Source organism: Mustela lutreola, chromosome 9 (assembly GCF_030435805.1).
Source record: "Mustela lutreola isolate mMusLut2 chromosome 9, mMusLut2.pri, whole genome shotgun sequence".
Classification (NCBI taxonomy): domain Eukaryota; kingdom Metazoa; phylum Chordata; class Mammalia; order Carnivora; family Mustelidae; genus Mustela; species Mustela lutreola.
This window is the reverse complement of record NC_081298.1, coordinates 25,591,186-25,844,811: the sequence shown is the minus strand read 5'-3', so window position 1 is coordinate 25,844,811 and position 253,626 is coordinate 25,591,186. Positions and strand designations below refer to the sequence as shown.

The 253,626-nt window shown below is 50.5% G+C and overlaps 2 protein-coding genes, 1 long non-coding RNA gene and 1 pseudogene across 8 annotated transcripts; 1 reads left to right on the top strand and 3 right to left on the bottom strand.

Moving 5' to 3' along the window:
* The first annotated feature begins 11,178 nt into the window (after window positions 1-11,178).
* ASXL1 (ASXL transcriptional regulator 1) lies at window positions 11,179-88,625 on the top strand. 3 transcript variants are annotated; one of them, XM_059133567.1, is made up of 12 exons: window positions 11,179-11,746; window positions 17,419-17,501; window positions 20,023-20,131; window positions 79,608-79,728; window positions 79,807-79,904; window positions 80,429-80,522; window positions 80,976-81,128; window positions 82,418-82,581; window positions 82,677-82,773; window positions 84,123-84,228; window positions 84,515-85,148; window positions 85,686-88,625. In XM_059133567.1, the coding sequence occupies exons 1-12, from the start codon at window positions 11,690-11,692 to the stop codon at window positions 88,602-88,604; spliced, it is 4,635 nt and encodes a 1,544-aa protein (XP_058989550.1). In that variant the 5' UTR covers window positions 11,179-11,689; the 3' UTR covers window positions 88,605-88,625. The 3 variants fall into 3 exon arrangements, with proteins under 3 accessions (XP_058989550.1, XP_058989552.1, XP_058989551.1); XM_059133568.1 differs by lacking the exon at window positions 11,179-11,746 and adding an exon at window positions 12,122-12,244; XM_059133569.1 differs by lacking the exon at window positions 80,976-81,128.
* Window positions 64,801-67,893, bottom strand: LOC131807688 (small ubiquitin-related modifier 2-like; annotated as a pseudogene).
* A 5,394-nt stretch (window positions 88,626-94,019) lies between the features above and the next one.
* Window positions 94,020-225,214, bottom strand: NOL4L (nucleolar protein 4 like). 4 transcript variants are annotated; one of them, XM_059133570.1, is made up of 11 exons: window positions 224,857-225,214; window positions 175,339-175,494; window positions 169,063-169,174; window positions 159,686-159,795; window positions 121,837-121,978; window positions 106,088-106,365; window positions 103,984-104,169; window positions 103,715-103,906; window positions 103,348-103,470; window positions 102,812-103,013; window positions 94,020-98,658 (listed from the first exon to the last, which is right to left on the bottom strand). In XM_059133570.1, exons 1-11 carry the CDS (start codon window positions 225,175-225,177, stop codon window positions 98,438-98,440), a joined length of 2,043 nt encoding a protein of 680 aa, XP_058989553.1. In that variant the 5' UTR covers window positions 225,178-225,214; the 3' UTR covers window positions 94,020-98,437. The 4 variants fall into 4 exon arrangements, with proteins under 4 accessions (XP_058989553.1, XP_058989555.1, XP_058989556.1 ...); XM_059133572.1 differs by lacking the exons at window positions 159,686-159,795; window positions 169,063-169,174; window positions 175,339-175,494; window positions 224,857-225,214 and adding an exon at window positions 130,398-130,574; XM_059133573.1 differs by lacking the exons at window positions 159,686-159,795; window positions 169,063-169,174; window positions 175,339-175,494; window positions 224,857-225,214 and adding an exon at window positions 126,694-126,834.
* A 5,062-nt stretch (window positions 225,215-230,276) lies between these two features.
* Window positions 230,277-241,196, bottom strand: LOC131807647 (uncharacterized). The gene is made up of 5 exons (XR_009344571.1): window positions 241,077-241,196; window positions 235,436-235,533; window positions 234,124-234,215; window positions 233,423-233,710; window positions 230,277-230,402 (listed from the first exon to the last, which is right to left on the bottom strand). It is a non-coding gene; the product is annotated as an uncharacterized LOC131807647 (long non-coding RNA).
* Between the last annotated feature and the right edge of the window lie 12,430 nt (window positions 241,197-253,626).

Here is a 253,626-nt window from a genome sequence, read left to right as displayed (position 1 = left end):
GATTTTTTTTTTAACCTCCCTAAGGGCCTCAGATTCCTCCACTGTCAGAAAGGGGTCATAGCAACTAGTTTCCAAATGGAGAGAGAGGCCGTGAATCTATTTTTAGTGTAGTCCTGTAGTTGGATCTGTACCTTTGCAAAAGTCACTTGTATCTAAGCTTCATGTTGCTCATCTGAAAAGTGAAGGTAAAAGGCATTTTTAAAAAAAGATTTATTTGAAAGAGAGAGAGAGGGACGCCTGGGTGGCTCAGTTGGTTAAGCAGCTGCCTTCGGCTCAGGTCATGATCCCAGCGTCCTGGGATCGAGTCCCACATCGGGCTCCTTGCTCGGCGGGGAGCCTGCTTCTCCCTCTGCCTCTAGCCTGCCACTCTGTCTGCCTGTGCTTGCACTCTGTATCTCTCTCTCTCTCTAACAAATAAATAAAAAATCTTTAAAAAAAAAAAAAAAAGAAAGAGAGAGAGAGCACACATGTGCACAAGCAGGGAGAGGGGCAGAGGGAGAAGGAGAAGCAGACTTCCTGCTGCACATGGGCTCAATCCCAGGACCCTGAGATTGTGACCTGAGCTGAACACCAAGAAACCAAGAGTTGGGCCCCCCAGCCGACCGAGCTGCCTGGGCTCCCTACTTCACAGGGCTCTGGGGAGGACTCCGTGACCTCCTGAGCCACCAGTATGCCAGGCACTGCTGTGAACACAACAGAGAGAAAACCTTGCCCTCCTAGAGCTTTATGGAACTAGTTGGAGAGAGACCGAAGGCAAAGAATAATCATAAGGATAATAATCAACAAAATAAATGAAATCTACACAGAAAAGTTAGAGTCTCCGTAAACCGCCTGGTGCCCGGCCCCTAGCAAGTACTCCGTAAATGGTGGCAATGACAGTCACGATGTGACAGCACTTTGTAAAGCTGGGCAGCGCAGCACAGAGATACAGGTACAGGTGGCAGACTGTGAACACGTTACCTTCATTGAAGCTTTACCCCCTCTCTGCTCAGTCACATTTCATTCAGCCCCCAAGGCCCCCCTCCAACTGCCTGCTTGAAATCCTTGTCTCTTACAGTATGGAGCTTTCTCCTTTCTTCTTTTCAGCCAGCATTTAGAGACTGCCACTTTGGGCGGTCAGGTAGTCGGGGAGTGGTCAGGAGGGCAGATAGAGGGAGCCCAGAGGTCAAGCAGAAGAGAGCCAGACTGGGGAGGAGTGAGGCAGCTTTGGTTTTACTCTGCCAGTGGAAAAGTCACAGCATTCTTGCTTAAATACTACGTGACAAAAGTAAACATTTGCGTTATGGCCAAAGGAGTAATAATCTGTATTTAAGGACAATCAAATCGAAGGTCTACAAGAGGAGAGGGAAAGACATATGGAAGAGCAGAGACCTCAGCGCAAATAATGTCTCAAGGTGAAAACCACATGCTACTTCATCAGCGAGAAATGTGGCAAAACGGAGCAGGGAGGTTTGGGAGCTGGATAACCCTGGGTTAGCGCTTACTACCCGTGGCAAGCTACTGTGCCTTGGTGAGAGGGTTACTACCAGTCCTGTTGCCATCGAATGCCTGGCACTCTCTAGGCATATAATAAGAGGCCCATACTATTCAATAACAATATTAGTTGTCAGTAACCGGGCAGGCATTCCTGAGAGAGCTCTGTCTGTCAACCAGAACTGAATTCACAACCTGATAATGTCCGGCACAGTTTGCTTAACCTTTCTGAGCCCTGAGTTTTCTTCTTTCCTGTAAAATTATTGAAGAATACCTTCCTTGTGGGGTTGAGGTAAGGAATGAACGCGACAATGAAACATTTCTAGGCTCTATGCTCATTGTTCACTTAAGTGCTATTTTTAAGTCAAAATGCAGTGAGTTTTATTGAATAGTCTAGTCTGATGATAAGAATCACATATTCTTTTTTTTTTTTTAAAGATTTTATTTATTTATTTGACAGGTAGAGATCACAAGTAGGCAGAGAGTCAAAGCGGGGAGTGTAGGCTAGTGGGGAAGCAGGCTCCCTACCGAGCAGAGAGTCTGATGCAGGGCTCGATCCCAGGACCCTGAGATCATGATCTGAGCCAAAGACAGAGGCTTAACCCACTGAGCCACCCAGGCACTGCAAGAATCATATATTTTGATGACAACAAATTTAAATAATGCAGAAACATTTAAAGGAGTAATGACAAATCACTGGAAATTCCATTAACTGTAGCTAACTGATGGCCAATCTTTTAGAAAACACCTTATACAAACTTCTAGTTTGATTTTCATAATATACATGGGTTCATAGTTCACACCTGTCTGGTTTTTACTCTGTAACATGTTCTGGACATATGTCCAGTTCATAAATATAGACATACCATTTTTAATGGCTGCCTGGTAATCTATTTTACGGAATACCAGAATTTACTTAACATCATTGATAGTCACTGAAGGCACTTCCAGATTTTTCCTATTTTATACAATATTGTATTAAGCAAACTTGTACGTAGATCATTGTGCTTATGGATAGATTCACCTGTTGAATTTCCTCTCTGAGATAAAGCTCCATAAGTGAGATTACTAGATCAAAGGCTTTTCCCATTATCATCTGTTCACACACTGCTAAACTGCCTTGTAAAATGTGTGAATTTGCACTCCCACCAACAGTGCAGAAATCATTCTTTGTTTTCCCATACCCTTCCTTGCTAACACTAGATTCTGCCAGGCTTTTTAACTTTGTCATTCTGGTCTATTGAAAAATGGTATCCAGGGGCCCCTGGGTGGCTCAGTCCATTGAGCGTCTGACTCTTGGTTTCCGCTCCAGTCATGACCTTGGGGTCATGGGATTGAGCCCCAAGGCAGGATCCATGCTCAGCGGGGTGTCTGCTTGAGATTCTCTCTCTCCCTTGCCCTCTGCCCCTCCCCCTACTCTCCTTCTTTCTCTAAGGTAAATAAATATATCTTTAAAAAAAAAAAATGGTTTCAGAGTCCTGTAGTTCCAAGATTACGAATGAGATTGACAATCTTTTCAAGTATTTACTTCATTCGTCTTTCTTCTTTTGTTAATTGCCTACTTAGGCCATTGTTATTTGACTATTTTCCTATTGAGGTGCTTCTATTGACTTTTAAGAACTCTGCTTATTAGGGATCTTAACTCTTTGCTGTATATGTGAAAAATATTTCTCCTACTTCTTTGTTTCCCTTTAACCTTTAACCTTGTGTGTTTGCCTTTATCCTTGTTACAGATGCACTTTTAAGTGTATGTAGTCAAATCTATCGATTTCACTTGATGGATCTTCTTTTAATTTGTATAGCATGTTTAGAAATACCTCTAGTTCCAGGATTATAAAAATATTCACTTTTTTTCCCCTTTCAATGCTTTGTTTCTTTCACGACATATAAATCTTTGATGGAGGTGGATTTTTTTCTCCAAATGGCTACCCAGTGGTCCTATGCTGCTTATTGCCATCCAGCTTCTCTCCATCAATTTGAAATGTTACTTTTATCATACGCTACAGTTCCTTATACACTTGGTTCTATTTCCATACCCTGTTCCGTTTAATTGGTTTGCTTTTTTTCATTTGTCAAAATTGCACTGTTCAGTTGGCATAGCTACCCAACACATTTTAACATCTGGTAGAACAAGTGCCAACTCACTAATCTTCAAACTTTTTGGGGTCAGTAGGGCAGAGTGGTTCAATTCATGGAGCTTGGGTTCATTCAGCCAGCCCTGAGCTTTAATTCCAGGTCAGCTGCTCACTAGCTGTGTGATCTTGGGCAAGTTATTTCCTTCCCTTTGAACCTCTCCTTCCTCATCTGTATAATGTTGATAGTAATGGTACCTACCTTATGGTATTTTTGTGAAGATGAGCTGAAATGAGGCATAGCAAGTTCATGGGATAGGGTCTGGGACGTGATAAATGGTCAGTAAATGTTAGTTCCTTTTGTTATGAAAATAATGCACCCGTCTTTCCCATTGAATTTTAGGACCACTAGGATCTTGACTGGGGTGACATTTACTTGATAGGCTAATTTGGGGATAATTGATATCCACATGTTACAGGGTCTTCCAGTCTAAGGCCAGCTGTGATCTTTCCCAGTCCAGACTTCATGCGCCTTTGTAAGGTTTGTAGCTTTCTCCATATGAGATGTGCACAATTTCTGTTAACTTTATTTCCAAATGGTTGAAGTTTTTTGGTTATTGTTACTGTTCTTGTGAATGGGATCTTTTATCCACCGTTCTGTTCAAATGGAATTATTGCTGGTCCATAAGGAAGTTATTCATTTTTCAAAATTGAGATACAACTGACACATAACATTGTATTCATTTCACGAATGCAACACAAGGACTTGGTATTTGTACACATTGAGAGACAATGACAATGAGTCTAGTCGGCCTCCATTACCACACAGGTACAGATCTGTTTTGTTCTTAGGATGAGAATTTTTAAACTTTTTAACTTAGCAACTTTCAAATATACAGCAGAGTATTGTTAACTGTAGTCACCATGCTGTACACTGCGTCCCCATGTCTCTGTAACTGGAAGTTTGTCACCTTTACCCATTATGCCTACCTCTCAACCCCCGCCTCTGGCAGCCACCAATTGTTCTCTGTATTTGGTTATTCATTTCTCAATGTTTATTTTGCACCCTAAGTAACTGTAAATGTTGAGTTAGGAAACAATTTCTCCCCTACACAGTGTCGGCTTTGGGGGCATCCTCTTCCTTCAGCTCCAAGAAGCCTCCCTCTTCTGCCCCACCCCCGGCTCCTATCGCCTGGGTTCCTACCGCATTGTTTTGCCATTGCTTGTAATCCAAGCTATGTAATGCAGAACGGTGCCCCACTGAGCTGTTAGTCCCCAGGGCTCAGCACAGAGTTCGCATCCCTGTAAAGAAGGTGCTCCATAACGTATTTACTGTTTTCTGGGTTAGAGGAGCCTCTCTTCTGGGGCACAGCACAGGGCAATAAACAGGCCTACGGTACCTGACCTCGTCTGGCTGGCAGTCTAATTCAGAAGCAGGCACTGAAGATTTCATCATCAACGTCAAGAGCAAATTCTATTTTCCCTCATGATAGTTTGAAGGCAGCATTGGGTACTGTGGGACCATGAAAGACTCAAGGAGCATGGAAAGCCTTGCTGAAGAAATAGTCAGGGAGGCATCCAGGATGACTCTGCACAGCTCTCTTGCTCCTCTTCCACTGTGGACCGGCCTTAGCACCCAGTCCCACTTGACTACATCCATTTGGCAATCTAAGAGCCCCCTACTCGGTATCAGGCCCTGTGTTGTTGGGTCTGGGTAAAATTTATCTGGAAAGGGGGTCCTTTGCTTTTTAGTAGACTTCACAAAATGTAAGGGCCACTCAGAAGGAAGGTACTATGTCTGTGGTAGTTACCTACTGTTGTGTAACAGATTACCTCAAAATGTCATGCCTTAAGATAGTAAATATTTATTACTTCATATAGTTTCTGTGGGTCAGGAATCCAGAAGTACTGTATTTGGGTGATTTGGGCTCTGGATCTCTCATGAGGTTGCTGTAAGGATGTTGGCTAGGGCTGAAGTCATTTGAAAGCTTGTCTGGGGTTACTGCCTTGTGTCTGGGACCGCTTATGTGTCCTCATGACACGGTGGCTGGCTTCCTCCAGAGAACAAAGTCATGTCTTTCATGACCTAGCACCAGAAGCCCCCCACAGTTATTTCCAAAATATTCTTTTGGGTCCACAGTTCAGCCCTCTTCCAAGGGGAACTAAAAAGAATGTGAATAATCAGGATTGGGAATCACCAGGGGCCATTTTGGAGACTGGCTACCAGTGCCTTAAGAGGTTGGAATGAGGAATTTGAGTCTAAGTCTTGACGGCCGCACAACTAACTGTGGGATCTTGGGAAAGCTCCTTTGTTCTACTGGCCCTGCCATTTTACTTATTCTTCCTCACATGGCAGTTGTGATACAGCTAAGTCTGTGAAAGCCATTTATCTGAGCCTTTAACTTCACACACAGACACTGGTGATCCTTAAAGAAGGGGAGAAAGAAAAGCCAATTGGTGGCAGGGTATAAGCTGTTTTCATTATAAAACACTGAAAAGGAAGAAGTAATATCAATCTATCAGTCATCACATTAGCACTACCACTTTTAGAATTTTGATGTTAAAATGCCCTTTAAGGTTTCTTTTCCTTCTTTGCAGAGCAAGGTGAAATGGCTTAAATTGAGACCAGAAAGATTTATGGTAGGAAGGAGTACATCTCTCTGGCATTAAGAGAGATTAAAAATGGGGATGGGCTCCTCAGTGAGGTCTTGAAATCTCCATCTGCAGGGGGATGATATTTTCCACAGTTTTGGTAAAAACTAGGTCAGATCATCCTTTGAGGCCATTTTTAGGGGGTCCCACAAATCTTCTTAAGTAAAATGAAAGGAAGAATTATTATTAAAGATGGTCTCACACTGTTGAGCATTAAAATTTTAATTTTTCAACGTACTCATATGAGTGGCACATACTCATTCTAGAAGATCTGTAAAATACAGACAGGCATAAAGAAGTGAAAAACATTACATCTGCCACCATAACCTAAATGCTCTGTTTTGTGGTTAAATAAAAAATATTTTTTTTTCAAAAAAAATATTTTTTCAATTAAAAAATATGTAATACTTTGTAGGAAAAAAAGAAAAAACAAAAACTGACCTCAGTCTTACAACCCAGATGTAATCCTTATTAACATTTTGGTGGGCTAAATGAAATTTAAAGACCTTTTTTAGTCTCATGGGAGATTGAAAAAAAGGAGTGGACTTAAATGATGGAGAATGGCAGGTAAGCTGAGTTAGGGCTCCCCATCATGGGGGCCAATTCTGTGTCCAAAGACAACAGGGAGGTCAGGAAGTCTTTATTCCTGAGCATCTTTACAATTTGCATAGATATGTTTGGGTGAAAACTTGCCTCAGTCTTTCCCAGTTCTGCTTGGGCATGTTCCAAATAACTATTTCAGGCTCTTCAGTGGGAAATAAATCCTCAGGGATTTTGTCCAATAAAGTAATTATTGAGTAAGTTCATTCATTCAACAGAGTGAGTGCCTGCCGTGTGCGAAGACTGTGCCAGATGTTGGGAGTGTGTGTGATGATGAACCCAAGATGCTAGCTAACATGAGCACAGACATTACACCAAAAATCATACAAGGAAATGAAATGTGGGAGGGACAGGAAAGATACACATCTTTCGATCATCTGCTGTTCTGGAAGTTTAGTAAATGTGATCTCATGTAATCATCTGGGACCCGGAGGAGGGAATTTGCCTCTGAACCTCAACTTCACTTGAAAATGGAGACAGAATTATTGGAAGAGAACCTTCATTAGAGTGGCAAACTCTATTCCGGAGTTTAGTTCGCTGAAGTATAAAAATGAGGCATTTTTTCTGCTTCAGACTGAACCTTCTCGGAGGCAAAGAGAGCTGGCATTTAGTGAGTCTACTGTATGCTAGGCACTTTACAAAGATCCTACTTAATCCCAGTTCTACCTTTGAGTTTATGTGTCATGTTGTTCAAATGATGGCATTGAGTCAGAGAGGTTTCAGAACTTGACCAAGGCCAGTTAGCTGGAGAATGAACAGCAAGAAGATTCAGACTCAGGACTGCTGAGGTCAAAAGCCCCTGGCAGTCCATTAGCTCACAGTGAGGTTCAAGAGGTGTTTTTGCCCTTTTGGGAATTCCTGGGTCTGCTAGCGGTGTGTTATTCAAATTCCTGAATGTGTGCGCTGCTCATAACTGTTCAGTTTGAAAACAGTGACTCATCCCCAAACAGAGCAGGGTTGAATACAGACCTGTTTATCTTAGACGGTCCTGCGGCACCTGTGTTGATTTCAAAGATAATTTGTAATCAAAGCACTGTGATTAAAAACAACACACACCAAAAAAAAAAAAAAAAGAAAAAGAAAAAAAAAAAAAGAAAAAAAAAAGTATAGGTTTATGTTTTGGTGCTTCTGACAACAGAATAAATTTGAGTCTCATTCATTTAAAAAAAAAATCACATAATAAAAATAGTTCATTTTGGGGCTTCCCGTGATCTTTGTTCTCTCAGGAACATTCCGATGTAATAAAATGTTATTTTGTATAAAAAAATAAAATCACAGCTCTTTAAGGTTTAATGACTAAAATCAATTTTTCAACGTATTTTGTACAGTCCTCCGAACATACTCTTTTTTACACTTTACCTATGATGTCAGTAGTTTCTGTTTGATTGTGTAAGGGCAGGGACCTTGAAATAGTCACATCTGGATTCCCCCATGGTTTGACCCAACTGTGAGAAAGCCAATCCTATTGTCTGAAAGAATTAAAGACATTTCCAGTGTATTAGCTTTTTAAAATTTTATTTTATCTTTTTTGCCACTGTAAGAAGTTACCACAGATTTAGTGGCTTAAAACAAAATCCATTTATATCTTACACTTTCTGTGGGCCAGAAGTCCATATATAGTATGGTTCAGTTGGTTTTCTGATAAGACTAAAATCAAGGTGTTGGCAGGATTGCATTCTTCTGCAGACTTGGCAGGAGTGGGCTGGTGACTACCCTGCTTGCAAGCTCATTCAGGTTGAGAGAGTCCTGTTTCATGAAGTTCTAGAACTGAGATCATGTTACTGGCTGGCAGGGCTTTGAGTTACTGGCTTCCAAAGGCTGCCTACATTGCCTGGCTACTGGCCCCCTGCAAAGCCAGCAACACTGGGTTGAGGTTCTCTCAAGCTTCAAATCTAATTCTTCTGCTCTGTCCAAAGCATCTTGTCTTGTGTTCTTCTCCTGCTTTTAAGGGCCCACGTGATTATACAGGGCTCACCTACATCATACAGGATAATCATGCTGTTTTATAGCCTTTGATTTTAGCTTCAAAGTCAATTTCCCAATGGAATGTAACATAGTGACAGGTTTCAGGGACCAGGGCATAGATGGTTTGGGTGGTGTGTGTTGGAGAGGACATTATTCTGCCCTCAGGGTCTGTACTAAACATGTAACTTAAAAAAAATATTTTATTTATTTGACAGAGATCACAAATAGAGAGAGGCAGGAAGAGAGAGGGGGAAGCAGGTTCCCCACCAAGCAGAGAGCCCAATGCGGGACTCGATCCCAGGACCCTGAGATCATGACCTGAGCCAAAAGCAGAGGCTCAATCCACTGAGCCACCCAGGCACCCTTAAACATATAAAGAGTGAATCTTTTCTAGTTACTCCTTGGAGGTCAGAGAAGGGTGAAACTACTCAAGAAGAAAACAGTTGAAACAAGTCAAATGACTTGTCAAAGGTAACTGTGTCAGCTGCAGACTAAAAAAACAACTTTTGCAAAACAAAAAGAATCAGGTGAAACAATTTTGTGGTGGTGATGGTAGGGGATTATTATTCCTTTCCTCCTTCTTGGGGTGAAGAAAGGGAGAAAGATTTTATTTTTTTAACTTTCTACAGTCTATTTACTTTGCAATATTTTATTTACTGGGCATGGACATCTGTGTGATGAGCATCAAAGCAGGAGCACTAGCTTCCATGGTGTTAGGACTAGACAGCACAGTAGGGGTCTTCTCTAACTCTGGCTCTTCCATGTGCTAACATCAGGGAGAAGGTTCTTTCCTCACCCAGGGAAACCTTTCAAACGTGGCCTTTGATTCTGTCTTTCTAATTTCGAAGAGCTGCTTATTAATCCAGCTTAAAACTGGGTGCCTGGGTGGCTCAGTGGGTTAAAGCCTCTGCCTTCGGCTTAGGTCATGATCCCAGGGTCCTGAGATTGAGCCCCCAAATCAGGCTCTCTGCTCAGCAGGGAGCCTGCTTCCTCCTCTCTTTCTGTCTACCTCTCTGCCTACTTGTGATCTCTGTCTGGCAAATAAATAAATAAAATCTTTAAAAAAAAAGAATTTCTGGACAAATAAGTACAGAAAACCTATGTGTTCAGTACTCTGAACCTCATTTCATTTCATACTCTGCAACCAAGGCTCAGAGGGGCTCAAGGTTTCATACTCTGCAACCACTGGCTCTCAGCTTATACTAATTATTAAACACTTGTTCTATACCAGGAGCCACATTATATGGACCTAATGTCAAGGTCCCGCTTCACACCCTCTTCAAGTCTACCAAGTGTTTTATGTTAATTTTAATCCTAATAGTGCTGTGAAGTATTAGACTAATGTAGATTTTAAAAATTGAGGCTCAGGGCACCTGGGTGGCTCAGTGAGTTAAGGCCCCTGCCTTCTGCTCAGGTCATGATCCCAGGGTCCTGGGATTGAGCCCCACATGGGGAATCTCTGCTTGGCAGGGATCCTTCCTCTCTCTCTGCCTACTTGTGATCTCTGTCAAATAAATAAATAAAATCTTAAAAAAAAAATTGAGGCTCAGAGTAGTTGAACCCTTAGTTTTAGGTACCCAGGGGGTGACTTAGCCAGGATTCCAGCATAGGTCTACTTGACTCCAGGGCCTGTGTTTTCCTCAGGGTACCACCTCTAAAAAGGCCTCAATTGCATTCTGGTCAGTATGGTCCGAAAGTCCAAGTTCTTTACGCCTCATTATCACGAAGTTTGCCAAATGGTTAAGAATGCTCTAGGCTGCGGAAGCAACTTCTGCAAACATATAGTGGTATTAGCAGCATGAAAACACAGGAGGAAATGGGGAACTGTTTAGGTCCATCAAACGTGGAATAACCGTTTTACTGGTATGAGTGTCTCATTGTCTCATTATTATTCAGCGGTGAGTCATTTAGGGCAGGACCAAAAGGGAAAGTCCTGTCCCTTGTCATCTCTATGAAGTGTCGGTGAAAACCGTTTAGGCGGGGAAAGGCACAAAGAGCGCACTGGGAGTCGAACTACCACCAGTTCTCTATCTCCACCCTTAACCGCCCAGGGGCCGGGATGCGAGAAGCTCCGAAAGGGTTAAGCATAGCTGGGGAGTCCAGCCACCGCCCCTTCCCAGCATCGCCTCCCAGAATGCCTCAGGCTCCCAGCCAGTTCCCGCACATCGCGAGACTCCGCCCAGTCTCTTCCCCGAACTACTGCCCGTCGGTCTTCTTTACCGAGCTCTGTATGAGGGGGAGGAAAGTAGGGGAGGGCGGAAAAGAGCCGCGAGGCACGCCGGGAAGTGTGGTCCAAGCGTTTCATGCAGCCATATTCTTCCGGAGCGGGGGAGGCCAGAGAAGCAGCCGGGACTACGATTCCCAGCCGCCCTTTCGGTTTGTTTTTGTTCAAAAAAAAAAAAAAAAACCCCACACTCCCCCTCCTCACTCTTCACACACACTCACACACACACACACCCACGGCGGACACGCACACACCCGGGCGCCGAAGGGAAAGCCGCGTCTCGCCTTCCTGCCCCACCGCCAGTCCTGTCTTGGCCCCTCAGCAAAGCGGGAAAGCGGAGGCTGGAGCCGTGACCTCTGACCCCGTGGTTATGCGGAGCCGCCGCATTCCTTAGCGATCGCGGGGCTGCCGCCGCTGCCGCCGCCGCCGCCGCCGTGGGCGACTGACGCAGCGCGGGTGCGTGGAGCCGCCGCCACCCCTCCCCCACCGCCGCCCTCGCGCCGGGTCTCGCGCCAGCCGGTCCCCGGGCGCCCGCCCCCTCTCCCCGGCCGCACCCGAGTCCTCGCGCGTCGCCGCTGCCGCCGCCACGCGCCCCCCGCCGCCGCCGCCGCCACCGCTGCCCCAGCCCCAGCCCCGCGCCGCCGCCACCCGCCCCGCCCGGAGGTCCCGCGTGGAGCCGCCGCCGCCGCCGGGGAGGAGGAGGATGAAGGACAAACAGAAGAGGAAGAAGGAGCGCACGTGGGCCGAGGCCGCGCGCCTGGTGAGGCGGGCCGCCGAGGGGGCTCAGTGGGGGACGCGGGGGGGGGTGGGCTAGCAGAGCCCCCTCCGCGGGTAGGGGGAGGGGCGAGGCCCTGCCCACTGCAGGAGGGGGCGGGGCCACCATTTCTCTAGGAAAGGGGCAGCTTCCCCCACCCCCCAGGCGTTGGGTGGGGGAGAGGTCCCCCGCCGGTCGGTAGTGGCGCCTTTTTCTGCAGCTCCCCCACCCCCTAAATTCCTGCGGAGGGGCGAGCTGGCAGGCCGGCTCCTCCCCCTCTGGGCGGCGGGGCCCCAGCCTCCCCTCCCCCACTATTTGGCAGCGTCTGGGGGTCTGGGGAAGCTTCGTTTATGCACTCGGGGGAGTTAGGTTTCCGGGAAGGGTCGGAAGCTCCTCCCTCGCTTCCTGGTGGGCCATGGGGTGTGTGTTTGACTCCAGGGGTCGGAAAACACCCCCGATTTTAAGGACGCGAATGACATTTTGAGCTTTGCCAATCTAAACCAGGTGTGTGGAGGGAAGCAAGTGCTTACTCCCAGGTGGAACTTGGGAACTTTAGTGTATTGTTGGGGACACCTGGGAGGTTTTCAAGAATGTTAGTCCTGAAGTCGTAGTTAAGATCTGAGTCTGAAATTCAGACTTGAGTAGGGACCCTCAGTGTCTTCATTTTAACCAGCTTGCCATGTTGAGTGTAATGCAGGTGGCCCGGGACCACACTTTGAGAAACGCTGACTAGAGCGTTTTACTTCATAAGCTATACTGGAGATAGGCACTCTGCAGAGAACTGACTCTACTTTGCAAAGGATGTATGTGTGTGTCCTCCTCTCCTTAGTGTCCTGGTGCGTGTTTTACATGAAGTGTTGGACAAAGACCAAGTATCTGTGAAGATTCTGCTGAGGACTTAGCAAAGGAGGGAGTAATTTGAGTGTTGAAGCTGCGGTATGAGGAGGGTTGTGTGTTTTGCTTTCATAGCGTCAGAGGACTTGTAAGCGAAATACCTTCCTTTTGGATTTGCACCCACAAAGCTAAGACACTGGGAGACATGTTCTTATAAAATATTGGCAGGTGCCAATAGTAACTTCTCCCAAAGATGTCACTTCCTCAAGAGCTATGTACAGAGTAGGGTTATAGTGTGGATAGCGTACTTGTCTCTTCACACCTTGTAGTTTATATATAATTGCTATAATTCACTTTTAATGATGAATGAAGCTTTACTTTACTTTCTGATCTTTTACTTTATTGGGAAGTGAGGTTCCTTCCTCACAAGTGTTGCGCAAAGAGATGACTGTTGTGTTGGGGGTCGTTATAGCTCCATGGTACACCTTTTCTTTCTTGGAGCATGTAGAATTCAGTTATTCACTTAAAAGAACTGTTTGGTTTACAAGAGAGTGTTCACTGGTATTCCTGATTGTCTTCCCCAGGCACTTGTTGCCCAATGAACAGAAATAGCAAGTGTCTGCTCAAGTTTCATGCTTCAGTTCACTTGTTTTAGTTCGGCATATGAAATTTGAAGATTTTGAAATTCTAAATATTTTTTGACTCAGTCAAAATTGGAAGCTTTGGCTAACTTTGAGATCTCTTGGAAATTTTAGGATTTCTCCAGTGTTGTCACACCTGGAAACAAATTTAGGCCTGAAGGAGAGGAGGGGAGAGCCAAAGAATGTGCTTGCTTTCCTTTTCCTCAAGCTGAGTCTTGGGTGTTCATTGAAATTTTCTAAACTCCTGGTATGCAGGTGTTTATGACTCTGGACACCAAAAGGAAATTTGCCTGCTAGAGTTTTACTTGTTAGAGGTAGGTGAAAGTGCCTTTAAATCCCGTGTTATGTTCTAACAGAATTCTAAAGTTTATTTGTCTCAAAGCTCTTTTGGCTCTTACAAGTTGAAAGACTAGGAATTCAGTGTCCACTGTTCTGTTCAGCCGCTTTAGGTTCTTGAACTTACTGTGATCTGAACTCCAGTATCCAGGTTGTTAGTTTTGTTTTGTCACTGGGTGAACTTCATGTCAGTTTATCTGAGTAAGTTATTTCTCTCTTTGTTTTATGGCTCTTCTTTAAAAAATAATAGGAACAGGAATGACTTTGTAGTCCCCTTAAACATGTGAAAGACAACTTGTGGAAATGTGGCATGTAATTGTGCATATCTTTTATTGTTTTTTATAAGAATTTTCTGTCCCTTTAGACAAGACCATTTGATGGGTGAGAGGCAACTTTTTAGAGTCATCTCCCCATTTAAAGAAAACTGCTGCAACACCCAAGTGCTGGGGAGTTTGAGAGAGCTTATGCTGGACAGAGCAGCTTGACTAAAGAAAGCCTTAAGGGGAGGGCAGGCGATTAAATCTACTCTTCAGACAGGTGAATTTGGAGTGCTTGCCCTGGCAATTAGATGCACTTGCTTTGGGGTGGTTTCATATTGCTCCTGACCTTGCTTAGATTGGTGGCTAGAGTGATACTGGGAATTCTAAAAAAACTATTTTGGTAGGAAAGAGACTTCTGGAGAATTTTAGTCATGTAGTATATCCCAGGAGGTTGGCTTTTGCAGATGTTAATTATGTTGTTGAGGAGTAGATACTCTTCTTTCAAACATTTTGTAGTATTGTCTTTCCTAGATATAAGAGGTAGACTTTAGAGGGTTGGATGGTATAAATCCTACTCCTTGTTAGGAACGATTTGTTTGGGAGAAATAGCCAAGGGGATTTCCCTTTAAATTGAATGTCCCTAAATGGATTCTCCCTCGCTTTGAGAAATTCTTCATTGTCCTTTTTATCTTTCACTTTGATTGAGGACTGACCATTCTTACATCAAACATTTTTTTTTCTCTTTGAAGTAGGAGAAGAGATACTTTTTTTTTTTGTAAAGTGTGCTAGAAAGACAAGGACTAGAAATAGAACACTGCTGAATTGTTCTTACACTAAAAGCTGGAGGCATATACAATTATAATAAAAGTGAATACTTTGTATCTTTTGATGTAACTTCCTTTTAGAGAAGTTAGATTCTCAGGCTGTAGATTCTCTTAGATTCTCAGGCTCTTCCCTACTGCTGTTTAAATAATTGGTAACTAATTTTTCAGAGTCATACTGCTGCTTAAAAAAAATTACGGCACAAAAATTCGCTAGCTCAGCTCTCATTTAGAGAGAAGTGCTGTCTGTGGCAGTGAATATTAGTAGCTTCTAACGGTTTGTTGTGGGTTTGTTCAAGTCAACACTGTTTAACTTGGCACTCAGGTTCTTAGAATACAAAGATGGATAAGATTTGCTCTTGAGATGGGGCGCCTGGGTGGCTCAGTGGGTTAAGCCGCTGCCTTCGGCTCAGGTCATGATCTCAAGGTCCTGGGATCGAGTCCCGCATCAGGCTCTCTGCTCAGCAGGGAGCCTGCTTCCTCCTCTCTCTCTCTGCCTGCCTCTCTGCCTACTTGTGATCTCTGTCTGTCAAATAAATAAATTAAAAAAATCTTTAAAAAAAAAAAAAAAAGATTTGCTCTTGAGGAACTTATGGTCTTCTGGGAATGGAAGGTCTAGACCCATGAATAGAATTTTACTACATTCATGATAAGTGCCATCATAGATGTATGTATAATAAACAGACATCCTGGTTCAGGCTTATTGTCCAGGCTTCATTATGACTGGTTCCTCCTTGCACTCAAAAGTGTCCTACTTTGGAAGGCAAATTAACATGTGTTGTGGACTACAAGAACACTGAAAAGAGACATTTAACTCTGCCTGGCAGAGGACAGAGAAGGCTTCCTGGAGGAAGTTGCTTTTCAAACTGAATCTTGAAGGGTGAGTAGAAATTAGGCGCCTCACGGAGGATGTTAGGAGCTGGTGAGAAGGAGCTGGTGGTGTGTGTGTGTGTTTGTGTGTGCACGCTTGTGCACAGGCAGGGTGGAGAGTGTGGGAATTGGGTAGAAGAACTACCCATAGTTATTGGAATGTGAAGTTGTGGAGTATCAGTTTGGTATTCAGGTAGAGAGGCAGAGACCAGATTCCAAGGGCCTTGTGTGCCAGGCCCGTGAGCACATATTTATGCTGGGCACCAGAGGCACACACTTCCACGGTCGGTTATTTGTAAAACAGCTCTTACAAGAAGACAGCAATATTCTTCCATCATAAGTCAGGCCACTGAGGCTCAGGTTGGGTAGGTAACTTGGCCAAGTTTGGAGGGCTAGCATTTAAATCCAGGTCCGTCTGGTTCTAAAGCCTGTGCTTTTCCAGTGAGCTGGTGAGTTCTTCTTAGAAAGCTTTGGCCTTTGCTGTATGTGATTAGATTGCTGTTGAAGAATTTTAAAACGGGGAAAGTGACGAGGGCAGATTTATTTTGTTGGGTTGACCTCAGGCTATAGCAGGTAAGTTCTGCAAGAGCAGGGATTTGGTCTTTTTTACTGTTGAATTCTAGAATTGTTCCTGGCACGGGGAAGTATTTCATGTATTTGTGGAGTGAAGGATGGTGGTGGAGAAAGGATCGATTTGAAGAAAGCAGGGCTGGTTGCAGGGATATTAGCCAAGGGGCTGTGTGTTGGGTGAGGGAAGGAACTGGGGGACAGGTGAGAGAGTGAAGGGTGCTGCCTAGGTTTCTGCATTAGGTGCTGGAGGAAGAAGGGCAAAGAATTGGAGTTGCAGGTTAGATGAATTACAGCAGATGATGGGGGGGATATGGGTCCAGAAGTGAATATTTGAGTCAGAAGCTGGGTAGGCTAGAGGTGGATATTTGGGAGTTAGCAGACTATAGGTAGTTGTTGAAGCTATAGTTGAAGTTGAGAGGTGATAATACTACTTGAAGAGAATGTAGAATTGAGAGAGGCTAACAATGGGACCATGGTAAATAGGGGCTTGATTTCAGCATCTGCTTCTCCAAAGCTTGACTTCCTTTAGTGCTGGGGGCTCGTGTTCTTCTGCCAGGAGACCCTTTAGCAGCAGTCCTTGTCAGACTTGCTTCACATTTTCTTTGTGACAAAGCGGCGCTTCACTTAGTTGTTACAGTTGTAAAGGGACTGCAAGATGTTGTGTGGAGTAGCCTCAGCAGCTGATGGTAGAGACAGTGCAGAGATACTGACAGCTTTCCTCCTCCCTTAGAAGGATAGCATTTCTAAAACATCTCCGCTCCATCCCGTGAGAGAGCTGCAGTTGCTCGCTGGAAAACTGCTGCCATGACTTTGTTGGAGACGATGCTAACACAAATGGGACGTTCTGTTTCTTGTTGCTTTGCCTGCACCAGTCATACAGAATCAGAGCCTCATGTTGCCAAATGGAAATATGTACTGTGGCAGTTAACACCAAAATTTCACAACACAGTGGCGAAACCATCACTTAAAAATATGGGCACTAATGAGACTTCTATGTCGGAGTGCATTTCTGTCTTGTCATTATTTTGTAGCTTGTGTATTCTGTGCTTTAGTCATGTGAACAATATGAAGTTAAGCAGTAACCAATGTTGCTAAGGCCCAGCCCCCATATCATAGCACGTGTGCTAAGAGGATGGGTGTTTTTAGAATTAAGAGTTAGAATATTTATGCTAATTTTGGTCACTTTTAGCAGCATCTTAGATAGATATGTAATTTGGTTTTTGAAGCAGGATTAACTCTGGAAAAACGAAATTGATAGCCGTGGTGCCTCACAGCAGAACAGGATATGGACTGATGGATATAAATGGAAATTGTGCACTAAAATCGGAACATTTATATTTCTTCAGGTACTAGAAAACTACTCGGATGCCCCAATGACACCAAAACAGATTCTGCAGGTCATAGAGGCAGAAGGACTAAAGGAAATGAGGTTTGTATTGTTCTTATTGTTCAAAAGCGTTTCATAGGGCAGAGGCCTATCTGTAGATAGTGACATGATTAAGTGTGTAATATGCCTTCTCTCTCTATGTGTCTCTTCATCTCTCCACCCCCCCTCACTCCCCCACCCGTCCCCGGTTTGGTGTAAAGAACTCTTCTCCCAGGTGTGTGTCCTCTGAGTGGCAGGTGGGAGTGGGTGAACATCCATTTGTTTTCTTTAGAGATGCAGCGGCTTTCCCTATTCTTGTTCTCCCTTAAATCTTGACATTGAGTTTGTTCTTTGTGTACAGAATCCACGTGTTTTCTTTTGTATTCTCTTGCACATTTTAGTAGAGAAGGGGCAGACTCTGATAGACTCTTTCTTGTTTAAAACTTCCCTTCTTTCTATATCCCTGAAGTTCTTTGTTTTAGGATCAAGAGAAGGGTGGTTTCATCACCGTAACACCACTGGCTTTTTTTCCTCCCTACTGATTCTAGCCATTCATCATAGGAATATACTAAAGTTTAGCGTGACCTGATTTTATTCTCCTATGATGTAGTTTTCCTAGAGAAGCAACAAGTTAGAGACAAAAAGAATTTCAGGCATGAAAATCAGTGGTTGGTTTGATTCTTCTCTCTTCACTCTCACCCCAGCTTCCCTCTTCTTCTTTTTTTTTTTTTTTTTTTTAAAGATTTTATTTATTTACTTGAGAGAGAGAGAGTGAGAGAGAGCATGAACGAGGAGAAGGTCAGAGAGAGAAGCAGACTCCCCATGGAGCTGGGAGTCCGATGCGGGACTCGATCCCGGGACTCCAGGATCATGACCTGAGCCGAAGGCAGTCGTCTAACCAACTGAGCCACCCAGGCGTCCCAGCTTCCCTCTTCTTTAATGTAAATGAAAGAGGAGAGCACAACGCGTTCTCCTTCTTGGGACTTAGAACAAATTGCACATGCTTTTGCTGGTTAAGCTTTAGCTGCTTGAAATTGACCTTTTAGGGTCAAAAGATCCTCACTTTCCAGTTATCAGTTCAAACAGTCTTAAGCTGACGGTTCGTGGGGAGGGAAGATCAGGATTGTGTAGATCACATTCATTTAAATAGTACCTATGCACTGTGTAGTGTTATAATTGTGCTTTATTTTTGTTTTTATGGGCTATTTCCCATCATGCTGCTGTCTGCACTGCTGTTGGACCACTATACCTATAGAAGGTAAATTAGTCCCTTTGGGACAGATAAAATTGAGAACTTCAACTTGTTTCTGATTCTTGCTCTTACAGGAATTAATGAAGCAGTCGTGATGGCTCATGATGAGTGAGCGAGCTGTTCTGTAATTTGTAGACAGAGGTATAGTGTGTAGGAGTCACACTGTTCTGCTGAAGGACTCTGCCAGCATGCTGTCCCCCCTTGTAGCAGAGATGTTAGCACACCCACTTGATACTCCAGATACTGCACAAAGATTCTTGTAGAGATTGGTTCTTGGTGAAAATTTTTTTTAGCATCAGTGTGTTCCAAAGCAGAATAAGTAATAGGGTTTTTTTTTTTAATGGCTTTTTTAGACTCAGAATTTATTTTTAACACTGCATAAATTAAGGCTTCTGGTTCTGAAAGATTTTAAGGGGCTTTACTTAAGATATTTATGTATTTTTAACATACTTGGGAGAGGGACGAGAAGGTGCACAGGTGAATCTTAGTACTAACATACTAGTGCCAAACTCAGTTAATATTAATAATGGACATTTGTCTGTGTTTTTGACAGCTGTTCTATTTTAAGTTTCAGTAGATGGCCTTTGATTCACTGAGTTACTGTTTTGCAACCAACTGCTGCAGCAGGGAGTGTGAACTATCTTAATGAGCCATCTTTTTTTCATTATTGGGTACCAGATCCATTTGGCTGAATTTTTTTTTTTTTTAAGTTGAAATTTAAGTGATTGCTCCTGACTAGATATAGAATAAACCCATTCTCTTCCTTTCCCAACAGAGAAAAAGCAAATGAAATATTCTTTTTGTGTGCTTATTAGCAAATATTTAACTGGGGATGAAAAGGTGTGCTTGTTTTCTTGGGACAGTACCATTGGTTCTGTGGTCTTTGTGTTCATAATGTTTTGTGGCAGTTTCTGAGCATTATATATATAAGTCAAAATACAGAGGCTAGGAAACAGTTTTGTTTTTAATTAATATTAAAATTTAATAAAAATATTGTGTAATATGTATTTTTAAAACTCCCTGAATTTGAATATTGTGTACTTTTTCTAAATCTCTTTAAGAACTTGGTTGATATTGTCACAAGGCACTAAGGAAGTGTCGGGTGTGGAACAGGGGAATCACATACCATGTCCTACCTGGGTGTGATTGATGGGGATTTCATTTGTTGCCCTGTATTACTTTCAGAGTGGACTTGTCATCATGGGCTCTTTTCTGCTGTATTTCTTGCTCTTCTGCTTCTTGATTTAAGAATGAGTTGGAGGGTATTGGATCTTTGAGTAAGCAGGCATATAGATTTCTGTAACACTCATCTATCCTTGTATGTTTTTACAGCGGGACATCCCCTCTTGCGTGTCTCAATGCCATGCTACATTCCAATTCAAGAGGAGGAGAGGGGCTGTTTTATAAACTGCCTGGCCGAATCAGCCTGTTCACACTCAAGGTAAGTAATATCAACTCTGTTCTTAAACTTTTAGTATGAGAGTTACCTGGTATAGGTCTGGGATGAGACCCCTGAATTTGCATTTCTAATAAGCAGGCCGGTGATGATGATGGTGTTGGTCCTAAACAGTACTTTGAGATATTCTAGGGTGAACAGGGTATTAGGAGTTCTTTAGTCATATCAGCTATTTTGTGTTTTCAGAAAGTCATATCAGCTATTCATCTTTTCTTTGTTTATATCTTTGCAGATGGTAGGCAGTAGTGGGATAAGGATGTGTGTGGGTAACTGCAAATGTATTGTAATTAGGATTTTGTTTGTAATAGTACCATGAAAGATAAATTACTGGGCAGCTAAAATAAGACCTACTCTGTGGAATATAACTGATATGTGAACATCCTTGTGGAAAGTCAAAAACTCTTTAGCTTTTTCTAAGTGGCACTAATTACAAAGGAAGAGAACTTAAATCAGAGGTCACAGTAAAGCTTAAAAAGAGCTGAAATGAATAGACTAATTATTTTTTTATTATTTGATATAAATGGTTATCATTTAAACCAGGGGTTGGCAAACTTTCTGTAAAGGGCCAGTAATAAATATTTTAGGTTTTGTGGACCCTTCTGTCTCTATTATAATTATTTATCTCTGCCACTGTAGCAGGAAGGCAGGCATAGACAAATCATAAATAAGTGGGCAAGGTTGTGTTCCAATAAAACTTTATATCCAAAGACGGTGAGAGGGCCAGATTTGGTTTGGGACTGTGGTTTGCTGACCTGATTTAGACAGGATGATGATGAGGAAGCAGAATTTGATGCTGACTCTTCTACTCATCCATAATGGGTTTATAAATTTTAGTAGTACACAACTTTTCCCTTTTATTTTCTTGATAGACTTACTTTCTTTAATTCACAATTAAGCACTTGAGCAAATACCACAGTGTCCATAACCTGTAGTCATAAAACTTGATGTTATGTATACTTCAAATGTATCTTATATTCAGATGTCTTTGCTGTTTTCTATATTGTATCTATTTCTAGTATTTTGGACTTCTTTTGTTAAGAGGCTGCATAATGTAATGTCAGGAACCAAACCTTGGGGAGAAATAGAGCCCTGAGTTCCAAACCTACCTTTATAACGTGGGACAGGTTTAAGCTTTCTTTGGGGTGGTATATACATTTCTAACACAGAGTCAGTCCTTAATAAATGGTAGCCTTTTTGGTATTCCTTTAGGTTCTTTATTGTCAATTGCTTGCTAATGACATTTTCCCATTGCATTTACACATTGTTGTATATAACATAGTGGTACATAGTTACATATGATTATAATTGTATTATGTATATTACAAATATGCATATTGACGACCTATTTCTATTTTAAGGGGGAGGAGAAATACGTTTTTCTGTGAACATATTGAGAGTAGGAATTGAGTTTCATTTGTCTTTATGACTTTGCCGCAGTTTGCTTTATACCTCTCTTCCATACTTTAGAATGAATGTTTTAAGAACAAGTACATTATTCTGCATAACCATAATCTTATTTTCATATTCAAGAAAATTAACATTGATACAGTAGTATATAATATAGTCCACAGTCAAATTGTCTCTGGTTCCACAAATATTCTTTATAGCTTATTTTATCAGTCCAGCATCCAATCAAGAATCATGTATTTCAAAAATAAGATAAAAACAGAGAAGGGGGCAAACCCTAAGAAAGTCTTAACTCTAGGAAACAAACGGAGGGTTCCTGGAGGGGAGGTAAGTTGGGGAATGGGGTAACTGGGTGATGGACAATAAGGAGGGCGCTTGATGTAATGAGCACTGGGTGTTCTATGCAACTGATGAATCACTAAACTCTACCTCTGAAACTAATACGCTATATGTTAATTAATTGAATTTAAATAAAAAAAATAAGAAGAATGCTGCATTTCATTTGGTTGTCATGTCTCTTTAATCTTTGTTAATGTACAATAGTTCCCATGCCTTGTTTTGTCTTTTATGGCATTGATATTTTTGAATAGTTCAGGGCAGTTGTTTTGTGGGATTAAATACATTTTTAAAGGACTAATAAAAGTGTAGAAATCTTAGTTATCTCCAGGCTTCTTTCTATTTGCACTGCTAGATCATGTCCACTCCCCAGGCTGTAGCACAGAGCCACTCAGCAGTGAAGGATGGAACTGATGCGATGTATGGTATTAGTGGTAGTTTGGTCTGGGTCTTGCCTGTAATAAGGGCCAGGAAGGCACAAGTCATTTAATTTAATTAATCTGGAAAATGCACCTCTGAAATCCTGTGGCATTTTCTTTGCCTACCTTATCTCTCATGTGTTAAGAAAAAGCATGTGCAGAATGCCTTGTAGTTTTTCTGCCCCCTGTTTGGAAATCTCTTCTAGTGGACAATCAAGGTCAGAATTCTGTTTATTCATGTGATTTTGCTACTTAGTTGACAACAGGATTTTTTTTCAGTTCTGGATACATTTATGTGGCTTTATCTATGATTACTAAAGGTTTACAGATAAGCTGGCGTCTTTTGGGGCATGCCACAGGGTTCCTTCTCTGATAAAAAGTTGTTTTGGGGAATGCGACGGTACATTTGACATTTTATATATAGATGCTTGCATCAGTCCCCAGAGCTAGTTCTCAAGGATGGACGGGATAGATGAAATCTAACCATGCTTTGAATTCTTGATTTGAATTGCTTTCCTTAGGCCTTTCTTGAAGTCATCTGTCAGTGTCCATCATTGTCTGGTTAGAGGTAGGATTCATATCGTTTTTTACACTTGGGATTTCCCATTCTTACAAAACCACTCTGAGTTTCTTTGTAGTGTTCTACATTTTTAGGACTTTGATGCTGAACTACTATGCTTTTTCGACTTAGTGGTTGTGTCACTGGTGAGTTTAGCCTGTATTGGTCTTTGCAGTGCTCACTGTCAGGCATAACTGCAGTCATGTGAATGTCGTGCATTATTATTGTGGAATGATTCTCACATGGGTATGTCACTTACATGACTTCTGGCTCTTTCCACTTTATTGCATCTCATCTATGATACAGGGCTCAGCCTTCAACGTCTTTTAGCTCAATTTAACTAGCCACATTGGATTTTTTAAAATATATAGAATATTTTTATAAAAGTGTGAAAAACCTCTTTTTGGTAAAAGAAATAGATGACTGTACTTGAAGTATCCGTACATTAAAATCCAGTCGGCAGATAAAAGAAAGGAAAAAGCAAATGGAGGAAGAGAGGGAGGTAATTATTGCAGTCCCACAATGTTATTTTTATAACTATAATTAAAATATTCACGTACAACTCCACACTTACAGCAATTTCAAAGCTATTTATGTTACTGTTAAATACTGAGAGGAACAAAGGAAATAAGCCTAGACTTAGAGACAATAAAATCATGGAGTCTATCATTTGAAAGGCAGTATCAGAGAAGATTCTGATTTTTTTTTTTTTAAGACTTCATTTATTTATTTGAGAGAGAGCACACAGGGAGAGGGGGAAGCCAACTCCCCCCAGAGCAGGAAGCCTGATGTGGGGCTGGATCCCAGGACCCCAGGATCACGACCTGAGCTGAAGGCAGATGCTTAACTGACTGAGCCACCTTGGTGCCCCAACATTTTGACTTTTGGTATGTGCACAGCAAGTAGGGTGGTCTTCCCCACCACCCATGATTTTATTTATTTTTAAAAATTTTATTTATTTATTTGACAGAGAGAGATCACAAGTAGGCAGAGGCAGGCAGAGAGAGAGAGTGGGAAGCAGGCTCTGCTGAGCAAAGAGCCAGATGCGGGGCTTGATCCCAGGACCCTGAGATCATGACCTGAGCCGAAGGCAGAGGCTTAACGACTGAGCCACCCAGGCGCCCCATGATTTTATTTATTTGTCAGAGCGAGTGCACACAGGCGTGGGGAGCAGCAGGTGGGGGAAAAGCAAGCTCCCTGGTGAGCAAGGAGCCCAACATGGTACTCGATCCCAGGGCCCTGGCATCATGACCTGAGCTGAAGGCAGATGCTCAACTGACTGAGCTACCCAGGTGTCCCAGGGTAGTCTTTTATTTATCTATTTTTTAAAAAAGATTTATTTATTTATTTGACAGAGAGAGAGAGAGATAACAGGTAGGCAGAGGCAGGCAGAGAGAGCAGGGGAAGCGGGCTCCCTCCTGAGCAGAAAGCCAGATGCGGGGCTCGATCCCAGGACCCTGAGATCATGACCTGAGCCGAAGGCAGAGGCTTTAACCCACTGAGCCACCCAGGCTCCCCCTAGAGTGGTCTTTTAAAAATGTAAATCACATCATGTCACTATCCTGTGTAGCCCTTGCCTACTTCTGTAATCTGTTCTAGCACTTTCCCCTTGGTCATTCTACTAAAGCCACTCTGGTCTTCACTTTGTTTTTCAGACACCTCCACTTTGTGTCCACTTGCTAGTCCCTCTGCCTAGAAAGCTCTGTGGTCACTTCTTGTCGTTTGGTTCTTAATCCAAAAGTATCTTTTCAGTGAACATTATTTCTACCCATCTAATTCTACAACATTAGGAGGGTTTTTGTTTGTTTCATAACCCTACCTGTATCAGAAACTACTTCGTAGTTAGCCTCTTTGCACTAGTGTAGGAGTGCAGGGACTTTGTTTTAACTGTATCCCCTGTGGCACACAGTAGGTACTTGGGTGTTGGCTGGATGAGAAGTAGTTGATTAGGTTTCATCAAAATCTTAGCTAGTCGATTCTCCTTGTAATTCGCGTTTCTTCTATATCAGTTTTATTATGGAATATGCATATTTTGATTTTTCCTTTTTTTTTTTCCTGCTCAGCAAGTTGACTTCTAAGAATCCTTTTTTTTCCCTTGCCCTCTTTAGAGCAGTTCTACATAAATCTGTGCAAGAATCTGCTGACACTAGAAGTAAATCTGTCTGTGACTGTGGCCATAATCTGGTTCCTCTTAATTGCTACAGGCAGAAACTGAGCCATTAGATACAGTTTAAACATTTTAGGTATGTTTCAGATAAAATGTTATTATTCCTTCTAGAGTTTTGAACTTTGATCATCTTGTTAGAAAATAGAATCTCTAAACGGTAGTGACATTTTAAGACAATGTCTTTGATAGTCTGTTAGCCTTAACAAATATATGATCTTTTAAAATGCTTAGAATCTTAAAATTTTAGTGTGGGAGGGGCTCTCAAATCATCCAGTTCATTTTCCTTTTGCAGTTAGATAACTGAGCTTCTAACAGGTTAAATGATGTATCTGTGATTATACATCTGTGAGACAGATGCATATAGCCAAGTTGGGACTAGAATCCAGGGCCCCCACCTTTGGATTTAATTTCTTTTCATTATGCTAATTTAGAATAAAGAGTTTTCCTGTAGGTTTTATGACCTTTGGTCATTTCATCTTTTTGAAGCATCTTGTGAGTTTTTTGATAATGTCTTGAAATGTCAGTTTTACTCTCTTTAGTGAAAAAATCCGAAATGTCAGTTTTACTCTCTTTAGTGAAAAAATCCTTATGATTGTTAAGCCAAGTAGGTTTTCATGTCCTTAGATATGACTCTTTAGTTATGACTGGTTGAATTTCTGCACTCTGCATTAATTATGTTGGCATTTTGGGTCGTAGGTGTTCTTTTCTGTATTAGAATAAGAGGTATGTTGTGGACTAGGTAGGAGTCAAGGTCTGGGTTCCAGTATAGGATCTCATGTCTTACTGATTATCTCCATTTATACTTCATTGTCCCTAACTCTCAGAAGTTGAAATAGATTGGTCATTTAAATACTTGAGGTGTAAAATCCTTTTATGTCATGAAATGGAGCTCCAAAATACGAATAGAGGCTGTGAAACTGCTCTGGTTGAAGCAAGTTGTGAGGGACCACCTGCTCCATCTTTTGTGAAATTTTGCTGTCCCCACCCCTGCCTCAAGCAGTGGAGGATCTTTCCTATACCCTGGAACTCTGTTGAAAACCTTCTAGGTAAAAATGCAGTAAAAATCCTTCCCATGCTCCTATTCTAGCATCTAGACTATGTTGTATGAAGAGTCAGCACGGGATATTTTTCTTTTTTGTTCTTTTGTGATGCATTTGGTATTTCCTGGAAGCAGACAGTTTTATTGTGAGCCCTGTTCCACTCTGAACTGTAGGAGGTCTGCACAGAAGGCCCAGTTAGTAGAGCAGTACCATTTGCTCTGGTTAATAGTAGCAGCAGTTTGGTTTTGATGGAGGCTTTTGACCTCTCTGTTGGTAAAAGCTTCCTTATTTGTTTGAATAATTCTTAAGGGATGTCTGGATCCGCCTGTGGAAAAAGGGGGGTATTCTGTTGTTTGACAGGATTTCCAGCCAGCTCAGGGAGAAGAGAGAACTTGATTGTTCTTAGAGCCCTAGTCAGACTCTGGTTTCATGACTAAGAGATGAGCTGCCTTTTGTCCTCTTCTACTTCCTGAAGTTCAAAGCCCTGTAATAATGAAGTATGGTAAAGGTCAGGTACCAGAGGTTTTGAAAGCACTGCCACTGGAATGATTTTTGTGGTTGTTCAGGGGGGTGGGCAGGATGATAATTTCAGGAGTGCTAAAGTGATGTGTATTTTTAAAACAAAAAGGTTATACTTTTAAAGTGTGATTTTTAAGGCACCAGGGTTCTAGGAAAATGAAATTGTTCCAGGCTTCCTTGGGATTGTGTTTGAAAAAACACTTTTCTTTGGATCACCCAGTCTGAAAACAGTATGATCTCTTCTCAGTCCTTCAGATCAGACTTTTTGGGAGAGTTATTTGAGGAGCTTGTTTAGTCTAAGAAAGTTTACTTCTTCTAGCTTAGCTAAATCTGGAAGGAAAGCTGGAAACTGATGTTTGAGTGCTAACTGTATCCAAGACAGTCATCATACTTGTCACATTGGTCTGAAACATAAATATGTCTCCTGCTCCTGTAATAATGGGGAAGCAACCCAAGAGAGTTTAAGTAAAAGGGACCAAGTCATATTTTTTTGATTGTTCGAGAGATTTGTATTCAACACATGGAAGATAGGTTTAGGAGATTTGAAGTTTTGACTATATGAGTTGGTTCTCAAATGTTTGGGAGCAATTTTTAAATTCTGTGTGTATCACAAGGTAGGAAAGGGATAAGGGATGGGGAGCAAAAAAGATGTCTGTCTTCTGTTCCGGGAAATGTTTTTGATTTACATGTACTAGATGGGCTTTTATATGTGTGCCTTTATGTGTCAGCTAATCCTTTCTGTTTTAGTCTCTTTGACTCTGCGTGCCAGTTTTTCTTGGGTCAGTTAACTCTGGACAATACTCCTTTGACTTCTGACTTCTTGTACTTTTTTTGGTCTCCATTCCCATTGCAACCACCTTACTCTTAAGTTACGCTCATAGGCTGGATACCAAAACAACTCTTGCCTGGGCCCCTTGCTTTCACGTTTGCCCCCTCAGCATCATGTTTGCCCACTTTGCTCCTTGGTAATTTACACAGTAGCCACTGGGATTTTTTTTTTTTTTTTTTAAAACATGATTTGACCATGACACATTTCTGTTTAGTGTCTCTTAATGGCTTCCTATGGCATTTACCAAAAAAATTCAAACCTTGCCCAGCCACACTGCGCATCTTTCTGTTCTTTGAATTTCTTAAGCTCTTTCAAGTTTTAGTGTCTCCCATTTGGAACTGTCTTCTCCTTTTTGCTGGTTACAGGTCTCAAGTTAAATGTCAGTACCTCGGAAACTTTATCTCTAAATTGGATTTTCGTGTTGTGCTCCAAACTTTACTTCTGGTCACTTCCGAGTTAATGATTACTTAATTATTTAGGTAATTGTTTGATAGATCTCTTCTGACTAGACCTTGGGGTAGAGAATAAGTATTATTTTGTCTTTGGCTGTGTCCTCAGCGTCTGTCGTAAGAGGTGCGCAATAACTGTTGGACAAATGCAGTGGAGGGGCACCTGGGTGGCTCAGTGGGTTAAAGCCTCTGCCTTTGGTTCGGATCATGATCCCAGGGTCCTGGGATCAAGCCCCGAATCAGACATCATCAGGCTCTCTGCTCAGTGGGGAGCCTGCTTCCTCGAACTCTCATTCTCTGCCTGCCTCTCTGCCTACTTGTGATCTCTGTCTGTCAAATAAATAAAATCTTCAAAAAAAAAAATGCGGTGGAAAAACTCGTAGGAGAACGTTACTCCTTGACTGGTAGCAGTTCTCTTTGACAAACAGTTGAATTGGTTTAGGACAGTAATTTTTAGTATCAAAGTTGAAATATATAGTAGTATGGAATGTTCATCAGCATCTCTTTTCTGTAAAATGAAATATTTGAAAATCTCCAAAATATAAGCTTTATTTTCTCAAAAAAAAAAAAAAAATTAAGGTCCAGTGTTGTTTTTGAAATTCATTGCCAATTTGATTAGTGCTCTCCCTGCCCTTGCCCCTCGCCCTATTTTCTACCTCCTGTCTCTCAGAGTTTTCAGAATCTTTTCCTGAGTATATCCACTATATTAGTGTAGGTCATTTTTCACCCTATGGGCCTTACCCAAATGTCTGATGATCTTGGTTGAGGGACTGTTCTTTACTTAAGAGTCAGGCTCTTAAACACTAGTGGGAAATTCCGCACATCGTGGTCTTTGTGGCTTCACTTGTCTCCTGCAGCAGTGAGAGTGGCTGTTGCTTAAATGCGTGGTGCTGGAGTAAGTATGGATGTCTCCTCCTGATGTACACTTCTAATAATCCCCATATTCTCAATCCCCTACCTCATCTTTGCCGTGTTTAAATTCTGAGCCTTTCTGGAATTTAGGGGATAAATCCACTTGGTTCTTTTCAGTACCTCTCTCTCTGTAATTCTTAGATTTCATCTTCCTTTGTTTTGGTAACTTGTTTCCTTTGCCTGTTTCTTTGTGACTGACAACTTCCAAAGTATATCTCCACCCTGAATATTTTTCCCTGGACATTAAACTTGTATCTCTCCAGGTGTCTGTTCAGTATTTCTGTTGGGATACTGATGGCATCTTAGAACTAACATACACAAAACCGATTTTGATTTTCCCACCCCAAACCTTTCACCCTTGTCTTGCCTATATCACCTAGGGGGAATTCCATGTTCTAAGTTGCTTAGTTAGAAATCTTTGAGTTGTCTTTGACTCCTTTCTTTTGTTCTCATGGCACATGTAATCATCAGTAAACCCTGTTTGCTTAACTTTCAGAATGTGTCCATTTTATCCGCTACCCCGGGCCACTTTCCTGGTTTAAACCACCAATCATCTTTCTCCTTTCTCCTAGATTTTTATAGTAACTTCTTCTTTTTTTTTTTTTTTTTTAAAGATTTCATTTATTTGTCAGAGAGAGAGAGGGAGAGAGCCAGCACAGGCAGACGGAATGGCAGCAGAGGCAGAGGGAGAAGCAGGCTCCCTGCCGAGCAAGGAGCCCGATGTGGGACTCGATCCCAGGACTGGGATCATGACCTGAGCCGAAGGCAGCGGCTTAACCAACTGAGCCACCCAGGCGTCCCTTTATAGTAACTTCTGAACTGGTCTCCTTGCTTTCCACTCCTGTCACTCTCCTCAGCCCTGGAGCCAGGAAGATCCCCCCCCCCCCCCCCACTAGGAGTAGAGCCCATTATGGGCTTGAACTCACAGCCTTAAGATCAAGATCTGGGCCAAGATCAGGATTTGGATGCTTAACCAACCAAGCCACTCAAGTTCCCCAGGAAGATTTTTTTTTTTAATGTCTGGTCATGTCATTCCTCTGCTCAAAACCATCTAGTGTTTACCCCTCACCCCCTTCGGTAGGCTGAAAACCTTAGAGTTGCTTGCAGGACTCTGATGAGATTTGCCTCCACCCTCTCTCCTCCTCCTATCTTCCCAGGTTCACTCTGCTGGATAAACACAGTGGCCTCCTTGGTGGTCCTTGAACAACACACTGCCACTGTACTCTCTCAGGGCTTATGTCCTTGCTATTTCAGCTGTCTGCCATGCTTTCTCCCCACAACATGCCTTGCTCTCCCACCACCTTCAGGTCTTGCTCAGATCGCACCCTAACCCCTCTGTACCCCTCAGCATTCCCCTCTTCCCTGCCCTATCTTTTTCTTCTTGGTATTTATAACTGTCTGATAATCTGTGTATCATTTGCTATATACTTATTGCTATTGTCTGTCTGTCTCCTTTGACTAGGACATAGACTCTCTTGGGGGGGGTTAATTTTAGTTACTGTTGTCTCTCAGTAAATAATTTGTGTGAACAAAGGTATCATTTGATTTGGTAAAACAGTGTATTATATTAATAGATTTTTTTTCCCAGTGCTCAAATATCCTTGTATTCCTAGGATAAATGTCACTTCGACATGGGTTTCTTTTTGAACATGCATTGGATTTAGTATGAATCATTATTTAGAATTTTTATATCTGTATTCGTAAGTGATCTGTGATACTTGGATTTCAAACCTTACTCTGTTTTGGTATCAAAACAAGCTGTGCTGGTTTCCTGCTCTTAATATGCTGTATTAGTTTAAGACAGAGATTTGTTCTGTTAGAACACACATACAGGACCTACTGGGCATGTTGAGAATATATTGCTTTTACTTTTTTTTTTTTTTTTTATCGTGAAGTATATAATTTACCCAAAAGAAAGTATGTAGTTTGTGGTAAAGAATAGCTGAAAAATAAACCGCATACTCCTATACTTACCAGCCAGCTCAGGAACAGAATACCTTTTACATTCTCTGAAGCCTCTGAGCATATCCTTTTCTGTCTCTGCTGAAGATAACCAATATTCTGATTTCATTGGTAATCATTTCCTTGCATTTGTTTCTGGGTTTGGCCATAGATCTGTATTGCTGTACTTGCCTTTTATTTTATTTTTTAAGATTTTTAAAAAGATTTTATTTATTTATTTGACAGAGATCACTAGTAGGCAGAGAGGTGGTGGTGGTGGTGGTGGTGGTGGTGGTGGTGGTGTGTGGGGGGGGGGGGCGGGGGCGGGGCAGAAGCAAGCTCCCTGCTGAGCAGGGAACCCGATGCAGGGCTCCATCCCAGGACCCTGGGATCATGACCCGAGCTGAAAGCAGAGGCTTTAACCCACTGAGCCACCCAGGCGCCCCTCATTTGATTTTTTTAGTTCATATTTGTTTTGAGATTTTATTGGGTTATTTAAAGGTATGCTGTAGTGGTTGAATGCAGTTGCTCCAGGAAATGTTGGGTATTAACATGCTTCTTTCTCCCGTAAAAATTCATCTTCACATTCACATACAGAAAAATTCACCCTTTTTAGGTTATAGTCCTTTGAGTTTTGACAAAATTGTATCATAATTGGCATTTAGAACAGTACCCCCCCCCCCCCCCCCCCCCGGAAACTGCCCCCCTGCCTCGTCCTTTTGTAGTCAGTTCCTCTCCACCCCAGCTCTTGGCAGCCATTGATTGGTTTTCTATCCTTGCAGTTTTGCCTTTTCCAGAATGTCATATAAATGGAAGCATACATTATGTAGCCTTTTGAGTCTGGCTTCCTTTGCTTTGTATGAGGTATTTGAGATTTAACCATCTTGTAAGATATATCAACAGGTGGTTCCTTTTTTATTGCTGCATGAAGTCCCACTGTGTGGACCTACCACATTTTGCTTAGCCATTTCTCAGTTGATGGACATTTGGATTGTTTCCTCCTTGTGGTTATTAAGAATAATGCTGGGGCACCTGGGTGCCTCAGTTGGTTAGGCGACTGCCTTTGGCTTGGGTCAAGATCCTGGAGTCCCCAGATTGAGTCCCACATAGGGCTCCCTGCTTGGCCAGGGGTCTGCTTCTCCCTCTGACCTCTCCCCTCTCATTCTTACTCTCTCTCAAATAAATAAAATCTTTGAGAAGAAGAAGAAAAAAAGAGTAATGCTATGAACATTTGTGTACAAGTCTTTCTGTGGACATTTTCATTTTTCTTCGGTAGATACCTTGGAGTAGAATTGCTGGGTTGTGTTGTATTATTATTATTATTTTTTAAAGATTTTATTTATTCATTTGACAGAGCTGACACAAGCAGAGGGGGAGCGGGAGAGGGAGAAGCAGGCTCCCTACTGAGCAGGGAACACAATGTGAGGACTCAATCCCAGGGCTCTATGATCATGACCTGAGCTGAAGGCAGATGTTAACTGACTGAGCCACCCAGGTGCTCTAATTTCTGCTCATTTAAGGTTTTTTTTTTTTTTTTTTTTAATTCTTTAGTAAAGTTTCTTCTTTTTTCCTTTAGCAGTTCTTTTTTCTTTCTTTCTGAAATTGATTTTGCTATTGACAAAGGTGATCCAGCTATTTCAAAATCAGTTTCTGCATGTTACATTTTTCCCCATCCTTTTGCTGTTAACTTGTGTCTTTGTGTTTAAGGTTTCTTTATATTTCTAGTTGGGTCGTGGTTATTTTTTTTTCCAGAATAATAATTTCTGCCATTTATTTATCAATCAATCAATCAGTTAGTCATTTGACAGACATAGTGAAGGAGGGAACACAAGCCAAGGGGAATGGGAGAGGGAGAGGGAGAAGCAGGCTCCCTGCTAAGCAGGGAGCCTGATTTGGGGCTCGATCCCAGGACCCTGGGATCATGACCTGAGCCAAAGGCAGATGCTTAACAAGTCTCCTAGGTGCCCCAATTTCTGCCTTCTAATTGGGATGTTTGGACTATGTATGTTTAATGTAATGACTGATATGGTTAGATTAAGTCTCCTGTCTAGCTAGCTGTTTGTTTCCTTTTTGTCCTGTGTGTTCTTTTCTTTTTCCTTCTTTTCCTATCTTCTTTTGGTTTATTTTTTAATATTCCCTTTTATTACCACTGTTCGCTTATTAGATATATTTCTTTGTTTTCAGAGTTTGCTTTATCTTTTACATAATGCATCTTTAGCTTAAATAGGATTAAATAGAATTACAGCCCCTGAAACAAATAATATGTTATATGTTAATAAAAAAAATAGGATTACAGCATTTCACATGGGATACAAGATTCTTAGGTTGCTGTTCTTCTGCTTGCCCCCTTCTTGCCTTTGTGCTATGCTTTTCATACATTTTACTTTCTATATTTTGAAAAAGATTATTAATACCTTTATTTTAAGCTGTTCTCTTAAATTTTTAAATGAGAGGAAAACCTTATTTTTACCCATGTTTACCATTTCTGGAGTTCTTTATTCTCTTCGTCTTCCAGGTTTCCATATGTTACTACTTTCCTTTCTTTGGAAGAACCTTCTTTAACACTTGAACGCTTGTGCAGATCTGCTGTGACGAGTTCTCTTAGTTTTGCTTCATTTGACAGAGTCTTTATATTTGCCTTGAAGGCTATTTTAGCTAAACACCGATTTCTAGGTATAAAAAGCAACCCCCTATAGATAGATATCTATTCTTTGTCTTCTGGTTTGCATAGTCCTGACAAGTTTGTGGCAATTTTTACGTTTTTTTCCTGTCGTTTCTGTTGAAGTCTTTAAGATTCTTCTCTGTATCCTAGGTTTTGACAATTTGATGGTTGTCATGTACCATGGTGAACTCAGATTTGAGTCGAATCTGAAAATTTGAAAAATTTTTAAAGATTTTATTTATTCATTTGAGAGAGAGAGAGAGAGAGAGAGAGAGAGCTCAAGTAGGGAGAGAGGCAGTAAGAGAGGTAAAAGCAGACTCCCCGCCAAGTTGGGAGCCTGACATGGGGCTTGATCTCAGGACCTGGAGATCATAACCTGAGCCAAAGGCAGAGGCTTAACCATCTGAGCCATGCAGGTGCCTCAAGTCTGAAAAAATTTTAACCATTATTTCTTCATTTTTTTTCCTGTTGTCCTGTTTCTTCTGGGATACATGTATGTTTGACCGTTTTTTATTGTCCCATAGATCTCTGAGGGTCTTTTAATTTTTTCCAGCCTTATTTTTCTCTGAGCTTCATTTTGGATACTTTCTGTTGCTACTGGCCTTTTCTTCTGCAGTATCTAAATTGCTGTTCATCTCAGCCAGTGAAATTTTCATTAGATACGGTATTTTTTATCTTTAGAAATTCCATTTGTTTCTTTTTCTGTATCTTTCATTCTCTCATGTTGTCTCCTTTAGTCCTAGATCATACTGCATGCGTTGTAGTAGCTGTTTTAAGTCTTTGTCTTTTAATTCCATTTCCTCTGTTATTTCTCAGTCTGTTGGTGTTGACTGACTGTTCTCCTCCTTATTAGTCACGTTTTCCTGCCTGTTTCCTGGCATATCTAAGTAGTTTTGTTTGGGTGTGAACAATGTGAAATTTACATTTGGGGGGCTATACTGTATCTTCCTTTTAAGAGTGTTGTGTTTTATTTTGGGGGGTGGTTAGGTTACAGTCTTGGAAGCTTGCTTTTAAGCTTTGTGCAGGTTTAACCTTTAAGGATAGTTTAACTCTACTACTAAGGGATTTCCCTTCTGGGGTCTATCCTATAAATGCCTCAGATGTTTAACAATGGCCCTCCCCTCTGGCTGGTTTTAACTTTGTCCCTGGGCTTTCTGCTCTTGGAATTATTCATTGGCCTCCCTGTTTCAACGTATACATATGCAGATTTATGGAGGTCTTTTCCTGCTTCTCTTCCTGCCGCCTGTAATTCTGCTGTGCAGCTTTCAGCCATCTCAGCCTTACCGAACTCTGGTCCCTGTCAGCTCTGGAAAACTGTTCTGCTTTGCATGGAATCCGCATTCTCTCTGTTGTCTGCATTGTACCTGCAGGCAGAAAGTCAGAGCAATGGTAGGACTCAGTTTGTTTTTCTTAAAAATCCGTCTTCAGTGCCTGTTTTCTAATGTTGAAAACGGTTATTTGATGTGCTCTGTCCACTTTTTTAGTTGTTTATGGTTAGCGTGTAAGTTTGGCAACTCTTAGTCTAGTGTGGCCCAGAGCAAACATTTGCTTCCTTACTTAAACATGTATAAATGTCTGTATGTGTGTGTATATGTATATATATATATATATTTTTTTTAAATGCAAAATATTTAATGAATTCTTACTGATAATCCCGATTGAAATTCAAGACTGTAGGTTTTTGCTTGAACTTTTTCAGTCTCACATACGTACCTCCTTTATCTCATGTGGAAGTTCTGGTTGGTGGTGAAACCACATACTCCCTCATTTGCTTCTTCCAGCAGTTTCAGAACAACAATACCAGCAGCACCGACATCAGCAATATGATTCTCTAAAGTGGTTTTGTTGTTGTTATTGGCCTTAGGGTATATATCTCATGAGACTACAGTTTAAAATCGAAATAATTCATTTGTGGTTATGCCATCAACTTGATACTCAGTTTGCTATATATATATATATATTTTAAAGATACTTATTTATTGGGACGCCTGGGTGGCTCAGTTGGTTAAGCAGCTGCCTTCGGCTCGGGTCATGATCCCAGCGTCCTGGGATCGAGTCCCACATCGGGCTCCTTGCTCGGCAGGGAGCCTGCTTCTCCCTCTGCCTCTGCCTGCCTCTTTGTCTGCCTGTGCTCGCTCTCTCTCCCTCTGTCTCTGGCAAATAAATAAATAAAATCTTAAAAAAAAAAAAAGATATTTATTTATTTGAGAGAGTGAGAGAGAGAGCATGAGAGGGGAGCCTGTTAGAAGGAGAAGCAGACTCCTCGCCGAGCAGGGAGCCTGATGCGGAACTCCGTCCTGGGACTCCAGGATCATGACCTGAGTGGAAGGCAGTTGCTTAACCAACTGAGCCACCAGGCGCCCTGGTATATTATTTCTATCTACTTTTTGTTTGTTTTTATAAATTTTATAAATTGCTTTTATAAATTTTAATTTTGGGGCATCTGTGTGGCTCTGTTGGTTAAGCACCTGAGTCTTGATTTTGGCTCAGATCATGATCTCAGGGCCGTGGCATAGAGCCCAGCATCATCAGGCTCTGCACTCAGCAAGGGGTCTTCTTGAGAGCCTCTCTGTCTACCCCACCCCCTTTTGTGTGTGTGCACTTTATTCCTCTAAAATAAATAAATCTTTAAAAAAATTTTAATTTTGCTTTATTATGATGTAAAATGTTTATGTGTGGTTAGATACATTCCACATTCCACAGTCTTTATCCAGTGAAGTCTAGCTCCTATCCTATCCCTTGCACATGTTCCTTCTTCTATGATTAAGCATTTTATTATTTTATTGTTTTTTATTTCTTTCCTTTTTAGAAATCTAAACAACACATTGTATTTGTATCTTTTTCTTTTCTTGGAATGGTACTGTGGGAGAAAAAATAAATTTCCCTCTCTCCTTCTACATTCTTAGCTGAGACACTCTGTAATAAAGGAGAGATTAATAGGAGGAAAGCTAATTTAATTTAGCTTTTGGTCAAAAGTGACCAAAGGATGGCAGCTTTTGATACTTTTAAGACAAAGAAGCAATGTATTTGTGAAGAATTGACAACACAAAGAAATTTGGACCTAGGGTAGCAAATTTATGAAGAAGTAACACAGTTTGTTTATATAGCCTCTGGGCCCTGAATTTCCTATCTCTGGTGATAAGGATGCCTCTGCCCTCCAGATGCCAGAAGGTTAACCTTCACTTGGGGAATTTATTTCCTGCTTTCAGGGGTACAGAGGTGAATGGTGGATTAGTGTGTCCTTTTTGCACCTTTGTCAAGTAACTTTAGTCAGAGTGGTCCACATGCCAGGCACATCCTGGTCACCTGCCCGTTGGCAACAACACATTTTTCCCCATTTTACTTTTTTCACTTAGTGGTATGTCCAGATTACCACTGGCGGTATAGAGTCTTCATTCCTCGGTGTAATGGTATTGTACTATATTTTGTGGGTTTACCATTGTCAGTGCTAATCAAAGTGTGATCCATAGACCAGTGTCCGTTTGTAAACTTTCATTCCTGTCTGTGTTAAGTACAGAAATTGGGAGTATTTAGAAACTTCTATTACAGTTTGGCATTGCTACAACATATGAGCATGATTAGTGGACTTAACTCTCCTCTAGAACAGGGTGTAGATCAGCTTGGGGAATTTTCAAGCTTGCACAGTGAGTCACGTGTACTGGTCAAGTGCCAGTACGACCACATGCTGATCTTTGATGGGTCGGGAGAAACCCCAGACTGATGATTTAACCCAGAGAGACTGAGGAGGAGTATATTTACTCTGTATACCCTGTTGGTGGACATGTCCCACCAGTTTTGACATGTATGCTTTTATATTTTTCCAGTTCTAAGTATTTTGGGATTTCTATTATGAAATCTCATTTAATTCCTGAATTGAAGTTTGTTTGTTTGCTTGTTTAAATTTTTATAGGTATATTGTGTCACTCTCCCATTTTACCCATTTTATGAAATCATTGTCAAAGAAATGATATGTGTGTGTGTGTGTGTGTGTGTGTGTGTGTTGGATTCTGTTGAAACGTCTTTTCTGGCTTAATACATGGTTGGGTTTTGGGGCACCTGGGTGGCTCAGTGGGTCTGCCTTCAGCTCAGGTCATGATCTCAGTCAGGATCCTGGAATGGAGCCCTTCATCTGGGCTCTCTGCTCAGCAGGGAGCCTGCTTATCCCCCTTCCCCTGCCTGCCTCTGCCTACTTGTGATCTCTGTCAAATAAATAAATAAAATCTCAAAAAAAAAATTATATATATATATATGGTTGGGTTTTTAAGTGTTTAAGATAAGCTTTAATGGTATTTGTAGTTTGCACTTCTTCATCACAGTATTTTATATATGTATTATCAGTCAGTTTTTAAGTTTTTAGATTTCTGTCTTTAATTTTTAATCTGCTTTATGTATCAGTTTGAGAGATCGCCCCCTTTAATTATGGATTTGCTAATTTCTCCTTGAGATCAGATAGTTCTTCCTTTATATATTTTGAGACCATGTGATTTGTTTTGGTTATGTATTATGGTATAGTAAACCGCACCAAAGCTCAGTGTCTTAGGACAATAACCATTTTGATCATGTCTCATGAGTCTGTGGATTTACTGGTCTCAGTAGAGTGGTTCTTTGGCTCTATGTGATGTCAGGCTGGTGTTACAGACATGTGGGACTTGTATTAGGCTGAAATGTCCAAAACAGCTATCATGTTTGGCAGCTTGGCAGTGTTTGATGGGAGACCGGGCTTAGCTTGGATGGCTAAACTTTCTTTCCATGTGGGTTAGGGCTTTTCCCTCTTCCCCAGTCCTTTCTATGCTGTTTCCCCAGCTGGGGTAGCCAGCTTTTTTCCATGGTAGCTCAGGGCTCTCAAAAGTACAAAAGTAGGAGTTGCTAGGCATTTGTAAGACTCGGGCCAGAACTGGCATAGGGCCACTTCCACTACCACATTCTGTTGTGCAAAGCATATCAAGGGATCAGGCTCAGATTCAATAGGAGGGGACTGTCCAAGGACAGAAATACCAGGTGACTTCATTCATTGGGGCCATTTTTGGAGACTAGCTACCAGAGTGTGCGTCCCGATGATTATCACACTTTTGGATTGCTTTGTGTGTTGCTAAAAAATTCACCTCTTTATCCACAATAATTTTTTTTTAAGATTTTATTTATTTATTTGACAGATCACAAGTAGGCAGAGAGACAGGCAGAGAGAGAGGAAGCAGGCTCCCCACTGAGCAGAGGGCCCGATACGGGGCTTCATCCCAGGACCCTGAGACCATGTATGACCTGAGCCAAAGGCAGAGGCTTAACCCACTGAGCCCCCCAGGTGCCCCCACAATAATGTTTTTTGCTTTAAATTCTTTTGTCTTTTGAATGGAATATGTTTGCCATATCCTCTTCTTTTACTTTGGACTTTTTTGTTACTGTTTTGCTGTCCTTTTTAAAAAAAAATTTACTGGGAGAGTGAGTGAGAACATGAGAGGGGAGGGGAGGAGGGAGAAGCAGACTCCCTACTGAGCAGGGCCCAATGTGGGGCTCAATTCCAGGACCCTGGCATCATGACCTCAGCCGAAGGTAGATGCTTAACCGACTGAGCCACTCAGATGCCCCTTCTGTTCCTTTTAAAAAGCTTATAGCTGAGGGGTGCCTGGGTGGCCTAGGGGTTAAGTGTCTGACTCTTGCTTTCTGTTCAGGTTGTGAGATCGAGCCCCCACATTGGGTTCTGTGCTGAGCGTGGTATCTGCTTAAGACTTTTTTTTTCTCTCCATCTGTGCCCCCCCTCCCCGGGATGTGTGCATGCATGCCCTCTCTTTCTCAAATCCTTAAAAAACTTACTGCGGAATTAAAATATTTAGTTTGGAATTTATGTATTTTAGTAAGTGAATTATTGTGAATGCTGTTATATTTTTATTTTCTGTCTTCTTTTAAAAGCTACTTAACGGTGCTCTTACATTGTTGCTCTTTCTTACTTAAAAAAAAGTTATTGTTGGGGTGCCTGGGTGGCTCAGTAGCTGAAGCATCTGCCTTTGTCTCAGGTCATGGTCCCAGGCTTCCTGCTCAGCGGGGAGTCTGCTTCTCCCTCTATCTCTTCCCCCAGCTTATGCTCATTGGGTCTTTTTCCCTCAAATAAACAAAATCTTTTTGAAAAAGTCATTTCTCTTTTATACATAACACAATATAAACAATTTTAACCGTTTTTTGGGTGGGGGTTACTTTTTTTTTTTTTTTTTAAATAAGTGTACTCTCTGGGAGTCTGGCTGGCTCATTTGGAAGAGCATGTGACTTGATTTCACAGTCATGGGTTCAAGCCCCACATTGAGTGTAAGAGATTATTTAAATAAATAAAAACTTATAAGGTATTTTTTTTAAGATTTTGTTTATTTATTTGAGAGAGAGCAAGTGAGCATGAGTGGGATGATGAGCAGAGGGAGAGGGCATGGGAGAGAATCTCAAGCAGACTCCACACTGAGCTTGATAATGGAGCTGGATCCAACCCTGAGATCATGACCTGAGCCGAAACCAAGAGTTGGTTGCTTAACTGACTGAGCCACCCAGACACCCCGATAAGTGTAGTCTTAATCTCCTTTAAATATTTCACCAGTCCTCCGACCCACCTCTCTTCTGGTAACCATCAGTTAGTTCTCTATAGTTAAGAATCTTTCTTTTGGTTTGTCTCTTTTTTTTTTCCCTTTGTTTTGTGCCTCAGATTCCACATATGAGTAAAATCATATGATATTTGTCTTTCTCTGACTCTTTTCACTTAGCAGTATACTCTTTAGTTCTCTTCATGTTGTAGCAAATGGCACGATTTCATTCTTTTTTATGGCTGAGTAATATTTCTGTGTGTGTGTGTGGGGGGGGCTCCATTCATAAATCAGACATTTGGGCTGCCTCCATAATTTGGCTAATACAAATAATGCTGCAGTGAACATAGCTGTGCATATATCCTTTCAAATTAGTGTTTTTGTATTCTTTGGATAAATAGAAGTGTGAGTGTAATTTTTTGAGGAACCTCCATACTGTTTTCCGGTGTGGTTGTACCAGTTTACATTCCCACCAACAGTGCGTGAGGGTTCCTTTTTCTCCACATCCTTGCCAACATAAGTTTCTTGGTGATTTTAATTTTAGCCAATCTCACAGGTGTGGGGTGATAATCTCATTGTGGTTTTGATTTGCATTTCCCTGATGAGTGAATTGAGCATCATTTAATGTCTCTATTGGCCATCTGCATGTTATCTCTGGAGAAATGTCCTTATCTTATGACCATTTTAATCGGATTATTTGGGTTTTGGTGTTGACGTCTATAAATTCTTTATATATTTTGAAATACTCATTCTTTATCATATATGTCATTTGCAGGTATCTTGTCCCATTCAGTAGCTTGTCCTTTAGTTTTGTTGATCGTTTCCTGTGCTGTGCAGAAGCATTTTATCTTGATGTAGTTCTAGTCGTTTTTTATTTTGTTTCTTATGCCTCAGGAGACATATCTAGAGAAGTGTTGGTACAGCTGATGTTAGAGAAATTACTGCCTCTGCTCTTTCTAGGATTTTTATGGTTTCAGGCTTCACATTTTTGTCCTTAATCCATTTAGAGTTTGTTTTTGTATGGTGTAAGAAAGTGGTCTAGTTTCATTCTTTTGCATGTAGCTGTCCAGTTTTCCCACCACCATTTCCCCCTTGTGTATTCTTGCCTCCTTTGTCAAAGATAAATGGACTATATGGTTGTGGGTCTATTTCTGGGCTTTTCTGTTCTATTCCATTGATCTGTGTGTCTGTTTTTGTGCCAGTACCATACTGTTTTGATTATTGCAGCTTTGTAGCATAACTTGAAGTCTGGAAATGTGATACCTCCAGCTTTGTTTTTTTTTCTTTTTCTAGATTGCTTTGGCTCTTCGGGGTCCTTGGTGGTTGCACAAAAATTTTAGGATTGTTTATCCTAGTTCTATGAAAAATGCTCTTGGTATTTTGCTAGGGATTACATTAAATCTGTAGATTGCTTTGGGTAGTAAGACCATTTTGACAATATTTGTTTTTCCAATCATGAGTATGGGTTATTTTTCCCTTTTTCTTTTCTTTTTTTTCCTTTTTTTAAAGTAGGTTCCATGCCCAGGTTGGAGCCCAGTGCAGGGATTGAATTCACGACTGTGAGATTGAGACCTGACCTGAGATCAAGAGTTGGTCACTTAACCAGCTGAGCCACCCAGGCACCCCTGTTATATCTTTCTTATTGTGTTGGGTCGAGTTTCTTTCCTCATTGTTTTATAGTTTTCAAAATGCAGGTCTTCACCCCCTTGGTTAAGTTTATTCCTAAATATCCTGTTTCTTTTCTTAATTTCTCTTTCTCCTGCTTAGTATATAGAAATGAAACAGATTTCCGTACATTGATTTTGTATCTTGCGACCTTACTGAATTCATTTATCAGTTCTAACAGTTTTTTGGTAGAATCTTTAGGGCTTTTTAAAAATTAATCTTCTAGAATATTTTTTGAGTTTATTTTTTTAGTAATCTCTACACCCAGTGTGGGGCTCAAACTTGCAACCCTGAGGATCAAATTGAGTGCTTCTCTGACTGAGCCAGCCAGGCTCTGCTAGGGCTTTCTGTATGTAGTGTCATGTCATCTGCAAATAGTGTAAGTTCGTTTTCCTCCTTACCAGCTTGGATCCTTTCATTCCTCCTCTTTGTCTGATTGCTGTGGCCAGGACTTCCAGTATCATGTTGAATACAAGTGATAAGAATAGATATCCCTGCCTTGTTCTTGACTTTAGGGGGGAAACCTCAGTTTTTTGTTTTTTGTTTTTTTAAACCATTGAGTATGGTGTTAGCTGTGGCTTTTCACATATGGTCTTTATTATGATGAGGATTGTTCCTCCTAAACCTGCTTTGTTATGTTTTTTTTTTAGATTCTATTTATTTATTTATTTGACAGGTAGAGATCACAAGAAAGCAGAGAGGCAGGCAGAGAGAGAGAGAGAGGGAAGCAGGCTCCCCACTGAGCAGAGAGCCCGATGTGGGGCTCGATCCCAGGACCCTGAGATCATGACCCGAGCTGAAGGCAGCAGCTTAACCCACTGAGCCACCCAGGCGCCCCGCTTTGTTATGGGTTTTAATCATGAATGGATGTTATACTTTGTTGAATGCTTTTACTGCATTTATTGAAATGGTTGTATGGTTTTTCTCCTTTCTCTTATTGATATGATATGCCATATTGACTGTTTGGTGAATATTGAACCACGCTTGCATCTCGGGAATAAATCCCACTTGATTGAAGTGAATGGTTTTTCTAATGGGTAGATTCAGTTCACTGATATTTTGTTGAGGATTTTTGTATCTATGTTCATTGGAGATAATGGGCTGGAGTTCTCTTTTCTTTGTAGTATTTTTAACTTGTTTTTGTATCAGGGTCCATTCTAACCATTTTTAAGTATTCATTTTTGTGGCATCAGTAAGTACACTCACATTGATGTGCCACAATCACCACCATCTATCTCCCGAACTGTTCCCAACTGAAACTCTACCCATTAAACACTAACTCCTCATTCCCTCCTCCCCCAAGTCCCAGGCAACCACCATTTTATTTTGTGTTCACAAATTTGGCCTCTCTAGTACTTCGTGGAAGTGGAATCGTACAGTATTTATTCTTTGTGACAGGCTTATTTCACTACCGTAATGCCATTAAGGTTCATCCATGTTGTAGCATGGAATCATTTTATAAATTTCCCTTTCTTAATAAAGACTCTGATGGCTTGGAAGTTATTTATTGTATTTCTGTCACACTGGTTACCTTTACATTTTTCAGTTGAATAATTACAATCTAAGCTGAATGTCTGTCTCTCCTCATGAACAATAGGTGCATTTTTAAAGTGTTTTAATTCTGAATATTTCACATCTTCCATACTCTTCTCTAGTTTTGAAGTTCTGCCTTTTAAATCTGTAAAAGTTGGGCATTAATAAAAGTGTTTAGAAGTTAATATTTATGATGATAGCCCGATGCGGGGCTCAATCCCAGGACCCTGGGATCATGACCTGAGCCAAAGGCAGAGGCTTTAACCCCCCAAGCCACCCAGGCGCCCCTGAGATCTAGCCCTGCATCAGGCTCTTGGCTCAGCAGGGAGCCTGCTTCCCTTCCTCTCTCTCTCTGCAGGTCTCTCTGTCTACTTGTGATCTCTCTCAAATAAATAAATAAAATCTTTAAAAATATAAATATATATATATATTTATGTTGATAAATTTCTTGGTTTACCATTCTTGCATCCCACTCCTTCATTCTGTTTTCTTTTGTACTGATACATATCATTTATCAAAATCTTTCTGTATGGATCTGTAAGTTATAAATTACTTCTGTATGTATATCTTCAGGCCTCTGTGTTACCCTTCCTCTTAAGTGGCATTTTAGCTTTGTAATGATGTGTAGTTGACTGTTCTTTTCCCTCCTAGGAAGAGGTTGCTCCCTTGTTTTCTGGCAACTGTTGTTCCATTTGACAAGTCTGAGGTCTAATTATTCGTACTTGGTAATGATTCTTTTTCTTTTCAGTTGCTCTTACTATTTTTTTGTATGTCTCTATTCTGCAGTTTTACTCTGGCAGTTTGAAGACTAATGTCTTTAATTTTGGTTAATATATCTTTTTTTTTTTTTCTAAGATTTTTTCTTTATTTATCTGACAGAGATCACAAGTAGGCAGGCAGAGAGAGAGGAGGAAGCAGGCTCCCTGCAGCGCAGAGAGCCCGATGTGGGGCTCAATCCCAGGACCCTGGGATCATGACCTGAGCCGAAGGCAGAGGCTTAACCCACTGAGCCACCCAGGTGCCCCTAATATGTCTTTTTAAAATTATTTTATTATTATTATTATTTTTTTTAAATTTTGAGTGGGGAGGGAGGGGCAGAGAGAGAATCTTAAGCTGGGTCCATGCTCGGTACAGAGCCTAACATGGGGCTCAGTCTCACAACCCTGAGATCATGACCTGAACCAAAATCGGGAGTCAGGTACTTAACTGCCTGAGCCACTCAAGCGGCCTCTGCCAATATGTCTTTGAATGTTACTTTTCCTGCTTCCTCTTCTGATACTAGTATTTCACCGTGTTAAAAGCTTCTCCTGGTGTGTTCCATACTTCTCTTTCATATTTTCTAGCTGTTTATTTTTTTGTGCTAAATTCTGTGAGATTATTTCAGAACAAGAATACAGTTTACTAATAATCTAGCTTTTACTAAATGCTCTGCTTTTTAAAAAATTTTTTAAAAAATATTTTATTTATTTGAGGCAGAGTGAGTAAGAGAGCAAGCCTGCGTACACATATGTGAGTGGGGTCGGGGGAGAGGGAGAAACAGACTCCCCGCTGAGCATGGAGCCTGTGACTTGGGACTCCACCTCAGGACTGAGGGACCTGAGCCAAAGACAGACACTTAACCGACTGAGCCACCCAGGCACCCCAATGTTCTGTTCTTTAATCACATAATTTTAATTCTAGATTTTCTACTTGATTGTTTTTAAAATTTGTCTATTCTTTTCTCTTTCTCTCTCTCTTCTTGCCTTTTCTTGTGCTGTGGGCTTTTTTTTTTTTAAGTTTTATTTCATTTTACTATTTATTATATATTATTTGTATCTTTTATTTATTTTACTTAAGTAAACTCTATTCCCTATGTGGGGGCTTGAACCCACAACCCTGAGATCAAGAGTTGCAGACTGAGCCAGCCTGTCTTGTGTTGCCTTTTTTTTTTTCTTCCAAGTTTTTATTTAAATTCACGTAAACATATAGTGTAGTATTGGTTTCAGGAGTAGAATTTACTGATTCATCACTTATATGTTAACATCCACTACTCATCACAGGTGCCTTCCTTAATGCCCATCACCCAGTTAGCCCATCCATCAACCCTCAGTTTGTTCTTCATAGTAAGAGTCTCTTATGGTTTGCGTCCCTGTTTTTATCTTGTTCTATTTTTCCTTTTCTTCCCCTGTGTTCATCTGGTTAGCTTCTTAAATTTCACATTTATATAAAATCATATGGTTTTTGCTTTTCTCTGCTTTATTTGGCTTAGCATGATACATTCTAATTCCATCCATGTTGTTGCAAATGGCATGATTTCATTGTTTTTGTTGGCTGAGTAATATTCCATTGTGTGTGTCACATCTTCATCCTTTCTTCAGTTGATGAACATTTTGGCTTTTCATAATATGGCTGTTGTTGATTGTGCTCCTGGAAACATTGGGGTGCATGGGCCCCTTTGAATCTGTGTTTTTTATCCTTTAGATAAATGCCTAGTCGTGCAATTGCTAGGTTGTAGGGTAGTTCTGTTTTTAACTGTTTGAGGAACTTCCGTAATGTTTTCCAGAGCAACTGTACCAGTTTGTATTCCCGCCAATAGTAGAAGAGTGTTCTCCTTTCTCAGCATCCTCGCCAACATCTGTAGTTTCCCAAGTTAATTTTAGCTATTCTGGCAAGTGTGAGGTGGTGTCTCATTGTGGTTTTGATTTTTATTTCCCTGATGATGAGTGATGTTGAGTATCTCTTCATGTGTCTGTTGGCCATTTGTATGTATTCTTTGGAGAAAAGTCTGTTCGTGTGTTCTGCCCATTTTTAAACTGGTTTATGTTTTGGGTCTTGAGTTTGTTAAGTTTTTTTTTAAGATTTTGGATATTAGCCCTTTATCCTGTATGTCATTTTCGGATGTCTTCTCCCATTCCACAGGTTGCCTTTTAGTTTTGTTGATTGTTTCCTTTGCTGTGCAGAAGCTCCTTTTTTTTTTTTTTTTTTTTAAAGATTTATTTCTTTTAGAGAGAGAGAACATGGGAGGGAGGGGCAGAGGGAGAGAGGGAGAGCAGATTCCACACGGAGTGTGGAGCCTGATGTGGGGCTTGATACCACAACCCCCAGGATCAGGACCTGAGCTGAAACCAAGAGTTGGACGCTCAACCGGCTGTGCCACTCTGGTGCCCCCAGAAGTTGTGTTTTTGGTGGAGTCTCAATAGTTCATTTTTGCTTGTGGTTTTTATTTCTAACTTCATTTCTGCATTTAAAAAGTTTATTTTATTTTATTTTTTTCAAGTCCAACTTGGGGATCAGATTCACAGCCGACTGAGCTCAAGAGTTCCATGCTGTGCTGACTGAACGAGCCCTGACTGAACTCAAGAGTTCCATGCTGTACATTTTAAATATGATTATTTTAAAGCCTCTTTATTATTCTGCTGTATCTGTGTTTTGAGGTCTGAGTTTGCCTAGTAGTTGTATCTGTTAAAAACCCCCTCCTCTTTCAGTAGTTCCATTCTTCATATACTTTTTAAAAATTAACATATAATGTATTATTTGCCCCAGGGGTACAGGTCTGTGAGTCATCAGGCTTATACACTTCACAGCACTCACCATAGCACATACCCTCCCCAATGTCCATAACCCAATCACCCTCTCCATACCCCCCAACCCCCCAGCAACCCTCAGTTTGTTTCCTGAGATTAAGAGTCTCTTATGGTTTTTCTCCCTCCCCAGTACCATCTTGTTTCATTTTTCTCCCTCCCTACCCCCCCTCAGAATTCCTCATATCAGAGAGATCATATGATAATCGTCTGTCTCTGATTATTTCGCTCAGCATTATACCCTCTAGTTCCATGCACATTGCTGCAAATGGCAAGATTTCATTTTTTTAATGGCTGCTTAATATTCCATTGTATACATGTATATACCACATCTTCTTTATCCATTCATCTGTTGTTGGACATCTAGGTTCTTTCCATAGTTTCACTATTGTGGACATTGCTCCTGTAAACATTCGGGTGCACGTGCCCCTTTGGATCCCTGCATTTGTATCTTTAGGGTAAATACCGGGTAGTGCAATTGCTGGGTTGTAGGGTAGCTCTATTTTCAACTTTTTGAGGAACCTCCATGCTGTTTTCCAGAGTGGCAGCACCAGCTTGCATTACCACCAACGGCGTAGGATGGTTCCCCTTTCTCTGTATCCTCGCCAACATCTGTCGTTTCTTTACTTTTTAATTTTAGCCATTCTGACTGGTTTGAGGTGGTATCTCACTGTGGTTTTGATTTGGATTTTCCTGATGCCAAGTGATGTGGAGCACTTTTTCCTGTGTCTTTTGGCCATTGGAATGTCATCTTTGCAGAAATGTCTGTTCTTGTCTTCTTCCCATTTCTTCTGTGGGTGTCGAGTTTGATAAGTTCTTTATAGATTTTGAATATTAGCCCTTTATCTGATAATGTTATTTGCAAGTATTTTCTCCCATTATGTCAGTTGTCTTTTGGTTTTGTTGACTGTTTCCTTTGCTCTGCAAAAGCTTTTTATCTTGATAAAGTCGCAGTAGTTCATTTTTGTCCTTGCTTCCCTTACCTTTGGTGATGTTTCTAGGAAGAAGTTGCTGCGGCTGAGGTAGAAGAGGTTGCTGCCTGTGTTCTCAAGGATTTTGAGTTTATTTTTGTGTGTGATGTAAGGAAACTGTCCAGTTCTGCATGTGGCTGTCCAGTTCTCCCAACACCGTTTGTTGAAGAGACTGTCTTTTTTCTATTGGACATTCTTTCCTGCTTTGTTGAAGATTATTTGATCATAGAGTTGAGGGTCTGTTTCTGGGCTCTCTGTTCTGTTCCACTGATCTGTGTGTCTGTTTCTGTGCCAGTACCGTACTGTCTTGATGGTTACAGCTTTGTAATAGAGCTTGAAGTCTGGAATTGTGATGCTGCCACCTTTGGTTTTCTTTTTCAACATTCCTCTGGCTATTTGGGGCCTTTTCTGGTTCCATATAAATTTTAGGATTATTTGTTCCATTTCTTTGAAGAAAATTGATGGTATTTTAATAAGGATCACATTAAATATGTGGATTGCTTTAGGTAGCATGGACATTTCCACAATATTTGTTCTTTCAATCCATGAGCATGAACGTTTTTCCATTTCTTTGTGTTCCTCAGTTTCTTTCATGAGTATTTTTTTTTTTTAAAGATTTTATTTATTGGGACGCCTGGGTGGCTCAGTTGGTTAAGCAGCTGCCTTCGGCTCAGGTCATGATCCCAGCGTCCTGGGATCGAGTCCCGCATCGGGCTCCTTGCTCGGCAGGGAGCCTGCTTCTCCCTCTGCCTCTGTCTGCCTGTGCTCACTCGCTCACTCTCCCTCTATGCCTGACAAATAAATAAATAAAAAAAAAAATCTTAAAAAAAAAAAAAGATTTTATTTATTTATTTGACAGAGAGAAATCACAAGTAGACTGAGAGGTAGGCAGAGAGAGAGAGAGGGAAGTAGACTCCCTGCTGAGCAGAAAGCCCGATGCGGGACTCGATCCCAGGACCCTGAGATCATGACCTGAGCCGAAGGCAGCGGCTTAACCCACTGAGCCACCCAGGCGCCCCTTTCATGAGTATTTTATAGTTTTCTGAGTACAGATTCTCTGCCTCTTTGGTTAGGTTTATTCCTAGGTATCTTACGGTTTTTGGTACAGTTGTAAATGGGATCAACTCCTTAATTTCTCTTTCTTCTGTCTTGCTGTTGGTGTATAGAAATGCAACTGATTTCTGTGCATTGATTTTACATCCTGATACTTTATCATAGCAGTAAGAGGCTCCATTTTTGATTGCACCTCATTAACAGCTTTTTTTAATTTCAAGTTCTTTCATTGCTCCAGAGAGGGATTTTCTAGTATCTTCTATGCTTTTTTTGAGCCCAGCTAGCACCTTGATAATCGTCATTCTGAACTCTAGTTCTGACATCTTACTAAAGTCCATATTCATTAGGTCCCACACACTTGATTTTTGGGTGTATTTTGGTTAGAAGAAACTACCTCCCAAAATTTTAAAGAAGAAAAACATATGTATACAAAAATAAGGGTAAACACAATGAAGGGATAGAATATGGCTATAAAGATGAAAATTTAAAAAGATTCTATAAAAGGAATTGATAAGATAGAGGAGTTGGTTGATACAAGAGAAAAAAAAGAGGAAAGAATATCAGGCTGGAGACTAGAACAAAGCCATGTGCTAGATTTAGAGTATATTTTGATTATTAGAAGAAACAGTATCCCAAAATTTTAAAGGAAGAAAAACTTATATGTATAGAAAAAATAAGGTTAAATACAATGAAGGGATAGAATATGACTATTACAATGAAAATTTTAAAAGATATTTAAAAAGGTATTGATAAGATAAAATAGTTAAAAACTGTTAAAATAAAAAAGAGGAAAAATTTATTTAAAAAAATAGAATAAGAAATAAAATTTTAAAAATTTAACTTTGGAAGACTAAAGAATCAAGAGGGGAAAGCTGTGAATTCTGTGTGTTGCTTTCCCCTCGCTCTGGAGTTCTGCAGTTCTCATTGATGGGTGAACTTGTTGGCTGGATATTCTTGCTCATCTTCTGGGGGTGGGGCCTGTTGCCATGATTCTCAAAAGTCTTTGCCCAATGCAGAATTGCACCACCCTTGCCAGGGGCCAGACTAAAAAATCTGCTTGGGTTCGCTCTTGGTAGTTTTTGTTGCGTGAACGCTTTCTGTATAGCTTTTGAGAATGGGAGTGAAGATGGTGGCCTCCTAATCTCCGGCCCCATAGAAGCCAAGAGCTCAGGGTCCCACTCTTCAGTGCACCCTCAGAGAAAAGCAGTCACTCCTGTCTCCCTGGTCTCCAGCTGCACTCGGAGCTCTCCCGGCTTATGACTGAGTGTTTCTGTTTCTGGCGCATGGCCCCGTTTGGAGTCTCCAAACCCAGCAGATTCCTGCAGCACACTCCCACGCCACTCCTTGTGGAGGAGGCAGGAGGGAGGGGTCTTCCCAGATCTGCCACTTGTGGGGTCCCTGCTTGAAGGGCAGTGTTCTGACTGTGCCTTGGATCACGGTTTAAGGTAACCCCTAACTGAGAGCCCCTTCTCGGCTCCATCTCTGCAGCCAGCTTCCCCGCTTCATACCTGGGAGCTCTGCCACACTCTGCCACCCCTGGTCTTTCTGTGTCTGTATGGGTCCTGAGACTACACTGTCCCCAGGAGGGCTCCACCCCCTGCCCAGCCTCTGGAATGATGTCCCTCAGTGGAGCAGACTTCTAAAAGTCCCAATTTTGTGCTCTGCTGCTTGCTGGGAGCTGGCCCCTACCCCTGCGGTCTATCTTCCCACACATCCTCCCTTCCAGAAAGTGGTTACTTTTCTGTTCCTAGCATTGCAGCTCTTCTTCAATCTCCTACTAAGTTTGTAGGTCTTCAGAATGGTTTGATAACTGTCTAGCTGATCTCCTGGGACCTGATGACATTTCGGTCTCCTACTCCTCCTCCATCTTGCTCCTCTCCTTTGTATACTTGTAAATTTAGGCTTACATTAAGTTTATCATCTGTAGGATTTATTTTTTATGTGATTCAGGTTGTGGAGGTATCCCTCTGGGGAGATTTTAAAGTTTGTGCTGAACCTGAGAGGTTTCCTTAGTGACATACCTACTTGTTCTTAGGCTAATTTCTTGGCTTGGAGTTTATGAACCACTTGGGTAGAGTGATTTTGGAAGCGATATCTGTGATAAAGGAGTTTCACTTTTTCAGAGGTAAAACTTTTTTTGTGGGCTGGAAATTGGAGTTCATGTTATTCCTGTGTAGTTCTTTATGGCTTTTTGATATTTTAATGCATCTAAGTAATTTTCAATTTTTGGTCTCTTAGTTTCTTGCAGGCATTAAGAAAAAACACCTGTCTCAAGCTCTAAGACCTGCATCTGGTTTAGGTAGCCCTGAGAGTTACCTGGACTTGAGTAGCTTAAGTGTTTCTAGCATCAGGAAATTTCCCTTTCTTGCTTTTGGGCTTGCCTATTTGCGTGGGTTACATTTGCCTACCTTTTCTATGCATTTGTACTGGGAGTTGAGTGCTTCTGTATCTGTCTGCCATATTCCCTGTGCGATCTATGATACATTTGCTTGCTTACTTGCAGGTACATCCTGGAAAACAGGTGTAACTCCCTAGAACCTTAAAATGCGTGAGTTTGGGGGCACCTGGGTGTCTGAGTTGGTTAAGCATCTGCCTTTAGCTCAGATCCTGATCCTGGAGTCCTGGGATTGAGCTCTGCATGGGGAGCCCTGCTCAGTGGAGAGCCTGCTTCTCCAGCTCCGCCTCTCACCCTGATTATGCTCTCTCTGTCTCTTTCTTTGTCTCTCTCAAATAAATAAAATCTTAAAAAAAAAAAAAAAGTGCCTGAGTTTTGTCATAACTCATCTGCTGCTGGTGGTGTAGCTGTGATGTCCCTAAGATTGTTATCTCTTGCCCATAAAGCATTGTGTGAGGCTGCAAGGATTTATCAGGTGACATCACAAATGGGTCCTTTGCAGCTTGATAGATCATAGTGCCTAAGGCACAACTCTTTTTCATCAGCAGTTCTTATGGGAAAGAGTTGCTGCAGTAGCCATCTTGTTTTCTTCTCTTTTCTTTTTTAAAAGATTTTATTTATTTATTTGACAGAGAGAGATTACAGGTAGGCAGAGAAGCAGGCAGAGGGGGAAGTAGGCTTCCTGCCAAGCAGAGAGCCCTATATGTGGGGCTTGATCCCAGGACTATGAGATCATGACCTGAGCTGAAGGCAGAGGCTTAACCCACTGAGCCACCCAGGTGCCCCACCATCTTGTTTTCTGAGGAGTTTAGGTATACCTGGGGATAGAGAAAAGATTCCTCATCTTTTCCTGTAATGTTCTAATCTTTAGGTATCCTTCCTGAGTAGGCAGATGCCTAAATCTCTGTCTCTAATTCCTGTACTCCAGATCTACATATCCAGTAGGACATTTCCCCTCAAAGATTCCACTGGTATCAAAAATTCACCTCTTCCTTCATTTATTGTCATCATCGTTGTCGTTGTCTTCTTTTTAAAGATTTTATTTATTTGAGAGAGCAAGTGCTGTACCAGCAGTGGTGAGGGACGGAGCTCGGAGAGGGAGAAGCAGATGTGCTGAACAGGGAGCCTGATGTGAGGCTCGATCCCAGGACCCTGAGATCACCACCCAAGGTGAAGGGAGATGCTTAACCACTGAGCCACCCAGGTGCCCCCATCTGCTGTCTTCTTATTGATATCACAAGTCAGCCCTTCCTCTTAGATTTCATGTTTCTGTCTGTTTTGTCCCTGTCTCCTCAGTAACTCAGATGCAAAACCTGACTTACTCCAGACTGCTTTTTCCCCCTTCTGTGTGCAGTCAGCTGCTAAATCATATTACTACTTTACATAGAAGTCCTAGCCTTTCTCTTTCCATGACAGCATCAGGGTGGCATATTCCAGATTAAAATCTCATTCTCTCTCCTAATGTCCCTCTCTGATGAGTCTGTCTGTCTACTATATATCTGCTTACTCAAACCAAGTCCTACCTTCTTATCCTCCTTTCTCATCCTAAACTTTTGGTGAAATTCCACAAAATGTCTTGTTTGTGTGGTCGGGATATTTTTTCTTTAGGAATATTAGGACATAACTAGAAAAAGAACCAGAAATTTATTACCTGTTTTGTCCTGTTTTAAACAAGTTAGTGAGCTGTTGTTACGAAGTTGTGTGTGTGCTGGTTGGGGTGGGGGAAAGGCTGATCCTAGAGACTTGAGTTTTAGTCATTAACTAACAGAGTAACTTGGGTAAATTAATGATATTCTCTGAGCCTCAGTTTCATCATCTATAATACGAGGGGTTGAATTAAGTGATTATTATAGTTAGCATTTATTGAGCTTTTAATTTGTTCCAGGAACTGGGCTAATAGCTTTTCATGTATTGTCAGTTTTTTTAAACTCTATTTGGAAATAATTCTCAATTCACAGAAAAGTTGCAAGGGTAAAACAAAGTAGTATAAAACATTCTTACTCCATTTACCCAGATTCAAAAATTGTTAATACTTAACATTGGTTATCATGGATTTTTTTTTTTTTTTTTTTTTTTGAAATGCATTGTCTGTATCTACTGAGGTGAATATTTTTTCACTTTTAGTCTGAATGTTAAAGTAACCTCTGGGATAAAATACATTTATTATGATACATTGTCCTTTTTATGAAATATTACTGGATTTGATTTGTTAAACTTATTAACAATTTTTATATCTATATTCATGACGTATTACAGTATAGTTCTCTTGTAATATATTCGTCTGATTTTCATGAACGTAAAAGTAATGCTGTCCTTGTTGAATGAATTGGTGTCTTAATCTGTTTGGGTTGCTGTAACAAAGTACCACAAACTGGGAGCTTACAACAATAGAAATTTTTTCCTCAATCTGGAAGCTGGAATTCCAGGGTTAAGGTGCAGCATGGTCAGTTGTAGACTTCTTTTGTTAACTCACCTTAGTTGTAACCTCTGTCGAATTTTTTTTGTAAGAGCACTAATCTACCCTCATGATCTAATCACCCCTAAAGGCCCCACTTTCTAACACCATTGCATCAAGCCTAAGGACCTGTGAATTTGGGGGGGATACGTTCAGACCATAGCAATTGGGAAATACTTCTTCCTTTCAGATTTTCTGAAAGAGTCTTTATTAAATTTAATTACTTCTTCCTTTAATGCTTAATTAAATTCACTAGTGAAGCCATCTCAGCCTGGAAATTTTTAATTTCAGATTCAGTTTATTCTACAGATATAGAGGTGTTTAGGTTATCTGTTTATTTTGGGGTGAGTTTCAGTTTCTGTCCACTTCATCTAAATTGTCACAAGTGTAAGGATATTCATGGAGTCTGTAATAATATCTGTGCTCTCTTCCTTTTATCAATGATTTGTGCCTTCTGTCTTTACCTGATTACTCTGGCTAGTGGTCCATTCATTTTAGTGATCACCTCAAAAATCAGCTGTGGATTTCAGTGATATCTCTTGTTGTCTGTTTTATTGATCTCTGTTTTTATTTTTGTTATTTTCTCTATTTATGCTTGAATTGGGTTTAATTTGCTCCTTTTCTCTTTTCCAGTTTCTCATTATAGAAGCCTTTCCATTTTTCCAAGATAAGCATTTAACATGTACAACAAAATTTGATATGTTGTATTTTTATTTTCATTCAATTCAAAATACCATTCTAGTTTTTCTTTTGATTCCTTCTTTTTTAAAAAAGATTTTATTTGAGAGGGAGAGAGAGAGAGTGTACACGCACATGCACACGAATTGGAGGAAGGTAAAAGGGAGGGGGACAAGCAGACTCTCTGGTGAGTGTGGAGCTTGACATGGGGCTCCATCCCAGGACCCTAGGATCATGACCTGAGCTGAAGTTAGGTGCTTAACTGAATGAGCCACCTAGGTGCCCTGATTTCTTCTTTATTGGCTATTTAAAAGTATGACATTTAGCTTCCCTATATTTGGGAAAGAGAACTTTTCTGCTGTTGATTTCTAATGTAAATCCATTGTGGTGAGATAATATACCTTGTATGATTTGATCCTTTAGAATTTTCTGAAGCTTGTTTTATGGCTCAGAATAAGGTCTGTCTTGAAAAATTTTCCATGTGTACTTGAAAAGAATTTGTATTCTGTTGTCACATGGTGTTGATTAGTTTGTTGGTTATAGCATTGTTCCAATCTTATGTGTGTTTTTTTTTTTTTTTAAGATTTTATTTAATTATTTCACAGAGAGATAGTACAAGTAGGCAGAGTGGCAGGCAGAGGGAGAGGGAGAAGCAGGCTCTCTGCTGAGCAGGGAGCCTGATATGAACCTTGGGATCGTGACCTGAACCAAAGGCAGCTGCTTAACCAACTGAGCCACCCAGGCGCTCCCAATCTTCTGTATTTTTATTGATTTTTTAATCTACTTTTTCAGTTATAGAGAAAATTGACTAATTGTGGATTTAATTCTTGTTTTAGTTTTACCCAATTTTACTTCATGTATTTATCTTGCAGTTAACTTAAAAGGTACATAGACATTTAAGATTGTCTTCCTCCTCATAAACTGACTCCTTTGGCATTTTGAAATGACTTTCTTTAACCCTGGTAATATTCTTTGATCTGAAATCTACTTTCTCTTATAATAACACAGCCCTTTCTGCTCTCATTCAGTTCATATTTGCGTGATACATAGTTCCGTCCTTTTATATTTCAAGTGGACTTTGTTTGCAGGCATCATATAGTTGGATCTTGCTTTTTTTTATTTAAAAAAAAATTTTTTTTTTAATTTGATAGAGTGAGATCACAAGTAGGCAGAGAGGCAGGCAGAGAGAGAGGTGGGGAAGCAGGCTTCCTGCTGAGCAGAGAGCCCAACGTGGGGCTCGATCCCAGGACCCTGAGATCATGATCTGAGCCGAAGGCAGAGGTTTAATCCACTGCACCACCCAGGCACCCCTGGATCTTGCTTTTAACCAATTTGATAATCTCTGCCTTTTTGTTGGGGTATATAGACCATTTACATTTAAAGTGATTACCATGGACACTGGGGATGGTATGTGTTGTGGTAAGTGCTCTGTGTTGTATAAGTCGGATGAATCACAGACCTGTACCCTGAAACAAATAATATATGTTAATAATAAAAAAAATTTTTAAGTGATTACTGATGTTGTAGAGTTTAAATCTACCATCATGTTACTTGTTTTCTTTTTGTCCCATCTGTTTTTTTGTTTTTTGTCTTATTTTTCTGCCTTCTTTTGGATTAAGGATTTTTAAAAAATATTTTCAGTTCCCTTTTTGTCTCTTGTTGTTCTAGTGCTTGCTTTAGTGTTTACTAAGGCAAGATATTTAATTTATCACAATCTGTCTTCAGATAATATCCTATCACTTTACCTGTAATAAGAACCTTACTATATAGTACACTTCTATATTCCATCCTCAGTCTTTGTGCTGTAGTCGTACACCTCACTTCCACGTTTTAAACCCTGCAATACATTATTATTTTTCATTTAAACAGTCCATTATCTTCTCAAGATATTTAAGAAATCAGAAAAAAGTTTTACTTGTACCTGTATATTTTCCATTTTTGGTGCTCTTCATTGCCTGTGGGTTATGTCCCGATTCCCATATGGTATCATTTTCATTCTGATAGAAGGACTTTTCTCTAATATTTCCTGTCATGCTGTGTACCTCTGATAGTATTTGATTGTTTGATTAGAGAACACATGAGCCAGAGGGGCAGAGGGAGAGAGTCTCAAGCAGACTCTGCACTGAGCTCAGAGCTCTACTTGGGATCTTAGAACCCTGAGATCACAACCTGAACTGAAACCAAGAGTTGGTCACCTGACTGTGCCACCCAGGTGCCCCCTACTGGTGATAGTATTTTAAAGTGTTTGTATATCTGAAAAATAATTTTCTCTTTTTAAAATAATTTTCTTTTTATATTCTCTTATTTTAAAAATTATTTTTCTCTTTTTAAAAATTATTTTCTCTTTGTAAAGTGTTTTATATCTGAAAGATTTTCTCTTTTTCCTCTCTTTAAAAAGATATTTCCTTGATACAGAAATCTGGGTTGACTGTTCTTTCTTCCTTTATTTAAGGAGTTGCTCTACTGTGTCTAGCTTGCATTATTTCTGATGAGATATCTGCTGTTATTTTATGTTCCTTAGTGAGTAACGGGGCTTTTTTCTTCTCCTTTCCGGCAACTTTTAAGATTTTCTTTTTGTCATTATGTTTCAGCAGTTTGATTATAATGTACTTTGATGTAGCTTGCTTTCATGCTGCTTGTGCCTAGTTTTGTTCAGCTTCTTGGATCAAATTTGGTAAATATTTAGCCATTACTTTTTCAAATATTTTTCTCCTACCCCTTCCCTCTCCCTTTGGGACTGTAATTACATGTATGTTTTGCCACTTAAAGTTGTAGCTTACTGATGTGCTGTTCCTATTTTTTCAATCTTTATACTCTATTTTGGGTGGTGTCTACTGGTATATCTAAATGCTCACTCATCTTTTCTTCTGCAGGGTTCAGTTTGTTGTTAATCCAGACATTGTATTTTTTTTTTTTTTTTTCATCTCTAGAAGCTCTGTTTGGGTATTGTTTAATATTTTACATGTCTCTGCTTAATGTGTTCAGTGTTCAGCACATGAAATACAGATACAAGACTTTTTTTTTTTGAAGACTTTATTTTTATTTATTCAACAGAGAGAGAGAGCGATCACAAGCAGGCAGAGAGAGGCAGGCAGAGAGAGAAGGGGAAGGGAAGCAGGCTCCCCACTGAGCAGAGAGCCCTATGTGGGGGTCAGTCCCAGGACCCTGGGATCATGACCTGAGCTGAAGACAGAGGCTTAACCCACTGAGCCATCTATGTACCCCCAGATACCAGAACTTTTTAAACCATCTTCTAGTTCTGTCATTTGTGTCAGTTTTCGATCTGTTTCTTTTTTCTTGTCAGTATGGGTTAAATTTTTTGGTTCTTTGCATTCCTAATTTTTGATTGAATGAGAGACATTTGTATTTTACTTTGGATTCTATATATTTTGGTACTTGCGTCACTATTTTTGAGCTTTGTTCTGGAATGCAGATAAAATTACTTGGAACTATATCCTTTTGAGTCTTGCGTTTTTTTTTTTTTTTTTTTTTTTTTTTTAAGATTTTATTTATTTATTTGTCAGAGAGAGAGTGAGAGCAAGCACAGGCAGACAGAGTGGAAGGCAGAGGCAGAGGGAGAAGCAGGCTCCCTGCGGAGCAAGGAGCCCGATGTGGGACTCGATCCCAGGACGCTGGGATCATGACCTGAGCCGAAGGCAGCTGCCCAACCAACTGAGCCACCCAGGCGTCCCGAGTCTTGCGTTTTAAAACTGTTAGATGGTGTTTATCCTTACTGTGTCTATAAAGCTATACAGATACATGTTTTTTAATTTCCTTTTCTTTCTTTTACAAAAATAGTTTTTATGTGTTCTTTTCATTCATTCTTTCTTAAATGCTCATCACAGTCTTTTTCCTTACAGTTCTGACTTTTTTTTTTTTTTTTTTTTTTCCAGTTTTGACATTCTTACTCAGGCAGTAATTACTTCTGGCCTGACTACAGCATTAGTCTCTTAATGTTTGTCTGGTTTTCACATTCTCTGCATCTCTGATGCAGTGTTCAGACTGCTGTTAGAATGATGCTAAAGCACAATTCTGATAACTAACAACTTTCAATGCCAGCGGCAGTGGGATTCACGGTTTACGAATTATTCCCCTGGGGCATCTGGGTATCTCAGTTGGTTGGGCATCTGACTCTTGGTTTTGGCTCTAGTGATGATCTTAGGGTTGTGGGATGGAGCCCATGCTTGGCTCCGCACTCAGTGCGGAATATGCTTGGGATTCTCTTCTCTTCTCTCTCTGTCCATCTCTTCACTCGTGCATGTGCCCGTGCACTCTTCTCTCAAATAAATAATCTTTAAAAAAATTATCCCCCTAATGGCAATAAAAGTATTTTGAGTTTTACACTTGTTTATACATCATAACTGGAAATAAGTCAGCATATAGTCTTCTATAATTTGTTCACTGAGAAATATACTCTAAAACAAATTTAAAAATATTTTAAAATTATAGTATATTTTAAAAATAATTTGTTAACAAAAGTGTATTCATGATAGAGGATATATTATGTTTCAGTTAGTCTTACCTACTTTTGAATAGTTTGATCTAATTTCTTTTCAGATCTTATATACTCATTGATTTTACCTTGTAACATACCTGATGAAGAGTTGATATATTCGGTGTAAAAATGGAAGCCCTGCTGTTTTTTTTGGTGTCCTTTGTATTCGTTTCATCATCATCACTCACATTTTTCATGTTCTCTCAGATCTGCCATTTTTTATGGTAATGTTTTTAAGCCTGATTAAAATTAGATAAGAAAGTTGTTTATCTAACAAGGCATATGAAACATGTTGAGAACAAATAAGTAAATTTCAGAATACTGAATGTGAAGTTGAAATGACCTACGAATTGAGAAAGGGCAGCAATGTCAATCCATATACCAAATAGATGAAGCTTAATTTAGTTTTAGATTAAAAGTACGTGTGTGAGGGTCTGTGGGTGGCTCAGATGATCGGGCGTCTGCCTTTGGCTTGGGTCATGGTCTCGGGGTCCTGGACTCAAGCCCCATGTTTGGCTCCCAGCTCAGCAGGGAGTTTGCTTCTCCCTCTGCTTGGTATTCCCCCTGCTTGTGCTCACTCTCTCCCTCTCAAGTGAATAAAATCTTTAAAAATAAAAAACAAAAAAATTTAAAAATGCACGTGTGTGTGTGTGTGTGTGTGGCATTACTGGCCCCATCAGTAGATTCATTCCTGCCTGAATAATCCCTCCTGATTATTCCGTATGGTTAAGTATTTCATCCGTGCTGTATCCGTTAGCTTTTACTGTATAACAGATCATCCCAAAACTTAGTGCCTTAAAATAATTGTATACTTAATTCACAGTTCCTTGTGAGAATTGGTTGGATGGGCTTTTTGTTTGGTCTGGCCTGGGTCAGATTATCTAAGATGATCTAGGCTGGGTTCTCCTGTATCTGGTCAGCTGGAGGGATGGCTGGTGGCTAGATATGTTAAGCAGAATTCTAAGATGATCCCTGATAACCTGTTCCTTTTATCTCTTTATCTGTCATGGGGGTGAGAACTTCCATTTGTTTCTCACAATAAATATGGCAAAGGTAAAGAGATTTTACAGGTGTAATTAAAGTCCCTGGTCAGATGACTTTAAGTTAACTCAGAAGGATTATCTTGAGTTGGCCTGACCCAGTTGGGCAAGCCCTTTAAAAGAGGACCTGGAGGTCTGAGATGGAATAATTGAGCAATTCTTGCTTACTCTGAAGAAGCAAAGTGCCATATTGTGAGAGGGCCATATCACAAGAACTATGGGGAGCCTTAGGAGGTGACTTCAGGCTCCAGCTGACAGCCAGTAAGAAATTGACCTTAGTCCTACAACCGTAAGAGATTGTTTCCTGCCAATAGCTCGGTGAGCTTGGAAAAGAACCCTGAGCTGTAGAAAAGGAAAGTAGCTTGGTTAACACTTTGATTTGAAACTTAATGAGCACCTGAGCAGATGACCCAGCTAAACCATGCTCAGATTCCTCACCTCTGGAAACTTGAGATAGTAATAAATGTGTGTTGTTTTAAACCACTAACTTCGTGGTAATTTGTTACATGACAATATAAAATTAATCTGCTGGATAGTTTAGGATAGCCTTATATTACAATTTTATACTTTTCAGAATGTAGTAGAATCATATAATGTGTTCCCCTTTGAGACTGGTGTTTTTCACTCATCATAGTACTTGGGATCCATCCAAGTTGTTGTGTTTATCAGTACCATTTCCTTTATTGTTGAACTGGTATTCCATTTTACGAGTATACCACAGGTTGTATATCCATTCTTCCATTGAGGAACATTTGAGTTGTTATTAGTTTGGGGCTATTAAATATAAAGACACTGAAAATTCATATACAGGTTTCAGTGTGAAAATGTTTTTATCTCTAGGATAAATACCTATGATTGGAATTGCTGGGTGATATCCATGTTTAGCTCTGTGAGAAATTGCCAGTGGGAAAGGTATCATCTGCTAGGCTTAATCACCATGAAACTCTGTTCCCATGTCTTCTAAATTTCAGTTTATTTAGGGGCACCTGGGTGGCTCAGTGGGTTAATCCTCTGCCTTTGGCTGGGGTCATGATCTCAGGGTCCTCGGATTGAGCTCTGCATTGGGCTCTCTGCTCGGCTGGGGGCCTGCTTCCTCCTCTCTGCCTATGTCTCTGTCTGTCAAATAAATAAACAAAATCTTAAAAAAAAAAAATTCAGTTTATTTACATCTACATAAAATTGTGGCTTTTTATTTTATTCAGTGTGTTATAATCTATTATTTATTTAGCTGTTCAAATTGTTCCTAATTTGGCTGCTAGGGATTTTGTCAGTCTGGCTTCTGTGTCCCTTTGACATATTCCCATCATTCTTGGAGTGCTATTGCCAGAAAGGTGATATAGGTTCACTGTGTACTGTGTACTTTCCTTGTTCCAGCCCTTAGTATTAGTCATTCCTCCATGGAGCCCTGGTTCTTTGAGTATATAATAATATTCAGAATCCATGATTTGGGTGCTAGATGTGCTTGCTGCTATTGGGGTGTTCTGACACCAGTTCTTCCCAGTGACAAGAGTCTAAGGAAAATTTGGGTGTATTTACATAAATATATGTATATGCACTTACATCTATATTTATGTTTAGCTTTATCTGAGCATGTTAAAAGCCACGAGTTTACACCAGTACCGCAAATTCCAATGCAAGCCCAGAGGGTTCTTTTCTAAAGTTTTCTCCTTTTCCATATTTGTAACTACCTTCTCGAAAAGTAAGAGATCTAGCTCCTGTTTTTCCTTTTATTTAATGTATTTACTTGTTTAACCCTCCCATCCTCTTATATAATTAATCTCCTCCCCCATCACTACTGCTGTCTTTCCCTGACAAAAATGTCCTCTTTATCCCTCTCGGTCTCCCAACACCCTGTATTGGACTGGTTCCCTGGGGTTGATTGCCTCACCTGCTTCAGGCTCTGATTGCCTGCACCAATGCCCTCATATAAATGCCCTCCTCACCCAGCTTGGCTTTGATACCCTGCCCCTTGTCATTCCTTGTTGGGGCATTTTACCCTTGAACTCCAACTCAACACCATGCCACCCTTTTGTGCTCCACTCGGGGTCTGATACCCTACTGTCAGTCACCAGGGCTCCTCTTCTCCCTCTGGTGTAAGGAAAGATTAGTTTGGGGAAGAATATGGCAGCTTCCTCCTTTTAAAAAAGAATAGTTTGCCCTAGGCATCTGGGTGGCTCAGTCAGTAAGGTGGTAAACTTTTGGTTTCAGCTCAGATCTTGATCTCACAGTCATGGGATGGAGCCCTGTGTCTGATTCTGAGCTCAGTTCGGAGTCTGCTTCAGATTCTCTCTCCCTCTCTCTCTCTCTTTCTCAAATAAATAAATACAATCTTTTTAAAAGTTTGTCTTTTTGTTTGTTATTTATATAATTTTTTAAAAAATAAACTTTCGATGCAAGTCCTTTGTCAGATATATGTATTGCAGATATTTTTTTCCAGTTTGTTGGCTGCCTTTTCATTTTTATTTTTTATTTATTTTTTAAAGATTTTATTAATTTATTTGACAGAGATCACAGGTAGGCGGTGGTGTGGGTGAGGGGGCCACAAAGCAGGCTCCCTGTTGAGCAGAGAGCCCTATGATCCCAGAACCCTGAGACCATGACCTGAGCTGAAGGCAGAGGCTTAAACCACTGAGCCACCCAGGTGCCCCTGCCTTTTTATTTTTATTAAGGTGTCTGTGATTAGAAGTTTTCTTTTTCTTTTTCTTTTCTTTTTTTTTTTTTTTTTAAAGATTTCATTTATTTATTCAACAGAGATCACATGCAAGCAGAGAGGCAGAGTGCTGGGGGGGGGGTGGGAAGCAGGCTCCCTGCAGAGCAGAGAGCCCAGCATGGGGCTCAATTACGACCCCAGGTTTACGACCTGAGCCGAAGGCAGAGGCCTCAACCCACTGAGCAACCCAGGCAACCCTATAAGTTTTCAGTTTTGAAAAATTTTATCACATTAAGAAATACATAGTTAATGTTTTTAGAAAACTGTCCAGTAACACTGATTAATTAGTTAAAATAGTCTTCATGCCCATCATGTAGCCCAATGCAGGAACCCTGAGATCAAGACCTGAGCTGAGATATAGAATTAGACACTTAACTAACTGAGCCACTCTGGTGCCCCAACAGAGAAATACTGTATTATATTTCCTTCTAGAAATTTTATATTTTTGGCTCTTACATTGAGGTTTGTGATCCAAAGTAATTGTCGAGTATAATTGGAGATAGTGGTTCAAGTTGTGTTTCTGTTTATCTAGTTGTTTCAGCTTCATTTAATGACTTACCTTCTCCATTGAATAGTGTTGGTGCCTTTGTCCAAAATTGACTATGTATGTGTAGATATGTTTTTGTACTCTGTTCCACTGGTCTGTTTATCTTTATACCAATATCATACCCTCTTGATTTTAATAAGTCACAAAATCATGTGGTGTTGTTAGTGGCATGAGTCTGCTAACTTTTTCGAGATTGTTTTGACTGTTCCTGGTCCTTTAAGTTTTCATATAAACTTTAAAAGCATCTTGTCAGTTTTTACCAAAACAATGCCTATTGGGGTTGCATTGACTCTATAGTAATCAGTTTGCAGAAAATTAACATTTTAACATTAATTTTCTCCCCCAATCCATGAACATGGTATGTCTTTCCATTGATTTAGGTCTTCTTTGATTTTTTTTTTTCCTTTTTAGCAGTGTTTTATAGTTTCCATTCATGTCTTGCCTGTCTTCTGAAATTTTTTAAGTTTCTTTAAATTTTGATGCTATTGCAAGTGGAAATGATTTTCAAATACTTTGTTTTTTTCTTTAATGTATTCAGTTGATCCTTTAAAAAAAAACTGCATAAGTTCTTACATTATCATATTTGCTTTGTCATTCTTTCCATATTATTTTTGTTCTGTACCAGAGTAAGCTGCAGACATAATGTCCCTTTATCTCTAAATACCTACTAAAAACAAGGAAATTCTCTTTATAACCACATTGCAGTTATCAGAATCAATTAACATTGATAAAGTACTGTTTGTTGGCTAATCTGCATACTTAATTCAAATTTTGCCTATTGTTTTACTAATGCTGGTTATAAAATTCTGTTTGAGGGCACATCCAGTCCTGGATCACATGGTGCAATTTTTTTGGTCAAGTCTCTTTCATTTCCTTTAATCTGGAAAAGTTCCCACAAATTTTGTCTTTGGTGACCTTTGTATTTTTTTAGTACAGACTACTTAACTTACTTTTTTTTTTCCCCCTTAAACAGGAAGTTTATTTAAACAAAATGCTTGACTTGAAGGGAAAATGATGTAGGAATCATTTCTTTTAGAGTAATTTATCCTTGCTTAAAGACAGATTGCCATATGTAACAGCTATGTACAGAAATGTTATAAAATTGTTTTTGGTTTTACAATGATAAGTGAAAAACATTAAAATTCTACAACATGAACAAGGAGTGCGAGGATTTTTATGTTCTTTTTTTGTTGTTTTAACAGAGCAAAATAACTTACTGGAATATAAAGATAAGAGCTGAATGAGCATGCTACTAATGGAGAAAGGGGTATTCTCACAGAAGCAGTATTTTCCTCTACCCCATCTGTACTTTATATTGATCAAAATAAACCATTAGCCATTTAGTTAAACCAACAACAACAATAATGTGCTTGTGCACATACATGGTTACTGTATGTATAATAAGGAATGGGGAAGGGGACAATGAAAGAATCAAGAAAACTATACTGTAGTAGTCAGGATATGTGGACCCAAATTGCAGCTTTCTCATTGAGAATGTCGTCTTGGTCTGTAGGAAGAGGTTTTTTTTTGTTGATTTTTGAAGATTTTACATATTCATTTGAGAGGGAGAGAGACATAGCACAAACAGACAAGAGGGAGAGGGAGAAGCAGGCTCCTCGCTAAGCTTGGAGCCCCATGTGGGGCTCAATCCCAGAACCTGGAGATCATGACCCGAGTTGAAGGCACATGCCCAACCATCTGAGCCATCCAGGTGCTCAGAAACAGAGTTTTAGAATAAAGTAGCACATTCCGTTCTTAGTAGACACCTGTCTGCTGCTGGAGTACATCCAGCATTTTTTGGTTTGGTCATTCTCCATTTCCAACTGTGCAGGTATGTCTGTCTCATTGACTGGATGCCCATCGAATCGGAACCTGATCTGCTGCATAGACAAACCCTGTTATTGACAATGGGCTTTCATGAGTTTACTGAGTGGTGGTGTGTGCCTTTTAAGCTGCGCTATAGAACTGTCCTGCTTTGTCACCTTGAAGTTAATAGGATTGTTGTTCTCAGTCTTGACTCCATTCCTTGGGCTTTTCAGTGGTCCTGGTGAGTGCCAGAGTCTCAGGTATCACTTGACCAAAGATGTGTCCCCGGTCTTCCCTGAGCGAGCACCCAAGCAGCACCAGGAGTGGCAGAAGAAGGGCCATTTACTTTCTAGAAAGCTCCCCAGGTGGAGCTTTCTAGAAAGCTCCCCTGGGTGGCTTAGTGAGTTAAGCCTTTGCCTTCAGTTTAGGTCATGATCTCAGGGTCCTGAGATCGAGCCCTGCATTGGGCGCTCTGCTCAGCAGGGAGCCTGGCCCCTACCTGCCTGCCTCTGCCTAGTTATGATCACTCTCTCTGTCAAATAAATACATAAAATGTTAAAATACATATATAAAAATTCATTTGATATTTATGAATTGGCGTTCTGCAGTAAGGAAAAGCCACCTTTTTTCCGTCATTTGTTTATTCATTATGGATTTGTGTATTCTTACTTTACTATTGAGTTGTTACTGTTAATAGCTTTATTTTTTATTTATTTATTTTTTAAAGGATTTATTTAACAGGCAAGATCACAAGTAGGCAGAGAGGCAGGCAGAGAGAGAGGAGGAAGTAGGCTTCCTGCGGAGCAAAGAGCCCAGTGTGGGGCTCCATCCCAGGACCCTGGGATCATGACCTGAGCTGAAGGCAGAGGCTTTAACCCACTGAGCCACCCAGGCGCCCCCTGTTGATAGCTTTAATGCATGAAATTGTGCAAAGGCGGCCCACGGGACTCCCTTCACTATGGCTTTTGTGTCCTGACAGGTCCCCCTTATTCCACACATTTTTTTACTTTTTTGCTTTCTGGCCCAGCAAGATGTCTGGGCTTACTAGCTTACATTTTCCAGCCCCAGCTTTGGAATCAACCATATTGCCAGGGAACTCAGGATCCTCTTAGTTCAGAATAGTGTACCTGTATACATCTATGTTTGTTTTTGTAGTTGTCTGTCTTTACATATTGGTTCAGAGTAATACCTTCAGTTCTAGTCTCTTAATGGCAGGGTTCATCCGAGCTTTACCCCTTTCCATATTTATGATTTGCTGCTCCAACTGGTGAAAATCCTGGCTCTCATTGTCTACTTTGTATCTTATCATTTGCTTAGTTCAGAATAAACATTTAATAGTTTCGTAATTTCAGGCCAATTCCACTGTGAAAAACAAATCTGTTAAAAGGAGGGCTCACTGTTTATGGTTTATTTAGTTCTTGAACCCAGTGTATGTAGTTAAAATAGTGTGTTCACAAGTTACTTTGGGCTAGGTCCATCCCTTCCCTCCTGCAGTGTGCTTATATTAGTCATTTGAAACACTTTAAAGTTTTCTGCTAGTGCCACAGTACTTTGTCTTCTGGGAAGGGTCTGGGAAAACAGGTACTCCTAATATATTGCTGTTAGGAATATAAATCCATGCAGCATTTTTTGAGGGGGATTTGGCATTGTTAACAAAATTAGTGTTTACATTTCACCTTTAACGCCTTTCACCTTTCTACTACAGGAACTTACCGTGAAGATAGACCTTTAACAATACAAAAGTAGAGATTCACGAGGTTATTCAATACAGTATTTCTGGGGCACCTGGGTGGCTCAGTCATCAAGCATCTGCCTTCTACTCAGGTCATCAGGGAGAAGGAGAAGCAGGCTTCCCATAGAGCAGGGAGCCTGACGCGGGGCTCCATCCCAGGACCCTGGGATCAGGATCTGAGCCGCAGGCAGAAGCTTCATGAGCAACCCAGACGCCCCAATAAATAAAATCTTTAAAAAAAAAAAAGGCAGTATTTTTATTTGTGAAATGTTAAAAGCCACCTAAATGCCAGTCCATGGGTGAATGGGTGTGTAAATAAACTTTGGTATCTGCATCATGGAATTTTATGCAGCTGAGAATGAGTGAAGACTATCTATGAAATGATAGAGTGATTTGAAGGATATATGGTTACATGAAAAAAGCAAGTGCAAAATAGTGTGTATGGCATCCAGTTTGTCAAAGGAGAAATAAAATAGATGTGTATATAATCATCTGTGCAAAAAGAACCCCAAAAAGAAACCAGAAACTAATGAAACTGGTTACCCAGCAGGGGGGGTGGGTAAGAGTGGAGTGCGCAGTTGGGGGTAAGGTGGGAAGAGAAGGGGTGAGGGCAGCGTCAGTTCTCTGAACCTAACCTTCTGTGTAGTTTGGGCTTTTATAACCATGCTGTGTCTCATACTTAAAAATTAAGTAAAACAAAAAAGATGAGTAAAAACCAAAAAGGTTTACAAACAGAAAAGATGAAGCTAATACTGTTAATGGTGATAAAATGCTTGCTATGATCAGACACATCAGTTTCAGTCTTCCTTCTGAAGGTTGGTGTGGGAGCCATCCTTTCTTCTGTTGTTTCTCCTGGTCTGTTTGTGTGTGTGTGTGTGTTGGGGGCAACTGTCCTGAGAAATTTCCTGGGGCACAGAACTGTTAGTGCTAAAACTGGCAAAGTCCCAGACAAATTGGGGTGAGTTGGTTACCCTGTTTGACCTACATCTGTCAGTTTTCAGGGGCTTTCCCTTTATCACCACCTTGGGAGTTCTTTTCAACTATCTTCTGTGATGAGGTTTCTCTTCTAGATCTTGTGTCGATTTAATTTTTGTTTTAGTTTAGTTAGGTTTGTTTATTGTTGTTATTATTTGTGGAACAGATTCACCAGTTACTTCTAGGAGGTAAATTATTTGAAATGTTACATATCTTTATCCTGTGTTCCATGCTGGATTATTGGTTTGACTTAAGAATTTTAGAAGAAGGGTGCCTGGCTTGTCCAGTCGAAAGAGCGTGTGACTCAGTCTTGGAGGCATGGGCTTGAGCATCATGTTGGGTGTAGAGATTACTTAAATAAACCTTAAAAAAAAAAAAAGAATTTTAGAAATTAATACATTCTGGGGTGCCAGGGTAGTACAGTCAGTTAAACGTCTGACTCCTGCTTTTGGCTCAGGTCGTGATCTCAGGGTCATGAGATCGAGCCCTACGTTGGACTCTGTACCCATTGAGGAGTTTGCTTGAAACTCTTCTCACCCTCCTTCTGCCCCTCCCCACCCCCACTGACACATACTCTCTCTCTCTAAAATAAATTAAAACAACAACAACAAAAAAAACAACTACATTCTCCGAAACTGCTCTTGAGAAGCGTGATGCCATTCTGATTCCTTGGTGAAATGTTCTCTCTGAATGGAAGATTTTAGGATATCTTTTTCAATTCTCTTTCTGAAATTTCATGGTGCAGTGCTGTGGAATGGGTCTTTTTTCATTCATTGTGAGGGCATTTTGCCTTATTGAATCTGGAAACTCAGATTCATTCCTCAAACTCATTTGGGGAAAACATCTTGTATTTTGGCCTTTTCTGTTTTCTTAGAACTTCTGTTTGTTGTGAGACTTACTTTCTTCTTTTAAAGATTTTTATATATTTTTCAGAGAGAGAGAGCACAGGCAGAGTGGCAGGCAGAGGCAGAGAGAGAAGCAGGCTCCCGGTGAGCAAGGAGCCAGATCCCAGGACCCTGGGATCATGACCTGAGCCGAAGGCAGCAGCTTAACTGACTGAGCCATCCAGGCGTCTCATGTTGTGGGACTTTCTTAATGCAGCCTATTTTCTTTTTCTTCTGAGTCAGTTCTTTGGAATATTACCTATTTGTTGTTGTTTCTGGGAGTTTTGTTTTGTATCATTTTGTGTTTCTAGTGGATTGCTCACATTCACTGATGTTCCTTTATTTCTTATTATTTTTTAAAATAATCTGTACTTTTTGTTTTGGGGCTGTCTCTTTGAGAACATTTACTGTGAAATCTTCATTATCTCTGTTTCCTTTCATGTCTTTTGGTTTTGGTTGCTGTTTAATCTGACAGTTGTGCTATTTGGTGGCCCTTGATAGGTCGTTCAGGGGAGAGAACTGGCAGATTCTGTGCTTGCGGGCACTGTTGTTGGATGTGATGGAGAAGGGAGACCCAGATCCCTTTTGTTTGTTCGTTTTCTTTTTTGAATCCCCAATTCTCTGCCAGAAGGTGTTTCCTCTTAGGCTGGTCACTTTTTCTGGGAAGAGAAATCCTTTCCTCTCTTACTAGCAAGCTGAGAGCAGGCTACGGATGAGGTTGTAGGGCTGCCACTGTGCAGAGAGCTTTGGGAGCCAGATTGGAAAAGGGAGCTGTTGGTGTTACTGTTTTTTATGTCATCTTTGACTTACTGGTCCTTTTTAGAGCAAGGCATCTCACATCCTCCCTCATTCCTTGACCTGGTATCTTCTATTCTGGACCCTTTCTGGTTCAGTACAACCAGAATTAAATCTCCTATTTTTTTCTGAGGCTAGAGGTGGATATTGCCTGATTGTTTGGGGACAGAGAGGAGACCTGAGGGGTCTTAACTTCCGGCTCACACTTCCAACAAGTTCTTCCTATTTTCATTCCCGTGTCTTGTCCCTGTGTGCAGTGATTCCTGGACCTTTAATCACTGTCCTCTTGAGCGTTTTGCAGTACTCACTGGCCATATTTTTGGCTTTTCCCTCTGTAGCCTCAGACTTCAGTTTTTTCCCTGCTGAGTCAGTTACTACCTGTCTTCCTGCTATCCGTTTTCCAAAATTCTGTTGACGTATCTCACCTGCCTTTTCCTCCCCCTTTCCCTTTTCCATCTATACCTTTATTATTCCCTTAGAGTCATTCTAAAGAGGCTTCAGGAAAGTGCAGAGAATTGTGTCCATTTCACCAATGTTTAAATGGAAATTCAAGCCTTTGTGCAAAGAAAACGAGTAACGACTTCGACTTCCACACCTCCACACCAGAACCTACCCTACTCCTGTCCCTTCACCTGCCACCCAGACCTGTGGCCCTTGTTCTTTCCCAGTAGCAACCACTATCATCAATGTGTATCCTTCCTATTCATGTAGATCCATTAAAGATGTGTAGTCTGTTTATTAGGCATATTTTAATTTCTTTCAATTACTGTTTTCAGTAGTGTATCATACCAATATACCTGATGTTATTTATCCAGTCCCCTCTTATGGATGTTTAGGTTTTTTGTTTGTTTGTTTTTACTATTACAAATACTACTACAATAATCTCCGTTTACTTTTGTAGTCACCATTTGCAGATGAGTAAGAGTTTTTCCAGAGAACTGTTTCCTTAACGTTTTAATGGGTAAAATGGAGATGATTTAGAGGCTTTCTTTGAGGCTTGATGAAAACATTTCACTGATTTAAAAAAGGGGGGATTTATTTATTTATGTATTTGAGAGAAAGCACACATAAACAGGAGTGGGGGGAGGAAAAGAGGAAGAGGGTGGGGAAAGGAATCTCAAGCGGACTCAGTGCTGAGCTTGGAGCCCAGTGAGAGTCTCCATCCCACAACCCTGAGATCATGACCAGAGCTGAAACCTAGAGTCAGATGCTTAACTGCCTGAACCACCCAGGTGCTTCTGCAACCATCACTTTTGACCACAATTTTGATTTTATCCTATAAAGTTGAAGATATGCCTCCCCTCACATTCAGTAATTCTACTCTTAGGTATATAACCTAAGGAAATTCTTACATATACAAGGAAGTTCATAATCTCATTGTTTGTAATAGCAAAACATAATAAACAATATATTGTAAGCAACTAATATCCATCGGACAAAAGAATGGTAAATAAATTGTGGTGTATCTATAGAATGAATAACAGAAATGGAAAGAAATGCACTTGTATGTATCAATAGGTAGGGAGGTCAGGAACATAGAATTGGATAAACAGCAAGTCTCAGAAGAGTATGTACAGTATGCTGTTGATACAAAGCTAATTCAAAAGCATGTAAAATTTAAAAATATGTTATTTAAGAATCTATACATATCTAGTTGAACCATTACAAAAAATAAAAGTCAAACGCAAAATTCAGAAAACTCATTAGCTGCGGAGAAAAGAGGACAGAATCCAAAGTGGCAACCAGGAGGATTGATGGGATTGGTAATGTTGTACTTATTAAGGTGGGTTTTTATTGTTCTTTATCCTTTAGTTACGTTTTTTTGGGTTTTATTTTAATTTAAATTTAAGTAATTAACGTATAGTATATTATTAGCTTCAGAGGTAGAGGGCAGTGTTTCCTCAGTCTCACAGAATACCCAGTGCTCATTACATTTATGGGCCCTCCTTAGTGTCCATCACCCAGTTACCCTATCACAACCTCTCCCCTCCAGCAACCCTCAGTTTGTTTCCTAGGTCATTAATATTTTTTTAAATTTTATTTTGTACCTGTGATGAGAAAAGTAGAATTCTGAAACTTCCAGATCTCTTCAAAAATTTTACTGAGAGACATGTTTTCTCTATCGTCCGTAATCTCTTTAACAATTCTGAAATCTAAAATATATTTTTTAAGGATTTATTTCATAGAGAGAGTGCTCATACGCACTGGGAAAGGAGCTGGAGAGGGAGAGAGAAAGAAGCAGACTCCCTGCTGAGCACAGAGCCCAACTTGGGGCTCCATCCCATGATCCTGAGATCCCAGCCTGAGCTGAAACCAAGAGTCAGAGGTGAAACCAACCAACTGAGCTACCCAGGCATCCCTAAAATCTAAAATATTTTGAGAACTGAAAAAAATTTTTCCTAACTCATTTGGCAGTAAAACCTGTCTTGTACTAAACTCATTTGGTGGCAGAACTCTGATCCGGACTGACAAGGCAATTTATTTTAGTTGATATATGCATACATGTTATTTGAAAAAAATGTTAAAGAGTGTTTAATATATGATATATTAAAACTATATGCACTGTATTCACCCCCCAAATTCAAGAAATCCTGAATTCTAAAGCACATCTAGATCCAAGGGTTTCAGAGGAGGGCTCATAGACCTGTGGTCATATCACCATTGACTAGAAACTTTGCAGTGATGGGTGACAAATCATAGATGAGAATTTGTTTTATTTCTGGTTGATGGAAGCTTCTTTTTTGTCTTTAAGAAGACAAAAAACTCAGTTTTTTTTTTTCTTTTTAAACTGTATTCCAAGAGTGTGTTCATTTTTAAAATAACAGCTCTTTTCTTTCTTTGACAGCTATAATGACTGCTTGTGATAATGCAAGTGAAGTTCAAATTCAGTAGAACTTTTTAAACATTAAGTATTTTTTAAAATGAAGTCTTTTCTAAACCATACACAGGTTGTTTTGCTAGTTTTAATTCCTCTTCAGGATTCATATAATAAAATCAAAGCATCACTTATGGACCATTTTCTTCCATTGTCCAAAGTTGAAGTTTACCCTTGGATCTGTAAACTTTTTGTACACATTAATAGTTTTTTTTAAAAAAAAGATTTTATTTATTTATTTGACAGAGATCACAAGGAGGCAGAAACAGGCAGAGAGGGAGGGGTGGGGAAGCAGGCTCCCTGCTGAGCAGAGAGCCGGATGTGGGGCTCAGTCCCAAGACCCTGAGATCATGACCAGGCGCCCCACATTAATAGTTTTTATGTGGTTTTTACAAATTCTGATTAAATTCGCTGTTTTCAGAACTGTCAAATTCGGTAAGGCATTTTTAACCCAGCTTTATTAGGATGGAACTCACAGAAAGTGTACAGTTCAATGGCTCTTAGTGTATTCAAAAGTCATGTAGTCATCGCTATAATCTGATCCCAGAACATTTTCATCACTCCCAAAAGAAACCCCATATCCTTTAGTGGTTACTTTCTGTTCCTCTTTTATCCTGTTCTCTTGTTGCTCAATTACTAGAGCTTTCTAAAAAAGTGGGTCCTCTCTTTTTCTTTTCTTTTTTTCAAGAGTGTCTTGGTTCTTGTGGCCCTTTGCAGAGTCAGATTGTATTAAAAAAAAAGTTTCACTGAGATTTTACTGAATTTACAAATCATTTTGGGGAGAATTGGCATCTTTACAATGTTGAGTTTTGTAATACAGAAAATGGTGTGGCTCTTTTTAAAGTTTAAACCTTTCTTTATAAAGTTTTGTTTTCTTCATAAGATGATTGTATTTCTTTTGTGAAATTTGTCCTTGAGTATCTTATATTCTTATATATTACATTTTCTAATTGGTGATGTTATTGCTGAGTTTTTAATGCGCTCTTGAATCTCACAACCTTGCTGAATTTCTTACTAGGTCTGAATCTCTTGGCTCTTCAGTGTAGATAATTATACTGTCTGGAAAGAAGAACACTTTCTCTTTTAATCTCTCTCTCTCTCTCTTTTTTTTTTTTTAAGATTTTATTTATTTATTTGAGAGCGAGAATTCTGGTATACTGTTGAATAGTTGGCATGCTCTTAGTTTTTAATAATTTATACTCAATAGCTCTCAGATCAGCCTTCCCTAAGAAGCCATATGCATTTCTTGCTCTGAATGTGTTTTATCAGCTCGACAAAGAAAGAAAAGGCATAGCTGAGATTTATTTTATCTGTTTTTCCAGTTTAGAATCTAATCTTGGGCAATTGAAATTTCATCCATTGAAATTTTAGTGTTCGGGTCTATTCATGTTTGGGGCTTGTTACGTTCACAGGGCCTTTTATTATTGTTTTTTAAAAATATCTGACTTGGGGGGGGCCACCAAGTGGGTGGCTCAGTTAAGCATCTGCATTCTGCCTTAGGCTCAGGTCATGATCCTGGGGTCCTGCTATCTAGCCCTGTGTTGGGCTCCCTGCTCATGTTTTTTCCTCTCCCGGCTGCTCCCCCATTTGTGCTGTCTCTCTGTCAAATAAAATCTTTGAAAAAACGATCTTTTAAAAAAAAATTTGCAAACCTGACTGGGGATACCTGGCTGGCTTAGTTGGTAGAGCATGCGACTCTTGATCTTGGGATTGTAAATTTGAGCCCTATGTTGGGTGTAAAGATTACTTAAAAATAAAATCTTGAAAAAAATCTGACTTAGGGGAAAATATTCAGGTTTATTTATTTAGTAGTAGTATTTTCATCAGTAGCTTCTTTTCCAGTTGCCTTGCCAAACTAATATACTTTGTATATTTTAAGAACACTTACTTGTGTTAGGGGGTGAATATGGGTAAAAAGTATAGGCAAGTATTCTTTGTGCTGCTTTTACTCTTCCAGCTTTTCTGTAAATACGAAATTATTTCCAAAGAAAGTGTTTAAAATGTATTTGTTTTGTAAAAGTAACACATGCCCATGATCAATATTTAAAAGGATACAGAACAAAGAACTCCTGCAACTGGGGGCGCCTGGGTGGCTCAGTGGGTTAATAAGCCTTTGCCTTTGGCTCAGGTCATGATCTCAGGGTCCTGGGATTGAGTCCCACATCGAGGGCTCTCTGCTGAGTGGGGAGTTTGCTTCCCCCCCCCTCTGCCTGCCGCTCTGCCTACTTGTGATCTCTGTCAAATAAATAAATAAAATCTTAAACAAACAAAAAGACTCAATTTAAAGATGTGCAAAAGACTTGAACAGATACTTCAAAAAGGAAGATAAGAGAATGGCCAGTAAGCATATGAAAAAGTGCTCGATATCTTTAGTTATCAGAAAAATGAAAAATAAAACCCCCATGAGATACCAGTGGATCTCCTGGCATGGCTACATATGATGAGGATTTGGAGCATCTGGAACTCCATACTGTGCTGCTGGGAGTGGAAATCTTTGGAAACCGCTGGACGTTTTTTTCTTGTTTATTTTATTCTATTAAGATTTGTTGAATGTTGAATGTCATCAACATTAGACTGACACAAAAGAATATACCGTATGATTCCATAAAGGCCATAAATAGGCAAAATGAATTTTTTGTGATAGAAATAAGAACAATTGTCTCAGTGGGGTGGTAGGGCAGTGTAGAGTCGGGGTTGACTAGAAAGGGGAACAGTGGAACTTTTAGGGATGTTGGACATGTTCTATATCTTGATAAGCACTTGTCAGACTCATCAGATAGTGTATTTAAGATCTGTGCATTTTACTTTATAAAGTTATACCTTATTTTTAAAAGTAAGAAAAAGGATACACGGGGTATACATTGATCCAAGAGCATTCCCCTATATAAGTGCAATATAATTATCACACTCAGGAAATTTAGCATTAATTGCAACCCTTCTCTATCTACTATGCAGTTACATTTAAATTCCCCAGTATTGTCTTTCATAACATTTTATATCAGGTTTCAACAAAGGATCACTCACTACCTATTAACTTTTTTAAAAAAGTTTCTTGATAGAAAATACCCTTGCAAAAAAATCGACGTCTTGAGTTTGAGAGCATAGTACGTGATTCCTACAATTCTCAGTAGCCCATTTCATTTGTTTCAGATGTCTACAGTTAATGTTTGGAAATTTATGATATCAGATGTCTAAAGTTTATATGGAAAGATTAAGGATCTTTAAAAAGGCAGAATTAGAATTGCAGATCTTGCTTTCATTTTCTTAAATGTTTTGTTCTGTTTGCTTTTTACTGAAAATACATGGCTTTGGAAATTTGGGGTAGCTTGAATTGCAAACAAGTGGGCAGTATTTCTGTTCAATAATGAGATTTGTAGTCAACACTAGGTTCCCCTAGACTCTCTGGGACCTAAAGAATGGAAATTTGCTTTTGTGTTTAGTGACTTAGCTGTCAAAGAAGCAGTTAGTATTATAATTGTTTAAATGTTATTTTTTGATCACAAAAGAATATACATTAATTGTAGAGAATACCCCAAACAAAAAGAAAGCCCTCACAACTCTGCCACCTAGAGGTGCAGTGGCTAACACACGTGAGGAGTATCCCTCTTGTCTTTTGTCTGCACACATGCTTACACAATTTTGTTTTTTAAATAGATGATGTAATCATAATGTATGAATTTAGCTGCTTAATTCACTTGGTGCATCAACAGCATTTCTCATTAAATAGTCTACAGTTTTACTTCAAATGACTGTCCATAGTAGTGTTAAAAATTCTGGAGTTACTTTTTATTTTAAAACTTTTTTATCGTAAAAATGTAAGAGTAAAATACATGCAGCATAAGTGTTCAGCTTAATGAATGTCATAAAGTAAAACACCCTCATACCTGCCACTCAGATCACGACTTGGAGTGTGGCTGGCATCCAGCTGCCCCTCGTACACTTTCCCATTCACAGCGCCCTTCTTCCCTTAAAGGTTGGCTACCATTCTGTTTCAAAGTTCTGTTCTTGGCTTTTCTTGATTGCTTCCCAGCTGTGTTTGCATCCCCAGCAGTGTAGTTTAGTTTTGCCTGTTTTTGAACTTCTTACAAATGGAGTCATTACAGTGTGCATTCTTCTGTGTCTGGCTTCTTCCAGGCAGCATTTTGTTTTTCACATTCATTTATATTGCTGTAGTTCTTTTTTTTTAGATTTTATTTATTTATTTGACAGAGAGATATCACAAGTATGCAGAGAGGCAGGCAGAAAGAGATGGGGAAGAAGCAGGTCCCCTGCTGAGCAGGGAGCCCGATACAGGACTCGTTCCCAGGACCCTGAGATCATGACCTGAGATGAAGGCAGAGGCTTAACCCACTGAGCCACCCAGGCATCCGCAGTTTATTTTTTATTGTGTGCTACCATGTTTTGATTCTGCTGATGGTGGGCACTTTGGTTGTATATGGTGCAGGTTTTATAGATGTCGCTGCCATGAACACCGGTTGTGCTTTGAGGTGTGTGTGTATGTATGTGTGCATGTGCATGCATGCATTTCTCTAGGGAATCCAACTGTAGGATTGACATTGCTGGGTTTTAGGCTGTTTCTGCCTTCAGCTGTGCCAGATGACGCCAAACTATTCTCAAATGGTTGGATCCATTTTCTGTGTATCTGTTTCTCATCCTCATTAGCGCTACTTGGTATTGTTTTTAAACCTTCTTTAAAATTTTTATTTATTTATTTAATTTATTTGACAGAGAGAGAGACAGAGAGGGAATACAAGCAGGGGAAGCGGGAGAGGGAGAGGCAGGCTTCCCTCGGAACAGGGAGCCCGGTGTGGGGCTCGATCCCAGGATGCTGGGATCATGACCTAAGCCAAAAGCAGACGCTCAACTATTGAGCCACCCAGCCACCCACTGCTTGGTATTGTTAAACTTTAATTTTAGCTGTTCTTACGGATGTAGTCATATCTCCTTGTGGCTTCATTTGCCTTATAGTGTGTTCTCCTTATATTGTTCGTCACGTTAAATAGGTTTATATGTGAATGTCAGCCATTTGGATATCCTGTTTGGCGCAGTACTTAATTCATGGTCTTTTGCCTCTTCTTTTCCTGGGTTTCCTTTTTCTTATTGATTTATGTAGTTTAGATACATGATCTTTATCAGTTACATGAGTTGCAGATACTTCTCCAACATTGTAGGTAGCTTGCCCTTTTTACTCCATTAATGGTGTCTTGTACAGAACAGAGGATCTTAATTTTAATGTAGTTCTGTTGATTGACTTTCTCCTTTCAGAGATTAATGCTTTCCATGTCCTGTGTGAGTCTTAGAAATGGAAGTGTTGGCTTAAGAGGTTTTTAGATTTTCACTTACAATGTACTGTACTCTGCCACTGGCAGTGCGTGAACCTTTGTGTTGGCTTAAGAGGTTTTTAGATTTTCACTTACAATGTACTGTACTCTGCCACTGGCAGTGCGTGAACCTTTTGATACCATTTTCACTCTCCCTGACAGTGTGGGCGTGACTCCCCCACCTTCTCCCCGGAACTGGAGTGCTTTGTCTGTTCATTAATAAGTATTGTATCCTAGTTTGCTACTGAGGCTCAAAGAATGAGTTTGTTGCATCATTCTGTGCACATGGCAGCCACTAAGCTTAGTTTCAAGGTTAATACTAAAAACATTCTTTAACTTTTGATTCTGAGGAACATTTACAGCTGGTAGGAAAAGATATAAAGATCCAAAAAGCTGTTTTCTTTTTCTTAATTTAAGTCAGCATGATTTGGGTTTAAATTAATGACAGTAAATTAATGAAGACTTAATATAGTGGATCATGGGACCCATGAAATTGATGAGTTAGAATTTTGTAGATTTCCTTTTTAAATTCCTGCTGTGTTTGTAAGAGGTAGAATATGACTTTATCTACTCTTCTTCACACCTTTTATTTTTTTTTATTTTTTTTAAAGATTTTATTTATTTATTTGACAGACAGAGATCACAAGTAGGCAGAGAGGCAGGTAGACAGAGGGGCAAGGGGACGCAGGCTCCGCGCGGAGCAGAGAGCCCGATGCGGGGCTCGATCCCAGGACCCTGAGATCATGACCTGAGCCGAAGGCAAAGGCTTATTAACCCACTGAGCCACCCAGGCACCCTTCACACCTTTTATTAAAGAAGACATTCTTAGGGCGCCTGGATGGCTCAGTGGGTTAAGCCTTTGCCTTCGACTCAGGTCATGATCTCAGCATCCTGGGATGGAGTTCCGCATCTGGCTTTCTGCTCAGCGGGGAGCCTGCTTCCTCTTCTCTCTCTCTCTCTACCTGCATCTCGGCCGACTTGTGATCTCTGTGAAAATGAATAAATAAAATCTTAAAAAAGAAGAAGAAGAAGAGGAGGAGGAAGAAGAAGACAGTTCTTACCCTGACTTATCTCTGCTTCTCCTCTCCCACCCCTTAATATTCAGAGTCCTTTCTAATTGCAAGGTGGGAGGTGGCCCCTTGGTTTTCCCTGGGAATGGGTGGAGTTGAACTCAGACTGCCACAGAGCCCATTGGAAGGAGTTTCTTTTAGGAGATGAAATCTGGAGTGGTGCTTTCCTGCACCCTCACCTGCTTTCCTCTGTCTTCCAGTTTGGGTTGCTGGCACTTTCCCGGGCCTCAAAGATACTCAGAATCTTAGGCCCCCAGCACAGTGTCTCACCATCTATCCCGCTGTTCAGTCTTGACCCTCAGGCGCCTAGGGTCCCTGATGAAATCTGCAATTTCCTTGTATTTGGAATGTTCTTCCACATTTGTTTATCCCTTTATCTAGAACTCCCTCTGCTCCTGTCTGCTCCTGCCAAGCTATCCACCTGCTATCTAACTTCTTTTAAAACTCAGTTTAAGGGGCACCTGGGTGGCTCAGTGGGTTAAAGCCTCTGCCTTCGGCTCAGGTCTTGATCTCAGGGTCCTGGGATCGAGCCCTGCATCGGGCTCTCTGCTCCGCGCGGAGCCTGCGTCCCCTTGCCCCTCTGTCTACCTGCCTCTCTGCCTACTTGTGATCTCTGTCTGTCAAATAAATAAATAAAATCTTTAAAATAAAATAAAACTCAGTTTAAGCAGCACATCTCTCTGCAGGCCTTAGCCCCATGCCCTCTTTTCTCCAGCTCACTGAGTTAGCTGTTCCCCTTCCGGACTGCTGCAGCTCTCTCTGTAACTCTGTTGCTGTGCTTTGTATTGTCATAGATTTGGTTTTCTTTCTTACTCAGTTGAACTCCCCGATTTCCACCTTCTGTCTCGCAGCCAGGAACTAGCATGATGTAGCTTATAGGAGGCACTCCATAAACATTTACTGAGTGGACTGAATGGGAAATTATGTCTAACTTTTGTGATGTACATGTGAAAAGATTTTGCAGAGAAAGAGGTCAATTAGAAGAGGGATAGGAACTTACCAGTATTCCAAACCTCTTCTAAAGCAGCGTGCATTTAGGAGTGACTGCTGTGCCTGTGGGATCTGTCAGGTTTTGCTCACCTGAGTTGTGCCTTGCTGTCACAGAAGGATGCCCTGCAGTGGTCTCGCAGTCCGGCTGCAGTGGAAGGAGAGGAGCCAGAGGACACAGCCGACGTGGAGAGCTGTGGGTCTAATGAAGCCAGCACTGTGAGCGGTGAAAACGATGGTAAGTACGTCTCTCACAGGATGGGCCGAGAGCCACAGGCGGCTATTGGAGACTAACCTATATTTCCCTCTCTGCCAGTTTCTCTTGACGAAACATCTTCGAATGCATCCTGTTCTGCAGAATCTCAGAGTCGGCCTCTTTCCAGTCCCAGGGACAGCCACAGGGCTTCTTCACAGGTAGGGAGGAGAGTTGGTGGCTAGGCTGGGGTAGGTAAGGCAGGTATGAGACAGGACTCTGCCTGTGCAGCTGACTGTGAGCATGTTGGAGGGGGCGTGGTGGTGGAGCAAATCATTGTGGTCTCCACCTGTTAGTACAGTTAAAATGGGCAGTGGATCTGAGAGCAGAGTGATTGGTTTTTCCTCATTACCACAGATGGATAGTTTTGCTCTTACTTCCGACAAACACGGAACGTGGATAGAACAGTGCAGAGTAGGGGGCATGCAAGCTTGGGAATCAGCACTTGGAATGATGGCCTTGGCACTCGGTAGCTTTGGGATCATGGGCAAATTCCTTATTTGTAAAACAGGGGCCAGCGCCTGCTCAGTGACATGAGTCCGTGCTGCTCTTGGCAGGACCCTCTTGAGCGGGTTGAGTATGAACTCTGTTGTAGCAAACAGTGGCTGGGGACATAGTGGAGAGGCACTGCTCGTGCAGCCCTGCAGGAGATTTAGGCTCCTTTTGTAATCCCTCGGGCCTCTAGGCAAACAAGCAAAAGAAAAAGACTGGGGTGATGCTGCCACGAGTTGTCCTGACTCCTCTGAAGGTAAACGGGGCCCACGTGGAATCGGCGTCAGGTACGTGCAAACTTGTGATGTGAGGCTTCTTCCTCAGGTCTTGGGGCCTGCCTCCATCTGGCAGCAGCGTGTGACCTAGGTGGCGCAGTGCCCGTCAAGCCAGGAGGCCCTCCTAGTGGGCAGCACGCTGTGGTGGTGAGGCCTGAGCTCAGTGCTGGGCTCTGCCGTGCGCATTGCCCTTGGCCTCGCAGGGCAGCGTGAGGGTCCTATGGAGGAGTGTGCAGGAGCTTGGTAAAGGTGCAGTGCTGTACAAATGAAGATGGCGGTTTGGCGTTCTCACGGGATAATGTAAAGCCAGACCGTGAGGTGGTGATCTCTGACAGCCCAAGTTGGGCCACGGAAGCACCGGCTATTGCTGGCAGTGTCTCAGGGAGAGCTGGGAGAAGTAAGCTTGTCTGAGAGCCCTGGGCGCGGCGGGTGATGCTTTTGACCAGTGGAATGCTGTGCCTTCAGGGTTCTCGGGCCGCCACGCCGATGGCGAGAGCGGCAGCCCGTCCAGCAGCAGCAGCGGCTCTCTGGCCCTGGGCAGCGCTGCTACTCGTGGCCAGGCCGAGGTCGCCCGGGACCCTGCCCCGCTCCTGAGAGGCTTCCGGAAGCCGGCCACAGGTGAGTGGCTAGGCACTCATTTCCCTGCCTGTAAGGGGGGCCCCTGCAGGCTTAGTTAGAAGACACAGTCCTCTGTTCCACTTCCTTTACCAGTTTATTTTGACTTCTTGGGTGGCCCTCTGTTTTTTTTGTTTGTTTGTTTCTTACCTTATATTTTGGTTATTTCACATGTTAGATCTTCTCTGCTAGACTGTGAGGGAACTTGTGGGCAGAGATGGTGCCACATTGTTCCTTGTATATCCCTGCAAAGCATGGCCTGTGCCTGCCTTGGTACTGCTTAGTAAGTGTTTGGGGTGAGTGAAAATTGCTTTTGAGCTTCTCAGTGAAGAATTCCAGGATCCATTTTCTTTCTTTGGTAGCATCCTGTCACATTTGTTCTTAACATCCAAAGTTTCGGTCAGGCACCCTTTTTTCTAGTCTTGTCATAACGTTGAGTGGAAGGAAGCCTTTGTTGAATTTGAGGTTGCAAGCAAATTCAGTGGCATGCTCCTCCCTGTTCTCAGTAGGGCTATTTGCAAGGCCACAATGCTGCCTGCTAGTTCAAGATTTATTTCTCAAAACCCACAGTCTGATTATTTGTGGATGGGCCACATGAAACCATTAAGAAGACTGGCCTTGGCTTCTGAAAGTTAGAATTAACCATTGCCTGAGTAGGAACAGGGTTTTCCGTCTTACTGCTTTTCCAACTCATCAGCAGCGCTTAACCTTTAGGTCTTCGTTCTTAGTGATTTTTTTCAAATAAAAGTAACATCTACTGAGGTTTCTGTGAGAGAGTTATATTGACATCTCAGTGGCTTTAAACAGCCTAGTACCTTTCTGTGTGGAGATCATAGCTCTCCATCCTGGTCAGGGAAGGCTTCTGCAGAGTGTTCTGTAGTATACTAACTAGATTCGCTTTTAGACAACTTCCATTGTTTCTCCAGTTGGCTTTGTGGAGCCTGTTCTTCTGCTTTGGAGGGACACTCACAGCCTGCCCCCCCCCCCCCCCCCCCCCCCGCCGCCCGCCTGCTTTTCTTTGGGAAGAGTGTCCTCTTCAGCCTGTGTCACAGCTTGGTACAGTCTTCTCTGAGAGGATGCAGGCCCAGGTGTTCTCTTGGGTTGGATGGAAACAGCAGTAACCTGGACAGAATAATTGTGACATGTAGGTTAGGGTGGACTGGATTTGTGTGCAGATAAGTTCTGGGTAGTTTGGGTGCTGCCACTAAAATTTTTCCCTCAGTTGGCATTTGCTCTTTTGCTTTGAAAAGCTGAAAATCTATACCTTGCTTCTTGCTGCTTCAAAATCACAGGTCAGATGAAGCGCAACAGAGGGGAAGAGATAGATTTTGAGACGCCTGGGTCCATTCTTGTCAACACCAACCTCCGGGCCCTGATAAACTCTCGGACCTTCCATGCCCTGCCAGCCCACTTCCAGCAGCAGCTCCTCTTCCTCCTGCCTGAAGTGGACAGACAGGTGCAGATGGGTAGCCACCTCTTTGCCTCTCTCTGGGTGGGCTTCTGTTCTCTTTCTGAGTTTCTTTATTGTGCTTTTCGCCTTGATCCTTCTAGGTGGGGACAGATGGCCTCTTGCGTCTCAGCAGCAGCGCACTGAATAACGAGTTTTTCACTCATGCGGCTCAGAGCTGGCGGGAGCGCTTGGCTGATGGTGAGTGGATGTTCTCAGATGGCTTGAGAGGCACCTGCCATGTGTGGCGGCACTTGTCCTGGGTATTTAGAACCCACACATTCATTTTGCACCAATCTCTCCCCCCACCCCCAGGGTTATTTAATAATATAAGGCAGGCTTTCCTCACTATACCGATGAATGTGGTGGGTGTTACTGTGTCTGTAGCTTTAAAGAAGGTACAGAGTGTTTGGGCTTTTGCTGTTTTGAGTTTATGTATCCACCTGCATCACCTCATCACCATTAGAGCTCCAGACTCACGGTCTTCCCAGTAATGCTGGCGCTGTCTAGATGGGTGGAGGAGAGGGCGCCATGGCACGGACTTACACGTTGAGTTCTACCAGGTGCTCTTAGACATTGCCATTTGGAGTGGAGTGATAGTCAGCTGCTCTTAATTTAATTTTATGGGGAAGCTATGTGGGGAGTGTGCTGGGAGGTCCCTAAGGCAACTTCTAGGTTTGATGATTCACTGGGAGGCCTCACAGGACTGCTCCTGCAGCTGTACTCATGGCTATGACTTATCACAGTGAAGGAATACAGAGCAAAATCAGCAAAGGGAAAAGGTGCTTGGGGTGAGGTCCAGAGAAACCCGGCGCAAGCTTCCAACGTCCTCTGTTAGAGGAGGCACACAGGATGTGCCCAGTTCTCCCAACAGTGAGTTGTGACAGCACGTGTGAAATGTAATCTGTAGGGGAAGCTCAGTAAGACTCGGTACCCAGGTTTTTTTTTTTTTTTTTTCTTTTTACTCCGAGCTGATTGTGTGGGAAACCTCTGCCTGGCACATAACTACATTCCAGATTCCCTGAAGGAAAGCAGGTGCTTGCTGTAAACCATCTTGTTTGCATAAACAGTTTAGGCACAGTGAGCCATTCATGTTAGTTAAGGGGCTGGGAACCCTCCTGAAATCCAAGCTCCCAGATGTCAGCCAAGGGCCAACCTTGTAAGCAGGCCTTTCCAAGAACAAGCCATCAGGCCTGCTCTGTGAGCCTGGTTCTGCACAGGGAGTAAGAATGGTTTTTTTCTTCATTTGTTTCTGTTTTAATTTTCTGATCGATCGATGTGTTACTTGTCGAAGACTGATTATCCGAGGGAAAAGTCAATTTCCCTCATCATGGAACTGTTCTGTCATGACTGTGAACATGATGTGGCTCTGGAGAAGACAGGAATAAATGTGAAGAAGACAGCGTTAAAAGGAAAAAGAGCTCCACACCCACCAAAGTCCTGTGTATTTTGAAAAGTCCTGATGTGGTGGAATTGTGAGCGTTGGCTTTCTGTAAGACAGACCTTAGCATCCTGAATGCACACACTCCAGAAACTTTATTTCTCTTTAGGCGAATTCACTCATGAGATGCAAGTCAGGATCCGACAGGAAATGGAAAAGGAAAAGAAGGTGGAACAGTGGAAGGAAAAGTTCTTTGAAGACTACTATGGACAGAAGTAAGGCCCTGGTGCTGCGAGTCCTGGTCTGGGCTTTGGGGGGCAGAGAGGCAGATGCTGTCTGAGTTCTGAGTTGCACTTGCCAACATGTGGGGTGAGAACAGGTTGGCCACCGTGGTTTACCCGGCTTGTTAAGCTTAACGCCATTCGTAGGAAAGCTAACATACATTTTTCTGTGGTTAGTGCTTGTGTAGCATGCAGATTTATTTTGTTCTGATTTAACAGCTACACTAAAATAGGCATGTTCTCTCTGCCCTGTAACTGATGGTGTGAGTTTGGTTTGCAGATTGGGTTTGACCAAAGAAGAGTCGTTGCATCAGAACGTGGGCCATGAGGAGGCTGACATCAAGAGTGACTTGCGTGTCCCGGGAGAATCAGCACGGCCACAATGTGGTCCAGCCACCCGGCAGCGAGATGGGCATTTCAAGAAACGCTCTCGTCCAGATCTCCGAACCAGAGCCAGAAGGAATCTGTACAAAAAGCAGGAGCCAGAACAAGCAGGGGTCGCTAAAGACACACAGTCTGTTGCCCCAGACATTCCTGTCTATAAGGATGGGGAGGCTGAGAGTGACTCAGCAGAGGCAGGCAGCCCGCATCTGCCTGGCACAGCCTCTGTAGTACCTGACCCAGAGAGTCCTGAATTCCTGACCCAACCGGTGGCTTCCCGGACGCAGACTGATCCAGGCGACCTGGCACGGGCCTCTGTGTCTCCAGACAGGATTCCCAGCTTGCCTCAGGAGACTGCGGATCAGGAGCCCAAGGATCAGAAGAGGAAGTCCTTTGAGCAGGCGGCCTCCGCATCCTTTCCCGAAAAGAAGCCGCGGCTTGAAGATCGTCAGTCCTTTCGTAACACAATTGAAAGTGTTCACGCCGAAAAGCCACAGCCCACCAAAGAGGAGCCCAAAGTCCCGCCCATCCGGGTAGGCAGCTGTTTGATTCCTGGCTGTCCTGTGGCCAGGTTCCCTTCAAGGGTCAGGATATGTGCAGAGCCCCTTTGCAGAGACAGAAGTCTCCAGGTGCTTGTGTTAATTACATGAGAGTGTAGAGCCCTGTACAAGAGAGCCATTCATGAGCCTGACTTGATGGCCGGGGGATAAGGTTCTTTTCTTCCTCACTGCTTTGTTCACTCTGTTGAAGTTCTCTCTGGAGGTCAGAATCCTTTGCGGTTTTTAAATCTTTTATTAGGTGGTGTAGATTCTTTGTGCAGTGACTCACATAGTCCCACCAGAAATTAAATTTAGATAGAAGCGTGGCATATGACAGCCCTTGAGTGGAGTCGTCTAAGAATGGTGTGGTGTCACGGACAGCCATTTTACTGCCAGTATTTCATTTTTAAAGGAAATTATTTGATTCTTAAGTTCATGCCCCCTAAGCTACTAGAACCTTGGTTTAGTTCTACAGTTCCTAAGTCCGATCACCCAGTCAACTAAAACTGTTTTCCCATTTCTCTCTTGCAGATTCAACTTTCACGTATCAAACCACCCTGGGTGGTTAAAGGTCAGCCCACTTACCAGATTTGCCCCCGCATCGTCCCCATCACGGAGTCCTCCTGCCGGGGCTGGACTGGTGCCAGGACCCTCGCAGACATTAAAGCCCGTGCTCTGCAAGTCCGAGGGGCGAGAGGCCACCACAGTCATCGAGAGGCGGCCACCACTGCCATCGGAGGGGGGGGTGGCCCGGGTGGAGGTGGCGGCGGGGCCACCGATGAGGGAGGTGGCAGAGGCGGCAGCAGTAGTGATGGTGGTGAGGCCTGTGCCCACCCTGAGCCCAGCGGAGCCCCGGGTACCCCTGGAGAGTGTGCGTCAGATCTACAGCGAACACAACTACTGCCGCCTCGTCCTCTGAATGGGGAGCATATCCAGGCTGGGACTGCCATGTCCAGAGCCAGGAGAGAGGACCTGATTGCTCTTAGAAAGGAGGAGAGCTGCCCACGGCAGAGGGTTCCAGATGTCCTCACAAGTGGGCTAGAAGATGCTTCCCAACTCCCCATTGCTCCAACTGGGGACCAGCCCTGCCAGGCTTTGCCCCCACTGTCCTCCCAAACCCCAGCCCCAGAGAGATTAGTTGAGCAGCCTGCTTTGCATCTAGATGTTAGAACTGAACATGAGCCTGGTACCACTTCCTGGGAAAGTGATGATGAGGATCGTGGACCCTCTCTTCCCCCAGACAGTGGTCCTGTGCAGTCTCTACTAGGGGATGTTGTATTGGAAGGAGGACCTGGCCAGGCTCTAGACCGAGACGATCACCCCACCATGAAGGATCCTGTGAATGTGACTCCTAGTTCCACCACTGTATTGCCATTGGCTGGTTGCCCGCAGGATAGACGGTGTGATGAGGAATTGGGACTTGGTGATTCATGCCCACCCACGAGGGAAAGTGCTACTAGACAAGAAGACTTGACAACTGAGGCCCTCGTCTCTGATGGTGCTGCTCCTTGGGTGCTTGGCCTGTCAAAGGATGAGGCAGTGGGACAGCCTGGACCAGACTTGAGGGAACGTGTCCCATCTGTTGAGCCCCAGGCTGTAGAAGAGTGGGAGAAAGCTGTGCCCATCATTCCTGCGTTACCTGGGGAGTTGACAGCTGGGGAAGGGCTAGACCCCCCTAACCACTTTCCTTTGCTCTGGACAGTGCCGTCTCAGGGGTGTGCTGATGATGGCGTTGGCAGCGACCGCAACCCAGTGGAAGGTGAAAAGTTGAGAATCAATGGAGACTCGGAGGCACTGAGTCCTCATGGCGAGTCCACAGATACAGCTTCTGACTTTGAAGGCCACCTGTCTGAGGACAGCAGCGAGGCTGACTCCAGCGAGGCCACCGTCGTGAAGAGAGCCTTGGTGGTGGACACGGATGAGAAACACTCTTGGAACCACTCTGCCTCACTCTCCAAAATGAATGGTAACCGGAGTCTGGTTACAAGGACAGACAGCATGGCTACTCCTCAGAGCTGGGTGTCTCGTGTATGTGCAGCCCCCCAAAAGATTCCAGATTCCCTGCTGCTGGCTAGCACCGAGTACCAGCCGAGGCTCATGTCTCTGGGCAGGCCTGGGTCCTCACTGGAGGCCACTAACCCACTTGTGATGCAGTTGCTGCAGGGTAACTTGCCCCTAGAAAAGGTTCTTCCTCCAGCCCAAGGCACCGGCAGACCAGAATCCCCACGACTCCCACTTATGAAAGAGCAGAACCTTGGCGGCTCCCTGGGAGTGCGATCTTTGCAGGATTCGGCAGAAAACAGTTGTGTGGTTGGCAAGAGCAGCTCCCGCCCTGTAAGAGCTTCAAAGGAGCCTCTTCTATCTGAGAGCCGTGAAACAAGCCTTGGTCTTGCCAGGCTGGAGCCCAGCCAGGCTCCTGGAGCACCCCAGAAGATTTCCAAGACAGTCCCAGGTCTGGACTCCCTCTATGCAGGGACACAGCTGACGGCTGCCTCTGGGAAAGCAGAAGTGGATTCCAAAGAGCAGTTTTCTCCTGCTAGTTTGGAAGATAAGGAAGCCAGTGACGTGTCCCAGTGCAGTAATTTGAATGCTACCCCAGCCAGAAGCCCCGGAAATCTCACTACCTCGAGAGCCCCTTGTTTCTCATCTCCAAATGCAGTCTCCCTGGATCCCGATCAGACAGGTCGGGCCCTGGGTAGTCAGAACAGTGCTGGAGGCCAAGGGAAGAAGCTCTTTGGCCCCAGGAATGAGGCTGCAGCCCTTCAGCGCCCCAGACCTGTGGAACCAATGCCACTGCCCGCTGATGCCCCTCCTGGTTTTCCCAGTCGGAAGTTGGGGCCAAGCAAAAACTCTGTGTCTGGTGGGGTACAGACCGCCAGAGAAGACTGGGCTCCAAAGCCACCACCTGTCTCTGTTGGTGGCATCAAGAGCGAAAAGACTTCTGGGGGGAGTCTTCTCAAGGCAAATGCCGAGAACAGAAATGCCACTGGGCCTGGTCCTCGGGAGCTAGTGGATCAGTTGCAAGGGATGCCCTTTGTCCTTGACCTGCCCTTCTGGAAATTACCCCGAGAGCCTGGGAAAGGGCCTGGGCAGCCTCTGGAGCCTTCCTCCATCCCCTCCCAACTCAATATCAAACAGGCATTTTATGGGAAGCTTTCCAAACTCCAGCTAAGTTCCACCAGCTTTAATTATTCCTCCAGCTCCCCCACCTTTCCCAAAGGCCTTGCTGGAAGTGTGGTACAGCTGAGCCACAAAGCAAACTTCAGTGCGAGCCACAGCACATCCCTTTCCTTGCAGATGTTCGCCGACAGCAGCACCGTGGAAAGCATCTCGCTCCAGTGTGCGTGCAGCCTGAAAGCCATGATCATGTGTCAGGGCTGTGGCGCATTCTGTCATGACGACTGTATCGGACCCTCCAAACTCTGTGTATTGTGCCTTGTGGTGAGATAATAAATTATGGCCATGGGAAAAGTTGTATATTTAGTGTGCGTATTTTGATAATGATTGATCTTACATCTGTATACAGGATATCATTGATATAATAGACTCTGTTTCTCCAGGCAAGAACACTCTTGCCCCTCCCTAAAATTTGTAGTGCTAAAGCCCCTCTGTCACTTACCAACTCTTCTGGGTCTGCTGGAAGGGTTTCCTGCGGGGCAAGGCATTGGGCTGCCCAAGGTCAGCCGGCCAGCTTGAGCTCTTGTGCAGACAGAGTCTGGTGTGGTGTGGGGAGCCAGCCTTGACACCCAGAGGGGCTTGAAACTGAAGAAAGACGGTTGTGTTCTCCATCAAGGGAACTAACCTACTTGAACTGAGTAGGCATGTCAGTCTTCCACTGCCCCCTCCCTGCCATCTTCCCTTCTGCTGCTCCCTCTGGGGGAGCCCATGGCTGGGGAAGCCAACACAGGGTTAAAGTAACTCCCAGCAGTGCCCACTAGGGGGCCCAAGCACCTGCTGACCTCAGGGTCACAGTTCAGTCATTTGACAGTTGACAGGAGCCAGTTTGACCTTTGGTTCTGTTGCCGAAGCAAATTTGAGACCTTGCTGTCTCAGTACAATTCACTGGCCTGCAGGAGCTTTTGGAACCTTGAATAGACTTGCTCGGACAATGGGGTTGGGCATAGGGTTGTCTTTCCTTTTAAAATGCCACCTGTAGACCTTGTGAGGCAGATGTCCAGACGTTTGGCAGGTGAATTCCTCTGCTTAACATACTCCCTGTCACTTTGGACTCGATGGGAGTGGGCATCTCCACGCACCTGTGTATGTGAAAGTCATTTTACATTTCAAAGCAGTGTGTGTTTCTTATTTTTATATTTTTAACTCTTTATCCTTGGATGTATAAAGTGAATTTTTTGGCTTCTGTAAGTATGCTCTATGCACCTCTAATGTTTTATCATGTATTTATATGTTGTACACAGTACTGGCCGATTCTGTAAATGGATGTATTGTACAGAGAACACAAGTGTGTCTCCCTTATTAACCGTCTCCGGCGTCATCTCATTAAAGTGGCGCGTTTCTTTCCGCTGGTGTCAGAGCCGCCACGTGCTGTGCTGCCTGACAGGAGGGCGGAGCAACTGACGTGTGATCTGCCAGCGCAGCCCAGTGCCCTGTCCTGGTCGCCCAGTGGACCCGCCATGGCCTGCAGAACTGCGGCCAGCCCTCCCGCATTCTGCCGAGCAGACATGTCTCGCCCCTCACGTCTCTTCTCTTCTGACCTTCCACTGGCCGCTCACTGCCATACGTGACAAATCACCGCCACCAGTGTTAAGTGCTCTGGAGTCAAGGGTGAGTGCTGTGGGTGGCCCCAGGCAGGGCTATCCAGATCTGGCTCCGGGGTTCCCACCTTCAGCAATATCTGCCATCTCATGCACTTCTGACAGCAGGTTGGGGAAGAAGCAGTCACACCTGTTGCCTTCCTCTCTCCACACACCTCCAGCGCATAGACATCTCCGTAGTTGTCTGCCCTGGCCTTGCTTCCTGCCTGATTTCTTATACCTTGACTTGTTTCAGAGTTGAGAGCTCTCCTTTTTGACTTTGGTTTCCCTGTGTGAGTGCTTCAGTGTGAAGTAGAAAATCAGTGTGACCTCAGCAAGTCTCGTTTCACCTGAAAAACCTCCCCCACCCCCATTTCATCTGCTTTGGCATTTTTGTCATTGGAAGCGTGGGTGAGAAGGTTGGCAGTCACGTGGTGGTGTCAACGCAGTATTGGCCCCATCCGAGTTGTCAGCTTTCAGAGTCTGTTTACCAAAGACAGGGAGCTGAGGCTCAGGTGTGTTTGATCCTCTTCCTTCTGCTGGGACCTTCGGCGGCATCTAGGCTACAGGTGGAAACAGTTCTGGTCCATCAGGCTGCCCAGGGAAAGCACTATTCTTGTACGTCTCTTGTGGTTTTGGAAAAATAAACCTGTACAGCCAGCGCTTGTGGTCTCCCATCATCTTGCGTGGCCGCCCCACTGGGCTGGGAAGGAAGGCCAGGAGCACAGAAGCTAGCTTGCTTCACCTTGCTTCCTGAGCCCGTGTTCTCGGCCTGGATGCTGTATTGTGAGGTTAGTGCTGAAGGCCCAACTTGCCACTTTCTGTGGTCTTTAGATGCTGGGTGTGGCGGCATGGACCGGGAGCAGAAATCTCACGAGAGTGGTGAGGGCACTCATCCCAGCTGCAGTCCCCAAGAGATTCCTGATGGCTGGTGATCGCTGGGGGTGGTGACCTGTTCCAACAGGAAAAACCTGTCAGTATAAGTGCCTTGTCTCCCTGCACAGCAGGCAGCTGGGAGGGGGCTGCTGGCATCGGAGGTTACCTGTGGAGGGGGCCTGAGGGTGACAGGCTGCAGTCCCAGACTTACTGGAGTACTTATGTGCACGATTCTGGGCTTAGCAGAAACTACCTTAGCATAGAAATAACACGTTGAAAAAACACACTGGAAGTATTGGTGAATGCAAATATATTCCTGTTAGCTTGTGGCCTGTGAACTGGTGAAAGTAGGCTCTCTCTGGTGCCTGAGCTTCTGGGGAGGGAGCTGTTTGCTGCTGGTGGTGGTGCTGTGTGTGTACTGTTGCCGTTGTGGCGCGGCCCATTTGCTGGTCCTTGGGAGCTTTATGTTCGGATCCGGGGCTGGTTACTTGTCAAGGAGGCAGCAGAATACAGGACGGTTGCATGCAGGCCTTGCTTCCCACCAGCTCTGTGGCCCCAGGTGGGGCAGCCTCTCTGAATGGGGACAGTAATTCCTGCTTCATCGTTAGCACCTTGCACGTAGAAAGTAGCCCAGACTGTTCGCTTGCACCTGGTCAGTAGCTGCCCAAACTTGGAGTAGAAGTCTGCATGGCTCCTGACCCCTGCCTGTCCCTTGGCCCAGAGGACGGCTGTGGAGGGGTGGGCCTCATGCACTGAGGGGTGATGCGGCCTCTCAACGGACATCTGGCTTTTGACCTCACGCTTTGGTTGTTGAATATGCGGTCCTCTAAGTTTAGAGATTGAGTTCCTTGCAGGGGAGACTGTTTTAACTCATGATCTGAAGGATGAGGAAACCCTAATAATGTTCAGAATAGGGAAAGGATATTATTCTACTGGCCTGGTGAGCATCGTGACTATTACGTCCATCCTGCTCTTAAGTCAGATCCTGCTTGAGAGGGATGTGTGGGTTGGGTGTGTGTGAGCTTAATAGAGTAGCCGATGATGATTGGGGCTTTGGGGGACCAGAGCCTTTGCCTGCTTGCCTCCCAAGAGGAGGTGGCACAGGCTGTGTTGTGCTTCTGTGTGGGCACCGACTAAACTGATGGGGAAAGTGAGTTTGTGACCTTGGAGACAAGGACTTGAAACCAAATGTTGACAGTGCCCTATGCTTCCTCTTGTCTTGGTGCATCAATTTGAAAGCCTGTACTAACTACCAAAAGATGTAGATGCAAGCCCTACAAGGAAAGTAACAGTGAAAAAGAGACAGCTGTCTGTGCAGTGGCCCTTAACCTTTCTGGGAACACAGACTCCTTGGAGAGCCCGATGGGTACTCCAGACCTTCTCCCCCAGGAAGGCACATCCACATGAAGTTGGGCAAACTATTTCAGAAGGCTCATTGGCTCCTGAGGCAGCTGGGACCCCGCATTTAAGAGCCCCCTGACTGGTAATAAACTTCATAAAATCTGGGTTTATACAATAGATCCAGGAGGGGAGTGAGGACTTTGCAAAGGATTCTTAGGTTTCTGGTAAACTGGGCTTCCCTAGTGCATGATCATTTTATTTTTTTTAAATTTAAGTTCAGTTAATGAATATTAGTTTCAGAGGTAAATTTCAGTGATTCATCAGTCTCATGTAACACCAGTGCTCTTTCCATCACGTGCCGTCCTTAATGCCCTCGCCCAGCTACCCATGCCCCTACCCCTTCCCCTCCAGCAGCCCTGTTTGTTGAGTTCAGTGTTTCTCAAAATTTGTCTGATTTCATCTAATTTTATTTTTCCCTCTTTCCCTATGCTCCTCCATTTTGTTTCTTAAATTCCACATGAATGGGATAATTGTCTTTCTTGGATTTATTTCGCTTAGCATAATAATACTCTTTTCATCATTACTTTAAAATTGCACTTAGGTGCATGTTCTCCCCTTCCCCTCCCTGAGTACAGGGAGGTTTGCCTGTTTTTTGTCACCGAATAAATTTTAGTTCACCATTCCTGTGGGGGCATTCCTGTTTGATGATGTCCTGTCCACTGCTGACAGCGGTGGTCCTGGGGCCCCATGTAAAGAAGCCAGGGATCAAGCAACGCTTCTCCGTCCTTGAGGAATGTCTCCTCCTCATTTTCCATCCTGGAGCTTCTGTCCCATCCCATCCTGTCCTGTCCGGTGGAGCTGCCAGTCCTTCATCTGGAGGTAAGTGCTTTCCTGGCGCCGGTGAGCTCTGCGGGCAGTGGGGCTGGGCTTCTGATACGCTGGCTCAGGTCCTGGGGTTTACATGGTCCCTTGGTGATTCTCAGCGGGGATAGTTTGGGTTAGGACAGTCGTTTCATGAAATCACTGAGGCATTGCTGCCCTTGGTCCCTACATTGTGTGAAGAGAGGCACATAGCTGCTGTTTTTGGCTTTACGGTTCCTGCTCATCTTAAGAACCTTGGCCCCACACTGTGTTCCCTGGCTGTGGTGGCTTCAAGCCACCGCCCCTCTCTTTTTATCTATTTCATATATTAGGGTATTGTATAGAGTTTGAAAGATTCTGCCACTACAAAAAACAAACATCGTAAAAACTGCAATGTAATGTATGTCTGTGTATCTGAACACACAATTTTAAAACTAACCTTTATGCTTGTAACTTGCAGAATTGTTTTTTCAAACTCAATGACAGGTTTGCCCCCAGCCATATTCCTGGAAGTTATCCTCAAGGTGTAGCCTAAATGATATATGCAGGATAAAAAAAAGTCTGTGTACAACAAGTAAACAGCCCTTTTCCCTTAAGGAGGGCTCAGGAGTTTTGGGACAAACGGAACATCAAGTGTTGCAGGTTAACAGCCCTCAGTCTTCCAAGCCAGCACTGAGGGGCTGGTGCGCATGAGCCTGGTTTCAGTGGGGCCGGAGGAGCAGGGGGGGGGGCGCATGTCTGCAGGGGTACTGGTGGGCATCCCCGGGAATGGGCCACCTGCGCCTGCCACCCGGCGAGTGTTAGTAAAGTTTCGTTTCCTTCTCTTTCCAATGGGCTAGGTGTGAAAAGAAATGACAGGCTTACTCATTTGAGGAAAGTTTACCGAGGGCCTTCCATGGTGGGCTAGCGCGCCGGCTGGGAAAGGTGGTCTCCTTACTAGCAGAAGGGCAGGTCGGTGCCGCCCTCCACAGGTGTGCAAGGAAGAGAGCTGGCTGGCGGGGCTGTTGAGAGGACACGGTGGGAATGAAGCATCTGGTTTGTTATTCAGTGTTTATTAAGTAGATTCAGTCTTATATATGATATACAGATTCAAAAGAAAAAGGATTCCACATACTTATGAAATCAGTGCATTTAGCAAGTAATACCATGGAGATAACAGCTCGATTAACAGCTCATTGGTCTTTTGTTAAGTGAGGGAGAGGGACTTGGCCTGTGCTAGTCATTCCACAAACAAACAGAATTTAGTTGCATCACATAGAGAAGACACATTCTAAGAATTAAAATATTAAGCCACATTTACTGGAAAAAACTCACTATATAGAACACAATTTTTATAGAGCATCGAGGAGGAAGTCATCACCTGCTTAGAAGAGCCACGTTAAGTTGCATAGGTGCATATCTGTAAAAATATAATTTAGAGGTGTAGCCTTTGATTAAGTAATAAAGAGTCACCTTTAAAAGTTGGTGCCATCCGCGGTTTGTCTTAAGTGCCATATGCTTACCGTCTGGAGCCCCCTGCCCCTCCTCAGAGGTCAGGCTTCCAGAGCAAGCTGCCTCCAGGGGGGAACCCTGAAGGAATGCTTGTACCATCTGCACGGGGAAGTCCTAAAACCTCATCTCCAATAAGAAACTCACACTCTCCCCAAACATGTCTAATTTATACTGGAGGATTGACAGCCTCTTGGGTTATCCCTAAATCCTAGGTGGCTTGACCCTGAAGGTCCCACGAGTCACCTCGAACCACCTCCCTACCCCCACCCCCACACCCCAGCCAAACTGCTGGGAGACCTCCACTACCCCACAGCTCTGCCGTGAAGTCCTGCTTGCATGCTCCTGGAGTCCACACAGGTCCCCCCGCCCCCCGCAGCTGCTGGGACATCTCGGCGCTGCCCCCTGCTCCTAACGGACCACACCACAAAGGCATATGGGCCATCTGCCGCACGGAGATTTTTCTGAGCTTAGAAAAAGTATTTTTCAGCAAATCTTGAGTTCTGTGTGGTGTAGGGTTTTCGTTTTTGTTTTTAGGTGGAAACACAGGTAAAAAGAGAGGTTTTTGTTTTGTGGCTTTGCTAAGCAGATGAGCTTAGTGAGGTGCACCTTCCTCCTCAAGAGTGAGTCTTGCAGAACACACAGGGACTGGGGCGTCTGTACATGTAAACAGTACACTTTCACTGAGTCCAAAATTAGGAGCAAAAATACAAAGGTTCACATTGGTCTTAGGTAGATACAGGCGAAAAAGGATTGAGCTGTTTAGCTCAGAAACAACAAAAACAAAGTTTCTAAAGCACCACTAAATTATATAAAAATCAGACCATGGACGGATTGAAACTGGTATTCTGGTGAAATACTTTACTATCTTGTAAAAAGTTTTACAAAAAATTACAAATTAAAAGTATCAACCCTCTGAGTTCAAAGCAGCATTTTGAAAATGAACTGGTAGTTAATCCTGTAACCACCCCTGGAGTCGTAAGTGGCCCTTAGGAATAGGGATGGCCGGGTTCCACCTGTTTGAAATCCTTGAAAACCCTGCTAGCCCCCTCCTGTCCCCCTCCCGCCCAACACGGTCCTGGGGTACAGACTGTACTGGAGGTGACGGTAAAATGAATTTCAGATGGGTCACACCATTACTGGTCTATAGATGTCTACCATGAAGACCAAATTCCCATTTCTCCTGATTCTACCCTTCTGCTGGATTTAGCCCCCTGCAAAGACTGAATTGGTGTCTTCTACTCTTGAGTTACCTTTTAGCTTAGGATCCCCAATGGAGAATTTGTGCCCTGAGGCCCTCTGTGAGAATTTTAAATGGCTGTGGGGCAGGGCTTTGGAAGCTCCCTTTGGGAGAAGGCAGTCCCTGGGGTGAGGGTGAGGACTGGGATGGGGGTGGGACAGCAGTGAGCTAGGTCCTGCAGACCCAGCTCTTCGGTGCTCTCCAAGTCAGGAGCAGGGGGGAGGGGTCGAAACTGCATCTTTGAAAACTGAAGCAAAACAGAACAAGTTCCCTGACTGAAAGAACTAACAGAGTACTGTTTGCACACAGTGACTTGCTCCTGATTCTGCCGTCACGGGGAAGGAGCCCACAGAGGTGGCAAGGGCACTGTGGCAGAATCCACTGTCCCAGAGGGGCCGTGGGGAGCCCCGGCCCGCAAGGCCTTCCTCTCACACCAGTGCGCCTGCGCAGGCTGAGGTGGCCTGCTCAGGAAAGCGGGACTCTCACACCAACATTTAGGATGATCTTGCGATCTAATCCCTCCTGTGGGGTGGTGGCAGCAGCCCCTCCCAGCCCTTCTCACTCCAGTCTGTGAGGAAAGCACTGCATCCTAGCCTGGCTAGGGAGCCTGTTTCTGGGAGGGGGAATGACAAGTTAAGCAGTTGGTATCAAGAATTCTAAGGTGGCGATTGTCTCTGCCAGTTTTTAACATTAAGATTCTCACAAATTGCCTGGGGTAACATTTTGCAAAAGACCTACTGATTACTTTGTAGTATTGTTCACACACACAAATATTTACATAAATTGAGACGTCCGGGAGTAGCACTGAGCAGGTGGGGCTGAATGTGTGGATGGTTGGGGTGGGGGACAGGCCTTGGGCACTGGAGCTTGTGCTGTGCTAAGGGGGGAGACTCAGGTGTCCTGGTCCTGACCAGAGAGGCCTGGAGATTGGTCAGATGGAAGGCAGAGGTGGTGTGGCTGGGTGGGGCGTTGGAGGCCACTTGAGAAAGACCGCCCCCAACTACTGGGGGCTGGAAGCAAGCACGGGGAGGGGCACCCTACCTTTCAGTGACTCCAAGGCCCACAGCTCAGGCATGGGTCTGAGGCGGGGTGGGGCATCCATGCAGGAGCCCCTCCCTGGCCCTCCTGAGGGTGGTCTGCCATAGTGCTGGGGAGCAGGTAGCTGCAGGAAGCTGGTTTGGGAAGGGGTACCTGCTCTGGGGTCTAGTGGCTGTGGCCGTCCTAGGGTCCACGCAGCCCTGGCTCCCCTGGGGCCTCTTTGCTCTGAGGGAGGAAAGGCAACAGAGGGCTTCTGCCGGCTCTTGGCAGGGGCGGGCAGCAGAGAGCTGCTGTCATGGCTACGGAGTGTTGCATGGAGAGGCCCCGGGGGCCTTCTGAGGTCCGGGTGAGTCCCTGGTTTTAGCAGCACTGGTAGGTATTGCACTGAGCAAGAGGAAGTGCCTACTGGGGAGGAAGGAAACCAGGCCAGCCTTTTCTTTCTGCCCTTTTTCACACTCCAGGGATTGTGGGTTTCTTCCAGGACTGGCCCCTGCAGAAGGGCAGTCCTCGGAGAACCCAAGTGGCTTCTCTACTTCTATCGATGTTCCCTTTACTCCAGCTCCGGGGGCAGAGGACAGGAGTTGCAGTCCGACCAGGAGCTTACAGCTGCTTTTCCTATTCGGTGGCTGCATGACAGCTGGGGGCCCACCCTGAAGAAACAGGCCCTTTCTGGCAGGTGTCTGAGGGCCCTGGGTCTGTGTGGAGAAGTGTTCAGACCTGGCTCCCTGGGGGCAGGTGAGAGCAAGGGCCCTGCGGAGCAGCTGCTCTCCCCCAGCACTCTGTCCCGCCGAGCAGCCAGGAGGGTTGGGGCCAAGGGGCTGCAAGTTGCTGCTTCTGAGGGTCGCAGCCCTCTCTGGGCTCCAGGTCCTGGCCACCCCTCTGGACTTACCTCCCAGGCAGACACCTTGTGTGGGGGAGTCGGGAGATAGATAGCCATTCAGAACGGGCTCAGGGCACATCCTGGAAAAAGCCCACGCTGGAGTGTGAGGTAGAATACAGGAGACCATGTGACTGGGGCATCTGTGGAATGGGGGTACGGGAGCCATTTTTGTCTTTGCTTCGCATTGGGTGTGGGTGAGGTCCTCCGGCTTGGCGGTGCTGGGCACGCGGGAGGACAGCCCGCTCGGCGCCTGCCTCCCCGCACCCCGCCCTGCTGGCCCCCAGCCCATGCCAGTGTAGTGATACGGAATGTTAGGGCACAGGGATACATCCTTCTGATCAGACAGACATAGACTGGCAATCTGTACAAACACAAAAGAATCCATTTTCAGAAAAATAAATTACTAAGGGGAGAGGAAGAAAGGGTCCACTTTGTTTTTCTCAATAAATATGCAATTCTGCTCACCTAAGACTTGAAAGGTAATTATCTGGGGGTGGGATTCTAACATCAGGGTCCACGAAGATGATTCTAAATAGAGCTGCGTCCCCAGCGCCTTGTCAGGGGAGCCCCAGCCCTTCCAAAGCTGCCCCATTGGCCTCTTCCAAGCAGGTCAGAGCACCCGTGTGGTGAGATTCCAAAAAAAAGTGTCCTTGTGCCCAAAGTCGCAGGTGCTTGGTGTGTGGCTAGAAACAGCTCTTTTGGATCCCACCTCTTTCAAAAAAACAAAATGTACCAAGTGGTGAGGCAAGAAGCCGGGCCGGGACAGCCTCCTTCCCCAGGGTAGTGCACTCCACGTGCCGCGGGGTCAGTTCTGCTGTAAAATGAGGTTTTCCAGTTCGTCCGCGGAGCGCAGCAGGAAGGCGGCAGACTCTCGGTAGCCGGCGATGAGCTGCCGCACGGCGCTTATCTCTGTGGGGCTGAGCTGGGCAGCGGGCATGGTCCTGCTGGTGCTGTTGCTGGAGGGCGTGGGCGTGGGTGTGCTGGAGGCCGTGGTGGCCCCGCCTTTCATGCTGAGGTCGGTGGGCCCTGTGGAGAGGAGAGCGTAGGTGAGGAGGGGAGCTGAACACTCACATGGCATCCGGGAGGGGATGTCCCTCTGTGTGTCGTCTTGGGGGCCTGCTGTGGCTCAGGCGCTCTGGCCTCAACAGCTGAACCCTAGTGCCTAGAATGGGGCCTGGTACCAGCAGATGAGACGTGGGGTTCTCTGCGAACCCTCAGGGCAGTCCGGCGGGGAAGGAGACCTTATGGTCGATAGGTGGAAGTTGGGGAGGCCTGGTGGTGGGAGGTTTGCCCTGGGTCACATGAGCAGGGTGGCCCGTGGCCAGGGGCTCTGACTCTAGCTCCCTGGCCCCACTCACACCTCTGCTTACAACTGTGGAGCTTTCTGAGGACCGCAGGTGGACGGTGCTCCCCAGACTCCCCTCCCTGGGGTAAAGCAGAGCTTCCCGTGGGAGCTGGCGGCAGCTGAGGGAAGTGTGGGCCCGACCCCGTGAGAAGGGCCCTTGGTGGTGGCCTGTGCCGTGCAGATGGCTGTGTGCTGTTGGTCCCCTGACAGGGTGGCTTTCCAGGGAGAGGGTATTCAGGACACCTGCAGGTAAGCAGGCACCTCACCCCAAGAGGCATGAGTGAGTGGAAAGCTCTAGAGGCCAGAGTGGAACCACAGAAGACTGGGAAAAGAAATAACAGTGTGTGTGCTCAGAAAAGGGAGGGGAGAAGAAATGCCAGGTGCCTTGCTTGGCTGGGGAGAGGTTAGGGCTAGGCCAGCCGGAGAGTGACTACATTCTGAGGGGGAGTGACTGGGAGTGCCAGGTTGGGGGAAGGGGCCGTGGATGCTAAGCCTGTTTCTGATGAACCATGGCACCCTGAAATCTCCCCCACCCTCCTCTGAGGGGGTCTTCCATGGCCGAGTGAGGGGAAGGCTGATGCGGTGGGGCAGGTGTGTGAGGGCGGGGGTGGTCAGGACAGGACCCAGGGGTGCTATCTGGAGAAGTCCCCTCTGGCCTCTGAATGATGGCAGCAGCAAAGGAGCCCAAAGTCTTCTGAAACATCCTAGGAGTGTGTGTGGCAGGGGACCACCAGGTTGTCTCCCTTTGCCCCTCCCAGGCTGCTCCATAGCTGCATGGCAGGCTTTGGATTGGGACCCTGAACTCAAGGCCTGCTCTGGCACGCTGCAGGCACCTGTTCGACATCCCCGAGTCTTGGAACTCGAGGAGGCTGCTGGGGACTGAGCCAGGCCTGTGAAACTCAGCACGGCTGGGAGCTGCCAGGCCCACAGGGAACGGGCTTCCAGACAGGTTTTAGGGCTTTCTGAATGGGCGCCCAGGAGTCACGGAGGCTCCTAGAATTTGAAACACATTCTTTTGAGGTGTTGAGCCAGGACACAGCCAAAGAAGAGCATGTCGGGGGGTGTGGGAGCTGGAGCATCCTCGGGGAGACCGTCTGCCCACGGCTGCCCATGCTCCCTAGCCGTCTCCCCACGACCCCTTGGGTTCAGGCGGCCAGTGCCACTACTCACTCTTGCATCTACAGGGGCACTACAGGGGCCCTCTATGCCACTACAGAGAGAGATGGATGAGCTCTGGTCACTGGAGGCCGCTAGGCTGGAAGCCTCACGCTGGGAGAGACCGTGGAAAAAACTGTCGCTGAAAAGAGCTGATGCAGCCCCTCGTGGGGAAGTCTGGAGTCTGCGATGGGCCCATCCATCACCGCGGCTGTTTCCTCTCTGGCCAGAGCACATGGACATCAAGGAGGAAGCCTTGGAAACGGCTTGCTAAGTAAGGGATGTCCTTGGAATTGAGAGTCAAGGGAGCAGCTAAGTCTGTTAAAATGAAATGCAAGTGGAAGGAACAGGGCTGTGATTTGGCTGGAAACAGCAGTCAAGCAGGCGGTAAATTCCTCTTTGGGTGGCCAAAGGGCCACAGGGACAGGCTGGGAGCAGGGGTGCCTCTGCCAACTCTTGGATGCTGCAGGGCTGGCCCCGGGGTGGCTCCTCCAGACACCAGAGGAGGGCTGAAGCCACCTGCCGTAGATGGTGTGAACCAATACTGGGGTTCCTCTCTCCCTGATCCCCAAGCCTTGTCCTCTTCCGCCCTGTGCTCAAAGCTGTCCTTCTGTCTCTCTTGGATGGTAGCTCGGGCCTGGGCAGGAGACTCCCTATCTCCCGCAGCTCATCTGCTCTGGAGCCATCCTCCTGCAGGCTTGGGTGCTGACATTCAGGGGTGGTTGCTGGAGGAGTGGGAGGGGGCGCAAGTCGCCCAGCACCCCCAGGAAAGGCAGGCCAAACAGATTCTGTGGAAGCTCAGATGGATCTCCCACTGACCGCCACCGATGAGCACAGTAAGGTGCTCTGGGCCACTAGCAGGGCGGCCCTGTAAAAGCGCCAGTGTGACTGAAGGATGGCTGATGGGGCTGATGGCCGCAGGACTGGGACAGCCACCGGCGGTCTTCCTCCAGCTGCTGGTCTGTGAGCCAGTGCTCCCAGGACAGGGGCTGCCCCAGGTGAATGAGCAGATGCCTGCCTCAGTGACTTCCCTGCCCACATCTAAGGAAGCAGGGTGCTTACAGAAGGCAGCAGAAGCCCCGGGAAGCACAGAGCAGAGCCAGCTGCCTCCCTAAAAAGGGAGAGCCGGGCGCTGTTGGAGCCTCTCTGGCAGGTGTGAATAGGGCCCAGAGGGCAGCAGGCCCACAACCTTCCCTGGCGGCTGCAGCCCTGAGACAGGCCGTGCTGTGGGGCACCGGGCGGGGCGGGGGGCTGTGGTCCCCATCGCTTGTGGCCTGGGAAGTGTGAAGCCTCAGGCTCGCCATGTCGGTCCAGGGGCCCTATCCTCCCTGCTCTGGGGCCTGTCTTCGGATACTCATAACAGGGTCCCCTTTCGGCAGGGCTGTCAGATGGCTCTTGTTCCTGGAAGAAAAGCAGCCCTTCTGGGACAGCTGTCCCTGCTCTTGCTGCGGCTGGTCGCTCTGGCTTCAGCTTCGGGGATTAAGGCCAGGCAGCCTCTTATTTTAGGTTAAGAGGCATTAGGAAGGGATGAGAAGTTAAACCCAGGCAGGAGTCTTCCAGGGACCTGCACACACTTCCTGGTGGTAGGGGGCAAGGTGAGCAGAGGGGGCTTTGGGCTTTCTGCCATGGGTAGGGGGCCAGCCTCTCCCTTGATGCCCAGGAATAGTGAGGGGTCTCCTGCAGCCAGTGACAAGGGCTTAAGAGGAACTCTCAGGCACGTTCAGCTAAGACCTCAAACCAATGTTTCCTGGCCTGTGAGCAGCACCTTCTTCCAACCTACTCAGGCAACCTGGGGTCACCCTCAGCTCTCCTCCTCACCCCCCTTCGTCTTTGAATGACTCTCCATGCATATAACTTCTGCTTCCTGTCCTTCCGATTCCAATCTCATCACGGGGGCAGGCAGAGTGCAGTTCACAGCCTCCTTTGCTTAAAACCTATCAGCGGCTCCCATCACACACGCAACAGAATCCAGCTCAGCCCAAGAGGCCCTGAGTTCATCCCCACCCACCCCAAACTCCAGAGGGGCCCACTCCAGTTCCCACTCAGGGCAGCACCTGATACCACAGGGAGGTCCGTGTCCCATCTGCATCAGTGGCACCTGGGAAGTACCATGGGGAGCATCCAGGGTATCACCAGCTTCAGGGGGTGGAGTAGGGAGAACGGATGGTTCACTGAGGCCCCAGGGGACCTAGAGGGGGCTCCACAGTGCAGGGGCATGAGCTCAGGCCTGGAGAAGGCAGTGACCTGCCCAGAGCCACTCGGGTGCGCCCTCTTCCCCCCCCCCGCCCCCGCCCCCCGCCAGGCCACAGCGGAACTGGGCTGTACCTGGGCTAGACGCTGGCTCTGCCACCAATTCCCAGTGACCACCTCACTAAGCCTTGGTCATCGTGGGTAAAGCAAGGGTGTGGAGAGGATGCAGCTCAGGTAGAGCAGGGCTTTGGCTGCAACTCGGGGCTCATGGTGGCCCTCGAGGAGCTGAGGCAGGGAGAGGCCCGGCAGGGCATCCACTCCAGCACTGGAGCTAGCTGCCTCGGAAACAAGAAAGGACGGGCAGGCTTTGTGTTTTAACCGCTTGAAGTTTTCCTCACCTTCCCATCTGGCCTCCGCTTCCCTGCCTGCCTGGCCCCCTTCCCTGAGGCTGTGCTGTGTACCCAGACAGCCTGGGTCCCCAACACTCACCGTTACTGTGATTTCCTGTTTGGAGGGAGGCAGGGGGCTGCAGGTTGCTGCCCAAGGCCCCGTACCCGCGGTAACTGTAGTTGAGGCCGCCGTTGACGTACACGGGATCCTGGGAGTAGGAGGAGGCTGGCAGTGAGTAGGTGGAGTGGGTGATGGCTGCGGAGTCCCGGGAGTGCTGCTTGTCCAGGGCGATGGGCTCGTCCTGCAGAGGGGGCAGAAAGCGTGAACGAATCAGAGGGGTGGCAGGTCCTGACCCTTGTCGCTGGGACCCTGCGCCATGCCCTGTAGAACTCTGCTCATGTGTCTGGGGGCCAGAGTTGATCTGTTCCCACCCAGCTAAAAACACCTGGAGGCCACACTTCCGAGGACTGCAGGGCCTGTGTGCCGGGCGCATTCACCCCACCACCGTTCTGTCTGTCCGTCTGGCTCTGAGGATCGCCCGCCGTCCCTCCCCACTCCCCCGCACTTGGCTGGCCTGGCTGGGGGTCTGCAGCATGACTGCCGGCCGCGCCCTCACCCTGCTGGAGAGCAGGTACCTGGGAGGACTGGTAGATCTCCAGGCGCATCCTTTTGGCTGCTTTTCTCGTCTCGCTCTCACAGGCAGCTGCCAGGATGTTTTCTGCCATGGCCGAGGTCAGGTGGGGAGGTGTGGGTCTAGTCTGCAGGCAGAACAGGGAAAGATCCTGAGTCAGGGCTGACCTAGACCCCTGCCCTAACGAGTGCTGACACAGGGCTGGGCTGTGGGCTCTGGGCCCGTAATCTCTGTAGCGGAGTAGCTGTTCTGGGCCCCAGCTCCCTGTGTGTGTCCGGGATCGCTGGATGGAGGGCAGTTGTCTGGCCCAGGGGCCACCCAGGGGCCCTGGGGCTTGGCTGGAGGCCCGCAGGAAGGGAGGAGGGGCTCACCATTTCCATGCCGTTCTTCTTCATGCGCCGGCAGGACTTGAGGTACGTGCGGATGCGCTTGCGGGCCCGCTCCTGGAACTCGGGAAACTGCCGGCTACAGGACTCGATGATGGCCTGGATCTTCTCCTTGGGCTGCTTGGAGATGGGCACCATGCGGTCCAAGTTCTCATCCACAAAGAGCCGCACGAACATCTGTGGGAGACATGGGCTGTGGGAAGGGCTGGCCGTGGCTGTGGTCCCCACCCTGCCCATCCCTCACCGGTGCTCACATTGAAGGCCTTGAGGCGCTCAGGGTCCATGCCCTCAGAGTCATTCATCTTGTCATTGTCCTCGTGGTCATCATGGTCGTCATCGTCGTCATCTGCTGTGGGGGCCCGGCCCACTGTCAGGTCCTCAGGGCAGCCACTGACCTCAGTCTTAATAGAATCATAGCTCCCAGAGCTGTAAGGGGGCGACTGAGAGAGGCAAGGGCCAGAGGGTCAGACTGGGCCCGCTTTCTGTCTGACCACCATGGTGAGCTTAAGGGACTGGGATGGTGAGCACACCTGGCTGCCGCACAAGCCACAGTTTCGAGGGCCTGTGTCGCCTCCCCTCCCTGCGTGGCCAGAGGCAGGACTGCCTGCCCACAGCAGTGCCAGCAGAGGCCCGGGGCCCCGGAGGCGCCAAGCAGGGGTGTCAGCGCTGTCCTGGGCAGCTGTGCCCACACCAGGACCCACCACATCATGCAGGGAACAGGCAGACACAGGAAGGGGTCCCACCACCAGCCAGCCTCTTCTGGTTCTGCCAAGAATGGTTCTGGCTTTAGGGTTTTCCTCCCTGATCCCAAGGGGCGGCAACCCTGAGCTGGCAACTGAGCTGTCACGCAGGCGGCAAGCATGCTGTCAGGGAGGAGGAGCAGATGGGCTGGGAGAAGGAACCAGCCAAGGCGACAGGTCCATTAGGCAGAGTACATTCCCGAAGCTCCCAGGCTGGGGTTCTCCTGTCTGTTGCCGCCCCCCAGGGAGCCCTGTGAGGCCCCACACAGAGGGTGTGTGGAGGAAGGGGGAGTGGGAACCAGGCTTGGCCCACCAGCAGAGAAACCCTGCTGTCTTTTCCCACCACGGGAACTCCTCCCAGAATAAGCCTCTTCTGGGGAACACCGCTCTTGCTGTAGAGCAAACAAATGAAGATGGACATGGACAGGCGCCCAGACCCACAGTAGCTGCCACCATCGGGCTTCCTGTGACTGTCCACAAGGGGTCAGCCCTCCCAGGGCCCCAGGCCTGGTGCTCAGCTCTTGATCTGTACACAGAGACACCCAGGTCCTCCAGCCTCCTGCTGGATCATGCCAGACTTGCCGTGGAAGGTCAGAAGACCTCCCGGGCCTTGGGCAAGTCACATTCCCAAGCCATTCCCTAGCCAAGCCTCTGCTGGGGCCAGAGGAGACAGAACCACAAGACACAAGCTGCGGGTGGCACCAATGCCCCTTCTTATTTCCGTGGCCCACATGTGGCCTGAGGTCATGGCAGCGGACTCCCCCTCTGCAGCCCTCTGCTCAGTGCAGGGAGCGGCCTGGTCTGCGCCTGCTCCGTGGCCTGAGCTCAGACACACAGTGACAACTGAACACGCACTCATCTGTAAAGAATTCTCCCGTGAAACAGGCCATCAGAGGCAAGGCCTGGCCCCCACCTCATGCTCTCTGCAGCAGCAGGCGGCCCAGGGAAGGGGAGGAAACTGTGTAGGGGTACATGGCTGGGTACAGGGGTGCAGGGCTCCCAAAGTCACCTCTGGCCCTGCAGCCCTGGCAGGAGAAAACTGCTGAGAGAGTACCTGTGCCCAGTGCTTCAGCGTACCACTGCAGGAAACCTTAGTGGCCCAGAGGCAGCTTGCAGAAGTGTGGGGGAGGGCCTGAAGGCAGGGGGGAGTGTTTGGTGGGGGGAGCACCGGCATTGGCCGCCCTTCCCCCATGTGTACCCATCAGCCTGATCTACCTAATTTCAAACAGTCACATCCCTGGGGCTTCAGAGGCCTTGTTCTTTCTCTGCACCATCTGCAAAACGGGGAAAAACATGCAAAGTAGCCACGAAAGGCAGGGCCTCCGTGCTCAGTACAGCCCCATGCTGCCGAATTTGCAGCCGACTTTGTTCTGGGATAGAGGGGACAGGCCACACATCACCCACCACCTCCACTAAGGCTTCTTCACAGCTGGTGACACATGCTTAAAGAAGGTCACACCCTGTGTGATCTCATTCCAGAGCCTCCACAGAACACAGGGCATAGCAGCCTCGGCATCACAGCTCTGGACACAGATGATTTCATGTCAGCCTCCACCACTCTGCCCTGCACGGGAAGGAGGAGGCTCATGGTTCTGGGGGGGCCCACAGCCCCACACACCTCAGGGGTGGTCTTCACCCCATACTTGACACGGCTCCGCAGTCCATCGGTGCCGCAGCCATCGGAGGGGTAGGAGGGTGTGCCGAGCGCCGTGCCTGGAGGGAGCTTGTCGCACAGGTTGATGGGTTGATCTTCGGAGGTGGCGGTGAAGTCCATGGGGGCCACAGCGCCGTTGCCATTCATCTCTGGGAAGGCAGGGTCGCCCTGCGTGCTGCTCGAGGTGGATGGGTTCAGGGTGGAGGAACCATTGCCACTGCCACTCTCAGAGGAGGAGTCATCTGGAACGAGAGGCCTGGGTGTAAGGCTCCAGCGCAGCACCTACTGTCCCCTAAAGCCCCCAGGGGTGTCATGGCCACAGCAGCCACAGGGAATACTGGCCCCATCTTGTCTACACCAGCATCTCTGGGTAGGAGGTGAGCACAGCGGTCCCCTTTAGGGGCTCCGAGCAGCTAGCTCTGCCCCCACCTGATGCAGGGTCCCCCTGCCCAGGCCGTCAGGGCAGGAGCAGCCATGGGGGGTGCAGGCCATGCTGGTCTCCCACACTCCACCCCCACGCCACTACACCCAGGCTCCAGGGAGGCCCAGCTTCCAGGGCCTAGCCATGAGTGGCTGCAGCCTCAAGTCCGACCAGCCTGCTGCTTGCCAGAGGCCCTTGGACTCCCCAGAGGTCGCTTGGGGCCGGACCAGCACCACCGCTTCCTTTAACTCACCACTGCCTCGCCCCTTCACACCCTCTCCCCCAAGCAGGCTTGCTAAGGAGAAAGGGTTAATGCCCCACTGTGCGCCCCACCCCTCAGTTACCCACTCCATGCTGCAAGCAGGCCCAGTAGTCCTGCCAGCCTACCCACACACAGCCTGTCCCCCACAGCCGCCTCTGGTGCCAGGCCATGTGGCCTTGGACAGCCCCAGCCAGGGCTGCAGTGTCTGGGGTCTGCATTCCCTGGACCTCAGTGGGCCACCACTGCCTTCCAGAGGTGACAGCCCAACAAAGCTCTGCTGCGGGCGCCCCCTGCTGTGGAGAGCACAGCACTGCCTGGGGAATCCGGAGAAACAAACTTGAACGAAGGGGCTAGACATTTTCCGATAAAATTCCAGGCCCCTCTCCCGAGTCCAGGCCCAGCCTCCTGCTTGATCAGCTGAGACGGCAGAGGCAGAGGCCAAAGCTCCTCGAGCTCCCGGGGTCACTGTCAGGTGAGTACCGCGTGGTTCCCGGTGGCGCCCAGGTGCCCGGGCTACTCGGCACCAGCACCCAGGGTGGCTGGGGGAGGGGCTGCCACGGCGAGACCTGACCGCCTCCCAGGCCACCCCTTCCCCCAGGCCAGGGTCGCTCAAGACCCCACCCCCACTCTCCCAGGCAGCAGATTATGAAGATTTAGTCCCCGGGGTTGGGCATTGGGCACGCGCACCGCCAGAGTGTCCCCATGGCGACCGAGCGGCTCTAGCGCCCCAACCAATCGCTGGGCTCCCGGCCGCCCGGGGGCGGGGCCGAGCTGCCCATCAAGCCGCCGAGCCCCGGGCAGAGGGGGATGGGAAAGGCCGCGGTGAAGTGGCACCCCTCCCCCTCAGCTGCCGCAGGTCCCCTGGGCCAGGCTGCCCCTCCTCCTCCTTCTCCTCTTCTTCCTCTGGGCAGCCACTGCTCCCCGCATCCTCCTGCAGGTCAGCTTCAGGCTCACCGCCCCATAGCTTCCCTGCTGGCCCCGCTTCACCCCAGAGTCCGTCCCCACCCTACGCCCGGCCTGCAACCTCTGGGCCCTCACCACCCATCCGCCTCCCCCTTCTCCTCCATCACAGAAGTGCCAGGTTCTCCTCCCGCAGCATCTCCAGCGACCGAGCTAGATGGCTGTGGAATGAACAAATTACTCAGCAGCATTTACTGAGCACCTACTGCAGGCTGGTCCAGTCCCAGTCCCAGGCTGGGAAACAGAGTCATGATGACAACCCAGGTGCCAGCCCTCCTGGAGGGACCAAGGAACGTTACTGAACCACAGGGGAGTCAGCGGCTGCCCTCCCTCCCCTCAGCCCCACTCAGGTCTCCACCCCACCTTTTTCATCACCCCAAAACCTTCCTGTTCTCCACAGCCCAGAGTAATACACAACAACATAGGACAGACTCCCGGCCCGCTGAGTTCTTAGTCCCAGGACTTCTGAAGCCCTGTCCCCCTCTGCTGGTCACCGCAGGGCCTCGAGTCTCCAGGCCTCTGCTTGGGCTCTGCTGTCTGCCTGCATATATTGCTTCCAGCTCAGAACATTTGAGTCTGCTTTCTAGGCCTAGCTCAATGCTGCCTCCTCAGAGCAGGCTTCCTCCACTGTCCCTAGGAAGGAAGCAGTCACAGCCCTGAGGAAGCTGGTGTCCCTCCCTCCTGGGGATACTTCAGGCCTCCTTAGCCTGGCCTGGGCTGAGTCCTGACAGCTGCCCACCTCCCACCAGGACAGGATCTGGTGCTGGAGAAGCCTTCTGGAGCTGAGGAGTTGGAAGGCCAGGACGGACACCCAGACTGGCTGATCACATGAGCTCCTGTTTGCTCTAGCAGGAGCCCATTCTTAGCCCACCCTGGAGCTGAGACTTCACGCCCGGCACCATCTCCAATAGGCCAGCTATTTGACCTTGGAGGGCTTCGTCCTCCTCCAAGAGAAGGGGTTACTAGGAGGGCACCGGGTCTGGCACACAGTGAGCCAATGTCCCAGCGCTCAGCATGGGCATTGGGCCCACAGCCTCTCATAGTGCCCCACCCCTGTACAGGCTCAGAAGTGGCCTCCCAACCGCCTGCCACCCTGACCACCTTACCTCCTGGGAAGAGGTAACTTCCTTGCCCTAAACCTCTCTGGGAGGGGGTGGGGGACAGAGGAGGGATGCCTACTCCCCAGCCTCTTGCAGCTCAGGAGCCCAGGGTGGTCAGCAATCTTGGAGCTGCGGAGCCCCTCGCCCCGGGACTGTGCACCTGTGTTGCTCAGCCGGCCAGCCCCAGGTATGAGCTCTGCTCGGAGCACCCTGCTTCCCTCTGCTCAGATGCTGCCCTCGGCTAGGCAGGGAAGTGGCCGGGCAGGTGGGACCGTGAGCTACCAGGAAACCAGATCATGCATTCCCAGTGTTTAGAAGAAACCGGAAATCTGCACCATTCTGTAAATATCCAGATTGTAAACGATTAATGACTGACTTACATTGTTTACATTCTGAAAAACCTCACCAAGTAAATGGACAAAACAAGATGGGGTCTTATGCGTGCACTGAAATATCACTTAGACATAAAAAGGAATGAAGTGCTGACATGTGCTACACCATGGAGAAACTTGGAAAACATCACGCCAAGCGAAAGAGGTACAACAGGAGGGACACAGACGGTCTGCTTCCACGCAGTGTCTAGAATAGGCACCTTCCCAGAGACAGGGAACATCTGAGGGCTCCCCGGGGCAGGGAGGAGTGGGAACGGGGAGCTGCTGCCTCATGGATGTCGAGTTTGGGGTGATGAAAACCGCATTTTGGAAATAATGGGGCTGCTCGCACAACACCGTCAAGGTACTTAATGCTGCTGAATTATATACGTAAAAAAAAAATGGCAATTTTTACATTATACTTATTTACCACAAAAATCCCCCCAAACAAAAAAACCACCCAAGACCTTGAGCAGGCCACCGCTCTCCTGCCTCCACACCACAGCTGGGCCGGGGAAAGCCAGCCACACGCAGGGCTCACCGGAGGGACAGAAGAGTCACAGCGCATGTGCCCCCAGTCACTCTGCTCAGGCCACCTCAGCCTAGCATGCCCACCGCGTGTCTACACTGCCTGCCCAGGCACCGGCTGCTCACGGCGCTGCAAAAAACTTGGGTCCACTTTCTGCCAACCAGAGAGGCCGCGGATTTTAGGCAGAATGCAGACGGGATGGGGAGTGGGGCGGACAGGGGCTATGTGAACTTGCAGATGCCACTTTATATCCCTGAGCCTCAGTTTCCTTTCCAAAGGGGTGTCATGCCAGTAAAATAGGATTTATAAGGTATAAATACCTGGTATAAAGAGTAGGTGCTAGGAAAAAAAATAAAAGCTAGTTCTCTACACCCCACACTCTCTCACTTCATCACGCATCTACACACACACACACACACACACACACACACACACACACACACACGGGCCTCCCTGGGCCCCCCAGAGTCCCTCAGAGTCCAGCCCTGCGGGAAGGAGTGAGATCTGGGGTGGGCACAGTGAGGGGGAGGAGGGAGCGGGCAGCGCCTGGAAGATGCCCGGCCTCCCAGCCCATGCAGGACACGGGGACACAACAATGAAGAGAGGGGTGGTCGCTGTCCTGGGGGCTCAGACTCCAGGGGTTCTGGAAGAGATGGCTCCAAAAGGAGAGTTGTGAGCTTTCCGGCCTTTGATCCCTGCTCCTTTGCCCCCAGCCCCGAGGCAGGGCCCTTCTCCAGAACTCACCCTGAGGAGGGCCGGACACGGAAGCGGAAGTGGAGAAGACCCCGTGGGGGCAAAGGTGCTGCTGGGGAGGGTGAGGTGGGGGGAGTGGATCTGTCCTTCAGCCCCCAAGGCAGTGGCAGCTGCAGGGACTGAGTTCAAACCCTAATCAGGCACCAGACTCCCTCCAGAGGCAGCCCCCTTGCTGTCACCCGACTCCAGACTCCAGCTGTACATCTTTCCACCTGCTCTTCCCTCGAGGACACTGTCCCCCGCGCTCTTTCTGGTGCATCCCCTCCACTCCAGGGATTTGCTTCAAGGTCACCTTCTCAGTTAGACCTCCCCACCCCCACTCTGACATGCTGACCCCTTTACCTACTTTTTTCCAGAGCCATTTTAATCACCTTCTCACATACTGTGTCTGTGGCCTGTGCCCCGCCCCCTCTCCCCTTGCAGACCCAGACCGAGTAGGGCTGTATTGGGGGTGGGGGGTGGAGCAGGTGATTCCTGCCTCTCCAGAAACCATACCCTTTCCTCCAGTGAGGGCACCTTGCATCTTCCAGGGTGACCACATGCCCCACACCTGGCCAGTCAGTCCAGCTTATCCCAGTGATCAGCAGGCATCTGACCAAGTGGGACACACAGAAGTCAGTCCTGGGCTCTGGCTGAAATGTCTGGAGAGAAGTGCTCCTCTGCACCCCCCCAGGGCTGCCCAGTCCGCGGGGCAGAGCTGATAGCTGGCTCGGACAAATCCCACCAGCCCCACCCCCACGTCCATCTGTGCCCCAAGCCAAGGGACACCTAGTCTTTCTGGTTATAGGAGCCAACGGTTTCCTTAGTGGAAGCAGGTTTGCATCACTTGTGTCTGGTTTGGTCTCTGAGTGGTCCATAATCTTCCCTCTGGGAGGAGTGGAGGGACTGGTGCCCGAGCCAGGAGCCAGGCCCACCACAGGCCCCGGGTCTGCTCCCCTGGCTCCGTCCCGAGGTGACTGACACCCCCAGGAAGGTCTGGTGGCAGCGCGTGGCACTGTTCAGGGAAAGAAGGAAGAGCGAGCAGAGTCAGCACCCCAGGCTGAGGCTCCCGTCCACTCTGAATCCTTCCCTCCTCCCCACCCCTTCCAAAAAAGTGGGACTTAAAGGAGCTATAGACGGTACTCAAAGCCCAGTGAGAGCAGCAGGGGGGTGGAGGAAGCAGGTGCGGGGCCTCACTGTCTCCCGACCTTGGGCACAGCCCGTCTCCTTGGCTCCTCTTATCTGCAGTCCAGGGAGTTGCCGCTGACGCCCTCTTGGGCTCTGACACTTTATGACCCTGTGAAAGCACCCAGCTGGCCCCATGGGTAGTGGGGCCCGACCTGCAGGGTGCAGGAGTTGGGCCTCCCTGGGCACAGGCCTCCGGCCATGAGACTCTCTGGGCAGGGCCGTGTGCCAGTTGAACCCACCCCACGCCCAGCTGGAAGGGACCCTCTCATCTCTGCCCCGGCCTCATTGGGGCTGCCGTGCCAGGAGGCCCCTTGGGGACGGGCAACCCGCCCGAGGCCAGGCTGTTGGAGCCTAGAACAATACCGGCGGGGACAAGACTGCCCCCCACCTGGGACTGTCTTAAGTGACGGAGAAAAGGGTATGCTGGGCGGCCACGGGGAAGCAGCTGGGGAATGCATCCCTTCTGAACATTTTCCCCCAGCCAGGCCTCCCCAGCTCTGGCAGAGGGCAACGCCCCGATCTGGGCAGGACACAGAGCCCACCACCTGTGCCCAGAGTGCCCAGGGCAGGGAAGGACTGCGGTGCCCGTCTATTTACCGTGGGGCAATGTGCTGCTATTCAAATGGGGGAATTAGTGATGAATGGGGGAAATTGTTCCTCCTTCTGTCCCGTCTCCAGAAGGAGACAAAAACCCCTTTTACCTCGGCAAACAATGCCCTTATGTGGGCGCCAGTGCCCCGCAGCCCGCACAAGCCCGGCTCTGTGCGAGCCGCCAATCGCCACACCGGGCTCTGGGGCCCCCCGGCCAGTGGCGCCCTCTCCCTGTGGGTGACCCATACCAGCTCCCACCGTGGCCTGGGCCAAGGTGGGAAGACACACCGTGCCGGGGGCCGGGCACACAGCCCAGGGCAGGCTCCTCCTGGGGCCAGAGGTGCCGCACCTCCTGTACTGGGGGCTGCCCTTGGCGGGGCAGCCCTGCCTGGCTGGGGAGGGGGCATCAGTAATTCACACATGAGAGCCCGACAGGCTAGACTTGGGGACGGAGGAGGGAGGGCAGAGTGCTGGAGCCGGGGGCCCTAGGGCCCCTGCTGTGGGCCGGGAAGTGGAGATACCAGGCCTGGGAGACAAGCTTCAGAAGAGCAGCCCTTCCTGCTTCTGGGCTGCGGGAGGCTCTGGGCTGCAGTCGGGCAGTGCACCGCACCGTACCGCACTGGGGCCGGGGCTCGCCTGCTCTGACAAAGGCCAGCGGCTCAGGCCCTGTTTACATGATGCATAGTTCCCAGGAGCACCAGGCTCCTGGCAGGCTACCCTGCTCTTCCTCCCGGAAGGAAGGGGGAGGGCCTCAGGGTCAAACGGGGGACACGGAGGAGCTGGAGGCAGCAGTACCCCCGGGATCCCACTCTTCCCACATGATGGGGCCACACTGGGTGCCCAGCTCATCGTCTGGTGTTCAGGCCCCGGCTGCCCACCCTGCGGGGCCCTCCGCCCTCATGCTTCCTGTGGAGGGCTGGCCCCTGCTCCCCACCAGGCTCCTGGGGCCACCGGCCCAGGGACGCCAGCACCTCTACGCCACAGCCCCCAGCTTCCTGCCCTACCAAAGGCTGGTGGCCCCCTGAGCAGCACGGACACCCAGACCCCCGGGCGCTCAGAGCCGCGAGCAGAGACCACAAGTTACACACGGATCTCCTACTTCCTAGTGGCCACAGTTAAAAAGTGAAAAGAAACAGGAAGAATTTTAATAATCTATTTTATTTAACCCAATATATTCAAAATCTTATTTCAACAAGTGAACGATACTGTGCTCAAACGGAGCTATTTGACCTTCTTCTTCCTAGGAAGTCTCTGACACCCAGCGCGCCCCCGACACGCAGCACACCCCGTCCCAGAGCCTCTGCACCGGCTGTCCGCGACCACAGCACCACAGTGCAGACCTAGGCTTTCCGGATTCTCCCCTAAAACTGAAACCCTTTCTCTCAGAGCAGGAACCCTGGGATCCAACCCAAAGAGGAGTCTGGGTGCCGGGAGCCGGTGGCCAGCACCCCCCGGGCAGCAGGATGGATACTGAGTGGGTGTCAGAGGCTGGGCACACTCATTGTCCCTGACTCTGGGGGAACCAGAGGTTCCCTGAGGGAAGTCACTGCTGTCACACAAAGTGAGTGGCAGAGCCTGGATGGGCCCCTCATTCCCCAAAGCACCCACCCTCTTTCTTCTCTCGGCCTCCATTTGCCCATCTATGCTATGGGCTGGCCCCACCTCTACCACTGCCCTGTTTCCGACTGCTTCTCCCCCAACACACACTGGTCCAAACTCCCCCCCCCACCCGCCCCGGGAAGAAATGCTCCCACTCTGGACAGGCTGGGTCTGTGTCTTCCCAGGCCCTACATCTCCCTGGCCCCACCCTCTAAGTCAAGCTCAGGCAGCGAGAAATCAATGTTAATTCAATGAACAAAGCTCTAGCCAAGATGCTCCCTGCACTCTCCCCTCCCCCCCAAAACAAATCATGTGTTCTGAGAGCAAACAGAGCCACTCCAGGCGACCGTGTGAATGATTCACGGGGCAGGGCCTGGGCCCCAGAGCCCATGTGTGCCCGTGTGCTGTCTGTGGGCCCCGGCAGGTCCTACTCCAGCCCTCCCGGAAGCCAGCCCCAGGGCTGGTGCATCCCAGTCCTTAGGTCAGAATGATGACGCCAGCGTGGCTCCGGTCACTTCCTGGTTCCTGGGAAGGTTGTCCTTGGACAGGCCAGGGGTGGCAGTGTCTCTCCTGCATGTCCCCCCTGCCAACAGCCCTGGGCCTTCTCTCCAGCACAGTGGGGGTTGTGTCCGCAGAGGGTCAACAGGAAGCTGGGGGCTAATGACTCCTAGACTGCGGGGCGGGAGCAGCGGGAGGATTCCCACTTCCTCGCCCAGCAGACCCAGGCACATCTTCCAGGTGGATGTGTGGTGGGGGGACGTGGGGGGGTCTCACTCTTCCCTTCTTAGCAGGTGAGCCTCACCTCAGGCTCTGGAGCCTGTCTTACTCTAATGTCCTCCCCCGGCATCTGGGGGCCCAAGACCCTAGCAGCCTGCACAAGGCCCGGCCTAAGCCAGGGAATAAAGGGATCTCTCGGTGCTATCTCCCAGCCTCTCCTATCCCTCAGTGGCCAGAGGCCAGGACAGCCTAGCATTGTCTGTGCAGCCTGCAGCGCAGCTGATGATGGATACTTTCCTGTGACCCGGGACTGCCAGGGTGGCCCATGGCCAATAACCGGAAGGACTTGGGGCCCAGTTCTGTGCCTTGGGGGAGGGCAGGGCACAGGGAACATTCGGTGAAGTTGTCTGGAGCCTTGAATAGGAACAAATAGCTCTTGCTCTGGAGGGAGGGGGTATGACCTGTAGCCAGAGACCAAGGCCCAGACCCACCTTCCAGCCTCACCTTAGACAGGTAGGGTCGGAGGCGGGGGGAGGGGCAGGGTGAAGATCAACAGTATGGAAGAGAAAAAGCTCAGTATAAAAGCTCACTGCTGGGAAGGTCCCTTAGAAGCCATCCCTGGGAGGCCAAGGTTAAGGGGCCATAATCCTCCCCCTGGACAGGACGGTGAGCAGGGTGGGTACCCAACCTTGAACGTGGGGTCCACGGGGAGTCAGTTGCTGGCCCTGGAGCTCTAACCCCAGCCATGGGCCTGTGGGAGGGCAGGTGCCACCTACAAAGAACACTAAGAATCCAGGGCTCGGGGTAGTGCCGGTGACCGAACCTGTGTGGCCTGGTCCCGGCTCCTCTGCACCCCCAGCCCCCTCGCATGAACAGCATCCCCCCTGCCACCCGCCAAGAACACGCCTGTGGCATCCTCGGCGGCCCACACAGCAGGTGGGACACAGGCGGCAAGCGGCTGCCCAGAAGCCTTTTCCCTGGACAGCAGAATGATCTCACAGTGGCCTGCTCAGCGGCCTGCCTGTGTGGAGGCCTGGGCTGCAGGCGGCCGGATCCAGAAATGGGGTCCTGGCGCACATGGGTGGGGTGTGGGAAAGGAACTCACAAAAGGCCAGGACCCGTGGTGAGTACCTGCCCTCCCGTTCCAGCCCTCACCCAAGAAGCAAGACTGGGGCCCGGCCGGGGGGAGGGGGAGAACAGGAGCTGTTCTTCTGTTCTCTGGGGATACTGGTGTGATGTAAGGACCACCCAGGGGTCCCAGGGCAGAGGGGATCTAGAGGGACCTGAACAGAGAAAGACACAGGACTGGACTGAGTGGAGCTCAGGAAGGGTCGGGGAACAGGGAGCAGTGCGGAGGAGACCCCCCAGCCTGCGCATGCCAGCTGAGAGCAGGGAGCGGGCCCCGGTTGCCCAGTACCACTCTCGGCACCGGGCTGGCCACTGACGAGGAAACGCCCCAAGACCACGCATCGCGCCTCCGGGTCACAGGCGTGTGCGGAACCGGCCGTGTGGCAGGGGGAGCGATCCGCCCTGGGCCCCAGAGCAAGGAGTAAGGAGCAAGCTGAGGCAGGACTGAGTCTGGGGCCAGGGCAGCGTGGCCATGCCGGCCCACTTCCCCGGCACATGGCCCTGCGGGGACAGGGGAGGTGCTTGGGGAGAGGCACAGGCTGGTGAGGAAAAGAGGGACGGCCCCTGCCGCCCAGGCTGCCTTTCTGGCCAGCGGAGGGCCCTACCCAAGGCCACAAGAGCCAGCCGGCAGGAAGCCTTGGGCTTCTCACAAAGAACTCCCAAGGACCCCAGGCTCGATGGTCACAGTCACCAGGCTACAGTCAGCGGAGCCGGGAATCGGAGTGAACAACTCGCTGAAGACCATCTTGCGGGGCCCGGGCAGGGCAGGCCAGAACCAGCTCACATACCCCAGGCCTGCCTGCAGGGAGCCGTGTCCAGCCGGGACCTGGCCCACAGAGGTGACCCCACCTCACTCCATCCTCCTGGCTGCGGCCCTCTCTGCTCCAGCTCTCCTGTTTGGAGCTAGGAGTCAAAGGGAGCTTCTAGAGATGCAGAATGCAGGCAATCCCCAGCCCAGACATTCAGCGTCTTCTTCCCTGCCCATCCCGCACCGGACCGGCTCCCTGAGCTTCCCGGGCATGCCTTGGGCCCACTCTGCCTGCCTTCAACATCACAGCAAACACAGCCTGCCCAGGGGACTCCGCTGGCCCCCCGGCTCTGCCCCTGGCCACTGGAAGGCCATCTGTGGAGCACCTACTCCACGGTCGGGACTGGGGAGAGAGCCCAGAAGAGGACACTTGGGCAGGTGCAGGGCCTCGGCCCCAGGGAGGCCCCCTGTGGCTCCGATTGTGGTAATGAAAAAGAGGGACTTGCATGTCCTTCCCACAAATGACCCTAACGCCAGCTGCAGGGTCAGAGAGACCCTTGTGGTCGCTTGCAGTCTGGGCAAGTCACTTCCCCTTAGGAGAGGACATGTCCTTCCCTGTAGGAAAGGCTCGGTCAGAGCTCCAAGCACTCGGCTGGCTTGGGGATGGGGATTCCAGCCACTGGGATGACTGGGCATCTTTAAAAAGCGCCACATCACCGACAGGAGAGGCAAATGACATTAGGAGGAAAAAGGGGGTTGCAACACGACACGATCTCCCTGCCTTTTTTTTTTTTTAAAGAAAACAAGACTTTTATTATGTCCACAGAAAAGACTGAGAAAAAGATGCCCCAGATATTGGTCATTTTGATTTTTTTTTTTTTTGCTCCTTTTTTTCCTAAATTTTCTACACTAAATCTAACACTTGTGAAACCAGGGGAAACAGAAAATACATTTCTCCAGAGGCACACCTGCCCTCAGGCAGCTTCAAGCCCACCTGGATCCTGGGTCTTTGCCCCTATCCCTCTCTGTCCCAAAGGCAGAACAGGGCTTATCAGCCTTCGCATGACAAAACCGATTAAGAGCCCCAAGAGAACCAAAGGCCCCTCATGGCCTGGTAATCGGCACAGGAGGAGAGGCAGGAAGGGCTGGCACCCGGCACTGGAGGGAGGGAAGGGGGAAAGTGGGGGGTGGTCCCAAAGGCCTGGAGGAGTGGTCTCATCTCAGAGGCACAAACCAGAGGCTGTGAAAGGAAGGCCCCAGGACAGCCCAGGGATCCGGCCCAGCCAACCCCACCCCCAAGGCCCTGCAGGAAGACGACAGTGCAGGAAGAGGGAAGCGGGACCCTCTGCTCTCCCCTGGCGCTGGCTTCCTGTCTGCCGGGGAGGTGAGTAATGTCCGCTCCCCACCCCCTCGCATCCCTTCTGGAGGCCAGGCCTCACATTTTCCGTTCAGGAAGGGGCAGAACAAGAGGCCAGTGGAGCACATCAAGGGGAAATCAAGGAGTGGGCCCTCGGCTGGCTCTGCCAGCGGCAGCCCCAGAGCCGGGCCTAGCCCCGCAGGTAAAGTCCAGGACACCTGCTGGCTCACCGCACAGGTGCTTTTCTATTCACTCATTCATTCAACAGACACTTCCCCCTACCTGCTCTGTGCCAGGCTCTGTGCTGGCACTGGGGTCCTAGCTTCCAGGGAGCTGTGCTCTCGTGGAGAGGTGGATATCACACAGATAATCCCAAAGACCGGGTATAATCGCAGACAGACCTACCATCTGGTCCCAAGTCAATGCTAGACTACAGTGTCTCTGGACAAAGTCCCAACAGTTGGTTTCTCCCAGGCATTCTCTCTCTGCCCCCAGAAGGCAGCCCCAGGGCCAAGTATTTTTCTAGGCACTGAAGATGTGCACAGAGTTCCGCTTGGACTCAAAGCCCAAAGCCTCAGATAGGTAGGGCTGAGCAGCAGGTCTGGAAAATGTCTGGCCCCACATGGGCAAGAATCAGCAAGAAAATCCTGGTGCTCTGAGTGCATGAGGGAGACCCCTGTGGCTCCCAGGGGCCCCTGCCCGTCTCTGGGGAACTACATGGCCGACACCTACCAAGGCGGAAAGAGGAAGGCTGCCCCGGCGCCACCTCCTGAGTTTGGTCCGATCACCCCCATTCGCTTCATCTCCCACATCTTGGAGGACAAGAGTGATGTGCGCCCCCCGCGGCAGCTACAGCCCCCAGGGAGGAAGCCCCGTGCGTGGGGTTCTCCCCAGCCCCAGGCCTGCTGCTATGATGCTGGGGGGCCGTGAATGGCACCCTCATGAGAGACCCGTGGTGTGGAGGCTTGCCAGACGTGGGGGAGGAGGCACAGCTGCGTGGGGCTTAGGGCAGGACACTCTCACTCCAGGGGAGCCAGAGACAAGACCCCCCGGGGTGGGGGGCGGCGGGGAGGAGCGGGGGCACCAATTCATTTCTGGTCCCTGCCAGACTTCATCTGCATTTGTCACAGTTTGAAAACTGGGGGGTGGGGGGGCCGCCGGGGAGGAGGAAGAGGAGGAGAGCCAGAAGAAGGATGGAGAAAGAGGAGGGCCCCAACACATCTGCCAACAGGTGTGAGTCATGTACAAACCACCTGCCTTCCTGAGATGCTTCTGGGCCAGAGGGGGTTACTCCCTGGCACAGCCCTGGGGGCCCCCACACTTTCTGGCTAAGGGAAAAGAGACCCAGGTACTCAGACTGGGGATGTCTTTAGGAACAAAGAACCCAACTTGTCCCCAACAAAGGGTGGACCTATGTCCCCTCTGGATGGTACACAGGGGGGCAGGTCTGGATAAATGTTTCTTTCTCCATTCAGGCAACAACGGTCAGTGGGCCCCTGTAGTGTGCCAAGCATGCAGCTGAAGTCACTGGGGACAGAGCAGAGAGCAAGACTGACATGGGCTGTGCCTTGCAGAACTCACAATGGGGGCTTCAGACCTCATCTTTCCAATTTGCCAGTTCCGCAGAGGACTGATGGCCAGAGACCACACAGCAAGCCGCCCCAGAGCACTGCTGGTTGGGTTCGGAGTACACGGTCAACCTGAGCCCCTGCCCGGCCTGCCCCCACCCCAGCCCATCATTAACAACAGGGGGACATGAGAACACTCTGCAGTCTGGCGGTCTCTCGTCAACTCAGTGATGGGAGCCGGATCTCGGCCTGTGTCCACAGCGTGAGCGCTGTCAGACTGGGGAGCTGATTATATGCCTCCCTGGGGCCTGGAGGGTGGGACGAAGACTCTGGGCCAGCTCTGGACCCAGCCAAAACCCTGCAGGAACCCACTGCGCTGGAGAAACACCGCAGTCACCTACAGCTCTAGAACCAGAAGGGGCAGCAGAGACCAGGCTGGACAGCTGGGCCTTCTCAAGCCCTGTGACCCCCTGTGCCGGGTTTAGGTCCGCCTCTGGCCTGCCCATCAGTCCACAGCCTCCAGACACAGACTCTGATTAAATAATTAAATTGATGGTATCACAGTCAACACCAACCTCCCTGTCTCTAGCTCTGGCTGCCCGCCCTGATAAACACCCTGGTCCTGAAGGCAGGCCAGCCTGCCTCAGCCCTGGGACCAGCAGGGGGACATGCAGGACCACGCCCAGGCGGACCCCGCTCTGAAGCTCCCATGGAACTGGCCACAGGATGCGCTGCCCACCCCCACCACCCCCACCCCCAGCTCCGCAGTCTCACGGCTTCTCTCCACTTCATCTTCCCGATCAACCAAGCCCCAGACAACTGGGAAACTGATGCTGAGGAAGCCGTGACCCCCACAGAAGCACTCCCTTCTGCTACCTGATCCTGGTAGACCAGGAGACCACCACCCACCACCACCCAAAGTGCCAAATCTCCCTGGGAAGTGTCTCCAACAGAGATCAGACTCCCAAAAGGTGGTTTTGAGCAACAATAACTTAAGAACTTTTTAAAAGAATGAGTTGAAGAAATATGGCCCCCATTCAGTCCTATTACTCAGGTTTTTAAAAAAATGTTCTGGATCCTTCTTGGGAAGGTCTAACCCTATGCCCTTGGCTGAGCTCTGCAGGCTTGGCTCTTGGTGTGGCCTTCGCTCAGCTCAGATGAGGAAGGAGGTCAGCTGCCGGGCACTTTGCAGCCCTGAGCCCCCAGCAGCATGTGGCTGCCTCCACCCGTGGGAATAATGGGAGGTGGTATTGGTCTGGGACGCTCTGGTGGGGAGGCTCACAGCACGAGGGGGTCGTGCTGATCTCACGAGGTGTCAGGGCACAAAAGTCTTTTCTTTCCCAGCAGCCTTGTACCCCAGTCCTGGCAAAACCACCCTCTGGGCTCCCCAGCCCCTGGCCCAGCTTCCCCAGCTGCCTCCAGGCTCGGTCTCCTCCCAGACAAAGCCGGATTCAGGCCTGCGAGGGCAGGAGGGAGGCAGGCGCGGGTTCTGCCATGGAGACGAACTTTGACCCAAACTGCAAGGCTCCTACCCCTTATTTACTCTTTAAGGCTAACCCGTTTCCCAGAGTTAACATTACACCCCTTTTTAACACTGCACTTCCCTCCGGCATTCCAGGCCCCAACCTTTGACCCCTCCTAATTGCAGGCTCTACACCCCACATCTCTGAGGCTCAGCCCTGGGCTCATCCCCCACCCCCATCACCTCCCTGGAAACCAGACGGAGCCCCACCACAGACGCTGACCACGGGTGCCACCCCACGCCCATGACTGCCTATAACTGACAGAAGCGTTGGTCCCCGCAGAGCCCTGGCCCCCTGGGGGCTCTACAGAGGCCCTCCAGAATGGACCCCCCTGGGATCTGAGTTCTGAGCCCAATTCTCCCTATCCCAAGGAGAAAGCGTCTGTTCTGAGGGAGGCCAGAGGAGTTTGCCTGGCCAGTTCTGGAGGGCAGGGGGGCCAGAGCTTGGGGAAGCTCCTCAGCCAGGCCACTTCCTATCCTAAGAGGCTGGGGACACACAGTGGACAAGTGCATTGCCTGCTGGCTTACAGGTGACAGGCACGGAACCTGTCCTACAGCCTCACATCTTCCTTTCACTGCTGGGCGGCTGGACTCTTCCGGGTCCCTGGCTAATGACCTTCCCAGACCCGAACTGGGGTAACATCCACATCCGACATCCGTATTCCACCAGCCTGCGAGCATCAGGATACACAGACAGGACACCTGCTGGGCTGCGGGCCCCCAAGAGCTCTATCCTGATCCCTTCAAGAGGACTTGCTCCCCTGGCACCAGGGGCTGGGGCACTGGCGGAGATACCAGGACACCAAGGGCAGCTGGAAGCCACCCCTAGAGCCCCCAGCCCAGATTCCACTACCCTAGATTCTAGGCCTCCGGGTCCCAGGTGCGGCCCCTTCCCCCACCGGCCACCAAGGGACACTCACCATCCTCTTGGCTGTGGAGGTTCTGAGGGCTCCGCATCCTCTCGTCCTGGCTGGGACTCAGGCTGGAGGCCAGGTGTGGGTCAGCTGACATCCATGTGGAGTCGTTCATATCAAAATCTTCACTGCTCACAGAAGTTTCATCCTGATCGGGGACAAAGAAGGCGGATGTGCAACAGGCCCAGGCCTGATGCAGCCCCAGAGCAGCCCCAGAGCAGCAATCTGGCTGAGCCCTGTGGGCTGTGGGCTTTGGAAGTGCCCAAAGGCCACAGGGAGCCCCCAAACCTTGCAGTAGGGCTGGGTGGCTCCCCTTACCCCCCATGGAAGTGGTTTGGGCTCTGGTTCCTGTTGGAAGCCAGGGCTGAGGGCCGGCGCTGTCTGTAATTGAAGACAATTATGAGGTCTTGCATCCTGTGAGGGCGGATAGCAGGGCCTGGCTCTTACCCTTGTGAGCCAAGGTTGAGACAAGCGCTGTACACAAGGGCCACCGCTCCCCACTGGCGGCCCACAGCCGGGAGAAGAGAGCTCACTGTACGCAGGGCCCGGCAGCCAGAAGGCGAGGCAGGACCAGCTCGCACTGCCGAGGCCAGGCCGATCGCCCCCACTAGGACTCCGGTTCCCGGGGAGCGTGCATGGAATTCCTTTCTCCCACTCCCCCAACCCAGAGGACATTTCTGTCTTCCTCCTTCCTAACCTTTGCTGTGCTTCAAAGATATGCTCTTGGGCAGCTTCCAGGGCTGAAAAGGCCAGGCCCAGAAGTGCAGAGAAGGAAGGGGGTGGGGCAGGCGAGGAGGGTTCGAATCAGACCGCAAAGGGGGTTTGGCTCAAGGACCTGGGGGGCCGCCAGGGCCTTCCAAACAGCCGGAGGGCTTGCTGGAGATGACCACGCCTGCCTCCTCTCCCGTGGCTGGCTTCAGTGAGCCCCTGGCCAGTCATCTGGGAACCCCCAGGGCGGGGCCCCTGCGATCCAGCAATCCAGCCCTCCGGCGGGAAGGGACCCCACCTCCTACTTGGCCCAGCCTCTTTCAGGAGCTTCGAGCAACTGTGTTTGGGAGTTGGCTGTAAATCGCAAGAAAGATGACCCAGCAGCTCCCACACCCCGAGCTAGCTTTGCCCCCTCCCCTCTCCCCTCTAGCAAAATACAATGGCATTTGTGGGCCCCCAGCAAGGACCTCTGGCAGAGCCCCCCTAGTTCCTCCTCCAAAAAAAGCCTCCCCTCCAGGGCCCCCTCACAGACAACTCTTTTATAACGAGCAAACACACTTTGGTTGGAACTTTTCTTCGGAGGCTGTCCCTGAGGCAGACACATCTGTTCTCCAAGTGCGAGGGAACCAGCGTGGATTAGCCTCCGCCCCTCCCCCGCCACGCTGGGCTGGCAGGGAGTTTCCTGGAATTTACAGCTTCTGTGCAGCAGCCAGTGTGCCCTCCGTGGCTAGACCTGGTTCTCGTGGCTGGACCTGGTCCTCGCTGGACCTGGGGCACGTGAGCCGGGCCACCACGCTGGCTCTGCCCAGCTCAGGGGTCCCCACGAGGCCTACCTGGAGCCTCAGGGGACAGAGGCCATGTGTCCTCTTGTGCCCTCTCCCCCTCCTGCCCACACCCACACTTATACTCGGCCTGCCTTCCCCAGGCTGCCCTGCTCCCTACACATAAGCACAACCGCCCTGGGGTTCCTGGGGTGAAAACACACTCACTCGTGTTCGCTCAGACCCTGTTCTACACCCGGAGGGACACACGTGTTCTGCACAAAGGGACAACAAAACTTTCCCCTGTACTCCCAGGATGGACCCTAAGAGTGAGGGGGAGGCTGGCAGGAGAGAGCACCCTGGGAGGTACAGAGGCCACCCAGGCTCTGGGAGCCAGGAACAGGGCATCCTTGCTTGGGCACCTTGCTCCTTCCTGGCTGCCCAGGGCACACCGCGCTCAGGGTCAGCGCTGAGGGAGGGAGGCCCTCTCCTGGCTCTGGGGTGTTGCTGAAGCACTCAGGATCTAAAAGACTGAATCCATTAGCACCGGAAGCCCCACCGAGTCAAGGCGCTTTCTGCCTTCAGTCCACAGGTATTTACTGAGCACTTACTATGAGCCCAGCACTTGCTAGGTGCTGGGTAGGACAGAATCCTGGCCCTCGATGCCCAGCAGGAGAGGGGATGACAATCAGCAGAAAAACACATCAGCCCCGTGGGGAGGAGGGACCAGAGCAGGACAAAGCAGAGGCACTGGGAGAGGGGCCCGTGGCTGGGGAGGGCCTCGCTGCTTAGGAAACACCTGAGCGGAAGCCCATGGGAAGCGAGGAAGGTTGCCCTGGAGGGGGAGGGTTCTATACAGGGAGACTTCTGGGCACCAGCACGTGCCGGTGGGGAAGTGGGGGGTCTGAGGAGCAGCCTGGAGGCCACTGTGGCCAGGGGCTAGGCTGGGGGCAGTGGAGCCTCATGGGAGGGTCCCCAGCCCATCACCCCGGGTGGGGCTGTCTGCAGCCCAGAGAAAGGCTTGTGGACGGTTCCACCAAACATCATGTCCTCACGGAGGAGCAGGGAAGAGGCAGAACGGCTGGGTGCAGTGCTCCCGGTGCCCGCGCTCTGCCCACACTCAGCCAAGTGAAAACAGTCACAGACGCCAAGTTCGTCAGGTGCCAAGTGCTCCCCTTGGCCCCCTCCTCTCATCTCCCCTGCAGGCCCACCAGGTAGGTATACTTATCAGCCCCATCACACGGGTGAGAAACTGAGGTTCCGAGGGATTAAGGCACTTGCCCAAGGTCACAAGCTTACAAACTGCGCAGCCAGAGGTGTTCACACCTGAAGGCCCAGACACCTTCCTTCCGGCCGCCCAGGCTCCGCCCCTCGGTCCCCCTCAGCTGGAGTACCGCCCTCCTGTGGCACTCCACAACCCAAGTTCTTTTTTTTTTTTTTTTTTTTTTTAAAGATTTATTTATTTAACAGAGAGAGATCACAAGTAGGCAGAGAGGCAGGCAGAGAGAGAGAGGAGGAAGCAGGCTCCCTGCTGAGCAGAGAGCCCAACGCGGGACTCGATCCCAGGACCCTGAGATCATGACCTGAGCCGAAGGCAGCGGCTTAACCCACTGAGCCACCCAGGCGCCCTACACAACCCAAGTTCTGAACACACACCTGTCTCCCCCACCAGCTCCGGCTGCGGCCTCAGCTTTCATTCTCCCAGCATGGAGGCACCCCACCCCCCTCCCGACAGCTGCGCCGTGTCAACCCACGGTGGGGCTCTGCCCTATCTGTCCCTGGATGATCTCAAGTCCTTCCAGGGGTGGGGAGGAGGCTGGAGGTTTCCCAGACCCCCCCATGCAGCCTGTGAGACGCGGTGGAGTGGCGGAGACACCTGGCGTGGTGCTGGTGTGGAAGGAAGACGTGGCCCGAGTCTGACAAGTGGGGACCCGGTCCCACGGCACACAGCTCCTGAACGGAGACCAGAGGAACAGCCAGGCAGGGTCTCCCTGCTGTGCCTGTCTCCACCCCTGCACTGCCGCCACACTGCAGAGCCTGGGGTTTCTCCTCCTGTGGCCAGCCACCAAGATGACCCCCTCCACCCTTCCCTGCCCGGAGAAGTCTAATTGGGAAGAGGTGAGCTGCATTTCCCACTGACTTCCCAATCACCCGATAATGAAGAACACCAGGGTCCACACACAAGGGCCTTTGGGACAAGGGTTTTAGGAGAATTCCTCACAACTGCTCCGTAACAAACCAACCAACCAACCAAAAACTAAACTAAATAAAACAAAACAGAACCAAACGGCGGGCACCCACGTCAGGCCTGCCCCTTGGAGACCTGTCCCGGCCGCATAAGGGCCCCATGGCGAGTGGAAGAGTAGGGCTCCGGAGGCTGGCGGTCTGTGCCCAGAGCCCACCCCACAGTACTGCCACACCTCTGCCCTCCGACCGAGAGAGCCAGGCTCCTGAGCGACACAGTGTCTCAGGGTGAGAACCAAAGCACACTCAAGGGAGATGAAGCTGTATTTACACACACTCCCTCAATGAGGCTGCACACATTTAGTGAGCATCTACTATGTGCTCATGTTGTGCTGGGGACAAAGATGACTGAGGTTCCTTCCCTCTAGGACCTTGTTACCTAGAGAGAGACACCAGCGAAAACCTGTGACCTGCTGGTAAGGGCCGAGAGACGGGGCTGTGCACGCTTTCCCCAGTTACCCACGGACTCTCAAGCAGGCCCCAGAGAGTGCCCCCCGCCTGGGACTCTGCTCCATGAACCCTGACTTGGAAGGCGGAGGTTCTAGTCCACATTTTGACATTACTGCTATGGCCATTTTTTCCAAGAAATCAAGTGTGGTCAACCCGACTTACCAGCAGAAAAAGAGCAAAGTCCCGGCCGAACTTACACAGTGGCCACAACTGGACTTTCGGGGTGGTCTTGGAAGAGAAGCATGCCCAGACCCCTCTGCCACCGGCCTGCGACAGCACAGCCCACAGCTGCGGAGGGCAGACGGAAACCTCACCCACTCCCACGGAGCCAGGGCTTGGGGAACGGGCTAATTACACAGGCAATTACCAGCACTCACAGCGGCGAGCCCATCAGTGGCTGCGCAGCACGGGTAGGGGGAGACGCTAGAGTCTGGGCGGGAAGCTGCGGGAAGCAGCCAGCACAGGCTTGCGAGTGGTGGGGTCTCAGGCCCTGACCTAGGGTGCTCTCCTTGCTCAGCCAGAGGTCCCGAGTCAGGCACCTCTTGCTTTGGCCTCCTGGACACTCAAGGGAACTTGGTCTACTCATTTCTGCCTTTCCATTCGCAAACTTCAGTAACATTATCATTAGAAAATTAGAGTATATCTGATCCCCTATTTCTGGGCCCTCTCTCCCCAGTGACCAGGCAGTCGCTCCTCTTACCTCTGCCCTCAGACACCTTGAAGCCTACAGCCTTGCCACCTGTTGATAAAAGTCCCTCATTCAGCCCCCAAAGGGCCTGAGCCATTGTGGGTCTCAAGGTGACAGCAACAACTGGCTTCCTGAAAAGGGAACTCCAGAATGTGTGCGGAGCAGGCGGGCAGCACCCAGCCAGCTGCTGGGACACACCCCAGTCTGGAAGCCCTGACTCTGGGCAGAAGGAGAGGAACCGACCGAACCCTCCCTGCTCTTATCTGCAGTCCAAAATTCATGGGCAGGTTCAGTTTCTCTCCACCCAGGTTCTGCGGCCCTTCCTTCTCTGCAGGCAAACCAGCACCAACCACTGCCCAGCCTAGGAGGAGGAGAAAATGGGAGAGCAGAGGGAAAATGGTGGAAACGCGCCTGTATCCATGGCGGGTAACTAGGAGCAGGTGCTATCAGTAACCTGATTATTTTACAACTGGGGTCAATTTCTTGGGAACTAGGTTCCTGGTGCCTCTGAAGCTGAGCCATTTGCATCCTCCAGAACAGGGATCCTGGGGCGTGCCTCACACAACATTTTCCAGGCCTTTCCTCTGAGCTGTAATTCTATCTCTACCACTTGCTTTGGCGGGGGTGGGGGGGAGGATTTGCTGAGAATTTCGTGCAATTCTAACCCCTAAGCTCTGACCAGGAGCCCTGGGTGTGTATTTCAGGGAAGGGGTGGGAGGGAGGGCAGGGATGTGCTGGAGGTGTTTCTGGGCCAGGCAGGAGACCCCTCTGTCTCACCCCTGCAGTCTGTTTGATGAGACGCTGAAGCTCTTGCCAGAAAGATCACCAGGCTGGGACAGTTGCCCCGGCACTAGCTCTACCCCAAGTAGGCGGGCACCAAGATGTAGAAAGTGAGCACCTCCTTCTGGAACACCTGCAGGCTCCTTCCAGGCCCTGGAAATTCTTCAGTACGAGGCAATTCCTCCCCCTGTCTCCATGTCAGCAAGCATTACACACACACAGCCTGAGCGTGCCAAGAAGGTACTGAACCGCATTTGACCCCAACTTAACCACTTCGGCTCATCAGATGGCTTATTAATGGAAGACGAAAAACCCCCAGGATTGAAAGCAACAAGGGCTCAAATCCCCGTAGTGAAAGGATTGCACAAATGAAATCTTAGGGTGGTCTGAGCAGTAGCTCCCGGGAGCTGTGGGGTCGTCCCGAGGCAGCAGCTTCTTGCTACACTCCAAGCCCACCTGACCACCAGAGGAGGCGTTCAGCCTCTCAGGGACACTCCCTGCACAATTCCACTCCTTCCTGCTAACAGACCTCCTCTGCTCACCAGTCCTAAGTCATACAGGCCCTTCTGGGAAATGCGGAGAGGGGAGGGCTGAGACAGCCAATCACCTACCACCTTCTAGGTGTTCTCAATCACACACATAGGGTCTGTCAGAAACACACGTATCTGTGGGGATGCTCTGTTGTCCTTGCTGTCAGGAACGCCTGAATGCTGGGAGTGAGCATTTTCAACACCTTCCTACTAGTGTATCGAGTGTAAAATGGGCTTTTGTTTCCTAGGCAAAGGCAACTGGCTGTTTTCCCACTACTCCGCACCAAGAGGGCCTCACTGACACCCCAGGCCCTGGCATTAACAGGGGTCTCTTTAAGAGGGTGGCTGGAGAGATGAGCTACAGCAGACGGGGTTGTCCCAGCCAAAAGGAGGGCTGGAGAGGAACCACTCTGAGCTAATCCCCTGCAGGAGTTTCCTTCCAAGAAAAGGACCCAGACAAGACAAAAAAGTTCTTGAGCAACTCGGGGTGGCCCGGCTCCACAGGGGCCAAGGGTGGCTGAGGCCACAGAAGTTCCCCCAGATCCACCTCCCTAGCTGGGAGGAAAGCTTCCGGGGGTGCTGTGCTCCTGCTGTTCTGCAGGAAAGTGCTGAACGGGGTCGTGTCACCCAGCCAGGGTCCAGTGGGTGTGGGAGGAGGTGCTGTCTTAAAACCTACTCTATAAAACAAGGCCAGCTTGAGCTGGGATTAGACAAGAGCTTGATATTATTTAAAGACACATTTAGGCCCTAATGGTTTTCCAATGAAGGGGTAATTTACTATGTAAGGACTAAACTGCCACTGGGGCCTGGGCCATCCACGGGACCCGCAGACCAAACTACAGCCCAGAAGCAGGGGGCAAGATGGCACCCCAGTCCCATCACACAGTCGCTTCTCCCCAGAGGAGCTGTGATAGCCCCACACACTTCTCCCCACAACCCCTACCTGGTAGGCTGGGGGCCCCAGGCTGGGGTTTCCAGCTGATTCTGGGATAAGTAGGGCTTTATCTCAAGGGAGAATCTATTTCAAGCCACAATCCTTCTCAGAAAGAGGAGGAAATCACAGAGTCCAAACACCATTTCAGGTGAAATCAGGAGGTTATTAATCTCCCCTCAGAGCAGACAGAAAGAAAAATCAATGTTTTAGAGGGGGGAAAAAAGGTTTCATTTGAATTAATGGGTTTGTGGCTTCTCCATTGATCTGCGCCTCTTCACACTTTCTTTTTGTGCTTTTGTGCTCTTGGGGAGGGGGAAGGGAGAAAGGAATAGGGAGGAGGGGGGGTGGGCCTCCTGGTAAGGAAAAGGACGGTCTAACCTTAACCTTTCTCCAGGAATAATGCTAATTAGCCAGGCTTAATGAGAACTTCCCCCAGGAAGCATGGCCCAGTAGGGGCGGCCGGACTCTGGCAAACGCCGCTCCAGGTGTGTGTGTGTGGGGGGGGGGGGGGTCACTTCTGAACTCTAGCAGCTGGAATAAAAAATGTGGACTGCACACCCCCACCCTGCCCCACGAGAAAGTGTCCGGTCCGGGAGGGCTAGGTGGAGGAGGGTGGAGAGCGGAGAGCGGCCGGCGGAGATGCAAATCCAACTTAACCCGGACGCGCGCCCTCACTCGGGACAGCTGCCCCCGCCCCCACGCGTCCACTTCATTAAGGAATGCCCCCTCGCCAGGGGCCGTCGCCGCCCCCGGCTTCTGCTCCGGTGGTACACCTGAGAAGGGCAACCGGTCCCCTCCGGGGAGGGACAGGGGCCTGCCGAAGTGGGCTCAACTCTGCAAACCCCGTCTCAACTCTCCGCGCCGAGGCAGGGAGCCCCTCCCAGCCACTCAACGCTTCCCGTCCTCAGATCCCCAAACACAGTCCACTTCCCTTCTCGAGGCGGCCGCGGTGGCGGCAACCCGAGCCCGGCCCCCACCCCGCCGCGGGCGAACGCCTTCCTCCCCGGGACGCGGTGCCCAGCCCGCTGCAAACGGTGTGGCCGCCGCACAATACCGCGGCGCGGCGCACACAATCACCGCCCCCCAGGACCCGCGGCGCGCACCGCCGGGGAGTGGGGTGCGCCCAGCTGCCCCCGGCACTCGCGGCCAGGCACACCTCTCGGGCACCCCACGGCCCCCAGAGTGCACCTCCTCTGCCGGTCCCCCCCCCGCCCCCCCACGCAGCCGCCGCCGCCGCCGCTCGGTCACACTCACCCGCCCCCCGCCCCAGCCCACTCCGCCCAGGGCGCAGCCGCTTCCCTGCGCCCCCCTCCTCAGCCCCAGCGCAGGAAGCTTCCCCCCCGGTCCCCCTCCCCAGAACCCCCCAGCCCCCCCACCCCCTAACCGCAGCTCAACGGCCGGCGGCAGGAGGGGGGCGGCGGCCGGGGGCCCGGAAACGGCTCGATCGCGGGGATCCGGGCCGGACTCCGTACCTGGGCGGGAGGCGAGGCGGAGACGGGCGGTCAGGCTCGGCGAGTGAGCGGGGCGGGCGGCAGTGACAGCCCCACAGCTCCAGCTGCTGCTGCTGCTGCTGCCGCCGCGGCCGCCCGGGGAGAGGGGCTGGCACCGCCGCGGCGCGTCACTGCCCGGCCCGGGGGCGGGGGTGGCCAGGGGGAGGGCCCAGGCGAGCGGCGGCGGCAGCGGCGGCGGCGCCGCGGCCGGGAGGGAGGAAGGGGGGGGCACCGGGCACGGGGAGGCGGGGGACGGGGGGAGGGACCGGGCACGGGGCGGGGGCCGGGGGGGAGGGGAGCGCAGGGAGGGCGCACGCTGGGGGAGTAGGAGGAGCAGCAGGAGGAGGAGGTGGAGGGGCTGACGAGCGGGAGGAGTGGGCACAGGGGGGAGGGGAAGAGAGAGGAAAAGGAGGCACCCTGAGAGAGGAGAAAGGAGGGAGAGGCCGGGAGGCGGGGAGAGGGGAGAGGAGGTGGAAGGAGGGGGTGCTGGGCCAGGTAGTGGGGGAGGGATGAGGGCGCACTGGACGCGCTGCAGGGCGCTCCGGGGGGAGAGCGCTCTTAAGGGGGAAGCGCTTCGAGGAAGCTTCTTGCCCGGGGCTGAGCCCTGAAAAGGAGGCGGTGGGGTCTGTGCCTGCCCCTCGCTCCCGGGAGGCCGCAGTCTACGGGTCGGAGGGTGGGGGTTGGGGGGGCACCCGGCCCGTCAGCTCTCCGCGTTCAGGCCACGAGAGGAGAGACTTGGCCCAAAGAAAGTGACTCAGGCACCATTAGGAACTCTCTGCGCCCTGGGGCCTTCGGGCAGCCCTGGACCCCCTCGCGTCTCCTGGTTCCCCGGGGACGCGGGTCCTCGCTGGGCGGGGCTGCTGGGTCCCCGGGCGGTCTCCGCGAGACCCTAGTCTGGAAAAGCCAGGCACGTGGCCGGCTCTATGCCGGCCCCCCACCCCCATCTCAGGGCCCCCCTTTTCTTGATCAAGTTCAAGCTCGGTCCCCTCCGCGCGCTGCCCACCCGCTGCCCCCTCCTCTCCCCTCCCCCTTCCTATATACCGTACCGTCTCGCCTCTTTACTCTTCCTTTGTCTCTTTCCCACCACTTAGTTTACACCCTCCCGAGCTCCCCTTCTTCCTCCCCGGCTGGCGCCTGAGTCTCCGGGATGCGTTCACCTGTCCGACCCAAACATTTCAGCGATCTCGAGCGTTCGCCGCGGACTCTCTCTGCTCCCTCCCCACCCCCCCACCCCCCACTCCTCCTGCCGGTCATTGTGCTCCTCCAGACCACCGGGTACCGGCTCCCTACGGCGCGCTAGCTCCAGTTGTAAAGTAATAGGATAACATCAAGAATGCTGCTCCATCCCAGACCTGGGCGCTTACTGTCCGCGGAGACACTGCATCACAGGAGAGGGAAAACCCATGCGGATCTGAATCGCCCTTCTCCTGCACGCAGACAGACCTCGTCCGCCTGGGGTGCAGGGGAAGACCGCGTGGGGCGCCGCGGGGTGGGGATGGGGGTGGGGGGTGGGGGACCCTGAACCTGCAAGCAACCTCAGACTCAGGCTACAATATAACTCGTTTGTCCCCAAATAGCACAATTAGACCCCAGCAGAGAAGATGGGTCAAGGGCAGATGTCCCCCTCCTCAGATTCACAACCTCTGTCACAAATAACATATCAGCCTTCTGAAAAAGCCTGTGCTTTAACAGGGATGAGGAGCTGCCCTCGTGGAATTCTGTGAGGAAATGGTCAAAAACCAAACCAAAACAAAACACCAACAACGATCCCACCTCCTGGTACCTCTAGTCGCATCCGAAAAAGAAGGGCAATTTCTCCTGATTTTACGCTACAACTCATCCACAGTGGAACCAGCAAAGAAAAAAAAAAAAGAGGGAGAGAGAGAGCCATCACGATTGTTTGCAATTTTGAAACAGACTGCCTTTAACCCTCCAACTTTTTTTCTCTAAAAGCCTTTTTCTTTCTTTCACTGAAAGCTTTGCATTGTGAACAATCCGAGGTAAACAAGGCTCCCTCTACAGGTGGGAGTTGGAAGTACACCACCACAGGTTCAGAGCTCAGTGTTCGCCCATTAGAAAAATAAAAAGATGGCAACACATCAAATTAAACGCACGCAGAACAGACTTCCTTCCACACATGCTAAAGGTTTTTCTGTCAATATAGAACTTACACTCCCTTTTTAAAAGGGGCTCTAAGCACGTTATTCATTAGCACCTTTTATCTATGAAATTGAATGTGTTTTCAAACCAAGGCACCCTTCCCAGTTTTCTCTAATAGATCTTTACTTATCGTCCTCTGTGGTGTGGGACGGTTTGGAGGCTTTGCATATGTCTATATCCATACATGTTGGTGCCCAATAATAATTTTTAGGATTTTAATTAGTGGCCGTGACTCCTCAGTTCATCCAGGGAGAGGTGGGCGTTTCCAACGTGGGAAATGCCCTTCCTCACTCTGAAAATGAAATCATTTAGGCCCCCCGGATTTCCCATCTCTTCCCACCACATTTCTCAAGACCTTTGACTTCTCCTGGCCTGAGTCACTATCTCACAGCCGTGGTGGACATCTGGGTTTGAAATATAAAGCCAAATCCAACTAAGTTCAAAGGTGGAATTAAACCCAGATAACCCACCTCTTCTCTGACTAATAAGAGAAAGCCAGTACCGCCTGGGAAAGCAGAGCAGTGATTTTCTCTAGGCATGAAATGTGAACTCATTTACCATCCCTGAGATAAAACAGCCTCAGCCCCACTCAGCCCACAGAAAGCAATTGGGAGCCCTAGAGAAACTTGGCTGTTTAGCAGCACTGAAAATTAGGTGAGTTTTCTTGCGTGCTGAAGCTGCAGAAAGCTCCCAGCCCCTCAGTCCTGCAGGAGCTGCCACTCCTCGAGTAACCTTGTGCCCGTTGCTTTCAGTGTCCTTGTGGCTTTGGACAACTCCCTCGATCCTTAAAGTGGCCACAGCACGGGTCCCAACAAGGAAAAGCATGACCTAGTTTCTTGGCCACTAATTCTCCCAATGATGGGTCCCTTCTTTCAGCCCCAGTCTGGTGGGAGACGAGGGCAGAGAAGGCTGCTCCCATCTGCTTAAGAGGACAGTACTGTCCTCGTGTCCCCTTCATGTTAGGCTCTGCAAACAGTGGGTGTTTTTGTAAATGGACAATTGGCAGGGTATTTGCTCTGTAGAGCGCTGTAGGCAGCAAAGCTCTCCAAGCAGACTCCTATGTGAAATATAGGAGTCTCCACAAGTGGAGATCTGGCCAAGGGAACCAGGGGCTTGCTATTAGGAATAGCAAGATCTTAGTCTGATCAGAGGATACTGTTCAAGCATCTCAAAGTATTTAAAAACCCATTGATGGGGCTCCTGGGTGGCTCAGTGGGTTAAAGCCTCTGTCTTCAGCTCAGGTCATGATCCCAGGGTCCTGGGATCAAGCCCCACGTCGGACTCTCTGCTCAGCAGGGAGACTGCTTCCCTCTCTCTATCTCTCCCTGCCTCTCTGCCTACTTGTGATCTCTCTGTCAAATAAATAAATAAAATCTTAAAAAAAAAGAAACCCATTGACCCCTATAAATTAATTACTAATGACAGAAGGGAACATATACCTGCACAATGGGGAGACCCGCAGACACCCTCCAACCACGTGATCAAATTCAGTTGCCCCCAAAGTAGGGTCACCTGACATAATGCGTTCACGTCCCGATGAGATGCAGTCACCTCCCACATTGTGTTCTCCCTGCAAATGCTCAACCTGAATCTGATCATGAAGAGACAACCAGACAAGAAATCCAGAAAAAGAGACTCTCCACAACACAACAGTCCTGACTTCAAAAGATTCACTGTTATTAACTCAGCTGTTCTAAATCACGAGACTAAAGAGAAATACCAACTAGATGCAAAGTTCGAATCTTGGTTGGATCCTGGAAACAAGGGGTGTGGTGGGGATGGGGTGGAGAGGCTCAGGAAGAGGGGGGTGGAATGGAGACAGGGGTTGAGGGTGGAGACAGGGGTGGGCTCTGGGCTGAGTGGTCAGGGAAGGTCCCTCTCAGGAGTAAGTGTGGCTGAAGTTGACAACTGCATGAAGACCTGGGTGGGGGGCGGGGAGGGGTGTGCAGGTTTCCAGGCAGAGGGAAGAGCTGGTGCTAAGACCCTGAGGTGGGAAGGGACTTGGCATGTTTGAGGAACAGAAAGGTGACCAGTGTGGCCAGGGTGAGATGGGCCAGGGTTGGGGCAGTGAGAGGGTATTTGGGGGTGGGAGGTGAGAGGCTATTCAGTGGAGGTGGGGAGGTGTGAGACGGTATTCACGACCAAGCACGCAGGGCCATGTGCCTGACTGTAAGGTGTGTGGATTTTATTCCAAGAGTGAGGAAACAATGCATTCCGAATTGTGTTTTTAGACCAGAGGAGATGAGATTACAAGGAAGCAAGAGTGGCAGCACGGACAGCAGTGGGGAGGTCGGATAGGTTCCAGCCACATGGGACCAGTTCAAATTCTGACTCTGACACTAGAAAAATGACTACCCTTAAATCTCTCGGAGCCTCCGTTTCCTGATCTGTAAAGTGGAGAATAAGATAGTGTGCTTAATGTAGTATATGACACTAAAAGTTCCCCTTTCAGGGGAACCTGGGTGGCTCAGTGGGTTAAGCATCCAACCCTTAATTCCAGTTCAGGTCATGATCTCGGGGTGTGAGGTCAAGCCCCAAGTCAGGCTCTGTGCTGAGCACTGAGTTGTCTTGAAATTCTCTCTCTCCCTGCACCCCCCACCCCTTTGCTTGCATGCATGGGATCTCTCTCTCTTTCAATCTCAAAAACGTTAAAAGGTTCCCCCTTTGAAGCTAGACACTGCGATGGCCAGCCTCTAAGGTAGCTCCCCACCTCCCGGCATCACAGCCCTATCCCCTGTCACAATGAATAGGGCTGTGGAAGCCATGAAATACCGTGGAAATGAGAGTATGTGACTTCGGAGGTCGGGTCATAAAATGCAGCTTGATCTCCTCCCCGGGGGAGTACCTGGTAAATGGCAGCTTTTATCGTCATTATCAAGATTCTGGATTTTCACAGCAGTGGACCACCCCCTCCACAAACCCTGCCCCAGTTCTCTCAGCCTCCAGCAATGTGCGGCAGTTCCCATTTCATGACAGGCTTGTCAGTGCTTAGTATCAGCAAGCTCTTTTGTCTTTGCCCATCTAATTGGTAAAAAATGGTATCTCTTATTTTCCTTTGACTCTCTTCATATGGGAGTGTGAGTGTTATAATTATGTGTGCCATGTGTATATTGGTCACTTGCATTTGTTCGAACAACCTGTTCATATTCTTTGCCCATTTCTCTATTTGAGTTGATGGACTTTTTTTTTTATGAAGGAAATCTAATCTTTTGTCATATATTTTTGCAAATATGTTGTGCTTTTGTTGCCTTTTTATTTTATTTATGATGGGATTTTTTTTTTTTTTTTTTTTTTGGCCATATGGAAGTTTTACATTTTTAGACCCTCAACTTTTTTTCTGTTAGGGCTGAAGCATTTCAGGTCAAAACAAAGATTTTATTCCACTCGTAGATTATAAAAGTAATTCATCCATATTTTCTTGTAGAGCATTTATAGCTTCATTATACTTAAATCTTTTTTTTTAAAGTAAGCTCTCTGCCCATTTATTTCCGTATAAGTGGTGAGGTAAAGACCGAGTTTGTATTTATTTTATTTTATTTTATTTTTAAGATTTTATTTATTTACTTGAGAAAGAGAGAGTGATTGAGAGAACAAGTGGGAGGAGGGGCAGAGGGAGAAGCAGAATCCCTGCCAAGCAGGAAGCCTGACATGGGACTCGATCCCACGACCCTGGGATCATGACCTGACCCAACAGCAGACGCTTAATTGATTGAGCCACCCAGGTGCCCTAGTTTGTATTTTTTTTTAAATGGTTATCTGAGTTGTCCTAGTACCATCTTTTCTTTTCAATGATTTATTTATTTAATGTTTTAAAAAGATTTTATTTATTTATTTGACAGGGAGAGAGAGTGAGCACAAACAATGGGAGCTGCAGGGACAGAGGGGGAAGCCAGCTCCCCGCTGAGCAGGAAGTCCAATGTGGAGCTCAATCCCAGGACCCTGAGATCCAGACCTGGGCCAAAGGCAGAGGCTTAACCAACTGAGCCACCGGGTGCCCCTTATCTATTTATTAGAGAGCACAAGCGAGTGGGGGCAGGGGCAGAGGGAGACACTCTTTCAAGCAGACTTCCCACTAGGTGTGGAGCCCCACAAGGCCTTAATCCCACAACCCCAAGATCACAACCTGAGGGGAAACCAAGAGTCCAACAGTCGACTGACTGAGCCACCTAAGTGACCCCTCCATACCATCTTTTAAATAATTCATCTTTATCCACAGATTAGAAATGTCAAATTATGCTGATTGCCCATTATTTTTAGAATCGTCTATTCTATTTTATTGATCTATTCCCGTCCTAATATTATAGCTCTGGAATATATTTTAATACTTGGTAGAGCTAGCACTCACCTCTACCCTCCATGAACTGTCAAGTTAAAGCCAGGCCATAGCAGAGGTGCTCTAGGTGCAGACAATTGCAGAGAAAGGGCTTAGCGTAGGGGGTTCCTGGAAGAGGGGACATCTACTCTGAACCAACGAAGGCAGGAGAAATGTGACAGGTGGCAAATAGGGAGGGCCTCTCAGCAGGAAAGAGGAGCGCGATGGAAGCACCAAGGGCTTCACACATGCCTGAATTCAAAATACTTAATCTGTGGGTCAGGTAGTACCTGCCTTAACCATTTATTCCTCATGTTTGCTAATCTTTACACAGCTGGCGGCAATCTCATTGTCAGTGTGACACCTTTGCTGAGACCTAGGAGAAACTGACCGAGACTGCCTCCTCATTCCTTCTCTATTTAGATAGATTTCCCATTACAGATATGACTAAAAGAGCCTGACTTGTTGAAATGCACTTTCCTAACAACCACAATAGGTAAAAATTACAATTTCATCAATCTCCTTTTCAGTGATGTGTTGCTTCAAAGTATCATCAGTTCGTCTGTTCATTTCACTCTCCTACTCCAAAGCCTTCAGTGGCTTCCAGCTGCTGGCAGAATCGAGTTGCGGCTCTTTGGCCTGGTGTTTGAGGCCTTTCACAGCCCTGCTGGCCTGATATCCTTCCGTTCCAAACCGTGACCTCTGCTTCAGACAGACTCACTCTCTTTGGTTGCCCCAATCACCCATGTGTGGCCCCCTCCATTCCTTGGACTATGCATGCTTTTGGGCACATGTTCTTTCCACAAATATGTCTAGATCCTTTACCCCATGCCAGATGCCATGGAACCAGCAATGAACAATACAGATACAGGTCTGCCCACTCGGAGCCTGCATGCCAGCAGGAGAGAGAGAGAGAAATTAAATAAATGATCACATGGTTTCTGGTCACAGGATGTACGTTCAGTTTGTACTTGACAGTTGTGGGACCTGCTGGGAAGAAAGGGCCTAGCACCTGAGAGGGACATGGCGGATCCCAGAGAGCTGCATGGAAGAGGTGACATTCAAGGTGGGCGTTGCAGAAGGCATGGGTGTTTGCTCAGTAGAAAGATGCTTTCAGTCATCAACAAAGGCACCCTCCACCCCTGCCAAATCTGGACCCCTCCAAACCCAGAGCACCAATCTCTCAGACCACCTGGCTGGCTCCTGTGGCAGGTCGCAGCTACTCTGTTCCCTCCTTGGCTTGTGTACTTCCCGTTTCCTGCATTCTAGCTCATTTCCCCGACACGAGTGTGGACTCTTGGGGCTGGGACAGGCTCTGCGGCCGCAGAGTCCCTGGCAGCGTTGCACATACGGTAAGAACTCATCACTGCGTCACTCGGGACCCTGTCCGGCCCTTCGCCCAGCACAGCATTGAGTTCTGCAACGGAGCTCTGGATTAAGCACACTGTGGGTGACACAGGCCACACTTTGCCATTCCCACAGAGCACGCACCTCACCTCTTCTCTTTTCCTTTTTTCCTAGTGTCTTTGGAGAGGCTCAGCCAAAAAGCCAAGGCCAGTCCACAACCTAACACTTGCACTCCCAGATATGCACATCACCAAACAAGTACAGGGGAGTCCTAAAGCACACGTACTAGCACTGTTCACGGTAGCCCCCACCCGGAAACCAGCCCAGCAGAGGATGGCTTGCAGTGGCACACCTGCACACCTGGGCTGTGGAATACCACTCAGCCACAGAAAAGAAGGAACCAGGGAGCCTGGGTGGCTCAGTGGGTTAAGCCTCTGCCTTCGGCTCGGGTCGTGATCTCAGGGTCCTGGGATCGAGCCCTGCATTGGGCTCTCTGCTCGGCGGAGAGCCTGCTTCTCCCCCTGCCCCACCTGCCTCTCTGCCTACTTGTGATCTCTCTGTCAAATAAATAAATGAAATCTTAAAAAAAAAAAGAAAGAAAGAAAGAAAAAAGAAAGGAAGGAGCCAGAGGTGTGTGCCATGATACACATCATGCTCACAAACTTAGGCTTGTGAGCAAAAAAGCACATGCCATATGATTCTATTTACAGAAAGTTCTAGAACAGGCAAAACCAGTCAATGCTATTAGAGGGCAGGACAGGAGTCACCCTGGCTGGAGAGAGTGACTGGGAGGAGGCACAGCAGGTCTTTGGGGGTGCTGACAGTGTTCTGTTTCTTGACCTGAGAATTGGTGGATTCAGTTTGGAAAAATTTACTGAGCTGTCCACTTAATGATATGTACTCTTTTCTGTTCGTGTGTCATACTTTAATAAAAGTGTGAAAAAGGAAGAAAAAGCCGAAGCCAGTTACCGTGGCCGAATGGCCTGGAGCTTGGTGCAGTCAATCACTGTGACCCGCTCAGGGCCAGCCACCTACCTGGCAGGGTGGTAGTGTATGTCCCCTTATTGGATCAGCCAAATAATGAGGTTGATATTAATTGCTGTTTTGCCCAGGAAGAGTAGGGGCTCTGGAAGGAGGATTAAATGACTCATCCAGTCACCCAAGAGTGAGGAGACTGGCATTCAGAGACTAGGGGACATGCCCACAGTCATAGAGCTAGAAGCTACAGGTGGTGCTGGGCTTTGAACCAGGGTGTGTTGGTCCCCAGAGTATGTGGTGGGCCCTGCTAAGGGGGGACGCCTACGCCAGACCATGTGCAGTCACACTTCCCCCATCTCTGGCAGAGCAGACACAAACCCACCAGAGCAGGGGTGGGCCCTCTGTGCAGCCAGAGGTTTCCCTCAGGTTGGGAACTGGCAGCGGGCTGGGACTGGTCTGAGCCAGCCAGCCTCTGGTGGGACCCTAAGTCTAGCCCCCAAGAAAGGCTAGAGAAGGCTTCTCCATGCAACCTCTAAAGGAAGCTGGGCTTGGGGAGTTTTCAGGGATGGAAGTCTTGCTGGCTCTTCAGCGGATGCCTGGAGGAGGGCTGAGGACCCCCTTGCAATCCATAAGACACCACAGCCACGTAGTGCTGCTCCAGGGAAGACATGCTGGGACAGAGGGACAGGCTGTCAAGAGAAGGGGGTGGGTGGCACTTCCCGATTTCACCCTAAACCTCTTCATGGCAGAGCCCACAGTTGGGGATGTTTGTGGGTAACAGCCAAGTGTGCAGGGGGCAGAGTTAGTGCAAGGAGGCCTTTCTTTCTTTCTTTCTTTTTTAAAGATTTTATTTATTTAGGGACACCTGGGTGGCTCAGTTGGTTAAGCTTCTGCCTTTGGTTCAGGTTATGATCCCAGGGTCCTGGGATCGAGTCCCATATTGGGCTCCTTGCTCAGCGGGGAGCCTGCTTCTCTCTCTGCCTCTGCCTGCCACTCTGCCTGCATGTGCTCTCTCTCTGTTGCTCTCTCTGATAAATAAATAAAATCTTAAAAAAAAAAAAAGATTTTATTTATTTATTTGACAGAGATCACAAGTAGGCAGAGAGGCAGGGGGAAGCAGGCTCCCTGCTGAGCAGAGAGCCCAATGCGGGGCTCCATCCCAGGACCCTGAGATCATAACCTGAGCCGAAGGCAGAGGCTTAACCCACGGAGCCACCCAGGCGCCCCAAAGAGGCCTGATGGCTGGAGTCTTGTGCCTGGTGGGCAGCTCCAGGGCGGGAGAGCGCGTGACTGGGCTGTGTTCTGTTTGCATTCAGACCTTTCCTCAACGTAACCTCAGGCACTCTCTGGGCCTTGGTTTTCTTATTTCTAAGTTGGGGAACAACAGGAACTCTCTCTGAAGGCTTCTGTGAGGCTTAAATACAGAGCCGCCTACAGGGGGCGTCTGGCGCTCAGCTCCGAACACTTGCCCGAACCACCTGCAGGGGGCGTCACTAGCGCTCAGCTCAGAACACTTGCCCGAGCCGCCTGCGGGGGGCGTGGCTAGCGCCTAGCGCAGAGCACTTGCACGAACCTGAGTAACCATAATGCCGATGACAATGTGAAAGTAGTTGTAACAATGACATCAGCCAACAAACGTCTACTGAGCGCCTACTGTGTGCTGGGTCCCACCCCTAGCGCCAGGACTGTGGGGCTGAGCTAAGCTGACCTGGGCCTCCCCATGAAGCCGATGGTGCTGGGGCCGCTGGAGACCTTGGCCTGTCCCTACCTTCACTATCACCTTCTTTTTCCTTTCTCTCTCTCTCTCTCCTTCCCTTGGGAAATAATAGCATTCATGTGTCAGGGAATGGAGCTCTCTCACACTAGTTCTATGACTTTGGAGGAGTTGCCTAAGCTCTCTGAGACCGAGCCTCAGTTTCCCAAGACATGTCGGGCACCTGGCACACAGAAGGCCTCCAACAACCATTCCTCCTCTCTTCCTTCTTCCCTGCTTCTCCTCTGCTTCTTTCCCTATTACTCTTTTCTCCTACGCAGTCCTTTGGCATCTTAATACCAAAGGCAAGCTCAGTTGATGGCACTCAGGCCATGGGAGATCCTTTGGACTAATTTATCTGCTACCCAAACTCAACATTTCTTCCTTCCCTTTCTCAACTAGAGAGAGGGGAAAATTCTTTCTTTCTTAGCTTCCCTTACAGCTGGGGGTGGCCATGTGACACTGGCCAGTGCTATGTCAACAAAAGTCTACTGGTAATTTTCTGGGAAAGATTTTACTTCGCTGGACTGAGCTTATACCACCCCTTCCCATCTTCCTCTCAGTTTGAATGAGGACAAGATGGTTGGGGCAACAGCGGCCAACTTGCAAACATGAGGAAAAGGTCAGCAACTTCAGAGACGCATCAACAACATTAACACCAACCACAGCTCCTCTATCCCTCTTGTTTCAGGAGTAATAAAACTTCATGTTTGGCTATACAGTCAGCTGAGTTTTTGTTCTTGTACTCAAAAGCATCTCTGACAGACTCATGGGATTCCTGAGTGAGGATGCGGATGGATTGGACAGCAAGGACCTCACTCCTACGTGGCCTTTTCTCTAGAATGTCAACTCCTTAAAAAGACTAAGGAAGAGGGCTACGTCCACGCATGGTGCCTGGGAGAAAACAAGCATTTATGTCCCTTCCCTAAAAACTCCGCAGGAGGGAAAGGTGCCAAGGCTTTGCACAGTTGTGCCGGGACACTTCCCGAGCCACAGCAGTGCACCAGTTAAAAAGTATCTTTTGCTTCTATGCTATTTTTCTCTTGAGGCACTTAGAGCCATTCCAAAGATGTACTCCTTGAAACAACCATAGGGATAGCAAGGCATGGGCTCTGTTACTCATTTCTACTGAGGAGGAAACTACAGGAAAGAGAGAAGGGCTGGCCTGAGGCCAGGCTGCTTGTGGTCATGCTGGGCTGAGCCCTTCTGCCTGTCTCTAGCACTCCAGCTCCAAGCTCAGGGCTACCCAGGCCCTGTTATTGGGGTCCTATGGAAGGGTGGAGGGGGTGCTGCCTGGGCATAGGAGGGGAAGGTGGGCAGAGCTCTGGTCCCTTTGCCAGCTTTGCCAGCCACATGCCTGCCTACTGCTGATTCCTGAGATGCTAGGCTTCCCCCTCGGAAGAATTTCCTTGAAAAAAGGGGTCCCTCTGTCAAAGAGCAAACTTTGGAAACCACTGAAGTCTGGCCAAAACCTGCTGTTTCAGTAACAGGGAAGCTACAGCATGGAGAAGTGAAAGTTAGATAGTTGTTCAGCGGCAGGGCCACACCTAGAGCCAGAGCCCCTGGGCTCTCCCTTGGGTGCTTGTTTCTGTTCACTGTCACCCCAGTTAAGCTCCTGCTCTCCTCTGGTGGAGGAAAATGCAGCATGAGGTTTCACACTGCACAAAACAGACTTTGAATCCAGCTGACGGGCCCAGAGAGAGCTGTCTTCTACAGACTGCTCAAGCTTATCATAAGCATGTCTCTGCCTTACTCCCTCTGTCCTGGCCCCCTTGTTGTGCCTCCCCAGGGCCTTTGCACTTGCTGTTTCCTCCACCTGCAAGGCCTTTTCTCCTTCACTGCCCCCAGGTCTGGCTCCTTCTTATCATTCATGTCTGGGCTGGGATTGCCACCTCTCCAGAGAGGCCTCCTCACCCAGAGGTGCAGTCTATCAACTGCCCCTATTTTATTTATTTATTTATAAAGATTTAATTATTTATTTGACAGAGAGAGATCACAAGCAGGCAGGGAGGCAGGCAGAGAGAGGTGGGGAGCAGGCTCTTCGCGGAGCAGAGAGCCCGGCGTGGGGCTCAATCCCAGGACCCTGAGATCATGGCCTGAGCCAAAGGCAGAGGCTTTAACTCACTGAGCCACCCAGGCACCCCTCAACCACCCGTATTTTAATTCTCTGTCCCAAACTTCTCACTTTCGCATATTTTTTCTTATTGACTTCTTTATCGTTGCTATAGCCTGTGAGTTCCCCAAGAGCAGGCTCCTTGTCTCTTTCACTGCTGTATCTTCTGTGCTCAGAACAAGGTCCAGATCATAGTAGGAACCTCAATGATTTTTTTTTTTACCGACGAAGGAAGAAAAAATTTTAAAACTATACAAACACGGGGTCACAGGGAGGGCAAGGGTCTGATGGGGCAAGGGTCCGGTAGGCTGTGAGCAGAAGCTGTGAACCTCCGTCTCCTCCATCCGAGGGGAGCTGGGGGAAGCTACTGGCTGCCTGGGGTCCACGCCTGGTCACCAACAGCTAGACAAAGCAGCCGACACAAATTCACAGTGCAACACTGTGCCATCCCACCCTCAAAAAGAAAAAAAAAAGGCTGCTAATGAGGTAAACACGATCATAACCAGGAAAATCTTGGCCATGCTTCTCTGCGTCCACCCAAAGCCATTATCTCTAATTGATCTCCAGACATCAGCTGCTGAAATGTCTGAAGCCCTCCCGCACCCCCAGGTCTGGTGACAGAGGCCCAGCTCCCCCACCAGCCCGCCTGCCCGACGCCTAGGGTCAGATCTCCTCCAGCAGCTCTTGGCTGGGGTGCTGAGAGCCAGCTGCACCCCTCGTGAGAAGGAGCCAGAGGGGTGGCAAGAGTTAGGTGGGTCAAGAATCTGTGGGGAAGCCACCGGCCACAGATGCTCAGTCTCAGGGGGCCCAGAGACCTGTACTTCAGGGTCTTTGGTGGAAGGCTCGACAGAGCCACCGAGGGTCCTGGCCTCCAAAAAATATGGCAAAAGACAGGGAGAGCTGGAGAAAGTACCCTGTGCCATACACCCCAATTGCTCTAGATGAAAGAGATACTCTGAGAACTGGCGTTAGGAGGTTAGGTGTTTAAAAACTGCAACAACAATCCAACAGGACTGAGTCACAAGGCAGGGCCCCCGTGGGTCTCAGTCGGGCTGGGGCGGGGGTGGGGGGGAAGGTCACAAGGTCAGCTGCCGGTTCAGGGACCATCTGGATGTTTTGAGTTGCTCCTTCCTGGCCCAGCCCAGGAGAGACACCTCCTTTCCTGCCAGATCTCTCTAGTCCTTAAAAGACAGCTGCCGCCTCCCGTTTATGGAAGCGCAGGTAAGCGGCTCCTGACCTTGCCCCCAGTGTTTCCCCTGACACAGATAAAGCATCCGCGGCGGGGCTCCCGGTGCACACAGGAATCTGCTTGTGGTACCAGGCGGCTCTCCTGCCTGCACCAGTAAATTATGGGCACTGTGTGCATTTCTTTCCTGGATAATGAGGTTGAAAGGCCAGGTCGGCCTCCTCGAGTGTATGGGGGGCGATGTCAGCAGCCCGGAAGGGGACTGAACCTTTCAGGACTGATGGGGACAATGAGCTGTTCAGGTTGGGAGTAGCTACTGGCTCCATCAGGCAACTGGCTTTTGAGACAGGATGCTGGTTGTTTTCTGCCTTTTTCCCCATGCAGCTTCGGGGAAGCAAGAAGAAAGAAGAGATGCAGATCTCTGAACCAGGCTGTCCTAGCCAAACAGCCATTATGCTCATTTTCTTTGAGTATCTGGAAACTGCAGCAAAGTTTCCAGAAAGTACCTGCGTATTCTCAATAATGTGCATTGGTCCCTAAAATAATGCCCTGTAACAGCGATACTTAGGGGTGCCTGGCTGGCTCAGCCAGTACAGCATGCAACTCATAATCTTGGGGCTGTGAGTTCGAGTCCCACATTAGGTGTAAAGCTTACTTAAAACAAAACAAAACAAAATAAAATTTAAGAAGATGCTTGACCATGGTTTTTTCCCTCCCTACTTTGTCCTCTCAAAGAGAGGTTTCCAAGAATACTGTCCCTCTATAATGTAGAAATGCCTTACTTTGCTTAATACCATCCCTAGGAGGCTGGGAACCCTGTTCATTATTTAGCGCCCCCAGATTCTACCCCTGGGATCATGATGCTCCTGGCTCACAGTCCACCCTTGTTTTTTGGTAAACAGAAAGGCCTGCAGTAAAAGTGTCCTGACTTCATATTTGCATGGTCAGATCAACAGTGCCTCAGTGTTACCTTTACCCCACCAACAAGGAGAGGTCAAAATTTTTAGGCATTAAACGACTTGTTTTCAAATAACTTTCTTTACAAGCTCAGATAACTCTGAAAAGGACAAGGAAGGGAACCATTCTTACTAGATACGAAGACATATTAGTCTTCACACTATAAACAGTTTAGGGCTGGTACGTGAATAGACAAAGAGGCCCATGGACTGAAGTAGATTCTGTTTCAGACGGATATTTAGTGGATTATAAAGGTGGCATCTAAAATCAATGGGGGAAGAAGACAGATTCTTTAAGAAATGATGCTGCAACAGAGGGTAAAGCAGGATCCATGTCTCACAGTACATCAGGATAAGCTCCAAATGGATCAGAGATTAATTGAAAAATAGAAATGTGCTTATTTTTGGCTTTTTTAGCCCAAAGGGTCTAAAAGGAAAGACACCTCAGTTGCAATAAGCACGCCTGCCACTGACATCATGGTTTTTAATTCCTTCAGTAAAAGGAATCAGAGCTCCTTTGAGATGTGGTTGATTCTAGCATTAGGGCAGGAACTACACAAGATAAGCCCAGAGCATCTTACAGTGCCAGGAAGTAAAGAAACACTAAAACAAAACATACGAAATGAAATGCTATAAAAACAGACCCCAAAACCCCCCAACCGCAGCATGTCAACAGAGCACAGGAGCCAACTGAAAGAGCTCCCAGTGGCCCAAGCTGGGATAGTTTCAGCATCGAAAGAAATAAAGTAGTATTTGAAGGTGGAGGGGCACCTGGGTAGCTCAGTGGTTTGGCCTGTGCCTTCGGCTCCGGTCGTGATCTCGGAGTCCTGGGATCGAGCCCCGCATTGGGCTCTCTGCTCAGTGGAGAGACTCCTTCCTCCTCCCCCTGCCACCTGCCTCTCTGCCTATTTGTGATCTCTCTCTCTCTGTCAAATAAGTCAAATAAAAATTTTATTATATAAATTTTATTTATCATAATATTATCATTATTATTTTATTTATTATTATTTATTTATTATTTTACTGTCAAATAAAAATAAAATATTTTTTAAAATGTGCTAAAAATAAAGTAGTATTGGATTATAACCCAAAGTATAAAATAAATAGCTATATAAATAAGTTATTGAATGATTAAATAAATTTATAGATGAGGAGAGAGGCAAATGCAAAAGAATTCCAAATAATATATATAGAAACTTTGTCCTCAAGTAGGAAAATTATAAACCCCACTCCCTAAGAGTGGGCTGCACAGAGCAACTTCCTGCCGAAGTGTACAGTATGGAGAGCAGGGTAGCTTTACAGTTCTGAAACCTGACGTGATCACGGCCAGGTGTGACCCAGGTCAATGCCAGTACTCGTGAATTGTACTGATAGTACGTACCCTTGATTCGATGTATCAAGCGAGGGTGGCAAGAGCAGGGATGGCACTCTATGTCTGGGGTCTTCCGCTAACTAACCCCTAACTCCAGTTTTATAAGAGAAAAATATCAGACAAGGGGCCCCTGGGTGGCGCAGTGGGTTAAGTGATGATTCTTGGTTTGGGCTCAGGTTGTAAGATCACGCCTCTCCTCGGGCTCCGAGCTCAGTGCAAAGTCTGCTGAGGATTCTCTCTCCCTCTCCCTCTGCCCCTCCCCACCCCCCCTCCTCTCTCTCTCTATCTCCCTATCTCTCTATGTCTCTCAAATAAAAATAAATAGGGTGCCTGGGTGGCTCAGCTGGTTAAGTCTCTGCCTTTGGCTCAGGTCATGATCCCAGGGTCCTGGGATCGAGTCCCACATCAGGCCTCTTGCTCAGTGGGGAGCCTGCTTCTTCCTCTGCCTCTTCTGCCTGTTCTGCCTGCAGCTCTCTGTGCTTCTGTTCTCTCTGACAAATAAATAAAACCTCTAAAAACAAAACAAAAAAACAAACAGGGGTGCCTGGGTGGCTCAGTGGGTTAAGCCTCTGCCTTTGGCTCAGGTCGTGGTCTCAGGGTCCTGGGATCGAGCCCCGCATCAGGCTCTCTGCTTAGCAGGGAGCCTGCTTCCCTTCCTCTCTCTCTCTGCCTACTTGTGATCTCTGTCTGTCAAATAAATAAATAAAATCTTTTAAAAAAATAAATTAATTAAATAAAAATAAATAAATCTTGAAAAGGAAAAGAAAAATGAGTGAAATTCAAATCAATCATTGAAAAAAGAAAGAAAGAGAGAAAGGAAGGAAGGAAGGAAGGAAGGAAGGAAGGAAGGAAGGAAGAAAAGGGGTGCCTGGGCGGTTCAGTCAGTTGAGTGTCTGCCTTCTGCTCAGGTCATGATCCCAGGGTCCTGGGATCAAGCCCTGCATCACTGTCATCAGGCTCCCTGCTCAGCAGGCAGTCTGCTTCTCTCTCTCTCTCTCTGCCCCTCCCCCGACTTGTGCTCTTTCTCATAATAAATAAATAAAATCTTTTTAAAAAATAAAATAAGAATGGGAGAAGATATTTGCAAACAACATTATCAGATAAAGGGCTAGTATCCAAAAATCTATAAAGAACTTATCAAACTCAACAAATGATCCAATCAAGAAATGGACGGAAGACATGAACAGACATTTCTGCAAAGAAGACATCCAAATGGCCAACAGACACATGAAAAAATGCTCCACATCACTTGGCATTAGGGAAGTCCAAATCAAAATCACAGCAAGATACCACCTCACACCAGTCAGAATGGCTAAAATTACTAAGTCAGGAAATGACAGGTGTTGGCGAGGATGCGGAGAAAGGGGAACCCTGCTACACTGTTGGTGGGAATGCAAGCTGGTGCAGCCACGCTGGAAAACAGCATGGAGGTTCCTCAAAAAGTTGAAAATAGAGCTACCTTACGGCCCAGCAATTGAACTACCGGGTATTTACCCTAAAGATACAAATGCAGGGATCCAAAGGGGCACGTGCACCTGAATGTTTACAGGAGCAATGTTCACAATAGCCAAACTATGGAAAGAGCCCAGATGTCCATCAACAGATGAATGGATAAAGAAGATATTGTATATACACGTATACAATGGAATATTAAGCAGCCATCAGAAAAATGAAATCTTGCCATTTGCAGCAATGTGCATGGAACTAGAGGGTATTATGCTGAGCGAAATAAGTCAATCAGAGAAAGATAATTATTATATGATCTCACTCGTATGAGGAATCTGAGAAACAACACAGAGGATCATAGAGGAATGGAGGGAAAAATGAAACAAAATGAAACCAGAGAGAGAGACAAGCTATAAGAGACTCTTAATCTCAGGAAACAAACTGAGGGTTACTGCAGGGTGGGGGGTGAGGGATGGGTCATTGGGTGATGGACACTGGGCAGGGCATGTGCTATGCTGAGTGCTGTGAATTGTGTAAGATTGACGAATCACAGACCTGTACCCCTGAAGCAAATAATACATTATATGTTAATTAAATGAATAAAGTAAAATAAAAAAGAAAAATACCAGACAGATTCCAGATTTCTACAAAATACCTGACCAGTATGTTTCAAAACTGTCAAGGTCATCAAAAACCAGTAAAAGCCGAGGAACTGTCACAGACAAGAGGAGCCTGAGGAAACATAACAACTAATATGTAGTGTTGTATTCCCAAAAGGAATGTGAAACAGAAAAGAAGAAATTAGGTAAAATCTAAGGAAGTCTAAATAAAACTATGGACTTTAGTTAACAATAATGTGTCAATATTAGTTCATTAATTATAACAGATGTACCACAACCACATAAGATGTGAATAATATGGGAAGCTGTGTGTGTGGGCAGGTGGGTCATGTGGGAATTCTGGGAAATCTTCTTGATTTTTCTATAAATCTAAAACTTTTCTAAAAAGTAGTCTATTAAAAAATAAAAACATTGGGGTGCCTGGGTGTGTCAGTTGGTTAAGCATCTGACGCTTGATTTCAGCTCAGGTCATGATCTTAGGGTCATGAGATCGAGGCCTGCATCAGGCTCCATGCTCAGTGGGGAGCCTGCTTAAGACTCTCTTTCTCCCTCTCGCTCCTCCTCTCCCCCCTACTCACTCTCATAAGCACTCTCTCTCTCTAATAAATATATCTTTTTAAAAAAGATTTTATTTATTTATTTGATAGACAGAGATCACAACTAGGCAGAGAGGCAGGCAGAGAGAGAGAGAGAGAGGAGGAAGCAGGCTCCCTGCTGAGTAGAGAGTCCAATGCAGGGCTCAATCCCAGGACCCTGGGATCATGACCTGAGCCGAAGGCAGAGGCTTAACCCACAGAGCCACCCAGGCGCCCCAATATATCTTTTTTAAAAATGAAAGTACTGGGGCACCTGGGTGGTTCAGGGGGTTAAAGCCTCTGCCTTCGTCTCGGGTCATGATCCCAGGGTCCTGGGATTGAGGCCCGCATCGGACTCTCTACTCAGCAGGGAGCCTGCTTCCTCCTCTCTCTGTGCCTGCCTCTCTGCCTACTTGCGATCTCTGTCTGTCAAATAAATAAAATCTTTTTTAAAAATTTAAAAAAATAAAAATGAAAGTACTGAGAGAACATGGAAGGTAGAGTGGAATCCTTTAGTTTTTTAAGGACTCAAGCACAGAAGCCGTTAAAGAAAAAAAAAAAGAAATCCGCACCCATAAAAATAAATATGACAAAACATAAGCAAGACCAAAAGATAAAGGGCTAAGTTTGAGGGGAAAAGAGGCAATGGCTAACTCTGGAGAATCAAAATAAAGGAAATGTAATCACAGTATGTTAATTGGCTCAGCTATGAATAATGCATACACAGTCATAATAATAAAGATATTGAAGTGATTTATCCAAATAGAGAGGTATGGATAATATTGAGGGATGGAGAAAGAGGAAATAATACATGCACTTATTTAAGGGTGTAATAGTATAAACACTTATCTCCTACAGCAAGAAATTAAACAACATCAACAAAACAGCCCAAATTAAAAATTTAGAACAGCATAAGCATATGTTATTTAGAAATAAAAGGCAAAACCAGAAGGAGAGAGCTAAAACATAAGAAGAGGCTGTCTCCGGAAAAAAGAAATTAAATGGGGGAGGCCAGGGCAGAGTCTGCTGTTGTTTTTCAATATGATTTTTAAAAATATATATTCAATCAATAAAAATAAAAATGCATACAAATAAAAAAAAAGAAAAAAAGAAAAAAAGATAAAGGACCATTTGAGATGCTGTCTCTGAGCGTGAATCACCCTGGAGTTATGGGGGAGAGTCTGAGGGTCACAGGGCAGAGAAGCTGAGAGCAACTGCCACACCTGCACACCATCTCCCAGCAGAAATGCTCCAAGGATCATTCTTTGCCTGGAAAAATCCAAACAGCAGCCTTGGTCAAGGTCAGTATTTTAGTTGCTTTTTGTTTTCCTCGCCGCAGTGCAAAACTTCCACAGTGCCAGGGATTTACTGAGACAGAAAAAGGTTTGGGCTATAGCTTCTCAGTCTTGAAAATGGAACCAAGGCCGTTTCAGGTCCTTTTGGGGCTCCCATGGAGGTAAGCTGTGCCCCCTCGATTCAACAACATTAACAAGTAACAGTGGGCTGACCCTAGAGGCCTGTTGAGGGTGTCTGAGAGGCAGGAGGCAAGAGATGGAACAAGAGAAGGAAACCAGGAAGGCCAGGAGTTGGGAGAAAAGAAGGAAGCTGGGAACTGGGAAAGTGGTCCCAGCATGTGTTGGTGGATGAACCCAGTGGGGAGAGTAGAAGGAATAAATTCCAGGTAAACAAGGCAAAAGACCCACATTCTCACAATTTCCACAGGGTCCACTCCATATACAACTCTGTGCTCATTGCTGAGAGCAAAAACAGAGATGCTCAAAGTTTGAAGATACTGGTCCAGAGAAGTGGCTATAGTAACACAAATTAAAAAGGTGAAGAGACTGATGATGGGGCATTGGAAGAAGGGTGCTGCCTCTCATGGCGAAGCCTAAAGGTGCTACTTATGTTCCACATCACCAACCACCTCATCAACCTCCCCCAAGGGCAGACCTCCAAGGTCAGGTCTGAAATCTTACTGGGAAACTGCCTGTAATCAACATAAAATATCTCACTTTGCCCTATTTAGTGCATTTTTGCCTTGAACATTTCCATGTTTGATAGTCGCAGAACTGCCTTCTCTTTCTCTTTTTGTCTTTGTTTTTGTGTCATTAAAAAAATGTGTCTTGTAAATACCAAATGGATTTTGCCATTAAAAGACCCTCATTGGAGGCTTTTTTTACTCTTTGCAGCAGAATTTAACCCATTTACATTTACTGTGATTTACTGGTATTTGGTCTTACTCATGTTAGCTTATTTATATTTTCTATTTATTATACCTCTTTTCGGTTGCTTCTTCTTTTATTCTCTCATTTAATTACTCTTGTTACATTGATCAGGTTTTCTTTGTTTTATTTTTTCCCTAGGGGTTTAAAAGTTCTAAATTCTATTTCTATTCCATAGAGATTATGGTTTAATTTTAAAGAAATACATCAGAACCTCTGCTTCCTTAATGGACTGTCAGAGATTATATACACTGAGCCACAAAAGGGAGCATGGAAACATCTCCTTTCTGCTATTTCTCCTTTGAGCTCACACCTTGCCTGGGCTGCTGTGTAGCCTGAGGAAGGGTAAGGAGGAGATTATTATTTTGTTTTGTTTTAAAGATTTTTTTTTTAAGTAATCTCTATACCCAACATGGGGCTCAAACTCAGGATCCCAAAATCAAGAGTCACACGTTATTGGGACTGAGCCAGCCAGAGGCATTGGGGATCATTACTGTTATCAAACTCTCATTCTGGGTACCAGAGTCAGTGCTCATGGGTTCTCCACAGTAAGAGCCCTGGGAATCAGGCACTGTTTAGGTGAAGTGACAGAGTCTCACTTCTTCTTTGGGTCTACCCATTTCTTGGGGTCCTTCTGGGGCTGAGAGTGCTCATGAGAAAAGAAAGCCACAAAGAGGGACAAGGACTTAGAGAGAGAAGGAACAGAGCCCTGCTTTAATCCTTCCCTGTTCTGCAACCTGGTCCATGAGAAAAGAAAGCCACAAAGAGGGACAAGGACTTAGAGAGAGAAGGAACAGAGCCCTGCTTTAATCCTTCCCTGTTCTGCAACCTGGTCCAAAAGATTAAAAAGTGAAAGCAATTAGCCAAAAAGTGGAAATGACCCAAATGTCCATCACTGGGTGAAGGGATAAATAAAATGTGGGTTAGCAAGGGATGGAATAGTACTGAGCCGTAAGAAGGAATGGAGTCCTGGCACCTGCTACAATGTGAGTGGACCCTGGACACATCACACTAAGTGAATGAGCCAGACACGGAAGGACAGATACGTGATCCCACTTATTTGGTCTCTAGATAGTCACATTTATAGAGACAGAGAGTTAAACAGTGGCCACTAGGGGCTGGAAAAGGAGAGAACAGGAGTTACTGCTTAATGGTTGCAGAGCTCCTGTTTGCGGTGATGGAAACATTTGGGGGATAGTGAGTGGTTGTGAGTGTACTTAAAGACACTGGATGGTCTACTTTAAGATGGTTAAAAGGGGGGCACCTGAGTGGCTCAGTTGGTTAAGCGTCTGTCATCATGCTCAGGTCATGACTTCAGGGTCCTGGGATCGATCCCCATGTGGGGCACCCTGCTCAGCTAGGATCCTGCTTCTCCCTCTCCCACTGCCCCTTCCCCCATTCATGCTCTCCCTCTCAAATAATTAAGACCCTTTTTTTTTTTTTAAGATTTTATTCATTTATTTGAGAGAGAGAGAGAACATGAGAGGGGAGAAGGTCAGAGGGAGAAGCAGACTCCACGGGAGCTGGGAGCCTGATGTGGGACTCGATCCTAGGACTCCGGGATCATGAACTGAGCCGAAGGCAGACACTTAACCAACTGAGCCATCCAGGAGCCCTAAATAAGATCTTTTTTTAAAAAAATGGTTAAAATGGCAGGGCGCCTGGCTGGCTTGGTCCAAAGAGCATGCGACTCTTGATCTCAGGGTTTGTGAGTTTGAGCCCCATGTTGGGTGCAGAGATCACTAAAAAATATAAATAATTTTTTAAAAAAATGTTTAAGTGGCAAATTTTATGTTGCACATATTTTATTGCAATTAGGAAAAAAGTGGACGTGGAGAGCTTTTTTTGGAGTGGATTAATTCCTCCTACACTTAGGGAGATTGGAACCTGAAAAAGCCCCACACTTGGCTTGTGTTCGTTTCCTGCCCAGATCCTCGCCCAGCTCTCCAGCACTGGCCGAGGACAGGGCTCTCAAGGAGCCTCACTGCAAGAAAGGCCCATGCGCTGCGCCTCCTCCTTGCCATCATTTTTTTTTCCCTCCTCCTTTCCCCAAACTGTCTCCAGCCTTCATCAGCTCAGGTCCTCCTGGAGCTGTCATCTCTCAACTTCTCTCTTTACACTAAGCACCCAGATCTCATTTTTTTTTTTTTTAATTTTTTATTTTTTATAAACATATATTTTTTATAAACATATATTTTTATCCCCAGGTCTGTGAATCACCAGGTTTACACACTTCACAGCACTCACCAAATCACATACCCTCCCCAATGTCCATAATCCCACCCCCTTCTCCCCAACCCCCTCCCCCCGGCAACCCTCAGTTTGTTTTGTGAGATTAAGAGTCACTTATGGTCTCATTTTAAGAGAAGTGAACGTCCTCTGAACCACTGGGAGGTTACTGGCCCCTTCTTGCCTTAGTCTGGGTCACTGTTCCACAACTGCTGTCCCACCTACCAAGAAAAGCTCCTTGAGAACAATTATATCTTATTCATCTTTGTGGCCCTGGTCTCTTGTACAAGGTCATTCACGGAGTCTATCAGACACCAGGTGCATAGGGCAGTAGAGGTCCCCGAGACTCCCCCCATGCTTCCAACATGCCAGGCACCACGCTAAATCCTGAGCTTTGCTTTGCATCATTTAACTCTTGGAATGACATTATGAGTTAGGGGTATTTTTATCAACCCCAAGTAGGAAAGCACAGAGAGTGAAGTCATTTGCCCCAAGTCACACAGCTGGTAGGCAGTTGAATTGGTACTCCCGGGGCCTCTAGGGTCTGGGCTTAGCAGGGTGGGCTGGCATCCGGCTAGGAGAGTGCTACTACAGGCTGGCCGGCTGCAAGGAGCATGGGGGCCTGAGCTCTGGAGACCCCAGGGGCCCGGGGGCAGGGGGTGATGGAGCTTGCAGGCCCCAGGCTGGGGAGAGGAGAAGGGGAATCCTCCCCGGCTCTCCTACCCTGCAGGACCCAAGGCAAAAAACTCCGGGCCAGGACAGAGGCAGTGGAGAGGGAGGCAGAGGTTAATGGAGACAAGTAAAAGTGTCCGTCACTGGGGCTTAAACAATGGAGCAGCCCCACTTCACACGCTGCTGGGAGGACCATTAAAACCATTAGCGGGACATTAGCGCTGCTTCAGGAACTAGAGAAAGGGGAGGCTGCAGAAGGTGCTGACAGCCTTCCCGCTCTGGACAGAGCAAAGGAATCCACGGACGAGGTGATGGGGGAATGGAAAAAAGAGCAGATCTCGGGGTCTCAGCCTCCGTATCTATAAAATGGAAGTACGTGCCAGGGGAAGGAGAACAGACGATGTGTCTCTCTCTTTCCGGATCTGGGTATGATTTCTATGTTAGGGTCTTGATTCAAACATGCGGATCTCAGGAAAGATCAGGATAACATCACCCATAATATGCATATCAAATTATATGTGTACCCCCGCAGACCACTGAACATTCTCGCAAGGTAGGGGTGACCCTCCTCCCAACCCCAGAGCCCCACCCCACCCCCTAGCCAAATTCCTCTTGCGGTATTTCCTTAAGCATCATATATGTACGGCAGGTCCCAGTTCCCAGGCCAAACAAAACCCTTGACGTGCTCTGTCAGCATCTCCGCCAAGGACGTGTTCCCTCCACCCACCCCATGGGTGGCCCATCTGCTCCAGATTCTCATCAGGAGAGAAGCAGGGCTTGGGGCCCTGCGGGTGCACAGGTTCAGGGATGGGAGGGATCTGAATTTCATTCATGCCAGTGGTTGACCTTGAGCAAGTGCTGAACCCTTCTGAGCCTTGGCTTTAGGATCCGCCAAATGAGGACAATGGGACTTTGCAAAGCTGCGAGGGGAAGGGGTAAAGGGTGTGACATGCTCCGCCCGGAACAGGGGCCAAATTTTATTTACTTATTCATTTTAGAGAGGGAAAGGGTTGGAGGAGAGCAGAGGGAGAGTGAGAGAGAGAATCTTAAGCGGGCTTGAGAGTTGGATGCGTAACCGACTGAGTTACCCAGGTGCCCCAGAACAGGTGCCTAATTAATAATAACCCAGTGCCTACAGCAGCACCCACACAGCTGACCTCCCTGTCCTTCCTCTGTTCTTCCTCTAAGACCCCGGAGTGTTGATTTCGGTTTTCCTTGTCTCTGTCCTTGAACTGTGAGGGTAGGCAGGGCACAGACTCACTTCCGTTCATCCCTATCTCCTTAGCACCTGCAACCGTGCCTGGCCATGGTGAGCAATGGGTAGAAGGATGGATGGATGGATGGATGAGTGGATGGGTGGGTGGATATGGGTGCAGGAGCAAGTGAGTCACAGGAACATTATATGACCAGCTTATTTGCTAAGTAGAAACATCTAGGCCCAGAGGGTAAAGAGGCTCTGATAATACAGAAAATCAGCACTGGAAAAGCAAAGCAGGTTGTTTGTAGAGGATAACCCCCTATCTGTTCAATAGTCTGGAAGGCTGGACCCCAAAATATTCACAGTGACCTGAGTGGTCAGATGATGGTGATTTTCATCACCATGATTTTGCTTTTGGCTACTGAGACCAGGTGTTACCTATGTAATTCAAAGAAATAAGAAAAGAAAACCAAGTTATGCAGAAACAAAACAAAACCCCAGTGGCTACATAGAAAAGAGACCCTCGCCCTCCTCTTTGGTGCACCTTGCACACAGCCCTATGGGGGATTGGGCAGCTCAGCCACCACAGAGGACCCTGACGGCTGCCTCTGGCCCTGTGAGTGTGGCACCCCTCCCTGGGACGACATGTTATCAGGGAACGCTACAGAGCATTCTTCAAGGCAGTCCACGTCTCATCAAGTCTTCCTACCCTGCCCCCAAGAAAATGTATTCCTCATATGTTCCTTGGTACAACTAAATGTGATTTCCATTTTATGTCTTTATAAGAATTTTCCCAAGAAAGGGGGAAGAAAGAGTTTATTGGACTACACTCTCCTATGTTCAGCTCAGGGTGGCCAAGGTGATGATAGCTCCTGGGCTCTGTGCCTTGCAGGGAGGTGCTGGGAGGCTGGATTCTGACCCCCCCCCATGTCTTGCATATTGAGGACACCATACATATTTACTCCATAGAATCAGCCCTCAAAAAGAATCTTTTTTCTTTATGTGAATATTATTAGATTTTCATAATACCTAATGTCATCTGTGGAGAAGGGCCCGTTTCCCCGCATATTCATTTGACACAACTGGACAAGGAACATGGTTCTGTCTGGTTCACGTGTCAACTCTTCCCCCACCCCTGTCCCGCTCTGTTTGCCTTACTATTTGTCCCCAGGCTATCTCATCCTGGAAAAAATGAATTCTCGGGATTTTTCTCACCCAGACTTTTTAGATATAGAGCTTTGTCTGGCATTAATAAAATATCACTTATCCCAGCTTCTGTTCCTTTAGAATTGGGTTTATTTTCCATACGGCCTGCACGAGTGGTTTGCAAACACGACAGGTGTCCTCTGTCAGCATTTCGGGGTCAGAGGGATGCTTCAGGAAACGAAGCCACTTTCAGAGCCTCGTCAGCACACGGGGTTTGACAGTGGCAGAGCTGGGCCCCTGGCTGCGTCTGTACAGCAGGGCCATTCCTGGACCCCAAGGGGAGCCCAACTCTGACTTCTCTGCAGGGGAGAAACTACCACTTCAGATATATGTATTTTTCGTTCCAACTCAAGCTGAAGAATCAGAGACCTCTGGGTCCTTGGCCTTTCCCTGCTCCTGCACAGAAATAATCGGATTAGCACTGGGATTGCTTGCTTCGTCACATGCCCAGCTATAGAACAGGGACTGCCTGAGGGACCGAGGCCTGGACAGTTCAGGGCCATGTGGCAAGTGCCAGAGACTGGCAGATGAAAGGCCACATGTGCAAGGTGCGATGCTGGTTCTCCTGCCCGTTGTGCGCAAGGCAGGTCTACAGGGAAACTATGAATGAAGGCGAGGAAGACACAGTTGACTCTGAGATACCCACTCTCACCTCCAGCCCTGGCTGGACTCTCAGAGCCCCCTGGGGAAAAGCACCTTCCCACAATCTGCCTTTCCTCTGTGAGTAGCCCAAACCTCAGCAGGGTGATTCATCCATCTTGATTCATGAACTTCGGTTCATTCACAGATACTCATCGAGTGCTTCTTTGCCCAGCACGTGTGTCTTCTCCCCTTTTCTTCAACAACAGAATACCTTACACTTTCTGCACCAGCCATATCAGTCTGATTCTCAGGGGTACTATCCTTCCTTGAGCCACAGGGCCTTTGCACAAGCTGTTTCCTTAGCCTGGAGCTCTTCCATTCAGACCTCTATCTCAGCTCATGTGTCTCTCTCTGAGGCAAAGCCCTGCTTTGACTCATCCCTCATGCCCATCTAAGAGTACTTACAGCACCATGTGTCCTAACGCATGGCCTTCATCACAGCTGCACTGCGATGACAGACTCATCTTTCCCCCACCTGTTCGTTGTTACTTGCTCTGAGCTGGGCATTAATGTGTGTGTGTGTTTTTTTTTTTTTTCATTAGTGTCTGTTTCCCCCAAATCATAAGAAGAACCAGTAACAGCAGTTCCTAAGACTTGTTCATCCCTAGAGCCTGGCTCATGGAGAAGGGCTCCATAAATATTTGCCGAATGACTGAATCCTTGCCAATGTACCTAACCCATAGTTTTAATTCCCCACAGACAGTAAGAATTTGTACAACAAGACAAACTACAACAGGATCCAGTAATGAGGGATCACAACGTGGCCTACACGGACCACGGTTGGTTCCGGGGGTGATATGGATCTAGCGCCATTTTGTAGGAAAGAAAGAGCCGTGAGGCTGGACGACCAGCTGTTCCAGCAGCTCCACACTTCCCCGGGACAGATGAGAACGGTGATAAGAGTGTGTGAGAAGCCGGGCGCTCATGACCGCGTGGACGGTTATAGGAAAAGAAATGACTCTGGAGTGGAGGCAGACGTCTCAGGCAGAACGTGCACAGTGGTGTTCAGAGTTTATAACTAGTAGCGAAAGCATCCTTATTACTGACGTTCCTGCGCAGAAACAATCTTCCCGCCATGAATTCGAGACCCCCACGCCATCGTCCTCACTCACATTATGTTCAATCACGTGACGACTCTTAGGGGTGTCACCATCATAGAATAGAGACCACCTCAGGGGAGAAGACGTAGGAGACACAGAGACACAAACGACTCTACCATCCAGAACAAAAGCTTACTTCCTTCAACCCTTGGCGGCTGAGGCGAGGGGCTGGGAGGACACACCACCCCTCCTTGCTTAGAGGAGGGCGGAACCGGCCGTGTTCAAGCCAGCCAGCTCCACTCCTCGAGCTGGGAGCCACAGCTTCTAGATGCTACCTGGACGCATCCCCTTACTTCACCTCGGAGCTGGCTGTGGCGTCCATGCCCACCGCGTGCACATGCTCGGGTTGTCAAGGAGACCGGCAGTATGTGGGACAGCATGCACCCAGGGCTGGGAGTCAGACCGTCAGTTGGGGGAGGGGGACGGAAGACCCATTCCCCTAGGTAGGCCTCCAAGATACGGCAGATTCATATGTCACAACAGATGAGAAAATCTGAAGCGGGAGATAAGAAATTCTGACCCTGGTTTTAGGCAGTGGCGGAGGGAGGCGGGTGGCATTCACCTAGTCCTTCCTTAAAGGACAGTCATGCTACTTGCTCTGCAAAGAGCTAGAAGGTAGACTGTGTGGGGAGGCAGGCAAGAGTGGTTTTCTTTTCATAGCCTGTTTCCATGGTGCCTGACAGCACTTGGCAATCTATAGCTGGGAGTCTTGGACAGCCAGGGTGCCCCAGGGCCTTATCTTATGCAGGCCACCCTCCAAAGCCCATCCTTCTGGCCTGCCTGGGCCCCCACAGGCAAGCAGCCAGGGACCCTCTCTCACCTCCCTGGGGGAAAGAGGTGAGCGACATTGCAGACAAATGGCAAGCAGAGAACAACCGAAGAGCCAAGGTCTACAGCTCAGGCACACCCCCTCCCTCCATGCCCTTGGGGAGAGTTCATAGAAGCATGAGCTTCCCGGGTTTCACTGAGGACCTCATAGGGCGGTCAGCCCAGCCGACCCCTAACCAGGAACACATTCTTTCTCTCCCCTCAGCCTGGATGGCAAGGCCCGGATCACCAGATAAGGGCCTCTTTGATTCCCAGTGTGTTTACACACGCTGTGGCCCCACACCTTGGAAAGAACCAACCACATCCAGGCGGGTTTGCACACTTCCCGGCCGGGTGAGGGAATGTGGCGCCTTACCTGTTCCTGGGAGTTCATCACTCGCAACTTCATCTGCTTCAGGTACGTGGAGGTAAGGGGCATGTTGTAATCGATGATCCCGGAGACCAGGGGAGAGGGAGGCTCGTTTTCTGATAGAAAGAACAAAAGGAAGCCACTTTGAGTCTGTGCCCAGGGCCCCCTGGCAGGTACCACACCCTGTGACCCACACTGAGAACACAGAGCCTGAGGAAGAGGAAGGAACAGGCCTGAGCTCATAAGCTGGCGGCTCGCTACCACAGCTGGCCCGTGGATGGGGACCAAAGGCACTGAGGAGAGGCTGCAGTGGGGTGGGTGCTTGTGTTTGGGAAGAGAGCACAAGTTAAAATTCCAGAATATTTGGCTGCTTTGAAAAATGGAAGTTCTGGTCACCCAGGGCCCATGTGGCCATGGGGCCACCCACCAGTGCGGCTCTGCCACAGCTCCTTCTTGCAGATGGGGCAAGAGCTCTCATTTCCTATGCCCATTTTCAGGTGAGTACTTTTGCCAGGCCCTCGAAGGCATCTATGCTTCCAACCCCAGTCTGAGCCAGCTTCCTGCGGCACACATGCCACCACCACCTGACCCCATCTCCCACCCCCACTGCATCCTCCCAAAAGCACGGGCAGGTACCATATGGATCACGGGTCTGGCCCGGGCCTCCAGCGCCCATCTCCCAAAGTCTGGTCCGTCCTTAATCACATGGAGAGGAGGCCTGGTCCTCCCATTTATTGCTTTCTCGTCCTGAAGATCAAAGTAAGCCATGCTCCTTTTGTAGAGCATGTGCAAAGTGTGGAAAGATGTAAAGAAAAAAAAAACAAAACAAAACAAACAAAAAAAACCCCAATTGCAGCACCAAGCAGCTTGGCATATGCTTCTGTTTGTTTTTTCTTTCCTTTGATTTCTCTTCCTTGTGTACTTGATATTAAAATGCATACAGAAAATTATGTAGTCCGCTTTAAAAAATTTGTTTTTCATAACATCATCATAGTCATTTCACCCACCATCAAAAATCTTGTTTTCTGGGTATTTACTCTAAAGATACAAATGTAGCGATCCGAAGGGGCACGTGCACCCGAATGTTTATAGCAGCAATGTCCACAATAGCCAAACTATGGAAAGAACCTAGATGTCCATCAACAGATGAATGGATAAAGAAGATGTGGTATATATACACAATGGAATACTATGCAGCCATCAAAAGAAATGAAATCTTGCCATTTGCGACAACGTGGATGGAACTAGAGCGTATCATGCTTAGCAAAATAAGTCAAGCGGAGAAAGACAACTATCATATGATCTCCCTGATATGAGGAAGTGGAGATACAACATGGGGGGTTAAGGGGGTAGTAGAAGAATAGATGAAACAAAATGGGATTGGGAGGGAGACAAACCATAAGTGACTCTTAATCTCACAAAACAAACTGAGGGTTGCTGGGGGGAGGGGGGTTGGGAGAGGGGGGTGGGGTTATGGACTTTGGGGAGGGTATGTGCTATGGTGAGTGCTGTGAAGTGTGTAAACCTGGCGATTCACAGACCTGTACCCCTGGGGATAAAAATATATTATATGTTTATAAAAAATAAAAAATTAAAAATTAAAAAAATTTTAAAAAAATTTTGTTTTTCTTTGCAGATAGCATTTTCATAGCTGTGTACTATTTTATCATAATTTATTTTAAGTCATTCACTTGCAACTGGCTGCTTAGGTTGTTTCCTGTTGGGGGCTATTGTAAACAATACTAAAGGGAACATCTTCATCTGTGGATATTGGTATGTATTTCTGATTGTGTCCTTTGTAAAGATTTTATTTATTTATAGCATGGGCATGCGTGCAAGAGGGGCAGATGGAGAGGGAGACAGCATCTCAAGCAGATTGTGCACTGAGTGTAGAGCCTGATGTAGGGCTTGATCTCATGACGTGAGCCGAAACCAAGAGTCAGACACTTGACTGACTGAGCCACCCAGGTGCCCCTGATGGTGTCCTGTTTAGACAATCCCAAAAATGGAATTCATGGGTCAAAGAGTAGGACTGTTTCGTGACTTAAAACCTCCAGCTAAGCTGCCTTCTGCAGAGGCTGCCGCAGTGGACACTACCCAGCCTTCGTGTTCTGCACCTGAGCTGCCCCTGCAGGTGCCCCCAGGGACAGACTAAAATGGCACAGAAATAAATCAAGGAGGATGGGGAGCGATTAAAAGGGAGCCTGTCACACCACCTCCCCCCCTTTCAGCTTCCTCTTCAGATGCCTTCAGATGACGCTGGAGTCCCCTGCCGGAGTCTGTCACCCTGAGTGGGGCCTCATTTGATCCATTAGTCACTTGACCCTGCTTCACCCTCTCCCTGGGGATGAGTCTTGGTTACCTGTTCTCTGGCCTCCTCTTTCTGCCTCCAAGACTCCAGGCTTTTCACCCAAAGCTCCCCCTGGTGCCTAGTTCTGTTCAGGGGCCGGGATTTGAGCAGTCCGAGGAGAAGCAGGAGCGACGTCTGGACTGGCTAGTGCCTGTCCTCCCCCATCACCGCCGGGCTGGAGAGATGGGCTGAAGGGCAACCGGGTGCCAGGGCCCCTGTGGAGGAGCCAGAGGCCAGGCCAGAAAGGTCCCTGTGACCTTGAAAACACTATGCCATATGAAAGAAGCCAGACGCAAACGGGCAAGTACCATAGGCTTGCACTTGGATGGAATTATCTAGACTAGGCAGACTCACTGAGACAGAAAGTGGGACAGAGTTTATTAGGGACTGGGGCTTGGGAATGGGAAGTTATTGCCTCATGGGTACATGGTTTCTGTTTGGGGTGGTGAAAATGTTTTGGAAACACAGCAGGAATGGTTGCCCAATGGTGTGAATATAAATAATGTCACCGATTATATACTTAAAAATTATTAAAATGACAAGTTCTGTGTTATAAATGTTTAACAATAAAGAAAAAAAAAAGTCCCTTGAAACAAGGGGGTGAAGCTATGCAAAAGGGACAAGGGAGTCCCCTGCTTGATATGGATAAAACGGCCCAGAAAATAGAGTCCGTGTAGACCGCATCTGGGGGACTAAGGGGTGTCCTTTTGAGGTGCTATCCTTCTGGGAACCATCCAGCTTGAATAACATTTCTTACCAAGTTGTATGAAAATGCAGAACTAGGGGTGCCTGGGTGGTTCAGTGGATTAAAGCCTCTGCCTTTGGCTCAGGTCCCAGGATCCTGGGATCGAGCCCTGCATCGGGCTCTCTGCTCAGCAGGGAGCCTGCTTCCCCTTCTCTCTCTGCCGGCCTCTCTGCCTACTTGTGATCTCTGTCAAATGAATAAATAAAATCTTAAAAAAAGAAAATGCAGAACTATGTTTTGCTTTTTATTTATTTTTTTTGAAATATTTTATTTATTTATTTGATAGAAAGAGATCACAAGTAGGCAGAGAGACAAGCAGAGAGAGAGGGAAGAAGCAGGGTCCCTGCCGAGCAGAAAGCCCGATGTGGGGCTTGATCCCAGGACCCTGGGACCATGACTCGAGCCGAAGGCAGAGGCTTTAGCCCACTGAGCCACCCAGGCGCCCCTGTTTTGCTTTTTAAATCTGTGTTGTGGGACGCCTGGGTGGCTCAGTTGGTTAAGCAGCTACCTTCGGCTCAGGTCATGATCCCAGCGTCCTGGGATCGAGTCCCACGTCGGGCTCCTTGCTCGGCAGGGAGCCTGCTTCTCCCTCTGCCTCTGCCTGCTATTCTGTCTGCCTGTGCTCTCTCTCTGCCCCCCCTCTGATAAATAAATAAAATCTTAAAAAAATAAAATAAAAATAAATCTGTGTTGTCACACTCAGAATTTTTGTGTTCTTGAAGATTTTTATTCTTCGAGGAAGAACTAAAGGTCACTAATATCTCAGAAACTGGCTTAAAACGGGCTGAACTTTTTTTTTTTTTTTTTTTTAAATAGAGATTTCCTCTTGGTTCTGTGGCGGAGGGATCTGGCCCAGCTGTCCACTGGCACCTTTGCCCAGACGCCTGGCATGGAGGGAACTAAAATCCATTTCTGTGGCCTTGGGTCCTCTTCGTGCCGCCCCACCCTCAGCCCAGACTTGACCTCCTGGAACCCAGGGGCATGCTGGGACCTGCCTCCTGCCCCAGAGTGACGGGGCTGGAAGCATGTGTGAGGCAGACATTTGAGCAACCCCACTGAGATGGTGTCACTCAACAGGGCCCTGGTTCCTGTTTTCAGATGCTGGGTCTTCAGATGGAGAATTCAGCCATTTCTGTTTCATTTCCTCAGAGACATGGCTGTCTGGTGAAAAGCTGCGGGCAGGGCCACCCTCGCCCTGTGGATGGCTGGTCAGAGCCGCAAAGGAAGGCCTCATCGAGTGTCATGGTGACTCTCCGTGTCTGGTCATCCACGGAGGCCGGCCACCCCTGGCCTGCCTAAATGCCACGTCTGCTTATGAGCATGTATCTTTAATAAAGCCAGGTACAGGGACTCCTGGCTGGCTCAGTGGGTTAAGCCTCTGCCTTCAGCTCAGGTCATGATCTTGGGGTCCTGGAATCGAGTCCTGCATGAGGCTCTCTGCTCAGCAGGGAGCCTGCTTCCCCTCCCCTTCCCCCCACCTGCCTCTCTGCCTGCTTGTGCTCTCTCTCTCTGTGTCAAATAAATAAATAAAATCTTAAAAAAAAAAAAAAAAAGCCAGGTACAGCTTGGTTTAGGGAAGAAAAAAGCAACGGCTAGGATGGCCCTCTCAGGGCAGAAAAGGGATCTTCCTTGGCCTGTTCCCACCCCAGCATGTCGGCAGCTCTGAAACCATCTCTGGCGCCCAGAGGCAAGCTAGGAGGGCTCGAGACCAGGAGCCAGGCTCCCCTGAGCACGCGCACACACACACACACACAGACGCGCACACACCCCCACTGAGACCCAGGTGCAGTGAAATGCTCCTGCCTGCGCCTCCAGAAGTGAGAGTTCCGGTGGGCGGGGGGCATTCCGGGTGAGGGAAGGTGCTGGGAGCTGGTGGTGGGACCGCGGGAGAGCCCCAAGTTTTGGGGCTGTGGGGAGCCCCAGGGTTCTGGAGGTTCGGCTCCCGTGAAGAGGATCCGCTTGGTAGAAAGGAGGTGAGGAGCAGGGGCCAGCGGGAGCCCTAAGGGGTCCTGTGCTCACAGGACAGACGCATGCCAGGCTGGGAAGAATCTAAGGTGACTAGCAGTGGCTTCCTTGGGCTCTGTGAAGACAGGCCGGCCCCCGCTATGGTCAACACACAGAGTGGCCATGCCTGAGCCACGCTGGGGTGGTGGGCATTCACAGGGGTCACAGGGCCGCCATGATCCAGCAAGTGGCTGGGGAGAGAGGCAGAGGAACCTCTCAAAGAGATGTCTCAACACTCTTTGCCAAGGACAAATTAAACCAGCCCAAGAGCTAGCCCTGGGTTTACGGGCCTTGGAAATAATCAGTGATGAGGCGTCTGGAGCCAGGCCAAGCCAAGCGCTGACCTCCATCGCTAGGCTCCAATGGCATGCACCCATCAAGGCAAGCTTCAAGGGAGGCAGCGGGCCTCGCCCCTCCAGGTGGAGCACATGGGGACAGTTCTCGGGAGCTTTCACCTATAGTATGGAAGAACTCAGTCCAGGGACCCCCGTGGCTCCCAGGGCCAGTGGCCAGTCTTCCAGGCGAGGCTGGGTGTTCAAGTGTGTGGGCATCAGGAGGGCCCAGAAGAGCCATGAGAGCCACCAGACTGTGGGGGTGTTCAGATCTGGAAACAGATGTGGGGCCTGGGGCTGGCTCAGGGGGTGCTAGAAAGCCTCTGTCCTAGGGATGTGAGTCAGCAGACCAGCAAGTATTGAAGAAGCACTGCTGTGTGTGCATTCGGGGTGGGGCAGGTGGGGGGACCTTGTAGGCACAAGCCATGCTCTCAGCAGGGGGAACTGATGGCCAGTCTATTAGAGCTCAGGGGAGGAAGAACTCAGAGGGCTCTGGAATAGCTCAAGACGGCTTTGCGGAGAGAGGATCCGAACAGTGTTCAATCACCCAGCCAGCAGCTACTCAGCACTCCTCAGGAGTTCCACGCAGACCCTCCTGCTCCAGAAGGCGGGTACTAGTATGAGTACCCCCATCTTTCAGATGCGGCACCCTCCTCGGGTGGTACAGCAAGGGAGTACGAAAACTGGGCCAGGCCAGGCCAGCAACCTGGCTGAAATGGGAAAGACTGCAGGGGCAAAGGAAGCAGCTGGAATGGGGTCACCTGAGGGGAGGACAGGATCTGGGGAGCTAGGCACAGAGGGGGTTGGAAGTAGACAGAGCAGTCTGGGCCTGGTGCGAATGAACCACCACCGGAGTGGATGATTCTGTCTCCGAGGGAGGGTCCCTGCTGTAGATAACTTGGTGGCCCACTGCTAATCCTGGTTCGTTGCCATGCAATGTATATTTTGTCACTTCAGAGGAACCGGAGTGTGTCTGCAGAGGCCCCTTTCCCCAGGAGCTAGGGCTGGTCTGAGGGCACACCCGGTTCTCACCCTCTGTGCTCTCTACGCCTGGACTCACTCAGGGCTGTGGAAAAGGAGCGTGGAGCCGGGAGGCCCTGGAATTTCCCATCCTTGGACTTCCTGATCCTCAGCAGCCTCCTTTGTTTCTGCTCCTGGCGCTGGGGGAGGGCACGGGACTGTCCAGGCCCCCACGCTCCGCCGGGGACAAACTGCTGAGCAGGGGAGGCTGCTTTGCTTCCTCTCTTTCTTTTTAACACGAGGCCAGGAAGCCAGGCATTTTCCCAACAGCCCCTCGAGAAGTCTCCATCCTGTTCCCTGTCCCCCTCCAGCTCCCCCCCCTTCCTGGGACAGGAACACGGCCGGGGTCCGGGGCCTGGGGCAGAAGAAGGAGGGGGGCGGCTGGCATGGCAGGGGTGCCTAGGAAAGAGCAAGCAGTATGGCCGCACCCTGAGAGGCCAGTATGGCGGGAGGAAATCAGATCTGCAAGCTCTCAGCTCGGGTAGGGGAAGGGACACCCTGCCAGCTGGTGAGGGTAGCCTGGGCAGCTAATGCCTCTGGCCATTAAGCAGACAGGGGAGCCTTTTAGACTCCGAGGCTCTCCACTAGCAGCTTCCAGAAAGCAAGCACTTCCTTTTTGCCCAGCATCCAGGTTGCATACCCAGGGTGTTCACCTAGGTGGGGTGGTTGATCAGTTGTCTCCCTGTGGAGCCCCTGAACACTGGCATTCTTGTGTCTGGACACCGGGCACAGAGGGCAGGGGGAAACAGGCTGGTGTTTCCCACGTGCCTGCTGCACCAGGCACCCTCCAGAATGGGCTCCTTTAATTCAACTCAGAGAGGCAGGCATTCCTCCCATTTTGCTGATAATAAAATAAGTTCTCCTGTCTTCTGGAGGAGCTTGGACAACTGATTTCACCGTGACACTCGTCTGTGCCTCATTTCCTCAGCTACAAGCTGGGACAGATCCCTCATAGGATCGTGGAAGCTATTATGAAGAGAGGTCCCCAGCCTGCCATGGGATACTAAGCAGCAACCGGGTGCCACAGCCAGGCCCGCTGGATGCCCCCCACCGTACTTTGCCATGGGCCACACTGTCTCCAACTCCCTCAGTGTCTCCTCCTCCTTGTGGGGCAAGCTGTGCACCTGGGGCCCGAGAAGCAGCATTCTGTCTGCCGCCAGCAAGGACGTCCCCGAAAGCTTTGCACTGCCTGCTCTCCGGCCCTAACCGGCCTGGAACAAAACCCTGGAAAGAGAGGTTCCTCTGCAGAGCCCACAGAGCTGGTTGAAATTCCAGGAGGCTCCCTCCTGGTGGGAAGTGCTCACATTCTCTCTCTCTCTCATTCTCTCTGTCCCAAACTCCCCCTCCACCCCCCAATCCCTCCGGTCCTCCTCCTCCTCCTTCTCCGGGGCGGGGGTGGGAACGGTGGGGGCAGCTCAAAGAAGAGACAGGCTGCCTCCCGGCCAGGCCAGAGCCCATGGATGAGAAGGAGTGGAGCTGCCACCCCAGAGACCTGGCCACCATCACCGAGGAGTGGGGGAGGTGACAGTCGTCTTCCACCCTGGCAGCAGCACAACAGAGGGAGCCTGCGGACACCCCAGAGCAGCCCACAAAGCAGGCCCCTGGTGGCCTCGCCTCGCCTCCGTTCCTCTAGGCTAGCGCTTTAGTGTCTGACTCCGCCAGTTGCTATGGAAACGGTTAGGCCAGAACAGGAAGGGACAGGCAGCCACCAGCAGGGCACACGCCTGGGGACCCAGACCCTGACAGGGTGGGGGTGCAGCAGGGAAAGCCCTCCTGGCCTATTTGCAAGCACCAAATACCAAATATCCTCTTGGCCCAGGGCTTGGGGGAGGTGGGGGGAGCTCCGAGGCATTGGCAGCCTTGCAACAGCCCCAGCTCCCTCCTCCTGCGTGAGCCCCGTGCCAGGTATGGGGTTGAACCCTCAAACCTCAGGGGTCCCCTGAAGTAGGCACCACGATTAACTCTACGCATGGATGAGGAAACTGAGACTCAGAGAGCTGAAATCGCTTGTTCGGGACACAGCGCTGCTGAGTGGCAGAGCTGGGATTCAAACCCAAGTGTGGCCTGGGGGGGCTCTGCTCTTAAACCAGGAACCCAGCATTTACGAGGTATGAGCCACACTTGTTCCCATCCCACAGGCTTTAGAAGCCACCCATGTACCCGTGGCCTGATGACCCCACAGACGGGAAGGTTTCTGGATTTGGTCTGTCAGCTGGTGTCAGTCATTCACGGGCATTGGAGACCACCCAAAAAACCCACAACAAAACAAAACAAAACAGAAAAACACCCCACCTGACACCTACGCTATGATTTCTTTGTCATCATCTATTTGAGCTTTGTTGATTTGGAGGGTATGGACATCTGTCCAAGGGACCCACTTCGGCTGGTCACAAGTGCTCCGGGCATTTAAATTCTAAGTAATCCCCACAGATTCCCTGGTTGTTTGTGGGGAGGGAAGGAACACTCAGGGAGGACCTCCTATCGGTAGGTGTGGGGCTCGAGGGTAAAAAGGCACAGGTGGCAAGAGGCGTGCCCCTGTCTCCTGAGAGCTCACAGACCGGTCAGTGCGACCAGACCCATGAGGACACCGCTCAGGGCGAGATCTGGGTGACAAGAGTGAAGGAACTTAGGGAAGAGGGCGAGATGATCTGTTTCCATCAGGAACCTCAGTAGGAGAAGAGGGTCTTGATGGGCAGTAGGAACGTACCATTTGCTTTTCAAGGAAACTTGACATTTTTTTACAGTTAAGAAACAACAACAACAAAAAAATGAGGGTCTTTGGGCAGGGACCCACACTGGCCTCTGGGAATTGTGACAACCACTGGCCATGCACTTTTCTGTCTGTGCCAGCAAGGGGCGGGCCCTGCTGGTAAGAGGGCCTCTCCCTGCACAGCATCCCAGAGCCACCAGCATCCCCTGCCTCCTCCCCTACCTTTGGGCTCCAGGCCGTTGGAGTTAAAGTGCATTCTCTTCTGACACTCGGTGCAGCTCATCAGGAACCGGGTCACGGCCTCTCGCGGGAGGAAGGCATAGGTCTCCGCAATCTGAGGACAGAAAAGGTTTGCTCATTATATGGGACCGGGGGAGGCCGCCTGGTCACCAGGTCACCAAGATCTGTGTGCTGGTGGCAGATGCTTGGCCCTTGAAGAAAGGGAAGGGATTCGAGGAGCAAGGAACAGGTGTCCTCAGTTCTTAGCCATGGAAATGAGTTAGTAGTCTTATGGAAAACCACTTTTTTAAAAAAATGTTGAATAAAAGAGTTAGAAATTGAGAAAGCACAAACAACGAAACATTATCTAACCTATGTTTTAATAAGTAATACTCCTCTCAGAGCATTTAATTGTTGCTGCTGAAAAATGAGTATATGAACATTGCTCTAGGGGAGGGTGAAACAATTTCCATTCTTACGGATGGATAAACCGAGACCCATGAATTTACCAGCTCTGGGCCTATGGACGGAACCCGAGGTTCTAAAAAGGTCTTTCCTGCAGTCATTCACAGATAGAGAACATTTTAGGGAGCGCTGTGAGCGTCTGATGACAAATTTTCAAACTGGAAACGCTGTTAAGGACGCCCACGTTCCAGGTGAGGTCACAGGGCCCAGGGAGGTCGACCTACTTGCCTAAGGCCACACAGCTTGTGAGAGGCAGTGGCAGACTAAAGCCAATGCTTCAGGACACACCGAGCCAGGACTGCCTCCAGGGGGCCTCACCTAGCCAGGGACTCGGGATGGGAGGAGAAGTAGGTGGAAGGGAATACAAGAAACAGGCTGGGAGTGGAGGAGGGGGTGTGGGCCCAGAAGCCCAGATGTACCCTCTTGCTCTGGGTTTCGGGAAACGTTCTTGCCCTGGTTTGGTGGCCTCTTAGGCCTGGGTTCGCTGGCTGAGACTGGTAGTTGCCCAGTTGCTGGTTTTCGCCCATTTCCCAGAGCCCAGGCCGTCCCGCTCCTCTCCACTAAGGGGCAGCATCACCCCAGCATTCCACCATCCTCCCTGCAGCCCAGCCGGGGAAAGTTGGCCGAGGGCTCTGGTCAGCCCACGGAGGGAGGGGACTGCTCTCCAGGACAGCACAAGGTCTGCTCCTTTGGGATGCACGAGGGCCCTGTGCCATCTCTGTGGTGGTCAGGAGGTGGAGCAGGGTAGGGCGGAGTGGATGGGGGGCTGGGGCTGGGGAGGGAGGGCAGGAGGGCGGGGCAGGGTCCCAGGGCTATGGCCAGGCCCTCAGAGGACCAGCTCAGGCTGTGCCCTCAGCTTAGCTGGTCTGTGGAGCTCGGGGGCCACCCCTGCTTGGTGGCCGGCTGCAAAGGCAGAGTTAATTTTGGTGACACAATTGTTATTTCTCAGCTGATTTGATGCTCTGCGGAGCAGGCAGGCTCCTTGATGAGTTATCTCCCTTCCAAATTCCCTGTCTGATTGCCTTCCTCTGGAGGTCAGGGACAAGGGCAAAGCCCTGCGCTCTGATTGGAGCTGGTGGATGGGAGGGCAGGCGGCCCGTCCTCCTCAGGTCTAAGGGCTCTGGGATGGGGGCTTTCCTGCCACACACAGAGACATCTTCATTCCCAGCCCAACCTGCCTGGAAGTCTCAGGGGTGGCATGTCCCTCTCAGGCCTTTGGGCCTGAAGGGCCGATAGCGGCAGGAGTAAAGAGGCAAGGGTGCAGGGTGTCTGCCAGGCAAAGAGCGGGACCTTGGCTGAGCTGGGCAAACAGGTGAGCCCTGCTGCCGCCACCGAGGCACAGCAAGGTGTGGCGTCCCAGGTCAGACCTCCGGGATGAGTTGAGGACCTGGGGAGCGTCACAGTCCGCTGGGAAAGGAGGGAAGTTGCTGCCATAGGAACAGCCTGACTTCGCTCTGCGGAGCTCACCGGCTGCTGGGCAGAGAAGTCATTTCTCCAGCGCTCAAGGAAGCCCTTCCTGACCTGGCTGCTCTGGAAAGGGTGGCCGGCAGCACAGGCAGAGGCCCCACTTGCCACCTGACCCGCCGAGGAGGATCCAGGGGCAGTTCCCAGAGAGGGCCCGGCCCAGGGGACCAGAGTGGCAGCCCCAGCTCTCCTGGCCTTGGCAGGGATCCCAGCAGTGTGCCAAGCTGGCTGGCGGGCCACGGGGCAGGGAGCACTGGGCATGTGGCTTCCGGCCGCACAGGAGCAGGTGGGGTGGACTGGAGAAGGCTGGGGGAGAAGCCCTTGGAAGCCCTGCCCTGGGGGGCTGGAAGGTCTGTAGCCTCGTGAACAGGTGGTGAGTGGGGGGAGTCAGTTGGGGAGGCAGAGGCTTGCCCAGCTCCATGCTGCTGTAGAGGCCGGCATGGAGGGAGGGCCCTGTGGGGCCTTCAGCCTTCACTCTCCTGGCTTGTCCACATAAGAAATGGGACCTCCATTCCTGTTCCACCACACAGAGGTCCAAGGCCACAGGCCCCCAGGACGAGCTGAAAGGAGGAGGAGGACAATCCTTGCGATGCCCTCCCTAGTCAATTGGCGGCTGGTTTTCGGATAGTTTTGGAGCTCCGGACACAGTTCTGGAAATAGTCTCTTGTGTGAAGCCAAAATGTGAAACAGGTAAAGACAGAGCTGCTGTGTTCAAGGAAGGGAAGCCCCAGGACCCCTGCCCCCACCCCACTTCCCCCAGCAGCCTGCTGCCTTGCACTTGGGGCCTCCTGCCTGGACACTGAGACCTTTCGCGTTTTTCCCGGTGGTAAAACTGAAGGGAGATTTCCCGGGCAGGGAGAGCAGAAGCTATTTGCAGAGTCGTTGACTTGTAAGGCCCCATTTTCGCTCCCTAGCTCCAGGGCCGACAAGGACAGATGAGGCCAATTGGGGGGATTTGCACCACTTTACAAGATCCTCCTGCTGCCCTGCGGTGGATTAGCACGTGGTGGGCCTGGAGCAGCTGCTGACCACATCTGGCCCCAACTCCAATGTGGTCTGGGCGGCCAGATCCAGACTCTGCCGCTCAACCCAGCCTACCAGCACCCCGGGAGAGAGGAAGGAAGCAAGGAGCTTGCTCCAACCCAGATGGGTACAGACTCCAAAATAAGCCCCTTGAAAAAGGACCTGTCCTCTGTGTAGGATCAGGGAATTTGTAGAACCACCTGGAACCCTCCCCAGACCCTGCGGGCGGGGGCAAGTCCCCCCTGGGGATCCTCTGGATCGCCTGGTCACACTGCATCAGAGGCAAAGTATGGCAGGGACTTCCTGCCCCTAATGGGAATGCCCTGCATTACCCATTGTAAATGGCCATCTATCCCTGGCTCATACCCTCAGTTTCAGAAAGCTCATTACCTGCTCTCTCTGATCTACTGCTGGATAGTGGTGGGTGCCAGAAGCTTCCTTTTCCCACAGAAGAATGTGCCTCCTTTAATGCCCTTGAACAAGTCTGCCCATCTCCCTTCCAGCCCCTGTTTCCTGCAGGCACCTCAGGCCTGTAAGAATCTGGAAGGCCCCCAGTGGCCTAGAGATGGCAAGGCAGTCCCAGGATTCAGGTCTGGCAGAACACACAGAGAAAAGTCCAAAAACCCGCAGCCAGGGGCCCGATGCAAACCCCACGGTGCCAGGCTCAGCCTCTCTGTGGCCGTCGCGGCACAGAGTTTCCTTGGGGGCTCTTTCCCAGGAGGGCAGGGTGGGACTGAAGAGCTAGGCCTGGGTTGAGGAAAATGGGATCAGATGAAAAGAAGGGGGACAAAAGCCTCCAGGCACCACCCCCACCCCCAAAAAAGGAAAAGGGTGGCAAGAGAAGGGTGACAGATGGGGAAGAGGAGGGGGAAGGGAGAGGAGGCACACCGGGGAGGAGGGAGGTGCAGCAGCCCCCTTGGCCTTCACACCCACGGCAGGAGGGCCCTGGCCTGCTCCACTCAGCCTTGGCCCTGCTGCTGAAATTCCAGCTCTGTGCGCAGCCCAGCTGGCCCGCTGCCAGTCATGTGCCAGCTCCAGGCTGGGCAGCGGGAAGTGGGGCACGCGGCGGGCATATGCACGAGAAGCCAGGAAGTGCAGAGCAAAGGGCTGGACGTCCGCTTGGCCCAGGGACACAGAGGCTGGTGGGACCAGTCCAGCCCTGCCTTCTCTACAGCACTGAGGCTGCAGACCCTGCCTTCCGAAATACCCAGGGAGGGGGCCCTCGGTGGCCCAGTGTGTTAAGCCTCTGACTCTGGGCTCAGGTCATGACCTGAGGGTTGTGAGATGGAGCCCGGCATCAGGGCTCAGGCTCAGGGCTCCTCGCTTACCAGGGAGTCGTTTGAGATCCTCTCCTCTGGCCCTCCCCTCCCCCACTCATTCTCTCTTTCTCTCTCAAATGAATAAAGCTTAAAATTAATAAGTAAATAAATACCCTGGGAGTGCCTGTGGCACGGGGCTGGGTGCTGGTCATCAAGGAGACCAGGGAAATCAAGTGGCCTGGCTGGCCCTAGCCCATTTACCTTGACAACAGCAAGTCATCGGGCTTACTAGCTGACCACAGCGGGGTTTATAGAGAGGCAGGAGTGGGAGTTGGCCAGGGCATGGGCTCTGGGGCCAGCAGCCTAGCTCTGAACACCAGTAGGGCGACCTCAAGGCAGATTATGAGTCCCTCTGAGCCTCAGTCTCCTCATCTGTAAAATGGAGAACACAGGAGCCCCGGCTTCATATATGCACCCCTGGTCCAGAGGCTCAGAGGGCTGTGGCTGGGAGGTGCTAGACTGCCCAGCACCGGCAGACTGAACACTGAGAAGATGTGCTACGTCTCATGAATACCAAGGGGCCACAAAGGCTCTGGCTCAGGCATCTCTCCCTTCATCTATGACCCTCTGGGGGGAAGACCTTCAGGATTCCCTGTTCCATCACACATGCACTGAGAAGCAGGAGGGGGAGGGCGGGTGGTAGAATCATCTCCAGCCTCCCTCAGCCCAGCCCCTCATCTTCTGAGGTTCTTGGGCACATGGGTCCATCCATAAGACTCATTTAGGGCAAAGGCCACCTTCTGGGGACAAGGACAAACCAGATGGTTGGAATTTTAAAAAAACAAGGCCATATGGGAAAATATACAGGCCACCTCCACAGCAGTCCAAGGCTATTTATAGGAAGACCTTGGGGGTTGGGGTGGGGGTGGGGTTGGAGTTCACAGCTGCATTGGGTGGGGAAGGCCGGTGAGAGGGGCAGTTCTCTAAGAAGCCAGAGAGAGAGCGTCAACACAGAGGAGACAAGAGGATACCAGCTGACGGCCACTGAAGTGCTATGTGACCTTAGACAGGTAGATCCACTTTCAGGCCTTGGTTTCCTTAACTGCAAAATGGGACCATAGTGCCTCTATCCCAAGAGATGTTTGGCTTTACTGGTTTAGTGGTCAGAGTGCTTGGCTTTACTGACTTAGTGGTGGGTCCCGGGGTCAGAGCTCTGCCTGAGTCGTGGCAATGGCAGTGAACAGGGGGATGGGAACAGAACCCAGGTAGGACCCTCCTGCTCTGGCCCCCGTCTCTTCTACCTCCCCATGTGTGATGTTTCCCACCGTCTCAGCTCCCTTCTGCCTACCCAAGCTTAGAATGCCAGCTTATATGCCATCTTCTCCATGAAGCGCCCCCTGGTTTAGCACTGAACGTCAGTGTCTAGAGACGCCTTTGCGGAATGCCCTGGGGGTTCTTGTTCCCTCAAAGCTAGTCTTGGAGACATTTCTGGTTCTCATGTCTTGGTTTTGCTCTCTGCCTCCCCACCCCAAGTCGAATTGTGATCTCCCTGGAGGTAGGGCCCATGTCCCCAGACTTCCCCTGGGGAACTTCCAGTCCGGACTTCACACTGGGGTAGGGAACAGAATGAACTCACACACTCAGGAAGCATTTAGGGGCAGGCCTGGCACATGGTAAATGCCATGGAAGCATTCACTCTTTCGAGCCTTGTTATCTGGCCACCCCTACCCCCACAGTCCCAGAGCCGGCTGCAGGGGGCTGGGGGGAGGGAATAAGTGAAGCAGAAACTGGGAAGAGGAGGGCTTTGCTCCTGCCCTCATCTCTTGCCTTCCCTCCCTCACCCCCTTCAACCTGCTTCTCCTTTGTGCTCAGACCACAGAACCCGCCCCCTCGCCCCCCTTGAGCCATCTCTGGCTGCCGTGCCCTTGCCCTGTGCCCCCCTGGGTCCCCAAAGGCCGTTTCATCACGCCTCAGCTCCCTGCCCTGCCCCCGCCCAACATGTGTGGAGCCCGTGGCCTCCTGCCAAGGCCCGGGGCTGCCCGCAGAGGCCCAGAGACAGACATCTCACCGCTCGGTAGGTTTTCTTCTGCCCAGCGTGCTTGGGGGCTTTGCCTGGCTCCGCCGAGCTCTCCACGTGCATCGAGTAGATGATGTCAAAGAAATCTTCCACCACAGCGACCCGCTTCAGAGAGATGCCCTCCGGCTCCGACAGGCCATCTGCCCCCTGCGACAGGGCGGACAAGCTGTGTCAGTGGCGGGGATGATGGCGGGGCGAGAGCTGGGCCCTGAGGCCTGGCAAAGGGTCGGGGCGGGGGGGGGGCAGGGATGGTGCTGCTCCCTGACCCGCAAGGCCTCCAGTGGTAGGTCTGGAGGGCCGGGGGCGTGGAAGGAGCCTGCTGAGAGGGCCCCAGGGCTGGGGGCACCAGAGTCAGGGTAGCCACTGATACCAATCTCCCAGAAACAATGAGCAGGGAACGACAACAACGAAACTACAAATTAAAAAACCAAGAGGCTCCATGTTCACAATTTCAGACAGATTGTGCCAGACTCAGGCGGGGAGCTCTCACATCACATGCTGTGCCAAGACCATCCTGGAAGTCTCTGGGGAGGGGGTGCTAAGTAGATGTAGCCCATCAGGGGCTCGCCAATTAGCAGCAACCTTCCACTGTGGTCCTGGGCTGGGGTCCCCGGGGAACGGCTTGGATCACCTGGGTGACTCCTGCCTCTACCCTGGCCTTTCTGAAAAGCTCGTCACCCCTGTCCACCCTCCCCGCTCTGGCAGCTGAGCGCCCGCAACAGACCCAGGCCCTTTGTGTCTGGAGATACAGAGAATAACAGACACAAGGCCACGTGGAGGTGGCAGGGCCTCGTGAGCAAGGGGGCCCCCTGAGCCTCTTATCAGGCTGGCCTGAGTGCTGTCTGCTGGCCCTGAGAAGGTGCGCTGGGGCTGAGATGGGGTCCTACTGCTGGGCAGACACCTGCCATGCTCCCACCAGTGGCCCTGGGTGGGAGCAGGGAAATGGCAGGGCATGAGGCTGGGGGATGAGTTTGGGGTCCCTTAGGGAGTGGACTGCTTGGTGAGGTCTTTATTCATAGGGCGTCGGAGACACACAGACTCGGGGACACCCGGCTCTCCGCCATCATCTCCCTCATTGGAGAACTCTGGTGGGCTTCAACAATGAAGAACAAGCAGGTGTGTGTGTGTGTGTGTGTGTGTGTGTCGGGGGGAGGACTGGGGAGAAAGGAGGCGGGCTTCTCTCTAAAAGTGTCCAAAAACACAAACCTCCCAGAGAATTCTTTCCTAAAGGATCTTGCTCATGGCTCAAGAACATCAGCTCTGGGAGGGTGTGGGCTTCGTCTGTGGGCTCAGGCAGCCTCCCTAACACCTAGAGCAATGCCTGATACTTAACAGGCTCAAAAAATAGCTACCAAATGACTGACTGCTTTTAAGCGGCAGGCAGGCAAGGTTGCTTAGACATCAACTCTCCCTCGGTCGGCATGGGGCCCATCACTGAAGTGGTTGTGTGATCCGGAGCAGTAACTTTGCTTCTCTACTCCTCAAGTCCTTTACCCGGAAAATGGGGCTAAGAGAAGCACCTTTCTCATATAAGCTGCGGAGAGGAGTAAAGGAGATACCCTTGCAGCATTTAGCTGCCTGCCCGGCCCATAGGACCTTCTGGATAAGTATTATGATTACAGAGTGCCTTGTCGTTTGCAAAGTTTCCCCCAGCTCTGAGAGGGCCGAACGTTGCAACAAGCCTGGGAGGTTGTCAGGGTCAGGACTCTCCTGTGGCACAGGGGCTGGTAAGTGGCAGAGCAGGTTTGGAACCTCTGTCTTTGTAGTCCAAGGAAAAGAGAGGTGGTGCTAAATGGGACACCTGCTCACAGAACATTCTGGCCATAGACAGGGTTTGGTTTCATCCAGCAACTTTCCCAACATGCCATGATGGGTGAACAGGGCTGTCTTTTTGCCAGTGGCCCCCTTGAGAGCAGACGGGCATCTGAAGTGAGGGAGCCAAGTCCTAGAGCTAGTAGGCAGCCTCCATGGGGGTGACCTCACCAGCCCCGTATAGACCCTCCTGCCAATGGCTTCCTTCCTAGTCAGGATCCATTTCAATGGGGACTTCTCAGATAACATGCATGGGGGGTTGTGAGCGTGTGTGCACGTGCGTGTGCACACTGTGTAGAAATCGCCGCCTGCTGGTCCTGCTTCCTTGATGTGAGATTGTGGGCAAATTCTTCAGCCTCCCTGAGTTTCACTTATGAGATAAGCTGTTCTTCTGTTCTTAAACTCTCTTAGGAGTTACCATTACCTTGTTCCTGGGAGGTGTCTGAAGTCCCCTTTGAAGCCCTGGGCCATCTATAAAGAGGACTCACTAGTGACAAACAGACTCATTAGCTGACTTGTAACTACCCAGCATTTTAGGGGATCTTCCAATACTGCCATGATGGAGTTGGGGGGGGACAAATATTGTGACAGCCCAGTTAGAATATAAGTCTAGCCAGAGGTTCCCGTTGGCAAAAACTAAGAAAAGGATCGGAAGCATGAAAATGTAACTGGGTTTTTATTTCTTAATCTGGGTGGTTGTTCTACCAGTGGGTTCATTTTATAAAAAGCCATTAATCTGAACACTTTACAATCTGTGTACTTCTCTGTAGGTCTGTTAAGCTTTAATTTAAAAAGTATATTAGGGGTGTCTGGGAGGCTCAGGCTGTTGAGCATCTGACTCTGGAGGCTCAGGTCGTGGTCTCTGGGTGGTGGGGTTGAGCCCCGCACCGGGCTCTGTGTTTTGTGCGGAGTCTGCTTGACCCTCTCCCTCTCCTCTCCCACCCCCAGCTGGCATGCACACTCCCTCTCCCAAGTAAGTAAGTGAGTAAATAAATAAATAAATAAAATCTTTTGTAAAAATGTATTTTAGAAAAGTATAACGGGGTGAATCGTTGCACAACGTCTTGATCATCCTAATCTAGAGGCATAATAATGGGTCTAACTGCTTAAAAGCAACTAGATCTCTCTGCTCATGAAACTGTTTCAAGCCAGAACACAGATGCTTCTGGAAAAGGGAGATAAAGTTTGGTGGGAGGGAATAGAGAAAGAAGAAAATCTGATGAAAGACAGTATTTTAGGTAGGTGAGATGGGAAGTGCGCCCTAACCAGCTTGGTATCCTTGGGCAGATCACTTCTTGACTTTTTTTTTGTTGTTTTTTTTTTTAATAATCTCTACATCCAATGTGGGGCTCAAACTCACAACCTTGAGATCAAGAGTCACAGGCCCCACCAAATGAGCCAGCCAGGTGCCCTACTTCTTGACCTCTCGAATCTCAAGTTTCCTCACCTGGGAAATGGGCCTAAAACGTCCTAGTTGGCTGTTTCAAGGATTATGTTAAGAGCGTATGTCAGGCATCTGGCTTATCAATGTTCATCTCTTCCCTTTGGACTCACTGAATTTGGACATTCTGGGTTTAGGGAATCTGCTCTTAGCTCCTGCCCTTCCGATCCATTCAGGTTACAGCACGGGTCCCCCAAGGTAATACCCGCTATCAGAGAAGATGCTTAATTCCTAAGTAACACACGAAGGCTGTCACACAAACTTGACATAAATTTTCCTAGAGCCAACGTGTAACTAACCAAACCAAATTAAACAGCAAAATATACGGCCCAGGGCCGGGCCTCTGTCCCAGCCTCCCATCTCCATTCGAAGGCAGACATGGGTACCCACCAGCTTTGCACCTGGTCCAATGTGACCATAATATTATCCCAGAGAAACTCTCCGGGGATCATTTTTAGTAACTCCCTCTTTGAAAATTTACTGTGATCTCCCCTGATGTTCAAATCTGGGTCCTCGAATTAGTCTGTCTCAGCTGCAGGGACATACACAGGAAAGGAGCGGCTTGTAGCAACCCCAGTGCAAACCACACAAGGTCTGCAGAGCCACACCTTGAACTGTCCTCTGGTGAGTTGTGGCCACCTGGACGCCATGTGTGCCACACCCTAAGGGAAGAACACCAGGATATCTGCCTGTCCTTCAAGGAGAACCCTGGGCAGAGAACAAAGGGATCCCACGGCAGTCACGTGCGACAGACATCTCTGCCATGCCTGGCATCCTTGGAGATACTAACCTTCATGCTAAGTGCTGCAGGAGAGGCACGCCTTCCTTAGCTGAGAATCCACACACAGTGTTACAAGAGCTGCTAATTAAAGGAGCAGAAAGCACCTTCCCCATGGCCTTGGGATGCCCCTGCCAACCACTTCTGCTTTGTACCCAAATTAGCTTAATCTGATCCACGGCCCTAAGCAAGCTGGGCCTTGGTTTGACAAAGAAAGCTCACTTCATCTATAGGCTGAGTGAAGAGGGGGCCTAGAGCCTCCTGACTCTCCCTAGATTCCCAGGAACACCAACCAGGAGTGACGGATCGGAACCCTGAAGCTCCCCAAGGGAAAAGCCACAAGAAATATATGGTCAGTTGTGCAGGACCAACCTCGGGGGCCTTCCTGCTTGGAGAAGAATATTGTCATGGCAACACACTACATCCTTTTGAACCAGCCAACTCCAAAACAGCCAGCCAGACCCAGGCCAACAAAACCAGACGTGACAAGGGCTGTAAAAATTTCATGGAGTTTTAAAAATTTCATACTACCTTTCCTGGACATCACCATCTTCCTTGAAACCAGCCCATCTGGATTCCAAACTAAAGGCCAGGTTGCAAGTTATTGAGGAAATCACCAAATGTCTGTTTACATACTACTCATGTTTCACAGTATTTAGAAGGGCCGTCCTAGAGTGTGGTGCTTAGACCTTCAGAGTCGGCATCACCTGGGAACTGGATAGAAATGCAGATTCTCAGGCCCCCACCCCAGACCCACCAAATCTCATTCTCTGGGGGTTTTACTAGGGTTTCCCCCAGATGATTAAGATGCACCGGATTTTGAGAACTGCTGATTAGAATGTCTCCATAGATAGGTAACTCGTTGGCTCATTAAATAGATGCTTGCTCTGTGCTTCTAGGTCTAATCTATTAATATTAATATTTTTCCTCTCCTTAGCTGAAGGCCAATTTTTCTAATGGTGGGAACAAAAGAATCTTACTGGGCAACATTACTATAAATTCAAAACACCTGCCCAGTGACTTAATGCAGATTATGGAAAAAAAGGGCAGGAGTGCTCAGCAACCTGACACCAGATTTTTAGGTTCTCCCTGGCAAAGTTAATTAATACTTAAGCAGGTCATCCCTTGACTGGTCTTTTCTGGCTTCCTCAGTTTCCTCAAATGATCTGAGCACTCAGCACAAGCAGGATTGTGACCCCCAGGGCTTCAGGCCTAGACGAGGGAGATGAGCAGACCTGGCCAGGTCGAGAGACAGGTCTCTGCCAAGGTGGCCTCCCTTAGGTGAGCTACTTTGCCTGTTTTCCCCCTAAGCCAATTAAACAGACCCCTGTCCAATGGCTAATGGATTTCAGTTCCGCTGGAACTTTGAAGCCACTTGCTGGTAGTAAGTTACACACTTATCAAGGTGGGCTCACCGGTTCAGGCCACCAGGGGGCCAGTATTCCCCCCCCCCCCATATTAGCATATGCCTTCCAGCAACGACAAGGCCATGATTGAGAGGATGTGGCTAAATAGCAGGGACATTTCTCAACTGGGTTCCTAAGGCAGAGGAAGAAACCACACAGAAAGTCCTCAGGATGTGCCCTTCTGGTGCATTTCAGATCCAGCTCTTGATAAGGCATAAAAATCAACAAGATTGCCATCAGTGGAGGACATACCTTTGGCTACCACTTATGTGGGAGCCCGGGACTTCAGGGGGCTGATTGCTCAGGCAAATGTGAAGCTGTCTCTCCATCCTATCGGGGCCAGCAGGCTAAGTGGCTGCCATCACAGGCCAAAGTTACTGCAAATATCAGCTGCATGCAACTTCCAGTTTCTGGAACTGTGGCTGTTCCTCTAGCCTCTCAAGCCACACTGTAATACATTCAGGCAGGGCTGAGGTTTTGCAGGCGCAGGTACCAGTTTTGGGGGGTGTGGTTCTTACAAAGTCTCCTTCCAGCTCCCGGTAGGGCTGGAAGAAGACCCAAGGAGAGGAGTCAGACTCCCTCAAATGGTTCTCAGAGAGAAAGGAGAGAGGCGGAGAGGAAATTTATAAGCCACAATGAGCTGAGGGACCGAAAAGAAGAAAACCAGAAGGAAGACCCACACCCAAATATCCAGAAATTTCCTTCTTAGACTCCCCAAGAAAAGCTGGTCATCATTTGTAAAGCCGGGGAGTCGGGTGACTGAGGGGAGGGCATTGCCTAAATAGAACAAGGACAACATCTGAATATCTCTCAGTTATAAATACTACCTACTGTGCACTGAAAACCAAAACCAAAACTAGGCAAAAAAAAAATAAATAAATAAATAAAAAAAAACCCTCCAAAACAGAGATCTGCACCAGAATGTTGGGACCCATAGCTGCCATGAGCTCTGGAGGCTGGGATGGGCGAGGGAGGAGACCACACCCCCGATAAATAAATAAATACATAAACAAGGCGCTGAGGACTCAGTGTAGCACCTGCCTCTTCTCCACTCCTGTGCACAATCTCCAACTGCTAGTGCCGAGCCGCCACCGCGGCGCACCTGCCATCTGGAACAGGCCTCACATATTCCAAGACCTCCTTTCTGCTTCGCTGAACCTCCATCTTCTTTCAAATCACGCTGGGGACCGAAATGCATACCCCGGGCCACAGGAAGATGCCTGGGATCAGCCCCCCAATGACAGCGCTACCTTTGAGGGATGCCATATCCTTCCAACAGCTCTGAATATTTCTTTTTCTTTTTCCTTTCCCTTTTTTTTTTTTTTTTTTTTTTGGTTAGCTCTGGAATATCTGGAAAGGATGGAGGGAGGGTGGGAAGAGAAAGGGGTGTAGCAGCCCCAAGTGTCCCCCTTTTGGCAAGAGAGGGAGCAATGACCCCAGTTGAAGGGAGGGAGAGAGCAGCCAAGGGCACTGTCAGGCAGGACAGGGTAGGGGCCCTGGCTGGGGTTGTGGCCTGGGGGTGTCCACAAGGCACAAGTGCCCCAGGGGTGAAGTCATAGGCCTGAAGACAATCCAGCCCTGACCCTGGCCAAACAGCTGGCCTGAGCCTCAGTCTCCTCCTGTGTTGAGGTGACACAATGTGACAGGATGGCTGCAGGAACCCAAATGGGGCACACATAGCGCCCACCCTGGGCGAGACACCCATAAATGACCTCTGTCGTTACTACTCTGAAGGGGCACGCTCCAGGACTCTGGGGACCCGCCTCCGTCGGGAGCCTTGGCCAAGGACAGGGAATGGGGTCGCTGAGGGGTGGCTTCTAGGTGGAAGGGGGAGGTCCTGAGCCAAGGAGGCCCTGCGGGCCGGTCCCTCCGGGGCCGCGGCGGGCGGCGGGGCGCGCTAACGAGCGGAGGCCCCAGGTGCGGGCCCCACCCAGCGCTAGGGTGGGGGTCAGGGGGAGTTGGAGGGGGAGGGGAGGGCCCGCGCGCTAATGACTGTTGACAGCGCGCGCAGGGGCTGGCCGGGCCGCGCGCGCCGCTGACAGCTGCTCGGGCGGGGGGCGGGGCGCAGGGCGGGGGGAGAGGCTGCTCCCGCTCCCCCCCAGGGCGCACGCGCGTGCGCCTAGTCCGGGAGGGGCGGGGAGAAGCGGGGAGGAGCGGGGTGGTGCGCGCGCGCCGGGCCCGGGTTCGGAGGGCCTGCTGGAGCGGCTCGCGCGGGCTCCTCGCGGGCAGGCAGGTAATGAGAGTAACCATGGCAACCCACCAGAGGAAGTGTATTCTGCAGGAGACGTTAATCCCCTCTCCCCGGAGCTGGGACAGCCTGACTTTCCATTCTCACACAGTAATTAGATACCAGCTGTCAGTGCAGGGGGGACGGCTCCACGGCTGCAGCCCTGCTTTGGGGGGGGGCGCACAAAGGGGGCGAGGGGGGGGGACGCGGGGAGGAGGGCGTTAAAGACACAGGGACGCTTTCCGGCGATGGGCCAGGGCGGCGCGCCTCCCGCTGTCACCAGCCTCCAGGCGCGCGTCCGCTCACCTGGAGACCCCGCCTGCGCGGGGCCCCGCCCACTCCACACGCACCTGCTGCGCGCCCGCGCGCCCGCCCTCGCTTTCCCCCTCTCCCAGCCCCGCCTTCCCACTCCCTGCGCACCTGCCCTGCGCCTGCCCCGTCCCCCGCCCTCCTCCTCCCCTTCTCCCCCTCCCCCTGGGGACGCTGCCCACCTGTCCTTTGTGCGGGCCGGTACCATTCGATCTGGCCAGCTCCCCTTCAGGGAGCGCCCGCTATGTGCCAGGCGCTGTGCCAAGACCGATCTGTGTAATCCTCACAGACCCTGTGTGGTAGGAGCCTCTGCTGTTCCCCGCCCAAGGCGCAGTGGGGTGTGGCTATTTGCCCAGGGTCACGCAGAATTGAACCCCATCCCGATGCCCATTTCACCATCAAGCTACAGCGCCTCCCCATCACATCCACATCCGTTATAGCTGGAGGGGGGGAGCGCGGGCCTCCCAAACGCTCAGGGAGACAAAACAGTCACACTGGTAGCTGGCATCGTGGTGCACTTCATGTGTGCCAAACATTCACTGCCTCATTTCACTTTCCCAGCAGCTCTGGGAGGTTTATTACCCCCATCTCAGAGGTGAGGAAACTGAGGCACAGAAAGCTGAGGCAACTTGCCCAGTCGTGAGTGGTAGAGCTGGGATTCAAACCCAGGCAGTCAGACCCCAGGATCCATGCTCCCAGCTACTGGGCACTATTAACTCCACCCCCAGGTTCCTAGTGGCGGGAATCCAGCCCAGGTCTTTCATTGTTCAGCCCACCCACATCCCACATCAGTGAGGAGCCCTCCTAGGCCTAAAGCCACTGCCACATCCCTAATTTCTATCAGGCCTCCCAGAAACCCTTGCTCTCGGCATGGGTAGCCACTTGGAAATCATTCTAGGCCAACCTCTCCATTTCGCAGGTAGAAAAACCAAGACCACCAAGGTTAAAGTCTAGACCAAGGAGGAAGCAGACTGGTGGAGCCTTTGGGGGGACTTCAGTCCCCAAAGGCCCAGCTGTACCTCCTGCCCCCACCCCAGAATCAGATCTCCGGTGGGCACATGAAGGAGGGGCAGGAAGTGCTGAGAAGCAGAACAGGCTCCTGTCCCCAGTGGCAGCCGGTGTCTGGGGCTGGAGGAGGCTATCTGATCCCTTCCCCACTGCCCTGGCCATGACCTCCTCCCTCCCTCCATCTCTCCCTCCTCCCTCATAGCCAGAGTAGCCAGCACCCTGGGCTGCAGTTGAGAACCCTGCGTTCCCCAACCTGGCCTGCATTCCTGTGGGAGGAGGGACAGGGGGAGGCTGGGCCAAGGGCTTTAGGGACAGGGGTACCCCTGGGGCCACCCCACCCTGTGCAGGCCAAGGCAGGGCTGCCTCCAACCTCACCGTTTCCTGCCTCTGCTCTCCCCATCTCTCAGTAGCAGAGCTGCCTAAATTTGGCTCCAGGAGGGAATGGGGGAGGCGGCAGCAGGCGGGTGCTGTCAGAGGCCAGGGCGCAGCTCCCTGTCTAGCCGGCTGGCATTTTTGCTGTCTGGAGGAGGGCAGGGGGGCCCAGCAGCTCTCTCTGGAGAAGGGAGATGTTCGTACCTTCTGACATGCACTGAGTAATGTGCAAACGACATACAAACTGAGCTTCAAATCAGCATCCTAGCCAGGGAACAGCTTGGGTGCTGCTTTGTGGATGAGAACAGAAGGACCAGTGGCCCACTCCCTAGGGGCTCCAGTGGGGGCTGATTGGAGGGGCCCGAGAGTGTCCAGGGCCAGGAGTTGGGAGATTCGGTTTCTCTCCAGGTGTAGCTCTGGGGCTTCAGATCAGCGACTGGACCTTCTGGGTCCCAGCCTGAGGGCAGAACCCTGGCTTTCTCTGCCTGCTTCTGGCACACCCATCACATGGTTAAGCACGTGGTTTCTGCAGCCACTTTGCGCAGGTTTGAACCCTGACTCTCCATGGGCCAACTGGGTGAATTCTGCAACAGGATACCCAGGAAAACAGATTGGGCACCCCTTTTAGTACAGTCGCTTCCCTTCCCTGGAAGTCGAGCACAGGCATGGGCTGAAGGAACATGGGCTTTGGAATCAGACCTAGATTCCAGGTATGGCTAAGCTGGCAAGGCTCTGGGGGTCTCACTGCCCTTATCTAGGAAATGGGTTCAGGATCAGGATCCGAAGGTCAGCTGTGATGTTCCTGGGAGGGCCTGGCACACAGTGGGCACCCCAGAAATCTTCCCATGGCCTAGTCTCATTATTCTCTGCATTTCTTCAACTACTTGCTCTGTCCTGTTCCCATCTCCCCTCTCCTCTTTGCTCTCTGTCCTGGTTTTTCTCTTGTCTCTAGGTAGTTACACGTTTCTTGCAGTCTCCCTTCTCCTCTTCTCCCCACTTGTCTTGGTGACCTCAGGCCAGCCACTGCCTCTCGGAGTCTCAGTCTGCACATCTGCTAAATGGGGGTCACAGGAGGTGGAGGAGGAGCTCCGTCTGGGATCTGGGGCCTAGTAGCACGTGAGAGGCAGCAGGTCTTCTTTACAAGGCCTCCCTCTCCCCACCCATCATCCCAAATGACCAGGAGGGGTGGGCTGTGCCCTCTGCTCTATCGGGTACAGGGCGTTGGGGCCCCGCTTCTCGGTGACTCTGTTTAACCCCAGATAACTGCTCTCCTGCCCCTCGGCCGGGGCTGATATGAGCTGAATCCAGCTTCCTGCCACCCAAAAGCCACTTCCTGCCAAACTCGAGCTGATACCAGAAGAACTTGTTTTCCGTGCACAGAGCAGTCCTTGGTAGGGCAGCCACCCGCCCGCCTGCCCGGGGTGTGAACGTTTTTTCCATCTGCCTGTCTGCCTGGCAGGGCTGGGTGGGGGAGGATGGGGCTCTGCCCTCTTCACCTCTGAACCTGCCTGTCCTGCCCCGCCCCACAGTCGCCTCCAGACCTGCCAGTCCACCCGTCCCTGAAAGGGTGCCAAGTGTCCCTGAGGGCCCAGACAGACATATGTAGGCAGTGACATACAGTCTGACACAGTCACACACACAGTCACTCTGACAGAGTCCCCACAGCCACCGGACATTTGGGCAAGGACTCCAGGAGACCAGTGTGTGACACTGTCAGACACAGTCCTTCGAGCTCAGTCATCGGAGAGTGTCAGTGGAGTCACATTTGGAATCCCACCATCACACGCAGTTGTGGAGATGCTCACACACATGCACACAGATAGGAAGCTCCCCTGGAGCTCCCTGCTCTTGCCCAGCACCCCCTTTCCAGATGTGTTCACTGATTCAACAAACGCTCCATGGGGATCTGCTCTGTGCCAGGCCTTGGGTATCCCATAGTAGGAATAAGGGAAATAGTAACAAATAATTAGCTGACCAGTGGTGCTGCCTCAGTTTCCTTATCTGTGAAAGCCCCACCTCACAGGGCTGTTGGGAGCCCCACCTCACAGGGCTGTTGGGAGCTAATGCATGCAAAGCCCCTGAGCCGTCACCCCAAGGGACCAGGAGGAGTAGGAGGAGTGGGCTGTGCCCTCAGACTTAGGGAGCGCCATCCAAATCAGGCTATCTCAGTTAGCCAGGGGCATCCTGTGCCCAGCGCCAGGCTAAGAGCCCATATACATAATCTCCTGCATCCTAGCCCGAGCCTTGGCGGGCTGTGGCAGCTAAGGTCATTGTTCCTGTTTTTACAGATGAGGAAACGGAGGTTCAGGGGAGCACCCCTAGAGTCCTCAGGGTTCCCCATTGACCTTGTCCACTGCCACACTCTCCCTTCCCTGCTCCAGCCTGCCCCACGACCCGCCCGCGCCCCTACCCACACATACTGTTGCGTCTGCCTGGAGTGCCCTTGCCATGTGTCTTGGCAGGACCAGCTCCTTCTGAACTGCCTACGTACACAGCAAGTCCCCAAATCCCATGTCAGGCCCTGTTCGTGCCCCTCAGAACACTTATCATTTGGAAAACGGTAAACCCTTTCTGGACATTAAGGGCACGACCAAGGACTGTGTTATCCCATCCTCTGGCACATAGTGGGTGTCCCACAACTTCAGAACTCAAGGAGTCATCGAAGTAGCCTTCTCCCCACAGCTACTGAGGGCAGAACCTGGAATCAAACCCAGAATACTCCGAAGCCGGTGCTCGTTTCTACGCTACTGTGCGGCTCACACCACCAGCAGGCTCTTAATAACTTGTGAATGAATGAAAGAATGAATGAATCTGAGCTCTTGGGATCCCGGTCCAGTGCTCCCCGGGTGAAACCTTCTTCATTTCACGGCCGTGTGGACAGGAGCCAAGCTCCAGCCGCCCTGGATGGTGGCAGGGCTGACGGGCCGCCCCAAGCCGGCTGTCAGGAGCTCGTCTGGCCACAGCCGCCAGCAGGGGAGACCAGCTGGCGGGGCAGGGTCCATCGGCCCAGGCCTGGAATCCGAGCCGCCCTGAGAGGCCCAGCTTCTCTCCAGGCCCCCACAAACTGGCCTTTGTTCCCCAGGCCGGCCGAGCCCCGGCAGCTTGGGCTCTCTCTCTGCCTGCGGCACCCGCGCTGAGCCGGCGGGGTAAATGGGCCAGCCTCCCCTCTGTCCATGCCCAGGACGTCGCTTCAGGACTAAATGGAGATGTAATTTTCTATACAAATCCATGACAATTTAGATGGAGTGATTGTAATTGGCTTTTCAATGGGGGTTTTGTCCAGCGCTGGTGGCTAGAACTGGGTGGCCTGTTTAAGGCAGGCTCCATTTAAATGACAATAAGGCAATAATATTGAGGACTTGTACAGTGCCCAGAGCCCCTCCTGCGCCCAAGTGGAGCCTCATGTTTATGGATCTGGTCCTTCCCCGGGGCTGTCTGGACAACTGGGTGGGGGGAGCTCCGAGCCTGGGAGAGGGGCTGCCGCATCTTTGAACTTCCAGACACAACTCTGGGATGGCTGGGGCAGGGTCCCATGTCCACCACTTACCTACTTCCTCCTTCATTACGCACTCACTAACTAGTGGCGCCTGGGGGCTGCCTGCTGTTCCAGGTGTCCCGGGTGCCAAGATACAGAGAAGCCTCCAGGCGGGTCAGAGGGAGGAGGATCTGATGGCAAGTGCAGCATGAGATCTGCGACCACAGCTCAGTGCCAGACAGCGCGGGTTCAAGCCCTGCTTCTGGAGCTTCACAAAGTTACTTACCCTCCCCGTGCTTCGGTTCCCCCAGCCACACAGTGGAGTCAGGAGCAAAGGCACTGTGAGGTGGAAACAGCTGAGGAGACCTCAGCCGGCGCCTGGCCTGTGGGAGACATTAGACGTACGGTATGGCCCTTGCTCCTTAAAGGCTCCAGCTTGGTGTCAGACTTGTGGGTGACGGTGGGCACGTGACTTAACCCCCTTCCAAGCTCCACTGGCTTCTCTTCAAAGTGGGACTCTGGGGGGCTCTGACCCCACAGGGTCATGAGGATTCAAGCAGAAAATGCAGGAGAGTGCTGAGCACAGGGCCTGCGCTGGTTTGATAACCGTGAGCTCCCTTCCCCGTGAGGCTCCTGGGCCTTGAGGAGCTCGCCATCCAGTGATAATTATAATGTTGGGTGTGGGAGACAGAAAGAGAGAAAAGAAAGCTCACAGGAAGCCAGGATGGAGCCGTCTCCGCCGCCAGCCGGGGATGCCAGGAGGGAATGATCCAGAACAGGCTGGGGCATGGGGCTGTGTTAAAGAAGGAAGGCTTCACCCGGCAGGATGACAGCGGGCTGGGCCTTGAAAGGTGAGTGGCGTTTTTGCCAACAGAAAGGGCGAGTACCAGTGCCAGGCCCTGCCTCCCGAACAGGTGATTCGTACCTGAGGGGGGAGCTGAGGTGGGCGAGATGTGGGCCAGCAGGTGGGGGTTGGTGGTCAGGGAGGCCCTCCTGAAGGAGCCGCGTGGAAAGCCTCTAGGAAGGGGAGCAGCATGTGCAAAGGCCCACAACGGGCGCCTGAGGCCATGGGGAGCAGACAGCGGGGAAACCGTACAGCGTGGCTAGAGAGATGGGCCAGGTCTCGAGGCTTCGCTCACAGAGAAACAGGCAGCCACGGAGGGAGAGGTCTTAAGCAGGCAGGTGACACCATCCAAATTGCATTTTTCTCAGGATCCCTCTGGCTGCTTGTGGAAAATGGGCTGCAGAGAGGAAAGGGTAAGAGGGAATGTGGGGAGACCGTGGAGAAGCCATCGGTCACTGCAGGGGGCAAGTGGCTGGATCCAGGAAGGGGCAGCGCTCAGGAACTGGCGGGTGGATTGTGGGCGGGCAGAGCTGGGTGAGGGGCCGTGTGCCGCCCGGGCGGAAGCAGGGTTGGTGAGAGGACAGAAGAGAGGTGAGGGTGGTCGCCCACCTCCTCACGCCAGGCTGAGGTTCTTGGGCTTTTTCCTAAAGGCAGCAGGGAGCCAACATGGTTTTTCTCCAGGCAGGGAAAGACCATGCTGAGATTTGTGCTTTTGAAAGACCATTCTGGCTGCAGGGTGGAGGGGTGGGAGGTGGTGGGTGGGTGAGGCTGGAGGGAAGAAGGCAGGGAGCGGGAGTGGTAGGTGAGGACTCAGAGGCCTCAGCCGTCCTGCTGGCCATTGGCCAACTCCAGAAACAACGCACTTCTTTCTCAGAGAGGTCTAAAACCTGGTGCTAGGTCACAGAGCTTGTCACAAGAGAGGCAGGATACCACCCCAGAGCCCAATGCTCTTTCTCAGCATCGTCCGCCTCGCTCGCCAATAAAATCCATCACAAATAGCACTTCATCCTCGCTGTCAGCTAGAAAGCCCTTACTATGAGCCCAGGCGGTGAGTACTATTATTGTTCCCATTTTACAGTTGAGAAAGCCAAGGCTCTGAGAAGCTAAGTCACTTGCCCAAGGGCACCCAAGCTGGGAAGGGAGAGCCAGACTCAGACCCTGGCACTCGGAGTCCAGACCCACAGACCAGATGTCCTAACCAGGCCATAGGCCAAACGGGGCCTATGAACATATTTGGGGGGCGGTATGCGGAGATTTATTAAAATTTCAAATTTATCACGATACTTAAAAATTGGGACATTTCATGGAAGGAGAAACCTTGAACTTTGGATGGAACCTCCTGATGTTGGTGGTCTCAGGACCCGATCCTTGAGCCTCGTCCATTTGTAGCCTCCGGCGGGGAGGTCACACCTCCAGCCTAGGCTCTCCTCTGCCTCCATTTGGCTAGCTGGACAAACCTGAAAGCGAGTGAGTAGGGCGCCTCTGGAGGGCCGGGGAAAAGCGTCTGTCCATCCGTCCATCCACCCATCCAACCACCCACCCAACAAGTGTTTGGACCACCCCCACAACCTCCATTGCCCAGCCAGCCCCCAGTTCTCCCACAGCAGAAACTACCTCTATGCCCACTTGCTCAGGCCAAACCCTAGAGTCCTCCTGGATTCCTGCTTTCTCTCATGCGCCCCCCACGCCCTTCCCACCCACCAGCAAATCCTGTTCACTCTACCTTTAAGCTATAGCCAGAATCCAGCTGCTTTCTACCAGCTCCCCTGCTCCTGACCTCCTGTCCCAGTGCCTGCAGGGCACTGGGGAGAGGCCCACACCAGCACTCGGGCCCGAGGCCTGGCTCCTGCTTCCCGATTCTGGGTCTCAGTTGCTTCATCTATAGGAAGGGTGAGGTAAAGCGGGTCATTTTGACTCCTCTTATCCTTTTGTCCAGGTTTTGGACACTTCATATTAAACTCCTGAATCCTTTCTGGCCTCAGAAGGGCACGCTGTGAGCAGGTCAGAAGTTCTCTGGGGTGGAGGCTATCTTGTTTACCACTGCCTGGATTCCTAGTATTTCCCAGAGCCTGGCATAAAGTAGGTACTCAGGAAACATTTACAGAACAAATAAAAGAATGAATGAACCCCTGAGTCACTCCAAAGTGACTGGGCATTCACACTTGCAGAGGGCCTTAATTTTTCCCATCTGAGAAACAGAGTAATCTAATGCCTTGCCTTCTTCCTTGTAAAAACTAACATTCATTAAGCACTTACTGTGTGTCATCACTGGTCTAGGTGCTTTACATATAATAACTCATTTACTTTAAAAAATTTTTTTAAAAATATTTTTGAAGTAATCTCTACACCCAGTATGGGGCTCAAACTTACAACCCCCAGATCAGGAGTCGCATGCTCTACTGACTGAGCCTTCCAGGCGCCCACCCATTTACTCCCTACTGTAACCCTAGGAAATATGGACAACTCCTTTCCATGGTTGCAGAAACTAAAGCCCAGAGAGGTTAAGTGGCATGACCAAGGTCACACAGCTCATCAGTGGCTGGACCAGAGACCAGCCCTGGCAGCCCAGCCCCAGAACTCTCATTCTTAAACACTGTTCCAGGCTGCTTTCAAGAAGAAATGAGGTTTGGGGAGTCCTGCTCCAAGAAGGTAGCCTGGACACCCATGGTATCCTCTGCCTGAAATGCCATCACCTGGCTCCTGAGCCATCCCTCCTCCGAGTTCCATTCCAATGCCCTTCTACCCACTCCCCCATGAAGACTTCCCTGATCCTTCGCCACATTTCTCTTTTTTTTTTTTTTTAAAGATTTTATTTATTTATTTGACAGAGAGAGATTACAAGCAGACGGAGAGGCAGGCAGAGAGGGAGATAGAGGGAAGCAGGCTCCCTGCTGAGCAGAGAGCCCGATGCGGGACTCGATCCCAAGATCCTGAGATCATGACCTGAGCCGAAGGCAGCGGCCTAATCCACTGAGCCACCCAGGCGCCCCACCTTCGCCACATTTCTTGTCTCTGATTTCCCACAAGCACTTTGCCAAAAAGGACAATAGAGTCAGTGGGGTCTGACGCCAGGAGGTACTACCCACAATGCCATTTTACTTGATGAAACGGAGACACTGAGAAGGGACATAACTTGCCCAAAGCTATATGGGGAGGAATCAGGACTGAACCCACATTTGCCTGACCCACAGCTACACCCCTGAGCCCCTGAGTCAGACCACATCTCCTTAAGTCTGTCTTTGAGACTTGGCTGCCTTGCTTACGTGGAGGGACGCAGCTGGAGAGCAAAGGCCACTTCTCACCTCTGGGGACTGTGCCAAGCATACCTTGGTTGCTCCTTCAAGACTCCCTAGTGACCGGCCAGCCTCTGCCTTCTGCACAAGTGAGCGTGGTCTTAGAAAGAGATGTGCCAGGCCCCACATGAAGAGTGTGCATTCCTCCAGGAGTCCCTCTGGGAGGGGTGCGAGGCACTCTGAAGGCACAGGGAGGCGCAGAAGGAGTCAGAGGGGCAGGAGGTGGACCTTAGGTCACCGAAAAGGTGGGTTTCAAATCTGACAGTGAGGGTCACTGTGAGGGGATGCCGGTGTCCGTATATAGCACTCAAGTTACAGTAACCATTGTTATTCATTAATGGTTCCTATTCTAGACATTGCTGCCAGGAGTGGAGGGCGCTACGGACCAAAAAACATATCGCCCTCGGACCTGCAATTCTATTCCTTGATATAAACCCACATGTGTGAAGAATGGCTATCTATAGTCAAGGCTGTTCCCTGAAGTATTTTCATGAGAGCAAAATATTGGAAGCAACCTAAATGTCCATTAGCAGAGGGCCAGGTAAATAAACTAGGGTCCGCCCATGAAAGTGAATACTATGCAGCTGTAAAAAAGAAAATGGAAGGGGTGCCTGGGTGGCTCAGTGGGTTAAAGCCTCTGCCTTCAGCTTGGGTCATGATCTCAGTGTCCTGGGATAGAGCCCTGCATCGGGCTCTCTGCTCAGCAGGGAGCCTGCTTCCTCCTCTCTCTCTCTCTGCCTGCCTCTCTGCCTACTTGTGATCTCTGTCTGTCAAATAAATAAATAAAATCTTTTAAAAAAAAGAAAAAGAAAAAAAAAAGAAAATGGAAGTTCTTTATGTTGTGACCTACTTACGCACTGACACAACATACAGAGATTTTCTGTTTAATGGGAAAACCACCTGAAGAACGTAAGCGCTAAAACCATGAAACTCCGAGAAGAAACCATAGGTCTAAGTCTTCATGTCCTCGGGTTAATCAATGGTTTCTTAAGTATGACACCAAAAGTACAAGCTACAAAAGAAAAAGTAGACAAGTTGGATTTCATGAAAATTAAAAAGTTTTGCACCAAGCCTAGGACACCATGAAGAAAATGAAGAGAGGGACGCCTGGCTGGCTCAGTGTGAGGAGCACATGACTCTTCTGGGGGTTGTGAGTTCGAGCCCCACACTGTGTATAAGGCTTACTCAAAAAAAAAAAAAAAAAAAAAAAGGGAAGAAAGTGAACAGAGAATCACAGACTGGAAGAAAATACTTATGAATCATATATCTGATGAGGGACTTTTTTTTTTAAAGGCTTTATTTATTTATTTGACAGAGAGAGAGATCACATGTAGGCAGAGAGTCAAGGAGAGAGAGAGAGAAGCAGGCTCCCCGCTGAGCAAAGAGCCCGACTCGGGGCTCGATCCCAGGACACTGAGATCATGACCTGAGCTGAAGGCAGCGGCTTAATCCACTGAGCCACCCAGGTGCCCCTGATGAGGGACTTTTATCTACAATATATAAAGAAGACTTACAAATCAGTAACAAAACAACAAATAATATGATTAAAAATGGTCAATGAATTTAAACAGATATTCCTCCAAAGAAGATACACAATTGGCCAACAAGCACATAAGAAGAAGCTCAACATCATTAATCATCAGGGACATGCAAATCCAAACCGCAACGAGATACCACTTCACACACGCCAAGGATGGCCTTCATCAAAAAGATAGTCAGTGTTGGCGAGGATGTGGGAAAATCAGAAGCCTTGTCCCCTACGGGGAGGACTGTAAAATGGTGTGAGCACTCTGGGAAACAGTCTGGCACCTCCTCAAAAGTTTAAACATAGAATTACCATATGACCCAGCTGTTCCACACCTAGATGGTAGAGAATTGAAAGCATATCCCTGAGAACTTGAGTACTTGGAACAGCATTGCTCATAACAGCCCAAATGTGGAAACAACCCGAATGTCCATCAACTGCTGAATGGATAAATAAAATGTGGTACGTCCAATACATGGAATATTATTTGGTAACATAACGAACAAGATACACGCTATAACGTGGACAAATCTTGAAAAAACTATACTAAGAGCAGTCAGACACAAAAGGCCCCATATTGTATGACTCCATGTTCAGGAAATGTCCAGAGAAGGCAAATCTACGGAGGAAGAAGCAGATTAGTGGCTGCCCAGGACTGGGGTGGGGTGGGGGTGGGGGGATCAGGGAGAGGTGAAGAGTGACTGCTAATGAGTATGGGGTTTCTTTCTGGGGTGATAAAAATATTCTAAAATTTATTGTGGTGATGATGGTTACACAAGCCTGAATATACCAAAATCCATTGAATTGCATTTTTTTTAAGATTTAATTTATTTATCTGACAGGGGGAGAGACAGCAAGCAGGGGGTGTGGCAGGCAGAGGGAGAAGCAGGCTCCCCACTGAGCAAGGAGCCTACTGGGGGGCTCGATCCCAGGACCCTGGGACTATGACCTGAGCTGAGGGCAGATGCTTAACCAACTGAGCCACCCAGGTGCCCCTGAATTGTATTTTAAGTGGGTGAGTTGTGTGGTATGTGAATCATATCTCAATAAAGCCATTATAAGAAAAAAGCAACCTACATATTTGCACAACATATTTTGTGTAAAAATAGAAAGAAAACCCACAAATATATGTGCATATGTTTTTATATATATGTATAAAATGTCTCCGGAAGGATACCCAAGAAATAATAATGGTTGCCCCTGGGGAGGGCAGCTAGGAAGGAGACAAAGCTAGGAAGGAAACTGTATACATTCGTACCTAATGATTTTTTTTTTCTTTTTTTAAGGAATGAGATTCTACTACTTTTGCAAAATGTTATATTTTAAAACAACAAACAAACAAACCCAGCGGTTTATTACTGGCCCTCAGCCAGAGGATGGGCTGGGCCAGACATCTCTGAACAAGGGAGATGGAGAGGGAAACCCAACTTGACAGTTTTCCAAGCCTTGCTAACATCACCCTCTCTTATTCCGCATACAAGCCCTGCCAGAAGGATTCGGCACCAGCCCTGTTTCCACCAGCAAATCCTGTGACTCCTCCTTCAACCAAGCCTAGAATCTGCCCACTTATCACCCTCTACGGGCACCATTCAGGCCCAGGCTGCCATCGCCTCTCTCCTGGCTCACTTGGATCATGGCACCAGCCTACTCCCAGCTTCCACCCTTCCACCTCCACACAGATCTGTCCTTGCCACTTACCCCCACACCCTGGGCACCAGCCCACTGACCTCCTCACTGCTGCTCACACTCCTCAGACACTACCTGCCTCAGGGCCTTTGCACTTGCTCTGCTCTCTGTGTAGATAACCTACCACCAGATACCCATGTGGAGGCTCCCTCACCTCCAACATGTCTCTGCTCTAATGTCTCCTCATAAGAAGGCCTTCCCAGACCTCGCTATCTAGAACAGCAGCTCCTAGCCAATCCCTTTTCCCTATTTTTCTATATAGTACCTGACATATTTAATATTTACATTTGCTTGTTTGTGACCTGTCTCCCAACCCCCAAACATAGGCTCCAAGGAAGGAAGAATTCTCTCTTTCCCCAGCACCAAGAACAATGCACATTGTAGGTGCTCAAAAATATTTGTCGAAATAAAACTGGGTCCTAAGAAACTGTCATAGATCAGTGGTTAAGGACACGTGCAGACTGAATGTAATGTGGTATCTTGGTTGGGATCCTGGAACAGAAAACAGACATTAAGGAAAAACTAGTGAAATCTGAAAAAAGGATGAATTTGGTTCCTGGTGATGTACCTGGATCGGTTCCTCAGCTGTGACAAATGTCAACATAATGTCAAATGCTAACAAGATGGGAAACTGGGTGAGGGCTTTACTAACAGGAACCCTCTGGACTATCTTTGCATCTTTTCCATAAATCTAAAATTGTTCGAAAATAAACGGTTTATATAAAATTTTTCAAATATGTCAAATGAAAGCACAAATGTACAAACTGAGGCTCAAACGGGCAGGCACAGCCTTGCCACAGCCACCCAACCAATGAAAACCAATGACTCGTGGGCAGAGAGACCCAGCAAACAGGCCCCAAGAGAAGGAGGCTCCTAGCACTGGAGATTCATTTATTTTGCAACAAAGGGCAACGTTATATTGAGGGAGGGTGTTTTTTCTCTCCAAATCTCACAGGAGGCTCAGACATTTTATGGAGAATCCATGCCTGGCCCTCCAGAGCTCAGAAGTCAGGCATACTCAAACAGCCATCTCCCCAGAAAATTGTCCTTTTCTCCTGGGTTCCCAGGAGGCCCAAACAGCTTTTCTGAATCGTGACAATGTTTGCTAAGGCCTTTCTTGGGTCTATAGATCAGAATCTCAAGCTGGGTCATATAAATCAGGGTAGTGGACAAGGAGGAGACGAAGACCAAGAGTGGTCTAGGCAGGGTAGAAAAAAGGGGTGACTCATCTTGAGTGCCTACTAGGAGCTGCCATGGGACAAGACATTTTAAGCCTATGTGACCTCACTCCAGACTCCCGGCCCTGCAAGGCTGATTTGGTTACTCCTGTTTCACCAGGGAGGAAACCAATGACTAGAAAAGGATGCAGTCAGTGTGCCATGGAGTAGCTGCATGGGGACTCCATCTCCTGGGCTTCATCCTGAACATCTCTCCACCCCGTCCCTGCACTCTACCTAGGCCCACCAAATGCTCCCTCCTACCACCCAGCCTGGGCCCACATTGTACCCTCTACCTGAAACACTCTTTCCCCTCCTATTACCAAGCTAAATTCTACTAGACTTTGAGGATTTGGCTCAAGTATGTACTAACTGTTATGGGCTGACCTGTGTCCCCCCACCCCCACTCCTCCCAACTTTGAATTTCTATGTCAAAGTCCTACCCTATACCTAAGAGTGTGCCTATACTGGGAAACAAGGTTTTTAGAGAAGGAATTAAGTTAAATGAGGTTATTAGGGTGGGGGCTCATCCAATCTGACTCGTGTCCTTTTAAGAAGAGGAGATTAGGACACAGAGACAGCAGGAGGAAGGCCCAGGTGAAGACACAGGAAAGACAGACACCTGTAAGCCAAGTAGGGAAGCGTTGCAAGAAACCAACCTCCAACAACTTGGCCTTGGATTTACAGCCTCCAGAACGGGGAGCCCCCAGGCTGCAGTACTTTTGGATGGTAGCTGTAGCAAATGAATCCAGACTGCCTCAGAGAGGGCCTCCCAGAGCACCCCCCCACCCCCCCTCCACGCCAAGGCTCAGCTCAGGCCCTTGTGAGCACTGTCCCTTTCATGGCACCCCTCACAGTGGCAACACTGTTGATGTGTGTGATAGTACAGTCAGTGAGCCTCTCTCTTGGTAGATGGTGACCATCGCGAGGACACAGACGGGGCCAGCCATGGTCTCCGCCAGAGCCTAGCAAGGCCCACAGTAGGTGCTCCAGAAGCAGGTGCTGAGGGAGTAAAGGACAAGCAAAGCTCCGTAGTCCTGGGGAGTTTTCTTGCCTCTCTTTGTGCCTATTTCCTTGGTCATGAAACAGCAAGTCCAAGGCTTCTGGAACTTTCTGAAGCAAATATTAATTTATGGAGTCAGGGGGCCTTCCCTGGGGCCCCTCTGCTCTGCCGGGCTTGGTTTTGCCCACAGCTTTAAATCAAATCCTTGCTGAAAAAATGTAATATTAATTTCCAGAGTCAGCAAAAGGTGCCTCACCCTTGGCCACCTGTCCCTGTGTTTCCTTGAATCCTGTTCTTCCTGCTCCCCGGTTCTGGTTCGTGCTTAAATCCTGCCAGTTCCCCTGGGTACACCCCAAAACTTCTCTCCCCAAAAAGCTCACCCTCGGAAAATCTGGAGACACGAACTGGAGACTCAGAAAGGGAAAGACAGTGGCCTGAAGTCACACAGCCAGGCAGGGACTGGTACGTCTGTGAACCTCAGCTCAGGGCCCAGTTCCATCTCATGGGACAGAAGTGTTCTCCCCCCTCCCCCCTCCATTTGCCCCACCCAGCAAGTCTGCCTGGACTGAGAAGGGACTGGCCAGAGCCAACCTCAGGCACAGCAGATGTCCTGGTACATGGAGAGAACGTGGCCTGCTCAAGGTCACACGGTCAGGAAAGAGTAGGGCCAGAGCTGGGAGTCCCAGAGCCCAGGCTGCGGACCCCACGGCCATCGTGCCCTGGCGTGCAGACTGCACGAGCTAGAGTATGGAATACTGATCCAGCTCCTCCTGCAGGCCAGAGTGGGGCATCTTAGGACTCGGGCAGCCCTGAGTTCAAATCTAACCATGTGATCTTGGGCAAGGGACTCTTTGGCTCCCAGATGTTCCCCTCAATGGTAACAGAGTTAATGGCATCTACCTGGTGGGGGGGATATGATGAAGGGTAAGTGAACCCACGTTAAGGTTAACATTCATAAGTGCATGCCGTTAGGGTGAAGCCGTTAGCAGAGCCTATTACTGCTTAAGGTGGGGTCCACCCACTCAGCCCAGGCCGTAAAGTGAAGTCCACCCTCACTCCCCACATCTCGCCTCCGCTGGCTGAGCTGCCCTGTGGCCCCATCTGCTGAGTCACAGCACCAAAACCCTCTGTCACTCGGCTTGTGGATGGTGCGAAAGGGAGTCAACATAGCCAATTAGAACATTCTCAACATCTCCTTGGTGTCTATTTACTACTTCTACAGAGACCGACTTCGAAAGCAGGATCCTTGGCCTCTTCTGCAGGAAATTCGGGAGCAAACCAGCCAGCTTCCCAAATCTTCCCACTAAGGAAGGCCCAGTGCTTGGACTAGTGGGAGGAACGGTGGGAGGCTCTTACCCCCTCCCCTGGCGACTTCCTCCCCAGGAAGCACTGGGACCTCTGGCAAGGCCTGAATGATGGACAGGGATCACTCTTGACACAGACCTCTGTAGCTCTAGAAACAGGTTCTGTACATCTGATGCCTTTGTGTGCATCAGAAACTGCTGGAAAGACAGACAAGCTGGTCGCAGCAGTGACTTTGGAGAAGGGAAAGAAAAGGGGCCGGCCGGGAAGTGTTACTGTGCCTTTTGAAACTGTCAAACTTCTCATCATGTGAATGCACTGTGTATTTAGACAAAATTACAAATACAACAGAACTTAGGGTTCTGGGTGGAAGGATTAAAACCCCCAGCATCCCAAGTTGATACAACCCTTCTGTCTTCCCTGGGGATAACTGACAACAGGGCCAGAGAGCTGTCATTTCACCTTATGGGCCTCAGTGTCTCCTTGAGATCAAGACAGCTGTTGAAACCCATGTCATCATCTAACCCCCATTTGCAAGTCTCTAGGGATCAGTTCCAGGAGGGGGCACGAAGCAGTCTATCACGGGAGCCACAGGCTGAGGGGATGAGCTCCTAAAAGCCCAATGGTCAGCCCTGTGAATGAGACTCTCAAGAACATCACCCAGGCAGCCCCCTAACTTTACAGATGGGGAAACTGAGGCACAGAGCTGGCAAGGCATGATGCCTCAATGATACCACCAAAAGCATGTCACCTGCCCATAGCCCAGAACCACTTGTCTCCAGACAGAGGCATCTGGGGGGCTTCATCTGTACTAAATTCGCCCCTGCACTCTCCAGAGGCTGTGTGGGCAAGTGGAGGGCCTGGCCTGGACACGGCCCTTTCCACAGCCCAGGGAAGCTAGAGGGCCGGCTGCACCAGGCCTGGTCAGGCCTTGCAGGCTGCGGTAGAGTCTGGTCTTTGTCCTAAGAGCCCCTGGGGAGCCACTGAAAGGTTTTAGGCTAGGAACTGATGTTGTCTGATTTATGTTTCAGAAGATTGTTCTGGCTGCTGGGTGGGGAATGCACTGGATGGGCGAGGAAGGGAGCAGGAGATGGATGCAGAAGCCGATGTAGCCTGGACCGGATACGGAGAAGTGGGAGAGCCGTGAACCGGTCCAAGGAAGGTGAGCTGATTGCAGATGGCAAAAGTATATTCCTCCTTGGGGATTAAGTCCCCTATCCCTGGACATGTTTATACGGAGGCCAGGCCACACCATGACAGAGCTATTACAGCAGGGACTTGTTAAATTGAACCACAATGCCAAGATTCCAGGTCAACTCCTCCAGGAAGCCTTCCCTGACTTCCAAGGCTCGGTCAGCAGCTCCAGAGCATCCCATGTCACAGCACTAATTATCCTGGGTTATAATCACTGGTTTCCAGATTTCTATGTCCTTCTAAAACCAAGAGGGCAGGGGCTACTTTCCTCCTCTCTGGATTCCCAGTACTCAGCAAAGAGGCTGGCATACAATAGGACCTCATATATCACTTCCCCTCCCTTTCTTTTCCTTCTCTCCCCTACACCTCCTGTCCCAGGTCTTTCATCTGGGTACCCCCAATGCCCAGCCCAAATGCTGGCATACTGTGGGTGCTCAGTAAACAGTTTTCTTTTTAAAAATAATTTTTTTTTAAAGATTTTAAGTCACCTCCACACCCAAGGCAAGGCTTGAACCAACAACCTCGAGATCAAGAGTCGGATATTCCACCAACTGAGCCAGCCAGGCACCCCTCAGTAAATGATTCTTGAAAAGGATTGTCTCTCCTGCAGATGTAGCACACAGTAGGAGTTCAGTAAAGGTCTACCCCTTCCTCTCAAGGGCAGAGTCGACAACACCAGCACTAATGCTTCCTGAGTGCCTGCTCAGTCCACGACTGCCCTGAGCACTCGGGCTAGGACAGTGATGTTTATTTTGCAGACGGGATAATGGAGGCCTAGAAGGGTATGGGCATTTACTTGGGCTGCACAGGCTGTCAAACAGCAGAGCAGGGATTTGAACCCGGGCTGTCAGGCTCCAGGACCAAACTGTGTGGTCTCGTTCTGAAGGCCAAGTACTACACTGTCCCTGGCAGGCAGCGGGTGCCGACACACGTCTGTAGCAGACCTCAGAAGGCCACAGTCGTACCCAGACCCGCTGCTACTGAGCGCTATAGCACGATCCAGCTCTCTGCCCAGGCCTGGGTCTCCCTCCCACCCAAGTGGGCCAGGCCATCTCTGGGGGCTGCTGCCAGCCCGGGCCTGTCCAGGCCCTGCCGCCCACACGGCTTTCCCTGAGCCACCAGCAGGCCGGCAACGTGGCCTGCCCCGGGGGACTGAGCCCCGGCCGCCGGGCAGCCCAGACAAAGGCCGGCAGCGTGCCCGATCCCCTGGCACTCGGTCTGCTGCTGCCGCCTCCTCCACCTCCTCCTCTCTCCAGGGCCCGGGCTGGGGGCACTGGCAGAGGTTGTTTTCAAAAAGGAGGTGGAAGGAAGGATGAGGGACAGGACGGGGCAGCCCTGAGGGCAGAGGCTGGAACAGTTAGAACGTCGGGCAAAGAACAGGGCAGGCCTGTAGGCCTGAGCGGCCCAGAAATTAGGTGGCTGGGGGTGCTGGCACCCTCCCCCCCACGGGCACCCTGCAGGTGCCAACCGCGGTTTGGGTACTGGGGACAGTCGGGGGTGGGGGGCGTTGTGGATCCTTCCAGCCAGAGATGGGGCTTCAGACTTCTGCCACAGAGAGCAGGTATCAAACTATGACTTCTCGCCCTAATTTAGCTCAGAGGAAACAGGGTCGGAGAGACAAATCCACTTGCCTAAGGTCATAGAATTGCAGGTGGGGCAAACACGAACCCCACCCTGGTAAATGCGATTGCAACAGGCCACATGCTTCCCACTGCCCCTATGGTCTCTTGGCAAACAATTGATAACAAAAATAGAAACAACAGTGAACACTCATTGAGCATCTAATAGGGACCAGGCACTGTGGCTAGGATATTACCTACATTAAGTCATTTCATCCTCAGAACAACTCTAGGAGGTAAGAGCTATTGTTATGCCCATTTTAAAGATGAAGAAAATGAGGCCCAGCAAGGTAGAGTAATGTGACCAAGGTCAAGCAGCAAGTGCATGGTAGAGTGGGGTTTCAGCCTGCAAATTAAACTACTGTTCCATCCCGAATGGATGGACAGACAGATGGACGGACAGAGTAGCTCATGGAGGTGAGCTCTGCTCTGTGTGCACCGGGCCCGCAGCCGGGCACCTAGTAGGCGCTTGGCTTGCAGTCGCCATGACAACCCCAGCCTTTCTCCTTCAGTCCCTGTGGAAGGGGCCTCGTGTCCCCAGCAGGGCTGAGCTCAGGGCCGCGGGCCCTGTGCCCGGGCTGCTGGGGCAGCCGAGCTCCCTCGCCGAGCCGAGCTGCTGCATGACGGATGTGCCCGCCGCCGCGGGGAGCCCAGGGTAGAGCAGTTGCCTGGAAACAGGCTGCTCTGGCGGCCCACACTCAGACCTTTGTCACCATCTCAAGGACCTTTTATTCCTCCTCCTTTCTCGCTGGAGCCAGACCGGGCACACAGGTGAGAAGCTGCAGCCAACACCACCCGCAGCCCCAGGCACAGGGGACCTGTTGGGGGGGGGCGGGGGGGCGGCAGTGGCCTCAGGTTGGGGAGAGGGAGGCAGATGCGCGAGAGAAGGGGGGAGCCCGTGGCGGGGGAGATGGGGCTCCGCGGGCGGCCCAGCCGGGGCTTGGAACAATCCTGACGCCAGGATGTTTCTCTCACCGGCTTTATTTCTCCCAGCTTCTCTGACAAAAAATGAGCCTTCGTCCCTTTTTTTATGGCGCAGTACTGGAAACCTCAGCTTCTGGAGCTTGAGGGAGGGGCCCAAAGAGACCTGGGCAGAGCTGGGCCTCTGGGGGGAGGGGGGCGCCAGGGCAGGGGGACAGGTGTAGTGCCCCGCAAAGAGCACGTGCTAATTGGCCCTTATGCTGGTGGGCCCTGAGAGGGGATTAACGGGGCCCCAGGGAACTGGCTGGGGACCGAGCCACACCCAGCCAAGGCCCTGCTTGGGAACGGGGTGTGGAGGGGCTAAAAGAAAGTCCTGTGGGGCCAGGCCAGGCAGGGCTCAAGTCCCAGCCCTGCCCCTATGGCGGGTCATTTCGCTGTGCCTCAGTTTCCTCCTCCATGGGGTGGGGGGCTGCCTACTAGGGCAGCCGTGAGAATAAGACATATAAAGCATGCATACCAAACACCGGCATTGAGTGAGTGCCCAAAGAAAGATCCCGTGCGCCTTGAGTGAGTCGCCTTGGGGTGCCCAGCCCCAGGTGGGTCACAGGGACAATCTCAGTGTCCCCCAAGTGCTCCAGGAGGCAGGTGGTCCACGGCCTTCTTACTGGACACACACAGGTGCTGGGGCTCCAAGAGGGAATGGGGCTTGCCCGGGGGGACCCCCCAGGAGGGTCAGGCACCAAGCTGACACCGTCAGGTTTCCAGATGGCAGAACCGCTGTCTCAACCACCCCAGGCCTCAGCTAATGGGGCTGCAGCCAGACTTTGGGAAAATCAGATCTCTAGTGGCTGCCCTAAAACTTCCTTGGCTCTCCAGTGCCCAGATAGAATCCAGGCTTCTCTGCTGGGCCTTAGAGGCTTCAGCAGTGCAGCCCCGCTCACCCCAGTGCTGAGCAGTGCTTTGTGCCTTTGCCAGCCCGACCCCTCTGCCTGGGATGCCCACCCTCTGCTTAGCTCCAAGATGAGCCGAGCCTTGGCTCCAAGACTGACTCTTCCAGAAAGCCGTACCAGCCCGGCATTTCCCACACCAAGCCAGGGGCACCTTCTCCCGTGCTCTGAGACACTCCGTTCACCAACAACCCCACCCCCTACCCCATAGTCACAGGACATCTCCTCTCTGGAGTCCCAGGCCTAGGGGGGAGGTTTGGGCGGCTGTATCTGGCCTGACATCTGAGACCCTACAGGCAGGTGCCATCTCCCAAGCCCTGCTCCACCTCAACCTGCCACAGCTCCCTGGTCACTGCCTTTGTCCTGGGCCGCACACCTCATGGTCTTGCCCCCTGAGCAGAGGACTCCTTGGTGCTCTGCTCCCGTGCTCCCGCGCTCACTCCCGCGCTCACTCACCATGCCGCCTTTCCCTGTCCCACGGGGTCCAGTTCAGACCCATGCCCATCAGGAGCCTTTTCCTGACTCCCCCAAACCGCAGGCAGCCCTTCTTCGGCTTTTCTTGCCTCCCTTCTGTATGTTCCTGAGGCGGGAGGGGGGGAGGGAGAGAGGGAAAGGAGGCAGGGGGAGGCACGAAGAGAAGGGGGAAGCAGAGAGAGGGGAAGGAGCTCTACCTTTAGTATCAGGTCTACAGGCCCAAGACTAGGCACAGGACCATGCAGTATCTCAGTTATTTCATTCCTTCACTTAGAGGCAAGCAAAAGGAAGCTCGCAGCTCAGGGAGATTAAGCCTCTCGATCACTATGGGCCCAAGGCCTAGCTGGGCTTCTCCTGCTGCCCAGGACATTAAGGTGGCACTACAGGGTCCCCAGGGGCCGCCACCGGGCTGACATTCCTTGCATTCTCCCACTGAAGCCAGCACGTACCCCAGGCAATGGCAGTGGTGACAAGAGCAGCGGTAACACTACCCGCTGATAATAGACACCGCTTAGGTGTGGGGCTTCAAACCCACACGGTCCTTCAGTTAAAGACAAGGAGCCTGCGGCACAGAGAAGCAAAGCAACTTACCCAAGGTCACACAGCTAAAAAACGCTCTGAACCTCGTGACTGAAAGGCCCATGATGTTCCAGAGCCCAGGACATGGCGGGGTCTCCCAGCTGAGCCGGCACCAGCGGCAGGCAGCTGCAGCCCCAATTCTGGCCACGAGGCCCCGAGCCCGTCCCCAGTGGCCACCGGCTAATTAGCCAGGCGGCTTCTGCTTGCTCAGTGGCTGCTGTGCATAATTCTCCTAGGAAAGGCCGAGCTTGCAGGAGCAGGAAAGGTAATTGCTAATTTGCACGAGAGGAGACAAAGGGGACAAAGGCACCCGTGGCTGCCCCCGCACAGCCTGAGCTGGTCTCACATTCATGACCTGGGGCTACCCACCGATCACCACTCACCACCCACCATGACAGGCTCTCTGGATGCATCTGTCCACAGAACACATCCAGACAGCCCCCGGCCAGTCCGGGTCACGGGGCCAAGCCCCGGGAAGAGCAGAAGAGAGCATGTACATGCCTCCCCCCCACCCCGGCCTCTTTTCTAGCTCAGTGATTTCAGAACGAGTGACCCCTGTAGGGGTTCCGTCACTCTCTGGGCACCCTGTCCTGCTGCCCACCAAGCCTTCCAACAGCTTGAGGGGGATACTGCGCTCAGCCCCATTTCCAGGCGAGAAAACCAATGCCCTGGGCGCAGAGGGGACTGCCCCCAGTCACCTCGCTGGGAGCCCGAGGCAGCCAGGACCCGCACTGCTCTGCGCTCCAGGCTGAGACTTTCCGGTCCCCATCTCACATTTTGCTGAAGAACCCGAGGGCTAGAGGCTATGTTACATCAAGAGTACGGGCTTTGGAGTCTCAGCTCTGCCTTCATGGCCTATGAGCTTCAGGATATCACCTCAGGACAGGCCTCAGTTTCTTTGTCTAGAAAATGGGCCTAGAAACCCCTGAGTTGTGTGGGCACTAAGGAAACGCACTGGGGCCTTAGAGGTGCTCACCATAGCTGGGCTCCCTGATCGCGCCTTCCCAGGGTCATGCGGTATGCCAGGGGCCGGGGCAGGGTGGGACTCGAACCCACGTCCTGGACCCCAGGTGACAAGGGAGGAGGCCACAACAACTGAGGACCAGAGCCTGATGGGTTGGGTCTGCTGTCAAGGGCTAGGCGGCCAGCCTGTGGCCAGAAAGGTGGGCGGGGGAAAGAAGGGGGCCCCTGCGCAGAGCCTGCCTGCCGGTGCCCCTGCTGGGCTGTGACCCGCTCCCTAGGAGGACCGCTGGGGCTGGAGCTAGGTCAGGCAGACCCGGTCCCAACCCTGGCCCTCCGGTGCCAGCAGGGCATGCACTCTCCTCGGCTCAACTTCCTCATTCATGATGCTCCCCAACCCCAACCAGAGCTGTCCTGAGGGTCAGGGGCTGATCAGGACCGGTAAGGCGCCAGGGCGGGCTCCGGGGAGACCAGTCTGGGGACCCAGTCCTCCCTGCCCAGCAAGGCCAGACACCGGATGGACAAACAGGCCTAGTGGACAATCACATGAGCTCAGACCTCTTCCTCTTCTTGAGGACCCCAGACTCCGCCTGCCTGTGGCCTGAGCTTCCCCACGCTTTGGGCCTTTCAACATCCTTACAACAGACCTCCTGACCCACCAAGCCAGGCCTTACAAAACCTGCTCTGGGACCACAAATCTCAAAGTTACTACTATTTCACGGTGTCAGTGATATGCATTCACGTGTCTGTGCACGCTCATGGAGGGTGGGGGCAGCAGGTTCTGGACAATCTCCATTCCCCCAGATCCCCAGGGTACCCCAAGCTAGGAGGCCCACATCTTAGCCTTCTAGTGGCCCCGCCGCACTCACTCACTCTCTCAAGTCACTCACTCTCTTCAGGCCTCAGTTTACCCCTTTGTAAGTTGGGGCTATTATTTCTGCCCCCCCTCGTGGAGTTCTTAGAAGATTCAAATGATGTGGCAGATTCCAACAACTGTGAAAATAGTTCAAAGTCATATAAATGTTAAGTGCTGGTTTTAAACACTTACTGAGCTCCTCCTACAGGCAGGCACAGAGCTGGGCACTTAAACAATGCTTTCTGGCATGTTACCTGAATCCCACTCCATCACCCCTATCAGACAAGCATTACGTCTCCATTCTGTAGATGAGGACACTTGCCCAAGATCCTGTAGCTAGAAAGTGCTGGGGCCAGGATTTGAACCCAAGACCACCTGAGAGTCAGCCACATGGAGTAAGGAGTGAAGACCATGGTGTACTCTGTTCCAAGCCCCATGGGCCTTAAAATCCACCCTCCAGGTTGAACAAATAGGTATCAGGGCCCCTTCAGGCATCACTAACTCTCACTGGGATTGGCTGTGAGGGCTCAGAGTAATTTTGTTCTGGGTCTTAAGGTCCCGAGAAATAAACTGTGGTCTTTTGGTTCCCAAATACAAGGTGTGGGGGAAGCTGTGGACACTGGTTTCCTTGCTGTTCCTTAAACCCATTGGGCATACTCCTGCCTCAGGGCCTTTGCACTTAGAGTTTCCTCTACCTGGAATGCTTTCCCCCCAGATACCTGCATAACTTGTTCCCATACCTCCTTCAAGGCTTTGCTTAAAATGTCACCTACTCAGTGAGGCCCTTTCTGACACCCTGATTAAAATTCCAATACCTCCCTCCCCAGCACCTCTGATTCCCCTAACTCTGCTTGATTTTTCTCTACAGCACTTAGCAGCATCTGACAAGCTGGGGCACTCTCCTTGTTTATTATGTAGTGTCAGCCCCCACCCCAATGTAGGCTCTCTGAGAGCAGAGATTTCCATCTGTGTCTCCAGAGCACAGCACAGCACCTGGCAGAGTGGCCACTCCAGAGATACTTGGACAACAGAGTAACACTGAGGCTCAGAGAGGGACAGCACTGGGCCCAGGCCACACAGGGCGCACAGAAGTGGTACTTGTGCCCAGGCCACCTTCTCCCAGTGCTCATCTTCTGTCTCCTCACTTTTGACATGGGATTGGCTCAGATTTGCTCACACTGGGGTACAGAGGCATGGGAGTCAGCCCGGAGTGGCAGAAGAAAAGCCCCTCCTCTGGGGCTTATGTAGCAGAAGCAGCAAGGCGGGTATGTATGTACAGTGTGCCCATCCAGGAGCCCCAGGCTCCCTCCCTGCCCCTCCCCATCTCAGGTCCCAGGTGCAGAACCCAGAATAGAACCTTCGTTTCCTTCTTGTCTCCTGATTTGTGGAATGGAGTCTCCACCTGGGAACTTCAACTTCTACACTGAAGGTCCGGTTCCTTGCCTCTCCGGTGGCCTCTCTGGGGGACAGTTCTCTCTTATCCCAGGTGAGGTGCTAGGGGCAGAGGAACGAGGGCACTGTTTGCTTAAACTTGCTGGAGCCAAGCCAGATCTTAAGCCCCACTCAGGAAAGTCAGGCTCAAGCACCTTCACCTGGACTCGACCCGGTGCTAGGAGCTAGGTGCTGGGTGCTGGGTCCAGGTCCAGGAAGCTGGCTGCGGCTAAGGGAGGGAGCTGCCTGCTGGAAGTGGCAGGTGGCCACATCTGGGGGCACCTGCTGGTCAGCCAGCCTGCCTGGTCTTGCATCTGGGTGTCGTCGCCCTTGGTTCTCAGTGGGCCCCAGGCAAGTTGCATAAGCCCTGTGCCTCATGGGGCTGTTTCAAGAGCCCAGCGTGCGAACACACAGGAAGCCCTGGGAATAGGCCGGCGCCTGGGGACACTCGATACAGACGCGCCAACACACCTGCAAGCACACGGTCCCCTTCTCATCCTCATCACAATTCTCCCCACTGTCACCACAACCTCACCGTCCCCAGCATGACCAGTGCTGCCACCGACCCTCGGTCCTACAGCATCCAGGCCCCAGGATGCAGCCAGAGCTCCGGCAGGACAGAAGCCAGGTCTGTGGGGGCTTGCCGCTGTACCCCAGAAGGCTCTCCCCAGGTTGGTGAATGAATACGTGAGCAAACGAGTGCATGGACGGTGAACTGGCTTTTACAGAGAACGAAGCAGCTGACGCAAGGAGGAGACAGACCCAGTCCTTCAGCCCCTCTCCGGGGCCCCTGCCTTCTTTCTGTAGCTTCTGCTCCCATGTGGGCTACTGTCCACCCCTGGGCCTGAGCCCCCAGTCTCCACTTGGCACACACCAGACCAGTTTCAGCTCCCTAAACGCCTCCCTCCCCGTGGTCCCCTGCTCTGCCATACTAAATAGCTCCCGCCGCCTGACATCTGGCTTTCCGGGGCCCCATTAAGGGACTGGTCACCGAGCTACGTCTCCTAGCCCCAGACCTCTGTACAGACCAGCATCTCTTCCCCTCTTCCCACAGCTGTGTCTCTGCCTCACCTGGGCTTCTCAGCATAGCCTGGAGCGAGCCCAAATGTGACCACCTGCCGACCCTGTCAGCCTCCTCTGGCTCTGGGGCAGTCCTGGATGGGACCCTGACCATTAAGCTGGCCCTCAGATCAGCCCCCCAACAGCCCTGTCCTCCCATTCTGCAGAGGAGGAAACGGAGGCACAAGAAGGAGAATTAAAACGTTTGAGACGCTTGTTTAAAGAACATTTACGGAGTGCTGATGGGGCACTAGGTGCTAAAAACACAGCAGTGAGCAAGACAGCCACCATCCCTGTCCTTGTGGAGACCAAGAGAAACATGCACACAGATACAGCACGGGTAGGACGGTAACAAAGGCTCTAGGTGGCTCAGTCAGTTGAGCGCTGACTCCTGATTTCAGCTCAGGTCCTGATCTCAGGGTGGTGAGATCCATCTGCACTGGGCTCCACGCTCAGCAGGGAGTCTGCTGGACTAGCTCCCCTGCTGCCCCTCCTCCCTCGTGCTCTCTTTCTAATAAATAAATAAATAAATAATTCTTTAAAAAAAAAAAAAACACCAGTCTCCAGGGGCGCCTGGGTGGCTCAGTCCACGAAGCTCAGGTCCTTTGGCTCAGGTCATGATCCCGGGGTCCCAGGATGGAGTCCCGTATCGGGCTCCCTACTCTTGGGGTGTTTGCCTTTCTCTGCCACTCCCCCTGCTTGTGCTCTCTCCGTCAAATAAATAAATAAAAGCTTAAAAAACAAATGAGTGAATAAATAAATTAATTAAAAGGCTCCAAAGTTAGGGGAAAGGGCTGAGAACACGGGGTCAAAGACCACTTTGAAAAGGCAGTCAGGGGGCACCTGGGTGGCTCAGTTGGTTAAGCGTCTGCCTTCAGCTCAGGCCATGATCTTGGGGTCCTGGGATGGAGCCGTGCGTGGGACTCCCTGCTCAGCAGGGAATCTGCTTCTCTCTGTCCCTCTGCCCCTCCTCCCTGCTCGTTCTCTCGTTCTCTCTCTCTCAAACAAATAAATAAATAAGTAAAATCTTAAAAAAAAAAAAAAAAAGAAAAGAAAAAGAGAGAAAGAAAGAAAGGGGTGCCTTTGTGGCTCAGTTGGTTAAACAACTGCCTTCGGCTCGAGTCATGATCTTGGGGTCCTGGGATCGGGCCCCAGTGATCTTTCTGCTCAGCGGAGAGCGTGCTTTTCCCCATTACATTCCCTCTGTTGTCTCTCTCAAATAAATAAATAAAATCCTTAAAAAAGAAAAAGAAAGAAAGAAAAGGTAGTCAGGAAGGGCCTCCCTGAGGAGGTGACATTGTAGCAGGGCCCAGTGAGGGTTGGGGGAGCAGCCTGGAGGACAGTGCGGCTGAAGGTAGTGAGCCGGAGTCCAGAAGTTGGAGATGGGGGGCCAGAGCGGGGCCTTGTGGGCCTTGGTGCTTTTCGCTCAGAGGCTGATGGGGACCCACAAGGAGGTTTAGGGCAGAGAGAGAACACGGTCAGGTTTGCCTTTTTAATACAGCAGTTTGGCTACTGTGTGAAGGAGAAAGTAGGAGGAAGGACAATGAGCTTTCCCTGGGGGAGGAGGTGACGAAAACTGGGGTGGCGGGTAGAAAAGGCCCAGCGCTCCCCACACCCCTCAGAGCTTACTTCCCTGGGGAAAGGGGGACCCAGGGGAGCCACACATGGGGGTCCGCAGGGCCAGCTTGGGCACACCAGGCAGAAGCAACCCTGTTAATTTCAATAAGCCTGGCACAACAGGGACAGGGGCCTGGCTGCCAGAGCCGACCAGCTGGATGGCACGTTGGGCCCGAGGCTGTCCCCAGCACCCCCCAGGGCCATGCGGCTACCTGAGGTTCCCAGCTCTGGGAGGGCGAAGATCAAGTCCATCCTGTTCACCCCTCCCAGCACATAGTAGGTGCTTAGTAAATCCCAGTGGCGTGCCTGCACAGGACTTGATACAAAGCAGGTACCAACGCGTTGGCTGAATAAGTCCGTGAATGAATGGATGGCCCGTAGCCCTGCGAGGTTTGCGGAGCGTCCTCAGATTAGTCTGGGGGGCCTTAAAATAATCGCAGCTGCTGTGGATCACGGCTTCACCCTGAGCCAGGCCCCCAGCTCAGCCTCTTAAGCTGCATCCTACAAGCCCCCACAGCAGGTTCTACTATGCCCATTTTATAGAAGAGGAAACTGAGGCCCAGAGCTACTAGGATTTGAACCCATGGCTGTGTGCCTCCTAAGCTGGGATCTTATCAATGGCAGCAGTCTCTTAGCTGTAAGATCCCCTGAGGGCAGGGACCTGCACGTGGGGTCCCCCACAAACAACCCCAATGCTCTGTCACTCTTGCGGTGTCATCTTGGCCCCTCACCACGGCCTGGGCCACCATCCTGATAAGGAAACCAAGGCTAGGAGCCAGGAACTTTTTCAGTAACGGCAAGGCTGAGAAGGTTCAGAAGTAGCAGAGGAGGGCTTCGAGCCCCCCCCCAACCTCACAGCCTGGACAAGGGCTGTCTCCACAGCTCGCCTCACCCCTCCTGGCCACTTCACGTCCCCAGCACCGCAGTGGGGGATCGAGTCCCCGTACCTCCAGCCCTGGACAAGGCAGTGATTAATCCTTGAGGGCCAGTCAACGTCAGAAACCAGAAGATCCAGGGCCACTGGGCTGAACTCTCACCTCTGCCTCTTGCCTCAACCGACAGAAGCTCGGAAAACCAAGCTTCAGGCCCCGCAGGGGACTTAAACATCCCGCTGGGTGTTTAAATCTCACAGACGGGGGTGCATGGGCACGCACACCCAGCAGAAAGCCCAGCAAAGCGGCAGCCATGGCAGCGACCATCACAGCAACCATCCCTGCCTGTGGAGCACTCGGCCCTGAGCTCGCTTCTGCTGGGAGCGAGGCCACAGTCCAGAGAAACAGGCCCTAATACCACCCCCGGTTTAGATGCAGAAACTCAGACACGGAGATGTGGAGTAAGCTGTCCAAGTCTGCAAGTACACAGGGCATTCAGGATTCAAAGCCAGGCAGCCCAGCTCAGAGTCAAGGATATCTGGCCTGACACCTAAGGGACTGGACCTCCCCTAGGTGGAGGGGGACAGCGTGGGCTGGTCACTGTTCACCCCCTTGCTGGCTGCTGTTTTGTTGCTGTTGCTTGAAGTCTTGTATGCATTACCTTGAAAAACAAAACTTCTTTTGGGCTCCTTTGTCCACCCTTGCCCCCTTCCAGGGAGCTCCCAGCCCCTCCTCTCCCACTTCTTGGCTCATTTCCTTATAAGAGCTGCGCCCCCCCTGGCCGGTCAGGTCCTCCCCAGTCCTCATGGTACCCTCTCCTTGCCTTGACGCCCCTCAGTGCCACCCGGATTAGGCACCGGCCACCTGCTTCCTCCTGGGGCTGCTGGCGGCCAGCAGCTGGCTGTGACCTTGGCGATGAGCTCTGCCCTGCCTCGTGCCGGTGAGCGTGGGGCTCCCCCTGCCTCAGCTGGAGTGCAGTATGCTGGCTGTCCTCGCTGGCTGTGAGGCCCCACACCACCACGTGGCCCTCCCTGAACCAAAGAATCCCTTGGTGACCCCGAGGGTCAACCAACCCTCCCGGTAGATCCCGTCTGCACCTTAGTAGTGCGTCCCAGGGTCCGCACGCTCTGCGGGAGAGACTCATGCCCGTCTCTCCATGCTGGGAAGAAGAACGTATGGGCCAAGGGTGTGTGGTACCACAGGGGACCCTGGGATCTGACACCTGCTGTCGGGAGGATGGGGGCTAGAGGGAACCAAGGACATGACACTTCCCACTGCACAGGCCCAAGTGCCTGCTCTGCCTCGTATCAGCTGTGTGGCCTCGGGCATGTTAACCAACCTCTCCGAGCCTCGACATCCTTGTCAGCAAGACGAGGATTGCAAAGATAGCTGAGTTGGGACCATCGCACGGAGTCACGGACATAGAGTGCTTGGCGGTGTCCAGGTTTTCATAAGTAATCCCCAAATACCGGCTGGGTAATGACTGTCACTGGTTTTGCTCAGTAGAAGGCAGTCGCTGCTCACTTTATGGACTTCAACCCTAAAAGGTTTATCCCACAACCCTATTATCCCACAACCCTAAAAGGGTGTGGAGAGGACTCTCCCCATTTTACAGATGTGGAAGTGGAGGCTCAGAGAGGAGGTGGAGAGGTATCCGAGATCCCACAGCTGGATGGTCAGGCAGAATTTAAATGCAGGGCTCTCTGGCCCAGGAAGCATGCCCACTCTTAGCCCCAAAATGGGCAGCCTGGCCCTGGGCAGCCCACTGCCCCCCTCCCTGAGCGCCAACTTCTGACTGGAGCAGTGGGATTTCTATCCCCTACTTCCCACCTGCTTCAGCTCGCGGTGCCTTCCCTCTGCTCCAGCTTCTATCAGGGTCTTCTCTCATCCAGACCTGGGGCTGGGGGTCTGCCCATCCCCGGGGGCAAGCCAGCTGACCACCCCTCCTGTTGGAAGTCTCCCCTTCCAGTTTCCCTGCACATGCTCCTGCTGCCCTCACTCCGTTCCAGCTCTGGCCACTGGTGCTCCTGCCCCTCTCCGCATCCCCCAGCCCCTTCCCAGGCCCCAGATCTGAGGCCCAACTGCCATCTGCCATGCTAGGGGCACAAGAGACAAAAGCTCTTGGTTTCTGGGCCAACCACCTGATGTGGAACCTCTCTTCACCTTCCCACAGCAGCCCTGTGAGATGCGTGATACCACTGGCCCCATTTTACAGAGGAGGAAACTGAGGCTCCAAGAGGGGAAGCAACTTGTTTTAAGGTCATCGGGCTAGCGAGTCACAGCGCTCCGCTCGAACCTGGGGCTGGTCTGTGCTCCGGAGCCCAGCCCGGTGGCACTGCTCCACACGGCCTCATCACAGACTCGAGGGTTACTGGTTCAAAACCAACCAGAATCGTCATTATAGCCCCCTTTCATGGAAGGCTTCGCAAAGCCCACACCCTGCTATGGCTGCCACCATACCATACCATGTAGTTTATAAGTCAGATGTCTATGAAGCCACAGCTGGCATTGCCCCCATTTTATGGATGAGACAGCTGAGGCTCAGAGAGGGGAACTGACTTGCCCAAGACTGCACAGCAATAAATGGCAGAGCCTGGACTCAGCCTCTGCCTCCACACTCCCCATTCCTCCTCTGACATCCCCCATTCAACATAAACCCCTTTGTCCCCAGCCAGCTTCTGTCCCAGCTCCAAATCTCCCAGAGAAGCCCCATCCCCCATGGGACTTCCCAGGAGGAACTCTCTGAGCTGGACCCCCTTTCTTTCCCCCTTGGCCCAGGCTTTTCTGTCACCCCACAAAGTGCTTCTTAGCCTTGGGAGGATGATGGCTATCTGGTTTGGGGAATCTTTGCAGTAGAGAGAGGGGTCAGCAGCCTCTACTCTGAGGTCTGCCTGTCAGGCTTGATTTCAGGGCATCTTCCCAGCTACCCCACAAGAGTGTGGGTTACCACTACTGACACACAAGGGGTTCAGGGATCAGAGCAGGCAAGCCATTTGCCCAGAACCAGAAGCTGGTGGCAGAACTGGGGTCCAAATGCAGGCCTGTGGTTGGCCATGTTACTCTCCTGTCTTCCCTAGTTTTGCTCTACCAAAAGTGACAAGCCACTATTGAAGCATTTCACAGGATGCTCTCTCTTGGTTTTCCCATCAAACCCGCTGGGGAGGAATAATCAGCAGACCCATTTTTCAGATGAAGAAACTGTGCCACGAAGTGCTGACTTAGCTAGGCGCTTACGTAGGCTGTACCTTGGTTTGCTAACCTGTAGAATGGGGTCATAACAGCCTCCTCCCAGGGTGGCTGAGGGCTGCACAGGATCGTAGAAGCCAGGGGCTCGTGGAGACACGCCCTCAGGCCGCTCGGAGATCAGGCCTGAGTGCCCTTTTCTCCACCCGCCGGCATCCAGTCAGGGCCGGGCCTGCCAAAGGAAGGGCCCCATGTCTCCTTGAACATTTCCTCAGCCCAGGGATGCCGGGATGCCGAGAAAACGATGAGTCATCCACCCAAGCATAGGCCTCCCAGGAGCCTGCAGTCGGGTCCCAGACGGGGCGCGGAAGGTTCCAGGCTCGGGAGGGGGCCCCATAGGCACAGTGACTCCCAAGCTGGCCCCACGGAGCCCAGAGTCACCACAGGCCCCTACTGCCACATGCTACCAGCCTTAAGGCCAGCTCTTAGACTCCGCCCACAGGCCCCTGCCCCTGTCCCCCAGATCTGTACAGCTGTCCACGTTCCTGTCCTAACCTCCCCTCCTTCCACCCAAGAAAACTGGGCCAACCCTGACCCTCGAACACCATTTTCCCCACTCCTCCCGTCACCTACGCCCAGTCCCTTGTCCTATGAGAGAAGCAGCCCATCTTCTTCCTCCCAGGCTAGCCTTCTCTCTCTGCACCTCGCAATTCCTTTACCTTCTGTCTCACCTTTATGGACTACGTCTTTCTCTTACCCAGTAGTCTAGGGTTCATTCTAGAACCCAAATCTGACCTTCTCTCCCTCCACTAAAAACCCTCCTGTGGACTCCTTGCTTTCCCTTATGATGACACAAGGAGATAAGGACACACTAGTTCCTCTGCCTGGCTTTCCAGATCCTTCTATTCCATCTGGCCCCAAGCGATTTCACCAGCTCATCCTCTCAGGACCGCACAGTGGTTTTCAACCTGAGTTACCCATCCCCACCCCATCTGAAATGTTCTGCAGAACATGCTTCCTCGGGAAAGTGGCCCCAGTCACCATCACACAGAGTCTGCGCTAACCTGTGAAAACCTGTCCCACCTCCGAGCTCCTGCTCACATTCCCACCCCCTGGAATGAGATTCCCCATGCTTTGCTCTTGCTGAAAAATTTGGCTGGGCTCTCAAGGTCCAGCTCAAATGTCGTCTTCCTGAGAACTCCCTGGACACAGTTGGGGAGGAGGAATGGTCCAGTCCCAGACCCTGGGACTCCTGAGGCCCTCCGAGTACAGAAGTGGATGGGCAGTTCTCAGACTAGCTCTGAGGCATCTGCTGCCCCCCACAGTGGGGAGTCCCTTCAGGGCAGCAGCTAGTCTCTGTCCTGTGGACACAGCAATGAACAAAACAAACTGGTTTGCCTTGGCAGAGACCACCATCTCATGGGGAGACAGGTACCAAACTTATAAACTAAAACCCATCCATAATGTCAGGGGTTAGTAAGAGCTAGAGAAAAAAATTAAATAGGAGGGGGGTGGTGAGAAGAGTCCAAGGGACTTAAAATGGTCCTGACTGGGTGATCCAGGAGGACTTCTCTGAGACGGTGACTTCTCTGAGACGGGTCTTGAGCAAAGACCCAAAAGAGGAGAAGAACCAGCCATGTAGAGATCTAGGGAAACAGCCTGGGGAAACAGCCAGTGCAAGGGCCCTGGGGCAGAGTTGTGTTTGGTAGTTTTTAGAATAGCAAAGAGGTCAGTGTGGCTGAGACCAAGTGGGCAAGGGGAGAGTGGAGTGGGTGAAGCAACAGGCAGCTGGGGCAGATCGTACCTGACTGTGGAGGCTTCAAAAAAGACCAGCTCTTGCCTTGAGTGAGACAGGAGTCTTGGAGGGTTCTGAGCAGAGGCAGGGGAGAATCTGGTTTGTCTTCTGCAGTTTTCTCTGGAGTGTGGGTTGGAAGGGATTACAGGGGAGCCAGAGTGGGCACAGTGGGGTGGCTGGAGAGGGTGGAGGTGGTGAGAAGGTGAAATCTGAGATGTATTTTCAAGGTCAAAACAACAGTATCTGCACACAGTTGGTTGGGGACGAGGAGCTATAAGAGAACCATTAACATGACTCCCAGGTGTGGCTGAGCAGGGACAGGACGGGGCTGCCGGGACGGGGATGGGGGAGAGCAAATGAAGGGCGAGTCACCTTGCCTGTTTGCACCCAGCTCTGGTGCTCTCTGGGACCTTGAGCGAGTCTCTGCCATTCTCAGCCTTAGTTTACCCCCTTCCTGGCTGACCTAGAGGACCTGAGGGAGTGGATGACTTTGTGGGAGAGAACAGGCCCCACCTCCCAGCTGCTCTGTCTCCGCACCCCTGCAGCCTGCCCAGGTCGGGTTGGGGTCTGGAGCTGCAGGTGAAGTGAGGGGGAAAGACGGGGTGGCGGGGGGGGGGGGCGGCGTTGGGGCATCTGTCTCCCACCAGGCTGGGTCTTAGGCAGGTAAAGGGCTGCCTTGAGCTCTGAGAAGCTTTTGTGGGGTGTCCCAGATGAGGGGACCCCCTAGGCCTGGGGTGGGGAGGTGCAGAGAGCTAAGGCACCCATGGGTCCCAACTCCACGCCCTGCGGCTGAGAGGGTCAGCCAGCCACGGAACCCAAGCCTGGCCACTTCCTCACTGTGGGACTCGGGCGGGTTCCCTGGTCTCCCTGATGCCAAGTCCTCATCTACCACACAGAATCCAGGGCGATTAAATGAAATAAAGTCTGGTGCGTGGCAGGGGCTAGAAAACACGGTAGACGGGCTCAGGCCCCTGACCAGGGAAGGCTGTCATTACAGTGGCCTAACTGTATTCCAAGGTCCTGGAGCCCAGAACTCGAGTTCCTGGCCAGAGCCCGGAGCAGGGGTGGGGATGGGGATGAGGGGTTAGAAGGGAGAAGGCCTCCAGGATGCCCATCCTATTACCTTCCTACCTGCTGGACTCCTATAGGCCTTGGCAGAGTCCCTAGCTTCGACCCTCTAGCACCCCTCCCGGACTTCCAGGACCTGACACAGCACCAGGAAGGGATTCAGAGGCAGGAGGGACCCAGAGGGCAGTCCTGTGAAATAAGCAGGGAAACTAAGGCTCAGAGCAGGACAGAGACCCCCTGAGCTTCTAAGTCCCCAGCTCTGGAGGCTTGTGCCACACCTATGCCCTCACTGAGCCCCTTGTGGTGTTCTGCGCAATTCAGTGCAACACCACCCAGCCCCTAATGGCACCGGGGACACACAAATGACTCTGACACAATCTCTAGGGAACCAGTAGTTCCTGTCCACTAGCTATGTGACAGGGACTTGGCTGCCTGCTTTCTTTCCATGGGCCCATTTAATACCCACCATGGCTCTCATCATCACCCCCATTCTCTGGATCAGGAGACTGAGGCTCAGTGAGAACACAGAGCAGCTAACATTTCCTAGGACTTACACGTTCTTCAGGCTCTACATTGCTTAATGTCTTAATCTTCACACCAATGCTATGAGGGAGACAGAATGATCAGCTACATTTTACAGATGAGCCAACTAAGGTCAAACTGGGTGAAAGGGCAGAGCTGGTATTTGAGCCCAGGGCCCCGCAGCTAGAGACCCCAAGCCCTTCCCCACCCCCACCGTGTGTCAGGGCCGGCCAGGGGCAGGGAGTGGACTCAGGAGTCCTCGTTCTGACGAGTTGTCCACTGTGACAGGCCCTTGCTCAGCTCTCTTCTGCTCCCTGTCCTGTTTAGGGGCCCAGGGTCCAGACCTGGCTTTGATACAAGTCAGGAGACAGAACCCCACTTCATGGGGATAAGACCTTTTTACAGGCACAGGCACACGGTAGGTGACTCAGAAGCGGTCACTGTGGTGATACTTGGAGAAAAGCAGGAAACATTCAGGAAGTGACAGTGGAGCTCTTCCAGCTTGCCAAGCGTCCTGGTGATGGGGCTTCAAGCCCATTTTCCAGATGAGGAAAGTAAGACCCTGAAAGGTCAGGCAGGATACTTGCCCGAGGTCACATGGCAAGGAAGTGGTGGAGTTGGGCTCTGTCGGTCAGGACCCCCTCACTTCAAGTTCAGAGCCCTGTCTTCCAGAAGGGCACGCCCCCCACGCGCCCCCCCCCCCCCCGCCATGGTGCTTGGCTTCAGGGGCTCGGTAAGGTGCCTCAGAGGGCAGGGAGCAGAGGAGGAGGAAGAGGAGGAAGGCTGGAAACAAGGAGGTGCCTCGGACATTGTCATGGGATGGGGACAGGGATAGACACAGCATTGCTTCTCACACCCACTCCCTCCCTGCCACGTCCTTCCCGCGGCGATAGAGGCTCTGGGGGGCAGCTCGGGCTGGGGTGGCAGCTTGGGCCGCCTCTGTGATGACGAAGGACACCCCTGCCAGCCCTGCACTGCCAGACTGCTGGGATTTCTTCAAGAGGATCTGGAACATGTGTGCCTGCACACACTCACGCTCGTGGTCTTGCCAATGCCCACGCCCCAGGTGCTTGCACATCTGCCAGCACAGACGCCCGCAGTCACACACGTCCACCGGCCTGTAGTCTCCCTTTCACCTGTACACATGTGCGTGCACACATGCACCGCCCCAGGCACACGAGCATCCCCAGCCCGCACATGGACAAGACATGCACACTCACACCCACACAGTCACACTGCTGCATGCGTGTGCACACACACACACACACACACACACACACACAGCCTCCTCGTGCACACACATGCTCTAGCCCATGGGCACACACGCTCTTGCACGATACTCCATCAACCCCACAATCTCTAAGGCTAGAGAAGCCCAAGCTTGCCTGAGGCTGGGTCAGGCTCTGGACCTTTGTCCCTGGTGGGCAGCCACAAATTGCCCACTACCCCCCTTAGTCTTCCCCACAGCATTTTTAGGGTCCTGGATGGGCCTCCTATCTTTCAGACACCCCAGGACAAGAAGGCAGTCTTGGGGGCTGTGCCAAGTTTTACCCAAGGAAGAAGATATGCTGTCCCCACGCCCAGCGGAGAGTGACCTAGGATCTGGAGGGGAGGCCCCGGGAAGACAGAGCCTAATCCTCCAGCATCACCCAGGCTCTGAAACACAGCCCCTAGAGTGCCCAAGACCGCATTCACCCAAATCACTGAGGCTTAATTGACAAAATAGCCCACTTCTGCCACTCAGGAGAAATCCAAATGGGGCTCCTGCCAGATGTCACTGTCAGGCTTCCCCTCAAAAGTCCCCCAGGGACAATGGAGCTCTCCCTTCTTCTCACCCCTTACCCGTCCTCGCAAGCCCCAGTTAAGTCCCCAGATGCCTCATGCGGAGCCAGTCCTGCCTCCAGCACCGGTCTGTGATCCCAGACATCCTGAGCTGAGGGATTCTTGTAAACTAATTCAGACTAAGGTGTAATAGACTGAAAGCTTGTCACGAAGGACCTAAGCTTTCCAAGGGATCGGGCCACGATACCTCTCAAATGGGGTCAGAACGGAGACGTGTTCAAGCAGTAGCCAAGCTCACAGACTGCCCCTGTCAGCAGTGAGGCCTAGTACCGCACCTTGCTAAGCCTCAGTTTACTCATCTGGAGGGGAGCGCAAATAGCAGCATTGACCTCTAGGGGATGGCGAGAATCTGACGATGTGTGTCAGCCCCTCGGTACCGGGACAGGCACACGGTAGGTGACTCAGAAGCTGTCACTGTGGTGATAACTTGGAGAAAAGCAGGAAACATTGAGGAACTCAAACGAAGGTCACAGCATACATTACACCGGGCTAAGTCAGAGGCCGTTTCCCGCCCAGACCAGTGGCCGCAGGTGCCAAAGGTTTTACACAAAAGCTCTGGGGAGAAAGAGCGAAGACTGAGAAAATGCTCTCCGCTAAATGAACGTTGTCTGCAAACTGGGAAAAGACCACCATTAGTCAATTTGGCCAGAGGAACACCTGGGGTCCGGCTCGCAAAAGCCTAATGTTGACAGTGGGGTTTGGCAAGCTGGCGTTTCCCCTTAGGGAATGGGGCTGTAATGGGGGGATTCACAGCCTGTGATGCACCCACGACGCCCACAGTGGAGCACAGAAATCCGTATTCCAGTCCTGGCTTCCTGCCAACGGAAAGCACCTCTCTCGAGGCCTCGGTCTTCCCACCCGGAAGATGGTCGATTTGAGCGGAGAACATCTATCTCCAAGGAGGTCCTGGGACTTGACAGATGGCCCGGGGCCCCGCCCCAGCCATAACCTGTGGCCCTTGCAGGCCCCGGAGGGGACAGCCCCACTCGAAGAGACCAGAGGAAAAGGAAAGAGGTTGGTTCACTTTGTGGCCGACACTGGAGCGGAATCCGAGGGTCTTGCCTCCAAGCCGTTTGCTTCCCCTGCGTGGCATCGCCCGGAGGCCAGAGCAGGCCAAACACAAGAAATAATAAATCCTAACCAGGCTTTGCCCAGTCAGGAGGCCCCGGCTGGCTCTTGTCATAAAAAGATCTTATCCCCATGAGCACCCCATGCCGCGGGTGAAGGACTCCGCCCTCCTCCCCTCAGCCCTCAGCCCTCCGCCTCCACTTCTATTTCCTGTGACAACCTGCAGACTGGAGACCAACTTGCCTCTCCCCCACGCCCAGGCTCGGCTCGACCCCCGCCCCGCCCCCGCCCGGGCCCCAGCTGCAGGAGGCCCCGGCAGAGTGTAATTCCCCGCGCCCTCCTCTCCGCCCTGGGCCCGTCCGGACAGATTAAGCCTTTGTCACACACACCCAGAAAAGCACAGGGCCAGATGGGACGGGACAAGTGGTGTCAGATCATCGACCCGCGGCCGGCGGCCGGGACTAGGGAAGGGCCCAACCACAGCACCGCATATGGCTGTGGGAGGAGGCAAGGGGGCCCGGGGAGGGGGCAGCCAGAGAACAACATGGAAGAGAGATGACACACCATGGCCACCCTTGGGACGGCAAACTGAGTGGGGACCCTGGTTCAGCCGCTGGATATGACCCAACACCCACAGCCCTCTCTTCCCTGAAATCTTTTTTTTTTTTTTTGCTGCTCGCCCTCCCTTGGGGGCTCCGAGGGCTTTATCACATCCTTACCTAGGCACGCCTCCCCCACCAGCTGGGTGCCTGGGAGCAGGCAGGGTCCCACCAGCCCCAGTGCCCCACACCCAACACAAGGCCTATGTTGGCCGAGCAAGTGTCTGGGACAAAGATTTACAGCCTGATGACCTTCACGAAAACCCACCCAGGACAAAACTACAGGATGTCTCCCAACTGCCACCAGAGGCAATGGCAACTTTGTGTGTGTGTGTGTGTGTGTGTGTGTGCGCGCGCGCACACGCACGCACACACACAAACAGGGGGATGTCCTTTGCACCTTTCAAAGACGGTCCCATTCAGCCCCTCCCAGGAAGAGGCCATGACTGGCCCAGAATTCCCAGCAGGATTTGTTCCTCTTAGATCAGTGGAAAGAAAAATGGAAATATAAAAATAATTACTGAGCCCCAGGAAGGTGCTTGGAGATGGGGGTGGCAGGACTCGGGGCAGCTCCTGCGGCTGGCTCCAGTCAGCTGGGCGGGCGAGTGGCAGGTAACTAACGGGCTCTCTGGGGACCAGCAGGCCAGGCAGGAAGGCATGGGGAGCCGGAGGAACAGGCTGTTGAAGGAGGGCACATCTGCTCTGTTGTGTTTGTCGTCCTCCTGGCAGCCTGGGCAGGGAGACCTGGGTCCCCTTTCTCTGCCTCCCAGGCAGGTGGTCCCTTGGGGAAAGCTTATTATTGGTCTGGGAGCCAGGGTGGAGGCTGGTGGGGGCCCTGATGTCAGGGACAGGTGAGGCAGGTCAGGAGGAGCCTCAGGAAGAATCTGAAGGGACTGGTTAGGCTGGGAGGAGCTGGAGCCCAGGCCTAGCACCCAATTTCTGCATGTGGCCTGGATGGGTGTGCGTGTGTGTGTGTGTGTGTGTGTGTGTGAATGCTCATGCTTGCTCTGCCTTGACAGCAGCGTTGCTAAGAGGGTAAAGGGACAGCCCATGATGCCTACTCCCTAGGGGACAGATGGACCCACACAGAACCCGTGAGCCAGCTGCCAAAACTGAGGGTCACCTGCCTCTCAACTTCAGTACAGGGTACAGTGGGGGATCCTGCTTCCTGCTATGGGGAAGGTGAACCAAGACTCTCAGCTCCCTGGGGAGGGATAAGCAGGCTGGGGTAGGAGGTGCTAGCTGGCTTGGATGGCTGAGGGCACTGACCCAGGGGAGGGGGCACTGACCCAGGGGAGGGGGCACAGACCCAGTCAACCACCTGGTGGGTCACTGACCTCAAAAAAAAACCCCAAAACAAAACCAACACTTAGACTGGGGACACTAGCCCAAGATGGGGGGAACCCAAGGGGGTATGGAACTGGCAGGGTGGGGAAGACTGACCTAAGCTGGGAAGAGGCAATGGCCCTTACACCCCGTATGGGCAAGCGGGCACTGATTTGGGCTGGGGGAGGGGTCCCTGACTCAATCAGGGGAGGGGACAATGACCCACACTCCCGGGGTTGGGGGGAGAGTACTGATTGGGGCTGGGGAGGGGGGTCCCTGACTCGCGCGGGGTGGGCCACTGCTCCAGCCTCACCCTCCGGGAATCCAGCCCCGGCGCACCCCTTGGCCCGGCCCCATGCTTCGGGTCCGGCCGGAGGCGGCAGCGGCGCAGATGGGCTGCTGGCGGCCGCAGCGGCCGCGGCGCGGTTATCAGCGCTCCTCGCAGATGGGCCGCCCGCCCTCCGCGCTCACGGCTCCCCACTCCCCGCGGCCTGCAGCCCCGTCCCCTAGGCGCGGGGGGGAGGCGCCTCCGGATCCGCTCCCTGGCTCCCGCCTCCCTCCCTCGCGGCCCCCTCACCCCGCGGGCCCGGGCCCGGGCGGCCGCCGGAGGGGGAGGGGACAAGTGCACTTTTCGTAACGACCGAATCAATTGTGTGTGAAGAGCCCGCTCCGGCCGGGGACGGGGCTGAGCGCGGGGCGGGCGGGCCGGACGGGGGAGGAGCACGGAGGGGGGAGCGGGGGAGCGAGGGAGGGAGGGAGGCCGGCGCGGGGCGGCCCGGCTCGCTCGCTCGGGCCGGGCGAGGCCGGGGAGGGAGCGAGGGGGGCAGGGAAGGAGGCCGGCCGGGCCGGGCCGGGCCGGGGGCTGAACGCACTAATGGAGGGTCTCTGCGACGGAAAGTTCAAAGCTCAGCAGCGCCCGGGGAGCAGCCGCCCCCCCCAGCCCCCACCCGCTGCAGAACAATGAGGTCCCGGCGGGGGAGCCGCGGGGCCCGCGCCGCACGCCCTCTCCAGGGCGCCCCGGGCCGGAGGGGACGCCCCCGCCCGGCCGCCCGCCTCCTCCCTCCCGGCGGCTGCGGTTCCCCGCCCCCTCCCCCACGCCACCCCGCCCGGACCGGGCCGGCCCCGGGGACGGGGGAGGGGAGGGATGGATAGGTCAGGCCGCCCCCGTCCCGGGGAGGGGGGAGCTAGGGGCCCGGGGGGCGGAGGGGGCGCCCCACCCACCCGCGCGAGGCTGCTCCTGCGCCAGGCTGCGGCTCGGGCCGCCCCTCCCCGGGCCAGCCCCGGGTGGGGTCGGGGAGACAGTGCCGGGGCGGGCCCCCTCCCCTGGCGCTGGGGAGCCGAGTGGACTCCCCGTCCCGTAGCGGCCCCTGCCCCCCCCTCCCGCGGCACCACCCTCCACACACACACGCACACACGGACACACACACACACGGACACACACAGACACACACACACACATACACACACACACACCGCCCAGCCGGCCCGGGGGCGGGAGCGCGAGGCGCCCGGGACAGGCAGCCCCGGGGCGGGCGGGGGGGAGGCTCAGGCTTCGGAGCAGCCGCCTGCTGGCTGGGGGAGGGGACGGGAGGACGGAACATGCTGGGGTGAGCTACCCGGGACAGCCCGCCCGGCACGGCCACGGCCCGGGCAGCGGCGCAGAGGGGGGCAGGGACGCCCCGAACCCGGAGCGCTGTCTGGGCGGGCCGGGGCGGGCGGGTGAGCAGGGACGCGTGCGCCCCGGGCGGGCCAGACCCACGGACAACCTCAGGGACACACGTTCGGACATACATCCACACCCCCACACCCCCACACCCCGCCCCCGCCCGCCCCGAGCCCCGCGGCGGGACCGGCCCGCGGCCGCCGCGCGCGCACTCACCGAGCCCGTCTTGACCGGCACATACACCACTTGGCCCATCTTGGGTTCCCGGCCGCTGCCCAGGCGGAAGCCCTTGGAGCGCACCCAGAACTGGAACTTGCCTTTCTCGCCGGCCGCCGGGCCGCTGCCCGCGCCGGTCCCGCCGCCGCCCTGCAGGACCTCGGCGATCCGCTGGTATTTGCTGCGTGTCACCGTCTTGGTTTTGGCCGAGTCGCCGTAGGTGCGCAGGCACCAGTCCCGGAACTGGCGGCCCAGCTCCGAGTCCCCGGGGCTGCGCTCGCGCTCCCAGCCCCCGCGCAGCAGCAGCGTCGGCTTCGGCATCCTCCCGCCGCGCCCGGCGCCCTCGGGGGCGGGCCGGCCGCCGGGCCGCCCGGTGCCGGGACTGGGCTGGGCTGGGCCGGGCCGGGGCGCGCCGCGGCCCGAGCTGTCCCGCGGTGTGGCTCCGGCGCGGCTGCTTGATGGGCACGGGCGGCGGCCGGACGCGCGGGGCTGCGGCGCGCTCTGTCCTGCTCGGGCGGCGGCAGCGGCGGCGTTGGCGGCGGCGGCTCCGGCTCGCCTCCTGCTCCGCCTCCTCCTCCCCCCCGGCCGGGATGCGGGAGCGATGGAGGCAGCTCCGGGCCCGGAGGTGCAGAGGGGGCGGGCCGCCCCGCGGGCGGCCGGGGGAGGCGGGAGGCGGGGAGCGGCTCCGGGCGCGGAGAGCGAGACCGAGCCTGGGCGCGGGCGGCGGCGGCGGCGGCTGTCAGCTCGCGCGGCTCATCCTGCTCCTGCTCAGGCTCCCGCTGCCGCTGCTCTTCCTCCTCCTCCTCCTCCTCCCGCGCCCGCCTCCACCACGCCGCGGGATCCCACCTGTTAGAGCGTCGCAGCCTTCGCCGCCGTCCCCCCCCCTCCCCGCTCCCGCGCCCGCCCGCGGGACCCAGACCCCGCCCCGGGCCGGCCCCCGGGGGCGCAGGGGCCGCCGCGCCCGCAGCCTCCAAGAGGGCAGGAGCCGCAGGCGCGCAGTGCCCAGCCCAGGGACTGAGTTCCCTCTGGCCGGGCCTGGCCCCGAGCCTCGCAGGCCGTGCTGCGCCCGGACCCCGCGGTCTCGCAGGGAGTAGGGCGCAGACCCCGCCCGGCCACAGGCGTTCCGGCCTCCCCGGGCGGCCCCGCCCGATTTTAGCCCCGCGCGGGCGGTACAAGGCAGGCGTTCTTCCCTCCTTCCCGCAACTGGCCTCCTTTCTCGGGTGGGAGCCCAGCGCCAGAAGAGCAGTGTTCCCCTGGGAAACCCCAAACTGCCGCCCTTTGGGGGCCCAAACTTCCTTCCCTCTCCCCTCACCCCGAATTCCCCGAAGTTTGGACGGCCTTACTTCTGCCAGCCCCACTGCTCTGGGACAGCCCCAGGCCCCAGGGAAGTTGTCAACATTGGCCTTTAGCCTTATTCAGGCCAACCCCACCAAGGCTTCAGGCCACATTCAACACACCCACAAGTTCATCCCAAGACACCCTGCCTTCATGGGTGCACTGAGACCCAGAATCTCTTGCTGAGTAAACTGAGGTGACCCCCTACCCCCTTCCTCTCTGGGCAGGGCTGACCTTGGGTAGAGCTGGCCCCCTCCCCCTGAATGCAATCAGGAACATAAATAAAGGCACAGGCCGATTCCCTAGAATTTCTGCCCTCCTTTCCTAACTGGGCCTGAGGAATTACTCGGCTTCTCTCCTTAGTCTTCCCTGAGGCCCACCCCTATGTTCCCAGGCCACTCCTGCGGGCAAGTCCCCACTCAAAGCCCAGTCCCAGATTTTGACCAGGGCAGGGCCATTTCCTGTCTAGGAACCAGTGGCTACCCTGTCCCAAGATGCCCCACTCCAAACCTACAGTACGCCATGTCCTGGCATCTCAGAGGCAGAGGGTATTGGCCCATTTTGCAGATGAAGGCCTGGGGCCTGAAGAGGTAGCCTGACCTGCTCAAGGTCATGCAGGGAGGAGGGGAGGGTTTCAGCCCAGGGCTGCCTGTCTCCTGCTACCACATCACACAGGAAGTCTCTCCTTTGCGGTCGCCCTGGGAGGAATCCCGGCACTGGAGTGCCTGCCTCACTTCTCCCAGTAGACAGACAGTTCCAGATGTTCAGGGCCCATGTCTGACTCATCCCTACGTGCCCAGGCCCTAGCACAGCACCAAGCACACAGTAGGTGCCAATAAATGCTAAAAGAACCAAAGAGGTCTTTCAAGTCCCAACCTTGCTCTGCATTTCACATAGAAGATTTATTTTTAGATAATTTACATTTCCATGTTACTTTATATACACCAACAACTCCATAGTCGTTTTTCCTCTTCATCTTCCCAAGAGCTCTTTTTGGTTCCAGGCTGGCATGCCCATTTTTTAGAGATGACCACTGGGGCTCATAGAAGGGAAGGCACTGCCTAAAGGTCACCCAGCCCCAGAGGTGCAGGGGCTCCTGCATGATTCAGAAGCCTGTGCCTTGACTTTGCCAATATACCCCTTGACACTTAAGCCCACTGACTTCCTTCCTGAGAAGAAGAGTGCCCTGGCCCAGGAACGCTAATGGTCATTCTCAGCAAATGTACTGTGGTACCTACTTGAGCCTGGGTCTCTCTCTTCAGTTCCGAGACCCATGTCAGTAAACCCTAAGCCAGGCCACCCATCCAGGTGATCTGGGTCTTTGCCTGCCTTTCAGAATCTAGAAACCTGGTTACCCATCTTGGGCTGAGTTCTAGTGTGGCAGAAGGTGTTAGCCCAGTGAAAAGAACATGGACTTCCGGTAGTCAAACAGATTTGGGCTGGAATCCTGACCACTATTTGCCATGGGTATTCTTCACGACCACCGGTCTCAGTTGGCTGCTCCCCATCAGAATAAACCCATCAGGGGCGTCAGGGTGGCTCAGTTGTTAAGTGTCTGCCTTTAGCTCAGGTCATAATCCCAGGATCCTGGGATGGAGCCCCTCAAGGGACTCCTGGCTCAGCGGGAATCCACTGGGAATCTCCCATTCCCCCTGTTTCTGTTCCTTCTCTTTCTGTGTGTCTCTCTCTGTCAAATAAATAAATGAATAAAATCTTTAAAATAAAATCATTAAAAAATAGAAAATGAAATCATTAAAGAAATAATAATTACATCTTAGGGAAAGGGCCTTGTTGGAAATAGAGCTGCGAGAGCAAATGAACACAAGTGACTGCTTTTCTTAGGGGGCTCAGGGAAGACCCCTCTGAGGTGGCATATTTGAACATATTTGAGTTCACTGTCAAGGAGCCATCTATGCTACACTCTGAGGGAAGAGCATTCTGGCAAAGGGAACGGTACGTGCAAAGGCCCTGAGGTGGGAAAGAGATCGGCATTTTCCAGAAGCTGAAAGAAGGCCAGCGTGGCCAAGAGTGAAGTGAGTGAGGAGGGGTTGGAATGCAGGACACCATAGGAAAAACTTTGAATTGAAGTGTGATGGGAAGCCACTGGTGAATTGTAAAGAGGGGAGAGACTAAGTAGTAGAGAAGAAGTGAGGTGTGGAGGGCCTGGGGTCTGTGATCAAGGGCCCTGGAGGTCAGAGACCTTGCTTTCTCCTCTTGTATGTCAGCTTACTCTATACTAGGCACATCTCAGCCTCGTGCCCCAAAAAGTACCAGGAAAACGTGGAGGTGGCCGAGCAGAATGAGAGAGGCCTACAGCAGCCCAAACCCACTTCTGCCAAAACATCCCCAGACCTCTAGCCTATTCATTGTCAGTGGTCCTTTAGCCGGGGTCCTGCCCCAGAGCATGCTGGGTGGGAACTTCGGGAAGGGGGGCAGTCGTGGTCCTAGGGGGCAACTGCTCCTCCCTTCTTCCCATTCCAGCCACCTGCTGAAAGGACAAAGTAGACCGTCCCATTAATCAAGGTCAGTAGATCCCTCAGATTTTTTCTTTGCCCTCAGTACAGATGTCCAAGGGAAGCTGGGATTGAAGCACAGGGAACTCAGGTCCCCACGGCTTGTGGCCACTTGAGATGCTGACAGGAATGTCCTGGGTCACAAGAGGTTACCCATGCAGGGTCTGCAGAGAGTATCCAACACAAATTCTGCCTTTTACAGGTGGGTAAACTGAGTCCCGCAGCAGGGAAGAGACTCAGGGCCACAGGCAGAGCCTTTAGCTAATTTGGCACATATCACCCATCTTTCACTGAGCCCTGACTCTGGGCCCAGATGAGCAGGAATGCCTACAACTCAGAGGCAAGGTAGCCCTACCCCAGCCTGGCCAAGCCACCAGAAGCTGGGGGGAGCAGGAAGTCCTCGGAGCCTCAGGGAGAGGTGGTTTCCATCACTGGGAGCTGTTGCCCCTTCTGCCAAGAGCTCCTGCAGCCATTGTCACCTTCCACTCCAAAGCACCTCCTCCTGCAGCCGACGTGCGCACCCCCCTCCCAGCCCTGCTGCTCCAGGCCCACCTCACCCAGAAAGCCTTCCTGATCCCTTGGTTTGGCTCGGGGGCTCCCATGGCTGCTCACAGACACCTGGGCTCTGAGAACCACTGAGAACCACTGCAATCTCACGTTTGCCTGGTTACCCGTACCTACCAGGGCCCGGCACACGAGCTGAGGTCTAGTGATTCTTGAGTAAAGGAATACATGTTTTACAAGTGAGGGAATGAATGAAAGAATAAACGGGCTGGTTCTAAAAGGCACAGCTCAGATGGAGGTCGACGGCGTTTTTCTCCGTCCTCCTTGCCACAACCTTACCGACCCGTCTCAGCCCTCTGTCGCGTGGCCTGACACGGGTTCCCTGTTCCAAGCCTCAGTTTGCAACACTGGTGAAGTGGGGGTAATAAGTAACCCTAACTCACGGGGCTATTGTGAGACCAAGCACCCAGCGAGCGGCAGCTCTTATGGTGACAATGTCTCTCTACCATGTATTTGGATGTTCCGTTGTGAGTGTCCCCGTGCGCTGGACGTCATGCCGAGTGTTGGAAACACAGCACTAAATGAGATGGACCTGGACCCAGCCCTCCTGAAGCTCAGGGAATAGCCAACTTTTCAAAGATGAGGACAGATGGGTTGAGAATTTGAAAACAAAATGGTGTCATGGAACACAAGGCAGAGAGACTCAGACGAGCATCTCTGCGAAGCCCTACCCAAGGGCTCCTAGGACAGAGGCACTCAGGACAAAGGGCAGAGGAAGAATGATGTCTCTGTGCCTACAATGGCCCGGGCCATGGTGCCCAGGGAACCACAGTCCATCAGGAAGGCATTCTACCCACCTCACAGAGTTTGCAAATCTTCTGAATCCAGCATCTCCCTTCTCCAGAAATGAAAGCATAAAGAGACAAGAAATTTCATTCAAATGTCACCTCCTCAGAGGAGCCCTCCTTGACTGCCCTTTTCAAAGTAGCCCCCCCAGTGATTCTCTCCCCTTGCCCTGCTTCGTTCACCTCCACAGACCCAGGAGCACCTTGTAATGTATGGATTTATTTGTTTCCTTGTTTCTATTCATCTCATGCAGTGGGACGCATGTTCCAAAAGGGTAGGGATTCTCTCTCGGCGGCAGGATCTCCGAGTCCAGAATAGCCTGGCACATAGTAGGTGTTTCATACATTGCTGTTGAATAAATGAATGAAGAAACCCCAAGTGTGTATGATAACTAGAGTTGCAATGAGATCCTAGCACATTTATGTCGAATTAGAAAGGAAAGAGGCTTGTCTTTCTGTTATTAATTTTGTCTATTGCTAGTCACTTCCCTTCATCAAGCCTCAGCTTCCCCACATGTAAAATCACTGTGAGGCGTCAGTCAAATGTGGTGCAAAGTGCCCAGAGGGTGCCTGGCCCATAGTAGGTGCAATTCTATTATTCTGATGGTGCCCTTGGTGGGAAAGGCTCTGGGAGGGGAGCCCCTGGGCCTGAGCCTACCTGCATGACACAGAGGAAGCTGACACTGGATCTGTCCCGTCACTTGAACTTGCCAGTAATTTATTGATGCTGGATGCTGGCACCTAGCAGCTCGCCGGGTCAGCCTCGGGGAGCAGGTGTGGGGCCAGGGGGGCCTACCCCCAGCCTCATGCAGGCAGAGTAGAATGGGGACAATGGATCCACATGGCCCAGGAAAACAGATAGGTCAGCCCTTACAAATCCCCTACTATGTTCCAGGCACTGAGGGACTACGAAAAAAAAAACCAGGTGTGGTCCCTTCCTGGCCTGAGCTCATAGAGGGTGAGATGGACATAATTCCTAATTGAACAACTGCAAAAAAGGGTGGTGAGAGCTGCGGGAGAGCCTGCATGCCGGGAACCTTTTCCATATAACCACACTGAAGCCTCCTATGAGGCCTTACTTGTATTTTCTGTTTGTCCTCAAGGAGAGGTCAAATGATGTGCTCCAGGTCACATGGATAGTGAGGGGCACAGGGAGAATTTGAACCCAGATCTGACCAGCTCCAAGGCCCAGGCACATGAGACGGCCACCCTGCACCCACCAGACAGGTTGGTCGAAGGGCGTGTGTAAAAAAAAACCCAACTAGCTAAATAAATAAAGGGCTCTGGGAGTTCCAGTGTGAGAAGTGAGTGGAGGCCCATTTTCCTGAAGGCCTCCTGGAGGCAGAGGCCTCTAGCTGGCTTACAGAGGATGGGTAGAAATAGCAAGCAGGGAGTGTGATTCAAGGCAGGGAAATACCCCCAGCAAAGGCTTGAAGTCTACGTAGAAAGGGAAGGATGTGTTTGCAGTGCGGTGGGCATGGCTCCCGGAGGAGCCTAGGCTCCCTATAAGGTGGCAGTGGGCATGCTGGGGCCTTGAATGCCTGGCCAGGCTTTTGACCTCACGGGAGGGTCATGGGGAGCCATGGGAGGTTATCGAGCGATGAAGCCGCTGCTTCCCCCTGACCTGGGTGTTCGAAGAGGCTGGCCGGTTGGGCCAGAGGGCCTGGCATAGGAGCACCTCTGACGTCAGGCCCAGCCTCATCCCCCCCCCCGCCCCGCCCCCTTTCATCAGCCCTCAGGGCTCCTTGTGTTCACCCGCTCCAGAACACCTCCTGCTCGCTCTCACCTCCGTGTCTTTGTTCTCACAGATCCTTCCTCCTGGAGATCCCACTCAACCCACTGCAGTCCTACTCACCATACCAGTCTCCCTTCCGGGCTCCTTTCCTCCGTGAAGCCCACCCTGACCACCCTCGCCCCACCCCCTCTGGCCTCAGGTGTCTGTCTAGGCCTCAAGGGCCAGGGCGAAGTCAGGGCATCCTCCAGTGACACCACCCACCATGGGCAGCTGTCGCTTTCCCCTGCCGAGCGACATCCTTCTCAGGGTCATCTGAAGTTCCTCTGAGAAAATACCCCTTCCCCATATTCGGAGCACATAGCTGGAGCATGACTGACCTGAACACTAGCCGTGGAAGACACAGCAACCCCTAAGCCCGTGTGACTGTGGCCAGATTTCCGACAGCACTACTGGAGCCCCTGGATTCAGTCAGGCTTGAAGGCCCTTTTCATTTTCATCGAGGTCTCTTTGTGCTGGATTTCTTGCAAACCAAAAATCCTTGTCAGATGGACCATCTGTTCAGTGCAGTCTGGGCCTCCTCTGGTCTGGCCCAGACAGCAGTACCAGCCCCCTCAGTGGACTCCTGGCCTATAGATTTTCCCTTCCACCCCAACTCAAAGGGTCTCTTCTCTCAATTATGACCTCTAGTATGCCCCACAATACAGTCTGAACTCCTTGGTTTAGCATTCAAGGCCTTCCACCATCCTGTTCCAGCCCTCCCCCACCCCATCCCCCACTCTGCCAACATCCCCTGCAACCACAAACCCTAACAATGACGGACTCATATATGCTGTTCCCACCACTGGGGCTGCCCTTCCTCTCTAATTCTCTTCTGGAGAACTCCTACTCATCCTTTAAAACCCTATTTGACTGTTAACTTCTCTGCCATACTTCCCCTGGCCCTCAGGCAGGGTGAGGTGCCTCTTCCCCTGGCACCTCAGGATCCCGGGCTGGTCTCCTTCAGAGCAGTGACCATACAGGGTGGTCATTACCTTCGACTTGGCTACCTTCTCTCCAGAGAAGGCACTCCTCAAAGACAGGATCATGTCTTGCCCATTGATCTCCCAAAGGGCCCGGTAACAACTGTCAACTTACTGACTTACTGATACGAGTTCAGCTCAAGGTTGTGAATCTTTAGGTAACCCTTTCTGCTGGTCAACGCTTCCAGTTAACCCCTCACTGGGTTTTCTTTACTTCAGGACTTCTCAGAACCTTTAATGTGCTCGTGGGCACTGTGAAACTCTGTCCCAGCTTTGAATCATCTCACCCAACTGCCCCATTTCAGAAATGACGAGGGACAAGAGAAGGACAAGGACTCCTAGGCATTTGACAGCAGAACAGGGCCTGGGGTCCAGCCTCTAGCTGTCTCAACCAGAGCTCTCTCCTCCATACCTCTGTTCCTGGGCACCACAGGCCCCTGCTCGGGACCAGTCACCTCCGTAGCAAAATGTCAGTGTTAAGGGTCTCTGAAGCCAGACTGCTTGCACTTGAGTGTTCTACCCCCTCTCACTGAGGGTATGACCTTGGCCAAGTGACTTAGCCTCTCTGAGTTTGGATTTCCTCATGGGTACAGCATTGACCCTAGCAGCACCTACCTCGTGGGGGTAGCTGGGAGGGGTCCAGTGAAGTGGTCCATCTGGAAGCACTTAGCACAGTGGCTGGCACACCGTAGGCCCTCAGGACATTACCACCATCTCTGCGACCTCAGCTCTCTCAGTACCGGGCACACCAAGTGCTGACATCTTGGGGGAGCTGTGGGTCTCTCCGGAGAAAGAGGCCAACCAGAGGCCAGGTCCAGCCCAGGCTGCCCTCCGCAGGGTTGAATCTGGGTCTTAGCACCGGGCCTGCTCATCCAGATGTCCAGCTCTTGGGCCTTCGTCCTCCTTGATTTGAAAACAACATTTTTTGTTTAGAAGCATTTTCCCCCACTTCATATTGGTTCCATAAATTGGATTTTGTTGAGTGGTTTCTGACAAGCAAGTCGAACCGGCGTGTGTGTGGAGGAAACGCAAGGCCGCCTCTGACCATGGGGGTGGATCCAAGGCCTTGGGTTCCGCTGCTTGCTGGCCGCGAGCTAGTCCCCTGGCAGCTACATCCTGGGGAGAGCCTGTGTCCTTGGGGTGATCCAGAAGGACTTCTTCCCCAGGGAATTCTTTCTAGAGGTTTCCCAGAACCTCCCTGTAGAGGGAAGGCCCTTATGGCAAATGGCCTGGCTACTTCCCCCACCCCACCCAGCAAAGCATCTTCATGGGCTCAGCCCTAGGGGTCGGGGTGGGGGTGCCTCTGAGTCTCCTACCTCTAGCTCTGTGCCCTCTACAATAATAGTCAAGAACTGTGAGGTGGATCATAGTGCTTCTCCACATCTTCAGGCATCCAGACAAGGGAAAGCTGACATAGTAAAACAGGAGAGATTTCAGTTAGACAATAGGAAGGACTTCCTCCTGCCAGATAGCTGAAACCTGGGCTGTGTATGACCTTGGAAAGAATACTCAAGTGGGAGTCAAGGCAGCTTTGGCTGATGATTACTGTGGGACTTGAGGTCAGTGTCTCATTTTCTCCTCTTGGTTTTCTCATCTATAAGATGGGGATTATAATGTCTACTCACTGCAGAGGATTTCAGATGAGACAATAGGATGAAGCCTTGAAGCCAGTGGCAGGAGTCTGGATCAAATGACCTCCTAGGTTCCATTTCCTCCAAATCCTTTCTGTTTGGAAGGGATTCCTAGGGCTGTGGCCCTGACTTACAGGCGAGAGCCCCAGGGTGAAGTGTGTGTGTGTGTGTGTGTGTGTGTGTGTGTGTGTGTGTGTGTGACATAGTAGGAATTAACAATTTATTTTCTCCCCATTCTCTTGGGCCACTCACCAGATGCAGAAAGAGCCATGGGCAGATGTTAGAAAGTCTGGATTCTAATCCCGGGTCTAACCCCAATTTGTTTTGACCTTGGCCATGTCCCTTACCCAGGTTAATCTCTTTTTTCATCTATATCATGAGGACTTTGGATGATTTCCAAGATCACTTCTCTCCTGAAACTGGGAAACCCATGACTGACCCAGGAAGGTCTGACCCCTGCTCCCCCACCCACCCCCCCAGCCATCGCTGGAAGTTCCAGATAACACGGATCTTCCTTTGTTTTCTTGAATTTGTCAGGGCCTTGGGAATGGGCTCAGGCCCCTCTCACAGGCCATGTGACCCTGGACATGTCACTTCCTCCTACTCCACCTACTCCAGGGTTTTGGCCCAAACCCTTCCCCTCTTGCCATGAATTCACCTGATTGATTCCAACCCATCCTTAGAGCTGCTAGCCTGGGTGGAGCCCCAGAAGGAGGCCCTGGGCCCCATGGGCTTCGCAGGTTAAGGAGAATGAACCTGGGCAGTGGGTGTCAGGGGAAGGTGCAGCTAGAGCCCCCATCTCCCCTGGGCCGGGATCCTGGGTGTACCCAACTTGGTAAGCACACCATTTGCCTAGTGCCAGCTGGGCAAGCTCTGTGAGGGCCGGACTGGCTCCCCGGTACGATGGGTAGTGAGCCAGGCACTCTGCCGTCACCGGACCTCTCAGCAATCAGGTGCACCACTCTGCTGGTGGGGCTCTGAGTGCAGAAGGTCTTACCTGAGCCACACAGGTGTCTCTGAAACGTTCCTCTCCTCCAGGACCAGATCCCAGGGACCATGTGTCCCTCCTCCAGCAGCCAGCACCGGCGACAGACCCTGGAAGGCAGGTGAGACAGAGGGGAGTGGGGAATATGAAGCATCTTGCCCAGGGTCTCACCAGGCAGAAACAGAGCAAAAAAGGGTAGCTTCTTGGTGGCACCCAAAGCTGAGAAGTGTGGAAACTTATGGACCCTCATTAGGGTTCAAGGACTCCAAGCTTCCCCTTTTACAGATGGAGAAACCGAGGCCCAGAGAAAGGATGAGCCACATCCAGGGCTACCAAGCAGGTAAGGCACAGACCAGAACCCAGCAGGGCAAGTACAAAGGCCCTGAGGCTGGCACAAAATATGGCTGAAGGGAGATGAAGCTGGAGAGGGGGGCTGGGACCAGGCCAGGCAAGGAGTTTGGGCTATAGGCCACAGCAATAGGAAGTGATTGGACTGGAAAGATCTATCCAGCACTGGGCCCTCAGAGGGCGGGAGGGGCAGAGGGAGGCCAGGGAGGAGGCACGGACGCTGCTCCTGTCCCATGACCTCCAGACCTGCTTGCCCACCTGCTAACTCCACGTCACTACTCCAAGCCTGAGATCCCTATTTCCACTCGCCAGTCGGTCCCTCCCACTGCCTCCCTCTCTGAGCAAACACCAACCCCATTCTTCCCACTGCTCAGCCTGGAAAGCCTCCTGTCTCTCGTCCTGCCACCTGATGAGTCAGCAAACCCCTTCGGCTCCACTTTCGAAATATAACCAGAATCTGACCCCTTCTCCCTGCCTTGCTGCCCACCCCCAGGATGGCGGCACCCACCTCTGCCTGCCCCCACCCTGGCACACAGCGTACCCTCTGTAAGACAGCTGGAGGGAGACTGTCCCTCCCCTGTTCTGAGGCCTCTTGCGGCTCCCTGCCTCTCTCCTAGTAAAGATCTGACCTTGGCCCTTGAGGCCTTCATGCCCCGGCCTCCCTGTGCCTGTCTGGCCCCATGGCCCCTAGGGCATCCCCCGCTCTCCTCTTGGCCGAGTCGGTGTTCTTGCCTCCCGACATGTGCACATGTCGCACCCTTCCCGGGGCTCTGCAGGGCTGGCCCCATCACCTCCTCCAGGTCATCCGATGTCACCTTCTCAGGCTCCTGTGACCACCCCCCTAGTTAAAAATGACAATCCCTTGTCCCACCACACACATACATCCCTTTCTCAGCTTCGTTTTCTCTGTACTTCACCTGACTTTATAAGACACTATTTACTTGACTTATCCTATGGCAAAGGCTCAGCATGGGTGAGGATCCACCTGAGGTCATGGAGCCAGGACACTGTGGGGCTGGGACCTGGACCCCGGCAGCTGGGGCTGGGAGCAGGTTGGGAGCAGAGGCTGCGGGAGGCGGCGGGGTGGGGAGCGGCTCCGGCCAGCCCCCTGTGGTCAGCCCTCCCTGAGGAGCCCCAGCGCCCGGCACGGAGAGGGCTCCACGGCGGTGGTGTAAGAGGGGCATTGGGAAAGGCCCAGGGGCACCAGGTCCATTCTACGGTTGCCCAGTCCTCAGAGCCTGAACGGCCATGAGTGAGAAAGGAAGTCAGCAGGATCCAAAATAGGTCTGTGTTTTGGGAAGTGAAACTGGGTGCTGGGGACATGGCCAGGGGAAGACCTGGGCCTCTTGGGTTGAGGCTGTCGGGGTAGGGAGTCTTCCCCTGCCTCCTCAGTCCAGGAAGGGTGTTTCATGGGAATGGGATCAGGCCCCTCTCATAAGCATGTGACCCTGGACCTGTCACATCCGCTCTCTGGTCCTCACTCTTCTCATCTCTAAAATGGGACTAAGGTAATGGGGACCGGAAAGATACCGTAAGACTGTGTCCTGAAGCCCGAGGATGTTGCTCAAAAGACGGTAATAGTTACCGTTGGTATTCCAGATCCATCTCAGTGCCTCCTCCTCCAGGAAGCCTCTCCAGATCCTTAGATCAGAATGACTCTCTCCTTCTCTTTAACGTCTGTGTTTCTGTTCACATGTGTCTTTTCCACCAGAGGAGGCTAGGACCCAATCTTAGTCCTCTCAGTGTCCCCAGTGCCCAGTACAGGGCCTGACACATGGGAGGTGCCACAGCCTGGGACTGAATGGACATCCTAGGGCAGAGGTTTATGCAGGCCCTTGAGGGTCTGATATCTGCATGCTGAGAGCCAACACCTCAGGGAGGCCTGGAGTTGTGGCAAGAGGAGTGCTCTGAGGGTAAGTGGGTTGTGTTTCCTCTGAGGCTCAGTTTACTCACCATAAAATGGGGACACTTGGAAAATGGGCCCCACACCTCCTCTGTCCTGGATCAGTGAAACACAGGCCAATCAACATGCTACCCTAGACACCTCAGAGTGTGCCTGGGGCAGGGCTGCCCCAAAGTGAGATCCTTCAGACCCAGGTGGCCTTGCATTCTCCTGGTTCCAGCCCCTGTCCTGCTCTGATGAGAAACAGGCCTTCAAAGCTGAAAAACTCCCCAGGCATAGCTGGGGACTTGCCACCTAGTGAAATCAGGAAGCTCTAAAGAATGATGGAGTCGAAGAGCCCAGATGTCCATTCATCATTGACGGATGAATGGATAAAGAAGATATGGTATAGGGGTGCCTGGATGGCTCAGTGGGTTAAAGCCTCTGCCTTCAGCTCAGGTCTTGATCCCAGAATCCTGGGATCAAGCCCCACATCGGGCTCTCTGCTTAGCAGGGAGCCTGCTTCCTCCTCTCTCTCTGCCTGCCTTTCTGCCTACTTGTGATCTCTGTCAAATAAATAAATAAAATCTTAAAAAAAAAAAAGAAGAAGAAGAAGTGGTATATATGTACCATGGAATATTATGCAGCCATCAAAAATGAAATCCTGCCATTTGCAATGACATGGATGGAACTAGAGGGTGTTATGCTGAGCAAAATAAGTCAATCAGAGAAAGACAATTTTCATATGATCTCACTGATCTGTGGAATTTAAGAAACAAGGCAGAGAATCATAGGGCGAAAGAGGAAAAAAATGAATCGAGATGAAACCATAGAGGGAGACAAACCATAAAAGACTGTTAATCTCAGAAAACAAACTGAGGGTTACTGAGGGGTGGGGGCAGGAAGGATAGGGTAGCTGGGTTACGGACGTTGGGGAGAGCATGTGCTATGGTGAGTGCTATGAATTGTGTAAGACTGACGAATCACAGACCTGTCCCCCTGAAGCAGATAATACATTATATGTTAATAAGAATAAATCAATTAAAAACAAAGAAATGATGGAATCATCAGTCTGCAGGGACACATGCACCATCCAGGTCTTACAGATGAAGCCCAGTGAGGCTCAGCTACTTGTCCAAGATCACAGGAGTTTCGTCAGGTCCCAGGGCTCTGTCAGCATGTCTTACAGTCACAGCATCTCCACAAAGTGAGAGTTGGGCCACTCACCCTATAGCTGAAGACCTCAGGCTTCTAGAAGCAAAAGGTCTTTCTCAAGGGCTCCCTAGGTTCCCTGGAGGCTGGGCCTTCCAATCCAGGAAGCTGAGGCTTTTCCAGGAAGGACCCAAAGGGTCTGTGCAGCCCTGAGTTTCCCATCAACTGTCTCGTGCTGTCAGGCTCCCCCAGGATCCAGCTGCTGGTGTACATTTGTGGGTGGAAGTCCCCCTTTCCTCTAGCCACACAGCTCAGAATAACGAGAACAGACCCACTACATAGCATGTGTTGGGCGTTGGGCCCTTGTCCTAAGGGCTTTACCTACATCTACTCCTCTGAGTCTCATTGACTTGGTGAGGTCGGCACCATGCCCCATGTTCTACATGGGAAAACTCATGCCCCATGTTCTACATGGGAAAACTCACGCACGTCCTGGACTGAGCTCAACATCTTCTGAAAACCTGCTCCTCTCCCAGTTCCCAGCCAAAGGAGAAGCCCCCAGCCACCTGCACTGGGTACCAGAGTCACTCCTGATGCTCTCCCTCGACCCCTCCCTCCACGTCTTGTCAAATCTACCTCCTAACCTGGTCCCTCGCCTGCTCTGAGCAGTGACGGATGACTGAACCGCTCGGGGCCTTACCTGTCAACTAGGACAACAGCCCTGCCTGTGAAGGACATATGGCAGAGTTGAGGGGATATGCCGTCACTCCTGGCTGTGTGACCTGGGCCGGAAGAACCAACCTCTCTGGGCTGCAGTTTCCACCTCTGTCAAGTGGCAACAGTAGCATCGCTCACCTCCCAGGGTCCGTGGGGTGATTCAGGGGCGCGGTCCCGTCCCTCTGTGTTCCGTGAGACATTGCTCCGGCAACTCTCCCCGCTTAGAACTCATCAGCATTTCCCTCTCTACCCACTCAACCCAAGCAACATACAGACTGCTGGGTTTTCTCTCGGGGTCCACATCCCCTCCCCCTGCTGTTCCGTTTCTCTCCCACCTTGCACAGGAGCTCCTTGAAAGTGTGTCTTTCCTCATGGCTCCCTCTCCTCCCTTGAACCCTCAGGCTTTCACCTCCCCTCCCAGGAGACCAAGGATCTGGGCGTGGCTAAGCCAGGGCTGTCTCTCTGCCCTCACTGCCCTGGACCCCCCCAGCAGCCTCTTTCCTTGCTGCCTGTTGGAATGTTCTGTTTGCCTCCACTTCCTTGTCTGTCCTGCCTCAGCCCCTTTTCTGCGGCTTCTGCCAGCATCTCACCCCCACTGCTCAGGGTGGGGGGCCCGGGCCTGTTTCTTCCATCTACCTTCTTCCCTGGCTGATTTAAAAGACGGCTCCTCTGCCGGCAAACCACCCCCCCCCCCCCACCGAGACTGCCAACCTGGACACCACCCTGGAGCCCCGCCGCCCCTCCCGGCCTCCCCAGCTGATTTTGGTCCCATCTCCTGATATTTGCGCATTGACCTGTTCCAACCAAAACCTTCTTCATCCCAGTGAATGGCAACTCCAGCCTTCCCACGGCCCACGCCGAAACACTGGCGGACACCCTGAACTCCTTCCTCCCTGACTTCGGCTCCAGCTCTGTGTGTGTGTATGTGTGTGTGTGTGTGTGTGTGTGTGAGAGAGAGAGAGAGAGAGAGATCCCAGATGGGCAGCACCAGCAGATCCTGCTGGCTCCAACTTCTCGATTCATCTCTGCTTCCAGCAGCCCTGGCCAGCCCCCCACCTCCCCCTGGATCAGCCTCCATCCGGATCTCCCCCTCCCCAGCTAGCGGCCTCCTGCTGGCCCCCTCCTGCCCTGCCACCTGCAGACTATTCTTCCCGCGGCAGCCAGAGGGACCCCACTCCACGGAGAGTCCCACAGAGCCTCCGGGTCCTCGGGGCTCGAGGACGCAGTAGCAGCCCCTCAGGGAAGCCTGGATCCTTACAGACCTTCAGGCCCCATGAGCTCTGCAGCCCTCGGGCTGTCTCCCTCCTCCTGCGTGGGGCCACCCCCCCCCACCCGCCCTCCAGCTCCTGCTGCACGGGTGTTTGCTTCCTGGAACGTTCTTCCCCCAGCAGCATTCATGCAAGCAGAAAGAAGTCTCCTTCTGGGGAGGCCTTCCCCGGGCCCCAGCCACAATTGCGACCTGGACCTGCCACCGGACACTCCCTGTCTCCGCCCCATTTTCTCTCCTTCCCCTTAGCACTTACCACAGTCTCACCCACCGTGTCTTTTACTTACTGTGTTTCGAGCTGGTCCCTCCCAGGAGGGCAGGGATTTGTCCTGGGCTCAGGCGCTCCTGTGGCCTCCCCTGGGCCTCAGACTGGCCTGGCCGTGCCATCAGGGGCTCGGAGGAGCCTGTAGAAGGGTCGAGCGGGAGGAGCGCTGTGTGAGAGCCCCCGGTGGTAAACGCGGCCCAGTTGTGCAACCGCACTGGGCCCACTAGAGGCCTTCCAGCTCCCCCAGAGCCCTGCCTGTGCTCCCCACTGTTTCCCTGCCTCCAGCCATCCCCTGGCCCCTCTCAGACCCTCCATTCTGTTCAGGGGGTGCCAAAAGGGCTTTGCAAAGCCCGGATCTAATCCTGTCCTCCCCCCACACGAGGCTTTGAGGGTTGCCCGTGGCTCTCAGAGTAACGTCCCCCTTCCCTGCCTGACATAGATGAGCCCTGGAGACCAGCCCCAGCCACCGGCCTGCCTCTTCCTTCCCTGCTGGCTCTCACCACCTCCCTGTGCCCCCCGGGAGGGCTCTCAGGGCCCACTCCCCCACATCCTGGCCGGCAGACCCTGGGCCAAGGGGCGTGCTCCCTGAGGACGGGTGCGCAGCCCCCCGCCAGCAAGGGGCTCGGCAGCAGCCTATGTTCCCCCAGCTGCCCGCTGCAGCAACGGTGCCAGGCTCCCGTGAAGCCCCTACTGTGTGCAGGGCACCGGGAGGGAAGCATTAAGGAAGACACGCCTCCTCAGGGCCGCTGCCTTGACACGTTTCCCACAGATCTGTGAACCCTGTGTTCCTGCTCCACGGCTGCTGTCTCTGTGAGGCCCCCAACCACCTCCCCCATGAGGTACCCTCTCAGCACTTTCTTTGTCTTTATCTATGCCCCGCACTAGAACGTGCCCTCTGGGAAGGGCAGGCAGGGACTGTCTGTCGCCTGTTCTCTCCCCAGCACCTAGGACAGTGCCAAGCAGAGGAAATACGCGTTCGTTCAATGAAGGCGTTCCATCCAGAAGGACCAGGAGAACACCAAGGGCCACAGAGATACAGAGGGATGGGGTGCTCTGTTTCGGCTGGGTGGTCCTGGAGGCCTCTCTGAGGGGGCAGCGAGAGCAGAGACTCAGGACGTGAAGACTGAGCCAGAGGAAGAATGTTCCAGGTGGAGGAAGCAGTCAGTTGCAAAGGCCCTGAGACGGGCTGAGCTCGGGGTATCACGAAACAGCAAGTGAGGCCAGAGCTGAGTGAGCTAGGGGAGAGTGGGCCGGATGGAGGCCAGGGCAGAAGCCTTCCTACCCTCTTTTCCAAGAGGGTCAGCAGAGGCTCAGGGAAGCTAAGTGACTTATCCAAGGCCACAAAACAAGGAAGTGGCAGAGGTGGCCCTGGACTCAGGCCTGCTGGAATGTGGGGCCCCCTCCTTAGGTGGGGCTTGCCCGGTCACTCTTGGGGCTCACCTGTGCTCCGCTCATTAATAGCTAATCCAGGTGGGGCCCTGTCGGGTCAGGAGCCAAGAAGGGTTGGCTCAGCACAGCAGCCTCTGGGGCCAAGCCCAATGAGTGAGTGATGGAACAAGGGGCCAGTCAGGGTGGGGGAGGTGCAGCTGGAGCCATGGTCCCCTGCCCCCTTGAGAGGCCCGATTTGCTGGAGTTGAGGGTGACTGGTTGGGACAGGAGACATCACAGTCAGGGCCTTGAGACTGTGCAGAAGTCAGGCCAGTGGCTCCCAGCTCAGAACATTCCCAGGGCAGGTGGGCCCACCAGACGTTATGGGACCATCTCCCTCTGGGACCTCAACTTTTCCCTCTTCTTGCCTCTGCACTATGCCCTGATGGCTACTCGGGCTTCCCTGCTGCTCCCCAACAGTGAAGGCCATGCTCACTCATCCCCCACACAGGCTTGGTCCCTCTGCCAGGGATTCTCGTCCCCTGGTGCGGTGTGGCGGGATCCTGCTCAGCCTCGGGCCTCAGCTCAAGGGTCCCCCCACCGAGGGCAGAGTCCGTCTCTGACCACCCGTCTAAAGCAGGTCAACCCTCTACACCTCGTACTCTCCGTCTTTCATGGCACTTGACAAAAATGTGAGTCAGCCTATGTGTTGTTCCCATGTATTATCAGTGTCCCTGTCCTGACCCTGGGGTGTGAACTCCCCGTGTATCTTGTCCCCTGAAGTCTTCTCAGGGCCTGATGCACAACAGATGATCAATAAATGTTTGTAGAATGAGAGTCTACCCCCCCCCACCTCATTTTACAGAGGTAGCATCTGAGGTTCAGAGAAGGTGAGTCCCTTGCCCAAGGTCACACAGCAAACCAGAGGCAGAACTAAGGCAGGAACACAGCTCAGCTCGCCTGACCTTGTGTCCAGTGCCCTTGAGCCTGCACCACAGCTAGCCACCCAAGGCTCAGCCAGGCCTGTCCTGGCCTTTCACAGAGGACCTCTATCCCTCCTCACTGTCTTTCAGTTCCAAGGAGAAGGCAGAAGGGAGTAGAGAGGTTGGGAGGAGGGGCAACGGGGAAATGAGTGTCTAAGATGAATGGGTCCTCAGGAGTCCCTGAGTCCCACAGGATAGGGTCTGGCTAGGGCCTCTGGGCCCACAGTCCACTCTTGCCCTTGCCTGCCTGAGCTGGAAGGGGTTAAATTTTGTGCTGCCTCCTGGCTCACTGTGGACTGTGGCTGGGACAGAACATCTGTCTGTTGCTATGGTTGCCGTACATTTGAAGGGGATGGCTGGATAATTATGGCAAATGAGGCCGAGTGAGGGAGCAGGTGCCCAGAAGTGGCTCAGGACCCCTGCCCTTCCAGCACTAGGGCCGGCCACAGGCCCCTTGCCTGGCCAGTTCAGCATCAGCGCTGTCCCCGGGTTTCAGCCCCTGGGCCAGGTGGAGGGGAGTCAGCTACAGCCACGCTGGCCTTTGCAAGATGCATGGGCTAGGCCACAGGGCTTCCAGGAGGCCTGCAACAGCACAGGCACTCGTAGCCTTGAGAACGGGAGCCTGAGGGCAGTAGGCCAGCTAGCGTGAGTGCCAGCCTGGGATATCGCCTGATGCCTCTGCGTCCTGGGGAGAAGCCCTGTCATCTGTCCCTGTCCCCTGGGGTCCCCTGGAGCCCAGGAAGCAGCAGCTGGAGGCCTCTCTGCTCTCCCTGTTCACTGGGCACCACAGGTGACCCACTGGCTTCCCTGAGCTTCAGTTGCCCGTCTGCCTACGGAGGGAAAGAGTGCCTCTCTGGTAGAGCTGAAAGGGCTCCGTGTGGGACGGGGTGGCCGCAGAGGTGCCTCAGGAAGAGGAACTGACTGCCCCGCCCTGGCCCATCAGGTAGCTGGTGACCTTAGCCGTCGTGGCTTCATCACCTGCGGTGTGTTCTCATGAGAAAGCGGGAGTCTGCTCGGCAGTGGCCCTGCTGTGTGATTTGTCCTTGGATCCAACCCGGGCCCTGATGAGCTGTGGGCAGGGCAGAAGGGCTTTTGCCAGGAAGAGCCCTCCGACCCTCTCCCTGGGCCCCCAAGGTGGGGGTCTCAGCTTCCTGAAGATTCAGCGCAGGTGTAGGCCCGCAGCTCCCAGAGGCCTGAGAGCTACTGCTTCCTCTGGAGCCAGTTAGAGGCGCCTTCCCCGAGGTCGCCCTTGTAGGTTCCTGGCTCTCCCCTTGCCCCTGACCCCTCCTCCTGGCAACTTTTCCCCTGTCTCCCTCTGCTTCCCTCATACAACAATTGCAGTAAGAAGACAGCCATGGCGCAGGTGCTGCGCTCCACGTGCATTTGCTTCATTACTTCTTCCAACCCTTGTAAGGAGGATGCTGTGAATGCTGGGTTCAGATAGGGAACACCGAGACACAGAGCAGTAAAGCGATCTTCCTAAGTTCCCCTAGCCAGCACTACTAGAACCCAGGAGGTCAAAACAGGGCCACTCAGAGCACCGCCTCTTCTTCTGTCTCCCCTTTCCCCGAGGAGGACCTCATGATGTAAGACATGCGTCTCGTGCTCCTGTGTTGCCAGCTCTGGGCACGGAGGAGGCATAGGCAGACGTTAAACTCTCTGTCCATTCATTTATGCAGGCCTGTGTTCATTCATTCAGTAGGCACTGAGCACCTCTTACGTGCCAAGCCCTGTGCCAGGTGAATCAACACCCTGGCCCGTCCAGAGGTCCCCAAGGACATCTGACCCAAGTGCACAGAAATGGCTTCAAATGAAGGATCAGTCTGGGCAGCCCGGAAGCTCGCCCCGGCCGGAGGGAGGCTGAGCAGTGTCTGCGGCCTCACAGCTGAGGAGGTGGAAGTTCGGAGATCAGAGGATCTGCCCGAGGTCACAGTTGACCCATTTGGGGCCACCCTTGGGACCCAGGAATTTTGTAGCCCACAGAGCCATCAGCCTGGGGATTGCTCTGGCCTTGACAGAGTGCCCGTAAGAGAGAGACCACCTAACCATGGTTTACCCCCTTGGCCTCAGGCCAGCCAGACAGTAAGTCACCCTGGCTCAGGATCTCCTGGGTGCCCCAGAGTCAAGCTTTGGAGTTGCATTGCCTCATCTGGGATCCAGGCTCCTTTCCTTCCTGGGGGTGTGATCCTGGGAAAAGGACAGCCCTTCTGAGCTGGGAGTGACTCCCTGTCCCACCCAGGGACCTGTGGTCCTGCCCCAGGCTGCCTTAACAGGTTGGAGTCACTAGGTCTCTATCCCCGAGACACCAGGCCTGCCCTGTTCCTAGTCCTCAGGGAATGCTGTTTGGGTAGGGAGGCCCAAGCCCTCCTTAAAGAGACAGGCACAGGCCATAGCCAAGCTCTGCATATTTAACAGGCAGCTCCTGTGAGCCATGAATCAGCATCCCAGGGGCCCTCCAGCAGGCCACAGAAGCACTTTCCCAGTCAGGCCCCTCCTGCAGCCATTGGGGTGGGGTGGGGGGGACAAGGAGGTCTGCAAGGAGAGCCTGTGGGCCCAGGAAGGTTGTTCCCCTCCCAGGAGTAGGGCCTCCCTGGGGATTGACGGGTCCCAGACAGCACCTCTGGGAGGCCTGCAAAAGGGCTGTAGTGGGGGGCATGGGAGCTCTCAGGTTCCAAGCCCCATCCTCCTGCTTCCTGGCCATGTAACCATGGATCGGGACCTGAGCTTCTCCTGGCCCCGGTGCCCCTGGAGCAACGGCATCTGGCCTCTGACCTCTCTGGCCCCTTCCAGTCTTGCTAAGATTCTCTAACTGAAACCAGACTTCCGGATTCTTAGTGAGAGTTGGATGAATGCTGGGCTTTCTGGCCCCTGGGTCTCAACACTCAGTCTGATACACAGTAGGTGCTGAGAAGGACAGAGTAGAAAGATGGATGGATCCATGCATGGATGGGTGGATGGATGGATGGATGGATGGGCAGATGGATGGGTGGATGGATGGATGGAGACAGGGACCGCGGGGCCAGTGGACTCCTCAGTGCCCAAGAAGGGACAACTCAGTGGGTGAATGAAAGCTTGACTCCTCCCTTGCTCTTAGCCTTCCATCCACCCAACGCTCAGGGCCATCCATTTGACCTCTAACTTTCTCTTCATCTTCCCCGCTACCTTTTGGCTAAGGCCACTATCCTCTCTGGCCTGAAAAAGCCTAGCACCCTTCTCACTGGGCTCCCTCCGGCCTCCCTCACCCCCTCTACCCCTTTCAGATCATTCTCCAAGAGCAAGAGGAGCCAGTTTGCTCGCATTTTCCCCACCTCAAATCCCCCCCTGCCAGCTCTCCTTACCCTGGTCCACAGGCCTCATGGGACAGAGCCCCCAGTCACCTCTGGACCTCCTCACCTGCCCCCCGCCATGCACCTCCCAACCTCTCCAAGCTCTTCCACACTGACTGGCCTCTAATTTCCCCACACGCACCACGCTCCTGTCCACCACCCAGCCCCCTAACAAATGCACCCACACGTCACCCACTTACCTCCTACTCCCTTCCAGAACTCAGCTCAGCAGCCACTTCCTCAAGGAAGCCCCCACGACCCCAGCCAGTGCCGGGCACTCGCATGTGCACTCCCACGGCACCCAGACCTTGAGTTTACAGCTCTCCTTACAGATGCAGGTGTGTGCCGCTGTGACTAATAACATCGGTCCCCTGCGGACGTGTGTGGGTGGGGCCCTGTCTGTCTCACTCCTTCCTGGGGCCCCTGCATTGAATGAATGAATGAATGAATGAACAGATAAATAGGTGGAAGGAAGGATGGACGGGAGGATGGCGGGGGGACGGGCAGAAGCAGAGTGAGCGAAACCGAACATAAAGGATGAAGCTGCAGCTGTTTAGACAGCGTGGTTGGGGGCCAGGGGAGCCTTGGTAAGGTGGTGAGGTTTGGGAAGGGTTACAAAAGCGGGGGAGCATCTAGGCGGAGAGAAGAGGATTGCCACCGCCCCCCAAGAGAAGCCAGCACCCACCCCACCCCACGTCCCCCGACCCCGCTGTGTCCGAAGGCCATAAGAGAGAGTGAGAAGGAGCACAGGGCCGGAAAGGGTGGTGAGGGGCCGGACCTTGTCCCAGGGAGATGGGAGGAGCCTTTTGTGCTCTGAACAGAGCAGTGGCTTCGTCCATTTGTTCCCCCTGCCCCCACCCCACCACCCCGAGTGGAACATAGACTCACTGAGGGCTGGCCCTGGTCTGCCTCGCTTGCTGCTACGTACGCAGCAGCTGGGGGCTTCCAGATCACTTGGAGTCAAAGTCAAAGGCATTGCAATGGCCCCCAGAGGCTTCTCTACTTGGCACTGACGATGTTTGGGGCTGGTCACTCTCTGTTTCAGGGCTGCCCTCTGCGCCCTGATGTAGGATGTCAGCAGCACCACACCCCCAGGGTGACAACCCTGAGTCTCCAGACACTGTCACTTGTCTGTTTCCAGAGGAGAAGGGTCAAAGTCTTCTGTGCTGGGGTTGGGGGGTCTGCCTTGTCCACCCATCACACACTGTCCTGGACCTCCCTCTGAAAATAACACATCCAGCACTCCCCACCCCTACCCCAACCTTATCTTCTCCATAGCTCTCACTAGCATGCAACATTTCTCTAGCTCACTTGTGTGCTTAGCTGGTCTGACCTGCCACCTGGATGGAGCTCCATAACAGTGGGAGCTGGCTTGGGTCCCCAGTGCTCGGCATGAGGTGTTCTATGTATTTGTTGAATGATGTCTGAATTTAGACCACCAGCTCCTTGTTTAGGGCTGAGAAAACTGCATCAAGAAGAAAATAATAAACTGGATCAGAGTTTGGTGACTTACTTGAAGTAACTCAGCTAAGTCTGCAGCAACAAGACCACCCAGGGCCTCTGCCACTAAATCTGGGTTCATTTCCCTCTGTGTGTGCCTTGGAGGCCTAGGACAAGGTAGGCAATGCAGAGGAGGGCCGAAGTAGCTGAGTCCCAGGAAACAGGACTCCTTGAGGCTTGAACCCACAACTGCCTGTCTACGAAGCCCATGTGTGATCTCCCACCAGGCATCCCAGTGCGGGGCTAAAGGAAAGGGGCTTTGCTGGGTGGTGGTGGTGGGGGGGATGATTAATTCATCCTAACTGACAGGGCTTTATTGAAGTCCAAAAAGGCCCCAGGCTGGACATTTTGGAAGATACGGTTGCAACGACTCCCTGGGAAATGACCTCCAATATCAAGCAAGAAAGCAGACGCACTTTAAGATAAAAGTTTGTTGCGTTTACCCAGTAAACATTCCAGTTTGGAGTGGGGGGGGAGGCCGTGCTCAGACGGGGGTGTGATTTCCTGAAGAAGGGAATGCACTTTTCATAAATTACCAGGAGGAAAATTGTATGTGTCAGAATAAACTCTGTCAAGAAATATAGCAGGGCTGCCTGATAGTTAATAATTCAGAGCTGTTCCCCAGCACGACGAAGGATTTTAAAAATATTTCCTTGGGATCGTTGTTTAAAAATACTGTTAATGACTGGGAACCTTCTCCTCGCATTTGACGGCCACCGTGGACCAGCCCGGGGGGCCTTCCCGGTGGACAAAGGGCAGGGACCCACTGCGGTGTGTGAACCCATGGGACAGGGACCCAGGCACTCTCCGGGAAGGCACCAGGGACACCCATCTCATTTTCTCCCAGTCCCTCACAGGAGGGAAGGTGAGTTGGGGCTCAGAGAGGGCAAGAGGCCAGCCCCCACCACACAGCTAGGAGAGGGAGGAAGGGCTCAGAGAAGAACCCAGTTTGGAGTGAGTGATTGCAGGGACTCCCTGCTGGCTTTGCGCAAGGGGTTTCCCTCCTCTGTGCTGTGGTCCTCTGTAAAATGGGGATGTGTTTCTTCGCCACTCATCACGTAGTCATGGAGCACTTGTTAAAGTCCCAGGGTTAGAATGCGTTGGACCAAGATGGACTCAGTGCTCACCTCCACGGAGCTCAGTCAGGTGGAACAGTCAGATGATGAACAATTACATCCCACCACAAATGGTAATCAGTACTATCAAGATGAGGAAAGGGGAATCAAGGGACAGGGTGGAGAGTGGATGCTTTCGTTAGGATAACCGGGAGGAGCTCTCTGGGCAGGTGCTAACTGAGTAGAGACCTGAAAAAACAGGGAACTGGGAGAGTTTGTGGAGACAGAGCGCAGACAGAACAGCACGTGCAAAGGCCCTGGGGTGAGACTGTGCCTGCTGTATTGGAAAAGCAGTGAGGAGACCACAGTAGCTGGGGCAGAGTGAGCCAGTGGGAGAGAGAGGCAAGGTCGGAGATGCTGGCAGGGGCCAGATCACAGAGCACCCTGTGGCAGTCTGGATTTTATTCTGAGAATGCTAGGGAATCCATCAGAGGGCTGGTCTACAGGGGAGGGACCAGTTAAACTGTTTTTAAAAGGACCCTGAAAATTCTCCGGATTGATTGTCAAGTGAAAAAAAGCACGGGGCAGAACCATGCACATGTTTGCTTAAAAAAAAAAAAAAAAAAAAAAAATACAAAAGCAGAGATCAAGGTATGCACTGGCCTGTATATGCATAAAACTATCCATGGCGTGATAGATGAAAATAGGAGGAAACAGTGCCTGCCTCTGGGGAGGAGTTCTAGCTGGCTGGGACTGGGTAGGAGGGACACTTTCTTCTTTCTACATTTTTTTCTTGCACCTTTCGAATTTTGAGCCATGCAAATTTGTCACCTATTCAAAAAATAAATAAGTTCTTTTTAGAAGTGAAAGGAAGAAGAGGAAGAAAGGTCCCTCTGGCTGCCACATGGATAATGGATTTTCGATGTGCCCCGATGGTGGTGGCTGGGAGCTGAGGAGGAGGCCAGGTGGGGCCCCTTGGTCAGAGCTGTTTGTCCCACTTCACAGTGAGGACTGTGGGCAGAGACGGGGCAAGTGCTGAGCCCAAAGCCCACAGCTAGGACATGGAAGATGGCCCCAGACGAGAGTCCATGCCTGGGTTCCCTGGGATTCCTCTCTGCCTTCTGTTCTCCACTTCTGGACCATCGGACCTGTGATGTCCTTCCCAAGGCCCGGTGTGAGGGGTTTGGTTTCCAGGCCCTCTAGCGATGCTAAGACCTCGCCCCAAGTACCGGCCCAAAAATATTTGCTAAGGGATGAATTCCTTCTCTCGTTCATTCGCTCGACAATCGTATCACGTGCCTTCTCCGTGCCAGGCCCTGCACTAGGCCCTGGGATTCAGCCGTGAGCAAGACGGGCCCTCGCCTTGGTGGCCCTGGCATTCTTGGGGGGTGGGGCAGGGTGTGGGGAGGCAGGTGATTGGAGTAAGGGAACTCCGTATAACATAAGCGTTAAGCAGAAAACTGGAGAAGATAACAAGGAAGAGGGGAGTGCCCTAGGTGGTCATCAAGGGCTCCTCTGAGGAAGGGGCATTGGAGCAGAGGCTTTGAGGACATGCAAGAGTGTGTAGGGATCTGGAGGAGGAGCCCTGGAGGCAGAAGGAACACTAAGGACAAAGGCCTAAGAGGGGTCCCCCTTGGGGTGTCTGAGGCCCAGCAAGGAGTGTGGAGCAGAGCAGGTCAGAGGGAGGGGCCGCCATGCAGAGCTTGCGGGAGCTGGAATATTCCAGAAAAACAGAGTCATTCTGGAGATTGCTGAGTGGGGACCTGACATGCTCTAAATGAGTTTTGCCATGAATGCAGCTGCCCACAACCCCCCCCCCCACCCTGCTCTGGAACTGTTCATGGTATGGGGATGGTACGGGGTCTCAGCTGCACGGCCCACCTTATAAGAGATTCTGGGAGGAGAAAATCCCAGAGTGGTGAGGTCAGAAGGGATTGTCCCATCCTTTGCGGATTCTGGGATGTGCTGGAGAGGACCTGGTCATGTCGATGGAAGCCAATGACCGTTCCTGGGGACTCGGCTGTCTGCTTCGTCACGGGGGGACAAGGTTACAGATGAAGAAGGGCCCCTGAAGGTTGGTGACACTTAGCGCCAAGATCAGCAGTGTGGCCACCACCACTGACCTGGGCAGCTGAGGCTCTGCTGGGAGGAAAAGAGGGTCTGGAGGCCAATGGCGCCCCGGCCTCCTCCACAGCCCATCCTGCCTCAGTCCTGGCTCTGGCTCTGGAGACCTGGGTTTGGTCTCCTGTGCTGTTGCCATCTGTGCGCACGGCTGGCCAGGCGTGCCCTGCTCTGGGGTGCCCATCTGGACACCAAGCTTACAGCACTTCAGGCCCAAGAGAGGCCTCTTACGAGCAACCATTCCCAGCTCCATTCCAGGCAAGTGGTGCAGCCTCATGTTTTGGCCCATCTCCCCTCCGGGTTGTACTGCTGGGGAATGGGAGGGGACACGGGGGCTCACACTTACTGTCTGCTCCCTGCAGGGACCCTCTGGCCTCGACAGTCATCATCTCCTTCTGTCCTCCACCAACCCCCTTCACAGGTGTGGACACTGAGGCTCAGACAAGATGGTGGCTTGCCCAAGGCCCCCTAAGTGCTAAGAGCAAAGTCAGAATTTCAACCTTGGATGACTGGATTCCAGACCAGCACTTTCCACCGAGTCCCAACGCCCTGCTGGCAGCAGCCAGCTGGAAGGGGCTTGGGATGTGGGTGGGGGGTTGACAAAGCAGTGCTTTCACCCCAGGTTCTGGGCCAGGGAAGGCCCCGGGCCATGGCTTCTCTGAGTTATGAGGAAGCGCGCCAGGCAGCAGGCTGTGTGGGAACAGGCTCCGTCCTCCCTGTGGAGCAGCCACGACCTGGGCTCAGGTGACACAGCACCTGCAGCTCGAGCCACAAGCTTGGCCTACTGGCGGCAGTAGCAGTGGGCCAGAGCAGCGGGCAGGCAGGCCAAGGGCTTCCGTTCACTTGCCCAGCCTCAGGAAGCCCAAAGAGGGAGGTCAGGAATGCTGCTACAGGGCTTCCAGAAGCTTCTTCAATTTCTAGAGCTACGGCAACTTCTGGAATGGACCCAGGGGCAGTCTGACCCCTGCCCAGACCCTCTCCCAAATGCTGTTGCTGCAAGCTCAAGGGTCACGACCACGGAGAATGGTGCCCTGTGCCGCTGGCCTTGGAGACTCTGGGGAAAACCCACAGTGGGAGTGCTGTGCCTGAAGTACCACCATCAACCAGCAACACTTTGGGTTAAGAACGGCCTCGTCCCAGCCACCTTAAAAGAAAAAAGCCGCCCATAATCTCATGAGGCAGCAAATGCCCACTCTCGCACTTACCAGTGAAATAAGAACCAGGCAGAGGGGAGGCACCAACTTCCCGTTCGGCTCGTCACACTTGGTCTCTAGCCCTGAGCCATGCCTCCGTGCCTGCGGCCTCTCTCTGCTCCCCTGGCCTCACCTCTGCCCTTCAGCCTCCCTCAAAGGCCTCCCGCTGCCCTGGCCCAGGCCCCCGCGGCTGGAGCCCTCGCCATCTCTCACTGGCCCTGCAGTAGCCCCCTCTCAACTGGGCGTGGAGGCTCCATCTGCCCTCCACAGAGGCCCTAATGTCTTCTCTCTCAAACACAGCTCTGAGCCTCTGCCCCCCCCCCCCTCCAAGCCCCACTGTGGCTCCCCACGAGCCGCAGAACTGGGTCCCGGTGTTAGCTTGGCCTTCAGGGCCTTTATTGGCCCAGCTGGGAGGGTTCAGTCCACCCCCACCCCCTAGCATTGGAAGGCATGGGCTCTGTGGTGGCTGTGTGACCTTGAGCAAGCGACTAGACCTATCTGAACCTTGACTCTTCTTTCTGAAAGGAGCAATGGGCCTCTGCCACAATGGGAGCAGGGTTTACATCGTGTCATTCCCTTGAGCTCATGCCTGTAGCCCGGGGACTGGACATAAAGCAGTGCTCCCTGAAGGTAGATGGCCTTATTTATCACTGATCCTATGAAAATGCTAGCAAACTCCTCCACCATGCTGAGCTGTCTCCTGCTTCTGAACCTGTGCAGATGCTGTGTTCTCTGTCTTGGCAACAGAGAGAACTCCTATTGATCCTTCAGCACCCCTCTCAGACAGTGCCCTGCCCAGGGTCAGCTCTCATTTCTTAGACTACTCCTCCATACTGACGGAACAAATGATCTGGAATGTTTCCACTTACTTGTTGGTCCTCCACCTTGTGACTGTGGGCTCCCAACACATGACTGAACAGAACCAGCAAGGAAGGGCTAAAGTAATGGGTGTTGGGGTGGGGGGTGGTCACTGTGGTGGTCAGTGCAAAATAAAACTTCCATTCATTCAATCATGCATTCATTTAA

Bases quoted from the DNA above. Each gene is read 5' to 3' on its own strand.
- NOL4L (XM_059133570.1), bottom strand. From the start codon at position 225,177: ATGCCGAAGCCGACGCTGCTGCTGCGCGGGGGCTGGGAGCGCGAGCGC. The intron at 106,366-121,836 runs GTGAGTGTCCCT...CTCTCGTTCCAG, and splicing joins CCTCCACAGCCAAGAGGATG to ATGACTCCTCCTCTGAGAGT. The intron at 104,170-106,087 runs GTGTGTGGGGCT...TGCCTCTCTCAG, and splicing joins GGGTGAAGACCACCCCTGAG to TCGCCCCCTTACAGCTCTGG.
- ASXL1 (XM_059133567.1), top strand. From the start codon at position 11,690: ATGAAGGACAAACAGAAGAGGAAGAAGGAGCGCACGTGGGCCGAGGCC. The intron at 80,523-80,975 runs GTACGTGCAAAC...CTGTGCCTTCAG, and splicing joins CCACGTGGAATCGGCGTCAG to GGTTCTCGGGCCGCCACGCC. The intron at 82,774-84,122 runs GTGAGTGGATGT...ATTTCTCTTTAG, and splicing joins GCGGGAGCGCTTGGCTGATG to GCGAATTCACTCATGAGATG.